This window comes from Triturus cristatus, chromosome 7 (assembly GCF_964204655.1).
Source record: "Triturus cristatus chromosome 7, aTriCri1.1, whole genome shotgun sequence".
Taxonomy (NCBI): Eukaryota; Metazoa; Chordata; class Amphibia; order Caudata; family Salamandridae; genus Triturus; species Triturus cristatus.
Window position 1 is genome coordinate 1,173,754,556 of NC_140590.1, and position 288,358 is coordinate 1,174,042,913.

The 288,358-nt window shown below is 49.9% G+C and overlaps 1 protein-coding gene across 1 annotated transcript; it reads right to left on the reverse strand.

The window, feature by feature from the left end:
• Positions 1 to 20,856: 20,856 nt before the first annotated feature.
• LOC146811364 (uncharacterized) lies at positions 20,857 to 146,137 on the reverse strand. The gene is made up of 6 exons (XM_085618479.1): positions 146,066 to 146,137; positions 112,558 to 112,685; positions 76,696 to 76,757; positions 24,889 to 24,915; positions 22,157 to 22,315; positions 20,857 to 21,163 (listed from the first exon to the last, which is right to left on the reverse strand). The coding sequence occupies exons 3-6, from the start codon at positions 76,742 to 76,744 to the stop codon at positions 21,063 to 21,065; spliced, it is 336 nt and encodes a 111-aa protein (XP_085474605.1). The 5' UTR covers positions 76,745 to 76,757; positions 112,558 to 112,685; positions 146,066 to 146,137; the 3' UTR covers positions 20,857 to 21,062.
• Between the last annotated feature and the right edge of the window lie 142,221 nt (positions 146,138 to 288,358).

Genomic DNA, 288,358 nt, shown 5'->3' on the forward strand with positions numbered 1-288,358 from the left:
AGGCTATCGTCCCCGCTGGCTGCTGAGAAGAGGTTAGTGGCTTGTTTTTCTATCTTGTGCTAATGACAACCTGACACCATAGTGTTGGTAACAATACATACTATCAAAGTCAGATGTGTCCTCTAACATTTCATTGTTTAAAAATGCAGGGGATTTCTCCAAATCAGACAACATATTACTTACAGTTTCAAAGTTCCTATCATCAGAAAATGTACTGGAGGTAATGATATCATTGAGAGATATTTTAAATACATGTGGTATTTTCAAAAGTTCAGTAGGGCCAAATACATCACAGTCAACCTTGTCCCAAACTATACCATCAGGAATTGGAACAGCTGTAATGTTCACAGAAAACAAGTCTCTTTGTTCACGATGAGATGATGTACGAGGTTTCAAGACCAAGTTCACATTGGAAACTGCAGAGCGTTCTGGGAGATCATTTTCATTCACGAGTAAGCAGTAAACAGTCACAGAAAAAACAATAATCCAGTTATGATCCAGAGCTGGAGCCAAGGTGATACTAAGTACATTTTTTTCAGAAAAGTGTTGAATTCACAAATTTGTTGCTTATGGGAAACTGGAGCCGGAGGTGTCTCAGGTTCACTGAGATCAAGAGAGAAGGTATCAAAATTGATGAACCAGCCAGATGCAGTTCGAGCTATCTTTGGTAGCAAAGCATGTTGTGTTGAACTAGCAGGTGTCTCTTGTTGAGGTATATTGATGGAGACATTGGTGTTAGGTCGAATTACTATTTGTCTTTCATTTGTAATTTGAAGTTCTGTTTCCAGAGGAACGAGTTCCATTTCATTGTTGGAGATTCCATCACTTCAAATTGGTGACTCTTCAAATGTTATGAGTCTGTCTGAACTTCCTGTATGGTAGTGAGAGGAGTGCATTGGCTACCCAGGAGCCCACGAGGCCTAGTTTTCAGTATCGGCCACATAGTGTGGTTTGATCAGATCAATGGAGACCAATCTCTTTTCTTTTTACCGTAAAGAGGCGGCAGAAGTACTGTTCTTTTTCCTTCGACAGCCAGTGGAGGTACAGGCTCTCTGTAGGTTAGCCCGAATTCTTTCTAGTCCTTGATCTTTTCTTTGACCAGATCCCCAACTTTTGGGATCCAGACAGTTCTTGCCGTGACTGATTTGACTTCCCCAGTGGTGGTCCGTTTTACTTATTATTATTATTATTATACTGTGGAGCTGTGACCATTTTAATTTTATGCATATAACACAGGGCCTTGAATTTGATGCGGTTCTCCATCCTAAGCCAGTGGAGGTCGCAGAGGTAGCCTGAAATAGGTGTCTTTCTAGGCACCTGGCTAAACAGTCTTGTCGCCAAGTTCTGTACTATCTGCAGTTTTCAAACCATCTCCTTCTTAGCTCCTGAATACAGGATGTTGCCATAGTCCAGCCTCGAGGTAATCAGGGCCTGAACCACAGTTCTTTAAGTGGGATCAGGCAACATCCAAAGTATTTTTTGAGCCATTTTAGGATGGTGAAGCAGATTGAGGCGACCCTGACTGCTTGATGTCTCATTGATAGCTGGTAATCAATGATTATGCCTAGATTAGGGACTCGTTCTATCGGCTGGGTAAGGTCACCCATTTGAGGAGGCCAATGTCGGGGGCCCCAAAGGTCTATGTTTTTACAGAGAATTAAGACCTCTGTTTTTCCCCCATTAAGTTTTAACATGTTGGCATGCATCCAACCAGCTATATTTTGCAGCCCTGCCTGAAGAGAAGAAACTTTAGATGCCTCATTCTTGGACGGAGAGAAGATTAGCTGGGTATCATCCGCATATGAGTAGATAGATAACCCAGCCTCTTCTGCTATAGTGGCCAGGGGTCTAACGTAGATGGTGAATAATATTGGGCTGAGGATGGACCCCTGTGGCACTCCATAGGGAGAGGTATGTGACTTAGAGCTTGCTGACGATGAAAAGACCTGAAAAGTCCGGTCAGTAAGAAAGTCTGCAAGCCATTTGAGTGCTTTCCCAACAATGCCCACAGATTGAAGAGCTTTAAGTAGGGCAGTATGTGACACAGTGTCGAAGGCGGCACTCAAATCCAATATGAGTGCCACAGTTTCACCCATAACAAGCCGTTGACGCAGAGTTTCTGTAACTCCGAAGAGCGTGGTTTCTGTTGAGAACCCAGCTCTAAAACCCGATTGAGATGCATGCAGAATTTTTTGGGAATCAACATATTGTGTCAATTGTCGATTTATATGTTTTTCTAAGATTTTTGAAAAAGCTGGCAGTAAAGAGATTGGACGGAAGTTAGATAATTCCCACGGATCAGAGCCTGTTTTTTTCAGGAGTGGATGCACCATGGCATGCTTCCATGCTGCTGGGACGACTGCTTCTTGCAAAGACGCATTAAGCAATTCCATAATGAATTTGAGTGCAGATGGTTCCAGTTTTTGAAAACTGGGGATGGGGAGGAGATCTCTGGGTGAGCCGGATTTAAGACTATTTAAAATGCGTCTGAAAGAGATGATGTCCAAAGGCTGCCAGTTGTCTAGCATATTGGTAGGCGCGATGATATGGTTTGCCTTTGGAGCAACATAGCCTGATGTGGAGAGAGAGCTCCACATTTGCTGCCCCCATTAGTTGTTGCCACATTCATTTCTGTGTAAATTTTCTCCACTTTGCTAATAAAAAACTTGACTACGTCCTCGCAATGAGCTTCATTAAGTACGGGGGAAGAAGGTTGGCATGCTGCTCCTGATATGTCTTCGACTAATTTAAACAGGACCTTGGGGCTGCTATAGGCCGATGTAATAGTGTTGTTTACGTATTCAGCTCGGGCCGTTTTACAGAGAGAATGGTATTCCCTTTTTGCCAGTTTATATATATGTCTGGATTCAGGCGCATAGTCCTTCCTCCAACGTCTTTCCAATACTTTGCATTTGGTTTTCTCTGTTTTTAGTCTATCCGAGAACCAGGGGGCAGGAGGTCGATGATTGTTTGTTTTATTGATGGAAATTGGAAGACACACATCAATAGATGACAAAATCCAGGTATGGATGATGTTCGAATCTGCTAAGTTAATAGGCGTGATGGCAGGCTTGTTGTTCACGAGATGTTGGTTAAAACAGTCTATATTTAATTTCTTCCAATTTCTCGACCTGATGATCGGACCAGAGTATAGGGAGGGCTGCCTGGCATGAGATACTACCTAGATTGGAGAAAATGGGGTCTAGCAAGTGGCCCGCCCTATGAGTAGGACCTGAATTGCAGAGTAAGATGTTCATAGCTGCTAAATCAGCCATCAGAGAAGCACTTGTAGTGCACGTCGGGTCATTAAAATTAATATTTAAATATCCCAAAATGGTGAAATTTGCGGCATCGAGCAAAAAAGGGACTATGAATTTGGGAAACTACTCCTCCCATGACCCTGCTGGTCCTGGCATGCGATAAATCAAAATCCCAGAGAAAGTGAATTGTGATGTAAGGGAGAGTTTAAAGGAGCCAGCTTCGCATACCACCTCCCGTTTTAATACCGCGATCCTTTCTAATTATCGTATAGTTAGGGGGCAGTGCGGACGCAACATTGGGGCCAGAGCTCTCATGAAGCCAAGTTTCCGTAAGGATAATAGCATCAGGTTGTGTAGTGAGCAGAAGGTCAAAGATGTCATCCTTATGCTTGGGGAGCGACCTACAGGAGTAACCTTACTTTTAGCAGGGAGAGGTGGCTGTGTACTGTGGTTTGTGGACGCAATGGTATTGAACGTAAGCTCCCCACTGGGTAGTCCAGTGGCAGCAAACCCACAGCAGGCGCAGGTAAGATAAAGAGTATCTGGTTGTAAGGTGATACATTCCTGCTGTGGCTTAGGCCGGAGTTCGTATAATATTTTTGACGAATAAATCATTTGGTCCCTTGTAAAAGGTGTAGGGGTCATGGCCCCTGGCCCCGTCTTGGCACGGACAGGCGCAGACGGGCTTGCCTTTGGCGTGCCGCCTGTGTGCCCGCTGCACGGAGCGTCTAGCATTGCTTTAAATACTTTCAGCAGCTGATGGGCTAAAAGTACGTCACCGCCTTCCCCCTCCTCCTGCCCGGAAATGGATGTTACCGCTGAACGCCCTCCACAACAAGCGGGAAATCCCGTGGTGGAGGGGGGGAGTGATGCAAAATTACAAGCGATCAGAGGTGTGCAGGTAAGAAGCAGTGGTTAGATAGTAATGATTAGATAGTAGTACAAAGATTTAAAACAAATTAAGCAAGTTAAAAATTAGTGTTAGGCAAAGGTCCGTAAATCTCCCTTTACAGTGCACGTTGCTTTGTACTGCTCTGGCTTCATTCAGATCTTGTAAAACAGCCAAACATTTATTGATGTCAAATGGTTTTTCATCCGCCACTGTGCCTTCAAAATCGAGATCAGGACCCATATTCTCGTCCCAAAAAGGACTTCATAAAGAGTGACACGCCCTAGAGAACTTCTTAGCATGTTATTGAGGGCCCACCGTACTCCATATAAATTATTGACCCAACTACCCCTTGAACCTAATACTCTTGCTGTTAAAGATTGCTTTATGTCCTGGTTTTTCCTCTCCACAACTTAATTTCCCTCGGGATGGTATGGAGAGGAGTACTGCAATGCTACAGCCAAACCTTCCATGGCTTCCTTGTAAGCTCTAGAGCTAAACGCGGGGCCACAGTCAGAATGTAATGTGCCAACTGGGTATGTCCCAATAAAGACTCGCAAATCTTTTATAACAGTTCGAGCATCAGCCGAGCGCTGAGGATATACCCATAGGAATCTGGAGCATGAATCTACTGCCTCCAAGATATACTTGTAAGCCCCATCTGATTGTGAGGGGCCCAGGTGATCCAAATAGATACACACAAGTTGTCTGTCTGATATTAGTAAAGGTGTCTACGCTGGACGCGCCACAGTGTAACCCTTCATCTGCTGACTTATGTCGCATTTTAAGACAAAATTCTTTGTCTGTTTTGTAACCCGAGACCATGAATAGCGCTGTTTCAATAATGACACCGTCGCAGTTATCACTGCATGTTCAGAATCTAGACTCTTGTGTGCAGCTAGTATTGCGATCCATGTTTGGTATTACTCTATCCCCCACTCCAGGAATCTGAGCATACAGAATGTTGTTTGCATCTAACTTGTAGGAGTATTTGAGTGGAAAGCCTTTCAGTAAGGCTTTGCTGTTTTTGCGTGAAGCAATGACAGCTACCATTATCTGTCCGTCTATTCTCGTTTTTGAATGAGTGATTGCAGCTACGGCAGCAGTTCGTACTGCCCCCTTTCCGGCATCACCGGCTAATGAATTCCCTTCAATGTGAACACCATCACGCTAATGACTCAGCATGTGTATCACGTGAGCTCTTGGTAGTTGATTTTTCAACTCAGCTACTTGTTCCCAAAGCATTTTGTGCCTAATTGTGCCACCTTTTGAGTCCTTAAACCCACTTTGACCCCAGTAGTGAAGATATTCATTGTATGACTGGACACAGTGAAAAGAATCTCACACTATAAGTGTGGGGAATTCCTGATCCGTAATTATTAGTGCCAGTAATAGGGCTTTTAGTTCTGTCAGCTGAGCCGTGCAGTCTCCTAGAGACTCTGTCTTTGTATCGCTGGGATGGAACTTGCCATCCCTCATACGACCTTTTACAATCCCACAAGCAGCTCTATATTGCTGTTTACTTCCTATGGCCGGCTGAGCAGATCCGTCAGTGTATATGATATATTCATATTGATCTAGAGGCGTTATTTCATTTGGGAGAGGATATTCTTGTTCATATTGCAGGAATGCTTGTGTTTTTAGCCTTGGATCATATCTGTACTCTACATCCGTTGCAGTAAGAGAATTAGCCCATTGTTTCCATCTTGGATGTAAGGCTTTAGCATTTGGAACTCTTGACTTTGTAGCAGCCTTTAAGGCTGGTACCGGAGTTAGTACTATTATTCGTTTCCCGTGAGCCAGTGCTCTTTCTCATAATACAGCGGTCTGTACTGCTGTCAGTATTTTCTCTGTAGAAGCAAAGCGTATTTCAGCGTTTGTGTACAAATGTGATTTTTATGCTAAGGGTACTGTTTCTCCTTCAATGAAGGTGAAGTAAGTGTACCCGGATTGACCCGCTATAACAGGGATCACCAGATTTCTTACATTTACGCATGTCTGAAAGTGTTTTGAAGCTATCATGTATTGTATTGTATTGTATTGTATTGTAATATCATTTATATAGCACTTACTACCCCTGATGAGGCGTCGAAGCACTTTACCGGTGAGTAGCACACTACTCCGGGACCCATAAAGGATTAGTGTTGAATTAGTATAGTGAAATATAAAAGTAATTAAAGTGGTGGATAGCTTAGTGAATTATTTGGATTCGGGAGGATGGCGGAAAAAGTTTGTATTTATCTAGCCTAAAAACAAGAAGAAGTGGGGACAGGGAGCGTTTAGAAAAAAATAAACGGGTCCAGTACCAACGCTCCAAGAGTCACTAAGAATCACAAGGGGTAACAGTTCCCAAAAGAGTAGAGTCTGCAGCCAAACTTTGGTTGGGAGTCAAGGCCAAGAAGGCGAGAAAGTGAGAAAAGAAATGTCTCTAAGTGATCAGGTTGAGATCAGATGAAGCTGGGGGAATTTCTCCTTTAAGAAATAGTGCCCTCACACACTCTTGCGAGTGTCATGCTTCATCCTCGGGTGTTGCTCCTCATGGGGGTGGCGCTGCAGTCCTCCATGGGCCCTGCGAGAGGGCTCTTTATCGGAGATCTTTTTAGGAGATGCCCCAGTTGGGCATGTGGGTGTGTGGTCCTTAAAAAAGTGTGAAAGTGATTTAAAATGACCTAACTGGTACCTAGAGAACACACTTTATTCAGGGGTCCAGGAGGTAAAGAGTGGTGTGTGCGTACCACGCTGGATATAAAGCACCTCCATAAAACAAATATAATGGAGGGGAGAGTATTGCTCTGCTGCTTCCTTTAAAATTCCATGTGTGTATGTGAAGGTGTGGTCGACCTGTTTCGCACAGTGTCGGTCCCTAGAGGATCCTGGTGCGCTTCTTTAGGACCGTATGAAGTGGAATAAAATAGTAAAAATAGGGTTCGGTAACGGCGACACCCTATAGCCCTATGGTACCTATACTAAGGTGGTGATGCATCTAAATAGCACAATGGAACATCAACTGTATGTTCCTATGATCAATCTCTTAGAAAGTAATGGAGTGCCATGTCCGCGGTCACAGAAGCCACCAGTTGTAGCTTTGTGTAGCAGCCTATTAACTGCCCCACCGCACATGGACTGCGGGACACAGGCATGGAGAAAATCTCCATTTAAATAACACTGATGTGTGGCTGGCGGGAACGGAGTTGGATTGAAAGGCGGAAGTGCTCCGAAAGGTCAACACCATATTGCATAGTGGGACTATGGATATCACTGGCTAAAGGCAGCGGGAATGGCGCGGCCATATTAGAATGGTTAAGTGCTAATGCAAATGGGTATCAATTTCCATTGGGATCATATTACATAAAAGGTTATAATCAAGTTTACGTCCTAGAAATACACTGTTATTCTCAAATGGCTGTATATTAGAGAGTAAACAGCGGGGTACATAATCACACTGACACACGATCGTGTGTTTGTTATTTAATGGAAATTCATTAGGGTGTGTGCATATGTAACCTGCCAGGATATTATACTAGGAGAAGGGTCTTCTTGTCTCGAGGTGAAGAGAAAAAAGAAACCAATATCAAAGGGGTAACTGTGATTGTAACCACATGGTATATTATGGCTCCATGTACAGAACAAAATTTGTACTTATGAAGGTAGCATGTCAATGGGTATGATACATGATATGCTGTGCGTATGGCGGAGTCTGTTACATTGCCGTATGATGGCCAGTGTGGGTGCGACCCTAGACGTCATGGGAGCCCAACATGACAATGCTCATATGCTCAAAGCCATGGTGTTTTTTATAGCCCAAGGACGGCCACAAACAGGTGTTCAGAAGCACAGTGGTCACATTAACCAGGTGTCGAGTGCGAAACAGAGGGCGATGTCAGACACTTAGTTCAGACCACGGAATCTCATCGTTTAAACCCATGGTATTGCTTTTCAGACGGAAAACCCACCTTTGCTCCTGACGGAACAGAGTGCGGGGGTCCAAACAGGATTGGATTCAATGATATTCCATTTTAAGCTTTCGGGGGGGTGATTCAGCTCAAGAAAATGATTCAGTAGTTTGGTGCTTGTCTTTTTGCACCATGTAGTGCTCCTATGCTCGCCTATACGAATCTTAATGGGTCTTGTCGTCATACCCACATATTTCTTATCACATGGGCATTTTATTAAGTAGACACAGTTCTTGGTATTACAATTCGTGTGCCTCTTTTGGACCCAGGGTCTAGCCAGACTCAGGTCAATTTGTTTTGACGTTGTCGTGAGTGGGCAGACTGCGCATGTGCCACAAGGGTAGTGGCCTACGACATTGGTGTTGACCTAGGTCGTGTATGAACCAGTATGTCTTTAAAGTTTTTTGTCCTCTTAAATGAGTACGGGGGGGAGGTCCTGGTCTGAAATTCCCTGTCTCTAAGATACCCCAGTGTTTTCTGACCAGTTTCTGGAGTTTGTTGGAACTGAGAGTAAACGTAGTGACGCATGCAAGGGCATCTGTTTTGGGTTTATCCTTTATTTCCAGGAGCGCTTCCCTGTGATTATTCTTGGCCCGTTTCTGTGCTTGTCCTATTACCCTCTTGGGGTAATGTCTTTCTTGTAAGTTAGTGGCCAAAATCTCAGATTTGTTTGTGAATTCACACATAGTGTTACAGTTGCGGAGGAGGTGCAGGAATTGTCCCACCAGGAGATTATCCCTTAGTGCTTTGGGATGATGGCTCTCATATAGGAGAAGGCTGTTGCGATCCGTTGTTTTCTGATAGTTAGTCGTTAGTATGGTCCCTCCACGTAAGGTGATCCATAAGTCCAGGAAGGCAATGCTCTCACTCGACACTGACCCTGTAAATTTTAAGAAAGGGTCGAGTGTTTTAAGCCATTCAAAGAAGGTTTTACATAGTGCTTCTTCACCTCGCCAGAAGAGAAGAATATCGTTTATGTAGCGTCGCCATATCAAAATGTTAGGTCTGTATGGGTTGTTATCTCCCAGGATATATTTATCCTCAAAGTTGGCCATATACAGACACACCAGGCTTAGCGCGAATGTGCTTCCCATGCTTGTCCCCTGAATTTGATGATACTGTTGGCTCTTGAAGGCAAAGAAGTTTTCTTTCAGTGCCAGGGAAGCACATTCACAGATAAAAGATGTTGGTGTTTCATGGGGCCATGGGTTGATGTTGTGCAACACGGTTTCCACGACCTCAAGGGTGGCATCTTGGGGAATGTTTGTGTATAATGCCTCCATGACCAGTGTGACCAGCAGATTGATGGTGGCCGGTTCAGGGAAGGTCTCTATGAGGTTAAGGACCTCCGTAGTGTCTCTGAGATAGGGTGGTGTCTCAGCGACAATGGGGTGGAGAAAGAAGTCGCAAAACTTGCTTAGTGGCTCCAATACTGAGTCGATCCCCGACACAATTGGTTGTCCGTGGGGGGGGGATTGGTCCCTTTGTGTATCTTGGGGAGAGTGTAGTAGTAGGGGATCCGTGGATGCTCATTAATGAGGAAGGACGCTTCCTGGGATGTAATCCATCCCTCAGTGGTGGCTTCTGTGAGCAGACTTTTGATCTTGGTTATCAGTCGTGGCGTTGGATCATCTTCAATCGGGAGGTAATACCAGGTGTCTGTAAGTTGGCCGCTGGCACTCCGCATTGTACATTCCCACATCTTGAATCACTGTGGCTCTGCCTTTGTCGGCTGGTTTTATGATGATCAATGGATCTTCCGTGATATCTTTGAGTAGAGCCCTTTCTTCTATGGACATATTGTCAAACGGGCGTTTCTGGGTCAGACTGGCGACATCCTTCACAACAGCCTGCTCAAAGGTGAGTACCTCATTGTGTGTCATGGCGGCAGTGGGTGTGAATCTGGATCTCTTCTTTAGTCCAGATCCTGGATGTGAAGTATCTGGTTTGTCCTGAAAGAAAGCCTTCAATCGGACTTTACGAAAGAACTGGTGAAGTTCCTGATGTAGTCTAAACTCATCCTCACGACGTGTAGGGACAAAACCCAGTCCCTTCTCCAAGAGCCTGGATTCATCCGTAGACTGTGACCTGGAGGATAAGTTGACCACAAGTGTTTCGCGCCTGCTGTCTTGCTCCGTAGTTTCATTGGCTCCGGGTCCTGCCAATGCACGTTTTTTTGTTGTCTGCCTCTCCGCCTGCCTCTTCCTCTGCCCCTTCCTCTGTTGTGAAAAGGGGGATTCGGGAATTGTTGATATTGTGGCCTAGGGGGGTGTCCTGGTGGGAAATTCCACATAGGTTGGGGGCCCATCCATTGACCTAGGAATGGTCGTGGTTGAAATTGAGCTGGTGGGAAATTTTGAAATAAAGGGGGTGGTTGTTGTCTCCATGAACCCCTTGTTGGTGGAGTGTAATTTCTCCCTTCATAACTAGAATCACTGCTTGTTGATCCAGATCGCCTGGAGTTGTTGGTGCTCATCTCATCCGATGAGGTGTCATGGCCTTCATAGACATAGTCATCCTTTGTGTAAGGGTACACTTTTTCTTTATCAAATCGCTTTATGTCCTTCTGCATTTTCGTTATCTTTTGTTTCAAAAGGAAATCCTTATGTTCTTTCATTTCTTCGTTAACCTCTGCCAGTCGTGTCTTAAAGGCTGTGATCGAGATACCTGCTTTTAGGCCATTTTCTGCTAAGGTTATTTTGATCAGTAAGTCATCGGAAAGGCGCTTGGCTGTATTGATTATAAGTACTAGCCAGTCTCTGGTACATTTCCAAGCAATCCTTGACCGTTCCCTCCAGAAAGTGAGATCCTCAAGGAAGATGCGGGTGAGTGTGACCAGTAGGCCATTAGGTGCTATATTGGCCCTTAGGTATTCCGTCATTATCGTGCCATGTAGGGCTGTCTTAATCTGCAGTTTTCTAAATGATTGTTGTGTCTTCCAATCGTCATTCCTACTCCCTGTTGCTACATGGCCATAATCGCCCAGAAGTGAGGGAGCCCTAAGTGTCTCTGCCACTGTGTCGTCATCAAAGCTTAGACCAGGGATATCCATCCTGAGTGTGTGTGGGAAGGTCTAAATCTGTTTTTGTGAAGAATGAGAGTACGTGTAGCCCAGATTGTATGGGCATAAGATGAAGAGGAAAAATAGAAGTTTGTCCCACGGCTGGCTGCCGTACTAAATACTCTAAACACAAGAAGAAGGGGGGATAGGGAGCGTTTAGAAAAAAATAAACGGGTCCAGTACCAATGCTCCCAGGAGTCACTATGTATCACAAGGGGTAACAGTTTCCAAAAGAGTAGAGTCTGCAACCAAACTTTGCGAGTCAAGGCTGTGAAGGCGAGAAAGTGAGAAAAGAAATGTCTCTAAGTGATCAGGTTGAGATCAGATGAAGCTGGGGGAATTTCTCATTTAAGAAATAGTGCGGTCGCTTCTCGTGGGGGTGTACATAAAAAAAATTATATTTATATAGCGCCTGTTACCCCTGATGGGCAGTAGCATGCTAAAGGATTAGTGGTGAATTAGTATGGTGAAATATGAAAGTAATTTGAGCGGTGGATATTAGTCAGTTATTTGGAGTGAGAAGGATAGCGGAGGGATAGAAGGGGGAGAAAGGTTTGCATTCATATAACGCTTGCTACCCCTGAAGGGGTGTTGAAGCGCTTTTCTGGCGAGTAGCACGCTACTCCGGAACCCATAAAAAGATTAGTGTTGAAAATTAGTATAGTGAAATATGAAGTAATTTTAGTGGTGGATATGTTATTCAGTTATTTGGATAGAGAAGGGTAGCGGCAGAATAGAAGAGGGTAAGAGGTTTGTATTTATATAGCGCTTGCCACCCCTGATGGGGTTTGAAGTGCTTTTCTTTTTTTGGGGGGTGAGTAGAATGCTACTTTGGAACCCATAAGAATTTGTGTTGAATTAGTATAGTGAAATATGAAAGTAATTTGAGTGGTGGATATGTTAGTCAGTTATTTGGATTGAGAAGAGTTGGGGAGGGGTAGAAAAGGGAAAAGGTTTGCATTTATATAGCGCTTGTAACCCTGATGGGGTGTTGAAGCGCTTTATTGGTGAGTAGCACACTGCTCCGGAACCCATAATGGATTAGTGTTGAAAATTAGTATAGTGAAATATGAAAGTAGTTTGAGTGGTGGATGTGTTATTCAGTTGGATAGAGAAAGGGATGTCAGCTTGTAGGGAACGAAGGATATCGGTATGTTCCTTTGCCCAATGCCTAACTGAAAGATCAGGTCTTATTAAGTCGTAGAAAGGTTTTTTTCTTTCTGCGTAATCCAAAATGTATGGTCTGCCAACATTTAAAAATCGCAATATGGATTGTAAGTTTTTTAAAGATTTGGGAGGTTGGAGCAGTGCACGCTTTTCTAAAAAGTTAGCTGCCAGGCTTCAATTTGTAGCCCTCAGAGGCGAATCCCAAAATGATGATGCTCTCTCTGGTCAAGTGATCCTGTAAATCATCATTCGTCAGATAAATATCATCTACATAGGACAATGCTTCTTCATCCAAAATTTGAAGTAATTCAGTTACCCTAGCGCTGAACAACCCAGGGCTCTTCTTATACCTTTGGGGGAGTCTACAAAATTGACGCTGGGAATCTAGCATGGGAAATGCTGTTAAATACCTGCTTTCAGGTGCTATAGTTTGACAGAAAAATCCATTTGAGATATCTAGTGTTGTTTTGTATTTTTTCCGCACAATGTTATTCATTTATGCGGCACTGTGTGCATTCTGTACTGCAAATATTTTAGTGCATCTGTTCAGATGTCTATAGTCTAAAAGTATATGAATGGTTGGGTTTCATTACGGGGAACAAAGGATTATTTATTGCAGAGGTGCAAGGTTCTATTACACACCAGGTATTCAATTTGATCTAAGATCTCCCTGACCCTGAGTTTTTTTGCTTCTTGTTTTATTGGGTACTGTCTCTGTGGAGTTGGACTAGTTTTTATTGGGATTATATGGTGAGATGACTCAGTATCCCACCCAACATGGTTGCGATATAGTGCTGGAGCAAGGGCTACCTCCCACTCCTGTGCGTATGTATGTTTTAAGTATATTGGAACGTGGTCAGAAAAAGCTGGTGAAATTACTGTTTCTCCCTTTGGGCAGGGCTGGCTTTAGCACTGGTGGCGCCCTGTGCGGCAATGTTTGTTGGCACCCCCCACAGACTCCCTCACTACCACCCTTTCACAGTGCCCTCTCAAGTCTCCATAATCACTCTCTCTCACATGTATTTAATTAGTTGTATAGCACCTCCAATACCAGTGTAGGGTGTCAGAGCACTTTCCATCACACACACACTACACAGAGACAATCAATCACAGGTGTGTAAATCAGTGTATAGGAAATGTTACATAAGCCAGAAAACTACAAGGTGTAGGAGTCACATGACACACATACTGGTAGACATTTTAGTTTAAGAGTGCTTGGTCTGGAGAAGCACAGACTCAGAATTGAAAACAAAACCCCATGGTTTGGGGTTACATTTAATAATAGGTATTTTTTATTCTTACCAAAATGAACCCTTTTTGAAACATTAGAATAATGAAAGACAGAGGAAAAATTATAATGCTCTAATCTATATCTTTCAGTTTGCATGCAGCTCTTTGACAGTTATTAGCTCACTGTTCCATGTTAGGATTTTAACATCGACACTGCCAGTAACAAAAGAATCGCTGTGACAAAAGCACTGACTGATTTAAAATATATGCACTTTCTGATCTGCATGGTACACATTCTTGGCAGCAGGCATGTGAACCCTCTGTGCTACCATACAATGAGTTAAAATTTCCACTAGACAAAACTCCTTCTGTCCGTCTATTCTCATTTTTGAATGAGTGATTGCAGTGACGGCAGCAGTTCGTACTGCCCCCTTTCCGGCTTCACTGGCTAATGAATTCCCTTCAACGTGAACACCATCACGTTGATGACTCAGCATGTGTATCACATGAGCTCTTGGTAGTTAATTTTTCAACTCAGCTACTTATTCCCAAAACATTTTGTGCTTAATTGTGCCACCTTTTGAGTCCTTAAACCCACTTTGACCCCAGTAGTGAAAATATTCGTTGTATGACTGGACACAGTGAAAAGAATCGCACACTATAAGTGTGGGGAATTCCTGATCCGTATTTATTAATGCCAGTAATAGGGCTTTTAGTTCTGCCAGCAGACCCGTGCAGTCTCCTAGAGACTCTGTCTTCGTATCGCTGGGATGGAACTTGCCATCCATCATACGACCTTTTACAATCGCACAAGCAGCGCTATATTGCCTTTTACTTCCTATGGCCGGCTGAGCAGATCCGTCCGTGTAAATGATATATTCATACTTATCTAGAGGCATTATTTCGTTTGGGAGAGGACATTCTTGTTCATATTGCAGGAATGCTTGTGTTTTTAGCCTTGGATCATATCTGTACTCTACATCTGTTGCAGTAAGAGAATTAGCCCATTGTTTCCATCTTGGATGTAAGGCTTTAGCATTTGGAATGCTTGACTTTGTAGCAGCCTCTAAGGCTGGTACCGTAGTTAGTACTATTATTCATTTCCCGTGAGCCAGTGCTCTTTCTCTTACTACCGCGGTCTGTACTGCTGTCAGTATTTTCTCTGTAGAAGCAAAGCGCATTTCAGCGTTTGTGTACAAATGTGATTTGTATGCTATGGGTACTGTTTGTCCTTCAATGAAGGTGAAGTAAGTGTACCCGGATTGACCCGCTATAACAGGGATCACCAGATTGCGTACATTTACGCATGTCTGAAAGTGTTTTGAAGCTATCATGTATTGTATTGTATTGTAATTTCATTTATATAGCGCTTACTACCCCTGATGAGGCGTCAAAGCACTTTACCGGCGAGTAACACGCTACTCTGGGACCCATAAAGGATTAGTGTTGAATTAGTATAGTGAAATATGAAAGTAATTAAAGTGGTGGATAGATTAGTGAATTATTTGGAAGGATAGCGGAAGGATAGAAGCAAAAAAAAGTACCACGTGTGTTAGCCTGTATACCACCAAGGAGAGAATAGTTATTGGCAACTATCGAACATGACAACCCTGATCCCTCAGAATCGTGGAAACAGTGCTACTTGTCGCTCAGTCACTCGTGCTCACTTTGTTTTAGAGAGATACACAGAATGAAGAGTGGGGACATTTGTCAATAAGCATTTATTGAACCAGCGTCATTCTAGTGTAAAATAGGTGTGCTGAAACAACCAATAGACAGTAACAGATATAAATGATTATAAGCAGTAACAGAGTAAAAGGATGGTAGAATTCTACCATCATGCTAAAACAATGAATACAGGCAAGTATATAAAATACATGACAGTAAAAATGTGTACTCCTACGATGCGTCCCTAACTAGATGTACCTGAATGTACCTAGCATGTATGTGGGTATAAAGCAAAGAATCCCTCTTGGATAAAGTCAACCCCATTACCTGAAGTGACAGATTGTGCCTAAACCTTTTTTTATTGTTCATGTATTATGGCGTTGTTTGCCTTTTTTTGTTGTATTTCTATTTTAAATTGTAAATGTAATTCCTTTGGCTAAAGGCTCTGTTTTTGCTTTTGGCTTCTATCCATTTTTTCTCATTTGTCGTTGTAGTATCATTATCTCTGAATTTTGGTCCGTTTTCTCTTGCTATCGGGCCTTTTTCTCTTTTTCTCTCTATTTGTGTTTTGGCCCCTTTAATTGATTACGGCTCCCCCTCCCCGGATCATGCCGTGTTTTTGACACGCCCCGCCCCAGCCCTGATTTGGGCAATGCTGGATTGGAGAATTTAAATAGCCTCACCTCTGCCTGACCTCCTCTGTTTGAGATCACTTCCTATGACCATTTTTTGTCAAGACGCCGATCGACCATTTTCGATGCTGCTTCTATTCTTCAAGGTATGATGTCTCCCATATCTCCGTGCAGCCCCTTCTATCTCCGTTATTTTTGGTGCTCATTGCTATCTTAAAAATCTTATTTTAATTCAGCCCTCCTTTGATAGCATGTCTTCCGTTACCGCGGGGCGTGCAGAATATGTCTACTTTAAGCTGCTCTAGTGTTACGTTACATTGAATTTTTTGTTATTTCCCTTTTAGCGTATGTTATCTTTACAGCTGACCTGATCTGAATTAAACTCGTAAGCTGACAATTTTGCTGTATATTGTGTTCTGCTTTGATATCAGGTGAGCCGCTTACATATTCTTTGTTATCTGTTGGATTTGCCTGTTACATATGTTGCACCCTGACGCGAACTCGCGAACTATGGTGCTATGCTTTTGGATACTCTGTAACGGCTCCCTCATTTCTTGTTCGTTCTTTCCGCACTAGAGTCGAGTCCGCTGAAACAGTTTTTTCTCTAAATGATTGAACCTGCCTAAAGGTTCCCCTACCAATGAGCTCTGATGATTTGACTCCTCGATACATTTAGGTAATTCTTTTTCCTCTATGTAGCTGTAGGGCCTTTCTCTAGCAGCGATAAATTGAACATCTGTCTTCGTTTAATGCTTTTGGCTGCTGATTATTTCCCCCTTTGATTTGTATTCATATGGATATTTTATCTCTTGATTTTGATTAGAGTTATTTCCTTGCTCTCCGTGGAGCTTCATTTCGGAAATACATGCCTTGAACAGTCCCTCTTTAGCGATACAGGTAAGCGCTTCTTTTAGATGTCGTTGCTTATAGAGTGCGATATTGTCTTATTGTGACCACTAATATGGTCTTTGTATGTTGTTGAGTTGTTTTGTTTGATATTTATCTTCCTTTTTTCCTCAGTCCTAACTTTGGCTTCTAGTGCTTGCAAATAATAATTGAAAGTTTTATCTTAATTGGCTATGCTTGTGACACTCTGTATGGACAATATACATAATATGTTCTCTTTTATATATACATATGCACATATATACATATTTTATCTTTCTGATCTTATGACAGGTCCCGTTCTCATTTGTGCTGTTTGTTGCGCCCTGAAGAAGGTGGTACTCCCTATTAGGAGTTGTTTCACCGAAACGCGCGTCGGCGCTTTCAACAGGGCCCCATTCTTCCCTCTACCCGATTGAACTTTTAAACTGTGCTTCTCAGAAACCCTGGATACCATCTCTATATATCTATTTGAATATTCACAAGGGTTCTTTCTGAGTTTTTGGTCGGGTGGGGCCCATATGTGTTGTCGGTCCGCACCATGATGCATAGTGTGGTCGTGTGATGTTGTATGAATGTGTTTTGGATATGAATGAGTGGTTTTTTTATTAAGCCTTTTTCCTGATTGGGAACCTGTCGCTCTTTCTCTCTCCCTTTTTTTGCACTTTAGTTGTATTCTGGGATTCACTTATTTTTTGTTGTACATCAACTGCATTTGTCTGAGTTATTTCTTTCATGTGAATTGCTTCTTTAAATATATTACATGTATGAAAATGTGATCTGTATATTTTGATCATGTCGGAAAGAATCCAATAATAACAATAAAAAAGGAGAAAAAAGTATGTGATATTATTCCCCCTGATCTTTTCTTAATTCCCAATACGTGTCTATATATGTGTGTATATATTGTTCTGTGTTTGATCCAGCCAGAGTGTCTTTAGCTTGTATTTAAGTATATGATACACTGTACATGTTCAAGTATAAAGGGTAGAGTATGGTTTTTGTGTTTAATTAGATTGTGGGATCCCGTCTTGGTCTCAAGATAGACACCCGCAAGAGATGTCAGTTCACTGCGAGCTGGAGTGTCTGCGTGCCCGAACCTCAGCATCTCGCGACAGTGTGTCGGCGGCCTTTTCTCCTCTGACTATCTCAGCAAGAGATGATTTATAAATACCCAGGGGCTCATTTATGAGCCCCTGCGTTACTTTTGTACTACCGGTGCGTCACTTTTTGTGACGCACCAGTGACGTAAGACATGCACCATGTTGCAATAACAACAGAACAAAGTGAGAGAAGGCCCAAGGGAAAAGAATTTTTAAAGACCAGCAGGTTGTAAATCCCCTTAACCAAATCTACTATAACACAGAACAACCCGGGTTGTTCTGTGTTATAGTATGCACCATGTTGCGCCATATTTCCGAAGTAACGCATCTAGGTAGATGCGTCACTTCGTAAACCTCTGCGCTACATTATACCTGATCCAGGTATAATGTATGCAGGGTGGGCGTACCCCCGCAAGAAAAGGTCGTAGGAGTGGTGCAGCAAAATCTATGAGATCACTGCACCAACTGCCTCATGGCAGGCGTAAGGGTGACGTAGGCCCTTGCACATGGGACTTGCCCCATGTGAAAGGATCATTGCAGGAGTTGCGTCAGGCTTCCGGCACCACACACCACCGCACCCAACAGATGCCCCGCCGCTGCTGGAGCAAAATCACCGTAGACCAACTACATGCAAACCTCACTCTCAGCCCACCCACCGAACACTCCAACACCGACGACGCTGCCCACAGCCTTAGATGCTGGATCGAAGTCTGCGCCAACACCCTCGCCCCGCTGAAGAAACCCCCCCACAGAGACACCAGCAAGAGGGCCAGCTGGTTCACCCCAGAACTCCTAGCCTCCAAGCAAGCCTGCCGGAAACTAGAGAAGAAATGGCACAGCGAACAAACTCCGGACAACCGCGCAGCACACAAGGACGCCATCTGCACCCACCACCACCACCACCTAATCAGGGCCGCCAAGAGAACCTCGTTCAAAGACCGCCTCGACAACAACGCACACAATAGCAAGGAGCTCTTCAACATCGTGAAGGAACTCTCCAACCCCAGCTCCAACACCAATGACATCCCGCCATCACAAGCCCTGTGCGACTCACTCGCCACCTTCTTCCACCGCAAGATAGCAGACATCCATGACAGCTTCAACACCCAGACAGACCCAACAGACAGCAACACAACAGACCCTCCGCACACCATCGACCACGATCCCCTGCTAGCCTGGGCCAACGTGAGCATCGATGACACCATCAAGACAATGAGCACAATCCACTCTGGCTCTCTGTCAGATTCCTTCCCGCACCACGTCTTCAACAAAGCAAGCAGCTCCATCGCACCCCACCTGAGCAACGTCATCAATCTCTCCCTCAAGACCGCGACCTTCCCAGAGAGCTGGAAACACGCCGAGATCAACGCCCTACTGAAATAACCCAAGGCTGACCCAAGAGACCTCAAGAACTTCCGGCCCATCTCTCTACTCCCCTTCCCAGCCAAGGTCATTGAGAAAATCGTCAACAGACAGCTAACTCGATACCTCGAAGAAAACAGAATCCTCGACCCTTCCCAGTCAGGGTTCCGCAGCAACCACAGCATGGAGACCGCCCTCATCGCCGCCACCGACGACATCAGGACCCTGCTGGAAAACGGCGTGACAGCAGCACTAATCCTCCTAGACCTTTCCGCCGCCTTCAACACCGTCTGCCACCGCACACTACGCGCACGCCTCCACGCTGCAGGGATCCGAGACAATGCGCTGGAATGGACCACCTCCTTCCTCTCCCCGGCAGAACCCAGAGCATCCGCTTCCCACCATTCCAGTCCGAAGCCTCAGAGATCATCTGCGGCGTACACCAGGTATCGTCCCTCAGCCCGACACTGTTCAACATTTACATGGCCCCCGCTCGCACACGTCGCCCGACAGTACGACTTCAACATAATCTCCTACGCCGACGACACTTAACTGATCCTCTCCCTCACCAAGGACAACATCACCGCCAAAGCCAAACGCCGACTGGATGAAGACCAGCCGTCTGAAGCTGAACTCGGACAAGACGGAGGTCCTCATTCTCGGCTCCAACCTTTCAGCCTGGGACGATTCCTGGTGGTCGGCGGCACTGGGAGCAGCCCCGGCACCCACCGACCTGGGAATCATCCTTTACTCAACGCACTTAATGACCAAGCAGGTCAACGCTGTCTCCTCCCCCTGCATCAACACCCTCCGCATGCTCCGCAAGATCTACAGATGGATCCCGACAGATACAAGAAAGACAGTCACCCAGGCCCTCGTCAGCAGCAGACTCGACTATGGAAACACCCTCTACGCGGGAGCCCCGACCAAGCTCATCAAACGACTACAAAGCATCCAAAACGCCTCGGCACGACTGATCCTCAACGTACCACGCCACGGCCACATCACCCCCCACCTGAGGGACATGCACTGGCTCCCCGTCAGCAAGAGGATATCCTTCAAGCTCCTCATCCACGCACACAAGGCACTCCACAAGACCGGCCCAGCCTACCTCAACAGACGGCTCTCCTTCTACATCCCTAACCGCCAACTACGCTCCGCCGACCTCTCACTCGCCACCATCCCGCGCATCCGAAGAACAACCACCGGAGGGAGATCCTTCTCCCACCTCGCCGCCAAGACATGGAACACCCGCCCACTGAGCCTACGACAGACCCAAAACCTGCTGACCTTCAGGAGGTTGCTCAAGACCAGGCTGTTCAATCAGTAGCGCCCCCAGCGCCTTGAGACCCTCGCGGGTATGTAGTGTGCTTTACAAATGACTGATTGATTGATTGATTGAATGAGCCTTAAGCTTTTCGGAGAAAACCCCATGTCATCTCTGGACATTACCGTGACTAGGTAAAAGGTCAGTACTAAGAACCGTTATGTAGTGTAATGGTACGGCGAATATAGGTGAAAGGGTAGGTGATTATATGAGCCTACATTTACGATGTCATAGCTCTAACTTTCAGAAATGCTAGACCTATTGCATTGCAGATGCTTGTTTCAAGAGTACTGACGTAGCAAATAAGACACATGTGAGGTATGAGAAAGAGCTGTTCCCTGGCCCCAGAAACGTTTATTTTTTTACAAATAAAACATAAACAGTGAACATAAGACGTCCTTCGCATGTTGGGACCAGTGGCGACGTGTCCTGGAGACCACGGGCTAAACCAAAAGCAGGTGAGCTGGGAGGGGGGTCCATGCTTCTGTGCGGGGATATGGGTCGGCTGCATCGGGAAGTCAGCCCCTAATGGTTGCAACGGTGGTAGTTGCAGCAGGTCACGTCTGACAGCTTGTTATTTGTTTCTTTCTGGCAAGCGTCCTCTGTGTTGCACTTGCGATGCATGACTGCAGAAGGAGAAGGGAAGAGGAAAGGAACTGTTTAAGGATTTCATTTAAAATGCGCTAAGTATTGCCCTGACACAGGCTTCAGTGTATTAGAGCCAGAGTTTGGCAGCCATTTGTGAGAGGATGAATGCGCCTGAGGGTGAAATGAGGAATATTTCCACAGAGATAGTGAATGTTGTGGCTGGTGAGATGGTGAATGTTACTGCAGGTGATGTTCATAGCTGCCAAGGTTCCCTGGTCCCTGCATGATATGCTGCTCCAGCCTGTTTTTTTTGCCCTTTGAATTCTGGGATTTGAAGTCCTGTTTTGTTATGGGATAATCAAGACTACAAGACCCTGGACTAGAGCAGCACAGGAGAATCTTGACAGGGCTGGATGCTCCTGCGGGTGAGATGGCGAATGTTACTGAGGGTGAGATGGCGAATGTTACTGAGGGTGAGATGGCGAATGTTACTGAGGGTGAGATGGCGAATATTACTGAGGGTGAGATGGCGAATATTACTGAGGGTGAGAAGGCGAATGTTACTGAGGGTGAGAAGGCGAATGTTACTGAGGGTGAGGTGTTACACGGTCAATATTAGCGTCAGTGATATTCAACGTTACGACTGGTGAGCTGGTGATGTGAATGTCACTGGTGGTCAGATGGGAATTGATGCTGCGGTTGAGGTCTGTCCTAGTAAATGTTACTGCCATAGAGATGGTGATTGTTACTGCAGGTGACTTGGGGCTGGTGAGACGGAGAAAATTGCAGTGGGTGAAGCCTGACATGCTGAATGTTATTGTCAGAGTGAATGTAGGTGAGATGGGAAATGATCCTAGAGCTGAGGATTGGAGGGTACATTTCTCTGCTTTAGAGATGGTGAATGTTACAGCTGGGGCGGTGGTGACTGATTCACAGGGTGAGATGTTGAATGTCTCTGCTGGTGAGACTGCGATGTCATTACGGGTGAGGTCTGAGATGGCGAATGTCACGCCTGGCCACTCGTTACTCACCAGGTCCACCGATGGTCCCAAATTCATCTCCAGGCTCTGGCGTTCTGGATGCGTCGTGGGCCTTACTTTGTGCCCGCTGGCACACTTCTCCCACTTTGCAGGTCTTCATCGTCTTCTTCAGACATAAAGACGGGATAAAACACTCGTAGCACTCCAGTCCTGCGTAGGAGCATGAAAGAAATGGTTGCATCACTACCCGGAGACCTGATAGCACCAACCCATTCCCCAGACCAGGTGTGACCTCCAGTAGGCCAAGCCACCCCCTCTTCAGGACCTGGCTCCGCCACCCACAGACCCGGCCACCCCTGGTTCTAATACTCCCAGCTTTGGGCCTCATACTCCCTTCCACCTGAGACTAGTGCAACTTTACCCGTGCCTGGCACCGCCACCCTCCTCTGGCACGATATGGCCTCCAGTTGGCCTCCTAATTACCATCCTTTGACTTGAATGTCCACCCTTGGGCCTAGTTCTAAAGCTTCGCTTCCTGCTACATCATGAATTATTGGGTGCATTCGTGGACTCTCTGTCTCCTCCAGCCTCTACAGTGGTTGTGGAGGGGGAGAGTTACTGATCTTTCCAACAATGAATCAAAGCAGAAGAGGTTCATTGGAGACTGCTGCACTTAAAGTGCATTGGGGTGTCCAGTAGGCCCTTTTGTATTTAAAGTGCATTGTGAAGTTTATCGTCGGAGGATACTCCTACATTTAGGAAAACCAATAAGGCTGACATTTGCATGAAGTGCTATTGGCTTTACCAATTCTTGTTGCTGTGCTAGGGAGCAACCGCAAACAAACAAAAAAATGAAAAATGGATGCTACAGAAAAAAAAGTTGCTTGGTTTTTCAAAGCATCCACTTTTCAGATGCTGTTAGCGGTGCTTGCTCCCCGCTGCTGCTGGGCTGCCCAGTACCTGTTAAACAGTCCCTCGTGCATTGTAATGGAGGTGCAAGGGCGCACTCAAACACCACAAGATTAGCAGGATGAAGTGTAGCATGGGCAAACATGCAAAAAAGTGGCAATAATGGCGCTGGAGTGTAGGCGTCATTAGTAGGTGCCCGCTTGTGTGATGGCATGTCATCACGCATGCTCACAAACAACATGAAGCGGGCCCGATTTTTTCTCTTCCTCTGATCCAACATGGATTGTCAAGTAAAGGAGAAAAATTAGTGAAAAGGAGGAGCAGGTTGGGGGGGAAACAGGAGTGCGCTGGGGAGGGGTAAAGCTGCACAAAAGGTAGAGCAAAGGGGCCAAGGAAAAGAGGCACACGAGCAAAAAAGAAACTCAGAGAGTAGAGGAGGCAGAGAGTTTGGCGGGAGAGAAGCTCAAAGGAGAGAGCTTGCAACACAAGGGAGGAAGCATCATGGAGCACAGCAGGGGTATTTGGTGAAGGGAGGAGCACACGAGGGAGAGAGATGGGGAGCACATGAACTCTCATTGAGTGCTTAACGAAGAAGAGAAATGTAGTTCCCTTGAAGTTAGTGGTGGAAGGATAGAAGCCAGCCAGTCAGAGAGAGAGAGGGTATAGAAGCTATGCTCCAGGGGCGTGCCAAACACAAGATGGACAGGCTGGGGCAAGGAAAGCCATTAAATAAGAAGGCAAGAATAGAATAGAAACAATAGATTCAACTACTGCTCTTCTGTGGGAGGGCTAGCTGTCCCTGTAAGAGATTGGCAAGCCCACAATAAGTTCACAATATGTCTTTTGCAAACAGACAGTTTGCGCGGTCTGGTAGGCTCAACCAGGAGAGGCCCCTCCATTAGAATGGAGGAGCGTCGTCTCACTGCCAAAAATGCCTCCCAGGAAAGCCCCAGAAATAAAAAATGAAATGATAATAACGTTAATTTATTACCATTTTTTTTTTCATCCACCTATCCCGAAACCAAATGTCAGGACGGAGCGGGTCATTGCTGCAGAGGGAAGAGTGGTGGGCTGGCTGTGCACTTGGTTTTGCCAGACAGCAATAGCCAGCCAGACATGTGCATTTTAAACCTCTCTAACCCCGCTGTCTTAGACAGTTGATTTAGAGAAAGCACAGGCCTCCAGTGCTCTGGAGAGTGTTGAGAGAGGCCTCTCCATCCAATCCTGGCACTGAGCTGAAGCTGGTTTCCAGCATGAGAGGAGCACCAGGATTGGTTAGGAGGACTTGTTGGAGCCTGTAGGAGACAGAGCAGAACAGGACAGCAGCGAGGAGGACGCCAGACGTCGTGCAGCAAGCAAGGTCAGTGGTTATTTCTTTTTTTTATGCTCACCACTCACCTTGCAACAAAAAAAAATGTGACATTGGGACTAAAGGAGGAGGCGGAAATAGGGTGGTAGAAATGAAGAACAGAGACAGAGGGAAGGGGACGTAGGAGAAATGTCAAAGGAAAGGAGAGAGTTCCAAGGGCGAGGGGAGCGGGATGAAAAACAAGGAATGAGGAGGAAGAGAGAACTGACGAATGAGGATTTCAACTTGGCCCAAGTCAGATTTGGCTAACACAGCCAGTCCTGGATTTCCTTTGCATTCAGGTATTTGAGGTTTTGCATTTTCACTTGAACGCACAACACTGCACACAACAGACAGCAAACAAAACTGGAAGCTATAAACTTCCTCCAACTGGCATGAACAATTTAAAACATCCTGCCAAGTAGCTAGAAGTAAGATGTTATACATTGCAGTGGAGTAGTGGAGTACCAGCTTCAACCCATTTTATGGTGCAATTAAATGACCAGCCGCCACCTGGTACACTCACCGGATTTACCTTTATCTGATTCAGCATCTGTGGAAAGAAGAAGAAAAAGGATATATTACAAGACAACCTGCCACCAAGGTTACCCCTCACTACTTTACAAAATCTGTACACATGCACTTCACAAGTTTTTATGGGCCCTTGAGTTAAAAACATCTTGCTAGGTCCTACACGTCTCACAACTATTCCTACATCATATAAAAATCCCCCCGTGAAAGACAAAACAAGCAGCTACAACATATGACGCCATCTTGTGATTCTAGCCATGTTGGCTGCCTCACCATTAACAACTGTTCTTTGAAATCACTAAAAAGATTTTGCAGCAAGGGAGCCGTGAATGCGAGATACAGGAACAACGCCTCCTTTGCCCTCATTCTGACGAGCCTGCTTGCTAAGTAATTGTTATGATAATTCATACATGCCAGCATTTCAACTTCGATAAGAGGGAAAAATATGTGTGTGTGGAAAGACCCGAATAACGCCTAACACGAAACCGGTCAGACGTAACACAAAATGGATCGCAGGCAGTGGTGGCTGGTGACATTCGAAAGTGGTGAAGCCTAAACTTTCTGTCGGAGTGCACCGTGGCGAGCGAGCGCATCGAGCGAGACCGAACATCTTAAGGGGGATCTGGGGGGGTTCACCCCCTGAGAAAGTTTTGAAAAAAGAGTGGGTAAATGGTGCATTTTCAAGCAAATTTGAGAAGCAAGAAGGTTAATAAAGCAATTGTGAAAGTGCAGTTATTACATTAATAAAGAGATGTCATATAACAACATGTAGATAGAAATATTTCTGAAGCTAGGCCCTGCCAGTGCCACGCACCTCTTGAGGAAATATGAATTTTTATGGTCAATTGTGTCCCCTATCTTAGACCCCAACGGCTCCATGTACATGCTACAAGTACATGTATGTTCCCTCCACTTCAAGTTATGAAGACGCAAATACAATTGTGTCCAACGTTAACATGTCCTCTTTCAGATCTGCCATGAATGGGTCAGATATTCCGTTCCTAAGTATGCCTTGCCACCGTCTTTATATGGTATACTTTTCACGTTTTCCAGCTCTGGCAAGGTAGGCCCTGAATTCTGCCATCGAGCTTTTCCTGCTTCTGCCTCTGAATGCTCCAGCCTGGACCTGCATCTGTATCCATGACCTTTGTCTTACTTCCTGCGCGGCTAAACGGTGCCTGGACCGGCCTGTTGCCTGCCAAAAACTGTATTCAGCCTTCAAGTTATCTGCTCCGCTCCTCATCCAATACATTCCTGTCTAGTAGCTTAGGTAAACATCCTTCCAGCTACAGAGCAAAGGGCCCGGCCTACTGTCTCCGAACAAGTAATTCATGACTTCTGTTGCCATGGTAGGCCCGTGCCCCTCGCATCTCATGTAGACACATAGACGCTTATACTCGCACTAGTAGTTAGTATAGGATAGCCTCTGCCTGAGAGACCTTCCCTTCCAGATAATATAGTTCCTCAAACACTAGATATTAGATACGATTTGGGATTAGGTTGTTCTGACATCCCAGACTTCTGTCTCCTCATGTAGGGCTAAATGTCAAGTTCCCTTCACCCTCTAGTTACACGTCAATCACACGTCATGCGGCTGCGCGCGCATCTCTGCCATGTATTTCTGCTGGCATTGCAGGATTCTCTTATGGATCCACCCACCTGTGTCATCATCATAATGACGTTTCCAGTATATGCCTTTATGCACGCCTACTGTAACGCCTTTTTTATTACGTATGTGTATTCTTATCTTTCCTATCAGCTGTTACGCCTCCTACATCTGTCTTTACTGTAATGCATTTACTATATATATTGTAACCTGTCAATAATGTATTGCCGATCCCTTCCTGAACCTTCGTGGTGACGGAACCCGATTGCCTGGTTCGAACCATAATTCCTTTGTAAGGAATAAATTCCCTTTTATAACCTCAAATACCACGGATTCTGCCTCTTATTTTTACTGAGTTATTCTTATTGAATTTTACCGCATAAATTAAGTCTAGGTAATTTAAATTTACCACATAATTGGCGCCCGAACAGGGACACCTCTCACACCCCACGCGCCGGAGGTGCGTTGCAGACCCGGTCTCCTGCCACAGCCGGACGGACAACTACGCGTACCCGCAGGATTTCCTGTATCTCCCTCAGGCCAACGGGGGGCGACTGAGGCTGCGATCAACACCCAGACGAGGCGGTGAGGAGTGCGGAGAATCCCGACCAGAGCCTAGCTGAGAGAGCAAGATCCGAGGTATACAGAGGCCCACCAGATTCCGAAGTTCCGAAGTAGCTATGTCACGAGTCGAGTCGAGTCCAGTCCGATCCAGTCCAGTCCAGTTTCCGAGGCCTTCCGTTCCGTGCTTCCCGGTGAGTACCGTTGCTGGGGACGCATTTAGACGTGCACATTAGTTTGTGCCGGTCAAGACGGGTTTGGGTACACAGATCCGGTCTGCACTGTTTCAGCAGTGTATCTGTACTGTTTAGCAGTACATCCAGTATATCTAGTATTATGTAGTTAAATAGTTTTATTCTAATTATTATTGTTCGTTCTAAAATGTTTTGATATGTTTTAAATGTCGTGGTATGAGTGATTGTTCGATTTTTATTACTGTGTTTATTGTATTAATTGTGTTCAAGTCCAAGTTTTAAAATTCAAGTAAGAATCAAGTAGCAAGGTTTAAGATGCCGTTATTTTCAAAGCTAAGACAGATAAAAACTAGAAAAGGGATACTCGAGGAAGCCGTTCCCATTCCACCTAGGGACACTCCAGGGTACTTTATGTACCATAAACATGGCCTAGATGCCGTATTATATCTTGATTTATGGGTGGACTACACCAAGGATTTAGCAGAGAGTCAGAGATGGCCCGCTGCTGGGACATGGGATGCAGATTGCATCATGAGAGTAGAAGAAGTATTATGGAAAAAGAAAGCCAGACAGTCACAGAAAGATGCCATTGAATTATGGCGTAAAGAATCGCATAGACGCACAGAGAAAGCGTTCAGAAAAGAAGAGAAAAGTAGAGAGAATTCAGACAAAGCCCGAGAAAACATATTAATTGACGAAGGTATCCGAGTAAAAACAGAACAAGTAGACAGACAACGAAACACTATTATGAATGGTATGTATCCTCTTCTGGCCGAGGGTTTGCCTAAGGCCACCCAGGAGGTACCAAGAGATCTGCCACCTCCATTACTCCCGATTAAAGTACATCCCAAGACCGCAAAGGACATTTTCCTTTCTTCCTATTTAGATGATGCCGCCCCCGAATATGCTAATGGTGCGCAGCCACGCGCACCACCTGTTGACAACGCTCAACCCCAAGATCATCTGCCCCCACCTCCGCAGCAACAAACTCCTCCTCACGTTCTAAACGTTCCACCTGTTTCTACAGTCCTTCCTGCATCTACACTCTCTACCCTACATCCAACAAATCCTTTTGGACTTGGCACCTCAGGAGGTGCGACAGGAGGTGCGACAGGAGGTTTTTCCACGCCACCGCCAGCACCTAGGTTGACGTATAGGGATTTAGCACACCAACGTACACCCCAAACAGCTAATCACAATATATTTAATGAGCCTCTTACAGATTGTAGATATGATCCAGTGCCCGGTAAACACGACAGAATGTTGCTATCATCAGTACGTTTACGACGAGTTTCGACCTATCTAATGACGCTACCAGGAATGATTGGTCATCTAGACAAAATATATAACTTTATCCAAACAGGGCAAGGTCCTGAAAGTATTGGCGAGGCCATGGAATACCAGAAAGTGGACATGCAAAAATTATTGTTACGCTTCTTCATAAACTGCTTGATCAGAAACAGAGATAGGCCTGAGGTAGAGCCGGAGGAAATGCAAGTACTTACCAGATGGGGTCAGAATATAGCAGACGGAAAACATGATAAACAGAAGAGTATAGAAGTTATGCACCGAAAGATCAGAAAAGAAGTAGAACGAATACATGAAAGAAGATTAGAAGCAGATAAAACTGAATCAGAGGGAGAGGAGGAGGAACAGTCAGAAATGAACGCAGGACAATTAGAATTACCAGCTAGAGAAATGATAGCTTATGTAGGTAAAGGAAGATCTTTTAATAATGCAATACGTCCGATACGTCCAGAATGTAACAGAATTTTTCAAGCAGCTATCTCAAATCCAAGGACCCCTGAACACTTATTCCAGGCTACTGATAAATTACTTCGAGAACGAAGGGGGTACCATGTGCTCGATTCTATGGATGAACAAGAATTAGCCAGGTCAGCAGTACAATGGGCTGACAGTTCTGAAAAATACAGTGATGATGCGCTAGCACACACGTTTCTGAACCTCACACCAGGCGAACAGCGTTTAGCTGGTATATACATGATACAACACCTCCTTATATTGTATAAAAACGAACACTCAGATCCTGGTCCCCTACCTGATATACTGATAGAATTACTCACGAATAAATGGAGAGGTATGGGTACCGATCTAATTAAAGAAATTCTAGAATACCGACACAGATATAGTGCCTTTTTGTGTCCAGAACATGATCCAGTTCCCTCCATGGAAAGAAAAACGTATTACATAGACAGACAGAATCCCTTACGCGAAGTACACCCAGTTAGGAATGATGATAATACTTTTAGACGCGTGTTTGTGTACACGCCCATAACTAAAATAGAACTATTGGAAATGAAAAAATTAGTGCCCAGCCATGACAAAGATCCAGCAGGTTTCCACCGTGAACTAAAGAACATGTTACTCATGGGTGATGATACCTATCCTGACATTATGAAAATATTGAAAGTATTATTGCCTGCCGGTATTTATGAGAAACTCAAAGAAAAAGAGTGGGAGGTGGGAGAACAAAAGATTGATTGGACAGCATTAGAAAACGAAGAAAATGCCCGAACTGCAGGCGTAGGGCTTGGGGACAAAACTAAAGCATTACCAGGATTATTAGTACAAGTATTGCCACGTTTATTAACTACGAAAAAGGAAGACTGGGGAGCAATCTCAGCCTGTAAACAGAAACCCGATGAAGACACTAGTGATTTCTATTCCCGATTTGAAAAATGTTTTGGTATTAATAGCGGCCTAAAAGCAAATAGCGAGTCATATCCACATCTCTTTGTAACAAAACTAGTCGAGAATTCCCTGCCCCAGGTTAAGAACAGAGTATTGAAAGTCGAGAGCACTTGGCAAGCTAACACTCCTTCACAAATGTTACAAATGTTACAGTATCACCAGAATAGAATTAGAGAAGAACAAGACCACGAACAAAGACGTATGAAAGACACGAAAATGAAAATGCTCGTTGCTCAGTCAGTTCCAGCTGACGGTCATAAAAAGGGTGCGACACAGTCCAGTAATTCAGCGGTTCCTGTAAAAGGGACATGCAACTATTGTAAACAGCCAGGTCATTATATAAACGATTGTGCAGTTCTGAAACATAATATCTCTACGGGTAAAACCAAGGAGAGACCACGACCGCCTAGACAGGATCAGATCCAGCAACAAGCACCTCAGAATGTACAGCCTATGCAAGCTGCACAACAGACCATAGCGGTACCACAGTCACAGCCTATTGCCGCAACACAAAACACGACACAACAGATGTACCAGTATGCACAAACTGACTATCCAGATTATCAGCGATACACATGAAATAGCCTAGAGAGGGAAGTTGGCTTACCCCTTATTGAGGTTCCCGTAGATCAAGAGGGTCCTTATGTACAGAGTCAAGTATTAGGGAAAGACAGAAAGTTTTTACTTGATACAGGGGCAAGCAGAACAACTATAAGTCACGACGAGGTTCCAGGGGCACCCCTCTCAGGCTCACAGAATATTTCCCTTGGTTTTTCAGGAAAGCCTACTATTAACGAAGTATCGCAACCGCTTCCACTTACAGTTGGTCCGTTGACACGGACTACAGATTTATTGCTTACTAAATCATGTCCAGAAAACTTGTTAGGTATAAAAACATTGAAAGCTCTAGGAGCTATAATATGTTGTTCTCCGGACGGAGTACGACTATTTTTGCGTGACTTTAAAGGTCACTACGTGTCAAGAGACATGGATCACCGGTTACAGAATCTACCTGCACATTTATGGGCACAAGGCCCCACTGATGTAGGTTGTATGCACATTACACCATATCGAGTCACACTCAAAGCAGGAGTGGTATTACCACGAATGCGACAATACAAGTTACCTCCAGATGCTGTAGTGGCTTTACTGCAAATCATTGACGAGCTCATTGCACAAGGAGTGGTTGTGGAAACCGACTCCAATGTATGTAATTCTCCGATCATTCCGATTCTTAAACGAACTGATCCAAAAGCACCCCCAGTATATCGATTAGTTATTGATCTGCGCGAATTGAATAAATGCATTGTACCACAATATCCCGTGGTTCCAGATATCTCTTCATTACTGACAGCTATTGATTCAGAAGCAACGTTCTTTACTGTAATTGACCTCAAGAACGCCTTCTTTAGCGTACCAATCGATCCGGAAAGCCAATATTTGTTCGGATTCAGTTTAAATGGACGAAGCTTTAAATTTGCACGCGCACCTCAAGGATTCACAGAAAGCCCTAGTATCTACAGCCAAGCACTGAAAAGACAACTTGATAGTATCCACATGCCAGTTAACACTGCGCTGCTTCAGTATGTCGATGATCTGCTGATCACCGCCCGAAGCGAGCCCGAATGTGAAAAAGCATCACTGACGGTCTTATATTTTCTGGCCGACAAGGGACACAAGGTGTCCCCTTCGAAGCTGCAATTCTGTGCCCAGCAAGTTGTGTACCTTGGGCACTTGCTGTCCAAGGGGGGGAGACAGCTCACACCTGACCGCATCCAGTTAATTGTAAACATGCCACCACCCAAGACACAAAAGGAGGTACGGGCCTTCATAGGCCTCACTTCGTACTGTAGGCAGTGGATCCCCCAATATGCATTTCTAGCAAAACCACTCATTCAGTTGACAACCCAGGAGGCAGCGACATCGACTGTCCTCCCTTGGACTCCAGAACATACACAAGCTTTTGAAGACTTAAAGAAAGCCTTATGCCAAGCACCTGTTTTAGCGACACCATGTTACAGTAAGCCTTTTACACTTTTTGTTACAGAACGTGAAGGTACTGCCTTGTCAGTACTCACTCAGGAACAAGCAGGATCACACAAGCCGTGTGCTTACTTTTCTAGCACATTAGATCCCGTAGCTCATGCTCTTCCTGCGTGCCTGAAATCAGTCGCAGCGACAGCTTTAGCGATCAGACAAAGCGATTCCATAGTATTAGGACATCAATTGACAGTACAAGTACCACACGCAGTAGAGGTTCTCTTGAACCGGACACAAACACAACACTTGACTATAGCACGACTGACGGGTTATGAACTAACATTGTTTCAGCCACACATAGAAATCAGACGTTGTAGTACATTAAATCCTGCCACACTTTTGCCATTAAGTGGAACAGACCCATTGGCACATGATTGTATTGATGTCATTACTATTACGACGAAACCCAGACAAGACTTGACAGACATTCCATTATCAGACCCAGACCTGACACTTTATGTGGATGGGTCATGCATGAGAATAAGTACAGGAGAGTTAGTGGCCGCTTATGCAGTCACAACAGACACTGAAGTCATTGAAACGAATTGTATTAACACTTTGTCAGCTCAAGCAGCAGAGCTCATCGCTCTGACACAAGCCTGTATTCAAGCCAAAAATAAAAAAGTTAACATATATACAGATTCACGTTATGCATTCGGAGTTGTCCATGACTTCGGAGTCCTTTGGCAAGAGAGAGGTTATTTGACTTCTCATGGTGCCAACATTCAACACGGTCCCCTCATTCAAGCTCCATTAGATGCAATACATCTGCCTACTTCGATATCTATCATGAAGTGTAAGGCCCATACAAAAGTCACCGATATTATTTCCCAGGGTAACGACCTAGCAGACCGAACAGCTAAGCAAACAGCACAGAATCGGACTCATGCAACTGACTTGACAAAGACAATAGTTCCGACGTCGACACACTGCATGACAGTTAGGGATCCCGCCCTTGATGTAATTGACATACAGACACATGCTACACCAGAGGAAATCAAGAAATGGACTGAACTAGGAGGGATCCAAACAGATCAGGGATGGATGACGAAGGGAAAATCTACATGGTTTCTCCCCGACTCAATGGTTCAAGTTATCATTAACACAATACATAGTCCAGCACATCTAGGAGAAAAAGCTATGTTAGACAGTATTCAACACATTTGGTTTAATAAACACTTACGAGCTGCAGCCAAACTGAAAGTCCGTACTTGTATGATTTGTTGTCAGTTCAACCCAGGTAAAGGTGTACCTGTAGAGCAAGGTGGATTCCAACCTCCCGATCACCCTTTTGAAGTCCTCCAGATGGATTATATCCAGATGGAACGTTGTCGAGGATTCAAATATGTCCTCGTAGTCGTATGTGCTCTTTCCCGTTGGACAGAGGCATATCCCGTCTCAGATTACACTGCCCCGACTACTGCCAAACAGTTAGTTCGTGAATTCTTCCCACGGTATGGTTTGCCCCGTATCGTGTACTCAGATAATGGCCAACCGTTCTCATCCGAGCTGATGAAACACATTTCACTCCTGTTAGGTTATCAATGGAAATTTCACTGTGTCCGACATCCCGAGGCAGCAGGTCTCGTGGAGCGTCATAATCAGACTCTGAAAATTCGACTTTCAAAAATCTGTAGAGAGAAAGGCGTCGACTGGATAGTAGCCTTACCAGTTGCACTATTTTACATGAGAATGGTAGCACATTCTCGCACAGGGCTATCCCCGTACGAGGTGGTCTTCGGTAGGCCACCAAATATGTGGGGGACGCCTATACCTCGTAAAATCACTGATGTTGATTGTAATATGTTGACAGATTACCTTGCTTCCTTGATGTCTGCACTACAATCTTGCCGTTCACAGGTAGCTGCAGCCTTTCCCGACAACACCGAGGTGAAGCCCCATGAAGTGGTTCCCGGAGACTTTGTCTCCATAAGAAATTTCGACAGGAGGAGCCCGTTGGAGCCTCGCTGGCAAACGCCAAAACTGGTACTTCTGACCACGAGGACAGCAGTGAAGGTCGAGGGTCGCAAGGGTTGGCTACACTCGAGCCATATCAAGAAATTTCATGGACTACCGTCCGATTTGAACTCTCAGCCCTGCCCCCTTCCACAGACTGATTCAAAACTCCCCCTGGTTGAAAAAACCGAATCACAAGAATACAAACTGAAACTAAGGTCTAACAAGTCAGACAATTCGATTGTTTAAGTCCTCTCCTAGGTGAATCGGTTGAATTAGTCTCTGACATGTATCCTCTAGACCGAATTAGAGAGAGAAATAGACAGAAACAGCTCAAGAAACATGCATACTGTAAATCACTTCGTAGTCACTGTATAGTGACATTATTAATTATGTTTTTCTTAAGTTTTTTGATTATTGCTGCAAGTATACTGTTGCACATGTACTATCCTATTTTCAAGCGTGCTCATTCTGCTTACAATGTTACTGCCGAACATTCTTTTAGTGAACTACCTCCACATGAGTTGTCCTACAGATTTGCGCTGCGCAACAACACATTCATTAGTATGTTACATCATTCCCATCAGACCAGCAATGCTACAAATTGTTGGATATGTGGCCGACTCCCTCCCTATCAGAAATACAAAGGAGTTCTGCCTCTCTTTCCGTACCCGTTCACACACAATGGTTCCTGTGGAGCATGGTTTAGTTTGATTAATTCTTTAGATTCAAACACTGTAGTTTACCAGAGCAACTGGGTATGGGGAAACCTGAACTTAGTCTTGCTTAAAGCCTGTTACCCTAACAAGGAGGGACTTCCTAAAAGGACAGGAACTGACCTAGAAAATGAAGTATATGGATTAGGTAATTTTACACTCAACCTCATGATTCTGAATGTTGAATCTGAAACTGCACTAGTCTTGCCTGCTATGTCCGTATTACCAGTCAAAGGTGAATTATGTGTAAGAAAGAATGGTTCAGTACACCTGGGTCATAGTAAATGTACTACTGTGATCGAATTCAGTGATCAAGGCAAGTCTACATTTAGAGCTTCTCGTCATTCCTACTTCATATGTGGTCATACCGCATATATACGTTTACCTCTAGATTGGGATGGTACCTGTTACATTGCATTCCTTCTGCCACCTGTTTTCCTAGCCCCTCCTGATTATCATAGAAATACTCATCTAGTACACAATAGACCTCAGAGAGATATCCCGATTGTTGACTACACTGAAACAGCATGGGAACAATATACAGACTTCAATAAAGGTCTCTTTCCTTACATAGGTGTTGTCTCAAATAGTAAACTGATACGTAGATTAACCAGAACCCTTGAAGCAGTAGTGAATGAAACTACCTCTGCCCTAGGCAACTTAACAGAGGAGCAGTCTGCGATGCGGATTGTTGTTCTCCAAAATCGTCTTGTCCTTGACGTCATCCTAGCCGATAGGGGCGGAGCCTGTAGGGTCATCGGATCAAGTTGCTGTGTTTTCATTCCAGAAAACGCGCCATCCGTATATAAAGCCATAACTCGTCTTCACAAGATTGCAAGCCAGATACATCAGAATCCAGGCACCTGGACATGGTCCGGTTGGTTCTGGAGCGTGTTGTCAGCCTGGGGATGGAAAGTCCTATCCTTCCTAGGTATTGGCCTTCTCATAGTATTCAGTTGTTGCCTGTGTCTACAATGTGGACCAGCGATTTGCGGCCTGTGTGCCACATCATATATTCCACGTTCAAGTTCTCATTCAAAATCCCGGAAGAAGAAAGAAGAGCAAATGATGTTACATGAACAGATTGATGGATTCCTGAGGATCGATATTTCATGAAGGGTCCGTAGGGGACAAGGAGGGAATGAGGAAATATGAATTTTTATGGTCAATTGTGTCCCCTATCTTAGACCCCAACGGCTCCATGTACATGCTACAAGTATATGTATGTTCCCTCCACTTCAAGTTATGAAGACACAAATACAATTGTGTCCAACGTTAACATGTCCTCTTTCAGATCTGCCATGAATGGGTCAGATATTCCGTTCCTAAGTATGCCTTGCCACCGTCTTTATATGGTATACTTTTCACGTTTTCCAGCTCTGGCAAGGTAGGCCCTGAATTCTGCCATCGAGCTTTTCCTGCTTCTGCCTCTGAATGCTCCAGCCTGGACCTGCATCTGTATCCATGACCTTTGTCTTACTTCCTGCGCGGCTAAACGGTGCCTGGCCCAGCCTGTTGCCTGCCAAAAACTGTATTCAGCCTTCAAGTTATCTGCTCCGCTCCTCATCCAATACATTCCTGTCTAGTAGCTTAGGTAAACATCCTTCCAGCTACAGAGCAAAGGGCCCGGCCTACTGTCTCCGAACAAGTAATTCATGACTTCTGTTGCCATGGTAGGCTCATGCCCCTCGCATCTCATGTAGACACATAGACGCTTATACTCGCACTAGTAGTTAGTATAGGATAGCCTCTGCCTGAGAGACCTTCCCTTCCAGATAATATAGTTCCTCAAACACTAGATATTAGATACGATTTGGGATTAGGTTGTTCTGACATCCCAGACTTCTGTCTCCTCATGTAGGGCTAAATGTCAAGTCCCCTTCACCCTCTAGTTACACGTCAATCACACGTCATGCGGCTGCGCGCGCATCTCTGCCATGTATTTCTGCTGGCATTGCAGGATTCTCTTATGGATCCACCCACCTGTGTCATCATCATAATGACGTTTCCAGTATACGCCTTTATGCACGCCTACTGTAACGCCTTTTTTATTACGTATGTGTATTCTTATCTTTCCTATCAGCTGTTACGCCTCCTACATCTGTCTTTACTGTAATGCATTTACTATATATATTGTAACCTGTCAATAATGTATTGCCGATCCCTTCCTGAACCTTCGTGGTGACGGAACCCGATTGCCTGGTTCGAACCATAATTCCTTTGTAAGGAATAAATTCCCTTTTATAACCTCAAATACCACGGATTCTGCCTCTTATTTTTACTGAGTTATTCTTATTGAATTTTACCGCATAAATTAGGTCTAGGTAATTTAAATTTACCACACTCTGAGCAATATACACGCTGTGTGCCAGCAGGGCCTAGCGTGAGAAACATTTCTATTGTTATGTTTTTGAAGCTAGGCCCAGTGCTGGCAATCAGCGTGTATGCTTCTCAGAGGTGCATCACGCGTGGCAGGGCCTGTAATTTCAAAATGAGAAACATTTTCTGTACCAGTCTGCGTTCTCACTCTATAAACACTAACACTCTTTGAAGTGCAGAGTCACTCTGCACTTCAAAGAGTGTTAGTGTTTAGAGTGGGAACGCGACCCAAAGGTAATTCAGAACTGCTTTGATGAAGGCGCACATTTGCTTTGTGCGACTGTCCTTTAATTGTTCCAATTGCCTCTGGCGGTCAATGATAAAATGTACGTTTGGGCCATAGAGGCTACGACTGTTGAAACTATAAACAATAGGCTCGATTTACAAGGCAATTTGCAAGTTTCAGAATAATACTATTGTAGTACTACGTCTCAAATAACTAAGTGCTACTTGCCAAAATCCACACAGTAGATTTTCCCCTCGGAGGGCTCCTACCACTACAAGTAGAACTCAGGCACACGTAGACTTACTCTCTTCCCTCTCCTCTCCTCTGCCCGCCTTGGGTTTCCCCTTCAGCCATCAAACGCCGCGAAGCCCAGGAGGCAAGAGCTGGTGAGCAGGGATGGGCTGTAGATACCCCAGGGCAGGAGCTGGTAAGCAGTGAGGGACTATAGATACCCCGGGCAGGAGCGGGTGAGCAGTGAGGGGCTCTCTGCCCCAATTATTGTGCCCCCTACTGTTGTCACCTCTGCCCCCACTCGTCTCTGTCCATCCTGTGCTCCGATACTGCTTCCACCCTGTCTACCCACTGTCTTCTGTCCTTTGTGCTCTCCCTCTCCACCTACGTTCACTTCTACCTCTCACTTTTCTGTGCTCTCTGCCCTATCCTGACTTCTCACAGTACTCTCGTACTCTCTGCCCTAGCCTGACTTCTGACTGTACCCTTGTGCTCTCTGCCCTATCCTGACTTCTGACTATACTCTTGTGCTCTCTCTTTCCTATCCTGACTTCTGACAGTACTCTCGTGCTCTCTGCCCTATCCTAACTTCGGACTGTACTCTTGTGCTCTCTGCCTTATCCTGACTTCTTGCCGTACTCTTGTGCTCTCTGCCCTATCCTCACTTCTGACAGTACTCTCGTGCTCACTGCCCTTGTGCTACCTGCCCTTTATCCTTTGTGCCCCCTCGGCTACTTGCCTACTGTCACATTCACCCTTACACCATCTGTCTCCTTCAATCTCTGTCCTCTGCTCACTGCCCGCTCCTCCCTGTTCTCCTTGTTTATTCTGCCCTCGGACTCTCTCGCATCTTCTCTCTCTGTTCACTGTGCCTGTCCTGTCGGCCCTCCCCCTGTCCTCCGTGCCTGTTCTACCCTTGGGGTCTCTTCCACCTCTCCTCTATGCCCCACGGCTCTCTGCCTCTACCCTTTATACCCTCAGGGTTCATTGTGCACTATCCCTCACATGCTCTCTGCCTCTGCTCACTGTCCCTGTCCTGTCTGCCCTCCCGCTGTACTCCGTGCCGGTTCTACCTTTGGGGTCTCTTCCACCTCTCCTCTCTACCCAGCGGCACTCTGTTTGTACCCTTTATACTCTCGGGGTTCACTGTGCACTGTTCCTTCATGTGCACTGTCCCTTCACGTGCTCTCTGCCTCCTGCACTCTCTGTCACATTCACCTTCACGCTGCCCTAGGTTTCTGCTTCCTTTCCTCCCTGCTCTCTGCACCGACCCTTCTCTGGCACCAGTGGCACTTTGGGGCCCCAGCACATATTTTCCTCATCCGTAGAGTTTGACCCTCAGTAAAAGAGAGAACAAGTATTTTCAATGCAATAAGTCTCGCATTTATGTGAGTTTGAGCTATTGACATTGCAAATGCAATGTCAATAGCTAAAACTCGTATAAATGCGAGACCTATTGCATTGCCAATGCTGGTTTAAAAAGCTGGGCAGGTACACGAAACAGACTCTTTATAGCACTTCCTAACCTTCAAACAGGTGTTATAACTTATCTCAGTACATTGGGGAGCAATGGTGACGGGTCAGTAGAGGAAGCAAGGACTATATCAGAGGAGAAGGCTGTTTGGGCATATTGCTCTTCTAAATAACTTCCTCGCATGAAGATGCACATTAGAGAAGCAGGTAACCTAATTAGTGTTGGCATCGGGTTTCTAGATGCAGAAACCGGGAGGCGGGAGACTAGCCTTCAAATCGGTAGTCTCCCGCCTGAATCGGGAGGATTGGCATGTGTGAAATTTGCTCCTGTAGCCAGGGCTTTAAGTGGGCTGGGTCCTGCTGGGGCTCAGCACCGCAATTTCTGAGGCAGGTGCTTTAGACCGGTCCCGATTGGGGTCTCCATTTTTTTGCTCTCAGCCTCAGGGCGAAAAAATAAATCTTAACTCTGGGCAGAGACGCAATTAGAGCCAAATTTCGGGGGGGGGGGGGGGCACTAAGAAAACATTTCGGGCGGGGCTAATTCTTCCAGCAGTAGGAAGTGCGGAGATGCAGGGGCTCTAACAAGGGGTGAAAAAAGACAACGCCTCATTAACATGCAAATGGTCTTTTAAAGACCTGTGAAGTACGCGGGTGCGGCAGTCTGTGTGCCCTGGAAGCTGTCTTAGCCCTGGCTCCCACACACGACGAGGGCAGGGGGGTGCTGAAGCCATTTGAGCCCAATGGGCGTTGCACGCCTGACTCTGGGGCAGTACCGCCCTTCACTGCCTGTCACTTCAATGAGACTAGGTATAGCTCTTTCAGTTTCATGTCAGAACTGAAGCATTTTCAATATTATATACAACGAACCTGTAGTTGTTGCTTATTTATCTCATGCAGCTAACAACCACTGGCAAAGCCAACAGTCCTGACTTCTTGTAGGTGTAATGTTACTTGTTGTATTGTATATCTGGATGCAATGACAGAAGCAGCAAAATACCAGTCGGGCAGCACACTATGTTAAGCACAGATTTTTAGCTTCCATGTTTTTGAGCCACGCCCTCAATTATATCGGCCACGCCCCGTTTGAGATACTCCACCCCCATAGGCCCCCGCCCCTAGTCCCCCTTTATCCACTTAAAGCCCTGCCTGTAGCCCTGAAGAGTTGCACGTTCGTTTTGATAGGCCATGGGACAGATGCATTTTCTGAAAGTGCTTTACAAGAAGTGCACAAAAGGAATGTTCTCTTTTTGAGACATTGCAAAACTTGATGGCTTTTGTGCAGTGAAAATATTATACCACGGTGTACTTGCAGGCTTAGCACAGGCACGACAGTGCATGCACCCTTCATGCACAGAGCAACGCGTGCATGCACACACACACACACACACACACAGACACCCAGTTACAGTATCAAGCAGCCGCGGTGCGTCCATTAGGGCGTTGGGGCGTAGCACCGCCCGCCCGCAGCTCCCTCGGCGTCTTTGAACTTAAGTAAACTGAATCAGTTTACTTAAGTTCAAAGACGCCGAGGGAGAACTGACAATCATGTCGGTCAGCATGACGTCGGACCGCCCACCCCCTTCAGAGTCTGAAGGGGGTGGGCGGTCCGGCGTCATGTTGACTGACATGATTGCCAGACGGACCAGGGGCAACACAACAGGCAGCAGCACAAGTGCACGAGTGGGAAAGGTGAGCGAATTTTCGCGCCATGCCCAGTCATGCGTGCTGGAGCGGGTAAAGTTTTTTTTTTAGTATACCCTCTTAACCTCTTCAATGCCCGTGATGAGCTGGTCTCGTCATGGGCCGCGGTTGCGCTGTGCCTATGACGAGACCAGCTCGTCACAAACCCCGCCCGCTAATGAAACGGCCGGCACAGGGCGGGGAAAGGGGCGGGCACTGAAGGGGTTAATTTTTGCATGTTTATATTAAGATGAATAATCGATTAATTATAATTTCATTAATAGTTTGATGTGCGATAACTAATCAACCGTATTAACAGATGAAATACACGTGGGAACGCATTTGCATGGTTAAAATAATATGTGAACTAAGTACGTACGCATACTAATGTTATAAACGTTGCTTTTGTGATGTATTCGTGATTCATGCTTTATGAAGTGAGTATAAAACTGCATTAAGTGTTGCTCCTGCTAGATAATGCACACACATATGGGAATTAGTGAGGGAATAACATTTTGTTAATCATTTCGATGTATTAATTATGTTTTGTGTTTCTTTTACTTAAGTTGACCATTTGAGCCTGCCACAAAATGGCTGCCTCCTGTAGCTGACATTGGAAATGACATCATTTCTGGTCCATGGAGAAGTGCGCCTGCGCTAAATTCAGCAACAGTGGCCTCTTCGTGACCCTAACCCATCTGTACCCACCAAGGACGTTCTGGGCTACAAGCCAGCTCCCCTGAAAGAACAATGAAAAGATACATCGGACCGACAAATTAAAATATTACATATAAAGAGACTTTTCCCGTATGGGAACCAGTTGAACAAATTTGACGGACCAATTAGAGACTTTCAAAAATAATATTCGATACTTTTGGAATGTGATTTTACTATAAAATATGGTAGAATAGTGAGGTGGGGAGGTCGTTTTCCCATTTCTTGACGTTACGCTGATGGAGAGGACGGTGACACTGCAGGACAGCTGTTTCCCTGAAACTCTGACAGACTGAACCGATGGCCATACTTTGACTTAGAGAACGACAATTAGCCAGAATAGGTAAATATGATGATTTGTGACTTGAATAACAGAGAATTTAATTGAATTAATTAGATAAAGATCTATTGATTGATTTACTAAATGTGTCGGGTTGTTTATTCATTGAAAATGTATTGATTGAAGATAATTGAATGGTGATAGAAGTCACCAAGCCCACAACTAACTGATCCATAAGCCATTTATGGGAGGAATACCAAAGGTGAAGAGAAGTGTCTAGTGAGTTAAAGAAGGTTGAGTAGAGGTATTTCCTTCCATGTCAGCATGGTAGAACCAATCACCTCCCGAGTAGTACGGATCATTGATGAGTGAATGTTGGTGTTATGGGCCCCACCAGCGAATGTGTTGATTGAGTGTGATTGAGAAAATCAATTGATCTGTGACGGAGGGAGGGATTTTGCATTCCGCGCTGCAACAGTTTTCTGGTAGCAAGATGATGGTTGTTATTGTTCTGGTTTGGTGATTATTGCTTGTACATAGCTTATTGATTATTGATTATCGATTTGTATTGGTATATGTACTAACACTCTATGTTGAGTTACGTTGAGTTCCATGTTTGCACGGCTTCTGGGATGTAGGAAGTCGGAAGTTTGTAACAGTTCCGTAGTAGAGTAGAGGTAAGTGCTGCTCTCGGGAAAGACGGGACTGTTGGCCCTGTATGCGCACAGGGGAAACTTGTAGCGATTGAAGTTGCACAATGCATTGTCTGGGTTCGATTCGGTGACATCGCCGTGTGTTACCATTAGAAAAATTTCTGTATGAGAAAGGAGTGTATGATAGCGAAGATTACCCTTGAAATTCTGGTCTTAGGTACCAGGGATCCAATTGGCATTCCGATAACGCTTATCACTGGAAAGGTAAGAGGTACTCTCTGAGCTTGTTAGAAGGACAAAGTAGAGGTAAGCGCTGCTTTGTTAACGAGTGTCATAATTCTGTAGTAGGACAGACTGTTCGCTGTTCTCGGGAAAGGCAGAATTCTGTGTGAATGTACTACATTTTCTGTATGAAAAGTGTGTGTATGAAAAGGAATTCCGATTTATTCCGAAACTCTGGTTTTATTTCTCAGGAGCATTGGGTCTCCAACCAGGTGTCTTAATTCTAGAGAAGTGGTTAATTGATGCTTGATAGAAGGGTAAAGTAGAAGGATGTGCTACTTTATCAACGGAAGTAACGATTCCGTAGTAGGGCAGAGGTAAGCGCTGCTCTCGGGAAAGACGGAATTCTCGTGAGAAAGGTCTATTGCTATTCTTTGGTTAGAGAAGCGGACAATGGAGATGTTTCTATGTTGTTACTAACAGAACTTTAGAAATTGAAACAAAAACCTACCGAGTGGTTTTGTGAAGGAGAGGTAGAGAGGAGCAGGAGCTGCCGCAGCGACTGCTGACGTCAGAACGACCGCGCTGGGATTGGACAGTGGGTCAGAACAGTAAAACGCCCTGATTGGAGCGTTAGTGTGCGCCACGCTAGGATTGGAGAAATACAGGGTGACGTAAACGCTCCAGGATTGGTGCGTTAGTGTGAGTCGCGCTTGGATTTGAGAATTGTGACAGTGACGTAGACGCTCCGGATTGGTGCGTTAGTGTGAGTCGTGCTGCAATTGGACAGAAAATCGTACAGTTGTAAGAAGAGACTAGGGATTCACGAAAGACAGGAAAATGTATTACCATTCAGTAGAAAAGAAGAAGTCTTTGTTCAGTAAAATAAAAGGGTGGTTTAAAAAGGACAAACCGATTGTGACAAGAGAAGGACAGTTACTTCCTCCGACGAAAACACCTGCATCCTTCATGGTTGCAAAATACGGATATCACACTTGTATCTGGTTAGACAATTGGGTGAAATATACAAGGGACGATGGAGTCCTAGCTTTCCCAGAACATGGTTCCTTTAATCTGGCAATTTTAAGAAACTTGAGAGAGAAGATGATGAGTTTAGAGCCAAGACCTAGACCGACGCAGTTTGAGGCATTGACAGAATGGGAAGATGAAATGCATGAGCGAGAAAAACAGAGAAGTGGCGGAAGATATAGGTATATGTTTGGGCGACAGTATGACCGTGAAAATCATAATGATCGAATGAGAAGATGGCGAGACGCAAGTATGACTGAAGGACTGTTCCCCGTAAGAAACACAGGAGAGAAGGAAGGAAGAAAGTGTGTAGAAAAGAGACATATGAGTCAAGAAGGTATGGAGCGAATGAATCAGAGGATGATGTTCTTGATGACATGTTTTATAAAAATCCACCACCGTATCGACCAGAACCAGATATTTTAACACCAAGTGCCCCAATGAGAGAAACAGTCCGAATTATAAAGATTTAGAAGGAAGCAACTCCATTAGAGAAGGAGAGAAAAGATCAGAAAATAAAACAAATAGTGACAATTCTGTGGAATTAGCAAAAACGACACTAGAACTAACCGAGAAAATAAGAGAATTAACCAAGAACCTAGAAGCAGTGACTGTTCCCGTAACAATAGGTCCAGTAGTGCCCATTTTTGAGAAGCAAAAGGATGGTGAACACTGTTTGACAGTACCTTATACGAGCAATAAACAGGCTGATCAACCACAAATGAGAGCTAATGAGAATCCATGGAGACACACGATAAGTATGATCGAACCAAATGTTTCAAATAATCCATTTATAAGCCAAGAATCCTCTGAAAGAAGCAGAATGACAGTAGAATCAATATTAGAACCGCAAAGAATTTCAGAACAAGGTAGTGTAGAGAAACTAGTAGGACCATCAACAGATGAATTAAGCGAATGGTTGAGAAGCTTGCAGAGAAAAGACAAAGAATCCCAATCAATCGATGTGGCTAAACTGCGTATGGTACTAGAAGAATTAATAGTAGGGACTATCCCCACAGAAAAGTTGAAAAATTACCAGGATGAGGAATTACTGTTTTTGTGTAAAAGTGTCACACGGAGAGCGAAAAACCTACATGAGAGCTTAGAAGAAATAGCAAATGAGATGGGAATTGACATGGACAAGGGAAAAGCTTTACAGAAACCTTATTGAGTAGATTTCACCAAAAAAGATATTGAAAACATGAATACCACAGGACGGATAGGTCAGATTAAGGACAAAATCACTTTATTGAGAAAATGGGGAGATGTGGACAAATGGAGAAATAGGTGGTATAGAAAACGTGATGATGCCTCAGATAAAACATTTTCAGCATTCCCTGTAAGAGAAAAAGAAAAAATAGTGACAGAATGCCCCATGAGAGAGATTCCAGGAGGAGGCTATGTGCATGTCCCATGGACAAGACAGGATATTTTGTCTTTCACAAATGATTTCCCTCAACTATGGGAAAAGCCCGTCGAGTGGTACAGACAAGTAGACAGATTCGTTAAATTATCCAAAGTATTATGGATTGATTTGAATAGCCTATTTGACATAATAGTACCAGCAGACTTATGGACAGAGTGCAAAATATTAATAGATTGGCCAACTAAGGAATACCCTAGGGATCCTAAAACTGGAGCACCAGACCCTGAAGTAATGAAGAAATATGAACAAGTTATGGTATTTTTGAAAAATAAGGTACCTCCCAAAGAGACAGACTGGGTAAAAATTGATCGAACACATCAGGAAGGAAAAGAGTCAGTACATGCTTATTACGAGAGACTAATACTAGCTTTTAAGCAGTTTAGTGGAGATGAGAACCTGGGTGAGAAGGATTTGAGTCATTTTGTATACAGATTTGTATATGGATTACGCCCTGAAATTAGTGACATGATTAAACAGCATACTGTTGATTGGCAAAGCAAGAAAATCGATGAGATATTGAGACATGCTAAATATTTTAGTGATGAGATTGAGGCAAAGCAGCGAAAACTGAAAGAAAAGGCAATGTGGGCACAAGTAAAAGTAGCAGAGAGACAGGAAGCTCCATTAGTGGAACAAGCAAAAGACACAGGAATGAGACCAAGATTTGGGCCTGGAAAAGGAAAGGGTAATATAGAAGAAGCTAAAAAGAAGTTCCCATGCCATAATTGCGGTAGGATAGGGCATTGGAAATCCGAGTGTAAATTTCCCCCAAGCACTAACAATGAAAATCCATCCTTGAACCAACAGGTGCAGCATGAGGTGAGTGGTCAACAGCAGCAACAGCAGCAGGCTGTTAATCCACAGAATCAGGTGCCAAAACCGCCTTTTCCACAGAGCAGAAACACACACAAGTATAGTAACGAATCGGCATTCTACAATGAAGAACAGGTAAATAAACTGCCACGCGCAAGCGCTGTTTCGCAGTATTGGCTGCAATGCGATGAGAGTGATTCAGAGGAAAGCTATTGACGGTGCAGAAGGGAGGAAGAAGAGTGCGTACTTGGCGAAACTCTAAAAGTAGACCAGACAGGACCATTTGTAGATGGGAAGGTTAATGATAAAAATATTACTTTCCTAGTCGATACTGGAGCTACTCGATCAACTGTTAGGTCAGCTGATGTAAAGAATCTTCCTCTCTCGAATGAAACGATCCAAGTAGTTGGTGTATCCAACAAACAGATTAGAACCTACCTTACAGAACCAGTAAAAGTTAGAATAGGGAAATTTTCAGAAATGCACCGCTTTGTGGTGTGTGACACCAGTCCTGTGAATTTATTAGGTAGAGATTTGTTGTGCAAGATGAATTGCACCATATTTTGAACTCCGGATGGAATAGCATTTGAAACACCAGATGACGATGTACTGTATAAAATAACCACAGCTAACAGAGAAAATGAGGTTACTGAAACATATGCTGTATTCAACCCTGATGAATTACCAAAAGAATTGAAACAATCAGTAAAAGCAGAAGTTTGGGATTTAACTGGAGAAGATGTAGGACTAATGAGAAATGTAGACCCAGTAAAAATAACTGTAAAAGAAGGAGTAACGTATCCAAACGTCCCACAATACAAATTGACACCTGAAATAATTGAAGGAGTAACCCCAATAATAGAGAAAATGATCAGACAAGGAATTTTGAGAGAAGTAATGAGCAGTCCATGTAATTCACCCATAATGGGACTGAAAAAGCCTAATGGGAAATGCAGAATAGTACAAGATTTGAGAAAGGTAAATACAATTGTTGTATCATGTTGTCCCATTGTACCAAATCCATCAGTGATCCTGTATCAGATTCCCCATGATGCAGAATGGTATACAGTGATTGATCTGTGCCATGCTTTCTTTTCCATTCCATTGCACCACGTCAGTCAGCGAATTTTTGCGTTTCGTTTTGGCGAGCGTATTTTGGCATGGTGCTGAATCCCACAGGGGTATACAGAAAGCCCCTCAATATTCAAGCAGCTATTGAAGAAGTCTTTGGAAAGTCTAGCAATGCCCGAAAATTCTGTATTAGTTCAGTATATCGATGACCTTCTTGTGGCATCAAAAACGCGTGAAGCTTGTGAGGTAGACACAATAGCCTTACTGAATCATCTGGCAGATGGAGGATTAAAAGTGTCACCAGCGAAATTACAGTTTTGTAAAAAGGAAGTACAGTATTTAGGCCACAACATTGAGAAAGGACTGAGAAAAATAACAATAGACAGAATCAGAATCATAAAAGGAATGAGAGCTCCTATGACTCAAAGAGAAGTGAGAATGTTTTTGGGAATGGTTGGCTATTGTCGTCAGTGGATCAGCAACTTTTCGCTGATTGCAAAACCTTTGGTACGTCTGACGAGAAGTGATGTAAAAGACCCCATTGAACTAAACAAGGAAGAATTGGCAGCATTCAAACGATTGAGAGATGGATTGTGTGAGACGCCTGCATTAGGTATGCCTGACTATGAGAAAGAGTTTGAGTTGTATTGCAGTGAAAGAAATGGATGTGCACTTTCAGTGTTGATACAGAAACATGGAAAACTGAGAAGACCAATTGCATATTTTTCATCAATGCTTGACCCAGTAGCTGTGGGCCTGCCTGGATGTCTGAAAGCAGTAGCTGCTACATGTCGCAGTTTGGAGCAAAGTGAAGGGATTGTGATGGGTTACTGTGAGAAGTTGGCCTGGTATATGATGCTCACTAGTTAAAGTGATCACCTTGTACCATGCCAAGCAACCCTTATGGTGTGGTTGTAAGTCAACCTTTTCGGACTAGCTGCCCTAGTGGTAGCGTAGGCTAAGCAGTCTTTGAGGCTAAACTCGTGAAACGTGTTAAGCCAGTTGTTTTACCAAATGCAACCCCCTTTTATACCAATGAAAGGACACCACACAGATATATATTCAAAATATATATGTATTTATTTCTCAAAGTAACCCCTAGTCTCTTTATGAGCACAGGAGCACAAATCGTCAAACAAGATTATCACAGAATACACAGAAGTTGCACTTTATAGGGATAGGCCCTGGTGGCCACTCGAACCATATACTAAAATAGTGGTATAAGTACCACGAACAGAAAAGGGAAAAGGCCTAGGGCCTCTAGAATCGCTGGGCCTACAAGGAGCTAACGTCAGTTAGTGACCAGGAGGTCCACGGGTGGCGTGTGCAGAGCAAATAGTCACACGCGTGCTCCCATAGGTTTCAATGGGTGCGTAAAAAGTACAAAGTTACTGCAAAGAGGATCTTCCGGATGGACTAGGAACTCAAGATTTGGAACACAGGCACTAGAGATGTAATACTACACTTGGGCACAGGTGTGCCAGCTTTACCTCACCCACAGGAAGCGGGTGCATAGGCCTCGAAGTGCGTCGGGTTTCTTCTATCTGTTCCGTGGAGCTTGAAGACAAAGATGCTGCAGGCGGTCGGTCCGGGAGAGATGCAGTGGATCCCAGAGTGGATTGGAGATGTTGACCTGTAAGCAGAGGGGACAGTGTTCACAGTCACTAGCCAGTGACCAGCGTGGCACCAGGTGAGTACCAGGCAATGTCGGGTGCAAACAGGAAGAAAGGTGTAGCTTGTCTCTGCAGCCACGTGGTCCCTGGAGGTCGACGACGTCCAGGAGTCGGTTCACGAGCTGTCCCACGCAGGCTCTCGCTGTCGGCGGTGTCAGCAACTTGATCGAAGCAAACAAGCCTTGGCAAAAGCAATTGTTGTAGGAGATTAAATAAGCTGATGGTTCTGACCAGCAAGGTCAGAAGGACTGCTCCTTTGGAGGGGAGCAAGGGCCAGTCTGGAGCAACCAGACCAGCGGTGTATTTCTTGAAGTTCGTCGCCAAGATGGCTACTAGCCAGCGGGCCAGCAACCGGTTAGGCGCGTCGAGTGGCAAAATGCAGAAGGGCCCCACGCAGATCGTGGAGATGCTGGAGGGCTCACCTTTGGTGCAGATGCTGCTCGGGTGTTGGGCTTCTCAGATCCCAAAGCACAACTTGGAGGGAGCCTCGGTTGTTGCACTTGTCAGCTTGTCGTAGTCTTTCCAAGATGGCTGGCTCCACGTGTCTCGGTGCCTCCACGGGTCTCTTCTTTTCAGGGACTGTGGATCGGGCGGTGAGAGGTCTGGAGGTCCAGGTCTTGTCAGTCTCTGGGCTCGGGCTCCGGCGGGAGGCGGCGGCAAAGCAGACGTTGATTCGCTGGATGGTGCTTGCGTTAGCAAGGTGGTCACTCCCTGACCACAGGGGAGATTGGCTTCAGTCCTCTGTGCAGCAGAGCGTCGAAGTTCCCGTCTTCTTCTTAGTGTTAAGTTGATTCCAGGATGTCTGAAGTCTTAGGACACAGCTCCTACCTTTAAGCGGATTCTAGGGGCCGGACTACCTGCTAGGTCCCTCCCTATGGGTGGGACCAGGAAGGGGGGTGGTTACACCCCCAATCCTTTGTCCAGCTCGCCCCAGGCCCGGGACTGGTGTGCCCCAGGACCGGTTTGAACTGGCATATGCACCGAGGCTCCTTGTGAGGCACAGGCATGTCTGGTTTCTTTCAAGCCCTACCTGACCAATACACAAAATCCTGTCTGGGGTGGTGCACGCACCTCCCCTGGCAGGAAACCCTTTGTCCACACCTCCCAAGCTGGAAGGACTCCCAGCAGCAGGAGGGCAGACTTGTGTCTGTGGTGGCAGCATCCATTTTGTGGAGCTGAGGCTATGTCTGATTTTACCCGGGTTTCAGGTACTGTACATGTCGTGTCCCTCTAGAAGGGTGGAATGCTAACCCCGTCGCCAGAATTGGCGAGGGGTTAGTATTCCAATTCGTATGACACCTTACTCGACATGTTTTGATAAAGCCAAACCAAAGATAGCATTTAACCGCGAGGTTCATAATGCACTTAAGAGTATATGGTATGACGATATCTGGAAACAGTAGAAGGAAGTTGTTCCGACCACTGCAGACAGGCTCAGCTCATGCCAGAGCACCATCTCACATGGAACCAAGCACTCTGCCTTCAGGATTGTTAAGGCCTGCCATAGGAGTGACTTATAGGTTACCAGGTGTCCCATTTAAGGTTAGGTATAGGTATACTACACCTTAGTAAGAGGTGATTACACCAACTTACCCCAGCTGAGTGATCAGCCAGTTGTGTCAAATTGTTAGGCCAAGCCTGGGGTGGCATAATACATGCTTCAGCCCCTGGCAGGCCTTGGGTACACCAATGCCCTGGGTACCTAGTGTACACTGGTACAGGGGCTGACAGGGTGATCCACTTCCAATTGGTTATGCACCTAGGGTGCATAGTTTTAATTTAGTAGAGAGAACAGCAGGCTGGGGGTCTGATTGGCAGGCCCACAGCCTCAATATGTCAAAAACCAGTGAAGCAAAAAGCAAAAATTTGGGGTGACCATAGGATAGCAGACCCTACTCTCCTACACAACCCCCCCCCAAACGCTGGGACATTAAACTAGCCTTGACCAGTCTCGTCTTCATGTCCTAAGTGGAAGTACCTGGAGAGACCATCTGCATTCCCATGGTCAGTACCTGGCCGGTGCTCCACTGTAAAGTCCATCCCCTGTAGGGAAATGGACCACCTAAGCAGTTTGGGGTTTTCACCCTTCATCTGATTTAGCCACAAGAGGGGCTTATGGTCGGTCTGAATCTTGAAGTGAGTGCCAAACAAGTATGGCCTCAGCTTCTTCAGGGCCCACACCACAGCAAAGGCCTCCCTCTCAATAGCTGACCAATTCTTCTCTCTGGGGGTCAACCTTCTGCTAATAAAAGCAATGGGTTGGTCTTGACCATCTACATTAAGTTGTGACAGCACAGCTCCCACACCCAACTCAGAAGCATCTGTTTGGACAATAAACTCTTTGGAGTAGTCAGGACTTTTCAGGATAGGTGCAGAGCACATGGCCTCCTTCAGGTCATCAAATGCCTTTTGACAGCTTACTGTCCACTGAACCTTTTTGGGCATCTTCTTGGATGTCAGATCATTAAGAGGAGTCACAATGGACCCATAGTTCTTAACAAACTTCCTGTAGTACCCAGTCAAGCCCAAGAAAGCTCGAACTTGAGTCTGGGTGGTTGGAGGGGACCAGTCCTTGATGGATTGTATCTTACTCTCCAGTGGTTGAACTTGGCCTCCACCTACAAGGTGGCCCAAATATACAACCTTACTCTGCCCTATCTGGCACTTTGTAGCCTTGATAGTGAGGCCTGCCCTTTGCAGAGCCTCAAGAGCCTTCTTCAGGTGGATCAGGTGATCCTCCCAGGTGGAGCTAAAGACAGCAATGTCATCAAGATATGCTGCGCAAAAGTCATCCAACCCAGTAAGGACTTGGTTCACCAGCCTTTGGAAGGTGGCAGGTGCATTCTTCAGACCAAAGGGCATCACCACAAACTGGTAGTGCCCACCTGGGGTTGAGAATGCTGTTTTGGCCTTAGACTCCTCAGCTAATCTGATTTGTCAATAGCCAGCTGTTAAGTCAAATGTGCTCAAAAACTTTGCAGAAGCTAGTTTGTCTATGAGCTCATCTGCCCTTGGAATAGGGTGTGCATCTGTCCTGGTGACAGCATTGAGTCCTCTGTAATCCACACAGAACCTCATCTCTCTCTTGCCATCTTTGGTGTGAGGTTTGGGGACCAGAACCACTGGGCTAGCCCAGGGGCTCTCTGAGGGTTCAATGACACCTAATTCCAGCATTTTATGTACCTCAGCCTTTATACAGTCCCTGACGTGGTCAGGTTGTCTGTAAAGCTTGTTCTTTACAGGCAGACTGTCACCAGTGTCCACCACATGGGTACACCAGTCAGTTTGACTAGGTATCAAGGAAAACATATGTGAAAATGATTGTAGAACCTGTCTACATTCAGTCTGCTGATGGGCAGTGAGATTGCCTCCAAGGGTCACTCCTTCAACTGTGCCATCTTCAGGGTTCTGAGACAACAGGTCGGGGAGAGGGTCACTCTCTTCCTCCTGTCCCTCATCTGTAGCCATGAGCAAGCCCATGTCTGCCCTGTCAACATATGCTTTAAGCCTGTTAACATGGAGTACCCTGTGGGGACTCCTGGGAGTTCCTAGGTCGACCAAGTAGGTGACCTCTCCCTTCTTTTCCAGGATTGTATGGGGTCCAGACCATTTGTCTTGGAGTGCTGCTGGGGCCACTGGCTCCAACACCCATACCTTCTGTCCTGGCTGAAACTCAACCAAGACAGCCTTTTGGTCATGCCAAGCTTTCTGTAAGGCCTGGCTTGCCTCAAGGTTTTTGGATGCCTTCTCCATATACTCAGCCATCCTGGAGCGGAGACCAAGTACATAGTCCACTATGTCTAGCTTAGGCTTTTTGAGAGGTAACTCCCATCCTTCCTTCACCAAACACAGTGGGCCTCTCACAGGGTGCCCAAACAACAATTCAAAGGGGCTGTAGCCAACTCCTTTTTGTGGGACCTCTCTGTAAGCAAACAGAAGGCAGGGTAGAAGGATGTCCCATCTTCGCCTGAGCTTTTCAGGTAATCCTTTGATCATACCCTTTAGGGTCTTGTTGAATCTCTCAACAAGCCCATTGCATTGTGGGTGATAAGGGGTGGTGAACTTGTAGTTGACACCACATTCCTTCCACATAGCTGTCAAGTATCCTGACATAAAGTTGGTACCTCTGTCAGATACTACCTCCTTAGGAAACCCCACTCTGGAGAATACTCCCAGCAGGGCCCTGGCCACAACAGGTGCTGTAGTGGTCCTAAGGGGAATTGCCTCTGGATACCTGGTGGCATGATCCACTACCACCAGTATAAATCTGTGCCCAGATGCAGTGGGAGGATCCATGGGACCCACTATGTCTATTCCCACTCTTTCAAAGGGGACCCCCACCACAGGTAGTGGTATTAGGGGGGCCTTTGTTGTGCCACCTGATTTGCCACTGGCTTGGCAGGTAACACAGGAGCGACAAAACTCCTTTGTATCTTCATTCATGTGAGGCCAGTGAAAGTGAGGGACAAGTCTGTCCCAAGTCTTGTTCTGGCCTAAGTGTCCTGCTAAAGGAATGTCATGGGCCAAGGTAAGAAGGAAGCCCCTAAATTGCAGAGGTATAACCAACCTCCTGGTAGCACCAGGCTTGGGGTCTCTAGCCTCTGAATAAAGGAGCCCTTCATCCCAATACACTTTATGGGTACCTTGAGCATTCCCAGCAGCCTCAGCAGCAGCCAGCTGTCTGAGGGGTTCAAGAGAGGGACAGGATAACTGAGCCTGCCTCAAGTCAGCCCTTGAAGGTCCCCCTGTCCCCAGAAACTCAACCTGATCAGGTTCAAGCTCTTCAGGGACAGTTCCTTCAGGGTCCTCTAGATCAGCTTCCTGGGAAGGCTGATCATCACTCTGAGGCAGGGGGGAAGGCACAGCCTTGACCCTCCTGTTCTTCTTCTTGGTAGGTGCTTGGTCCATTGTTCCAGGATCCAAGACCTGAGGTTCAGTGAGGCACTTTTTGGCCTGTGACCTGGTCACAGCAAGGACATGTGATGATATACCTAACATCTCTGCATGAGTCCTGTACTCCACTTCTGACCATAGAGAACTCTCTAGGTCATTGCCCAACAAACATTCTACTGGGAGGTCTGCACTAACCACAACCCTTTTGAGGCCAGTTACCCCTCCCCATGAGAAGTTAACAACTGCCACACTATGTGAAGTAGTGGCATTGCTGGCATTGGTCACCAGGTAGTTCTCACCTGGTATGTACTGTCCAGGGTCCACAAAGCCTGGTGTCACCATAGTGACACTGGCACATGTGTCCCTGTAGGCTTGAGCCACTTTGTCATTAATTAAAGGAGTCTGTCTGTACTTGCCCAGGTTACTGGGGCTCACAGTCAGGGACAAATCAATGTCCCCATCACAGATCAAGACTGCCTGTGTCAGGGTTCTGTCTAAGTCAGAATCTCCTTCAGTTCCCATAGTGATTCCCACTACACCCTTTGTCTGGGGACCAACACTGCTAACAGTAGTACTGGGAGCAGGTGCCTTAGGGGCAACAGTGTTGGGGGCTCCACCCTTTTTGCAATCACTAGTCCAGTGAGTTGTATTCTTGCAATGATTGCACCAGGGTTTCTTTTGACCTTCTTTCTTCTTTTTGGACTGTTGTTGGGACCCACCCTCCTTAGTAGTAGTTTGGGGCCCTGTTGAAGACTTCTGGTCTTTAGATTTCTGATCTCCACCCTTTTGGTCTGTTTTCTTCTGATCACCCCCTTGGCCCTGGTTCTGGTTCTTTTGCTTAACCCTGGTTCTGACCCATTTGTCTGCCTTCTTTCCCAATTCTTGGGGAGAGGTCAGATCAGAGTCAACCAAGTGTTGATGCAGTTGCTGGTTTTGACAGTTATTTAAAATCTGTTCTCTCATCATCAAATTATACAATCCTGTAAAATCAGATACCTTACTTCCCAGCAACCAACCCTCCAAAGCCTTAGTGGCACATTCAACATATTCAGACCAGTCCTGAGTCTGTGTCTTTTGGGTGTCTCTGAACATTAACCTGTACTGTTCAGTGGTTAAGCCTAACCCATCTACCAGAACACTCTTCAGGACTCTGTAGTTTCTGACATCCTCTTCTCTAACAGTGAGGAGTCTGTCTCTGCCTCTTCCTTCAAAGGAGAGCCAGAGGATTGCTGCCCACTGGTCTTCAGGAACCTGCTGTACTTTGCAGGCTCTCTCAAGAGCAGTTATCCATTTGTGGATGTCATCCCCACTTTTGTAGGGGGGCACAACCTTAGACAGGTTCCTATTGTCAAAGACCCTATCTTTGTCCTTAGGGACAATGCTGCCACCAGTGGGTATAGACCCACTCTCTCTAGGTTGCCTAGCCTTGTTCAGTTTTTCTTCCATCAGGGCTACTTCTAGCTCCTGCTTCCTGATCCTCAGCTGGGCTTCCTGCATTCTGGCCTCATGTTCCCTCCTCTGAGGGGTGGTCATCCTTTTCCTGGAGTGACCTTGAGAGCCTCTAGAGCCATGAGAAGCATTGGAGTCACCTGAGCGATTCCTTTGCCTCCCAAGCCCTTTGTTAAGTCCACTGGGGAGATCCAATGGGGTAAACCCACTGTCAATCCCCAATCGCCTTGGTTTAGCTGGGCCAAGTATAACACTTGGCACTGGGCTAGTTCTCCCTTCATCCTCACCACTTTCTGTATCCCCATCACTTTCCTCCTCTGTAGTATGGTGCTCATCTAAGGGATGGCTATTGGAAGGGGGTACCTCTGTGGCATCTTCAGAAGGGGGGCCTCCTGTTCCTGACCCTAAGGGGGCTAACTGGGAAGCTTTCCTGAGTTCTCTCTGATTCTCATCATTCTGTAAGAGTTCTCTGAGCTCAGCAGAGGTAGGGTTCTTGGGCTGTTTAAGGCCTCTAAGAGTTGCCAAATGCCTGAGCTCATTCTGGTTAAGGGTAGCAAAGCTGGATGGTGCCCTCTGGGGGTCACTCTCAACAGAGATGGGTACAGTGGACCCCTCTGCCCCGGCCATTGCTCTTAAGTGTGGGTGGATGTGTTGCAATCTACCTACACTTGGGTTTACCTACTAAACCTATCTAGTAGTTGTAGTCAGGGTGTGCTACTCCCTTTGCTCTACAACAACTAAGTTCAGTAGAACTTATGTATATCTAATCTTGTTTTATATGTACCTATAGGTACCTATGTGATCTTTCAATTGGTAACCAAGAGATTACAATGGTAAAACACAGCAAGCTCAAATCCAACCGCTGCTCACCAATGTGAGAAGTTGGCCTGGTATATGATGCTCACTAGTTAAAGTGATCACCTTGTACCATGCCAAGCAACCCTTATGGTGTGGTTGTAAGTCAACCTTTTCGGACTAGCTGCCCTAGTGGTAGCGTAGGCTAAGCAGTCTTTGAGGCTAAACTCGTGAAACGTGTTAAGCCAGCTGTTTTACCAAATGCAACCCCCTTTTATACCAATGAAAGGACACCACACAGATATATATTCAAAATATATATGTATTTATTTCTCAAAGTAACCCCTAGTCTCTTTATGAGCACAGGAGCACAAATCGTCAAACAAGATTATCACAGAATACACAGAAGTTGCACTTTATAGGGATAGGCCCTGGTGGCCACTCGAACCATATACTAAAATAGTGGTATAAGTACCACGAACAGAAAAGGGAAAAGGCCTAGGGCCTCTAGAATCGCTGGGCCTACAAGGAGCTAACGTCAGTTAGTGACCAGGAGGTCCACGGGTGGCGTGTGCAGAGCAAATAGTCACACGCGTGCTCCCATAGGTTTCAATGGGTGCGTAAAAAGTACAAAGTTACTGCAAAGAGGATCTTCCGGATGGACTAGGAACTCAAGATTTGGAACACAGGCACTAGAGATGTAATACTACACTTGGGCACAGGTGTGCCAGCTTTACCTCACCCACAGGAAGCGGGTGCATAGGCCTCGAAGTGCGTCGGGTTTCTTCTATCTGTTCCGTGGAGCTTGAAGACAAAGATGCTGCAGGCGGTCGGTCCGGGAGAGATGCAGTGGATCCCAGAGTGGATCGGAGATGTTGAAGACCTGTAAGCAGAGGGGACAGTGTTCACAGTCACTAGCCAGTGACCAGCGTGGCACCAGGTGAGTACCAGGCAATGTCGGGTGCAAACAGGAAGAAAGGTGTAGCTTGTCTCTGCAGCCACGTGGTCCCTGAGGTCGACGACGTCCAGGAGTCGGTTCACGAGCTGTCCCACGCAGGCTCTCGCTGTCGGCGGTGTCGGCGACTTGATCAAAGCAAACAAGCCTTGGCAAAAGCAATTGTTGTAGGAGATGAAATAAGCTGATGGTTCTGACCAGCAAGGTCAGAAGGACTGCTCCTTTGGAGGGGAGCAAGGGCCAGTCTGGAGCAACCAGACCAGCAGTGTATTTCTTGAAGTTCGTTGCCAAGATGGCTACTAGCCAGCGGGCCAGCAACCGGTTAGGCGCGTCGAGTGGCAAAATGCAGAAGGGCCCCACGCAGATCGTGGAGATGCTGGAGGGCTCACCTTTGGTGCAGATGCTGCTCGGGTGTTGGGCTTCTCAGATCCCAAAGCACAACTTGGAGGGAGCCTCGGTTGTTGCACTTGTCAGCTTGTCGTAGTCGTTCCAAGATGGCTGGCTCCACGTGTCTCGGTGCCTCCACGGGTCTCTTCTTTTCAGGGACTGTGGATCGGGCGGTGAGAGGTCTGGAGGTCCAGGTCTTGTCAGTCTCTGGGCTCGGGCTCCGGCGGGAGGCGGCGGCAAAGCAGACGTTGATTCGCTGGATGGTGCTTGCGTTAGCAAGGTGGTCACTCCCTGACCACAGGGGAGATTGGCTTCAGTCCTCTGTGCAGCAGAGCGTCGAAGTTCCCGTCTTCTTCTTAGTGTTAAGTTGATTCCAGGATGTCTGAAGTCTTAGGACACAGCTCCTACCTTTAAGCGGATTCTAGGGGCCGGACTACCTGCTAGGTCCCTCCCTATGGGTGGGACCAGGAAGGGGGTGGTTACACCCCCAATCCTTTGTCCAGCTCGCCCCAGGCCCGGGACTGGTGTGCCCCAGGACCGGTTTGAACTGGCATATGCACCGAGGCTCCTTGTGAGCCACAGGCATGTCTAGTTTCTTTCAAGCCCTACCTGACCAATACACAAAATCCTGTCTGGGGTGGTGCACGCACCTCCCCTGGCAGGAAACCCTTTGTCCACACCTCCCAAGCTGGAAGGACTCCCAGCAGCAGGAGGGCAGACTTGTGTCTGTGGTGGCAGCATCCATTTTGTGGAGCTGAGGCTATGTCTGATTTTACCCGGGTTTCAGGTACTGTACATGTCGTGTCCCTCTAGAAGGGTGGAATGCTAACCCCGTCGCCAGAATTGGCGAGGGGTTAGTATTCCAATTCGTATGACACCTTACTCGACATGTTTTGATAAAGCCAAACCAAAGATAGCATTTAACCGCGAGGTTCATAATGCACTTAAGAGTATATGGTATGACGATATCTGGAAACAGTAGAAGGAAGTTGTTCCGACCACTGCAGACAGGCTCAGCTCATGCCAGAGCACCATCTCACATGGAACCAAGCACTCTGCCTTCAGGATTGTTAAGGCCTGCCATAGGAGTGACTTATAGGTTACCAGGTGTCCCATTTAAGGTTAGGTATAGGTATACTACACCTTAGTAAGAGGTGATTACACCAACTTACCCCAGCTGAGTGATCAGCCAGTTGTGTCAAATTGTTAGGCCAAGCCTGGGGTGGCATAATACATGCTTCAGCCCCTGGCAGGCCTTGGGTACACCAATGCCCTGGGTACCTAGTGTACACTGGTACAGGGGCTGACAGGGTGATCCACTTCCAATTGGTTATGCACCTAGGGTGCATAGTTTTAATTTAGTAGAGAGAACAGCAGGCTGGGGGTCTGATTGGCAGGCCCACAGCCTCAATATGTCAAAAACCAGTGAAGCAAAAAGCAAAAATTTGGGGTGACCATAGGATAGCAGACCCTACTCTCCTACAGTTACCCATTGAAAGTGTTTGTACCTCATGACGTGGCGATTCTATTAACAAGGAATCGTACTCAGTATATGACACACAGTCGGCTGACTAAGTATGAAAAGGTCATATTAGGTGCAACCAATGTGAGTCTTGCGAGATGTGTAAATGTGAATCCTGCAACATTGTTGCCTGACGTGGAGAATGTGGAAGTAAGAGACGAAGCTGATCATGATTGCTTGGATATACTTGATTTTTGCACAAAACCACGACCAGATATAAAAGACCTACCTTTGCCAGAAAGTGATTATGTGATGTTTGTGGATGGGTCTTGTTTGAGAACAGATGATGGAGTACTGAGTGCGGCATATGCAGTGTGCACAGTCACAACAGTACTGGAAGCATCATATTTGAAAGGAATAAGATCAGCACAAGTAGCAGAACTTGTGGCTTTGACTAAAGCGTGCAAAATTGGGATAAATGTGAGAGTGACTGTGATAACTGACAGCCAGTATGGCTTCGGAGTTGTCCACGATTTCGGCCAACTATGGCTGCAAAGAGGTTTCCTAACCTCAAGTGGAACTCCTATTAAGAATGCTGAAGTGGTTGGAAAATTGCTGGAGGCGATACAGCTGCCTAGACAATTGGCTGTGGTGAAATGTGCTGTTCATGGTCAAGGTAGTGATTATATCACTACGGGCAACCGCTATGCCAATGACATGGCACAATATTGCGCACGGAATCAGAATTCAGTCAATCGGGCAAAGGAAAAGGAAATGTCTTCTTGCTCCTTAATGTTTACTAACATTGTGGGAACTTGGGAAGAAGTAAGACAGTTGCAAGATGAAGCAGGAGATGAGGAAATGAAACAGTGGGTAAAAGCAGGATGTGCACCAAGAGAGAAGGACCATATGTGGGTTTATCGAGATGGAAGGCCAGTAATGCCTGATAGCATGATGTCTACCATGGCACGGATGTATCATGGCCAGGGACACATAGGGAGAGATGCCATGATCAGGTCGTTTAAGCAGACATGGTACAATGCAAAGTTCAGACTTGTAGCAGAAAGTCTTTGTCAAAGATGCTTGATATGTCAGCAATACAATCCTGGGAGAAAGACAGTGGTGAGCCTAGGAACAATAGGCCGAGAAGGAGGGCCTTTTACCAGAATGCAAGTGGATTTCATTGAGATGCCACCCTGTAACAGATTGAGGTATGTCTTGGTTATGGTCTGCCTATTCTCCAGATGGGTGGAAGCATTTCCAACAAGAAGAAATGATGGGATGACGGTAGCCAAGCTACTGTTGAGAGAGTTTATCCCTAGGTTTGGGTTCCCAGTGACAGAATTGAATCAGATAGAGGAGGACGTTTTCATAATGAGATTATAAAATTGATCTGTGAAGCATTGAATGTACAACAGAAACTACATTGTGCCTACGGCCAGAGGCTTCTGGTGTGGTTGAAAAAATGAATGGTACTATCAAAAACAGGATAGGGAAAAGGTGTTTGGCCACAGGTATGAAATGGCCCGATGTCTTGCCTCTAGTGCTCATGACGATCAGATCAACTCCAGACAGAACCACAGGGTTAAGTCCACATGAGATAATCATGGGACGCGCCATGAGACACGTGTTTATACCAGCCAACAAGTTGATGACTATAACTGATGACATGGTTTTGGATTACTGTAAAGGCCTGGCTGACACAGTTCATTCTGTGTTTCATCAGGTTGGTGCGGATGCCACCACTCTTGAGAGGAAGCCAGCCCATGATCTGAGCCCAGGAAATTGGGTGAGGATAAAGGTCCACAGAAGAATAAATTGTTTGGTTCCCAAGTGGGGAAAGCCAAGACAAGTCATCTTGACCACAACAACAGCTGGGAAGTGTGCTGGACTGAAAAACTGGATCCATGCAAGTCATACATTGAGAATTCCAAATCCAGTGGACAGCACTGATAAAGAATACTTTGATGACACAGAATCAAGTACAGAGTCAGATGACGAAGAGTCAAAAACAGAAGAAAACCTTGAAAGGGACAGAGCCGAGACTGACTTTAGTCCCTCGAAGCATCTCCCTGAGAAGAAGGTTACAGATCTCTGATACAAGTTCAGACTCTGGAAACGAGCAAGAGACACAAAGTTCTAACAAGGAACACAAAAAGAAGAAAAGAAAAGATAAAGAGAAACCAATAGAAGAGACTCGTGTAGATGAAGTACCAGATGAAAGATTGAGAGAAATTCCACCTGAAATAACAATTGTAAGTGAACAAGGGACAGGTACAGAGAGAGAGGGACAGATTTCTGCGGAAGACCCCCGAGGAGGTGTAGGGAACACCAACATCCAGCTAGGTGAAGGGACAAGTAGTCAGCAGGAAGATTGCGTGCCGGAGACCCGAGGAGGGACAGAAGGAGGGAAAACACAACAAGTGGTGAAAAAAGAAACTGTTGAAAAGAAAAAACAAGTTGAGACAGAGTCTGAAGTAAGCGAAAATGAGATACCAGAAGGTCGAGTTCTGAGAAAGAGAACTTGGTTAAATGCGAAAAACAACAAAGGAGGTAAATCGAAAAGGATTGCTAAAGACGACGTTTGGCCAAATAAAATAAAGAGATTGAGATATCGATTGACACGAGTGAATTCACCAAGAGCTGAACAAGTGAATGAAGTGTCAAGTCAAGAGAAATCAAAAAAGGAAGAGATAAGAGTGTCTGAAGAAAGCAGAAGGACAAGGGAACCTAACCAGAAGTATAAGTCGCCAGAATGGACGTACGTGGCGCTGCCTGAAAGTGAAGAGGTAGATAGTCAAGGAAATCCAGATGAGACTTTACTGAAAGTGGTTGAAGAAGAAGAAGAAACAGGAATCCTGAGAGTTATCTTGTCCGACATCGGAGAAGAAGAAACGGAAATTCAGGAAATTCTGTATTTCGATGACAAGAAGAAAGTGAAAAATGATGAGATGTCAAACTGAATAAGATCGAGAAAGCTGTTGATGAAGAAATAAAAGAGATTAAACAGAAGATAGAAACTGGTAGAACCAAGTAGGGGCAGGGGGCCATATGTAGGTAAATTATTTTTACCGATTCTTAAATACCGAATTTTACCGAATCGGTATTTAAGAATCGGTAAGTTATATGTAGGTCAACAATCGGTAAACATTACCGAATCGGTAAAATTCGGTAAACATGAATCGGAATTTACCGAATCGGTAAATACCGAAGCGGTATTTTCCGAATCGGTAAATACCGAAGCGGTATTTTCCGAATCGGTAAATACCGAAGTGGTATATTCCGATTCGGTAAATACCGATTCGGTAAATACCGAATCGGCAGTTCAAAAACACATGACTTCAAGCAGCCAATCCTGTGCAACCTCAACCCCACCCAACCAGGGAGTGGCCACACCCAGGCAGGTGCACACAATTAGCAGACTCTGGAGAGGCTGGGAGTGCTGAGGAGAGGAAGAGAGCAACTGCCAGATTCAGACCTGGAGACTGCAAGAATGGCCAGCCAGGACACAGAGAGGGAAGGAGGGGAGAGGAAGCGAAAGCTCAAATTCAGCCCAAAGGAGCTGCAAGTTCTGGTGGAGGAGGTCGTGAAGCAGCACCAGAAACTATTTGGGAAACTGTCACAGCAAGTGCCTGAGTCAGAAAAAAGAAAGATCTGGCTTGGAATCCAGGCACAGGTGAATGCCATGGGAGTGACCCCCCGGGACATCGATGTCCTGAAGAAGCTGTGGTATGACATCCGCATCATCACAAAGAGGAAGGTGGCAGATTTAAAAAAAGAGGCCAGCCAGACAGGAGGTGGACGCAACAGAGCACCAGCCCTGACAGAACTGGAGGAGCTAGTGGAGACAACGATAGAGCCAGAAAGCATCGTGGGGATTGGGGACGCTGACAGCTCCGCCAGAGGCACCTCCAAACAAGGTAAGACGCTTGCACAGCAATGTGCCCCCCCCTACCCCTATCCCAACTCCCAAAATGTGCCATGAGAATCCCACTCCAGTACAGGTATTAGTGCATGCCTGCAATGCATCATGGGAGATGTAGTCCCTGAAAGGCCAAACATGATACGAGGACATTGAGATACTGTCTAGAAATTGTATTGTCATGTCATCAAGACAAAGCTTCAGGTACACTTAGCTGCTGTTGCTTTTCTGTCCACAGGCACTACTGCGCACAGAACTGGCCATGAGAAGGGAGAGAGGGCACACCACACACCCAGCACAGAGAAGGCCACCACCAGTTCCGCCCAGGGAACGGCACCACAGGCACTTACACCACCCCAGCCAGCATCGCCGCTCCTGCCAGCATCCCCAGTCCTGCAGGTTTCACCACCATCTTCACCTCCTGCATTGCACAGGTTGAGGAGGCGTCCTGCAGCCAGGTTGGATGTGACCGACTCATCATCCGAGGAGTCGAGGGGCCCGGAAACGTCCACTGTACCCCAGGATGTAACCCATGCCAGTGTGCCTTCCGAGTCTGAGGGAGAACACACAGTTGGCAGACGGCGCCGCAGGGCTCGGCCGCAGAGTCCACCTCCCCTTGGGCAGGGCCATGGAGTGTTCTCAGGTCTTGAGGGCACCATGGTGAAAATACAACGCGTCCAGGCAAGGGCAATGGTGTCCGTACAGCGACATATGCGTGGCCTCCACAACACCTTTGGAAACATTGAAAAGGGCATCACCACCATGGCAGGGGGCATTGCTGATATGGCAGCGGGCATGCGGGACATGTCCCAATCCATCATGCTGCTGTGCTCAAAGTTCGATGAGGACAGGGCCACACGGCGCAGGGGACATCAGAGGAAGGATCAGACCTCGAGGGCAGTGAACCGGCTGGCGACTGCCACATCGCTGATCTGCAGGCGCTCTGTGGCGATGCAGGAGGGCCTTGCACACTGCAGCACAGATGTGTCCAGGGGGATGGTTAGGGTCACAAGTGCACTAGAAGTGCTGCTCACCAGCCAGTCTGCAGCAGCTGGCGCTTTGGATGCTGGCGACACAGAAGACACGACTAGCAGGAGCAGCATAACCCCCCCTGTCCCAGACACTCGTCGGAGCAACAGGCGTCAACGTGGTGCCACTTGTACCCCAGCCAGTGAGGACGCCCCCTCAATTCCATCCCGCACTGCTGCGCGTGGGCGCAAACATTAATGCGCCATGCGAAACAATGACACATTTGGGTGAAGTAACCCTTAACTCACAAAATTGTATTTTTCATTGTTGTTGCAATACAATTTCCTTTGTGTTGTGGCGTAGTGCTGCCTGATTAAACTACGTTATGGCATCCAACTACAGGCTGTGTCCCCTTACTCATTCAGAAATAGTTGGATGTGATCTCTGCCCGTCTCACTCTTCCATCTGTTGCTGTTTATACTCCTGCTGCGTTGGCCTCTGCATGTGCAGACTCATCATCATTGTCCTCAATATATGTAATTTCGACCTCTGTGCCTCTCTTTGTGGCAAGGTTGTGCAGCATTGCACAAGTGGCAATAATCTTGCAGCAGAGGATGGGTGTGTACTGGCGTGCACCTCCACTCTTATGGAGGCAGCGAAACCTGCTCTTCAGTAGTCCAAACGTGCGCTCCACCACATTGCGAGTAGATTTGTGTGCCACATTATATCGTCTCTCACTCTGGGTTGATGGGTGTAGGTAGGGAGTGAGGATGAATGACCGCACGGCATATGCACTGTCCCCTAGGTGATTAAAAGGGAGAGTCACATGCCTCAATACACTATGATTTGCACTGAGTACTATGTAGCGTCACTGTTACTTACCTAGCAGGTATCCTTCTCCAAATTCTCCCGCAAGCAGTCGTGTGTAGATCCCACTGTTCTGGAAGATGTAGGAGTCATGGGTGCTCCCAGGGAATTTGGCAACGATATCAGTGATGATGTTCCCTGCATCGCAGATTACCTGCACATTGATGGAGTGGGTGGACTTTCTGTTTCTGTAGATGTGCTCAGTGGCAGCTGGTGGGCAGATTGGGATGTGTGTGCCATCTATACAGCCAATGACATGGGGGAACTGTGCCATGTGATAAAAGTCAGTTTTAGTTTTCTGCAGTTCAGCCTGTGTGTTTGGAAAGCTGATGTAGTGGTGCATTCTCTGCATCATGGCATCCAGGAACTTCCTGAAGAAACGGGACAGGCAACTCTGGGATACACCGCCCACCGCAGCTATCACCCCCTGGTAACTGCCAGATGCAAGTAGGTGTAGGCTGCAGAGCACCTGCACATGTGGTGGTATGGCATGGGCCCTTCTTGTTGGCTGGTCCAGGAGTGGGTGCAGGTCCCTTATCAGGTCCATGATGGTTTGGGGGTGTAGCCTGTACCTTTCATGTATCTCTGCGTCAGTCAGTTGGAAGAGTGTGATGCGCTGTCTGTAGATGCGTTCCTCCCGTCTCCATATCCTCAGTCCTGCAGCCTGTAGACGTAGCCGCCTTGCAATGACATACAGAGCGGCCATGTTGTCCATGCTGTTGCATTTTGGGATTGCTTAAATGCACTGTTGAAAATTACCACCTGCTTTCTATCAGTGTTAATTACCGACTCTTATTTACCGATTTTGAAGGATTTCTTAATTACCGAATTTACATACATATCATTTTTCCGTATTACCACTTCATATTTACCACTTCATATTTACCGATTCGGAAAATATGTATTCGGTAAATTTGAACCGGTATTTTTGAATTCGGTAAATATGAATCGGTATTTACCGATTCATATTTACAGAATATGTGTTTTTGGCCTCCTACATCTCAACTATCTAAATACCGGTCGGTAACGGGTTTTTTACCGAATTTCGGCCGTTTACCGACCGGTATTTGGCTACCTACATGAGGCCCTTAGTGCCTTAAGGTAGAAACTAGTTGTGAAGTAGAAGAGGCTAAGTCAAAAGACACGGTCCATTTTAACAAGATGGCTAACATAGATGGTAACAAAGGTAGATGTACTTTTATGAAAAGATGGTGCAAAATGTGTTGTTGTTGTACAGGATTATTAATGCTTCTATGGAGCAAACTTGCTCTTCTGATCTCTTTCAAGGTAACTATAGATACATTAGAAGGACATACAGAAAATACAACTAATATAGGGAAAATTCAAAAGGTAGTTCCTCAAAGTAGTTCCAACTAGAATAAGCAATGATCATTTACATAAAGATAGGTCTATAACTGATTTTTCTAACAATGTGTTTTCAAAGTTATTGTATGAATATGTAAAGACAATGGATGTAAGGGACTGCTACGTATGCATGCAGTTACCTGCCTCTGTTTCAGAAGGGTGACTTATCATCACCTTCCAGCAACGTATGGAATATCATGTAGTGTAATAGCTAGTTTATTTTATCAGACAGGTAAATTAAAGTATTATTTTTCAGATGTAGATAACATTTTTGGACAAGTGCCACAAACTAAACAAAGTGAAACCTGCTAGGGTACTAGGTGAATTTTTCTTAGAAACTAACAAACTTATATTAGAAGACATTTTTAGAAACAATTTAACTTGCAGTTTGAAGAAAGAAGAAAATACATTTTTAGACATGGTTGAAGAAAGGAGACAGAAAATGCAAAGAAAGGCCTCAGAAGGAAAGATGGATAAAACAGTCTGGGATATAGAAAAGGAAAAGCATTTGAGAGGTGAAGCTAGTCCAACTATGGCTTTAGATAGGCCTCAGAAAGGGAAATTATGCATTAGAAGGAATCAGACTGCGTATGATAATTATTTTGTAGGTAACAGTGAGTGCCATGATACATACCGAATCATGGGTGGATGGGGATTTAAAGGTGGAAATGATCCAGTCTTCCCTGGATTGTATTTTATTTGTGGGAACAGGGCATATTATCGTTTGCCAGACCATTGGTATGGCACATGTTATGTTGGCCTGGTCTTTCCGAAAATCTTTCATATGGATAGAGTAGAAGATAGTGTACTTAGTAATCATTTAGTACGTAGTAAAAGAGAGTCTTGGGCAGAAATTGTAGGTGATATTTTTGGAGCATTGATATCAGCAGTGGGAATATCTTTGAATGCAAATAACATTCGAAAACTATCAACAGTAGTGGATCGCTTGTCAACAAGCACCGCTGGAGGATTCTTATTGGTAAATACTGAAATGGTTGCCATGCGTGCTATGGTAATGGAAAATCGACTTGCCCTTGATATCTTATTGGCAAAAGAGGGTGGAGTCTGTGGAATACTGAAAGTCCAACATTGTTTCACTTACATTCCTGATGAAAGTAAAGATCTGAAAATTTATATTAAAAATATTACAGAATTGCATGACGAAATAGTACCACTGGAGGTTGAAAGTGTTTTGTAAAAGATTGGAACCAAGATAGCTGCTATTAAGAATTTCTTAGTCGAAATAGGTAGTACTTTTATAGGTAGGATATTGTTTCCACTAACATGTGTGATTTTCATAATATTAGTAATTAGATTAGGATGTATGTGTTATAGACATAATAAAAACAAAAAGAAACTAAAAAGAGAAAAACTAAAAGGAAAAGACAAGAAACAAGAAAGAGAATTTGAGGAGATAGAATTGGAGGAGTGGAAGGAGAACATATATGAATCAGTAAAAAGAGAAGATGAAGGTGAAACTGAACTATGAATTGAGCAAGAAAACATTTTAAAATTCCGTAATGAAAGAACAAAATTTGTGAGTTTTATGGTGATAAAATCACCAAAGGGGGGATTGCTGGAGCGGGTAAAGTTTTTTTTTTTTAGTCTACCCTCTTCATTTTTGCATGTTTATATTAAGATGAATAATCGATTAATTATAATTTCATTAATAGTTTGGTGTGGTATAACTAATCAACCGTATTAACAGATGAAATACACGTGGTAACGCATTTGCATGGCTAAAATAATATGTGAACTAAGTACGTACGCATACTAATGTTATAAACATTGCTTTTGTGATGTATTCATGATTCGTGCTTTATTAAGTGAGTATAAAACTGCCTTAAGTGTTGCTCCTGCTAGATAAATGCACACACATATGGGAATTAGTGAGGGAATAACATTTTGTTAATCATTTCGATGTATTAATTATGTTTTGTGTTTCTTTTACTTAAGTTGACCATTTGGGCCTGCCACAAAATGGCTGCCTCCTGTAGCTGACATTGGAAATGACATCATTTCTGGTCCATGGAGAAGTGCGCCTGCGCTAACTTCAGCAACAGTGGCCTCTTCGTGACCCTAACCTATCTGTACCCACCAAGGACGTTCTGGTCTACAAGCCAGCTCCCCTGAAAGAACAATGAAAAGATACATCGGACCGACAAATTAAAATATTACATATAAATAGACTTTTCCCGTTTGGGAACCAGTTGAACAAATTTGACTGACCAATTAGAGACTTTCAAAAATAATATTCGATACTTTTGGAATGTGATTTTACTATAAAATATGGTAGAATAGTGAGGTGGGGAGGTCGTTTTCCCATTTCTTGACGTTACGCTGACGGAGAGGACGGTGACAGTGCAGGACAGCTGTTTCCCTGAAACTCTGACAGACTGAACCGATGGCCATACTTTGACTTAGAGAACGACAATTAGCCAGAATAGGTAAATATGATGATTTGCGACTTGAATAACAGAGAATTGAATTGAATTAATTAGATAAAGATCTATTGATTGATTTACTAAATGTGTCGGGTTGTTTATTCATTGAAAATGTACTGATTGAAGATAATTGAATGGTGATAGAAGTCACCAAGCCCACAACTAACTGATCCATAGGCCATTTATGGGAGGAATACCAAAGGTGAAGAGAAGTGTCTAGTGAGTTAAAGAAGGTTGAGTAGAGGTATTTCCTTCCATGTCAATGTGGTAAAACCAATCACCTCCCGAGTAGTACGGATCGTTGATGAGTGAATGTTGGTATTATGGGCCCCACCAGCGAATGTGTTGATTGAGTGTGATTGAGAAAATCAATTGATCTGTGACGGAGGGAGGGATTTTACATTCCGCGCTGCAACATGCGCATTAGTGTCTGCTCTGGCTGACGCATGCCCATTAGGAGAGCGAGGGTTGAGAAAAGGCTCAAACCTCGGTCTCCTAATGGGCAGGTTGGCGAGCAGTAACCGTGCCCTAAGCCAATCCTGGCACTGAAAGCAGCGCCAGGATTGGCTGAGAGGGGCTGTAGGTGCCAACGGACCCGAGGCGGCGCGGACCTGCTCAGGAGTCAGGACCTCAGGTAGGATTTTTTTTATTTATTTTAACACTCCCCCTCCCCCCGGCCCCCACCCCCGCGCGACACTCCCACCGACTGCAGGCAATGTGCTAAAAGGGCATCATGTGAGGACTAGGCACTATACTTCCAGGTACATTATCATAGGAGTTCAGGCACTATGCTGTGAGATCACATGTATAAAGACTATAGGCCTAGTGACTTAGGGTGAACATTCCATACTATGTGATGGTGCCCTGGGCCACAGAGCAGGTGCATAGTGCAGGTGGACCCCAAACCTTAAGGGACCCTCTATTCAGCCGAAGGCAAATTTCTTACATACAGGAGACTCTGGGCCCCTTTCTCTATTTTGCGGGAGAGGCTTTCTCATTTCGAGCTACGCCGCTGCCTCCGAGGGCTTTTCGAGGAACCCCACAGCTACCCAGCCCTTGGTACTGAGACTCGTCCTTCACGTGCACAGATTCAATCGTGGTCTTCTGCTGCGTGGACCCGAGCCGTACCAAGCCCGTAAGCAGGCCAGGGACTTGTAAAAAGGAGCCGCGAACGATCAGGAACTGTCAGCAGTCGAGCGATTCCTGCTAAATTACCTTGGCGATGGCTATGTGTTTTATCATATTTACGGCCAGTTTATTAAACATACGGTAAGCAGAACATTTAACGAATTGTGCTTTCCATCAATGCAATGTATGTGTACCAACACACATCTTGAGCTTTCCCATAACAACACACCTCGGCCTCCGTCTAAGGCACTTGTGGAGTTGGCTGTCATGATTGCTGGCCTTGTCACTGGAAGCGCGTGGTGGTCTGCTGTGGTAGCCAGGGCTGAGTCTGGCCTCTGAGCACACAACCTAACATTTGGTGATCTTGCTCCTCTACATGCCATGTGCTGGTGGTTCATTGGTAGTCCCATCATTGGGGTGGGGTGGGGGGGTGGGGGGAGGGCTCTATGCTGACGATTTTATCCTGTACACTTCTCCCGACAATTCCAGCTTGCAGAAGCTGCCTGAAAGCCTAGCTTTCGAGTAAATTCATGTATAGTTCTAATGACACGGTTGGCCTCACACCCGGCCTTCACCGAGCCGCTGCACATCTCAGCTTGCTGCTTGGCGCTTTATAGAACCCATAAATAAATGTGATTGTAGACACAGTTAATATGTGTCCATCACTGATGTGAGAGAAACGGAGACATGTGTATCACAACACTGCGATCAGAATCACCTCTGGGCACCTGCAAGTTGAGCATAAGAAGCGCCTAGTGCTGGCCTCCAGCCAGTTCCAAGTGCTACGATTTTGACAGATGAGAGAATCCAGGCTCAGAATGATAACGTAATCTGCACAGGATGACACATTACTGTGTAAAGTGAGGCAGCCGGGACTAGATTCCAGGCCGGCATGGTCCAGAGACATTGATATTAATGTAGTCACCAGAAAACATCTACTGCACTGAATCCATGGAAGAAGGCCCGAGGCAGACTCAGGGAAGAGTCGATAGAGGGGGAACCACTGGTAAAACCGAGACCACAGTAGATTGCTGCATGGAGAGCAGGTAGTGTATAGGTCAGGCAGGCCACACCTGCCTAAAGCTAGGCACTTTGAAACAATATTCTGAATAAACATATACTTTCCACTTACAACATTCAACACATTCCTCATTCTGCAACTGACAGATCACTCTGTACATGCATCTTGAGTTTACATTATTATTGTGTATTCCATTTTACACGAGTTCCTTATTCACAGCGTCGTCAGCTGGTGTGATAGCTCAGTGAGTTGAACACACTTGCTCTTGTGTACATAACCAGCATTTCCCAGGTTCTAATCCTCGCAAGGATTACACAGCCTTCATCTTTTTGAAATTGGTTTAGACAGAAGTAACATATTATCTTAAAGCTTTTCTGTTTCTGGTATGCACTGTATATAAACGCCCAGTCTTACAAATAGTGCTCTGAAGCACCCCACTTACAGTTTTGGCACTTTATCCAAAGGTAGCCATTATTTGATGCAGATGGCCTCCATAAGAGCTTGTCCAATGTGCTGTGGTGTATCGAGGCACCCGCAATCCCTCAGCTTTGCCAGATGTTTCAGCCATGCACACAAAAACAGGGCAGCCCGCAGCCTTTGGTAAATGGGGCCAAGGGCAACTCGCCTGGCGTGGCTCTACCATGTGTTATTAGGACTGTCGGATTTCACGCTGCACTGCACGCACCTTCGTGCCTCATTCCGTGGCGGCAGCCTATCCACGTAAGCACAAGCACTTTATCAAAGGCGGTTTATCTCCTAGAGCGGTCTTGTGTTTTAACTTGTTGTGGATGATTTGTTGCGTCTCTCTACAGCCTTTTAACTAGATGTTATGTTGGCCAGCCGCAACCAATGCATTCATTGTGAACGCTAGCACTTTAGAGCCGACCGATGACTTAGCACGAGTACTTTATCAAAGGCTGTTTATCTCCTAGAGCAGTCTTGTGTTTTAACTTGTTGTGGATGATTTGTTGCATCTCTCTACAGCCTTTTAATTAGATGTTATGTTGGCCAGCCGCAACCAATCCATTTATTGTGAACGCTAGCACTTTAGAGCCGACCGATGACTGAGCACGAGCACTTTATCAATGGCTGTTTGTCTCCTTGAGTGGTTTTGTGTTTTACCTTGTTGTGGATGATTGGTTACTTATCTCCACGGCCTTTTAATTAGATGTTATGTTTGCCTGCCGCAACCATTGCAGTTGTGTGTCTGTGTGAGTATGAACTGGTTGGCCTCTGATGATGAATGTGCCGGTGATGACTGCATAGTGTGTCTACTGATGAACTCGAGTACCTGTGATGAATAATCTACAGTGTCTGTCAGGATGTACTTAGTTGTCCGAAAATATGAATTTACCCATCTGTGAAACCAATATGTGTGTTTATCGAAATGGAACTCTGATGGCGAGAAGAACCAGTGTGTAACTGTGTGGACTTATGTGATCGCTTTCGAGTTTTCAGTCGCGCTCAAGAGACTGACAGTTTTTTCCAGTCCTGTACTCTGGTGCGATGCGAGGCTGTTCGTTGGATTAACATATACAAGGGTCATATGTGGTGGCTGTGGATAGTTTGAAAGGGAACTGACATTACTTGCCTGCGGGTGTTTGGTGATATTGGGGCAGCTGTGGGTGCTTCCCGAAGTCTAGTTAGAGCATATTTTTCCAAACTTAATGCTGCATGCAGTGCAAGACACTGGGCAAGCATACATTTTAAAGGGCTAAAGTTGTCATGCAGAACAATTTACATATTACAGTAACTGTTGAACAAATGAATGCAAGAAGATACGGGGCAGTTTTTAATGTGTTTATTTCAAGACTATATGTTCAAACTCCTTAATAAGCCTTGCTTTATCGCTGCATTCATTTGCTTTAAAATGCACCATTTGCCAATATTTTTAAATTTCTTTCTCAGGAGAGGGACTCTCCCTAGACCCCAGGTTTGTCCAGTGAACTTTTTCATATCGCTAACTAGTGGTTTCTATTGGAAAGGGTAGAACCATTGCAGTCTTGCTTAGTACCCTAGCCCTCTTCAAAAGTAAGACTTGCTTGGCAACCCAGAAATTCTCTGAAATAATGTATGGGTTCTCTTTTATGAATGCCTAGAAGAACTGAATTTTTAGTTCATTTATCACAGAAATTGTGCTGAAAATCGCACCAAAAAGATGCCAATTTTTTAAAAATGTCTTCACGGGGGGAGAACCCCCCCCAGACCCCACCTTCTGCCGTCTGCCTCACTCGCTGCGCTCGCATATGTTGATTCGTTTTGCATACGCCTCACCAGTTTCAAATTCCACCAGCCGCCCCTGGCAAAGCTTAGCTAGGGTGCTCAGCATATGGATGCTGAAATGTGCATCTGTGCCCTGGAGTGTTCCATGTTGAGAGGGGGGTTCTGCCAACACGAGCTCCGGCCTTAACTGTATTTTAAAAACTAAAACTAAAAGCTCTGGACTGTGCTGAGCGGCCTCGCTTTGGATGCTTTTATTGTCACAGTAGGGCTGTGAAACTGCACCAACTGGGCTAGGAGTTATCAGGAGTGATTCTAGGCTACGTGTATTAGGACACACCCTCAGTCACAGAGGCTGTTTGTTATATGTGACTCTTAGTTATGCCTCTTAGACCCCCCCCCACTTTCAGAGACGCCCCTCGCCATTTTCAGCGACGTAAAGCACTGGCCGAACGCAGGGCCGACCGTTGGCATGTGCCTGCTAGGCCCACGCACAGGGCACAGACCTCCATAGGGTCTCCCTATGATGACTTTGGTCAAAGGAAACGTTTGGAGGGGACGCCAAATGTGGTTTCGTCCAGGGCGCTCTCTTAGCAACGGCCAGCTCTGGTCGTAGGTTTGGGAAGAGTGTTTATTATCTTGGATATTTTTCGGGCCTTTAGAGTTTCTTTTAGAGGTTTATCAGGACTGCAGAGAAGAGGTGTTGGGATGTCTGAGAATGACACAGATCTGGCTGTGTTAGTGAAACACTGACCAGAGGGGATTCCTTGGGTGATTCAGGTGACATCAGGGAGCCTGGCTTTATGTTCTTGAGGGGACTCTTTACATTTCACTTCAGTGGCAGATGAGGTTTCAAGGCCTCTTCAGGTATCAGGAAGAAAGAACCTTTAGAGGAATACCAAGGGGCAGATTTACAAGAAGGTTCAGCAGCGTGGCACCGCAAGGACTTTGGCTGCGCCACGCTGCGGCACTTTCAGAGCACAGGAATGCGACTTATTTACAATAATATGTCACATTCCTGTGCTCTTCCCTGCGCTGGCGCACAAACAGCTGCCATGCGCAGGTGCCCTTGCACCATGGTGCAGGGATGCTTGCGTAATGGAGAGATAGTTTTGTGCAGGAAGGCACACCTTCCTGCATAAAAACAATCACTACAGGAATTTTCCTCTTCCAATGCGTGCTGTAGAATGCAGCACGCATTGAAAGAGGAAAAAAACGAGGAGAAATTAAAACATTTCTGCTCGTTGCTTCCCGCTACGCCACCCCTAGGGTGGCGTAGCATACTGACGCATTTCCAGATTTACGATTCTTCGTCAATCTGGAAATGTGTCTGGTTCCATGGGTGCTGCGTGGGAACACCAACAGCATTACCCATGGACCGCCCCTTTCACACAGAGTGCTGTGTGTGAAGGGGCCATATTTAGAAGGACAGGAAAAGCCACGCAGGGTGGCTTTTCCTGTCCTTGTAAATATGGGGCAGTGTAATGTGCTACCAGTGAGTCACAAAAAGTGATGTACTGGCAGCGCTAGGGGCTTGTAAATCTGCCCTAAGTGCCCAATGGAGTTACGTCTACCACCGGTGGAGTGCACGGCCAATCTTTCCGACTCTTCACTCATACAAAAGTATTGCAAAAATTGAAAAAATGCAAAATAGCCGATGCGAATGAGGAGGTTGCAGAGCCTTATAAAGGTTATATGTACTCATAATGTGCAATGTGGGTGTTGGACTAAGAGCAATTTCTGTTCTGACTCTTCCCACAACTTCTTCTCCTATTCTGTCTGGGAAGAGGTGTGATGCAGCAGCCAGGGAGGCTGACTCCGGAACACGGGGGCTCATGGTTCGATCGCCGGCGGCAGGTTAGCCCAGCACCTTGTGACTCTGGGTAATAGCTCACTTAATCTTCCCAACGGCCCCCAGCGCCGGGACACCTCTCCGGAGGTAACTGTGCGCTTTACAAATGCTGGTATTTCATTTAATTTCTATGCACCTTGTCCCTTTATTCTAATTAGCGCTTAATTCAGCAGATATCAGAGATGGTATGATCCACAAGGAGATGCAGATTTGGAAACGTGTCAATTCTTTGATATAATTGGCTTTGAAGTGGTCAGAAAAAAGCTGCTGAAAACAACAAGAGAGTGAGGGAAAACACAACAAAATGGGCCACTCTTAGTCCCCCAAAGTCATCATAATCAAAACAACGAAAGAGTGTGCCGAGGAATTATTGGTAGAGCACAACTGCAGAAACCAAATAGGTTTCTTTATAAAGCCCTCACTCACTAACCTGGTTGGTGACATGCTTCATCATTGGGCCCCACCGGGAGAGGCCGAGTGCCACCCCGGTGTGCTTCGACGCCAGAATTACTGCGGAGCTGGTTGTGTGTGTGGTGGGTAGTGGAAGTGATTGTTAAAAATGTCTGGTTTGTGTCAAAAAATAAACTTTATTAGAAGCCAAACAGACATGTATAAAAACAAAGTGTGGGACGTAAGAGCTGAATAAAATGTTCAGCCAGGTCCCTTATGATACGGTCAACATGTTTCTGCCTATGTGTTAATTATAAACTGGCATTCGTCAGGACCAAAAAGGGGGGGGGCACGAGAACCTCGGCGGTATGGGCACGCTAAGGCCCACCCTGACCTGAGGCTATAAGTGTGAAAAGAATATAAAAATTATTTATATATCAAAAAAAAAAAATTATTATTAGGTGACTCCCGCAGTGGAGAGGAACCGAGTTTATTATGGGGTGTAGTCAGGATCTACACATGGGTCTCGGGAGGGGGGTGGAAGCTACATCGGGGTCCGGTTACTGAGGGATCTCATAGGTGCCAAGTGGGTGTCTAGCTGAGCGGGCGGTGTGCCATTGTAGCTTCCACTCCCCTCCCGAGACCCATGGTGTAGATCCTGACTACACCCCATAATAAACTCGGGTTCTCTCCACTGCGGGAGTCGCCTAATAGTAATTTTTGTTTTTTGATATATAAATAATTTTTATATTCTTTTCACACTTATAGCCTCAGGTCAGAGTGGGCCTTAGCGCGCTCATACCGCCGAGGTTCTCACGCCCCCCCCCCTTTTTGGTCCTGACAAATGCCAGTTTATAATTAACACATAGGCAGAAACATGTTGACCGTATCATAAGGGACCTGGCTGAACATTTTATTCAGCTCTTACGTCCCACACTTTGTTTTTATACATGTCGGTTTGGCTTCTAATAAAGTTTATTTTTTGACACAGACCAGACATTTTTAGCAATCACTTCCACTACCCACCACACCCACAACCAGCTCCGCAGTAATTCTGGTGTCGAAGCACACCGGGGTGGCACTCGGCCTCTCCTGGTGGGGCCCAATGATGAAGCATGTCACCAACCAGGTTGGTGAGTGAGGGCTTTATTAAGAAACCTATTTGGTTTCTGCAGTTGTGCTCTACCAATAATTCCTAGGCACACTCTTTCGTTTGTCAGAAAAAAGCCTTTGGAGAGGCATCAGGACAGAATGTATGCCGACACACAAGTTCGAAAGTCGAGTAGCGGTATTTGTAGTAGAGTCAGCTAACACTAATATCGGTGGAGGTGAAGCATGGCAGGCATTGTGCTGGGTTGTTGGTGATGCACAGAGGAGAAAATTACCTTGTGCTGGCCTCCAAGGGGTTTTCCTTTCAAAACATGTTGAGATGCTTGGTTGATATAAAATAGTAGTGGTTTCGAACACGGGTAGTTTTGATCAATAGATTTCATAGGAGGGGTTGGCAAGCCCTGGTCCATTGAAAAGGCACCACAAAAATATGTAAGGGAATGTAATCCTTACTTAATTTGTGCCGGAGGTCACCAGTGGGCTCTACCAGCACTTATTTCTGGGGACCAAGAATTTCCATTCTCTCTCACTATCGTTGTCCATACTGATGCTCCCTTAGTTCAAAGAGCAGCAGGACATACAGTGCAGTCTTTTTTTAGTTTCACAAAGATTGAGGCAATACAAGAAGGGCTATGGAGCAAAACTTGGACACCAGCACCTATTCTTTTACATATTAAGCACTGTTAAGTAGCATTTATTAATAGATCGTAAAGCTGATGAAGTTTAATATACTTGCATAGTTGAGGGGTCTACAATTTCACAAAGCAATGGGCCTGTAATATAGAAGTGGCCCCATGTGTTTACATTCAGGGGGTGCAGAGGCAAGTTGCCTTCTACAAACAACACTTACCATACTTCATTCCAATCCCTTTCCCCCATTTCCACCCCATTTCCCCTTAATGTAGGAGACCTACTCACCTTGGAAGAAAAAGACGGCAGCCACCACACAGATCAGCAGGGCCCTCATTTTGTCCTCAGTCCTAGGAGTGAGTAGGTAGAAGCTGGTGTTAGTGCCTGAGTTACTAGAATATCATCATTAGAAAAAGATTTTGCAACGTAAGGAGCTTTCCCAGTACTTAATTTGTGCTTTTATTTGCAGGTGGTGGACACCAGGCGTGGCCCTTCATTGTGGGCAGCAGGGCTCCCCCCACCTCCGTTTTCCAAATAATGATTTATGTCGGTCAGTCTGACCAAAGGTCCACCTGAGATACACTCACTGTTGGAAAGGCGTTCGCCGGAGGGGGGTTCGATGCCCGTCTTGCCCACCCCTTTGACCCACCTCTCCCCCGTAGGCCGAACTAGGCGCGCACACCCTGAGATACACTACGAACAGAGTGACACCACACGTATTCTTTGTAGGACGATAGGTTCTTTTATCGATGATTTTCAAGGGATCTTTATGATCCAAGATGCAAGTAGTACAGCAGTGGCACACAGTACCACAAATCGGTCGTGGGGAATGGGGGTAGCGGGACAGTCTTTCAAGATAGTGTCTCTGCGAAATACCCTGCGGATAGCTCACAATCCTCGAGCTGGAGGGTGTCGTGTCTCTGGGCGATCTCTTACCGAGTCGTCCTCAAGGGGAGCGCCGCGAGTCTCTCAGCAGGCACAGGTGGTCGGAGTTCGGGAGCCGCGATTCCGTCAGCAAGGATCAGATGGTTCAAATAGCTGGGGGCCGCGAGTCACTCAGCAGGCCTAGGTGGTTCAGTGTTCGGGAGCCGCGACCTCGTCAGCAGGGCTCAGATGGTTCAATAGCGAGAGGCCGCGAGTCACTCAGCAGGCCCAGGTGATTTCAGCGTTCGGGAGCCGCGACAGCGTCAGCAGGCTCGGATGGTTCCAGGTCTTCTCTGCCTTCGTTTCTCCGGCATTCCCCCTTGTTATACTCCGCTGGTTGTTTGAAGTCCGGAGTCCTCGCAGAGGGGGGACTGGGGTGACGGAGGGGGTTCGGCGGGATTTCCTGCCGCTCACTTCTTTGGTCTTTTCAGGTGGGTCTGGGAGGGACCCCAGACGCTCGGCAGGGGAGGCGCCTGCTCCCCAGGGGCCTGGTGGCCGATCGAGTCTTCCCGGGGAAGGCGACCCGAGGTGTGACTGGGCTGGCGCCTCTGGGTCTGGCTCGAGGGTTCCCGCTCCCTCGGTCGGACATGCGTGGTAGGGTGTCGAGTCTGTCAGGGCTCTGGCCGGCCCTCGGATCTGGGTGGCTGGGGCGGCCGGAGTCGGAGATGTTGTGTCTTGAGGGTGGTTGCAGGTTGGCTGGATGATTGGGAGGGCAACGCCGTGAGGCCGGTCAAACACGCGTCCCCCCCAGCTGAAAGGCGTGGAGAACTACCCATCCACTGGGGGATTCTCCTCGCCGAAGCGGAAGAACCGGGACAGGCCGTCGGCGTTGGCATGATCCGCCCCGGGGCGATGTTCGACAGTGAAATCCATCCCTTGGAGAGAGATGGACCATCGTAGTAGCTTGGGGTTCTCCCCCCTCATCTGCATTAGCCACCGCAAGGGCCGGTGGTCCGTCTGTACTCGGAAATGGGTTCCGAACAAGTAGGGCCGTAGTTTCTTGAGGGCCCAGACCACGGCAAAGGTCTCTCGTTCTATAGTACTCCAATGCTGCTCGCGCGGCAGCAGCCTTCGGCTGATGAAGGCTATGGGCTGATCGATGCCCTTGTCGTCGAATTGCGAGAGGACGGCCCCGATGCCGTGTTCGGATGCGTCGGTCTGGACCACAAACTCTTGGGAGTAGTCGGGGGCCTTGAGTACGGGGGCGGTGCACATGGCGGTTTTCAAGGCGTCGAACGCCTGCTGGCACGGGGTGGTCCACTGCACCTTCTTCGGAAGCTTTTTGGAGGTCAACTCCGTGAGGGGCCCCGCGATACTACCATAGTTTTTAATGAACCTCCGGTAGTACCCTGTAAGGCCCAGGAAGGCCCGGACCTCCGTCTGCATGGTGGGGGGCTCCCAGGACTTGATGGCGTCGATTTTCGGTTGGAGGGGGGCGACCTGGCCGCTGCCCACCTGATGCCCCAGGTAGACCACGGAGCCTTGCCCGAGCAGGCATTTGCTGGCTTTCACTGTTAGGCCGGCTTGGCGCAGGGCCATGAGTACTTGTCGGAGGTGCTGGAGATGCTCGTGCCATTGAGAGCTGAATACGGCAATGTCGTCAAGGTACGCTGCGCTGAACTCCTCGAGTCCGGCCAGGACCTTGTTCACCAACCGCTGGAACGTGGCCGGGGCGTTCTTCATCCCGAACGGCATGACCCTGAAGCGGTAGTGGCCATCTGGTGTGGAGAAGGCAGAGCGTTCTTTCGCTCCCTCCGTGAGAGCAATCTGCCAGTATCCGCAGGTCAGGTCGAAAGTGCTGAGGAACCGGGCGGCCCCCGGGCGGTCGATGAGCTCGTCAGCGCGGGGGATAGGGTGAGCGTCTGCTCGGGTGACCGCATTGAGCCCCCGGTAGTCCACACAGAATCTTAGTTCGGGGGCGACCCCCGGGGAAGCCGCCTTCGGGACCAGGACCACCGGGCTGGCCCAGGGGCTGTCGGAGGGTTCGATTACTCCAAGGGTGAGCATCTTCTGTACCTCGGTCTTGATGCAGGTGCGGACCCGGTCAGGCACCCGGTAGGCTCGGTGTCTCACAGGCGGGCTGTCGCCGGTGTCCACGTCGTGGACACACCAGTCGGTGACCCTTGGAATGAGGGAGAAGAGGTCCGCGAATTGTCTGAGCAGCTGGCGGCAGTCGTCGGACTGTTGGGGAGTGAGGGTGGTTGAAAGTCTTACTCCCTCCACGGAACCATCCAGGTCTTTAGCGCACAGGGGGTCGGGCAGGAGTTCGGTGTCTTCTTCCGCCCCATCATCGGTGGCCAGTAGCAAACTTAATTCTGTTCTCACAAAGTGGGGCTTGAGACGGTTCACGTGGAGGACCCGGAGGGGGTTCCGTGGGGACTGTACATCGACCAGGTACGTGACCTGGCTCTTCCGCTCGATCACCTTGAAGGGACCAGTCCATTTGTCTTGTAGGGCGCAGGGCTTCACCGGGGCCATGACCCAAACCTGCTGGCCCGGCTGGAACTCGACCAGGGTTGCGTTCTGGTCATACCAGCGCTTCATTTCTTCTTGGCTGGCCTCGAGGTTAGCCTCTGCGAGTTCTCTGAACTTCCTCGTCTGGTTGCGGAGCGCCAGGATGTAGCGGAACACATCAGGGGGTGTCCCCCGGGGGCTTGTCTCCCAGCCCTCTTTGACCAGGCTCAGGGGCCCTCGGACGGGATGTCCGTATAGCAGTTCGAAGGGGCTGAACCCCAGACACTTTTGGGGAACTTCTCGGTATGCGAACAGGAGGCAAGGGAGGAGGACGTCCCATTTCCGGCGCAGGGGCTCTTCGAGGCCCAGGATCATTCCCTTTAGGGTTCGGTTGAAGCGTTCCACTAGGCCGTTGCCCTGGGGGTGGTAGGGGGTCGTGAACTTATACGTGACTCCGCACTGCTGCCACAGGGACTTCATGTAGCGGGATATAAAGTTAGTGCCGCGATCACTCACAACCTCGCGGGGAAATCCGACACGGGAGAAGATCCCCATGAGAGCTCGGCCCACCACGGGAGCCGTCACGGTGCGGAGGGGGATGGCCTCGGGGTAGCGGGTGGCATGGTCCACCAGGACAAGGATGAATCTGTGGCCCTGGGCGGTCTTCGGATCCAGGGGTCCCACGATGTCGATGCCGACCCACTCGAACGGGGTACTCACAACGGGGAACGGTTGTAAGGGAGCTTTGCCTTTTCCGCCACTCTTCCCACTGCCCTGGCATGTGAGGCAGGATTTGCAGTGTACTTCTACATTCGCTCGCATCTTGGGCCAATAGAAGTGGGTAACCAATCGCTGATATGTCTTGTATTGGCCTAAGTGTCCTGCCAAGGGTACATCGTGGGCCAGGCCCAGGAGGAGGCTCCGGAAACGCAGGGGTACCACCAGTACCCGGGCTGCGCCTAGCTCGGCGGACTTTTGCTCGCTGTATAGGAGGCCATTGTCCCAATAGATCCAATGGGTTCCGGTTCGGTCACCGGCGGCCTGGGCTTCGGCTTGTTGTCTGAGTCCCACGAGGGAGGGGCAGGTGGCCTGTTCCTGGCAGAACTCTTCACGGGAGAGCCCCCCCTCACAGCGCCACTGGGCCATCTCGGGCAGTTCTCCGAGCTCAGTCAGGGCCTCCGGGGCGGAAGGTTCTGGCCCTTCTCCCGGGTTAGTGTCTTCTTCTCCCTCCGAAGGAGGGTTGTCCGCTTCTGGTAGGGTGTCCCGGCTCTCGGGGATAGTGTTCGGTAGGAGGGCCTCACTGCCCTCGGAGAGAGGCAATCGCGCGGTCATGGAGCGCGTGGTGGCGCAGACCCATTCTGGTAGGCCCATCATCCCCAGATGGGCTCTTCGTTCTACTTGCCCCCACGGGGAACTCTCCAGGTCGTTGCCCAGGAGGCAGTCTACGGGCTGTGATGTCCGGACCGCTACCTTCAGTTCTCCGGAGACCCCTCCCCACTCGAAGGGCACCAGCGCCATCTGGCAGAGGCTTTCAGAATTGTCGGAGGATACGACCGGACAGAGGGCACCGGTTAGGATCTGGTCTTCTGAAATTAGGCTGCGGTGGACCGCGGTGACACTCGCCCCGGTGTCGCAGAGGCCCTCGACTCGGTGGCCGTTGATGGTCACCTGCTGTCGGTATTTCTTTGTGTTGGCGGGCAAGGGTGTCCCGGGGACCATTTCTCGATCACCAAGGGAGACCAGGGCCATGGCCGCCGGTTCCCATTCTTTGGAGTCCTCCATCTCTTCCCCCAGAGCCACGGAGGCCATCTGCCGGGCCGGGGGGTTGGTCGTTGTGGTTCGCTGATAATGGGGACACTGGGGGTCATTGGCGTAGTGTCCGGGCTGTTGGCAGCGGAAGCAGGTGATCCTAGCTCGTGGACCTAGCCGTCCTGCGGCTCCGGTGCTTGCTGGGGACGGGGCTGAACCCGCCGCTGGTGGGCTGCTGGGGGGGCTGGTTGAGGACCCCCCGGGGAAGTCTCTTGGTCGGCCGTGGTTCCCTCCGCCCCTCTGGCGGGGGGGGCCTTGACTGTGGCGGCCGTAGTCCCCCACGGGGCCCCGGGTGGCTCGGGTATTCACTCAACGATCAGCCTCAGCGGCCAGCTTCCGAGGGTCGGTGAGTTTACTGTCCAGGAGATGCTGGCGCAGTTCTACAAAGCAGTTGGCCGCTAAATGTTCCCAGGCAATCAGATCAAACAGTTCTTCGAAGGTGGAGACCTTGCTGCCCTTGATCCACCCGTCCAAGGCTCGGCTGTAAAAGTTCACGTATTCTACCCACGTGGAGCCCGGTATCTTCTTGCAATCTCGGAACCGTTGTCGGTACATTTCGGGGGTGAGTCCATACCGGCCCACGAGGGCTTCCTTCATGTGGCTGTAGGAGTTCATGACCGTGGAGGGCAGATCTAGCAGGGTGTCTCTTCCTTCGCTTAAGAACCGGCCCCATAGGCCAGCCCCCCAATCCTTCTGCGGGACTCGGTGAGAGGTCATGGCGACTTCGTAGGCCTTAAACCACTGCTGGATATCGTCGTTCTTGTAATACTCCTTTACCCCATCCTTGGGGATGTGGACTTTGGTTTCCCCGGTGGGAGCGGGCGGTGGATTCCCGGGTGGCTGTGACTTTTCGTTTTTAGCCCGCCACTCGATCTCCTTCAGGCTGCGTTCATGTTCTAGCTGGAGCTTCTTTTCGTCGTGCTCTCTTTGGCGTCTCTTCTCTTCGAGTTCCCCTTGTAGCCGTAACTGCTCGACGGCCAACTTTTTCTCTGCTAGTTTTATTTCTCCCTCGATTTTTAGTTTTGCCAGTTCAAGTTCATGGTGGCGGCTTCTCTCTCGGTTCGCTAGCTCCTCGGGGGACAGGTTCCCCTCTGGCCCGTTGTTTCTCGCCGGGATGCTTTGTGGTTCATGGGCAGAGTCTCCTTCCGTTTGGGTCGGGGGCGCCCCCGTCTCGACCCAGGTTTTCAATACTTTCTGGAAGTCTTCCTTTGTGCTTAATCCGGTGGTAGCGATGCCAAGGTCTTTGCAAAACTGTTTTAATTCTCTATGTGTGTAATAGTCCAATTGATCCTCTCGGAACGGTGAGCTTATTTCGGTACCTGCGGCACCCAGGGAGGTTTCTCCTTCCATCTCTGTTTGGTAGTGTGTCAGTCGTTCACTGCACGCTCTCTTTCGGTGTCGGCTCGGATCCCGTCGTCTGCCACCAAATGTTGGAAAGGCGTTCGCCGGAGGGGGGTACGATGCCCGTCTTGCCCACCCCTTTGACCCACCTCTCCCCCGTAGGCCGAACTAGGCGCGCACACCCTGAGATACACTACGAACAGAGTGACACCACACGTATTCTTTGTAGGACGATAGGTTCTTTTATCGATGATTTTCAAGGGATCTTTATGATCCAAGATGCAAGTAGTACAGCAGTGGCACACAGTACCACAAATCGGTCGTGGGGAATGGGGGTAGCGGGACAGTCTTTCAAGAGTGTCTCTGCGAAATACCCTGCGGATAGCTCACAATCCTCGAGCTGGAGGGTGTCGTGTCTCTGGGCGATCTCTTACCGAGTCGTCCTCAAGGGGAGCGCCGCGAGTCTCTCAGCAGGCACAGGTGGTCGGAGTTCGGGAGCCGCGATTCCGTCAGCAAGGCTCAGATGGTTCAAATAGCTGGGGGCCGCGAGTCACTCAGCAGGCCTAGGTGGTTCAGTGTTCGGGAGCCGCGACCTCGTCAGCAGGGCTCAGATGGTTCAATAGCGAGAGGCCGCGAGTCACTCAGCAGGCCCAGGTGATTTCAGCGTTCGGGAGCCGCAACAGCGTCAGCAGGCTCGGATGGTTCCAGGTCTTCTCTGCCTTCGTTTCTCCGGCACCCCTTGTTATACTCCGCTGGTTCTTTGAAGTCCGGAGTCCTCGCAGAGGGGGGACTGGGGTGACGGAGGGGGTTCGGCGGGATTTCCTGCCGCTCACTTCTTTGGTCTTTTCAGGTGGGTCTGGGAGGGACCCCAGACGCTCGGCAGGGGAGGCGCCTGCTCCCCAGGGGCCTGGTGGCCGATTGAGTCTTCCCGGGGAAGGCGACCCGAGGTGTGACTGGGCTGGCGCCTCTGGGTCTGGCTCGAGGGTTCCCGCTCCCTCGGTCGGACATGCGTGGTAGGGTGTCGAGTCTGTCAGGGCTCTGGCCGGCCCTCGGATCTGGGTGGCTGGGGCGGCCGGAGTCGGAGATGTCGTGTCTTGAGGGTGGTTGCAGGTTGGCTGGATGATTGGGAGGGCAACGCCGTGAGGCCGGTCTCACACTCACCATGTCAGGGTCAGTGTCGGGTACCCCACAAGACTTACTTTACTTGCGAAGTGATTCCGCAGAGACGACAGGAACACCCGTCCCTGCCCCCACCTGACCTCTCCCGGGATCAGGACCCAACAGGGATGAGATGGGCGCAAGGAAAGGAGCCAGAAAACGGGAATGAGGTGGGAATGCGTGGAAGGTGCTGCGCAGGATATCCCCGGGGCAACTGGAAAACAGAACAAGAATGAAATTAAGTAAGATCCCCTGTTTCCGCCCCTTATCAAGCCTTCCCTAAAACACACACAAGCGTTATCCTGCCAGGACTCACCGGTGTGTCTGCTGCTCCAGGCCTTCAACTTGCTCAAGACGGATTTGAATACTCCAGGGGCGTTCCCCAGCATGGACCCCCTTGTGAAGGTTCGAGGAACTGATGGATGACTCGCTCCTGCGCTAGTCACTATAGAAGAAGGATTGCGCAAGGTTCTGACTCCCTATAACTTAAGAGGTGGCGCTTCTGCGCTGTTGGGAAAAAAAGAAAACAAGCCTGTTGGTGTTTCCAGTGCGGAAACCAAAATACACAAGGTCAGCGCTCCAGCGCGGTGAGACGAAACAAAGTGATTGGCGCTCCAGTGCGGTAGCGAAGATGAAACGATATAAGCGCTCCAGCGCGGTAGCGAAGACAAACAATATCCGCTATTCAGCGCGGTGAACTAAAACTCAAAAAGCTATAACAAGATATGCGCTCCAGCGCGGTGTACAGGAAACCGCAGGTGTTACCGCTACAGCGCGGTAACCCGGAACACAAGGTAACGCTCCTACGCGTTCAGCAACTGTAGACTGGTGCTCACACAACGGTAGGTAACAGGAATACTCCCACTCGACGTGAGCCTCTGGCGAAATCTGAAGCACAGAGCCGGCGGGAAGCGCGGGCTAAAAGCGTTTCCCCCGGAAGTGCTTCAGTGGTCTGCAAGAACTAGACCGGGGCTCGTCTTCCAACCGGAAGTGAGTCTCCCGGCAGTCGTGTGTGTTTACAGGATGTCGGGGGAACGGCAACCGCTGTGACCCCGACAGTCAGGTAGTCAAGTGCTTTACATGTGCCTTCACAGGCACCTGAAAACCTGAGCCATCCTTTGCTGGACTGAAGATTTCACAGTACTTAGTGCAGAGACCTCATCAGTCCAGCAAAGCCCTGTGAGGTCCTCCCCCTTCTGATGAGAGGGAGCGTCACAAACAGTCAGCCCTTAGTGCATCAGGTTTAAGCGCTGAAGTGCCCAGTCTGTAAGGGAAGGTCCGTCCCTCCTAGGGCTGAACCAATACAATGTTAACCAATGAGAGGAGGCAGCGGATCTTCTATGTTCCCCTTCCCTCCTTTATGCCTCCAGCGCCTTATAGTGCCTTTGTACTCTCCCGCCCCCCCTTGCTGGTCCCGTTGTCTTCGCTGCAGCCCGGTAAGTGCTTTTTAGGTCTCGCCTGGCTATCGCGTAAGCGGTCGCTCAGCGAGACTTATGTAAGGGCTTCAGAAAATGCTCCCAAAGGCTTGCCAGGCGGATCGGGTGGTGGTTACGCGCACAACCACGCGCATTCCATTTGCCACCAGCTTCTTCCTGCGCGTGCGTCGCCTCACACATTCAGAGAGATTTAGTAAGGGGCACAAGACCTTAGGAGTGCGGTTTATGGCCAGTGCATGTGAGGCATTCAAGCGTGAAGCTGGCATCTGGCTTCGGACTTGAAAGCAGCAGACTGCTTTCGCCAGCGTGCGCTCGGCCTCACTTCCTGCATCCCCTCTTACAACAATTAACTTTCGTTATAACTCACACCCCATATGCTCGTTCCCTCCCACCCTTCCTTTGATGTCCGCTTTTCTTGTTGTTTACAAACCAAGCCACACACTGCTGCACGCCTCACACTGCTGCACGCCACACACTGCTGCACGCCACACACTGCTGCACGCCACACACTGCTGCACGCCGCATACTACCGCACGCCACACACTGCTGCGCACACTGCTGTGCACACTGCTGCATTACACACTGCTGCACGCTGCTGCATGCCGCACACTGCTGCACGCCTCACACTGCTACACGAAACACTGCTGCACGCCTCACACTGCTGCACGCCACACACTGCTGCACGCCACACACTGCTGCATGCCTCACACTGCTGCACGCCGCACACTGCTGCATGCCGCACACTGCTGCATGCCACACACTGCTGCACGCCACACACTGCTGCATGCCGCTGCACGCCACACACTGCTGCATGCCTCACACTGCTACACGAAACACTGCTGCACGCCACACACTGCTGCATGTCGCACACTGCTGCACGCCACACACTGCTGCACGCCACACACTTCTGCACGCCACACACTGCTGCACGCCGCACACTGCTGCACGCCGCACACTGCTGCACGCCGCACACTGCTTTTATGCGAGTTTATGCTATTGACATTGTAAATGACAATGCCTTTTATTTGTTTTAAAACCAAAACATAAATAAAAGGCATTGTAATTTTACAATGCCAATAGCTCAAACTCTTATAAATGCGAGACCTATTGCATTGCAAATGCTTGTTGAATGTTTAGGTGTAAGCGTGTATCTATGAATGTATGTGTATTTGTGCATGAGTGAATGGGTGTGAGCAAGTTTTTGTGCTTGTGACTGGGGTGTGTGAGTGTGTGCATTTATGAACAGACAACTGTGAGTGAGTGTGCTTGTGCATGGCTGGGTGTGAGTAGGTGTGCGTGCTGGTGAGTGGATGGATGTCAGAGAGTGTGCGTGCTGGTGAGTGGATTAATGTCAGAAAGTGTGTGCGCTGGTGAATGGATAGATGTAAGAGAGTGTGAGGCTGGTGAGTGAATCGATCTCAAAGAGTGTACGGCAGGTGAGTAAATGAATGTCAGAGAGTGTACATGCTGGTGAGTGGATGGATGTCAGAGAGTGTACGCGCTGGTGTGTGGATGGATGTCAGAGGGTGTACGTGCTTGTGAGTGGATGGGTGTCACAGAGTGTGCACGCTGGTAAATGGATGGGTGTCAGAGAGTGCGCGCTCTGGTGAGTGGGTGGATGTCAAAGAGTGTGCGCGCTGGTGGGTGGACGGATGTCAGAGAGTGTGCGCGCTGGTGAGTGGATGGGTGTCAGAGAGTGCGCCCTCTGGTGAGTGGGTGGATGTCAAAGAGTGTGCGCGCTGATGAGTGGATGGATGTGAGAGTGTGTGCACTGGTGAGTGGATGGATGTCAGAGAGTGTGCGCGCTGGCGAGTGAACGGATGTCAGAGGGTGTGCACTCTGGTGAGTGAATGGGTGTCAGAGAGTGTGCACGCTGGTGAGTGGATGGGTGTCAGAGAGTGCATTCTCTGTTCAGTGCGCGGATGTCAAAGAGTGTGCACGCTGGTGAGTGGATGGGTGTCAGACAGTGTGCACTCTGGTGAGTGGATGGATGTCAGAAAGTGTGCGCGTTGGTGAGTGGATGGGTGTTGGAGAGTGTGCGCACTGGGGAGTGGATGGGTGTCAGAGAATGTGCACGCTGGTGAGTGGATGGGTGTCAGAGAGTGTGCGTGCTGGTGAGAGGATGGGTGTCAGAAAGTGTGCGCGTTGGTGAGTGGATGGGTGTCAGAGAGTGCGCGCTCTGATGAGTGGGTGGATTTCAAACGGTGTGCGCGCTGCTGAGTGGATGCATGTCAGAGTGTGCGCGCTGGTGAGTGGATGGGTGTCAGAGAGTGTGCACGCTGGTGAGTGGATGGGTGTCAGACAGTGTGCGCTCTGGTGAGTGGATGGATTAGAGAAAGTGTGCGCACTGGTGAGTGAATGGGTGTCAGAGAATGTGCGCGCTGGTGAGTGGATGGGTGTCAGAGAGTGTGCGCGTTGGTCAGTGGATGGGTGTCAGAGAGTGTGCGCGTTGGTGAGTGGGTGGATTTCAAAGAGTGTGCGTGCTGGTGAGTGGATGCATGTCAGAGTGTGCGCGCTGGTGAGTGGATGCATGTCATAGTGTTCTCGCTGGTGAGTGGATGGATGTCAGAGAGTGTGCGCACTGGTGAGTGGATGAGTGGAAGTGGGTATGCTCATGTATGCCCGCATCTGCTCACCCCACTAATCATAACAATGACAAGTCAGTCTCTCCGGGTGTCAAGGAATAAAAATATTAGGAAGATATCCCATAGCCAGTTTTAACTCATTATATGTCTGCACTTTACTAGGATCCTGTATTTTCCCTTCTCTTTTCACAGTTTGTATTGTTTACCCCTCCCTATTGCTCCGCCTCTAGCGTTGGTTGGCGCAGAGGCGTCAGTAGCAGCCCTATGATGAAGCATGCCACAACTTGTTGTGGGTGGGGACAGTTTTTACAAAGTAGTTCTGTTCCTTTCCTGAAACTACATTTGGAAAACATAAATAGGACGTCTATCAGTCAATCTACCTCTTTTTGTGTGTTTCTACCATCAGGGTCTAACCTAGGACTAAATGAGTCAAACCCCCTCTTTTCCTAAATGAGGCTGCATCGTACTTGGGGCGGAGTCTCAGACTGTCTCTCTGCTCAGGCTGACCTGGGAGGGTAAACCTGCACCCTGCATTGAAAAAGTAGTCTTTCTTGCCTTGGAGGGTCAGGCTGTCTCTTCCAGCTTTGATGGGTGAGCCGGGGGCTAAGGGACATTAAGCTGTCTGTGCTGGAGACGCTCAAGGATGTTTGTTTCTCAAACTCACCATGAGGGTTTAGCTGTTTGTGTTCGTCGTTACCAGGGGATAAGGCTGTCTCTTACCTCCCAGGGTCAGGCTCTCTTTACCAGATAGGATCAGGCTCTTTACCAGGGAGGGTCAGGCTGTCTCTTACATGGCAGGGTCAGGCTCTTTACCAGGTAGGGTCAGGCTGTCTCTTACCTCCCAAGGTCAGGCTGTCTCTTACCTTCCAAGGTCAGGCTCTCATTTACCAGAGATGGCGAGGCTGTCTCTTACCTCCCAGTGTCAGGCTCACATTACCATGGAGGGTCGGACTGTCTCTTACCTCCCAGGGTCAGGCTGTCTCTTACTTGGCAGTGTCAGGCTCTCTTTACCAGGGAGGGTTATTCTGTCTCTTACCTCCCATTGTCAAGCTGTCTTTACCAGGGAGGATTATTCTGTCTCTTACCTCCCTGGGTCAGGCTCTCTTTACCAGGGAGGGTCAGGCTGTCTCTTACCCCCCAGTGCCAGGCTCTCTTGACCAGGGAGGGCCAGACTGTCTCTTACCTCCCAGGGCCAGTCTCTCATTACCAGGGAGGGTCAGGCTGTTGCTTACCTCCCAATGTCAGGCTCTCTTTACCAGGAGGGGCCAGAATGTCTCTTAACACCTAGGGTCAGGCTCTCTTTACCAGAGAGGGTCAGGCTGTCTCTTACCTCCCAGGGTCGGGCTCTCTTTACCAGGGAGGGCCAGGCTGTCTCTTAACTCCTGGGGTTGGGCTCCTGTTGGACCCGGCCTCGTAGGATGGCCCTCCGTGCCCCCGCACCACCGAAACCTGGTGCCTGCAGCCCTAGCACGCGGCCCAGCCGACCTTTCCCACCAGGACACCTGCGCCAACTCCGGACATCCCCGTCCATGGCCTCTCTCCTTTCGGCCACCCCGGGCCCGCGTGCCCACTCCCTGCAACAAGATGGCCGCCCGGCCCCAGCGCGACCCGGGCCTAGAGGCGCCACTCCGGCTGGAGGACATCACGCTTCCAGGGGATGAGAGAGGGAGGAGCAGTTTCTATCGCACCTCTGAACTCCCCTGGGACGATGGGTTTCGATCGGCCCTCTGGCCTCCCTGCGGGCTGGCTCCGTGCCTGCTGGGTGTCTGGGACTCCTCCCGACCCGGCCCTGAAAGGATCAAAAGACAATAGCAGGAAACCCCGACAAGCGGCCCCCAGGTGACAAGACCCCTGCCTGCGCAGACTCCGGACATCAAAGCAGGGTCGACCTATAACAAGGGGTGCTCTGAGACTGTCCGGCAGATTCGACGCTGGAACAACGAGAGCCTGCTGACGTGGTCGCGGCTCCTGGAACTGAAACTCACCTGAGCCCTGCTGAGTGACTCGCGGCTCCCTGAAGATCGTAAGACCTCCGAACTTGTACCTGAGCCCTGCTGAGTGACTCGCGGCTCCCTGAAGATCGTAAGACCTCCGAACTTGTACCTGAGCCCTGCTGAGTGACTCGCGGCTCCCTGAAGATCGTAAGACCTCCGAACTTGTACCTGAGCCCTGCTGAGTGACTCGCGGCTCCCTGAAGATCGTAAGACCTCCGAACTTGTACCTGAGCCGCTGAGTGACTCGCGGCTCCGACAGACTCTCACGGTCCCGCCGGGCCCCGACTACGACAACGTATCCCCCAGCTCGAGGATTGTGAGCTGTGCGCCGGATACGTCCCTGCTTTTAACCATTACCAGAGACAGTCCCGCTACCCCCTACCTTTCCGAGACTCTTGAGCCCGTGCTCACCTTGTACATATTTGCAGTGATACCTATTTGATAAAGCGTGTTCTGAGAATACCCAGTGTGGTCTCTCTGTGTCGTGTGGTGCCAGAAGTACGATCCTAGTTGCGAGATTCCTCCCCCTGGGGAATCTCCCGCCAGTGCCCGGCTACAATACTACACGGGTGGGGACTCAGGGAAGTCAGGACCCCTTTCCGGGCTCCTCTGAGGTCCGCCGTCTAACAGCTCCCTTTACCTTGGAGGGTCAGGCTGTCTCTTACCTCCCAGGGTCGGGCCCTCTTTACCAAGGAGGGTCAGGCTGTCTCTTACCTACTAGGGTCGGTCTGTGTTTACCAGGGAGGGTTAGTCAGGCTGTCTCTTACCTCCCAGGGTCGGACTCTCTTTACCAGGGAGGGTCAGGCTGTCTCTTAACTCCTGGGGTTGGGCTCCCTTTACCTTGGAGGGTCAGGCTGTCTCTTACCTCCCAGGGTCGGGCTCTCTTTACCAAGGAGGGTCAGGCTGTCTCTTACCTACTAGGGTCGGTCTGTGTTTGCCAGAGAGGGTTAGTCAGGCTGTCTCTTACCTCCCAGGGTCAGGCTCTGTCTTCCCCGGTTGGGCTGTCCCGGGTACGGGTTGAGGCAGAAAACAATCCCGGGTCCCAAAATGAAAGTGCTCCACATTTGTGAAGTGGGTGGTAAAAATAGTGGCCCTTTGTAAACGGAGCAACTTTGGCCTTTGTAAGGCCTGCTGTCTGGGAGGTCTCTGAGTGGTGGGAAACCTCGGCTGCACAGCTTGCTGTAGTCAGTGCGGGTGGTAACTTTAAATACAGGTGGCAATGGCATTTACAACGCGCATCTCCTGTTAAAAAGATAAAAACGCTGACGCATCCCGAGGCTGCATGCAGTGAGATGACAGCATCCACCGCCTGCACTGTGCTGCCTGCTACCGCCGCCTAGACTTTATTTAACCCCTTCTGTGCCCATGACGAGCTGGACTGGGAGGCCCAAGTTCCCGCGACCGGCAAGGGCACACAACGTAGTGAGGCGACATGAAAATTGCCTATCTCAAAACGACCTGGTTTTGCAAGGGGGGTCACTTGGGTTTTTGGCCCGGTGCTTGGCAGCCACCTAGGGAAACCTACCAAACACACACATTTCGGAAAACTAGACACCCGGGGGATTCCAGGGAGGTATGGCTTGCGTGGATCTCCCAACGTTTCCTTACCAAGAATGCCCTGCAAACCTCAAATTTTGCTGAAAAAATCACCTTTTTCCCATATTTTTGTGTGGGAAAGTTGTGGCATCACCGGGCTGACACAAATTTCCTACCACCCAGCGTTCCCCAGGTCTCCCGATAAAAACGGTGCCTCACTCATGTGGGAGGCCCAAGTACCCGCGACAGGCAAGGGCCCAAAACGTATTGAGGCGACATGAAAATTGCCTACCTCAAAACGACCTGGTTTTGCAAGGGGGGTCACCTGGGTTTTTGGCCCGGTGCTCAGCGGCCACCTAGGGGAACCTACCAAACCAACACATTTCTGAAAACTAGACACCCCGGGGATTCCAGGGAGGTATGGCTTGCGTGGATCCCCCAACGTTTCCTCACCCAGAATGCCCTGCAAACCTCAAATTTAGCTGAAAAATCACCTTTTTCACATATTTTTGTGTGGGAAAGTTGTGGCATCACCGGGCTGACACAAATTTCCTACCACCCAGCGTTCCCCCGGGTCTCCCGATAAAAACGGTGCCTCACTCGTGTGGGAGGCCCAAGTACCCGCGACAGGCAAGGGCCCAAAACGTATTGAGGCGACATGAAAATTGCCTACCTCCAAACGACCTGGTTTTGCAAGGGGGGTCACCTGGGTTTTTGGCCCGGTGCTCGGCGGCCACCTAGAGGAACCTACCAAACCCACACATTTCTGAAAACCAGACACCCAGGGGATTCCAGGGAGGTATGGCTTGCGTGGATCCCCCACCGTTTCCTTACCCAGAATGCCCTGCACACCTCAAATTTAGCTGAAAAAATCACCTTTTTCACAAATTTTTGTGTGGGAAAGTTGTGGCATCACTGGGCTGACACAAATTTCCCACCACCCAGCGTTCACCCGGGTCTCCCGATAAAAACGGTGCCTCACTCGTGTGGGAGGCCCAAGTACCCGCGACTGGCAAGGGCCCAAAACGTATTGAGGCGACATGAAAATTGCCTACCTCAAAACGACCTGGTTTTGCAAGGGGGGTCACCTGGGTTTTTGGCCCGGTGCTCGGCGGCCACCTAGGGGAACCTACCAAACCTACACATTTCTGAAAACTAGACACCCGGGGGATTGCAGGGAGGTATGGCTTGCGTGGATCCCCCAACATTTCCTTACCCAGAATGCCCTGCAAACCTCAAATTTAGCTGAAAAAAATCCCCTTTTTCACACATTTTTGTGTGTGAAAGTTGTGGCATCACCGGGCTGACACAAATTTCCTACCACCCAGCGTTCCCCCAGGTCTCTTCTCTGCACCACACGACAAAGAGACACCACACTGTGGTGCCGATTACGATCCTGTAAAAACCGGATACGAACCGTCGGACGGAGCATATTCTCTGTCCGACGCGTACCCGGTCGTAACAATATACAAACATGGAAGTACGATTCGCACGGAAATACCATTTCCGTACGAATCGTACAAAACCCCGACCGACGAAAATAAACATACAAATGTGATCCGGGAAAGCGCCGACGTGACGTCAGGACGCACGCAGCCTGCCATTCACGAACCAGGAAGTACGATTCGCACCGACGTCATCCAGCACGGACAATATTTTCCGGCAGCCAAAAACTGCCGGGAAATCAGGACGACGCGAACAAGGAGTACCTATACGCGACGGACAGACATGGACCCGAACCTACGTGTCATCCCGGCCCTCATAGCAGTCGACCTCCTCTACAGGTTACGACGCAGACGCCACAGAAGGTCAGAACAACAAAGGGAGGGGGGAAAGGGGGGGGCAGGAGCAGGGGCAGGCCACAAAACCCCCACCAAAGTCACACAGCACACATGCCCTGGACATACCTGACCCCCAGGCCCTGGTCACTACGAGGGGGTGGGAGCGTGTCCAGCAAAGCCAGCGTCCGCCACAACGGAAGTGCTTGACGACGCGAACCGGCAAAACAACAATACAGGTCCGTCCCGTACCCACGCCTTAAGAGCGTGTGTACGAGTTGTACCACGCCCACACCTACGTCACCCCAACAATGGCGGGACGGCTGTACCCACGTGGCAAAGGCCTGGGTACGGCCCGCACAAGCATTCCATAGCGTGGGTACGGATATGTACGGACCGTACCCCCACCCGCGTATGCATGGAGCATACCCCCACCCCAACCATGTATGTACAACCCGTACCCTCACCCGCGTACGTATGGAGTGTACCCCCCACCCCAACAGTGTAAGTACGACCCGTACCCTCACCCGCGTATGCATGGAGCGTACCCCCACCCCAACCGTGTATGTACGACCCGTACCCTCACCCGCGTACGTATGGAGCGTACCCCCCACCCCAACAGTGTAAGTATGACCCGTACACTCACCCGCGTACATATGGAGCGTACCCCCCACCTCAACAGTGTAAGTATGACCCGTACCATCACCCGCGTACGTATGGAGCGTACCCCCCACCCCAACAGTGTAAGTACGACCCGTACCCTCACCCGCGTACGTATACGCCCCACCCCAACAGTGTAAGTACGACCCGTACCCTCACCCGCGTACGTATGGAGCGTACCCCCCACCCCAACAGTGTAAGTACGACCCGTACCCTCACCCGCGTACATATGGAGCGTACCCCCACCCCAACAGTGTAAGTACGACCCGTACCCTCACCCGCGTACGTATGGAGCGTACACCCCACCCCAACAGTGTAAGTACGACCCGTACCCTCACCCGCATACGTATGGAGCGTACCCCCACCCCAACAGTGTAAGTACGACCCATACCCTCACCCGCGTACGTATACGCCCCACCCCAACAGTGTAAGTACGACCCGTACCCTCACCCGCGTACGTATGGAGCGTACCCCCCACCACAACAGTGTAAGTACGACCCGTACCCTCACCCGCGTACGTATGGAGCGTACCCCCCACCCCAACAGTGTAAGTACGACCCGTACCCTCACCCGCGTATGCATGGAGCGTACCCTCATGCCAACAGTGTACGTACGACCCGTACCCCCACCTCGTATGCATGGAGCGAACCCACACCCGTGTATGTTCTAAGCGCACATATCCTGAAATAGGAGGGTTGGGTGCAGAGTCCTCCCAGCAGTGCCCAGACACAGGAGGGGTGGGTGCAGAGTCCTCCCAGCAGTGCCCAGACACAGGAGGGGTGGGTGCAGAGTCCTCCCAGCAGTGCCCAGACACAGGAGGGGTGGGTGCAGAGTCCTCCCAGCAGTGCCCAGACACAGGAGGGGTTGGTGCAGAGTCCACCCAGCAGTGCCCAGACACAGGAGGGGTGGGTGCAGAGTCCTCCCAGCAGTGCCCAGACACAGGAGGGGTGGGTGCAGAGTCCTCTCAACAGTGCCCAGTCACAAGAGGGGTGGGTGCAGAGTCCTCCCAGCAGTGCCCAGACACAGGAGGGGTGGGTGCAGAGTCCTCCCAGCAGTGCCCAGAAACAGGAGGGGTGGGTGCAGAGTCCTCCCAGCAGTGCCCAGACACAGGAGGGGTGGGTGCAGAGTCCTCCCAGCAGTGCCCAGACACAGGAGGGGTGGGTGCAGAGTCCTCCCAGCAGTGCCCAGACACAGGAGGGGTGGGTGCAGAGTCCACCCAGCAGTGCCCAGACACAGGAGGGGTGGGTGCAGAGTCCTCCCAGCAGTGCCCAGACACAGGAGGGGTGGGTGCAGAGTCCTCCCAGCAGTGCCCAGTCACAAGAGGGGTGGGTGCAGAGTCCTCCCAGCAGTGCCCAGACACAGGAGGGGTGGGTGCAGAGTCCTCCCAGCAGTGCCCAGACATAGGAGAGGTGGGTGCCTATCACTCCCAGCAGTGCCCAGACACAGGAGGGGTGGGTGCAGAGTCCTCCCAGCAGTGCCCAGACACATGAGGGGTGGGTGCAGAGTCCTCCCAGCAGTGCCCACACATAGGAGGGGTGGGTGCCTATCACTCCCAGCAGTGCCCAGACACAGAAGGGGTGGGTGCAGAGTCCTCCCAGCAGTGCCCAGACACAGGAGGGGTGGGTGCAGAGTCCTCCCAGCAGTGCCCAGTCACAAGAGGGGTGTGTGCAGAGTCCTCCCAGCAGTGCCCAGTCACAAGAGGGGTGTGTGCAGAGTCCTCCCAGCAGTGCCCAGACACAGGAGGGGTGGGTGCCTAACACTCACAGCAGTGCCCCTGCAAAGAAAAGGGTGGAGTACCCACAGATCCAATGCCCACAAATGTCAGTCAGGTGCACAAAGATCCTGCAGTACATGTACCACATGTGTGCGAGGCTGGGAGTATACACATGCATAGCGCCAAAAAGAAAACATGTACACATGAAGTCATGGCAACAGTCTACATACACAAGTACAGTGACCACCAAGGACGCCACGAATGATGCAGGTGGAGACATCGCTCAGCATGCATGGCCCAAGTCTAACGAGTCCGTCACACACCCAGCCAATGTAGACACAGCTCAGCACCACATATTGGAAAGACCCTGCAGGGAAGATGTCAGGTTACACAGAGGAAGGAACATACCTTGGAACGATGACACCATGCAGTAACTGCTTACATGAACAAAGTTATGTAGCCAACAGCTTGTGATGGCACACAGATACCAGGATCCACCCTATGACCAGCACAAGACTACAATTCCCACACACCCAACACATTATCACCACCCAAAATAATGGGGCAGGTCGACCAACAGCAATGCCAGACAGACAGTAGTGTACTAAGGAAAAAGAAATTGCTTTATTCAGCATCCAAAAATCGGTTTGTCCCTTGAAAGTCCAAAATGTACAATGCCCATAGGGCAATCCAAAGTTCACATCCAGGTGGGGGACACAGTGGGACGCGTGTCCCCTAGCTTGCCTGCACAGTCAGACTCCTTCGTCTTCCAGAGCGGGGAGGGCATCATGTGGGGGGGGAGGACCAGACACCGCAGGGACATGAGGGCGAAGGGTAGGCGTCGTGGGTGCAGGGATGGAGGACTCCACCACAGGGGGTGGGGCAGGGCCAAAGGCGGAGGCCAGGATGGCGCTGCACACCTTAGAAAGGTCCTCCAGCGACTCTCCTGCACCCGAAGGAACCACAGGCCCCAAGGAGGGGGGGGGCGGAGGGATGGGTCGCAGCGCCACTGGGGGAGTGTGTGGACAGGGGGGGGACTCAACCACCCTGACCGGGGACTCCCTTGACCGCTTGCGGGGTGGTGTCACTGTGGGGCTCAGGGACAGAGCGGCCATGAAGGAGTCTTTGCCGGATATGTGGCCAGGAGAGCTGAGGGGAGGGGATTTGGAGGGAGTGGATTGGGTGGAATGCGGACTCCCACTCTGGCTGCGTGTCTTACGTTTGCCCCCCGACCCAGTGGGTGTGCCTACTTCACCCTGTGTGTGCGTGCCAGGAGGTGTGCGTTTGACCTTCCCTGCTGGTGTGGTGCCTGTGTCTGTTGTGGTGGGTGCATGCTGACGTCTGGGTGTACGTGGGACAGGCATGGGAGTGGGAAGTGTGGATGGGTCAGGGGTAGGGGGTTGGACGTAGTGCTGCAGGAGACCCACTGCTGCAGTCAGTGTCGAGTCAATGGACCTCAGCAAGTTGCGTTGGTCAGCCTGCGATGAGAAAATGCCCTCCAAGTATGCCTCCATGTTGTGCAGCACTTGGCTGTGGCCATGGAGGACATTAAGCATCGCAGCCTGACCAACCTGCAACTACAGCTGGATGTCCACAGACTCGGCATTGGCGGCAGCAGTGGAGACAGGGGCAGGGGGTGCGGTGCCTGGCAGGAAGGAGACATGTGGTGAATGGGCACGCTGGGAAGGGACACGAGCAAGTGGGAGGCGGCCGATGGCAATGGAGGGGGCGGGGAGAGATGTTGTGCTGCTGTCAGCTGCTGGTGCAGCCTCCGCCCACTCGGAGAGATCATCCTCGGACCCGTCAGCTTCATATTCTGTCGTGCCAGTGGACAGGTCCTCGGCCTCACTCTCCTCTGCCTCAGTTCCACTCGATGTGCCAGGCACGGTGTCACCGCTGGCACTGGTGCTCGGTCCCTCCGCTCCGTCTGTGCTCATGTCTCCCTCCGTGTCCCCCGACGATGCTGTGGGCAAGGTGAAGAGACAGCAATTAATCATACACCTGTATACATATGTCACATGAGTCCAATCTACATAGGTTACAGTGCATAGCCTGATAAGAAAGATCAGTAACAACTACAAAACAAGGTACAGATGTAGGGCATGCAACACACAGTTGGTTGACCCACCATGCCACTGAAAAACTATGGAGAGCATGACACAATAGCAAATGACATGAAATGGAGTTTGACAGAGGAGTCAGGCCCTGGGCACAATCCAGCACTGCATCTGCACCACACAGCGTTGCCGAAAATAGGGATGAGCAGGGACCATATCCATGAACTTGAGGCACATGCTGCATAGGTAATACTGAAAACATGCCCACCATGATTGGCTCACTGCACCTTGAGTGCAGACAAACATCACACACTGGCCAGACCTAGCAAGGAAATATCAGGTTTTGACATGTAGGCTTTGCCCGCACCAACCACCCCCTACATGAGACAATTTGTTGAGACACAGGTGGCACTTACATCTCTTAGTCTGGGTGAAATACACATGGGCTGGATGAATGCAAGAATGGACACCAAATACCCAAGGTGCGCATGACCAAATAATCATGTACAAATGGGCAGCATCAGATGATTGTAACAAGACACACAGGCACTGGCCACCGTGAGTATGAACAAGGAAAATCAGGTCAGGCTGTACAGTGGACACTTGTACTACATTTTACATCAATATACATGGTGCCAGGGGACAATGGCACAGAGCACAACCTATGCTGTAGACACTGAGAGTGTCCACATTTTGTGATGACACACATGACACCTAGGAAAATATGCCCCAGGGGACAGTAGTGGCCACACAACTCCATGGTCCTGAATAGGAATGACTGCAACACACGCCACCATCCCTGCACTATGCGTATCGCACACTCATGCACATCATGTCACAGGCCACAACATAGGACATGCGTGCTGTAAGGCATGACACTTGAGAGACTAACTCCCATGTCTGGACTCAGCATCAGTGCCAACTGACATGGAACCCACAAGTACTGAACTGGACAGGGCAGAGGCAAGGTCCCAAAACCTGTTACACACCACCCCCACACATGATGCTACAGGCATAGTTCACGTGGAGAAAGTGCCAGCCTACATAACCTTGTTAAGGAGTGACTACACACAGACCAGGGAACACATTGCAAGGAGGGGAAGGGAGGCAGGAGAGCACCGCTATACTGTGGGTAACAGGATCTGCACAGCACCTTTAAACCCTGGCAGTGTATCCATGCAACTGTGCACTTACAAATGCTGGTGACACACAACAAACACACATGTACCTACCCCCTTCCTGCTGCTGCTTCTCCTGTAAGCGCCTGTCCAAGTCTGGAAATACCACCGCCAGCACACGCTTGTGGATGTGGGTCAGACGGCGGCGCCCGCGGTTCTTATGGGTCTCAGGTGAGTCCCCCAGCAGGACCCGTGCGATCCTCCGCGTCAAGCACCGGATATCCTGCCAGCGTTTCCTCACCTGGGCCAGGCGCCGCTTGCGACCGTCCGTCCTCCTCACGGCACTGACGGCGTTCATCCATATCTGCTTTTTGGCAGAGGCGCCTACCTGTGAGGATGAACAAGTGACACTACATCAATATACCTGGCACATGTCACAGAGACACATATTAGAACAAATTTGCTGTTTACAACAAGGCATAGTATGCATCCAACGCATTGCACCTTTGTCATAGGGACATGATCCTCTGGGGAAGGGCAAAAGCAGTACCTGCCATTGAAAGTACACAGGTGGAATGAGGGCAACGACACAATCAATGATCCAGGCTCACACTGTGCATCACAAGCTACACCAGGATATTGTGCAGCACCTCCAAGCAGTCACATGCCACAGGCCACTGACGCTACCTCAGCAGAGTACACAGACACACACAGGCACAGGACATTCACCTGCCATTGCCAAATGCAGCGACAAACCTCACTCTGCACATGTGCCACTAGACGGGGGGGCTCACAGGTGTGGGGCTGGCTCTGCACGTCAGACACACAGCACTGCTCCCTGCTCACATCACATGGGCAGGGTATATCCATCCCTCATGCAGCCCGGGTGCCACACTCCACATATGCACCCACCCACATGACAGGGGACTTACACACACACCGATGTCCAGGGTACGAACATATCATGTGGACACTCTCAGCACAGGTACACAGAACTAACACACATCTGTGGGTACAGTCACCTGTCACACTGGGCTGACCACATAATCAAATGAGGACTGTAGAGGCTACATTCCCAGGAGGACAAGACAGGTAGAATGTGGCATGCACCATGCAGTGATTGTCACAGTAAACACAATGCAAGTGAGGACGGCAGACATGCACCACAGCATGCTCTGGCTGGGAGACATCAGGCATTCCCCCCCCTGGGACCCCCCCTACAGTACATAGCATGTGTGTCACACCTGGACACAATGCCAGAAGTCACAGTCACAAACAAGGGACACAGTCTGTGCTAGTAGACTCTGCACTCACCTGATACCCTGGTCGCCCATACAGCAGGGGGTACTGTGGGAGGATCACATCCAGCAACGCCAGGTTCTCCTCCAGGGTGAAAGGCTGTGCCCTCTCCACAGACCTTGACATGGTTCCAGGGAATCAGTAGCAGCAGCTGGGTCGTAGATTCCAAAGATGTGCAGGCAAGTGCTCTCTCATGGGACCTGGCTGCCTTATATCTGCCTTGCTGGCCTGTTTCATGCACAGGAGTACAGAGTGATTGGTCACTCACATTTGCATCCTATGTTTCCTCCAATCCCTTCAAACCTAGCACAGTTAGTGGGTTCTTATTGTGTTTTTTTCTTGAGCATGATGTCAACTCCAGAACCACATTGTAACAAAGTAGATTCATTCAAACTGACTACTGCTGTGCACCTGCTGAAATAAATTCAAACTTTAAACTTGGTCTCCATGACAACCAGCATGCATGTAGGCCTTTATACTTGTCCCTCATGTGTCCCCTATGTAATTTGGAGTTTCACACACAGGTACGGTGCGTACCGGGGCCCTAGGGCACCCCAAATTCATAGCAACGGCCCGTACAGGCGTGTGTACGGTCACTATCACTATGGGTACGCATACGCGAGAACACCCATAGTGATAGTGAGCGTACAGGCGTGAGTACGGTCCGTACCACTATGGGTACGCATACGCGAGAACACCCATAGTGATAGTGAGCGTACAGGCGTCTGTACGGTCCGTATCACTATGGGTACGCATACGCGAGAATACCCATAGTGATAGTGAGTGTACAGGCGTGAGTACGGTCCGTACCACTATGGGTACGCATACGCGAGCACACCCATAGTGATACGGACCGTACACACACCTGTACGCTCACTATTACTATGGGTGTTCTCGCGTATGCATATCCCCTGGTGGTACGGACCGTACTCACGCCTGTACGCTCACTATCACTATGGGTACGCATACGCGAGCACACCCATAGTGATACGGACCGTACACACGCCTGTACGCTCACTATCACTATGGGTGTTCTCGCGTATGCGTACCCATAGTGGTACGGACCGTACTCACGCCTGTACGCTCACTATCACTATGGGTACGCATATGGCAGCACTCCCATGGTGATAGGGAACGTACACAGGCCCTCTGAGCGAATGTACGGTGCCTTTCACACATCACAGTGGTGACAGGCAGCACACAGGAAGGAATAGAGCTGACATACTTGTCCATGGATGGACATCAAGGCATTGTCTGGGCAGTACTACATGTGTGGGGCACAGGTGTGAAAGGCTGTGATGTGGCACATTACTCCTGAGTCGAGAAGGCACCAGATGTATGATGAGATGTGTACAGATGTTATGTGTGACGGTGCAATGTGTGCCAGGCATGCCCTTCACTCCTTTGACATGTGTGCATGTCGTACTGCACACTTGGGATGAGTGTCACTGGCATGGCACAATCAACAACACACGCAAGTGTCCCCTGATGCCCGCTGCAGGGGTTACCACACCAGACATGTGACTACCCACGGTGCACGATGTGTCTATGTCATGTATGTGTGGTGTGTTCCCATTAGCTTGATGTTGGTGTTCCCTCAAGAGCATCAGCTGTTGCAGCAACCAACATGTGTCTGTGTGTAGATGGACATGGCACACTGTTACGCACACCAGGCCTCATGTGGTATCGGATGTGAGGTGCGTATGTATGCATGGGACACGGAGTAGCGTCATAAGGACATGTCTGCATCCTCTCAATGAATGTGTGGTGAGTCATTACATGTACACCTTATTGGCAAGGTGTGTGGGCTGTCCTAGTGTAATGTCATGTGACCTGTGGCTCTAGTGTTCCGCTACCTGTCTCTGAAATCGACATCCTACTTCTGCTGATGTGTTGATGTATTTCACTCCTGTGTTGCGTCTGGCTGTTCACGTACACTGGGACACAGATAATCCCATGCCATGGCATGTGGAGGTTCACAATCTCCGTGTGTAGCTGGGTCTTGGTAGGAGTGTCACCTGGCAGCCATACGTGTCCAGGGCATGTGGCACATACCTGACTTCGTATGTAGCATATGTGTATTGACAGATTAACATGTGCTCAGTACAAATAAATTGTTGTTGTAGTGCACTCACTCTTCCTTGTCACTTCCAAATTACTGCAGAGCGCCGCCTCTTCCCCGACCAATTCCGGACTTGGCTGACATGCGGGAGAATGACTGTATCCGGTGCTACCGCTTCCCCCAACCGTTGATTGAGGAGTTGACGGCAAGGCTGGCACCACACCTGCAACCGCTGCACAGGTATCCTACGGCACTGACACCCAAGTTGAAGGTAATGGCAGCCCTACATTTTCTTGCCACGGATACCTTTCAATATACCATAGCTCATGTTGGTGGCATGTCCCAGAGCATGTTCAGCCGTGTGCTGCATGATTTCTTAGAGGCCATGTTGCTTCACCTGGATGAGTTCATCCATTTCCCTACTCCTGAACTGTTGACTGGGGTCAAGCGTGGATTCTATGCCCTGGGAGGGATTCCCCATGTCATTGGGTCCATAGATGGGACACATGTGGCTTTGGTACCACCACAGGCACAGGAAGTAGCATACAGGAATCGCAAGCACTACCACTCCATCAATGCCCTTGTGGTGTGTCTGTCCAACATGGTGATTTCACATGTCTGTGCTCGTTTTCCAGGATCAGCACACGATGCCTACATCATGAGGCGTAGCAGGGTGCCTGAAATGATGACGCAGCTGCGCAACGAACGAGCATGTGTTGTTGGTGGGTACACTCTGTCTGTCCTGTATTTTGCGTAGACTTCCAGCACGACCGCTTCTCCTGTCCTACTTATGTCCATGTGGTTTCCATGTAGGGGACGCTGGCTATCCCAACATGCCATGGCTGATCACACCTCTCCGCAACCCCATCACGCCGGCCCAGCTCCGCTACAACACCGCCCATGGCCGGACAAGGCGTGTGATAGAGAGGACATTTGGCCTCCTGAAGAGCCGATTCAGATGCCTCCACAAGACCGGTGGCGCCCTCCCATATGCCCCGGCGAAGGTCTGCAAAATCTTCATGGTCTGCTGCATGCTGCACAACATGGCAGTTGAGAAAGCTGTGCCACTCATCCTGGATCAAGATGATCAGGACCATCCACCCGTGGAGGACGAAGGGCTTGGCAATGGGGCTAGTGATGTGGAGGATGTGGTTCCGCAAGAGGACATGCGGAGTCGGCTCATACGCGACTTCTTTGTTTAGTGGTGAGTACCAGTGTCTGTGTGTGCACGCATTGGTCCCCGTGTGGCATGTGTTGCGATGTGTGTGTCCATCTGCATGTATGCCACGTGAGTCAGAGGTGTGTGTGGATGTGTCACTGGAGTGATGGTGCCAGGGATGAGTGTATCACCCCAGTCATAATTGTGACCTAGCATGTTGTCATCCTTACATGTGTCGAGTACATGCACATGCAAGTGGCTGTGCTTTTTGTGGCTGACTTCTTGTGTGTCTCTCATCCCCAGGTACTTGCGCATGCCGTCTGCTGGTTGCATTGTTGTGGCACTGCTATTGCTCATGGACACGTCATCGTGTGCTGACTCAGCGTTACACGCACGGACAAGTTTGGAAGTCTCCTTAGGGTAAGGGATGCATCAGGGGTGTATTGGGTGTGGCAGTTGTTTACGATGTGTGCACACTGCCCCTGTCGATGTTTGGTTCCTCTGCAGACATGTCGCATCACCATGGGACACATGACATGTAGCTGGGTACACCTGAATAGATGGTCAGACTTTTTGCCAGTCATCTGTGATGGGATAGTGGATTGTGATGATGGCATCAATGTGTGTAACACTGCCCTCGGACACATACGGTTTGCATTTGCTTGACATGGTGTGGGACTTCCACATCAGAGGATCAATGGTGTATGGCAGCCTCTCCGTGAGCAGCAGGGGGTGTTTAGCTGTTAGCCGACACTTGTGTGCCAGTTCCATGGCTATCACGCATTTGTGCTGCAGAAGGGGGGTTCCAGTGTTGGACCCACATGTTACTCCACATGACCTGTTTATGTGTACTCCGAGTTGCCTCTGCATTCCCGAATACATGACTAATAAAGGTGTCCCTATGCCTCCAAGGTGCCTGTTAGACCTGGCACCTTGGCGTGAGTCTCCCTTCCTCTTTTTGTCGCTGTGCCTCATGTGTTTTTATGGTGTTGGCCGCTCAGCGCGCTGTGCCACTGCCAACCAGTGTCGCGGTGCGAGTGCTCCCTATGTAAATTGTATGTGTTGGTTGGATTCCATGATTGGATTGTTTGGTTTACTGTCAGGCACCAGTAAAGTGCGCCAGGAGCGCCAGGGCATGTAAATGCAAACACCGCTGGTGGGCTTGAAGCACTGGATGTGCCACCCACAGACGCGGCCGGTAAAATATGTCTAAGGTCTGCCATCGCAGAACCTGCGTGCAGTCTGGTACTGACATGCTGACTGGCAAGTGCCTACACTTGCCGGTCCCTAAACCTTCCCTTAGCTGCATGTTAGTCACCCCTCTGGTAGGCCCACGGGCAGGGTGCGTTGCAAGCATAAGGTAGGACAATCCGGGATGCCTGGCATGTCCTAGTAGTGAATGACCGCCATCTTGTTGTTCACTACTATAAGGCTACCCTGTTCTCATAGGCCAGTATGGGCGGCTGGGATTGTTACATCCTATGATCCTAGCCGACCCAGGGAACATGGTAGAAGATTGAGTTTAGTATGCCTGAACTCGGAATAATAAGGTACATCTTTTCCCAAGGTTTATTTTAATATTCCGCGTTTGCAAATGCCGCTTTTAGAAAGCTGGCCTTTGCTTGCCTAAACATTTCAGCCCGCCTCTGCGTGATGTGTATCTGATGTCTGGCTGGTGTGAGTGACAGGGCTGGGGGAACCCAGATGGGCAGGGCTAGGTAGCCTGGTGGTGAATAGGACGATCGACAGGTAGATGGGTGGGAGGAGTACTCCTAGGCTCTGAATAGGACAGTGCTCTGCCACCTCAATGCCGGCTCCGCCCCCTGTGGAGCGTCTGAGGACTCTGCCCTGCACTCTGAAAGAAGAAGCCTGCATCACGTAAACAAAGTGCTTAGAAACCGGACTGGACTAGGCAAGGGCCCCCCTGGCCTGGGAGAACAAAAGATTTGCTGTATAAATGTAGGAGCCCTGCTCCTAAGAAACTAGATCCGCTTTTGACCAAGAAGAATCTCTGCCTGAGGAGGAGGCACCGGGAAAGCTGTAGGAGGAAGACTGTCCCTATCCTGGGGGATTGGCCTACAGTGGTGACCTTGCTGCCAAAGGGGAGAAGAGAAACTGTTGCTGAAGACTTTGCTTTCATTTTACTTTCAAGACTTGTGCTTTTCCAAAACGATCTCCAAGGGCTTGGAACTGAGCTTGCCCCCTGAACTGAGCCCCAGGACCATTGGGCTCTACCTGATCTTCACTCGCCTGCCGCTGGACTGTGGTGTCCTTGCCCTCGCCGGAGCTGTGACCCTCGTGTCCCAGTCCCTCCCTGCGCCGTGACCAGGACTGCTTAGCCGCCCCCGCCTTGGGAAGAGCCTCGCTCGATCGGAGCCGCTCCCCCTACGCTGTGCTGGGCTGCCCCTGTCACCTCGCTCGCTGGAGGCTCGCTGTGCACCTTCACCCTCCCGCCGGAATCGGCGTTGTGAGCATCTCCAAGCCTCGGACGGCCCGGACGTAACCTGCGTGCCCGGCTGCCCCGCTTTGTTCACCCGCCACCTGCAACACCCCGCTCCTGTCGTGAGCCTGAAGATCAGACCCCCATCGTGAAGTGTGGGAGCCCCGGACGCCGCCTCGCCCTTCTGTCGAAGAGCTGCTGAAATCCCGCACCCGCCTTCGCGTCAAGAAACAAGGTACTGTACTTACGAACTCGACCGCGAGCTCGCATCGGATCCAGGGTCCGCAACGTTCTGATTTCCCTGTCATCTGCCGTGTGCTTCCTGGACGCCGCCTCAGCACGAAGTGCGCTGAGGCCCACAGTTACCTTGTGCCCGCCTAAAGAACTTTCCGTAACAAAGAGACTTTACCTTATTTCCAAGAGTTGTGGCCCCATCAGTTCAACGTTACTGGGCCTTGTATTTGAATCTGCTGAATCTACATAAAAGCTTATTTTTATATACTTCCGGATTGGTGTCCGTTTGTGGTGCATGCAAGGGGTTTACTGTATGTGTAATTGCATTTGCTTAACCGTGTACGCCTGAGACTTAGCCTAGACTGCTCGCGCCACGCACCTAGAGGGTGAGCAGGGGTTATTCTGAGGAGTCATCCTTCGCCCTGACAAGAAGTAAAGGGTCCCTGCTTGTTGTAGGTACACACCTGCGTCATCCAGAGCCCCCTCATTTCTAACATTGGTGGCAGCGGTGGGATTTACGGATTTGCATTTGTGGTTTGCGTATAGTGAACCACTGATCACCATGTAGTGAGAGCAGACCAGTAACACAGCCACAAGACTAGCAATTGTTTTTGTTTTGCCAAGAATCTCCGTTGTTAAAGCCATGCCTGGTTCACTCCCCGCCGGAAGGGCAGCCTCTATAATCTCTGGATTTGAGGACATAGATTGGGAAGAAAGCGCGCTTCAGGATCATACCAATGAAGAGTTGAGAGGTTTTTGCTCCAAGTTCAGAATTGCCCAAACTGGATTGAAAAAGAAGGACCAACTTGTGAAGGCGCTGAGGGCCTGGTATGAGTCAAAGGCACCAGAGAATCAGGTGGAAATGGTTCCACCAGAAAGTGTCCATGAGTTTGGCAGAGGCCTGCCGCCAGAAGAGTTGGCAGACAGGGCAGCAACCCGGGCACACGAAGTAGAGATGGCAAAACTTCATGGGCAAATGGATATGGAAAAACAAAGATTAGCCATGGAAGAAAAGAAACTACAATTAGAGCATGACATGAAGCTGAGGGAGCTGGAGCTGAAAGCAAAAAGTTTGGAGCTTAATCCCTCTGGTGGCAGCACACCGCCAGTACCGGCGGAACCAAGAGTTTATATTCCCAAGGATGTAGTAAAGGAGTTCTTCAAGAATTACGACATCGGGCAGTGGTTCAGAGCCTACGAGGTAGCCATGTCTTCCCACCGGGTCCCTGAGAGAGATTGGGGAGCGGGGTTGTAGGGACGGTTCCTGAGTGAAGGGCGGGACACACTGTTAGATTTACCTGCTGATGTTCATAATTCTTACGCCCATATGAAGGAAGCATTGATGACTAGGTATGGGTTGACCCCTGAGTTATATAGACAGAGGTTCAGGGGTTGCACTAAGATTCCCAATAGTACGTATGTGGAGTATGTGACTTTCTTTTGCAGAGCGCTGGATGGTTGGGTAAAGGGTAGTAAGGTAAATGATTATCAAGGGCTTCTTGATTTAATGGCATGGGAGCACTTGTCCAGTAATTGTTTTCCTGAGCTACGCCAGCACCTGATAGATAGTAGGCTGACTAACCCTAGGAAGCTTGCTGAGGAGGCGGACCGCTGGGTCAGTACCAGGGTCCACAAGGGTCCCGTGGGAGATTCCGCCAAAGGTGGGCAGGGTCCCCAGCAGAAGAGTGGGGGGGACAGGGGTAAACAGAAGCAGTTCCCAAAAGGGCCCCAAAGTAGTCCCCAAGGGAACCAAGGGAAGGGTTCTCAGCCTCCCCCACCCCAGAAACCGACCGGGGCCCCGACAGGTCCTCCTGTTCAGAAGGGGCCCGTAAGATGTTACAGGTGTAACAATTTGGGGAATTTTGCCTCTGAGGTAAAGTGTCCATTGTTTGGTAAGCCAGCACCCACTGGTGCTCCACCCCGGCAGGTGACTAGTGTAGCCTTGGGGGAGGAGAGGGATGTCCAAGGTGGGTGGGGTCCCGCAGAGATGTCCCTGGTCTCGCTAGGAGACCGTGAAGTGGTCCCTCCAACCCAGCTGCCTGAGAACACTAAGAAGTACAGGCAGTGGGTGACCATAAATGGCCATAGAGTGGAAGCTCTTAGAGATACAGGAGCCAGTGTGACAGCTGCCAGGTGTCACCTGGTGTCTCAGGAGCAGGTGGTCCCCAATGCATTCTATCCCGTTGTTGCCGCTGACAACACAGAGAGGCACTGCAAGGTGGCTCAGGTTCCCTTTGAGTGGGGGGGGGTCTCTGGTACTCTTCAGGTAGCTGTGAGGCCCGCCATGCCTGTAGACTGTTTGTTAGGGAACGATTTGGAGAGCTCACCTTGGGCTAAGGTGGAGCGGAGTGCTCACCTGGAGATGTTGGGTATGCCGGATTGGGCGTGTGTCACCACACGGTCCATGGCAGCCAGTAGAGGTACTCAAGAGGTCCTGGAGCCTGAGAGGGAGGCCCAGGAACCGGCCTCAGAGAGAAGGAGCAAGGGGCGCGGGAAGCCGGCCCCTGAAGTTCCCACGGTCCAGGAGGAAGCAGACCTTGAGGGGGATGCCCTGGAGCCTACAGGGGAGCAGATAGCTGAACTGGGAGACCTGCCGGAGCTGACCCATTGGCAGCAGGAAGGGGGTCCCACCAGGGAGGACTTTTGTAAGGCGCAAAAGGAGTGCCCTTCTCTCGTGGGTATGCGGCAGCAGGCTGCAGACCAGGCCGTAGGTGATCAGTCAGGATCACATTTCGTTTACTGGGAGAACGACCTCCTATATACGGAGCCTAAGGTTGCTGAGCCTGGGTCAGCCCGTGCGCTGGTGGTACCCCAGGACTTCAGAGCCTTCCTACTGGGGCTGGCTCACGATGTGCCCTTGGCAGGGCATTTGGGGCAGAACAAGACCTTTGAAAGGCTTGTCGCCCACTTTTATTGGCCTCAAATGCGCAGGAGCTCAGATACTCACTGCAGGACATGCCAGACTTGCCAGGCAAGTGGAAAGAGTGGAAGGAAGCAGAAGGCTCCACTCCAGCCATTCCCTGTGGTCGGTACCCCATTCCAGCGAGTGGGGATTGACATTGTAGGGCCACTGGACCCCCGGACAGCGATGGGCAATAGGTTCATCCTGGTCCTGGTGGAACATGCCACCCGGTACCCGGAAGCCATTCCTCTGAGGACAGTGACGGCCCCCGTGGTGGGACGTGCACTGATGGGAATTTTCTCCCGAGTGGGATTCCCTCTAGAGGTGGTGTCTGACCGAGGTACCAATTTCATGTCCAAGTACATGAAATCCCTTTGGCAAGAGTGTGGTGTAACCTACAAGTTCACCACACCTTACCACCCCCAAGGAAACGGGTTGGTTGAGAGATTCAACCAAACCCTCAAAGGCATGATAATGGGCCTAGAAGAACCCATGAGGCGTAAGTGGGACGTCCTCTTACCATGCCTTCTCTTCGCTTACCGTGAGGTGCCACAGAAGTCTCTGGGGTTCAGTCCCTTTGAGCTTCTGTATGGTCACCCAGTCAGAGGACCTCTAAGTCTGGTCAAGGAAGGCTGGGAGCAATCTCCCAGGAAATCTCCCCAGAATGTATATAGCTACATGCTGGCCTTCAGGAATCAGACTAGGCGATTCAGGCAACTTGCTGAGGCAAATCTGGAAGCCAGCCAGGAGGAGATGAAGCGGTGGTACGACCAGAACGCCACTCTGGTAGAGCTTCAGCCTGGACAGAAGGTATGGGTCTTGGCCCCCGTGGAGCCGTGTGCGCTCCAGGATAAGTGGACCGGTCCCTTTGAGGTGGTGGAGCGCAAGAGTCCTGTTACCTACGTGGTGGACCTGAAGTCTCCTAGGAACCCCTTACAGGTCCTACATGTGAACCGCCTCAAGCCCCACTTGGAGAGGTCCCAAGTGGGCATGCTCTTGGCAACAGATGCTGGGATGGAAGAGGAGACAGAACCTCTTCCTGACCTCCTGTCAGCCAAGGAGCAAGATGGGTCAGTGGATGGTGTCATCCTCTCTTCCACCCTGACCCCTGAGCAACAGAATGATTGTCGTCAATTGCTGGGACAATTTTCTGATCTGTTTTCCCTGGTCCCTGGTGTCACTGATTGGTGCGTCCATGATGTGGACACTGGGGATAGTACACCTGTGCGGCACAAGGCCTACAGGGTGACTGACAGGGTGAGGACATGCATCAAGGAGGAGGTCTCCAAGATGTTTGCACTCGGGGTAATTGAGTCTTCTAGCAGTCCTTGGGCCAGCCCCGTGGTCTTGGTCCCAAAGGCTGTAGCGCCGGGAGCCACACCCGAACTCCGGTTCTGTGTGGACTACAGAGGACTCAATTCAGTCACTAGGACTGACGCACACCCCATCCCCAGAGCTGATGAGCTCATCGATCGGCTAGGGGCTGCCAACTACCTCAGCACGTTTGATTTAACTTCTGGGTATTGGCAGATCGCCTTGACCGAGGGGGCCAAAGAGAGGTCAGCATTTTCCACCCCAGATGGGCACTACCAGTTCCGGGTTATGCCATTTGGGATGAAGAATGCCCCTGCCACCTTCCAGAGATTGGTCAACCAGGTGTTGGCTGGGCTGGATTCGTTCAGTGCAGCCTACCTGGATGACATCGCGGTGTTCAGCTCCACTTGGGAAGAACACCTGCGACACCTCTGGGAAGTGTTGATGGCGCTGCGCAAGGCAGGCCTCACGATCAAGGCGAGTAAGTGCCAGATCGGGCAGGGTTCCGTGGTGTACTTGGGACACCAAGTTGGGAGTGGCCAGGTGGCACCCCTTCAGCCCAAGATAGAAACCATCCTGAATTGGGAGGCGCCCAAAACCCAGACAGAGGTGAGAGCCTTCCTAGGTCTCACCGGGTACTACAGGAGGTTTGTCAAGGGGTATGGCAACATGGTTGCCCCCTTGACAGCGCTGACTTCGAAGAAGCAGCCCAGGAAAGTGATTTGGACTGACACCTGTCAGAAAGCTTTTGAGGCCTTGAAAACTGCTATGTGCATGGCGCCCGTGCTCTTGGCTGCCAACTTCTCCAAAGAGTTTATCATTCAGACAGACGCTTCAGAGCATGGTGTGGGGGCTGTCCTTTCACAGATTAATGAGGAGGGCCTAGATCAACCCGTAGCCTTTCTTAGCAGGAGGTTACTTCCACGGGAACAGAGGTGGAGTGCTATTGAGCGTGAGGCATTTGCTGTGGTCTGGGCGCTGAAGAAGCTAAAAACCACTAGAAAAGGGGAACCCCTGAATGAATGAAGGTAGAGCAGCAGGGGAAAATTCACAAGTAAATACAAAAAATATCTGCTGTACCTATAGTTATTTCATAAACGCATCGAAGTCGTTTCTTAAGACAGAGAAGAACCACTCTTACTGGACTGTGTAAGGATTACAAAACACATAAAAATGAGGTATTAATCCATATTTTAATTTTTGACCTTGTTAGAAAAATACTTATTCAATGAATATGTGAGATATAAACATTATACCACCATTTTTATACAAACAAAACCCAGGACCTATTTGTCCTACAATACATTGGTGCCCATGGACAATCTGTGGAATAAAATTATTCACACATACTCATTCATACTCAGACGCATTCATACATTATAACAAAAGACACATGACCCTAGCTGCTAAAATTAGAACAAAATGCAGGCCCAAGATAATGGTAAGCGAGTCTTCTTAAGTGTTAAACATAAACCAAGGGGTACAAAGGAAGAATGGCATATGGTAAACAGAATGGGGTAACAAGAAAAATGTTCTTGTAGTATCTTAATAAATCTGTGTAGTGAACAATCCAGTTCAATATGCCGACGCGCGTTTCGGTGTGACGCCCCCTTATAACCGGGGCAACACCTTCTTCAGGGCAAGAAATTATTCAGACATAAGTTCCATGGGACCTATCAAGTGATAAATAACAATTAGTGAACACAAAGCTGTTAATTCTAAACATATCTGTTAGATGACACTGATTATTTATAAAGTTACAACATACAAAATACATCTAAGATAGACACTGGTCCAGATAAATGAGTGGTTGAGCATTAAACATATTAATTATATTATGAACGTTGCACACATAATGGAAAATAACGAACAGAAAATCAAATTTGAGAGAAGTTTATGAACGAATACACATGCAACAAATGGTTTGGTCATATTGGCAATTGATCAAAAGGAATCCTGAATATATAGCTAAGACTGGATACCGTTGCGTAAAATCTGGTAAACAGCATTTAGATAAACTCAGTAAATAAAAGATATCATTTGGGGATTCATATATCATCAAGAGAATAGTATCGACTAAGGGATGGGTGAGTTTCGAGGACAGTAATAAAAAGTAGGGGTGCTATATCTGCATGAAGCTGATGGTTAGGAAAAGGAAGATAAGAGACATGCTCACCAAGGGATCAGAAGGGAAGATGGGAATAATTGTCTCTCTTTCTCCTTAAGTGATGCAACCTCAGTACTTCTAGTGGTACATATATATAGCAATGTAGAGGAACTCTTCAACTTATAGGCATGCGAGATCTAAGGAAGAAAGTAGATCAGGAAAGATTAACATTTCTAACATAAAGCATGGTTTGTTAGATTTGTGATGTTTATGAAATCAACGATTTATAGGTGTTCTCTGTTCTCACTATTTAGGCAATGAATAAGAGTCAATGGGTCAGGAACACCAGTTAAAACAAACTGGGCTAGTGAAGGTCTATTCTTTATATATATGAATCCTAGAGCTACGTCATAAGTGAGAAACTTGAAGATGTAAATCATCACCTGTTAAGTTTTAGGGAGACCACCCCGTAATTCCAGCTAGATGTGCACCTATCCTCACGCTTCCACGGTTGGTGAGGAAAAGGAAAATGAATTCTGCCACAGCCTATGGTGAGTCAGACAAAGTGATTAGAGTTAGCTATAGGCTAATTATGGGGTTAAGCTAATTACTAATCATTGCCCCGAATGAAGCGTGAAAACCTCAAAGATGTGATTAATCACCTTTTAGGGCGTATCGTTGTTCCTGTTTATCGTGTGGCTGGATGAAAAAAGAAGAATAGGATTCCTCCGCAGTATCTTGAGGGTCAACTAACAAAATAAATAGAGTTAGCAATCCAGCGTCACTTAACATAGCGGAGAAACTGAAGTCGTGGTCATTCAGTCTATTATCAGAGCGCTTACCGGTTTTTTTTAAAAACGTTCAGGCCTTCGCCTACGACCAGGTGTGCAGATCAATGTGGGCACTGCTCCGCATATTACGCGAGTAACTCCACACGTTAATTAATCGTCGTTTCAGTTCAAGGAGTGTGACCGGGGGGAAAAAAAGAGAATAGAATTCCTCCGCCGTATCTAGTGGGCGAAATAACAAGATAATAAAAAGTTAACGCAACTGTGCAGATAGGGCGAGTGAGGGAGCTGATGTCTTAGCCTAAATGCCTATTTTATACGCGCTTACCGAGAGGAAGCTTTCTGATGCTTTCAGTGCTTCATTTAGTTCCAGGCACGTAGAGCAAAGTAGATGTTGCTGCGCTGCTGGTCCTCTGCTTACTGCGAAGCGAGCAACGACCAGTGTGATTAGGAGCAGCTGCTTATATACTAACAGGGGCTGACATCACGTCCTAGGGTAATATCAAAGAGGTGGCTGTGGATTCTGAGGAGGATTCGGATTGGGGTGTTTTATGGTCACCAGTATGATCGCTGTTTGTGATGCGGCAACTTCCCAGATACAGTAATCCCTGACATTCTGCAGTGCAGTCGATAACAGGGAATTCATGATAAGGGCTCAGGTAGATGAGTTAAAGAGCGCCTTAATAATATTGTGTATGTGTCCAAAGGATTTAGAGAAGAGAACCAATGGAGGATCTATTGTATTAGTTCATGAAGAAGCTAAGACCCTACCTGTTTGGGTCTCACTTCCGGGTTCAGATGGACCACAGGCCCCTCAGATGGTTGATGCATATGAGGGGTGAGAATCCAAAGCTGTTGAGGTGGTCCATTTCCCTACAGGGTATGGATTTCACGGTGGAACATCGCCCTTGTACAGATCACGCCAATCCTGACGGTCTGTCCAGATTTTTCTGCCTTAGTGATGAGGAACTCCCTGGGGTAGGGTAGTTCTCCCCACTTTTCAGCTGGAGGGGACACGTGTTAGACCTGGCACCTTGGCGTGAGTCTCCCTTCCTCTTTTTGTCGCTGTGCCTCATGTGTTTTTATGGTGTTGGCCGCTCAGCGCGCTGTGCCACTGCCAACCAGTGTCGCGGTGCGAGTGCTCCCTATGTAAATTGTATGTGTTGGTTGGATTCCATGATTGGATTGTTTGGTTTACTGTCAGGCCCCAGTAAAGTGCGCCAGGAGCGCCAGGGCATGTAAATGCAAAACCGCTGGTGGGCTTGCAGCACTGGTTGTGCCACCCACAGACGCGGCCGGTAAAATATGTCTAAGGTCTGCCATCGCAGAACCTGCGTGCAGTCTGGTACTGACATGCTGACTGGCAAGTGCCCACACTTGCCGATCCCTAAACCTTCCCTTAGCTGCATGTTAGTCACCCCTCTGGTAGGCCCACGGGCAGGGTGCGTTGCAAGCATAAGGTAGGACAAGCCGGGATGCCTGGCATGTCCTAGTAGTGAATGACCGCCATCTTGTTGTTCACTACTGTAAGGCTACCCTGTTCTCATAGGCCAGTATGGGCGGCTGGGATTGTTACATCCTATGATCCTAGCCGACCCAGGGAACATGGTAGAAGATCGAGTTTAGTATGCCTGAAATCGGAATAATAAGGTACATCTTTTCCCAAGGTTTATTTTAATATTCCGCGTTTGCAAATGCCGCTTTTAGAAAGCTGGCCTTTGCTTGCCTAAACATTTCAGCCCGCCTCTGCGTGATGTGTATCTGATGTCTGGCTGGTGTGAGTGACAGGGCTGGGGGAACCCAGATGGGCAGGGCTAGGTAGCCTGGTGGTGAATAGGACGATCGACAGGTAGATGGGTGGGAGGAGTACTCCTGGGCTCTGAATAGGACAGTGCTTTGCCACCTCAATGCCGGCTCCGCCCCCTGTGGAGCGTCTGAGGACTCTGCCCTGCACTCTCAAAGAAGAAGCCTGCATCACGTAAACAAAGTGCTCAGAAACCGGACTGGACTAGGCAAGGGCCCCCCTGGCCTGGGAGAACAAAAGATTTGCTGTATAAATGTAGGAGCCCTGCTCCTAAGAAACTAGATCCGCTTTTGACCAAGAAGAATCTCCGCCTGAGGAGGAGGCACCGGGAAAGCTGTAGGAGGAAGACTGTCCCTATCCTGGGGGATTGGCCTACAGTGGTGACCTTGCTGCCAAAGGGGAGAAGAGAAACTGTTGCTGAAGACTTTGCTTTATTTTTACTTTCAAGACTTGTGCTTTTCCAAAACGATCTCCAAGGGCTTGGAACTGAGCTTGCCCCCTGAACTGAGCCCCAGGACCATTGGGCTCTACCTGATCTTCACTCGCCTGCCGCTGGACTGTGGTGTCCTTGCCCTCACCGGAGCTGTAACCCTCGTGCCCCAGTCCCTCCCTGAGCCGTGACCAGGACTGCTTAGCCGCCCCCGCCTTGGGAAGAGCCTCGCTCGATCGGAGCCGCTCCCACTACGCTGTGCTGGGCTGCTTCTGTCATCTCGCTCGCTGGAGGCTCGCTGTGCACCTTCACCCTCCCGCCGGAATCGGCGTTGTGAGCATCTCCAAGCCTCGGACGGCCCGGACGTAACCTGCGTGCCCGGCTGCCCCGCCTTGTTCACCCGCCACCTGCAACACCCCGCTCTTGTCGTGAGCCTGAAGATCAGACCCCCATCGTGAAGTGTGGGAGCCCTGGACGCCGCCTCGCCCTTCTGTCGAAGAGCCGCTGAAATCCCGCACCCGCCTTCGCGTCAAGAAACAAGGTACTGTACTTACGAACTCGACCGCGAGCTTGCATCGGATCCAGGGTCCGCAACGTTCTGATTTCCCTGTCATCTGCCGTGTGCTTCCCGGACGCCGCCTCAGCACGAAGTGCGCTGAGGCCCACAGTTACCTTGTGCCCGCCTAAAGAATTTTCCGTAACAAAGAGACTTTACCGTATTTCCAAGAGTTGTGGCCCCATCAGTTCAACGTTACTGGGCCTTGTATTTGAATCTGCTGAATCTACATAAAAGCTTATTTTTATATACTTCCGGATTGGTGTCCGTTTGTGGTGCATGCAAGGGGTTTACTGTATGTGTAATTGCATTTGCTTAACCGTGTACGCCTGAGACAGCCTAGACTGCTCGCGCCATGCACCTAGAGGGTGAGCAGGAGTTATTCTGAGGAGTCATCCTTCGCCCTGACAAGAAGTAAAGGGTCCCTGCTTGTTGTAGGTACACACCTGCATCAACCAGAGCCCCCTCATTTCTAACAGTGCCTCTTCTCAGTCAATGCTGGTGTGTTGCCATGGTGCATACGGCATGTCTAGCATGGTTTTCCCTGATAGTGGCTATGTGTCTATGTGTCGAGTAGCAAGATGCAAGCTGTTTGTGTGGGATTAGACTGTGTATTGTGCATGATGTCCATGACTGTGTGGGTATTGTGACATGTGCCATCCCCATGCATCCAACGTTGGGCAGGCCACCATTCTCTGCATCCACCTGACTCAAGCTTGCAGGACATGGTTCTGCCACCTGTCCACACATACCTGGGTGCCCCCCAGGACACTCCACATGATCCCTGACCTTTGCGCATGGCTGTCGCTGTACTCAATATGTCTGTCGGCATGGTTGTGAGGCCACCCCCTCAGCTGGTTGGGCCCATCACGGGTGTGTATGGTGCTCCATGTCTGTGTTGCCTAATACATTGTGACCTGTTAGAAGGCGACCTCAGAGGGGCCCGGAGGGGGCCCTGACTGCCCTGAGATCCACCCTCGAGGTATCGTAGCCGGGCACTGGCGGGAGACTCCTCAGGGGAGGAACCTCGTATCTAGGATCGCACACTCGGCACCACACGACAGAGAGACACCACACGAGGAGTTCTTACGAGCAAATCTTTATCAGATTGAAGTGGTAGGATCTTTATGATCAGCACGGCAAATATATACAAGCAGAGCGTGGGCTCTCAGAGTCTTGGAGGGGAGTAGGAGGTAGCGGGACAGTCTTTGGGGATATGGATCAAATGCAGGAGCGTACCCGTCGCACAGCTCACAATCCTCGAGCTGGGGGATACGCTTGTCGTCGTGGGGTCCGGCGGGACCAAGAGAGTCTGTGGGAGCCGCGAGTCACTCAGCAGGGCTCGGATACAAGTTCGGTGGTCTTACGATCTTCGAGGAGCCGCGAGTCACTCAGCAAGGCTCAAGCACAAGTTCGGAGGTCTTACGATCTTCAGGGAACCGCGAGTCACTCAGCAGGGCTCAAGCATAAGTTCGGAGGTCTTACGATCTTCAGGGAGCCGCGAGTCGCTCAGCAGGGCTCAAGCACAAGTTCGGAGGTCTTACGATCTTCAGGGAGCCGCGAGTCGCTCAGCAGGGCTCAAGCACAAGTTCGGAGGTCTTACGATCTTCAGGGAGCCGCGAGTCACTCAGCAGGGCTCAGGTGTTCCAAGGCGAATCTGCCGGACAGTCCCAGAGCACCCCTTGTTATAGGGCAACTCCTCTTTGATGTCCGGAGTCCGTGCAGGCAGGGGTCTTGTCACCTGGGGGTCGCTTGTTGGGGTTTCCTGCCATTGTCTTTTGTCCTTTCAAGGCCGGGTCTGGAGGAGTCCCAGACACCCAGCAGGCGTTGATCCAGCCCTTTGGGAGGCCGGCAGGTCGATCGAAACCCACCGTCCCAGGGAAGCGCAGAGGTGTGATAGAAACTGCTCCTCCCTCTCTCATCCCAAGGGGAGCGTGATGTCCTCCAGCCGGAGTGGCGCCTCTAGGCCAGGGTCGCGCTGGGGCCGGGCGGCCATCTTGTTGCATGAAGTGGGCACGCGGGCCCGGTGTGGCCGAAGGGCAGAAGGCCACGGACGGGGAAGTCCGGGTTGGGTGCGTGCGAGTTCTGGTGGGAAGGATCGGCTAGGCCGTGGGGTTGGGGGCTGGTGTGAGGTGCAGGGGTCAGGTCTAGCTACGTTACGAGGGCCGGGTCTAACATGCGTCCCCCCCAGCTGAAAGCCGGAGAGAACTACCCATCTTCTTGGGGGTTCTCTTCGCTGAGGCGGAAGAACCGGGAGAGGCCATCGGCGTTGGCGTCCCAGGGCGATGTTCCACGGTGAAATCCATCCCCTGGAGGGAGATTGACCACCGCAGTAGCTTAGGGTTTTCTCCTCGCATCTGCATGAGCCATCGCAAGGGGCGATGGTCGGTTTGGACCTTGAAATGGGTGCCGAACAGGTAAGGGCGTAGTTTCTTGAGGGCCCAGACTACGGCGAATGCCTCTCGCTCGATGGTGCTCCATCTCTGTTCCCTGGGCAATAGCCTTCGGCTGAGGAAGGCTACGGGCTGGTCTAGGCCTTGGTCATTCACCTGGGAGAGGACTGCCCCGATGCCATGCTCGGAGGCATCAGTTTGTACCACAAACTCTTTGGAGTAGTCGGGGGCCTGGAGGACGGGGGCAGTACACATGGCCGCTTTTAGGGCCTCGAACGCCTCTTGGCAGGCAGGGGACCATTGCACCTTCTTGGGCTGCTTTTTGGACGTGAGTCCCGTGAGGGGACCCACCAGGCTGCCGTAATTCCGGATGAATCTCCGGTAGTAGCCCGTGAGGCCCAGAAAGGCTCGGACCTCCGTTTGGGTAGTGGGGGGTTCCCAGGCTAGGATGGCGTCGATTTTGGGCTGTAGAGGGGCGACCTGCCCGCTTCCGACCTGGTGCCCCAGGTAGGTTACCGAACCTTGCCCAATCTGGCATTTGCTGGCTTTCACGGTGAGGCCTGCCTGGCGCGGGGCGGTCAGCACCCTCCGAAGGTGCTGGAGGTGCTCACTCCACTCAGAGCTAAAAACTGCGATATCGTCGAGATATGCGGCACTGAATTTTTCCAGCCCGGCCAGGACTCTATTTACCAGTCGCTGGAAGGTGGCCGGGGCATTTTTCATCCCGGAGGGCATCACGCGAAAGCGATAGTGCCCATCCGGGGTGGAGAAGGCGGACCGCTCCTTGGCTCCTTCTGTGAGCGCAATTTGCCAGTAGCCGCAGGTGAGATCGAAGGTGCTGAGGAACCGAGCAGCCCCGAGCCGGTCAATGAGCTCGTCGGCTCGGGGAATGGGGTGGGCATCGGCTCGGGTGACTTCATTGAGTCCCTGGTAGTCCACGCAGAAGCGGAGTTCTGGTGCGACCGCGGGGGCAGCTGCTTTTGGGACCAGGACCACGGGGCTGGCCCAGGGGCTGTCTGAGGGTTCGATCACGCCTAGGGTTAACATTTTCGAGACTTCGGCTTGGATACAGGACCGGACCCGATCAGGGACTCGGTAGGCTCGGTGTCTCACTGGGGGGCTGTCCCCGGTATCCACTTCATGGACACACCAGTCGGTGACCTTGGGGACCAGGGAGAAAAGGTCCGGAAACTGCCCTAGGAGCTGGCGGCAATCCTCACGCTGCTGGGGAGTGAGAGACGGGGAGAGGTTCACTCCCTCTACGGAGCCGTCCTTCTCTTTGGTGCACAGGAGATCGGGGAGAGGATCTGACTCCTCCTCGGACCCATCATCAGTGGCCAGTAGGAGGCTCAGCTCCGTTCGCACAAAGTGGGGCTTGAGGCGGTTCACGTGGAGGACCCGGAGGGGGTCCCGGGTTGACTGGACGTCCACCAAGTACGTGACCTGGCTCTTCTGCTCAACCACTTTGAAGGGCCCGGTCCATTTATCCTGGAGGGCGCAGGGTTTCACGGGGGCCATGACCCATACCTGCTGGCCCGGCTGAAAGTCGACCAGAGTGGCGTTCTGGTCGTACCAGCGCTTCATCTCCTCCTGACTCGCCTCCAGGTTGGCCTCGGCCATCTCTCGGAACCTTCTAGTCTGATTTCGGAGGGTCAGGACGTAACGGAACACATCTCGGGGGGGGCCCCGAGGCGCCGCCTCCCAGCCTTCCTTGACCAGGCTGAGGGGCCCCCTGACGGGGTGCCCGTAGAGTAACTCAAAGGGGCTGAACCCCAAGGATTTCTGGGGAACTTCGCGGTATGCGAATAGGAGGCAGGGGAGCAGGATGTCCCACTTACGCCGGAGGGGCTCTTCCAGGCCCGCGATCATCCCCTTCAGAGTCCGGTTAAACCGTTCTACCAGGCCGTTTCCTTGGGGGTGGTACGGGGTGGTGAACTTATAGGACACCCCGCATTGTTGCCATAAGGACTTCATGTATCGGGAGATAAAGTTGGTACCGCGATCGCTCACGACCTCGCGGGGGAAACCCATGCGGGAGAAGATTCCCATCAACGCCCGGCCCACCACGGGGGCCGTGACGGTGCGCAGGGGGATGGCCTCAGGGTAACGGGTGGCATGGTCCACCAGGACGAGGATGAACCGGTGCCCTTGGGAAGTTGGGGGGTCCAGGGGCCCTACAATGTCTATCCCGACCCGCTCAAAAGGGGTACTGACGACAGGGAAGGGTTGGAGGGGAGCCTTGCTCTTCCCTCCGCTCTTCCCACTGGCCTGGCACGTGGGACAGGACTTGCAGTGGGCTCCTACATCTGCTTTCATTCTGGGCCAGTAGAAGTGGGTCACGAGGCGACTGTACGTTTTGTCCTGGCCCAAGTGGCCTGCGAGGGGGACATCGTGGGCCAAGCCCAGGAGGAGGTTTCGGAAGCGTAGGGGTACCACCAGCACCCGGCCGGACCCTAGCTCCACCGACTTCTGTTCGCTGTACAGGAGGTCATTCTCCCAATACATCCGGTGCGTCCCCGTCTGGTCGCCTGCGGCCTGGGCCTCTGCCTGTTGCCGGGGCCCGTCCAGGGAGGGACAGGTAGCCTGCTCTCGGCAGAACTCTTCTCGGGAGGGGCCCCCCTCGTGGCGCCACTGGGCTAATTCGGGCAGATCGCCGAACTCGGTGACTGGGGTGGAGTCGGAAGGCGGGGGTTCGTCACTGGCGATCGACTCTTCTGGTGGGGTAATGGGGGACCCTCGGCTGGGACCATCCTATGTTCAGGGGTCGGGGCGTCGTCGACTTTCCTCAGGGGGGTCAGTCGAGCCGCCATGGATCGAGTGGTGGCGCACACCCACTCAGGGAGGCCCATCATCCCTAGATGGGTCTTGCGCTCAACTTGTCCCCAGGGGGAACTTTCCAGGTCGTTCCCCAGGAGACAGTCGACGGGCTGGGAGGTTCTCACTGCAACCTTCAGTTTACCGACCACCCCTCCCCACTCAAAGGGCACCAGGGCTACCTTACATAGGCTTTCTGTGTTGTCGGCTGAAATGACAGGGCAAAAGACGTTGGGGAGGACCTGGTCTTCGTGTACTAAATGGCTAAGGACACCGGTGATGCTGGCCCCGGTGTCACGGAGGGCTTCTACTTGGTGGCCATTGATCGTTACGAGCTGCCCATATTTCTTTGTGTTAGAGGGCAGGAGGCTCCCAGGGACCATCTCTCTATCTCCTAAGGATACTAGGGCCATAGCGGCGGGTTCCCACTCCTCGGCCTCCTCAACCTCCTCCCCCAGGGCTACATTGGCTATCTGTCTAGCAGGGGGTGCTGCCTGGGTGGTGCGTGGGGCCATGGGGCATTCAGGGTCGTTGGCGTAATGCCCGGGCTTCTGGCAACGGAAACAAGTGATGGTTACCCGGTGCCCCCGTCTAAGGGGGGGGCCGGATACAGCTGGTGGGGGTGCCGGGAAAGGTGGAGGTTGGGACTTCGGGGGACTAGCCTGGGACTCTCTCTGCCCTCCCTGGTTTCCCCCCCCTCTCTGGCGGGGTGGTCCCTGACTGGCTCGGGGGTACTCTCCTACAGGGCCCCGGGAGACCCGGGTGTTGGTCCAGCGATGCGCCTCGACAGCCAGCTTTCTTGGGTCCGTGAGCTTGCTGTCGAGCAGATGCTGGTGGAGTTCCACAAAGCAGTTGGCCGCCAGGTGTTCCCATAGCATAAGGTCTGTTAGTTCTTCCAGGGTGGTTACCTTGCTGCCCTTGATCCATCCATCGAAGGCGCGGCTGAAGACATTCACATATTCCACCCAGGTGGTACCCGGGATCTTCCTGCAGTCCCGGAACCGCTGGCGGTACATCTCCGGGGTGAGGCCGTACCTTGTGAGGAGGGCCGCTTTCATGTGTTCATAGGATGTTTGCATGAAGGTGGGTAGGTCGAGCAGGGTGTCTCTCCCTTCGCTCAGGAATCGTCCCCATAACCCAGCCCCCCAATCCTTCTGTGGGACCCGATGGGAGGTCATGGGGACCTCGTAGGCCCGGAACCACTGCTGAATGTCATCATTTTTGTAATATTCTTTGACCACATCCTTGGGGATGTGGACCTTCTGTTCCGTCGGGGCGGCCGCCTCCCGGTTCCCCGGGGGCCGCGTCTCTTCGCTTCATGCTTTCAGTTCTATTTCCTTCAGGCTGCGTTCATGTTCCAGTTGAAGTCTCTTTCCCTCGTGTTCTCGGTGGAGTTTCTTCTCTTCTAGTTCTCCTTGTACTCGCATGTTCTACTGCTAGCTTTTTCTCGGCTAATTTCAGCTCGCCCTCAATTTTGAGTTTGGCTAATTCGAGCTCGTGATGGCGACTTTTTTCTCTGTCTGCGAGTTCCTCCGGGGATAGGCCCCCGTCTGGTACGAAGCCTCGCACCTGGTTGCTGCTGCGTTCTCCTTGGGAGGGTCCAGCTTCGTCGTGGGGCTCCCCCGCTCCTTCTGGCCGGGAGGCTCCAGAATCCACCCAAGCTTTCAGTGCCTTTTGCATATCTTCTTTGGTGTTGAGACCAGTGGTAGCGATTCTGAGTTCCTTACAGAATTGTTTTAGTTCTTTGTGAGTGTACTCTTCCAGCTGTTCCACCTGGAACACGGTACTGGCGTCGTCTTCTATGAGAACCACGGCGTTTCCTTCTGCCATCTTTGTCGGTAGTGCGTCAGCCGTTCACGGTACGATCTCTAGATTATGGGCCCGAATCACGTCGCTTGCCACCAATGTTAGAAGGCGTCCTCAGAGGGGCCCGGAGGGGGCCCTGACTGCCCTGAGACCCACCCTCGAGGTATCGTAGCCGGGCACTGGCGGGAGACTCCTCAGGGGAGGAACCTCGTATCTAGGATCGCACACTCGGCACCACACGACAGAGAGACACCACACGAGGAGTTCTTACGAGCAAATCTTTATCAGATTGGAGTGGTAGGATCTTTATGATCAGCACGGCAAATATATACAAGCAGAGCGTGGGCTCTCAGAGTCTTGGAGGGGAGTAGGAGGTAGCGGGACAGTCTTTGGGGATATGGATCAAATGCAGGAGCGTACCCGTCGCACAGCTCACAATCCTCGAGCTGGGGGATACGCTTGTCGTCGTGGGGTCCGGCGGGACCAAGAGAGTCTGTGGGAGCCGCGAGTCACTCAGCAGGGCTCGGATACAAGTTCGGTGGTCTTACGATCTTCGAGGAGCCGCGAGTCACTCAGCAAGGCTCAAGCACAAGTTCGGAGGTCTTACGATCTTCAGGGAGCCGCGAGTCACTCAGCAGGGCTCAAGCATAAGTTCGGAGGTCTTACGATCTTCAGGGAGCCGCGAGTCGCTCAGCAGGGCTCAAGCACAAGTTCGGAGGTCTTACGATCTTCAGGGAGCCGCGAGTCGCTCAGCAGGGCTCAAGCACAAGTTCGGAGGTCTTACGATCTTCAGGGAGCCGCGAGTCACTCAGCAGGGCTCAGGTGTTCCAAGTCGAATCTGCCGGACAGTCCCAGAGCACCCCTTGTTATAGGGCGATTCCTCTTTGATGTCCGGAGTCCGTGCAGGCAGGGGTCTTGTCACCTGGGGGTCGCTTGTTGGGGTTTCCTGCCATTGTCTTTTGATCCTTTCAGGGCCGGGTCGGGAGGAGTCCCAGACACCCAGCAGGCGTGGAGCCAGCCCTCGGGGAGGCCGGCAGGTCGATCGAAACCCACCGTCCCAGGGAAGCGCAGAGGTGTGATAGAAACTGCTCCTCCCTCTCTCATCCCAAGGGGAGCGTGATGTCCTCCAGCCGGAGTGGCGCCTCTAGGCCAGGGTCGCGCTGGGGCGGGCGGCCATCTTGTTGCATGAAGTGGGCACGCGGGCCCGGTGTGGCCGAAGGGCAGAAGGCCACGGACGGGGAAGTCCGGGTTGGGTGCGTGCGAGTTCTGGTGGGAAGGATCGGCTAGGCCGTGGGGTTGGGGGCTGGTGTGAGGTGCAGGGGTCAGGTCTAGCTATGTTACGAGGGCCGGGTCTAACATGACCCATGTGTGTCCTGTGCCAGACTGAGGCCCCAGGGTGTGGATGGTTGAAGTCAAATGAGAACTCAGGCATGGTTAGACTTTACAAGACACATGTAAGGTAATAATGCAAAATGTAGGCATCATCTCTTAATCGTGTAACATTTTATTTTTGTTGGGGTACGTGGGGGGGGGGGGTATGACATGAGGGGCTTTCCCGGTGTGTGGAATCCAAAGTTCACTAGGGAAGTTGGTGTCCTTGCCATTTGGAAGTCCTCAGAGTCCATGCCACAGTCTTTGTCAACATGTCACCCCGAGTGGGAAGGGTATGCTCAGACGTGAGTCCCTTGCTCTCCATGCCACTGGAATCAAGCTATCCTGGCTGACGAGGGCTGAAAGCCCGAAACCGGTCCTAGGATGCTTGTTTCCAGTCCAGGGAGGACCTGGCTTGGCAGTTCGGGCTGGACTGTTCCCATGGGGCACAGGGTCAAGACTGATTTGCATATGGCTGGGTTCAAACTGGAATGGCATGGTGAGCAAAAAAACGATGGATTTAGGCCCAGATCTCTGTACTGGGGTGAATGTATGACATTGTTCTGCATTCTGTCCATCAATTGTTGTTTTTGCATTTGTCACCCCGAGTGGGAAGGGTATGCTCAGACGTGAGTCCCTTGCTCTCCATGCCACTGGAATCAAGCTATCCTGGCTGACGAGGGCTGAAAGCCCGAAACCGGTCCTAGGATGCTTGTTTCCAGTCCAGGGAGGACCTGGCTTGGCAGTTCGGGCTGGACTGTTCCCATGGGGCACAGGGTCAAGACTGATTTGCATATGGCTGGGTTCAAACTGGAATGGCATGGTGAGCAAAAAAACGATGGATTTAGGCCCAGATCTCTGTACTGGGGTGAATGTATGACATTGTTCTGCATTCTGTCCATCAATTGTTGTTTTTGCATTTGTCACCCCGAGTGGGAAGGGTATGCTCAGACGTGAGTCCCTTGCTCTCCATGCCACTGGAATCAAGCTATCCTGGCTGACGAGGGCTGAAAGCCCGAAACCGGTCCTAGGATGCTTGTTTCCAGTCCAGGGAGGACCTGGCTTGGCAGTTCGGGCTGGACTGTTCCCATGGGGCACAGGGTCAAGACTGATTTGCATATGGCTGGGTTCAAACTGGAATGGCATGGTGAGCAAAAAAACGATGGATTTAGGCCCAGATCTCTGTACTGGGGTGAATGTATGACATTGTTCTGCATTCTGTCCATCAATTGTTGTTTTTGCATTTGTCACCCCGAGTGGGAAGGGTATGCTCAGACGTGAGTCCCTTGCTCTCCATGCCACTGGAATCAAGCTATCCTGGCTGACGAGGGCTGAAAGCCCGAAACCGGTCCTAGGATGCTTGTTTCCAGTCCAGGGAGGACCTGGCTTGGCAGTTCGGGCTGGACTGTTCCCATGGGGCACAGGGTCAAGACTGATTTGCATATGGCTGGGTTCAAACTGGAATGGCATGGTGAGCAAAAAAACGATGGATTTAGGCCCAGATCTCTGTACTGGGGTGAATGTATGACATTGTTCTGCATTCTGTCCATCAATTGTTGTTTTTGCATTTGTCACCCCGAGTGGGAAGGGTATGCTCAGACGTGAGTCCCTTGCTCTCCATGCCACTGGAATCAAGCTATCCTGGCTGACGAGGGCTGAAAGCCCGAAACCGGTCCTAGGATGCTTGTTTCCAGTCCAGGGAGGACCTGGCTTGGCAGTTCGGGCTGGACTGTTCCCATGGGGCACAGGGTCAAGACTGATTTGCATATGGCTGGGTTCAAACTGGAATGGCATGGTGAGCAAAAAAACGATGGATTTAGGCCCAGATCTCTGTACTGGGGTGAATGTATGACATTGTTCTGCATTCTGTCCATCAATTGTTGTTTTTGCATTTGTCACCCCGAGTGGGAAGGGTATGCTCAGACGTGAGTCCCTTGCTCTCCATGCCACTGGAATCAAGCTATCCTGGCTGACGAGGGCTGAAAGCCCGAAACCGGTCCTAGGATGCTTGTTTCCAGTCCAGGGAGGACCTGGCTTGGCAGTTCGGGCTGGACTGTTCCCATGGGGCACAGGGTCAAGACTGATTTGCATATGGCTGGGTTCAAACTGGAATGGCATGGTGAGCAAAAAAACGATGGATTTAGGCCCAGATCTCTGTACTGGGGTGAATGTATGACATTGTTCTGCATTCTGTCCATCAATTGTTGTTTTTGCATTTGTCACCCCGAGTGGGAAGGGTATGCTCAGACGTGAGTCCCTTGCTCTCCATGCCACTGGAATCAAGCTATCCTGGCTGACGAGGGCTGAAAGCCCGAAACCGGTCCTAGGATGCTTGTTTCCAGTCCAGGGAGGACCTGGCTTGGCAGTTCGGGCTGGACTGTTCCCATGGGGCACAGGGTCAAGACTGATTTGCATATGGCTGGGTTCAAACTGGAATGGCATGGTGAGCAAAAAAACGATGGATTTAGGCCCAGATCTCTGTACTGGGGTGAATGTATGACATTGTTCTGCATTCTGTCCATCAATTGTTGTTTTTGCATTTGTCACCCCGAGTGGGAAGGGTATGCTCAGACGTGAGTCCCTTGCTCTCCATGCCACTGGAATCAAGCTATCCTGGCTGATGAGGGCTGAAAGCCCGAAACCGGTCCTAGGATGCTTGTTTCCAGTCCAGGGAGGACCTGGCTTGGCAGTTCGGGCTGGACTGTTCCCATGGGGCACAGGGTCAAGACTGATTTGCATATGGCTGGGTTCAAACTGGAATGGCATGGTGAGCAAAAAAACGATGGATTTAGGCCCAGATCTCTGTACTGGGGTGAATGTATGACATTGTTCTGCATTCTGTCCATCAATTGTTGTTTTTGCATTTGTCACCCCGAGTGGGAAGGGTATGCTCAGACGTGAGTCCCTTGCTCTCCATGCCACTGGAATCAAGCTATCCTGGCTGACGAGGGCTGAAAGCCCGAAACCGGTCCTAGGATGCTTGTTTCCAGTCCAGGGAGGACCTGGCTTGGCAGTTCGGGCTGGACTGTTCCCATGGGGCACAGGGTCAAGACTGATTTGCATATGGCTGGGTTCAAACTGGAATGGCATGGTGAGCAAAAAAACGATGGATTTAGGCCCAGATCTCTGTACTGGGGTGAATGTATGACATTGTTCTGCATTCTGTCCATCAATTGTTGTTTTTGCATTTGTCACCCCGAGTGGAAAGGGTATGCTCAGACGTGAGTCCCTTGCTCTCCATGCCACTGGAATCAAGCTATCCTGGCTGACGAGGGCTGAAAGCCCGAAACCGGTCCTAGGATGCTTGTTTCCAGTCCAGGGAGGACCTGGCTTGGCAGTTCGGGCTGGACTGTTCCCATGGGGCACAGGGTCAAGACTGATTTGCATATGGCTGGGTTCAAACTGGAATGGCATGGTGAGCAAAAAAACGATGGATTTAGGCCCAGATCTCTGTACTGGGGTGAATGTATGACATTGTTCTGCATTCTGTCCATCAATTGTTGTTTTTGCATTTGTCACCCCGAGTGGGAAGGGTATGCTCAGACGTGAGTCCCTTGCTCTCCATGCCACTGGAATCAAGCTATCCTGGCTGACGAGGGCTGAAAGCCCGAAACCGGTCCTAGGATGCTTGTTTCCAGTCCAGGGAGGACCTGGCTTGGCAGTTCGGGCTGGACTGTTCCCATGGGGCACAGGGTCAAGACTGATTTGCATATGGCTGGGTTCAAACTGGAATGGCATGGTGAGCAAAAAAACGATGGATTTAGGCCCAGTTCTCTGTACTGGGGTGAATGTATGACATTGTTCTGCATTCTGTCCATCAATTGTTGTTTTTGCATTTGTCACCCCGAGTGGGAAGGGTATGCTCAGACGTGAGTCCCTTGCTCTCCATGCCACTGGAATCAAGCTATCCTGGCTGACGAGGGCTGAAAGCCCGAAACCGGTCCTAGGATGCTTGTTTCCAGTCCAGGGAGGACCTGGCTTGGCAGTTCGGGCTGGACTGTTCCCATGGGGCACAGGGTCAAGACTGATTTGCATATGGCTGGGTTCAAACTGGAATGGCATGATGAGCAAAAAAACGATGGATTTAGGCCCAGATCTCTGTACTGGGGTGAATGTATGACATTGTTCTGCATTCTGTCCATCAATTGTTGTTTTTGCATTTGTCACCCCGAGTGGGAAGGGTATGCTCAGACGTGAGTCCCTTGCTCTCCATGCCACTGGAATCAAGCTATCCTGGCTGACGAGGGCTGAAAGCCCGAAACCGGTCCTAGGATGCTTGTTTCCAGTCCAGGGAGGACCTGGCTTGGCAGTTCGGGCTGGACTGTTCCCATGGGGCACAGGGTCAAGACTGATTTGCATATGGCTGGGTTCAAACTGGAATGGCATGGTGAGCAAAAAAACGATGGATTTAGGCCCAGATCTCTGTACTGGGGTGAATGTATGACATTGTTCTGCATTCTGTCCATCAATTGTTGTTTTTGCATTTGTCACCCCGAGTGGGAAGGGTATGCTCAGACGTGAGTCCCTTGCTCTCCATGCCACTGGAATCAAGCTATCCTGGCTGACGAGGGCTGAAAGCCCGAAACCGGTCCTAGGATGCTTGTTTCCAGTCCAGGGAGGACCTGGCTTGGCAGTTCGGGCTGGACTGTTCCCATGGGGCACAGGGTCAAGACTGATTTGCATATGGCTGGGTTCAAACTGGAATGGCATGGTGAGCAAAAAAACGATGGATTTAGGCCCAGATCTCTGTACTGGGGTGAATGTATGACATTGTTCTGCATTCTGTCCATCAATTGTTGTTTTTGCATTTGTCACCCCGAGTGGGAAGGGTATGCTCAGACGTGAGTCCCTTGCTCTCCATGCCACTGGAATCAAGCTATCCTGGCTGACGAGGGCTGAAAGCCCGAAACCGGTCCTAGGATGCTTGTTTCCAGTCCAGGGAGGACCTGGCTTGGCAGTTCGGGCTGGACTGTTCCCATGGGGCACAGGGTCAAGACTGATTTGCATATGGCTGGGTTCAAACTCGAATGGCATGGTGAGCAAAAAAACTATGGATTTAGGCCCAGATCTCTGTACTGGGGTGAATGTATGACATTGTTCTGCATTCTGTCCATCAATTGTTGTTTTTGAATTTGTCACCCCGAGTGGGAAGGGTATGCTCAGACGTGAGTCCCTTGCTCTCCATGCCACTGGAATCAAGCTATCCTGGCTGACGAGGGCTGAAAGCCCGAAACCGGACCTAGGATGCTTGTTTCCAGTCCAGGGAGGACCTGGCTTGGCAGTTCGGGCTGGACTGTTCCCATGGGGCACAGGGTCAAGACTGATTTGCATATGGCTGGGTTCAAACTGGAATGGCATGGTGAGCAAAAAAACGATGGATTTAGGCCCAGATCTCTGTACTGGGGTGAATGTATGACATTGTTCTGCATTCTGTCCATCAATTGTTGTTTTTGCATTTGTCACCCCGAGTGGGAAGGGTATGCTCAGACGTGAGTCCCTTGCTCTCCATGCCACTGGAATCAAGCTATCCTGGCTGACGAGGGCTGAAAGCCCGAAACCGGTCCTAGGATGCTTGTTTCCAGTCCAGGGAGGACCTGGCTTGGCAGTTCGGGCTGGACTGTTCCCATGGGGCACAGGGTCAAGACTGATTTGCATATGGCTGGGTTCAAACTGGAATGGCATGGTGAGCAAAAAAACGATGGATTTAGGCCCAGATCTCTGTACTGGGGTGAATGTATGACATTGTTCTGCATTCTGTCCATCAATTGTTGTTTTTGCATTTGTCACCCCGAGTGGGAAGGGTATGCTCAGACGTGAGTCCCTTGCTCTCCATGCCACTGGAATCAAGCTATCCTGGCTGACGAGGGCTGAAAGCCCGAAACCGGTCCTAGGATGCTTGTTTCCAGTCCAGGGAGGACCTGGCTTGGCAGTTCGGGCTGGACTGTTCCCATGGGGCACAGGGTCAAGACTGATTTGCATATGGCTGGGTTCAAACTGGAATGGCATGGTGAGCAAACAAACGATGGATTTAGGCCCAGATCTCTGTACTGGGGTGAATGTATGACATTGTTCTGCATTCTGTCCATCAATTGTTGTTTTTGCAATTGTTCTACGCCTGGTGGCACAGGGAGGGTTGCCCATGTTGTCGGCTATCCGACGGAGTGTACTGTGAATTCCCGTGAACACCGTCACGAGCTTAGCCTGTCTGTCCTCCATCCGCCCTTGGTGTCGCAGTAGACAGGCATGTTGCTCCGCATGTTGCTGGGCCTGCTGGGTCTTGATCTCCTCGAGGATGGACACAACCTGGGCCATGCCCGTGGTGTCCTGCCGGTATGTGTCCAGGATGTTTCTGACATGGGAATATACCGGTTCCGCAGCCAACTGGTCAGGCTTGCGCCTCCGCCGTCCTCCACTCCCACCACCCCTGCCCACTTGCACCTGGCCTGCCCTTGTGGGCACATCGGGTCTCCGGGACCCCTGAGGGGTGGCATTGGCGTTGTCGCCTGCCTCCTCCTGGGTGCCCGGCACACCGTGTCCCTCCTGGCCAGCCTGGCTGCATTGTGGTGGTGGTGCAGGGATCCTGGGTGTCTCCTGGGATGTGGCAGGAGTGGGAGTTGTGGTTGGCCCAGTTGTACCTGACGCAGGTGCTGCAGGTGGTTGGACACCAGAGGGGCCAGGTTGGTCGTGGTCGTCCACAGAGTGGTGAGAGTCGTCGCTGCCGGTGGCTCCGTCATCCTGCAGAGCCGGGTCCTGTGAGTCTTCCCCCCCCCAGTGTTGGGGGGTGATCCACGACGTTGACCTGTGTGTGAGAGAGACAATGTTAATTTTGTTCCATGCAACATCCATGTTTCATTTGTTTCTAAGTTGGCACATTTCCTCTGGGAATTTGGATATGTCTTGCATTCCACTCACAGTGCACTTGTGCATGGGTATGTCCCTTGGCCACAGCTTTTGAGAATTTACCTATGTGTGGCACAGTCTTACTTGCTGCGTCAATTGTGACTGAAGTCAGCAGTGGAGTGGGCAGGTGTGGCGAGCCATGCATTGGCGCCTTCCGTGTTGCACTGTACGTGGGCACATGGAGTTGTTCTACACACTTATATGATGCAGGTAGCTGTCATTGTGCTCGTGCACAGGTTGAGACATGGCCCAGTGTTTTGCCATGGAGAAGAGAGGGGGATTCAGGCACTGGCCACCCTTGTCTATATGCACGCAGTCCACCTGCTGACGAGCAGACATTCCCACACACCCCAAGGCTGAATTGGTCTCCCTGTGTGTCCCTTTCTCACTCCCTCTCTGTCCCCCTCTCCCTCCCTCCCTGTGTCAGCCTCCTCCCTCTGTCCGTCTCCCTCCCTCTCTCTCTCCCCCTCCCTCTGTGTGTCACCCTCTGTCACCTCAGCCCAGCTTCCTAGGCACACACTTTTTGCAGATCTTTGAATGGCCCTTGGCTTGTTCATGTGAGTTTGTTTCTGATCTCCAGGCACCCATTGGGTGTAGTGTCTGTGTCTGAGCTGCTGCTGTGGTGGTGTGTGCTGCCACTCTTTCACAGTGTTGGCTGTTCATTAGCTGCTGTCATGTGCACAAACGTGCCGTCACCCCCATGTCTTAATGCAAGGCGTCCGCCATTTGCTGGCAAGTCTTGCCTGTGTGGGGACACACTGTTTGTCTGGCTGTGACCTGGGCCATATGGGCAGAGGGCATTGTTGTCTGCTTCTGAGTTGCACTATGTGATTTTTGGGGCCCACACTCCCGCCATCCGGCTTACCGTGTCTTGTGTTGGTGTTTTCTGTGGCCTGTGAATTTGCATTGTCCAGCTGGGTGCATGGGGCATGGTGGCGCCAGTGGCATGTGTGTGTTCATGGAGTGTGGTTGAGTCATGCGATAGCTTGGGGTGGTTGCGTGCCTGATTGTGAGTTTGGTTGTGGATGACGTTCCCCCCATGTGAGGTGAGTTGTTTGTGTACTCACCCGGGTCTCGGAGTCCTTCTAATCCGTCCACTGCCACCACCGGCAGTATGGCCATCACCCTCTCCTCCCAGGGATGGTATTGTACGCGTCTGCGGGGCGGCCCTCCTCCAGTGACGTTGGCCTGGTTGTGGTCGTCGGTCATTTTGGCTCAGATCCTCCTCCGCAGATCGTACCACCTGGCTTGGCATTCATGCCTGGTCCTTCTGGTGGACGCAACAGCATTCACGGTATCGACAATCGTCTGCCACATGGCTGTTTTTTCTGAAATGCTGGTCTGTCTGACCAATGTTCCAAAGAGGTGTGGCTCGACTCTGAGGATTTCATCGACAAGGACCTCCAACTCGCGGCTAGTGAACTTTGGATTCTTGTTAGTGGGCATGGTGAGGGGTGTGGGTGTGGATGGTTGTGGGTGTGTGGGTGTGGTTGTGCAGGTGTGTGTGTGAATGTGATGAGGGGGTGTTTGTGAAGGTGGGTGTGTGAAGGTGTGCAAGTGTAAGGTGTAGTAAAGGTTCAAGTATGGTGCTGTAGGTTGTCTGTGGGGTCTGGTAGCAGTGAGTCTGTTGCAAAGGCTCATGGTTTGTGTCTGTGGGCCCTTTTTATTGGTCCATTGGTGGGTGTGGCTGTGTTTGAACTTTGGGTGGGTGTGTTATAAGAAGTGGTTGCGTTTTGGGCCTCTGTTTGGGATTTTGGCAGTTGCAGGTCAGTGAATGTGTTGTTTTTGTGCTTGTTGGACATGTTTTGTGGCTTTGTGCCATTCGAATGGTGTATTCTTGTGTTGTTTTGCTTTGTCCTGGTTGTGTACGTGCGTTTTTAGCGTGTGTACGGTGTGTACTTCGAGAATTTTGTTGTACAGTGCTGTCCTTGTGCCTGGCTTGGTACGACTCGTACATGCGCGATGTTGGGTGAAGGTGCTGGTGTTGGGGCCTGGGGTGCGCTCCGTCCTTATAATGTTGTGGTGGGGGTACGCTCCATACATACACGGTTGGGGTGGGGGTACGCTCCATATGTACGCGGGTGAGGGTACGGGTCATACATACACGGTTGGGGTGAGGGTACGGGTCGTACGTACACGGTTGGGGTGGGGGTACGCTCCATACATACGCGGGTGAGGGTACGGGTCGTACATACATGGTTGGGGTGGGGGTACGCTCCATACGTACGCGGGTGAGGGTACGGGTCGTACATACACGGTTGGGGTGTGGGTACGGTCCGTACATACACGGTTGGGGTGGGGGTACGCTCCATGCATACGCGGGTGAGGGTACGTGTCGTACATACATGGTTGGGGTGGGGGTACGGTCCGTACATACACGGTTGGGGTGGGGGTACGCTCCATACATACGCGGGTGAGGGTACGGGTCGTACATACACGGTTGGGGTGGGGTTACGCTCCATACATACGCGGGTGAGGGTACGGGTCGTACATACACGGTTGGGGTGGGGGTACGCTCCATACGTACGCGGGTGAGGGTACGGGTCGTACATACACGGTTGGGGTGGGGGTACGGTCCGTACATACACGGTTGGGGCGGGGGTACACTCCATGCATACGCGGGTGAGGGTACATGTCGTACATACACGGTTGGGGTGGGGGTACGCTCCATACATACGCGGGTGAGGGTACGGGTCGTACATACACGGTTGGGGTGGGGGTACGCTCCATACGTACACGGGTGAGGGTACGGGTCGTACATACACGGTTGGGGTGAGGGTACGGGTCGTACATACATACACGGTTGGGGTGGGGTTACGCTCCATACATACGCGGGTGAGGGTACGGGTCGTACATACACGGTTGGGGTGGGGGTACGGTCCGTACATACACGGTTGGGGTGGGGGTATGCTCCATGCATATGTGGGTGAGGGTACGTGTCGTACATACACGGTTGGGGTGGGGGTACGTGTCGTACATACACGGTTGGGGTGGGGGTACGCTCCATACGTACGCGGGTGAGGGTACGGGTCGTACATACACGGTTGGGGTGGGTGTACGGTCTGTACATACACGGTTGGGGTGGGGGTACGCTTCATGCATACGCGGGTGAGGGTACGTGTCGTACATACACGGTTGGGGTGGGGGTACGGTCCGTACGCACACGGTTGGGGTGGGGGTACGCTCCATACATACGCGGGTGAGGGTACGGGTCGTACATACACGGTTGGGGTGGGGGTACGCTCCATACGTACACGGGTGAGGGTACGGGTCGTACATACACGGTTGGGGTGAGGGTACGGGTCGTACATACATACACGGTTGGGGTGGGGTTACGCTCCATACATTACGCGGGTGAGGGTACGGGTCGTACATACACGGTTGGGGTGGGGGTACGGTCCGTACATACACGGTTGGGGTGGGGGTATGCTCCATGCATATGTGGGTGAGGGTACGTGTCGTACATACACGGTTGGGGTGGGGGTACGGTCCGTACATACACGGTTGGGGTGGGGGTACGCTCCATACGTACGCGGGTGAGGGTACGGGTCGTACATACACGGTTGGGGTGGGTGTACGGTCTGTACATACACGGTTGGGGTGGGGGTACGCTTCATGCATACGCGGGTGAGGGTACGTGTCGTACATACACGGTTGGGGTGGGGGTACGGTCCGTACGCACACGGTTGGGGTGGGGGTACGCTCCATACATACGCGGGTGAGGGTACGGGTCGTACATACACGGGTGTACATACACGGGTGTACATACACGGGTGGGGATTCGACTCGTACATTGGAGGGCTGGGGGGAGTGTTGGGCGCGTATGCGGGCTCATGTCTCCATGGTTGCTATGGGAGTTAGGTGCGGACGGTGTTTTTTCCATACGGTTGTAATATCGGACGCACGGGATGGATCGTACTTGCGCGGTCGGACTTCACTTTTCACATTTGTACGGTAAATCGTCCGGGGACGTGTCGGACACATTTTCCGACCCGAGGACGTGTGGGGATTTATTCCCAATGCGATTCGTATGGACTTTTTCCCATGCGAATCGTACTTGGCAGTTTGTACGGCACTTGTACGATTCGTACGGTAAAAAGACCGGATACGAGTCGTACGGGGAATTTTTTTACAGGATCGTAATCGCCACCTGTATGTTCTTGGAGACAGATCTTTATCTAATCAGCTTCGTAGGATCTTTATGATCAACAAGGGGGATATTTACAAATAGAGCACGGGCTCAAAGAGTCTCGGTAGGGATAGGGGGTAGCGGGACAGTCTTTGGGGATCCGGATCAATGCAGGGACGTACCCGGCTCACAATACTCGAGCTGGGGGATACGCTGTGGTCATTGGGGTCCAGCCGGACCGAGGGAGTCTTTAGGAGCCGCGAGTCACTTAGCAGGGCTCAAGCACAAGGTCGGAGGTCTTACGATCTTCAGGGGAGCCGCGAGTCACTCAGCAGGGCTCAAGCACAAGGTCGGAGGTCTTACAATCTTCAGGGGAGCCGCGAGTCACTCAGCAGGGCTCAAACAAGGTCGGAGGTCTTACGATCTTCAGGGGAACCACGAGTCACTCAGCAGGGCTCAAGCACAAGGTTGGAGGTCTTACGATCTTCAGGGGAGCCGCGAGTCACTCAGCAGGGCTCAAGCACAAGGTCGGAGGTCTTACGATCTTCAGGGGAGCCGCGAGTCACTCAGCAGGGCTCAGGTGTTCCAAGGTTGCAAGGGAGCCGCGACCACGTCAGCAGGGCTCTCGTCGTTCCAGAGTCGAATCTGCCAGATAGTCCCAGAGCACCCCTTGTTATAGGTCAACTCCTCTTTGATGTCCGGAGTCTGTGTAGGCAGCGGTCTTAGAATCTGGGGGCCGCTTGTTGGAGTTTCCTGCCATGTTGTCCTTTGATCCTTTCAGGGCCGGGTCGGGAGGAGTCCCAGACACACAGCAGGCGTGGAGCCAGCCCTCAGGGAGGCCGGAGGGCCGATCGAAACCCATCTCCCAAGGGGAGGTCAGAGGTGCGATGGAAACTGCTCCTCCCTCTCTCACTCCGTGGGAGCGCGATGTCCTCCAGCCGGGGCGGCGCCTCTAGGCCTGGGTTGCGCTGGAGCCGGGCGGCCATCGTAGGTGCATGAAGTGGGCACGCGGGCCCTGTGGTGCTGGGAAGATGGAGGGCACGGACGGGGAAGTCCGGGTCGGGTGTGTGTGGGTCCTGGCGGGAAGGACCGGCTAGGCCGTGTACTTGGGGGCTGAATGAGGTGCACGGGTCAGGGGGTGTGGCTAGGGGTCAGGGATGGCCATGCCACAAGGCCGGGTCTAACACGCGTCCCCCCCAGCTGAAAGCCGGAGAGAACTACCCATCCTCTTGGGGGTTCTCTTCGCTGAGGCGGAAGAACCGGGAGAGGCCGTCAGCGTGGGGGTGGTCAGTACCAGGGCGATGCTGTACGGTGAAATCCATCCCCTGGAGGGAGATTGACCACCGCAGTAGTTTGGGGTTTTCCCCTCACATCTGCATGAGCCATCGCAAGGGGCGATGGTCGGTTTGGACTTTGAAATGGGTGCCGAACAGATAGGGTCGTAATTTCTTGAGGGCCCAGACTACGGCGAACGCCTCGCGCTCAATGGTGCTCCATTTCTGTTCTCTGGGTAACAGCCTTCGGCTGAGGAAGGCTACGGGCTGGTCTAGGCCTTGGTCATTCACCTGTGACAGGACTGCCCCAATGCCATGCTCGGAGGCATCAGTTTGTACCACCAACTCCTTGGGAGTAGTCGGGGGCCTGGAGCACGGGGGCAGTACACATGGCCGCTTTCAGGGCATCGAACGCCTCCTGGCCGGCAGAGGTCCACTGCACTTTCTTGGGCTGTTTCTTGGATGTGAGTTCCGTGAGGGGACCGACAAGGCTGCCGTACCCCCGGATGAATCTCCGGTAGTAGCCGGTGAGGCCCAGAAAGGCTCGGACCACCGTTTGGGTAGTGGGTGGTTCCCAGGCTAGGATGGCGTCGATCGTAGGCTGCAGAGAGGCGACCTGCTCGCTTCCGACCCGCTGCCCTAGGTAGACCACCGACCCTTGCCCAATCTGACACTTGCTGGCTTTTACTGTGAGGCCTGCCTGGCGCAGGGCCGTTAGCACCCTCCGGAGGTGCTCACTCCATTCGGAACTGAAAACCGCGATATCGTCTAGATATGCGGCGCTGAACTTTTCCAGCCCGGCCAGGACTCTATTTACCAGTCGCTGGAAGGTGGCCGGGGCATTTTTCATCCCGAAGGGCATCACGCGAAAGCGATAGTGCCCATCCGGGGTGGAGAAGGCGGACCGCTCCTTGGCTCCTTCTGTGAGCGCAATTTGCCAGTACCCGCAGGTTAGATCGAATGTGCTGAGGAAATGAGCAGACCCGAGACGGTCAATGAGCTCGTCTGCTCGGGGAATGGGGTGAGCGACGGCTCGGGTGACTTCATTGAGTCCCCGGTAGCCCACACAGAATCGGAGTTCTGGGGCGACACCAGGGGCAGCTGCTTTCGGGACCAGTACCACGGGGCTGGCCCAGGGGCTGTCTGAGGGTTCGATCACCCCCAAGGTCAACATCTTCGAGACCTCGGCCTGAATGCAGGACCGGACTCGATCAGGGACTTGGTAGGCTCGTTGCTTCACTGGCGGGCTGTCTCCGGTGTCCACGTCATGGACACACCAGTCGGTGACTTGGGGGACAAGAGAGAATAAGTCGGGGAACTGCCCTAAGAGCTGGCGGCAGTCCACGCGTTGCTGGGAAGTGAGGGATGGAGAGAGGTTCACTCCTTCCACGGAGCCATCCTTCTTCTTGGTACACAGGAGGTCAGGTAGGGGATCTGACTCCTCTTCGGCCCCGTCATCGGTGGCCAGCAGTAGACTCAGCTCCGTCCGCACGAAGTGAGGCTTGAGGCGGTTCACATGAAGGACCCGTTCAAAAGGGGTACTGATGACAGGGAAGGGTTGGAGGGGAGCCTTGCGCTTTCCTCCACTTTTCCCACTAGCCTGGCACGTGGGACAGGACTTGCAGTGGGTTTCTACATCTGCTTTCATTTTAGGCCAGTAAAAGTGAGTCACTAGGCGACTGTAGGTTTTGTCTTGGCCCAAGTGGCCTGCGAGGGGGACATCGTGGGCCAAGCCCAGGAGGAAGTCTCGGAAGTGTAGGGGTACCACCAGCACCCGGGCTGATCCTAGCTCCACCGACTTCTGCTCGCTGTACAAAAGGTCATTTTCCCAATATAGCCGGTGTGTTCCAGATTGGTCGCCCGCGGCTTGGGCCTCTGCTTGCTGCCGGGTTCTGACCAGGGAAGGACAGGTAGCTTGCTCCTGGCAGAACTCTTCTCGGGAGGGGCCCCCCTCGTGGCGCCACTGGGCCAACTCGGGCAGATCGCCTAACTCTGCGATCTGTGCGGGGTCGGAAGGTAGGGGTTCGTCGCTGGCGACAGATTTTCCTCGTGGGGAGATGTGGGGGACCTCGGCTGGGACAATCCTGTCCTCATTGGCAGGTGCGTCCTCGACTTCCCCAAGGGGGGGCAATCGGGCCGCCATAGATCGGGTGGTGGCGCACACCCACTCGGGGAGACCCATCATCCCTAGGTGGGTCTTGCGCTCGACTTGCTTCCATGGGGAACTTTCTAGGTCGTTCCCCAGGAGACAGTCGACCGGCTGGGAGGTTCTTACTGCTACTTTCAATTTACCGACCACTCCTCCCCATTCAAAAGGCACCAGGGCTACCTTACAGAGGCTCTCAGTGTTGTCAGCCGCAATTACAGGGCAAAATATATTGGGGAGGATCTGGTCTTCGTGGACTAAGTGGCTGAGGACACCGGTGATGCTCGCCCCGGTGTCACGAAGGGCCTCTACCTGTTGGCCATTGATCGTCACTAGTTGCCCGTATTTCTTCGTGTTGGAGGGCAGGAGGCTCCCAGGGACCATTTCTCGGTCTCCTAATGATACCAATGCCATGGCGGCGGGTTCCCACTCTACGGTCTCCTCAATCTCCTCCCCTAGGGCTACATTGGCTATCTGCCTGGCTGGGGGGGCTGAAGTGGGGATGCGCAGGGCCATGGGGCATTCGGGGTCATTGGCGTAATGCCCGGGCTTCTGGCAACGGAAACAAGTGATGGTCACCCGGTGCCCCCGTCTCACGGGTGGACCGGATAGAGCTGGTGGGGGTGCCGGGAAGTGCGGAGGTTGGTTTTTCAGAGGACCGGACTGGGATTCTTTCTGCCCTCCCTGGTTCCCCCCCCTCTCTGGCGGGGTGGTCCCTGACTGGCTCGGGGGTATTCTCCAACAGGGCCCCGGGAGACCCGGGTGTTGGTCCAGCGATCCGCCTCGACAGCCAGCTTCCTCGGATCCGTGAGCTCGCTGTCGAGCAGATGCTGGCGTAGCTCCACAAAGCAGTTCGCAGCCAGGTGTTCCCATAACATGAGGTCGGTTAGTTCGTCCAGGGTGGTTACTTTGCTGCCCTTAATCCACCCGTCGAATGCACGGCTGAAAAGTTCACATACTCCACCCACGTGGTGCCAGGGATCTTCGTGCAGTCCCGGAACTGCTGGCGGTACATCTCCGGGGTGAGGCCGTACCTTGTGAGGAGGGCCTCCTTCATGTGGCTGTAGGAGGTCTGCATGGAGGATGGTAGGTCGAGCAGGGTGTCTCTCCCCGCGCTCAAAAATCGGCCCCCCAATCCTTCTGCGGGACTCGGTGGGAGGTCATGGTGACCTCGTAGGCCTTAAACCATTGTTGGATGTCATCGTTTTTGTAATATTCCTTGACCACATCTTTGGGGATGTGGACCTTCTGTTCCGCCGGGGGGGCCGCCCCCCCCGGGTCTCCGGGGGTCGAGCTTCTTCGCTCCTTGCTTTGAGCTCGATTTCTTTCAAGCTTCGTTCGTGCTCCAGTTGAAGTCTTCTTCCTTTGTGCTCCCGTTGGAGTTTTTTCTCTTCTAGTTCGCCTTGTACTCGCATCTGTTCCACTGCTAGCTTCTTCTCAGCTAATTTCAACTCGCCCTCGATTTTCAGTTTGGCCAGTTCGAGTTCATGATTACGACTTCTTTCTCTGTCTGCGAGTTCTTCCGGGGATAGACCCCCGTCTGGTACGAAGCTTCGTACCTGGTTGCTGCTGCTTTCTCTTTGGGAGAGTCCAGCTTCGTCGTGGAGCTCCACTGCTCCTTCTGGGCGGGGGGCTCCGAATTCCACCCAAGCTTTCAGTGCCTTCTGCATATCCTCTTTGGTGTTGAGACCAGTAGTAGCGATTTTTAGTTCTTTGCAGAATTGCTTCAGTTCTTTGTGCGTGTACTCTTCCAGTTGTTCCGCCTGGAACACAGCACTCGCGTCGGTTTCTGTGAGACTCATGGCGTTTTCTTCTGCCGTCTTTGCCGGTAGTGCGTCAGCCGTTTACGGTACGATCTCTAGATTATGGGCCCGAATCCCGTCGCTTGCCACCAATGTTAGAAGGCAACCTCAGAGGAGACAGGGAGGGTACCTGAGCACCCTGAGACCTACCCTCGGGGTATCGTAGCCGGGCACTGGCGGGAGACTCCTCAGGGGAAGAGTCTCGTGTCTAGGATCGTACACACTGCACCACACGACAAAGAGACACCACACTGTATGTTCTTGGAAACAGATCTTTATCTAATCAGTTTCGTAGGATCTTTATGATCAACAAGGGGGATATTTACAAATAGAGCACGGGCTCAAAGATTCTCGGTAGGGATAGGGGGTAGCGGGACAGTCTTTGGGGATCCGGATCAATGCAGGGACGTACCCAGCGCACAGCTCACAATCCTCGAGCTGGGGGATACGCTGTGGTCATTGGGGTCCAGCCAGACCGAGGGAGTCTTTAGGAGCCGCGAGTCACTCAGCAGGGCTCAAGCACAAGGTCGGAGGTCTTACGATGTTCAGGGGAGCCGCGAGTCACTCAGCAGGGCTCAAGCACAAGGTCGGAGGTCTTACGATCTTCAGGGGAGCCACGAGTCACTCAGCAGGGCTCAAGCACAAGGTCGGAGGTCTTACGATCTTCAGGGGAGCCGCGAGTCACTCAGCAGGGCTCAGGTGTTCCAAGGTTGCAAGGGAGCCGCGACCACGTCAGCAGGGCTCTCGTCGTTCCAGAGTCGAATCTGCCAGATAGTCCCAGAGCACCCCTTGTTATAGGTCAACTCCTCTTTGATGTCCGGAGTCTGTGTAGGCAGGGGTCTTAGCACCTGGGGGCCGCTTGTTGGAGTTTCCTGCCATGTTGTCCTTTGATCCTTTCAGGGCCGGGTCGGGAGGAGTCCCAGACACACAGCAGGCGTGGAGCCAGCCCTCAGGGAGGCCGGAGGGCCGATCGAAACCCATCTCCCAAGGGGAGGTCAGAGGTGCGATGGAAACTGTTCCTCCCTCTCTCACTCCGTGGGAGCGCGATGTCCTCCAGCCGGGGCGGCGCCTCTAGGCCTGGGTTGCGCTGGAGCCGGGCGGCCATCGTAGGTGCATGAAGTGGGCACGCGAGCCCTGTGGTGCTGGGAAGATGGTGGGCACAGACGGGGAAGTCCGGGTCGGGTGTGTGTGGGTCCTAGCGGGAAGGACCGGCTAGGCCGTGTACTTGGGGGCTGAATGAGGTGCACGGGTCAGGGGGTGTGGGTAGGGGTCAGGGATGGCCATGCCACAAGGCCGGGTCTAACATTTCCCTAGGTGACGGCAGAGCTATGGTTCAAAAACTACAGCTAGGCACTTTGCCAAAAAAGTGTCATTTTTCGCTGTGAAATTGAGGTGTGTCCACGTTATGTTTTGCGCCATTTCCTTTCGCGGGCACTAGGCTGATCCACACACTTGAGGTACCATTTTTCTCAGGAGACTTTGGGGAACGCGGGGTGGTTGGAAATTTGTGGATCCACGCACATTCCAGAACTTTCCACCAGAGAAACGTGGGGAAAATGTGTTTTTCTTGGCCATTTTTTAGGTTTGCAAGGGATTCTGGGTAACAGACCCTGGTGGGAGGCAGTCAAGTCACCCCATCCTGGATTCCCCTGGGTGTCTAGTTTTCAAAAATGTATAGGTTTGCTAGGTTTCCCTAGGTGCCGGCAGAGCTATGGTTCAAAAACTACAGCTAGGCACTTTGCCAAAAAAGGTTCATTTTTCACTGCGAAATTGAGGTGTGTCCACATTGCGTTTTGCGCCGTTTCCTGTCGCGGGCACTAGGCCGACCCCCACAAGTGAGGTACCATTTTTCTCGGAAGACTTTGGGGAACGCGGGGTGTGTGGAAATTTGTGGATCCACGCAGATTCCAGTACTTTCCACCAGAGAAATGTGGGGAAAAGGCGTTTTTTTTGCAATTTGTTTAGGGTTGCAAGGGATTCTGGGTAACAGAGCCTGGTGGCAGGCAGTCAAGTCACCCCATCCTGGATTCCCCTGGGTGTCTAGTTTTCAAAAATGTATAGGTTTGCTAGGTTTCCCTAGGTGCCGGCAGAGCTATGGTTCAAAAACTACAGCTAGGCACTTTGCCAAAAAAGGTTCATTTTTCACTGCGAAATTGAGGTGTGTCCACATTGCGTTTTGCGCCGTTTCCTGTCGCGGGCACTAGGCCGACCCACACAAGTGAGGTACCATTTTTCTCGGAAGACTTTGGGGAATGCGTGGTGGGTGGAAATTTGTGGATCCACGCACATTCCAGAACTTTCCACCAGAGAAATGTGGGGAAAATGTGTTTTTTTTGGCAATTTTTTAGGTTTACAAGGGATTCTGGGTAACAGAACCTGGTGGAAGGCAGTCAAGTCACCCCACCCTGGATTCCCCTGGGTGTCTAGTGTTAAAAAATGTATAGGTTTGCTAGGTTTCCCTAGGTGACGGCAGAGCTATGGTTCAAAAACTACAGCTAGGCACTTTGCCAAAAAAGGGTCATTTTTCGCTGTGAAATTGAGGTGTGTCCATGTTACGTTTTGCGCCGTTTCCTGTCCCGGGCACTAGGCCGAACCACACACGTGAGGTACCATTTTTCTCAGAAGACTTTGGGGAACGCGGGGTGGGTGGAAATTTGTGGATCCACGCACATTCCAGAACTTTCCACCAGAGAAATGTGGGGAAAATGTGTTTTTTGGGCAAGTGTTTAGGTTTACAAGGGATTCCGGGTAACAGAACCTGGTGGGAGGCAGTCAAGTAACTCCATCCTGGATTCCCCTGGGTGTCTAGTTTTCACAAATGTATAGGTTTGCTAGGTTTCCCTAGGTGCCGGCAGAGCTATGGTTCAAAAACTACAGCTAGGCAATTTGCCAAAAAAGGGTCATTTTTCGCTACAAAATTGAGGTGTGTTCACGTTACGTTTTGCGCCGTTTCCTGTCGCGGGCACTTGGCTGACCCACACAAGTGAGGTACCATTTTTCTCGGAAGACTTTGGGGAACGCGGGGTGGGTGGAAATTTGTGGATCCACGCAGATTCCAGAACTTTCCACCAGAGAAATGTGGGGAAAATGCGTTTTTTTTGCAATTTTGTTTAGGTTTGCAAGGGATTCTGGGTAACAGAACCTGGTGGGAGGCAGTCAAGTCACCCCATCCTGGATTCCCCTGGGTGTCTAGTTTTCAAAAATGTATAGGTTTGCTAGGTTTCCCTAGGTGCCGGCAGAGCTATGGTTCAAAAACTACAGCTGGGCACTTTGCCAAAAAAGGTTCATTTTTCACTGCGAAATTGAGGTGTGTCCACCTTACGTTTTACGCCGTTTCCTGTCGCGGGCACTAGGCTTACCCACACAAGTGAGGTACTATTTTTTTCGGAAGACTTTGGGGAACGCGGGGTGGGTGGAAATTTGTGGATCCACGCAGATTCCAGAACTTTCCACCAGAGAAATGTGGGGGAAATGTGTTTTTTTTGGCAATTTTTTAGGTTTGCAAGGGATTCTGGGTAACAGAACCTGGTGGGAGGCAGTCAAGTCACCCCATCCTGGATTCCCCTGGGTGTCTAGTTTTCAAAAATGTATAGGTTTGCTAGGTTTCCCTAGGTGCCGGCAGAGCTATGGTTCAAAAACTACAGCTAGGCACTTTGCCTAAAAAGGGTCATATTTCGCTACAAAATTGAAGTGTGTTCACGTTACGTTTTGCGCCGTTTCCTGTCGCGGGCACTAGGCTGACCCACACAAGTGAGGTACCATTTTTCTCGGAAGACTTTGGGGAACGCGGGGTGGGTGGAAATTTATGGATCTAAGTAGATTCCAGAACTTTGCACCAGAGAAATGTGGGGAAAAGGTGTTTTTTTGGCAATTTTTTAGGTTTGCAAGGGATTCTGGGTAACAGAACCTGGCGGGAGGCAGTCAAGTCACCCCATCCTGGATTCCCCTGGGTGTCTAGTTATCAAAAATGTACAGGTTTGCTAGGTTTCCCTAGGTGCCGGCAGAGCTAGGGTTAAAAAACTACAGCTAGGCACTTTGCTAAAAAAGGGTAATTTTGCATTGTGAAAATGTGGTGTGTTCACGTTGGGGTTTGAGCCATTTCCTGTTGTGGGCACTATGCCTACCCCTACAAGTGAGGTACCATTTTTATCGGGAGACTTAGGGTAATTCAGATTTGTAAAGGAACTGTTATTACCTATTGACTTTCGATGCATTTCTGCCTTCCAAATGAAAGACATTGTGTAAAAAATAAGTCATTCTAAAAAATGACTGATAATTCTCATGCTACTATGAGTATCCCAATTTCGGAAATGTGCAAATATCACTGTTTCTAAACTCTATATTTTGTTCCCATTTCAGAAATACATAGGTGTCTTTCATACCGATTTTTCCATGAACACATTTTTACAGAATAATCACTATATACCTGGTACATAATAAAAACAACATTGCAAGTTGCTGCTCAGTTTTTGGCTCTGGGTTCGTCGGGTCCTATATATCCCCACAACCAGTAATGTCCAGCGGATGTAACGGTATATTGCTTTCAAAGAGCTGTCAAAATTAGAAGAAGTTACAGGTGAAAACGTTGACACAAAAGGCGCTTTTTTTCAACAAATTTTCAATTTGTCCTATATTTAACTGTTAGTTTCTATAAAGAAACCTTAATGGATCTACACAAATGACCCCTTGCTGAATTCAGAATTTTGTCTACTTCTATCAAATGTATAGCTTTCCAGGATCCATTATTGCTTTTGTACCCATTTCTACCATTAACTGGAAAGAGGTTGAAAGCACAAAAAATAGCAAAAATAGGCTATGTCCCAGAAAAATGCCAAAACTGTGTAAAAATTTTTGGGTTTCTGACAAAAGTCTGGTATCCCCTAAAAGCTGGGAAAATGGTGATTTCAGCCCCACAAACCCTTTTTTGATAACATGTGCAGGGAAAAACCCAGATGCTTTCATTTGCAGCCCGTTTTTCCCATTTTCCCCCAAAAAACCTACGTTTTGCTGGATTTTGGCTCATTTCTGTGACCCCTCCAGGGGAATCCACAAACCCTGACTACCTTCAGAATCCCCATGATGTTGGAAGAAAAGGACATAAATTTGGCGTGGATACCTTATGTGGTCAAAAAGTTACAGGGGCCTCAGCGCGCACTACCCCAAATAGCCAAAACAGGGCGTGGCACAGGAGGGGGAAAAGGCCTGGCAGCAAAGGGGTTAAAGATGTTTACAGCACCAGCCCACGAAACTGGCACACACACAGCCACAAATCCCGCTCACTGGCCTCTCAGACTGAACATCCGGCCCTGGGCTGCCCCGATCAAGTCATGTATTACTCAGAGTAGGAGCGATAAGGTATTTTACCTGCAAGGTGTACCTGTGCTGTTCTCTGGTTCCTGCACTCAGGTGATGCTTGGTGCTCCCAGCGCCTTTTATATAGTGAAAGCACTCACTCCTTTCACCCACCGTTTTCCTCCCTGCATCACGCCTTCCCTCCCCACCCTCCTCCTTCCTCTCCACTGCAGTGTTTGTTTTTTGACGATTGCGTTGCTGCCCTTGCCCCGCCTACTCCCTGTAAGGGAAACCCACGTTACTGCTGCTCGTGCCGTGCATGCTCAGGGTGTAGACATGAGGTATGCAGTGCTGATGCTGCCTGCCATGGCCCTACTCTGTGCCTACTGCAAGCCTGCAGTGTCGGACGGGAACAGAAAATAGGCTCCAGCCCCAAAATAAAAGTTGCCCTATTTAGTGATGGTTAAAAAAAGGGGGCCATATTTTCAACTTGGGGCAGTTTTGAACTTGCTGTTTTAGCAGAATATGGAAGACTGCATGGATTTGAGCTTGCTGCAGGCAAAGTTTGTTCTGATCTCAGGGAAATCAACAGTGAAAACCTGCCCAGCAGACTATAAAACAGACCCCAAAACAGCCCAAAGAGGTGCCTGATCCTCCCTTCAGGCCCTGCCTATTTGCTCTCTAGGCCGGTCTCACCCTAGAAGCCTGCAGTGCTGCTGCCCCTGCTGTACATGTTCTCGGCACTAAGGAAGCCTGCACTGTTGAATTCCGACCTGGAGCTGTTTTTGTGCACAGTGAAAATGTGCATTGCCTCTGCGTTGCATCTGTTGTGCTTGTGGGGCGATTGCAGTATTGTTGCTTGTGTTGATTCTCTGAGTACAAAGCACCTAATCACCAACACCAGCGCTTTTCATGGGCATGGGGAGATTACGTGATTTGCCCAGAATCTCAGGATGTTGAGCCTTACACTGAGACTCGAACCTGGTTCCCCAGCTCCGAAGTCGAAGCTCTGGCCATTACGCTACATCCTTGCCCCACTTTCATGGTTCTGTTTTAGGCGACGCGAACAGGAGAAATGAGCTGCCTCCTGACAAGAGCCCCAACACTTATGTTTATTTTACAAATTAACCACTGAGGGAGAGTACCTGCATTTCGCAGCACTGCTACAATACGTTTAGCTGAAGATAACCAGCCCTTCTCAGGAGCATTCAGGTACTCTAAAGCAGAGGCCGAAGGGGAACAATGCTCCCAAGCTTTATTTATTCGAACAAAACAGTTCCCTTACTTTTTATTAAAAAACAATCGATCCTGAACGGTCGAGAGGCGAGAAGCAGCATCGCCTGTACTGTGAATGAAAAAAAGGAGAGTCAGCTGAACTTGCCTTCCCTCCAGGATTCCTGCTCCCTGAAAGAAATGCAAATATGTGTAATTGGTTAATCAGCAAAGTTACAGGATACCAGGAGCCAGTGTAGGCCTTGACTCATAGAATCTGTGATTGGTCCTTTGCTAGGAAACCTATCAAATATACACTGTACAGTTAGCGTCTTACTAAAGCAGAGTAAACTTTTAACCAATCGTTTTGCACATTTTAGCACTGTGTATTTATACTGTGTGCAGCCTTGTACTGTGCGTAATATATTTTTTAACTAATGACATATTGGCAGTGCTTTCTGTCACAGGCTTAGACCTCCTAGCACTATAATTACTTGTCACTATTTCCACAGTGCACCGAACGAGATTCAAATCAGTGTCCGCCAGGTTACACCCACCAGTGGCGTAACGAAAGTTGAGGGGGCCCCCCTGCAAAGTACACGGAGGGGGCCCCCTCCCCAGGCCACCACCTACCACTTTTGCAGAGGAGGTCCCCTGGAGCTTGAGGGCCCACCCTGCACCGAGGGGGCTGCGGGGGCTTATCTTACGCTACTGTGAAGATGCCACACATGCCTCTTATTTCAGTTATGGACCTATCTCATTAGAAAAACAACAGACCTACAACTTCGGGCCATAAGACATCCACTTTAACACCAGGTAAAAAACAGAACAAATTCATTTTGCACTGACATAGCAACAATAATTAGCCCATAGTAAGATTATTCTCTTTTGGCTACAGCCCAAAAATAGAAAAACGTTCTCATATGCCCTGGCAGTGAGGTCTGTGGGACTAGCAGGTTTCTGTGCCCGAGGAGGTTTGTGGGACTGGCAGGTATCTGTGCCCAGAGAGGTCTGTGGGACTGGCAGGTTTCTGTGCCCGGAGACGTCTGTGGGACTGGCAGGTGTCTCTGCCTGGGGAGGTCTGTGGGTCTAGCAGGTTTCTCTGCCTGGGGAGGTCTGTGGGGCTGGCAGGTTTCTCTGCCTGGAGAGGTCTGTGGGACTGGCAGGTTTCTGTGCTTGGGGAGGTCTGTGGGACTGGCAGGTTTCTGTGCCCGGGGAGGTCTGTGGGGCTGGCAGGTTTCTGTGCTGGGGAGGTCTGTGGGACTAGCAGGATTCTGTGCCTGCGGAGGTCTGTGTGGCTGGCAGGTTTCTCTGCCTGTGGAGGTCTGTGGGACTGGCAGGTTTCTCTGCCTGGGGAGGTCTGTGGAGATGGCAGATTCTGTGCCTGTGGAGGTCTGTGGGACTGGCAGGTTTCTGTGCTTGGGGAGGTCTCTGGGGCTGGCAGGTTTCTGTGCCCGTGGAAGTCTGTGGGACTGGCAGGTTTCTATACCCTGGGAGGTCTGTGGGGCTAACAGGTCTCTGTGCCTGGGGAGGTCTGTGGGACTGGCTGGTTTTTGTGCCTGGGGAGGTCTATGGCACTGGCAGGTTTCTCTGCCTGGGGAGGTCTGTGGGACTGGCAGGTTTCTCTGTCTGGGGAGGTCTGTGGGGCTGGCAGGATTCTGTGCTTGGGGAGGTCTGTGGGGCTGGCAGGTTTCTCTGCCTGGAGAGGTCTGTGGGGCTGGCAGGTTTCTGTGCTAGGTGAGGTCTGTGGGGCTGCAGGTTCCTGTGCCTGGGGAGGTCTGTGGGGCTGGCAGGTTTCTATGCTTGGTGAGGTCTGTGGGGCTGGCAGATTCTGTGCCTGTGGAGGTCTGTGGGACTGCCAGGTTTCTGTGCTGGGGGAGGTCTGTGGGGCTGGCAGATTCTGTGCCTGTGGAGGTCTGTGGGACTGGCAGGTGTCTGTGCTTGGGAATGTCTGTGGGGCTGGCAGGTTTTTCTGCTTGGTGTGGTCTGTGGGGCTGGTAGGTTTCTGTGCCCGGGGAGGTCTGTGGGACTGGCAGGTTTCTGTGCCCTGGGAGGTCTGTGGGGCTAACAGGTTTCTGTGCCTGGGGAGGTCAGTTGGACTGGCAGGTTTCTGTGCCCTGGGAGGTCTGTGGGGTAACAGGTTTCTCTGCCTGGAGAGGTCAGTGGGACTGGCAGGATTCTGTGCTTGGGGAGGTCAGTGGGACTGGCTGGTTTCTGTGCCCGGGGAGGTCTGTGGGGACTGGCAGGTTTCTCTGCCTGGGGAGGTCTTTGGGACTGGCATGTTTCTGTGCCCAGAGAGGTCTGTGAGACTGGCATGTTTCTGTGCCCAGGGAGGTTTGTGGGACTGGCAGGTATCTGTGCCCAGAGAGGTCTGTGGGACTGGCAGGTTTCTGTGCCTGGAGAGGTCTGTGGGACTGGCAGGTTTCTCTGCCTGGGGAGATCTGTGGGGCTGGCAGGTTTCTCTGCCTGGGGAGGTCTGTGGGACTGGCAGGTTTCTGTGCTTGGGGAGGTCTGTGGGGCTGGCAGGTTTCTGTGCCCGGGGAGGTCTGTGGGGCTGGCAGGTTTCTGTGCCCGGGGAGGTCAATGGAACTGGCAGGTTTCTGTGCTTGGGGAGGTCTGTGGGACTGGCAGGATTCTGTGCCTGGGGAGGTCTGTGTGGCTGGCAGGTTTCTCTGCCTGTGGAGGTCTGTGGGACTGGCAGGTTTCTCTGCCTGGGGAGGTCTGTGGGGCTGGCAAGATTCTGTGCTTGGGGAGGTCTGTGGGGCTGGCAGGTTTCTCTGCCTGGAGTGGTCTGTGGAGATGGCAGATTCTGTGCCTGTGGAGGTCTGTGGGACTGGCAGGTTTCTGTGCTCGGGGAGGTCTCTGGGGCTGGCAGGTTTCTGTGCCCGGGGAGGTCTGTGGGACTGGCAGGTTTCTGTACCCTGGGAGGTCTGTGGGGCTAACAGGTTTCTGTGCCTGGGGAGGTCTGTGGGACTGGCTGGTTTTTGTGCATGGGGAGGTCTATGGCACTGGCAGGTTTCTCTGCCTGGGGAGGTCTGCTGGACTGGCAGGTTTCTCTGCCTGGGGAGGTCTATGGGGCTGGCAGGATTCTGTGCTTGGGGAGGTCTGTGGGGCTGGCAGGTTTCTGTGCTAGGTGAGGTCTGTGGGGCTGCAGGTTTCTGTGCCTGGGGAGGTCTGTGGGGCTGGCAGGTTTCTATGCTTGGTGAGGTATGTGGGGCTGGCAGATTCTGTGCCTGTGGAGGTCTGTGGGACTGCCAGGTTTCTGTGCCGGGGGAGGTCTGTGGGGCTGGCAGATTCTGTGCCTGTGGAGGTCTGTGGGACTGGCAGGTGTCTGTGCTTGGGGATGTCTGTGGGGCTGGCAGGTTTTTCCACTTGGTGAGGTCTGTGGGGCTGGTAGGTTTCTGTGCCCGGGAGGTCTGTGGGACTGGCAGGTTCCTGTGTCCTGGGACGTCTGTGGGGCTAACAGGTTTCTGTGCCTGGGGAGGTCAGTGGGACTGGCAGGTTTCTGTGCCCGGAGAGGTATGTGGGGCTGGCAGGTTTCTGTGCCCGGAGAGGTCTGCGGGGCTGGCAGGTTTCTGTGGCCGGAGAGGTCTGTGGGGCTGGCAGGTTTCTCTGCCTGGAGAGGTCTGTGGGGCTGGCAGGTGTTTGGGGCAGGGATTTGGAGCCATTTATGGACCAGAAACATTGATCCTTTTACTGCTACTAAGTGGAGTACGACGGCTTCAGGGCGGGAAAGTGCATGGAGCGCCCCACAGTTCAAAGGTCGCAAGTGAGGTAGGTTGTGCTGGTGTTAAAAAAAAAGTCCAGAAAGAGAAGAGAGTTACACACGCTGGGGCCTGTTTCCACGAAAGTCACGTGCAACCTCTGGTAGAACATGCTTCGTAACACAGAAAGGCTGTAAATGTTATTTTTTTCCTTTCATATCAATGGGGTATGATTGGTGGCTGTTTGCGACAGCAGTAAACAGAGGGGAAGTGGATCACTGACATAATATCGACTACAAAAATATAGACTTACAAAAATATCGATGCCAAAATATAGAATACCAAAATATCGAAGTCCTATCTCCAAACAGGAAATTACAAAAATATCGAATCCAAAATATCGTTGTAAATAATATAGTTAGTCAAAATATCGAATTTTTTAAATGTTTTAAAAGTAATGTTAAATTAATGAAATAATACATATAATTAACTGACACATACTTAAAAATACTTAAATAACAGTAAACTTAATGAATAATTAAAGTAAGTTAAAAAAAAAATTAATACATATATCTTAACGTGATATTAATTAAAAATATTCAATATTTTGGTGCCAATTCCGATCCGGTAAAAACCGGGTACGAACCGTCGGACGGAGCCTTTTCTCCGTCCGACTCGTACCCGGTGCGAAATCCATCCGAAAATGCAAGTACGATTCATACGGAAACACCATTTCCGTACGATTCGAACAAAACACCGACCGAACAGAAACTAAACACAATTCCGATCCTGAAAGGAGCCGACGTGACGTCGGTACGCATCCAGCCTACGTTTCACGAACCAGGAAGTACGATTCGAACCGACGTCATCCCGCACGGAAAATATTTACCGGCTGCCAAAAACTGCCGGGAAATCAGGACGACACACGCAAGGAGCAGCTGGACGCGACGAACAGACATGGACCCGAACCTACGTGCCATCCCTGCCCTCCTAGCAGTCCACCTGGCGTACAGGAACCGACGCAGACGCCGCAGAAGGTCAGCACAACAACCAGGGGCAAAGGGGGGGGCAGGGGCAGGACACACAACACCAACACATGGTACCAAATCACACATGGCCTGGACATACCTGACCATCAGGGCCTGGTCACTTCCAGGGGGTGGGGGCAAGGCCAGCAACGCAAGCGTCCGCCACAACGGAAGTGGATGGTCACGCGAACCGGTACGTACCCTACCCAGGCCGCAAGAGCGTGGGTACGGAACGTACCACGCGTCCCCCTACGTCACTCCAACAATAGCGGTACGGCCCGTACCCACGTCAGAAAGGCCTTGGTACAGCTCGTACCAGCATTGCTGGGGTCATGTAGGGGTACGCGTGGTACGACCCGTAGCCACGCCCCCAAGGCCTGTGTACGGTGCGGACCCCACGGCCCGCAACAATGGTGGGACGCACCGTACCCACACACCAAAGGCATGGGTACGGCCCGTACCCAGGCACGCAGAGCGTGGGCAGGGGTATGTACGGACCGTACCCCCACCCGTGGAAGTACGGCCCGTACCCCCACCCGTGCATGTACGCCCCGAACCCCCACTCGTGTATGTACGCCCCGAACCCCCACCCGTGTATGTACGCCCCGAACCGCCACCCGTGTATGTACGCACCCAAGCGCCACCCGTGTATGTACGCCCCGAACCCCCACCCCACCCTGGTATGTACGCCCCGAACCCCCACCCGTGTATGTACGCACCCAAGCGCCACCCGTGCATGTACGCCCCGAACCCCCACCCCACCCTGGTATGTACGCCCCGAACCCCCAGCCGTGTATGTACGCACCAAACCCCCACCCGTGTATGTACGCACCAAACCACCACACCAGCCGTGTATGTACGCACCAAACCCCCACCCCAGCCGTGTATGTACGCACCGAACCACCACCCGTGTATGTACGCACCGAACCACCACCCGTGTATGTACGCCCCCGAACCCCCACCCCAGCAGAGTATGTACGCCCCGAACCCCCACCCGTGTATGTACGGACCGAACCCCCACCCCAGCCGTGTATGTACGCACCAAACCACCACCCGTGTATGTACGCCCCCTAACCCCCCCCAGCCGTGTATGTACGCACCGAACCACCAGCCGTGTATGTACGCACCAAACCCCCACCCGTGTATGTACGCACCTAACACACACCCCAGCAGAGTATGTACGCCCCGAACCCCCACCCGTGTATGTACGGACCGAACCCCCACCCCAGCAGAGTATGTACGCCCCGAACCCCCACCCGTGTATGTACGGACCGAACCCCCACCCCAGCCGTGTATGTACGCACCAAACCACCACCCGTGTATGTACGCCCCCGAACCCCCCCCCAGCCGTGTATGTACGCACCGAACCACCAGCCGTGTATGTACGCACCAAACCCCCACCCCAGCCGTGTATGTACGCACCGAACCACCAGCCGTGTATGTACGCACCAAACCCCCACCCCAGCCGTGTATGTACGCACCGAACCACCACCCGTGTATGTACGGACCGAACCCCCACCCCAGCAGAGTATGTACGCCCCGAACCCCCACCCGTGTATGTACGGACCGAAACCCCACCCCACTCGTGTATGTACGCCCCGAACCCCCACCCGTGTATGTACGCCCCGAACCGCCACCCGTGTATGTACGCACCCAAGCGCCACCCGTGTATGTACGCCCCGAACCCCCACCCCACCCTGGTATGTACGCCCCGAACCCCCACCCGTGTATGTACGCACCCAAGCGCCACCCGTGCATGTACGCCCCGAACCCCCACCCCACCCTGGTATGTACGCCCCGAACCCCCAGCCGTGTATGTACGCACCAAACCCCCACCCGTGTATGTACGCACCAAACCACCACACCAGCCGTGTATGTACGCACCAAACCCCCACCCCAGCCGTGTATGTACGCACCGAACCACCACCCGTGTATGTACGCACCGAACCACCACCCGTGTATGTACGCCCCCGAACCCCCACCCCAGCAGAGTATGTACGCCCCGAACCCCCACCCGTGTATGTACGCACCAAACCCCCACCCCAGCCGTGTATGTACGCACCAAACCACCACCCGTGTATGTACGCCCCCTAACCCCCCCCAGCCGTGTATGTACGCACCGAACCACCAGCCGTGTATGTACGCACCAAACCCCCACCCGTGTATGTACGCACCTAACACACACCCCAGCAGAGTATGTACGCCCCGAACCCCCACCCGTGTATGTACGGACCGAACCCCCACCCCAGCAGAGTATGTACGCCCCGAACCCCCACCCGTGTATGTACGGACCGAACCCCCACCCCAGCCGTGTATGTACGCACCAAACCACCACCCGTGTATGTACGCCCCCGAACCCCCCCCCAGCCGTGTATGTACGCACCGAACCACCAGCCGTGTATGTACGCACCAAACCCCCACCCCAGCCGTGTATGTACGCACCGAACCACCAGCCGTGTATGTACGCACCAAACCCCCACCCCAGCCGTGTATGTACGCACCGAACCACCACCCGTGTATGTACGGACCGAACCCCCACCCCAGCAGAGTATGTACGCCCCGAACCCCCACCCGTGTATGTACGGACCGAAACCCCACCCCAGCCGTGTATGTACGCACCAAACCACCACCCGTGTATGTACGCACCAAACCACCACCCCAGCCGTGTATGTACGCACCAAACCACCACCCGTGTATGTACGCACCAAACGCCCACCCGTGTATGTACGCACCAAACCACCACACCAGCCGTGTATGTACGCACCAAACCCCCACCCCAGCCGTGTATGTACGCACCGAACCACCACCCGTGTATGTACGCACCGAACCCCCCCCCAGCCGTGTATGTACGCACCGAACCACCACCCGTGTATGTACGGACCGAACCCCCACCCCAGCAGAGTATGTACGCCCCGAACCCCCACCCGTGTATGTACGGACCGAACCCCCACCCCAGCCGTGTATGTACGCACCAAACCCCCACCCGTGTATGTACGCACCAAACCACCACCCCAGCCGTGTATGTACGCACCAAACCACCACCCGTGTATGTACGCACCAAACGCCCACCCGTGTATGTACGCACCAAACCACCACACCAGCCGTGTATGTACGCACCAAACCCCCACCCCAGCCGTGTATGTACGCACCGAACCACCACCCGTGTATGTACGCACCGAACCCCCACCCCAGCAGAGTATGTACGCCCCGAACCCCCACCCGTGTATGTACGGACCGAACCCCCACCCGTGTATGTACGCACCAAACCCCCACCCGTGCATGTACGCACCGAACCTGCTATAAGAATGGGGTGTGCAAAACACCCCCAGCAGTGCCCAGACACAGGAGGGGTGGGTGCAGGGTCCTCCCAGCAGTGCCCAGACACAGGAGGGGTGGGTGCAGGGTCCTCCCAGCAGTGCCCAGACACAGGAGGGGTGTGTGCCTATCACTCCCAGCAGTGCCCAGACACAGGAGGGGTGTGTACCTATCACTCCCAGCAGTGCCCAGACATCGGACAATATACCCCATCAACAAGTTCAGTGACCTACAAGGGTGATACCCCAGATGCAGGCGGAGCCATCGCTGAGCCAGCATGGCTATATTGAAAGGCAACCCTCACACATCCAGGAAATGTAGACACAGCACAGCACAGCATTTGGGAGACACCCTGCAGGAAAAATGGCCTGGGCCACAGAGGACGGAACACACCTTGGGACAATGTCACCATACAGTGAGAGCAAACATGACCAAATACCATTTGCAGAGACCTTTGTGATGGCACGCAGATGGCAGGGTACACCCCATGAGCAGCACACTCCAACATTTCACAGACCCCTAACACATTATCACCACCCCAACGCAGGGAGCACCAGCACCAACAGCAAGTCCAGGAAAGCATCAGTGTGCAAAACAAAAAGAAAAGGCTTTATTCAGCAGGAAAATATATCAGAGAAAATGTCCACTATGTACAAGGGCCATGGGCCAGCCCAGCAGCAATGTCCGGGGGGGGGGTACACATCGGGACGTGTGTCCCCTAGCTTGCCTGCACAGTTCACAAGTCCATTTCATCCACAGAAGAGGGGGCATCAGGGGGGAGGGTGGAAACAGGCACCGCAGGGACAGGAGGGGAAAGGGTAGGTGTTGTGGGTGCAGGGAGGGATGAATCTGCCACAGGGGGGGTGCCAGCGCCAAAGGTGGAGGACAGAATGGCGCTGCACACGTCGGCAAGTTCCCCCAGCGACTCCCCCGTACCCAATCCAACCACAGGCCCCAAGGAGGGGGGGGGGGCAAAGGGATGGGTCGCAGCGCCACTGGGGGAGGGTGTGGACAGGGTGGGGGACTCAACTCCCCTGGCCGGGTCCCGCCTCCACCGCTTGCGGGGTGGTGTCATCCTGGGGCTGGGGGGCACACTCGCAGTGGATGATGCTGTCACTGACTGTTGGCCAGGAGAGCTAAGGGGAGTGGATTTGGAGGGAGTGGGTTGTGTGGAATGCGGACTCCCACTGTGGCTGCGTGTTCTACGTTTCCCCCCCGACCCAGTGGGTGTGCCTTCCTCACCCTGTGTGTGCGTGACAGGAGGTGTGCGCTTCGACTTCCCTGGTGGTGTGGTGCCTGTGTCTGTTGGGGTGCGTGCACGCTGACGTCTGGATGTGCGTGGGACAGGCACGGGAGTGGGAATTGTGGATGGGGCAGGGGTAGGGGGTGTTACGCAGCGCTGCAGGAGATCCAGTGCTGCAGTCAGTGTGGAGTCTATGGACCTCAGCAACTGCCGTTGGTCAGACTGCGCAGCCGACATGCCCTCCATGTATGCCTCCATCTGGGTCAGCACCTGGGTGTGGGCATGGAGGACATTTAGCATCGCAGTCTGACCAACCTGCAACTGCCTCAGGATGTCCACAGACTCCGCACTCACCGCAGCAGTGGTGACAGGGGCAGGGGGTGCGGTGCCTGGCAGGAAGGAGACATGTGGGGACCGAGCACGGAGGGAAGGGCCACGAGCATGTGGGAGGCCGGTGATGGAACCTGAGGTGGCGGGGGGATGTGGAGGGCTGCCATCAGCTGGGGGGGCAGACTCCGCCACCTCTGGGAGCTCAGCCTCGGACCCGTCTGCGTCATAGTCTGTGTTGGCAGTCAACAGGTCCTCCGCCTCACTCCCTTCGGCCTCCGTGCCACTCCATGTGCCAGACAGGACAGCACTGCTGGTACTGGTGCTCAATCTCTCCTCCCGGTCCGTGCTAGTGTCTCCTTCCGTGTCCCCCGGCGATGCTGTGGGCAAGGTGAAGAGACAGGAGAAAATCAGACACCTGTACACTTATGTCACATGAGTCAAATATACATAGGTCACATTGCATAGCCTGAAAAGCAACAGGAGTAACACCTACAAAACAATGTACACATGTAGGCCATGGAACACACAGTTTTTCTACCCACCATGCCACTGAGACACAATGGAGATCATGACACAACAGCAAATCACTGCACCTGAAATTTTAGAGAGGAGTCAGCCTCTGGGGACAAATGTGCACAGCACCTGCACCACACTGCGTCGTCAAAAAGGGATGAGCATGAATCATATCCATTTACTCTTGCCGCATGCTGCAAAGGCAATACATGAAACCAGGCCACACATGACAGGGTCACTGCACCTTGAGCGTATGTCCAGTCAAACATCACACACAGGCTAAACCCAGCAAGGAGGATGAAGCTTCTGACATGTAGGCCTTGTACGCACAAACCACCCACACCTGAGACAATCTCATTGAGACGGAGAAAGTATGTACACCTCTTACTCTGGGATGGAAACACATGGCCTCCACTAATTCATGACTGTAAACACACAGCCCCTGGTGGCCATGTCCACACATCATTGACAGGCAAACATCATCAGATTGTCTCAACAACACACACAGGTAATGCCCACTGTGAGTATGCACAAGCAAAATGGGTCCCCCTGTACAGTGGACACATGTAGCAACCTGTAGGTCCTAACAGTTGAGCCCAGGGTACAATGCCACCCTACGCAACCCATGGCAAAGACACAGTGAATGGCCATATTGTTGGATGACGCACATGATACCTAGGAAGAGGTGCCCCAGGGCACAGTAGTGCCCACACTCCTCCATGGTCCAGGATGGACATGACTGCAAATTAAGCAACCGTCCCTGCACTTAGCAGGCCTCCCACTCAGGCACATCATGTCAGAGGGCACACAATTGGACATGCATGCTGGAAGGCTGTACATTTTGGAGACACACCCCTATGTCGTGATTCACAATCAGTGCCAAGTGACATGGACACCACAATGACTGAAATTGGCCATGGCACACGCAAGGTCCCCATACCTGTGGCACATCACCCCCACACATGATGCTGATAGCATAGGGCACCTGCATGAACTGCCTGCATAAATAACCTTGTGCAAGAGTGGCGACAGACCAGGGAACACATTGCAAGGAGGGGAAGGGAGGGAGTGAGAACAGCACTGTGCTACTTTGTGGAGAAGTTGACGCACTGCACAATCAAACCCTGGCAGTGTATCCATGCAACTGCACACTTACATTGGCTGGGGACACACAACTGACACACATGTACCTACCCCCTTCCTGCTGCTGCCTCTCCTGTAGGCGCCTGTCCATATCGGGGAAGACCACCGCCAGCACACGCTTCTGGATGTGGGTCAGACGACGGCGGCCACGGTTCTTACGGCTCTCAGGTGAGTCCCCCAGCAGGAGCCGTGCAATCCTCCTCGTCCAGCACCGGATGTCCTGCCAGCGTTTCCTCACCTGAGACAGGCTCCGCCTCCGACCCTCTGTACCCCTCACGGCACTGACGGCTTCCCTCCAGATCTCCCCCTTGGCAATGGCGCCTACCTGTGAGGATGCAAAAGAGAGAATACATTAATCCACATGAGCAAAGACACAGAGACACACATATAGAACAATCCTCATTATGAACAGGCCATGGTATGCATGCAACTAATTGCACCTTTGTCATAGGGACATTATCCACTGTGGAAGGCCAAATGCACTACGTGCCAGTGGAAGCACACGGGTGGCATGAGGGGTACCACACACTCACTGACCAGGGATCACACTGTGCCTCACAGGCTACACCAGGATTATGTACAGCACCTCACAGCAGTCACCTGCCCCAGCACACTGATGCTACCTCAGCAGAGTACACAGACACACACAGGTACAGGACAATCACATGGCATTGCCAACTGCGGGTACACACCTCACTCTGCCCATGTGCCAGTAGACGTGGGTGTCACAGGTGTGGGGCTGGCTCAGCACGGCATGCACACAGCACTGCTCCCTGCTCACATCCGATGGCCAGGCCATATCCATCCCTCATGCTGCTTGTGTGCAACACTCCCCATATGCACTCACCCACATGACAGGGGACTAACACACACACCAATGTGCAGGGGACGAACACGGCCTTTGGACACTCACAGCACAGGTACACTGAACAAACACACATCCATGGGTACTGACACCTGTCACACTGGGGGGAACACAGGATCACATCAGGACTGTGGAAACAACATCCCCAGGAGGAGTATGCAGGCAGAATGTGGCATGCACCTTGCATTCATTGTCACAGTAGGCACTATGCAAGTGAGGAGTGCACACAGGAAACACAGCATGCTCTGCATGGGTGACATGAGGCCTTCCACACCCTGGGACCCACTCCAAACAACAGTGCATGTCTGTCACACATGGACACAATGCCAGAAGTCACTGTCACACAAAAGGGGCACAGTCTAAGCTAGTGGAGTCTGCACTCACCTGAACCCCTGGTCGACCATACAGGCTCTGGAACTGTGGGAGGATCACATCTATCAGGGCAAGGTTCTCCTCCTGGGTGAATGGCTGTGACCTCTCCACAGTCCTGGACATGGTGCCAGAGGAATCACTATCAGCAGCAGTGGTCAGGGATGAATGGATGTGCAGGCAAGTGCTCTCTCATGGGACCTGGCTGCCTTATATATGCCTGGCTGGCCTGTTCATGTATAGGAGTACAGATTGATTGGTCAGTCACATTAGCATCCTACGTTTCATCCAATCCCTTCAAACCTACCCCAGTGTGTGGCTTTGCATGGTTTCAGTTTTGATAATGATGTCAAGTCAACATCCACATTGCAACAATGTAGATTCTTTCAAACTGACTTCTGCTGTGCACCTGGTGCTCAAATTCAAAAATTTAACTCAGTCTCCATGGCAACCATCAGGCATTTAGGCCCTTATACTTGTCCCTCATGTGTCCCCTATGTGTTTTCATACATTTACACACAGGTACGGTGCGTTCCACGCCCTAGGGCACCCCACAAGCAGTGATACCGACCGTACATGCGCTTGTACGGTCCGGATCACAATATGGGCGCTGGCGTATGCGTACGCCACAGTAGTACGGACTGTACACGCGCTTGTACGGTCCGGATCACAATATGGGCGCTGGCGTATGCGTACGCCACAGTAGTACGGACTGTACACGCGCTTGTACGGTCCGGATCACAATATGGGCGCTGGCGTATGCGTACGCCACAGTAGTACGGACTGTACACGCGCTTGTACGGTCCGGATCACAATATGGGCGCTGGCGTATGCGTACGCCACAGTAGTACGGACCGTACAAGCGCGTGTACAGTCCGTACTACTGTGGCGTACGCATACGCCAGCGCCCATATTGTGATCCGGACCGTACAAGCGCGTGTACAGTCCGTACTACTGTGGCGTACGCATACGCCAGCGCCCATATTGTGATCCGGACCGTACAAGCGCGTGTACAGTCCGTACTACTGTGGCGTACGCATACGCCAGCGCCCATATTGTGATCCGGACCGTACAAGCGCGTGTACAGTCCGTACTACTGTGGCGTACGCATACGCCAGCGCACATATTGTGATCCGGACCGTACAAGCGCGTGTACAGTCCGTACTACTGTGGCGTACGCATACGCCAGCGGCAATATTGGCCCAGGGACCCTATACACGCGCTCCGAGCGTATGTACGGTGCGTATAACAACTGTCAGTGGTGACAGGCGGCACACAGACAGGAATGGAGCGGACAGGTATTGCCAAGGGTGGACACCAATGCATTGTCTGTGCAATACCACCTGTGTGTGACACAGGTGTGTCAGGATGTGATGTGGCACTTTACCCCTGAGGTGTGGGCAAAGCACATGTACGATGAGCTGTGTACACATGTCGTGTGTGATGGTGCGCATTGTACCACACATCCCCTGCACTCCTTTGACATGTGTGCATGTCGTACACACTAGTGGAGCCATGAGTCACTTGCATGTCCCAGTCACGGACACCCGCACCTGTCCCCTGATGCCAGGTACACGGAATATTACATATGACACGTGTATGGCTGCGTTGCATGCTGCAACCATGTCATGTGTGTGGCATGTCTTTCCATGATTTTGCTGTAGGTGTGTGATTCAATGTGTCAGCAGTTGCTGCTGCCAACATGTGTCTGTGTGTCGATGGGCATGGCACACTGTTCCGCACACCAGCCCACATATGTGATTTGCCATGAGGTGTGTATGTATCCAACTACACGGAGTATCAACACAAGTACATATCCACATGCTCCCTATGTATGTTCTGTCTCGACATGTACTCCTCAAAGGCAATGTGTGTGGCCTGTCCTATTCCTATGACATGTGACCAGTGCATATCGCATCCAACTACCTGTCTGTACCATACGCATACTACCTCTGCACATGTGTGGATGTCTGTGAATCCTGTGATGCGTGTGCATGTTCACTTACACTGGCCCACAGCTAGTCTCATGCCATGTCATCGTGATCTTGCCCCCCTCCGTTAGTGGCTGTCCCTTGGTAGGAGTGTAACCTGACTGGCGTTCGTGTCCAGGAACTGTGGCACAGACCTGACTCACAACGTGGCATATGTGTATTGGCTGTGTAACATGTGCTCAGTGCATTGACGATGTTGTTGTACAGTGCTCACTCTTAGGTGTTCCTTCCATTTCACTGCAGGGCTCCGCCTCTCCCTCGACGTATGCCAGACATTGCTGCCCTGCATGAACGGGACTGTATACGCCGCTACAGATTCAGCCAACGGTTGATTGATGAGTTGACTGGCCGGCTGGAAGCACAACTCCTCCCGCGCCACAGGTATCCAAGTGCACTGACACCCAAGTTGAAGGTGATGGCAGCCCTACATTTCCTTGCCACGGGTACGTTCCAACATACCATTGCTGATGTCGGGGGCATGTCCCAGACGATGTTCAGCCGTGTTCTGCATGATTTCTTAGAGGCCATGTTGGTTCACCTGGATGAGTACATTAAATTCCCAAATCGTGAGCAGTTGACAGATGTCAAGCGTGAGTTCTATGCCCTGGGAGGGATGCCCCATGTCATTGGGTCCATAGATGGGACACATGTTGCGTTGGTACCACCACAGGCACAGGAGGTGGTGTATAGGAATCGCAAACATTATCACTCCATTAATGCCCTTGTGGTGTGTCTGTCCAACATGGTGATTTCACATGTCTGTGTTCGCTTTCCAGGATCAGCACACGATGCCTTCATCATGAGGCGTAGCAGGGTGCCAGAAATGATGCTGCAGCTGCGGAACGAGCGAGCATGTATTGTTGGTGGGTAGACTCTGGCAGTTCTGTGTTTGGCGTCATCTTCCAATCTCACTGCCTGTGCTGACACACTTCTGTCCATGATGTTTCCTTGTAGGGGACGCTGGCTATCCCAACATGCCATGGCTGATGACGCCTGTCCGCAACCCCAGCACGGCTGCCGAGCACCTCTACAACAACGCACATGGGCGGACCAGGAGAGTCATTGAGAGGACGTTTGGACTTCTGAAGAGCCGATTCCGGTGCCTCCACAAGACCGGCGGAGCACTCCCATATGCCCCGGTGAAGGTGTGCAAGATCATCATCGTCTGCTGCATGCTGCACAACATGGCAGTGGAGGAAGCTGTTCCACTCATACTGGATCAAGATGACCAGGACCATCCACCCGTGGAGGATGAAGGGCTTGGTGACGGGGCAAGTGATGTGGAGGAGGAGGAGGCTGTGGAGGACATGCGGAGTCGGCTCATACGCAACTTCTTTGCTTAGTGGTGAGTTCCAGTGTCTGAGTGTGCACGCATTGGGCCGTGTGTGGCATGTGTTGCAATGTGTGTGTCCATCTGCATGTCTGCCAAGTGAGTCAGTGGTGTGTATTGAAGTGTCACTCAAGTGATGGCGCAATGGAAGGATGTTGTCTGAGGGTCATCATTGTCACCTGTCATGTTAACAACATGATACGTGTTAAGTACATGCTTGCGGATGTGCTCCTTTGTGCTGAATCCTTGTGTGTCTCTCTTCCACAGGTCCATGTGCATGCTGTCTGCTGGTGGCATTGTTGTGCTCCTGCTACTCCTCATGAACACAGCGACATGTGCTGATTCAGCGTCACATGCACGGGCAAGTGTTGAAATCTCCTCAGGGTAAGGGATGCCTCACGTCGTTTTGGGTGTGTGAATTGTTTGTAGTCTGTGTGCACTTCTCCGGTTCATGTGTGTTCCATTTGCATACATGGTGATCCTACATGGGGAACATGACATGGGGCAGGCTTCACCTGGAGCCATGCTCAGACTTGGTGACTGTCATGTGGCAGGGGATTGGGGATTGTGATGAGGCCATCATTGTGTGTAACACTGGCCTCGGAAACATACAGGTTGCACCGGGTTGACATGGTGTGTGATTGCCCCATCAGGGCCTCAATGGTGTATAGCGGCCTCTCCGTGGCAGCAGGGGGTGTTTAGCTGTTATCCGTCACTTGTGTGCCAGGTCAATGGGATGCCAGCATCTGTGTTGCAATGGGGGGTGCCAGTGTTGCTCCCACATGTACATCCACATGACCTGTGTATGTGTTGACAGAGTATCATTGTCATTCCAACACACATGACTAATAAATTTGTCCCTCTGTCTCCAAGGTGCCTCTTCCCTGTCAATGGTGCCCTGTTGCCACTGTGCGTGCCGCAGGTCTGGCATAGTTTTCATAGGTGGTGCATATGTGTCTATGTGTAGAGTGACAAGATGCTAGGGGTTTGTCAGGGAGTGGGAACTGTATTATGCACAAGATGCACAGTTCCATCCACCTCAAGGCAAGAGAGACCATCCCCCAGGGAAACTACAACATCTGTGTAGAATCCTACCCTGCAGTCTACGGACATGTGCCTCACGACTCCCATGGTACTTGTCCATATCCGGAGTGCATCTGCACAGCTCTGCTACTGCGTCGGGCAACCAGGCCACATCAACGTCCTAACGGGATGGGGGGAATGTTTCACAGCCAGCTGCAGGATGACCTTCTAGATCCACGCCCACACTCATGATGCAGCCCACAACCCCAACACAACCATGTGGCACAGTGATCCTAAACTGCATTCTGGCATCTCCATGCATCCAACCTTGGCCTAGCCACCATTCTCAACATCCGCCTGACGCAAGCATGCTGCACATTGTAGGGACACATGTCTAGACATACCTGGGAGCGGCAAGCCAGGTCACTCCACATGATCCCTGACCTCTGCGCATGACTGTTGCTCCCCTGAATGTGTCTGTAGCCACAGTTGTGCGGGAACCACTCAGCTGGTTGGGCCCAGCACAGGTGAGTTTGGTACTCCATGTCTGTATCAGATGAGACATTGGGACCCATGTGTGTCCTGGGCAAGACTGCGACCCCACGGTTTGGATGGTTGGAGTTAATTCTGAGATCAGGCATGCTTTGACTGTACGACACACACATGTATTGTAATAATGTAGAATCACGGCATCATCTTGTAAGTGTGATTAATTTATTTGTGGTGGGGTACGGGTTTGTGGGGATGACAAGAGGTGCACAGCGGGAGTGTAGAATCCAAAGTTCACTGGGGGAGTTGGTATCCTTGTCGTAGCAAAATGTCAGAGTCCATGCCACAGTCTTCGTCAACATAGGTCAGACAGTGACCAGCAAGTCCATGTGGCAGACAATGTCATGTGCTGCTATTGGGCCAGAGGGCCAGGTGCCAGGCCAGGTGACCTGGGAGATGGTGATGTTCTGCTGACTCTCACAGTCTTTTTCGTGGACGACCCACCTTCCTGCGGGGACCCTCGGAAGCAGTCCGTGACGATGTCTGTGACGCTCCGTCGGATGAATCCTCCTCCTCCTGATCCCTCCCTGTGTCTGGTAATGGCCTTCGCCTGGTGCCACAGGGAGGGTTGCCCATGTTGTCGGCAATCCGACGGAGTACACCGGTCATTTGGGTTTGCACCGCCACGAGCTCAGCCTGTCTATCCTCCATCCTTCCTTGGTGTTGCAGTTGACAGGCATGTTGCTGGGACTGCAGGGTCTTCATCTCCTGGAGGGTCCCCTTGATGTCATTGAGGGTGGACGCAATCTGGTCCATGCCCCTGGTGTCACGCCGGTATGTATCCAGGATGTTGCTGACCTGGGACACTACCGGGTCCTGAGCTGCCTGGTCAGGTTCGCGCCTCCGCCGTCCTCCACTCCCGCCACCCCTGCCCACGTGCACCTGGCCTGCCGTTGTGGGTGCATCGGGTCTCCGGGACCCCTGAGGGATGGCATCTGCGTTGCCGCCTGCCTCCTCCTGGGTGCCCGGAGGACCGTGTCCCTCCTGGGCAGACTGGCTGGGTGGTCGTGTGCGGGCAGGGCTCCTGGACGTCTCCTGGGATGTGGCAGGAATGGGGGTGGTGGTTGGCACAGTTGTACCTGACGCAGGTGCTGCAGGTGGTTGGACACCAGAGGGGCCAGGTTGGTCTGGGTCATCCACGGAGTGGTGAGAGTCATCGCTGGCGGTGGGGTCATCATCCCGCGGAGCCTGGTCCTGTGTGACTTCCCCCCCAGTGTTGGGGGGTGTTCGTCGACGTTGACCTGTGTGTGAGAGAGACAATGTTGACAGTGTCACATGTGGCATCCATGTTGCATGCATTTCTGATTTGGCACTCTTCCTCTGGGTAGTTGGATCTGTCCTGCATTCCTCTCACAGTGCACTTGTGCATGGCTATGTCCCTTGGCCACAGCTGTCAGGGCTTTACGCATGTGTGAGACACAATCTTAGTTGATGCATCTATTTGGGTACACAGTCAGCAGTGTGGTGTGCGGGCGTAGCGAGCCATGCAGAGGCGCCTTACGTGTTGCACTGTACGTGGCCAAATGGTGTTTTGGCAAGGCAATTTGATGTTGCAGGTAGGGGACTGAAGCATTTGTGACAGGGTTCTTACCGACACGGTGGGTGGGTATACTGGGTGTGTGGTTAGGTCTGTGCCTGCAGCACGGATGGACTCGTGCACAGATTGACACATGGACCGGTCTTCATCTACGGAAGGGGGGGTTGAGGCACTGCCAGACCTGGTCTGCATGCACACAGTCCACCGGCTGACGAGTGGACATGGCCACACCACCCAAGGGTGATTTAGTCTCCCTGTGTCTCCCTTCCTCCCTCCCTCTGTCACCCTCCTCCCTCCCTCTGTCGGTCTCCCTCTGTCACCCTACTCCCTCCCTCTGTCTGTCTCCCTGTGTCCCCCCTCTGTCTCCTTCCCTCTCATTCCCCCTCTCCCTCCCTCTCTTTGTCACTCTCTGTCACCTCAGGCCAGCTTCCTGGGCACACACAGTTAGCCGGTCTTTGAATGGCCATTGGCTTGTTCATGTGAGTTAGTCCCTGTTCTCCGGGCACCCATTGGGCAGTGTGTCTGAGTGTAGGCTGCTGCTGTGGCGGTGTGTGCTGAGACTCTATCAGAGCGATGCATCTTCATTGTCTGCTGTTATGTGCAAATTGTGCCTTCAGACCCATGGCATCCTGCATGGCAGCCATCATTTGCAGGCAAGACAGTACTGTGTGGGTACACACAGTTTGTATGGCTGTGCCCTGGGCCATATGGGCTGAGGGCATTGTTGTGTGCTTGTGAGTTGCTCAATGTTAGTTTTGCTGCCCCCACTCCCAGCATCGACCACATCCTGTGTTGTGTTGGTGTATTGTGTGGCCTGTGACTTGGCATGGCCCTGATTGATGCATGGGGCATGGAGGTGCCAGTGGCATGTGTGTGTTTGTGGAGTGTTGTTGTGTCCGGTGGTGGCTTGGGGGGGGTGGCATGCATGATTGATTGTGTATGGCATCCCCCCCATGTGAGGTGAGTTGTTTGTGTACTCACCAGGGTCTGGGAGTCCTGGCAGTCCGTGTAGTCCCTCCACCGCCAGCGTGGACATCACCTTCTCCTCCCAGGGATGGTATTGTACCGGTCTGGGGGGCGGCCCTCCTCCAGTGATGTTCCCCTGGTTGTGATTGTCAGTCATCTTCCTCTTGACCGTCCTCCGCAGATCGTACCACCTGGATTGGCACTCGTGCCTGGTCCTTCTGGTTGTCCCAACAGCATTCACAGAATCGACGATCCTCTGCCACATGGCGGTTTTTTCGGATATGCTGGTCTGTCTGACCAATGTCCCAAAGAGCTGTGGCTCGACTCTGAGGATTTCGTCGACAAGGATCTCCAGCTCCTCCTTTGTGAACTTTGGATTCTTGGTGGTGGACATGGCGTGGGGTGTGGTTGTGGGGGTGTGGGTGTGGATGGCTGTGGGTGTGTGGGTGTGGTAGTGGAGGTGTGTGTGTGAATGTGATGAGGGGGTGTTTGTGTAGGTGGTTGTGTGAAGGTATGCAAGTGTGAGGTTCAAGTATGGTGGTGTGGGTCGTCTGTGGGCTCTGGCAGCAGTGGGTCTGTTGCAAAGGCTCATGGTTTGTGTGTGTGGTCCATTTTTATTGGTCCATTTGTGGGTGTGGCTGTGTTTGAAATTTGTGTGGGTGTGTTATGAGGAGTGATTGAGTTTTGGGCCTCTGTTTGGCAGTTTGGCAGTTGCAGGTGAGTGTATGTGATGTTTGTGGGGTTGTTGGGCCTGTTTGGTGGTGTGGGGAAACTCTACTTGACTCTCCTTGTGTAAATATGGTTTGTCCGGGTTCAGTACGTGTTTTTTTGGCGTCAGTACGGTCCGTACATGCACTGGTGGGGGTGCGGTCCGTACATTCCCTGGTGGGGTGGTGGTTAGGTGCGTACATACACGGCTGGGGTGGGGGTTTGGTGCGTACATACACGGCTGGTGGTTCGGTGCGTACATACACGGCTGGGGGGGGTTCGGGGGCGTACATACACGGCTGGTGGTTCGGTGCGTACATACACGGCTGGGGGGGGTTCGGGGGCGTACATACACGGCTGGTGGTTCGGTGCGTACATACACGGCTGGTGGTTCGGTGCGTACATACACGGCTGGGGGGGGGTTCGGGGGCGTACATACACGGGTGGGTGTTTGGTGCGTACATACACGGCTGGTGGTTCGGTGCGTACATACACGGCTGGGGGGGGGTTCGGGGGCGTACATACACGGGTGGGTGTTTGGTGCGTACATACACGGCTGGTGGTTCGGTGCGTACATACACGGCTGGGGGGGGGTTCGGGGGCGTACATACACGGCTGGTGGTTCGGTGCGTACATACACGGCTGGGGGGGGGGTTCGGGGGCGTACATACATGGGTGGGTGTTTGGTGCGTACATACACGGCTGGGGGGGGGTTCGGGGGCGTACATACACGGCTGGTGGTTCGGTGCGTACATACACGGCTGGGGGGGGTTCGGGGGCGTACATACACGGGTGGGTGTTTGGTGCGTACATACACGGCTGGTGGTTCGGTGCGTACATACACGGCTGGGGTGGGGGTTTGGTGCGTACATACACGGCTGGTGGTTCGGTGCGTACATACACGGCTGGGGGGGGTTCGGGGGCGTACATACACGGCTGGTGGTTCGGTGCGTACATACACGGCTGGGGGGGGGGTTCGGGGGCGTACATACACGGCTGGTGGTTCGGTGCGTACATACACGGCTGGGGGGGGGTTCGGGGGCGTACATACACGGGTGGGTGTTTGGTGCGTACATACACGGCTGGTGGTTCGGTGCGTACATACACGGCTGGGGGGGGGTTCGGGGGCGTACATACACGGCTGGTGGTTCGGTGCGTACATACACGGCTGGGGGGGGGGTTCGGGGGCGTACATACATGGGTGGGTGTTTGGTGCGTACATACACGGCTGGTGGTTCGGTGCGTACATACACGGCTGGGGTGGGGGTTTGGTGCGTACATACACGGCTGGTGGTTCGGTGCGTACATACACGGCTGGGGGGGGTTCGGGGGCGTACATACACGGCTGGTGGTTCGGTGCGTACATACACGGCTGGTGGTTCGGTGCGTACATACACGGCTGGGGGGGGGTTCGGGGGCGTACATACACGGGTGGGTGTTTGGTGCGTACATACACGGCTGGTGGTTCGGTGCGTACATACACGGCTGGGGGGGGGTTCGGGGGCGTACATACACGGGTGGGTGTTTGGTGCGTACATACACGGCTGGTGGTTCGGTGCGTACATACACGGCTGGGGGGGGGTTCGGGGGCGTACATACACGGCTGGTGGTTCGGTGCGTACATACACGGCTGGGGGGGGGGTTCGGGGGCGTACATACATGGGTGGGTGTTTGGTGCGTACATACACGGCTGGTGGTTCGGTGCGTACATACACGGCTGGGGTGGGGGTTTGGTGCGTACATACACGGCTGGTGGTTCGGTGCGTACATACACGGCTGGGGGGGGGTTCGGGGGCGTACATACACGGCTGGTGGTTCGGTGCGTACATACACGGCTGGGGGGGGGTTCGGGGGCGTACATACACGGGTGGGTGTTTGGTGCGTACATACACGGCTGGTGGTTCGGTGCGTACATACACGGCTGGGGGGGGTTCGGGGGCGTACATACACGGGTGGGTGTTTGGTGCGTACATACACGGCTGGTGGTTCGGTCCGTACATACACGGCTGGGGGGGGTTCGGGGGCGTACATACACGGCTGGTGGTTCGGTGCGTACATACAGGGCTGGGGGGGGGGTTTGGTGCGTACATACACGGCTGGTGGTTCGGTGCGTACATACACGGGTGGGGGTTCGGGGCGTACATACGCGGGCGGGGGGTGGTGGGGTGTTCGGCGCGTATGCGGGCACATGTCTCCATGGTTGCTATGGGAGTTCGGTTCGGACGGTGTTTTTTGCGTACGGTTGTGAAATGGGGAGGACGGGAGGGATCGTACTTGCGCAGTCGGACTTTATTTTTCCGCACGGTGGGTTTCTCGCCCGGGGACGTGTCGGTGACTTTTCCCGACCCGAGGACGTGTGGGGAAATCTTCCCAATGCGATTCGTATGGACTTTTTTCCGTTCGAATCGTACTTGGCAGTTTGTACGCTACTTTGACGATTCGGACGGAAAAAAATCCGGATACGAGTCGGACGGGGAATTTTTTTACCGGATCGGAATTGGCACCTTTCTGTGTAGGATAGCGGGCGCGTAAAATTTGCTATTACCACTCCAGTAAGTGCAATAGTAGGGAAAGCGTTGGATAGCGGGAGGGTAAAAATTACTATTCCCACTCCAGAGAATGCAACAGTAGGGAACGCGTTGGATAGCGGGAGGGTAAAAATTACTATTCCCACTCCAGAGAGTGCAATAATAGGGAAAACATTGGATAGCGTAGGGGTAAAAATTACTATTCCCACTCCAGAGAGTGCAACAGTAGGGAAAGCGTTGGATAGCGGAAGGGTAACATTTACTATTCCCACTCCAGAGAGTGCAACTGTAGGGAAAGCGTTGGATAGCGGGAGGGTAACATTTACTATTCCCACTCCAGTGAGTGCAACAGTAGGGAAAGCGTTGGATAGCGTAGGGGTAAAAATTACTATTCCCACTCCAGAGAGTGCAACAGTAGGGAAAGCGTTGGATAGCGGGAGGGTAAAAATTACTATTCCCACTCCAGAGAGTGCAATAATAGGGAAAACATTGGATAGCGTAGGGGTAAAAATTACTATTCCCACTCCAGAGAGTGCAACAGTAGGGAAAGCGTTGGATAGCGGGAGGGTAACATTTACTATTCCCACTCCAGTGAGTGCAACAGTAGGGAAAGCGTTGGATAGCGTAGGGGTAAAAATTACTATTCCCACTCCAGAGAGTGCAACAGTAGGGAAAGTGTTGGATAGCGGGAGGGTAACATTTACTATTCCCACTCCAGTGAGTGCAACAGTAGGGAAAGCGTTGGATAGCGTAGGGGTATAAATTACTATTCCCACTCCAGAGAGTGCAACAGTAGGGAAAGCGTTGGATAGCGGGAGGGTAACATTTACTATTCCCACTCCAGTGAGTGCAACAGTAGGGAAAGCGTTGGATAGCGTAGGGGTAAAAATTACTATTCCCACTCCAGAGAGTGCAACAGTAGGGAAAGCGTTGGATAGCGGGAGGGTAAAAATTACTATTCCCACTCCAGAGAGTGCAACAGTAGGGAAAGCGTTGGATAGCGGGAGGGTAACATTTACTATTCCCACTCCAGTGAGTGCAACAGTAGGGAAAGCGTTGGATAGCATAGGGGTAAAAATTACTATTCCCACTCCAGAGAGTGCAACAGTAGGGAAAGTGTTGGATAGCGGGAGGGTAAAAATTACTATTCACACTCCAGAGAGTGCAATAATAGGGAAAGCATTGGATAGCGTAGGGGTAAAAATTACTATTCCCACTCAAGTAAGTGCAATAGTAGAGAAAATAAGAAATGTATTTTTTTTTAAATTAATTAATTATTAATACAAAAACAAGTATTACAATTAATTACCAATCACACAAGAATTGATTATTTATAAATACCAATACATTTTTGTTTAATTAATTAACTATTAATAATTAATTAACAAACAATTGTTTTTCAATAACAAACATTAATAAATTCAAATAATACCAATTAATAATTAATTTATAATATATTAATTAAGGATATACACAAATTATTTAAATAATTATTTTTTTCAAATTATATTACTTCCCACCATATTCCCCTATAAACACAATACCCGCTACAAATATTAATTGAATACATTTAACATAATTATCAATTAAACTATTAATACTAATTAATTACCAATTAATACTAATTATTTACCAATTAATAATTAATCAACAACCAATTAATTTGCAATACCAATTAATAATTAACTAATAAAAATTAAATTACTTCCCACCCTATTCCCCTATAAACCCACCACCCGCTACAGAAGTAAAACGCAAAATTAAATTAAAGATATATTAATTAACAGTATACACAAATAAATTAAATGATTATTTATTTACAATTATATTACTTGCCACCATATTCCCCTATAAACACACTGCCCGCTACAAATATTAAATGAATACAATTAACATAATTATCAATTAAACAATTAATACAAATTAATTACCAATAATACTAATTATTTACCAATTAATAATTCATCAACAACCAATTATTTTTCAATACCAATTAATAATTAACTAATAACAATTAAATTACTTCCCACCCTGTTCCCCTATAAACCCACAACCCGCTACTGAAGTAAAACGCAACATTAAATTAAAAATAATTAATAATTCCTATAAATTATTATTTAATAATCTATAATTAAATTACTTCCCACCCTATTCCCCTATAAACCCACAACCCGCTACAGAAGTAAAACGCAAAATTAAATTAAAAATAATTAATAATTCCTATAAATTATTATTTAATGTACTATAATTAAATTACTTCCCACCCTACTCCCCTATAAACCCACAACCCGCTACGGAATTAAATTACAAAAAAATAACAAAAGATAAAATTCATTAATTTAAAAATATTCTAACATACATTCCAATATTAATACATACTTTTAACACATATACTAACACTTAAAACACTATAAAAAATTCGATATTTTTAACAACTATATTATGACTGTCGATATTACTTACTTCTATATTATTGCAATCGATATTTCTTACCTGTTTTTCGATATTCTTCACCACTATATTTTTGCAAGTCGATATTCTGTCCATTCGATATTAAAAACTCGATATTCTGGCTACTCGATATTTTTTTTTCGATATTATGGTGCCGATTACGATCCGGTAAAAACCGGGTACGAACCGTCGGTCGGAGCGTTTTCCCCGTCCGACTCGTACCCGGTCGTAAAACTTTACAAACATGGAATTACGATTCGCACGGAAACACCATTTCCGTACGAATCGTAAAAAACACCGACCGACGAAAATATACATACGAATGTGATCCGGGAATGCTGCGACGTGACGTCGGGACGCTTTCAGGCAGCGTTTCACGACCCAGGAATTACGATTCGAACCGACAGCAGTCCGGACGGCAATATTTTCACGGCACCCAAAAAGTGCCGGAAAAGCGAAGTACGGCGCGAATCGACCAGAGTAGGTGGCCCGGTACGCACCGTACCCCCCCCCAGCCCCCATACGTACGCGCTGACACCCCCCAGCCCCCGTACGTACGCGCCGACCCCCCCCCAGCCCCCGTACGTACGCGCCGACCCCCCCTAGGCCCCGTACGTACGCGCCGACCCCCCCCAGGCCCCGTACGTACGCGCCGAACCCCCCGTGTATGTACACCCGTGTACGTGTCGAACCCCCCCCGTGTACGTTCGAGTCGAACCCCCCGTGTACGTTCGAGTCGAACCCCCACCCGTGTACGTTCGAGTCGAACCCCCCGTGTATGTTCGAGTCGTACCCCCCCCGTGTACGTTCGAGTCGAACCCCCACCCGTGTACGTTCGAGTCGTACCCCCCCGTGTACGTTCGAGTCAAACCCCCACCCGTGTACGTTCGAGTCGAACCCCCCGTGTACGTTCGAGTCGTACCCCCCCTGTACGTTCGAGTCGTACCCCCACCCGTGTACGTTCGAGTCGTACCCCCCCGTGTACGTTCGAGTCGAACCCCCCCGTGTACGTTCGAGTCGTACCCCCCGTGTACGTTCGAGTCGAACCCCCGTGTACGTTCGAGTCGTACCCCCACCCGTGTATGTACGGTGCGTACCCCCAGCGCTATGCGCTGGGGGTACGCACCGTAGATACACGGGTGGGGGTTCGACTCGAACGTACACGGGTGGGGGTACGACTCGAACGTACACGGGGGGGTTCGACTCGAACGTACACGGGGGGTTCGACACGTACACGGGTGTACATACAGGGGGGTTCGGCGCGTACCTACGGGGGCTGGGGGGGGTCGGCGCGTACGTACGGGGGCTGGGGGGGGTCGGCGCGTATGCGGGCACGTCTCCATGGTTGCTATGGGAGTTCGGTGCGGACGGTGTTTTTTCCATCCGGTTGTAACCTCGGACGCACGGGATGGATCGTGATTCCTCGGTCGGACTTCACCTTTCACATTTGTACGGTAAATCGTACGAGGACGTGTCGGACACATTTTCCGGCCCGAGGACGTGTGGGGAATGATTCCCAATGCGGTTCGTATGGACTTTTTACCATGCGAATCGTGATTGCCAGTTCGTACGGCACTTGTACGATTCGTACGGTAAAAAGACCGGATACGAATCGCACGGGGAAATTTTTTACCGGATCGTGATGGGCACCTATGTCTAGTTACCAGGGGAAGTACATGGTATGCAGTGCCATGAGAATTATGCTGCAGGTACTCAATTATGCAGCAGGAAAAGACAAATTATGCGGTCTAATGCCGCACATTTTGTGATACTTATACTTAATTTTTTGTAATTTTTGCACCTTTTAAGACTGTTCTGGCAAATGTTTCACCTCAATCTCAGTTTAACAACCAAACAACAAAGAGTAACTGAAAGATGGCCTGTCAATTTTAGCGAAGGGCATTCAACTGTGCAGCAATGCATGTTGCTGTATTTTAGTAACTTTTAACTGTTTCAGCTAGAAACCATTTTATCTGCAAGCTGCAATTTATGTAGCACCACTGCCACCACAGCCCCAATCCTCCCCCTCTCTGCCTCACACACACCCTGATGTCCAGTTCAGCTGGACCACCGAAATCAGCGACAAGAAATCGGGTCAGTTTTGGGGGGAAGTGGGTATCACTTTGCCTTGACAAGTCGGGCGAAACCGGGAAACTTCTCCCAAGGTCACAGACTAAGGTGTAAATTCATAGGTGAAGGGTATATTTTCTTGCACCCACAAACTTCAATGACGATTTTTGTGTTTTCTGTAAAATCCGCAAATCAATATAAATCGCAGGTGAAACTGATGACACGCACTTTTAATCTTTAATGTGTAACATAAACCCCCCCCCATATTTTCCAAACAACCTTCATGTACCAAAGGCGCCTTTCTTTTACTAAATGCCTTCACACTAAACTGGGGACCTTACGCACACAAGTGGTTGTCGCAATTAATTTTGGGTGGGGTGCACTTGTCTGCGGGGGGGTAGCATAGACTGGGCGAACAGACAGACTCACCTGCGCGAGCCGCAGAAGACAGGGCAAACAAGGCTAGCCAGAGAAATAATTAAATTATGGCAGGTAGTCGCCGCCGCACGTTACCTCTCAATTGTCTCCACTCTGGGCTCTGGGATGCCTCCTCGCTTCACCAGTCAGCAATGCGCATGACAATTGGTCACCAGCCCCACCCTAAGGGTGAAGAGTAAGACCGAGCAGACGCGGCCACGGAGACATCTGCACGCTGCGCAGTGTGCATCATTACCATTTTTTAAATGTTACCATTTAATTTATAAAGAAAAGTCTAGAGCAAGCGTAAGTTACATGACCTACCTATATTAATTAATTACCTATCCCAGACAGTCACGGATTTGTGGTGCTTGCAAACACCGCTGAGGGGGCCTCTGGAGCGCTGGGGCCCCCCCGCAACACGGGAGCTGTGGGGGCCTGTGTTACGCCCCTGGGGCCTGTGTTATGCCCCTGCTTATAAATCCACACTGCACAATTCAACTATAAATAATTTAACCCTACAACATTCCATACCACATAATTACAATCCAAAAAATACACATATTTCCACTTCACTCCATACCACATAATTCCACATCACAGAATCACATTCCACACAACTTAATACCACTCCCAACCACATAATTACACTCCACACAACATATTTACACTCAACTCTAAAACACATAATTACCCTCCACAAAATACAACTCTGCAACATGTTGCATAATTCCACTGCGCATAATTATACATCACACCATGCCTCTTAATTCCACACGTCACACAATTCCACAATTCATCCCCACACAATTTATCACACAGCATAATAACACTCCACATAATACCTCTCATCTTCACATAATTAACCTCCACATAATTATGCTCTACTCCATACTGCATACATACACTCCACATAAATCCAGTCTATGCCACGTAGCAACACTCCACATAGCTACACTTCACACCATGCCTCATAATACCACTCAACATAATTTCACTCAACACCGCAACTTCCACGTCACACAATTCAACTCTACACATTTCCATTCCACACCACATAATTCACAACAAACTACATAATTCAGACTAACACCACAAATGCACAACACACCACATACATCCAATCTACACCACAAACTCCACATCATGCTATAATATTTAACAGCACACCACATAAGGAAACTCCACTACATACCACTCCACAACACAAAATACCATTCCAGATAATCCCACTCCAAGACACACAATCCCACTCCACTCAACACCACATAATTGCACTGCACACCATGCCACATTATTTCACTACACAGATCCAATCCACGCAACACCATTCCACAACCAACAATTCCAATCCAAACCATATATGTCCAATTGACACCACACACATTCCCTCCACTCCAAACAGAACACGCATAGGTAAAATACATTGTCCATTACAACATCAATAGCTCTAACTCTCACCTTCTGATGTGTCCCAGCAGATCCTGTTTCTAGAGCTGCAAACCTGCTGGCTGAAGTCAGCTCTGTGCTGCCTCAGAGGAGCAGTGCCCTGTAGTGAATGCTGTCTCTGGGGCCCCCACCCCCATCCATTCCCCTGTCAGCTCTCTGTGCTGCCTCCTGCCTGCTGTCTCTGGGGCCCCCACCCCCATCCTTGTCCTCTCCCTTCTCAGAGGCAGTGCCCTGTGGGGAATGCTGTGCTGCCTCCTGCTCTCTCTGGGGTCTCCAACCCCATCCTTGTTCCGGGACTGGCTGGTGCCTCTGACTGAAGAGAAACAATGTAACTTGTTTCTCCTGGGTCAGCGCAGGAGCTCCGTGCAGGCTGCTTTAGTTAGAGAGAGAGGCTTGATTTAGAGCAAGCCTCTCTCTCACAGCTCTCTACCGAAGAGCTGAGGGGGCCCCCTTCATTTACTGAAGAGTGGGGGCCCCCCGTACCGCGGGGGCTGCGGGGGTGCTTGTTACGCCCCTGACACCCACAAGTATCTGAAGTAAACACAATAACCAACCAATGTTTCCTACCCGACAAATGCATTTCCCCACAGATTAATTTAAGTTGCATTTATTTTTCATTTAGCGAGTGGGCATTATATTTTGTATACCAGGCAAACAAAATAATCTTTTGTTCTTTTTAGCCATGTATTTGATCCTGCCCCCAACGCTCTCTGCCCCACCCCCACTGTACTTGGAATCACAGCTCCCACACTTTTCTTTAAGAAGTTTGACCCTTAGGTGCTGAAAGTAGAAGTGTGGGGATGCTGCAGCACCCCCAAAATACCATGCTAGAGTTCAGAAGGTGAATGAGCAATAAAGACGCCTTTACATTTTGTTTCTATCTGGTAACATTTGCTGTGCATCAAATACAGAGGTCAAATGTCAGGCAAATGGCTGTTCATTTTTTAACATGGAAATTGGTCTTTACTTTATGTGACAGCAAAGTTAGATGATTCTGCAAAGTGAACTATGTGGCAATCTTGAGGGAAACAGAAGCTCTTCACAGGTGGGACACGACCTCAAAAATAACTGCAGGATCAAACCTTCAGGTCCACATATATATACACAAATAAGACTCGATTTTGAGGTCTTCCTCGTAAAAAAAAGTTGATTAATGAGTCGTAATGAAGAGTCAAAATTCTCTTTACTTTATTCTTCAAGAAATGTATATAAACAAGAAGGGCCAACATGTGTTTCATGACACACATGTTGCTTCTTCAGGGCCAATCCACAGTTACATACGCTTCACCTAGGGGCTCATTATGATGTCGGGCGGAAAGCCTCCGCAACTTTAATGGCCATTTCAAGTGCAAATGTGTTGTCTGGTAATGATACTGAATTACCACACTCTTTAGTAATGTATTTGCAACAGTGTTATCCAAAAACGAAACACCAGCTACATACCCCTTACTACCCTCCTGCTGAATTTGCTACACTTTTTCTCTGTGTGATTCTTGGATTTTTCAGACTCCCTATGACGTCAGTGATGTAACACTGAAGGCAGCAACCCCGCTCTGAAAATTGCACCATCGCCACTGCTGTGACCGCAGCTCTAGAGAGCAAGTAACTGCCTTTCTATGTTTTTATTTTAAGCACTGTTTATTTTAAGCTGTGTTGCTGCCTGTGCTGCACCTGTTCTCTTTGCAGTAGGGAAGCTTGCCCTGTTGCAGTCCCTGCTGTGCCTGTCTCTGGCCACGAGGGAGTCGTGCACCGTTGCTGGCTTCTGTTTTCTTGGTGTGATTGCATCTTGCACTGCTGCTAGCTCTGCATCTTTGTTTCTGTGACCATCGCTGCTTCTTGAGACAGTTTGCAGTTGCTCTTTGTGTGAGGGATCCTTGCTCCAGAGCAGCCAGCCTTGAACCCAGGCCCGGCTCCAGGAATTTTTATTTGGGTGGGCCATGGGTGCTTTCAGGTGGGCCACTGCAGCAGTCACGGCCGGCATGACTTGAGGGGGGCCAAGCAGTCTTTACGCGCTCAGGAGTGGGCACACCACTCCTCCCCTGCCCTGCTCGCAGTGCAGCCCCGTCCACCCGCAACCAAACATAAAATGGTAATAACTGAATGTTATTACCATTTTATGTTTCTGCTTCTCGCACTGCGAGAAAGCAGTGGGGCAACGCTCCTCCGCCCCACTGTAGGAGCCGCTCCTGCACTGCGTGCCCAATTTGTTGCTTCTGAAGGTAGCCTACAAGCCCTAGATACCATCATATCTACTTGCAAACAGTCCCCATGATGCAACGGATTGCTTTTGTGTGTATACAGAGCATGTGGAGAGTTATTTGAAAGTAAGAGCAATATCTGGACCTAACTGCAAAACCTCGAATTCCAGCAGGCCAGGCTTCAATACAAGTACTTGAATACCAAGCATATTATAACAGTTCAAGATTAAGGAAGTCCCTATTACCACACAAAGGCCTTGACATCATTGAATTAATAAGGCTGGCTATTTACTTGTTGCAATTTGTCCAACACTTATTTTTCTGCACAAATTTTACTTGATACATTTTACTTTCTTGTCATTCTTTTGCGATGTACTTTCAAAGATACAAAGGTGGCAATTACGATCCGGTAAAAAAAATTCCCGTACGACTCGTATCCGGTCTTTTTACCGTACGAATCGTACAAGTGCCGTACAAACTGGCAATCACGATTCGCATGATAAAAAGCCCATACGAGTCGCATTGGGAATAATTCCCCACACGTCCTCGGGTCGGAAAAAGTGTCCGACACGTCCTCGGACGATTTACCGAACAAACGTGAAAAGCGAAGTCCGACCGGGGAATCACGATCCGTCCCGGGCGTCCGAATGTACAACCGTATGGTTAAGAGACCGTCCGCACCGAACTCCAATAGCAACCATGGAGACGTCCAAACAGATGCCCGGTACGCGCCGTACCCCCCCCCCCAGCCCCCGCATGTACGCGCCGTACCCCCCCAGCCTCCGCATGTATGCGCCGTACCCCCCCCAGCCCCCGCATGTATGCGCCGTACCCCCGTGTATGTACACCCGAGTACGAGTCGAACCACCCCCGTGTATGTACACCCGAGTACGAGTCGAACCCCCCCGTGTATGTACACCCGAGTACGAGTCGAACCCCCCCCGTGTATGTACACCCGAGTACGAGTCGAACCCCCCCCGTGTATGTACACCTGAGTACGAGTCGAACCCCCCGTGTATGTACACCCGAGTACGAGTCGAACCCCCCGTGTATGTACACCCGTGTACGTTCGAGTCGTACCCCCACCCGTGTATGTACGGTGCGTACCCCCAGCGCTACGCTACGCGCTGGGGGTACGCACCGTACATACACGGGTGGGGGTACGACTCGAACGTACACGGGTGTACATACACGGGGGGGTTCGACTCGTACTCGGGTGTACATACACGGGGGTACGGTGCGTACATGCGGGGGCTGGGGGGGGGTACGGCGCGTACATGCGGGGGCTGGGGGGGGGTACGGCGCTTACCGGGCCACCTACTCTGGTCGTTTTGCGCCGTACTTCGCTTTTCCGGCACTTTTTGGGTGCCGTAAAAATATTGCCGTCCGGACTGCTGTCGGTTCGAATCGTACTTCCTGGGTCGTGAAACGCGGCCTGAGAGCGTCCCGACGTCACGTCGGCTCTTTCCCCGGATCCCATTTGTATGTATCTTTTCGTCGGTCGGTGTTTTGTACGACTCGTACGGAAATGGTGTTTCCGTGCGAATCGTACTTGCATGTTTGTAAAGTTTTACGACCGGGTACGAGTCGGACGGAAAAAAGCCTCCGTCCGACGGTTCGTACCCGGTTTTTGCCGGATCGTAATTGGCACCAAATTCTTGAAAAACAGTAATGCATTTGAAAAAAGAGAAAGGAGTATTTTATAAAAACTGCCAGCAGTTTTCACATCCACCATTTCAAAACTAGCAGTCCAGTCCAGTCTAACCTTCTATTATTCTTTGGAAACTCCCTTATAAACTCATCCATACATAGGTTTCGGTGAGCTCCTTTCTCATGTGCTAAAATAGTCAAATTATGAAAGATAAAGCATTAATCTTTAATGCAAAACAGGAGAATGAGACACCCATCTAGTTGCTGACTTGCACAATATGAAACTAGAAATCCTGGGATCAATCCTGGCTTCCATGCTTGACCAAATTGTGTGATCCTAGCCAAATCTTTATTTCCCTGAGCCTCCTTTATTCATCATCACATAAGAGGGGACCTTGAAATACATGTGTTCTAGATGTACACTGTACAAAACACATTTTCTGTGAGAACACGCTTGTTCTCACTTGTAAGGTAGATCCCTAGGGGTCACATATCGGGGGTGTGGGGGTTTCCCCCCTCCCTTGAGCACTATAGCAACTATTTACGAATTAGGATAATACCGCTAAGATTGAGCACCAACACCACACAGGGCCATATCACCGAACACGGAGTTTATTTAAAAACACATTTTCTGTTTGATTTAGTCTACTATAATAGTGCTTCATCTGCACTAAGAATCTCAGCCCGAAGTAAGGCGCACATAACAACAGACTTGCCTTTTAGCTTACTAAGGGCCAGATGTACAACCATTTTTTGCAGTCGCAAACCGGCAATTGGCCCATTTGCGACTGCAAAAAAGGGTGTTGGTATGTACAAACGCTATTGTGCAAGACTGTATTAGGAAGGGGTGTTCCAAGGGCGTCCCTTCCTAATAGCGAGCCGCTTTTGTATGTACCATTGTTTTGCAACCGCAATTGCAGCTGCAAAACACTCGCAGTTTACAACCTACTTCATGTAGGCGGTGACCCGCTCGTAAAGAGGAAGGAGTTGCCAGGGGATCCCTTCCTCTTTGTGAATGGATGCTAATATATTTTTTAAGAGCAGGCAGTGGTCCCACAGACCACTGCCTGCTCTTAAAAATGAATCAAACGTTTCCTTTTTCTTTTTGAAATGTATCCCATGTAAGGTCCCTTGGATGGGAAGAGGTGGTTTCTGAGGTGGGAGTATAAGGCTAGTAACACTACTCAGCCTCCCTCATTGCCAGTCTTCAGAGAGACTCTGGTGCCGATTACGATCCGGTAAAAACCGGGTACGAACCGTCGGTCGGAGCGTTTTCCCCGTCCGACTCGTACCCGGTCGTAAAACTGTACAAACATGGAATTACGATTCGCACGGAAACACCATTTCCGTACGAATCGTAAAAAACACCGACCAACGAAAACATACATACGAATGTGATCCGGGAATGCTGCGACGTGACGTCGGGACGCTTTCAGGCAGCGTTTCACGACCCAGGAATTACGATTCGAACCGACAGCAGTCCGGACGGCAATATTTTCACGGCACCCAAAAAGTGCCGCAAAAGCGAAGCACGGCGCGAATCGACCAGAGTAGGTGGCCCGGTACGCACCGTACCCCCCCCCAGCCCCCGTAGGTACGCGCCGACCCCCCCCAGCCCCCTTAGGTACGCGCCGACCCCCCCCCAGCCCCCGTAGGTACGCGCCGACCCCCCCCCAGCCCCCGTAGGTACGCGCCGACCCCCCCCCAGCCCCCGTAGGTACGCGCCGACCCCCCCCCAGCCCCTGTAGGTACGCGCCGACCCCCCCCAGCCCCCGTAGGTACGCGCCAACCCCCCCCCAGCCCCCGTAGGTACGCGCCGACCCCCCCTGTATGTACACCCGTGTACGTGTCGAACCCCCCCGTGTACGTTCGAGTCGTACCCCCACCCGTGTATGTACGGTGCGTACCCCCCGTGTGTCGTACCCCCACCCGTGTATGTACGGTGCGTACCCCCCGTGTGTCGTACCCCCACCCGTGTATGTACGGTGCGTAACCCCCGTGTGTCGTACCCCCACCCGTGTATATACGGTGCCGTACATACACGGGTGGGGGTACGACACACGGGGGGTACGCACCGTACATACACGGGTGGGGGTACGACACACGGGGGGTACGCACCGTACATACACGGGTGGGGGTACGACACACGGGGGGTACGCACCGTACATACACGGGTGGGGGTACGACACATGGGGGGTACGCACCGTACATACACGGGTGGGGGTACGACACACGGGGGGTACGCACCGTACATACACGGGTGGGGGTACGACTCGAACGTACACGGGGGGGTTCGACACGTACACGGGTGTACATACAGGGGGGGTCGGCGCGTACCTACGGGGGCTGGGGGGGGGTCGGCGCGTACCTACGGGGGCTGGGGGGGGGGTCGGCGCGTATGCGGGCACGTCTCCATGGTTGCTATGGGTGTTCGGTGCGGACGGTGTTTTTTCCATCCGGTTGTAACCTCGGACGCACGGGATGGATCGTGATTCCCCGGTCGGACTTCACCTTTCACGTATGTACGGTGAATCGTACGAGGACGTGTCGGACACATTTTCCGACCCGAGGACGTGTGGGGAATGATTCCCAATGCGGTTCGTATGGACTTTTTACCATGCGAATCGTAATTGCCAGTTCGTACGGCACTTGTACGATTCGTACGGTAAAAAGACCGGATACGAGTCGCACGGGGATATTTTTTACCGGATTGTGATCGGCACCTCTCTCTTCATTACTACCTGCAGAGACCCCGGACTCTGCAGCACACTCCCTTCCCGGCCTGATTATCCATTTTCTACCATCCATCTCCTGTGCACCTTAGCTCAGAGCTAACCTTGGGCCCCAGCCCCATATCAGCCACCATCTGACTCCATTTTCATTATTCCCGGTGAAAAACATTAGGAAAATGACCCTCAAACTTAAATCGTTGAATATATAGCAGGAAAAAAAATGAGCACACACTTTAAAATATATTCCACAGTGGCCTTAATGACCCGACTGCTAATTAAATAAACAAAAACAGAAAGGCCATGGCAGGGCCGGCTTTAGCGGCTTTACCACTGGTGCAAAAGTCTTTATTGGTGCCCCACCACTGACCTCTTTCTCCGTAGATACCTTTACTACCACCCTCTAACAGTGCCCTTCATCTCTCCATAGCCCCTCCCCCTCATGCCCTCCTCCTCAGATGTCCTCACTGCCATCCTCCAACAGTGCCCCACATCTCTATGTTGCCTCTCCCCCTCATGGCCTCCTCTTCAGACTCCCTCACTACCACCCTCCATCAGGATCTCTGACAAAATTTCGAAGGTCAGAAAATCGACCTACAAAAATATCGCAACTAAAATATCGATGTCAAGAATATCGACATCCTATCTACAACATGGTAAGTACAAAAATATCGCAAATAAAATATAGATGTCAAAAATATCGTTTTTAAAAATATCGTTTTTTTTGGTTACAAAAAATAAGTAAAATAAACATAATAATACTTATAAATAAAATAAACTTAATTAAATATATTTCATAATGTTAAAAATTAATAATTAATCAATATGATTTAATAAAAAAATAATTAAACATATACATATAATATATACTTAATAATGTTTTTATAATTATAATATTAAATTATAAATTATTTTAAAATATTAAAAATTGCAAAAACATTACACACATAAAACAATAACATAAATAAAAATTAAATAATTATGTATAACAAATTAAAATAATTACATTTGATTTCAATATTGTTAAAATTAATTATATACTACATTAGCTAAAATAATAAAAAAAATATTAAATAGCAGAGACAATAAAACTACTACTCCAGCTCCAAAAAAAACAACAGAAAGGAAAATTTTGGATAGCGGAGGGCTAAAAATTATATATCCACTCCAGACAGTGTAACAGTAGGGAAAGTGTTGGATAACGTAGAGGTATAAATTACTATTCTGACTCCAGGGAGTGCAACAGTAAGGAAAGTGTTGGATAGCGTAGGGGTAAAAATAAGTATTCCAACTCCAAAGAGTGCAACAGTAGGGAAAGTGTTGGATAGCGTACGGGTAAAAATTACTATACCAAATCCAGAGAGTGCAACAGTACGGAAAGTATTGGATAGCGTAGGGGTAAAAATTACGATTCCCACTCCAGACAGTTCAACAGTAGGGAAAGTGTTGGATAGCGTAGGGGTAAAAATTACGATTCCCACTCCAGACAGTTCAACAGTAGGGAAAGTGTTGGATAGCGTAGGGGTAAAAATTACTATTCCAACTCCAGAGAGTGCAACAGTCGGGAAAGTGTTTGATAGCGTAGAGGTAAAAATTACTATTCCCACTCCAGAGAGTGCAACAGTAGGGAATCTGTTGGATAGCGTAGGGATAAAAATTACTATTCCAACTCCAGAGAGTGCAACAGTCGGGAAAGTGTTGGATAGCGTAAGAGTAAAAATTACTATTCCCACTCCAGAGAGTGCAACAGTAGGGAAAATGTTGGATAGCATAGAGGTAAAAATTACTATTCCAACTCCAGAGAGTGCAACAGTAGGAAAAGTGTTGGATAGCGTAGGGATACAAATTAGTATTCCCACTCCAGAGAGTGCAACAGTAGGGAAAGTGTTGGATTGTGTAGGGGTAAAAATTACAATTCCCACTCCAGACAGTGCAACAGTAGGGAAACTGTTGGATAGCGTAGGGGTAAAAATTACTATTCCAACTCCAGAGAGTGCAACAGTAGGGAAACTGTTGGATAGTGTAGGGGTAAAAATTACTATTCCAACTCCAGAGAGTGCAACAGTCGGGAAAGTGTTGGATAGCGTAAGAGTAAAAATTACTATTCCCACTCCAGAGAGTGCAACAGTAGGGAAAATGTTGGATAGCATAGAGGTAAAAATTACTATTCCAACTCCAGAGAGTGCAACAGTAGGAAAAGTGTTGGATAGCGTAGGGGTAAAAATTAGTATTCCCACTCCAGAGAGTGCAACCGTACGGAAAATGTTGGATGGCGTAGGGGTAAAAATTTGCAGTCGCAAACCGGCAATTGGCCCATTTGCGACTGCAAAAAAGGGTGTTGGTATGTACAAACGCTATTGTGCAAGACTGTATTAGGAAGGGGTGTTCCAAGGGCGTCCCTTCCTAATAGCGAGCCGCTTTTGTATGTACCATTGTTTTGCAACCGCAATTGCAGCTGCAAAACACTCGCAGTTTACAACCTACTTCATGTAGGCGGTGACCCGCTCGTAAAGAGGAAGGAGTTGCCAGGGGATCCCTTCCTCTTTGTGAATGAATGCTAAAATATTTTTTAAGAGCAGGCAGTGGTCCCACAGACCACTGCCTGCTCTTAAAAATGAATCAAACGTTTCCTTTTTCTTTTTGAAATGTATCCCATGTAAGGTCCCTTGGATGGGAAGAGGTGGTTTCTGAGGTGGGAGTATAAGGCTAGTAACACTACTCAGCCTCCCTCATTGCCAGTCTTCAGAGAGACTCTCTCTTCATTACTACCTGCAGAGACCCCGGACTCTGCAGCACACTCCCTTCCCGGCCTGATTATCCATTTTCTACCATCCATCTCCTGTGCACCTTAGCTCAGAGCTAACCTTGGGCCCCAGCCCCATATCAGCCACCATCCGACTCCATTTTCATTATTCCCGGTGAAAAACATTAGGAAAATGACCCTCAAACTTAAATCGTTGAATATATAGCAGGAAAAAAAATGAGCACACACTTTAAAATATATTCCACAGTGGCCTTAATGACCCGACTGCTAATTAAATAAACAAAAACAGAAAGGCCATGGCAGGGCCGGCTTTAGCGGCTTTAGCGGCTTTACCACTGGTGCAAAAGTCTTTATTGGTGCCCCACCACTGACCTCTTTCTCCGTAGATACCTTTACTACCACCCTCTAACAGTGCCCTTCATCTCTCCATAGCCCCTCCCCCTCATGCCCTCCTCCTCAGATGTCCTCACTGCCATCCTCCAACAGTGCCCCACATCTCTATGTTGCCTCTCCCCCTCATGGCCTCCTCTTCAGACTCTCTCACTACCACCCTCCATCAGGATCTCTGACAAAATTTCGAAGGTCAGAAAATCGACCTACAAAAATATCGCAACTAAAATATCGATGTCAAGAATATCGACATCCTATCTACAACATGGTAAGTACAAAAATATCGCAAATAAAATATAGATGTCAAAAATATCGTTTTTAAAAATATCGTTTTTTTTTGGTTACAAAAAATATGTAAAATAAACATAATAATACTTATAAATAAAATAAACTTAATTAAATATATTTCATAATGTTAACAATTAATAATTAATCAATATGATTTAATAAAAAAATAATTAAACATATACATATAATATATACTTAATAATGTTTTTATAATTATATTATTAAATTATAAATTATTTTAAAATATTAAAAATTGCAAAAACATTACACACATAAAACAATAACATAAATAAAAATTAAATAATTATGTATAACAAATTAAAATAATTACATTTGATTTCAATATTGTTAAAATTAATTATATACTACATTAGCTAAAATAATAAAAAAAATATTAAATAGCAGAGACAATAAAACTACTACTCCAGCTCCAAAAAAAACAACAGAAAGGAAAATTTTGGATAGCGGAGGGCTAAAAATTATATATCCACCCCAGATAGTGTAACAGTAGGGAAAGTGTTGGATAACGTAGAGGTATAAATTACTATTCTGACTCCAGGGAGTGCAACAGTAAGGAAAGTGTTGGATAGCGTAGGGGTAAAAATAAGTATTCCAACTCCAAAGAGTGCAACAGTAGGGAAAGTGTTGAATAGCGTACGGGTAAAAATTACAATACCAAATCCAGAGAGTGCAACAGTACGGAAAGTATTGGATAGCGTAGGGGTAAAAATTACGATTCCCACTCCAGACAGTTCAACAGTAGGGAAAGTGTTGGATAGCGTAGGGGTAAAAATTACGATTCCCACTCCAGACAGTTCAACAGTAGGGAAAGTGTTGGATAGCGTAGGGGTAAAAATTACTATTCCAACTCCAGAGAGTGCAACAGTCGGGAAAGTGTTTGATAGCGTAGAGGTAAAAATTACTATTCCCACTCCAGAGAGTGCAACAGTAGGGAAACTGTTGGATAGCGTAGGGATAAAAACTACTATTCCAACTCCAGAGAGTGCAACAGTCGGGAAAGTGTTGGATAGCGTAAGAGTAAAAATTACTATTCCCACTCCAGAGAGTGCAACAGTAGGGAAAATGTTGGATAGCATAGAGGTAAAAATTACTATTCCAACTCCAGAGAGTGCAACAGTAGGAAAAGTGTTGGATAGCGTAGGGATACAAATTAGTATTCCCACTCCAGAGAGTGCAACAGTAGGGAAAGTGTTGGATTGTGTAGGGGTAAAAATTACAATTCCCACTCCAGACAGTGCAACAGTAGGGAAACTGTTGGATAGCGTAGGGGTAAAAATTACTATTCCAACTCCAGAGAGTGCAACAGTAGGGAAACTGTTGGATAGTGTAGTGGTAAAAATTACTATTCCAACTCCAGAGAGTGCAACAGTCGGGAAAGTGTTGGATAGCGTAAGAGTAAAAATTACTATTCCCACTCCAGAGAGTGCAACAGTAGGGAAAATGTTGGATAGCATAGAGGTAAAAATTACTATTCCAACTCCAGAGAGTGCAACAGTAGGAAAAGTGTTGGATAGCGTAGGGGTAAAAATTAGTATTCCCACTCCAGAGAGTGCAACCGTACGGAAAATGTTGGATGGCGTAGGGGTAAAAATTTGTATTCCCACTCCAGACAGTGCAACCGAAGGGAAAATGTTGGATAACGTAAGGGTAAAAATTTGTATTCCAACTCCAGGGAGTGCAACAGTAGGGAAACTGTTGGATAGCGTAGGGGTAAAAATTACAATTCCCACTCCATACAGTGCAACAGTAGGGAAAGTGTTGGATAACGTAAGGGTAAAAATTAGTATTCCAACTCCAGGGAGTGCAACAGTAGAGAAAGTGTTGGATTGCGTAGGGATACAAATTACTATTCCCACTCCAGAGAGTGGAACAGTAGGGAAAGTGTTGGATAGCGTAGGGGTAAAAATTAAGATTCCCACTCCAGACAGTGCAACAGTAGGGAAAGTGTTGGATAGCATAGGGGTAAAAATTACTATTCCAACTCCAGAGAGTGCAACGGTAGGGAAAGTGTTGGATAGCGTAGGGGTAAAAATTACTATTCCAACTCCAGAAAGTGCAACGGTAGGGATAGTGTTGGATAGCGTAGGGGTAAAAATTACTATTCCAACTCCAGAGAGTGCAACAGTAGGGAAAGTGTTGGATAGTGTAGGGGTAAAAATTACTACTCCAACTCCAGAGAGTGCAACAGTAGGGAAAGTGTTGGATTGCGTAGGGGTAAAAATTACTATTCTAACTCCAGTGAGTGCAACAGTAGGGAAAGTGTTGGATAGCTTAGAAGTTAAAAATAACATAATAATTCTTTAAAATAATTAATAATTTAATTATTAAATAAATCAAAATTACTTACAAATACCAAAAGATATTTATTAAAAACATAACTACCAATAAATAATTAATTAGCAATAAATTATTAATAAATACCAATAAATAATAATTAATGAATATTAATTACCAATTACAAAATATTGAACAATTACATTTTTTATACCAAAAAATAATTATCAAACATTAATTACCAATTACATTTTTTTAAACAATTACATATTTTTTATACCCAAAATAATAATTATTATACATTAATTACCAATTAATAATTACTTATTAATATATTAATTAGAAATATCAATAAATAATATTTAAACATATTTAATTACCAATTGATTATTAATCAACATTAGATTATTTTTCATAACCAAAATATTATAATTTAAAATATTTACCAATTAATAATTAATCTCCAATTAATTAATTATCAATACCCAACAACAAATGTAATAATTACTTAATTAGATTTTAATTACTTCCAACACTATTCCCCTATAAACGCACGAAACACTCAAATAATAAAATAATACAGTTAACATAATTATGAATTAATCAATTAATAAAAATTAATTACCAATTAATAAAAATTAATTACCAATTAATACTTAATTAACAATTATATAATTATCAATACCAATAAATAAATACAAATATTACTTAATTACAATTAAATTACTTCCCACCCTATTCCCCTATAAACCCACAACCCGCTACAGAATTTAAACGCAAAAATTATTTAAAATTAATTTATAATTCCTAAAAATTTATAATTAATTTGATATAATTAAATTACTTCCCACCCTGTTCCCCTATAAACCCACAGCCCGCTACAGAATTTAAACGCAAAAATGATTTAAAATTAATTTATAATTCCCAAAAGTTTATAATAAATTCATATAATTAAATTACTTCCCACCCTATTCCCCTATAAACCCACAACCCGCTACGGTACTAAAACACAAAATTGACTTAAAAAAAACATTATTAACATATAAAAATTGTCTACATATATTTTAAAACCAGTAGAACACTTAACAAAAAAGAATTAACACATACATATTAAATACATAATAAAATACATACCAATATTATAAATATCGATATTAGTAACATCGATATATTTCATATCGATATTACTAACTTCGATATTACTAACATCGATATAAAAAAAATCGATATTACTTACCTTAGGGTCGATATTCTGTCCATCGATATTCTTGACATCGATATTCTGTCCCTTCGATATTCTAAACTCGATATTATTGTAGGTCGAAATTAAATTTTCGATATTTAGACTGTTCACCCCGGCTCATACCCTTGCAGCAGCACCCCACCCAGACCCACTCACCTTACCTCCACACAAATCGTCCAGCACTGTCAGGTGCGCACAAGTGTAGATTGAAACATTTCTCAATCACAAAGCATGAAATATTTCAGCAGGCAGGCATTCAGAAATCCTCCCGCCTTTCAATGGTGAAATATTCACGGAACGTATTTCGGAAGCTGGCCTCTAATATATTTATCCACTCTTGGCAGAACTCTTGGTAAGCTCTTGATGTGAAGTAGTAATCAAATCTCAAAAGATTGAGTCGGATGGCAAAACAGTTTTACAATATGTAGGCAAATCACGAAACTTCATTACTGCGTTAATTATTTATCAGACCAATTGCACATTCTCCTTCCTATGTTAATTTCGGATATTAACAGCTCACAGGGCACCAGGAAATGTCAGAGTTTGCCTCACTGCTCATCTGATGTCATGCCTTCTTTCTTCTTAGGCCAAGGGGTCTTCAGAGGGGCTTACATTGCTCAAGAGCTAGTAATACCTTTGTATCCCTTGTGCAGCGAGCGCGGATTATTTACTAATGTACGTTTACTGTGTCAAGGGGACTTGGGCGTCATCAATGTTCTTGTTGCAGCGGAAATGCACTCACATATGAAAGTGGATTTGTAGCGGAGGTGATGAGCCACTCAGCCGCCCCTCTGAAAACATTTAACTTGCTCCTGCTACTCTCAACTCACTCGCTCCAGGGTCTCTATGGCAGGCAGGGGTTGGTTCCAACTTCATTTATTTCTGTTGCACTGCAGAAGCCAGCATATCACCCAGCAGCACTGCCACTAGCTGCTGCCCCAGGCCAGAATTGACTCCTCACAAGAGCGCGTAGTGGTGAAGAGCGTGACGCATCACTGCTACGTTCTCATCGCGAGGGCTGGCCAAAATGATGCCCAGGGCCGTCATTGGTAGCGTTCGTGCGCTACAAGATTGACGGCCCTGGAGGCTGGGACGGACCAACAGTCAAGCAAGCACAAACGCGGGACGGACGTCGCGGCAGCAATTTTGGCAGCAGTGCGTGGCTACTTGCACTTTCAAATTGGGCCGCACGCGCAGCACTGGTGGCTTGTTGCGGCCGCGGCGGCCTTTATAATTTATTTGGGGAACACTGTGACCGCCCCCACCGCCCCCCCACTAGCTACGCCACTGGAGACACCATTGAGATATGAGTGGGGTTCTTAAGAGAGCTCTACCTCTCATCATTATCAGACAAAGGTGGAGAACTCCTAAATGAAGACATCATGGAGGAGGAAAATAGTAGAGGCCATTTTGTCACTTTTCACATGTAGATCTCCAGGAGAAGACCCGTCTCCTGGGGAGTGCTTTAAAACATGCAAAGCATCCTCCTCGTTCATTCCTTCAGGTGACATTGAATGAGGCTGAGGAGATGGAATCCTTGGGTCCAATTTCTAATAAAGCAATAACCTCCTTAATTCTGAAACCAGACAAAGATCTACTGGAGTATGCAAGCTATCGGTTAATTTCTCCCATCAATGTTGATGTGAAGATGTTGCCAAAATCCTATCCACCAGACTACATAAGGTAATCCTCTGATTAATGAGTCGCAGGTGGGTTTCATGCCTGGGTGTTCCGCGAGGAACCATATGCAGGCATTTGTCAATGTCCTCTGGAACGCTAGAGACATGGAGACTCAGGCACTGGGCCTCTCATTGGATGTGGAGAAGGCTTTTGACAGAGTAGAATGGGACTACCGTTTCTGCACCTCAAGAGTACTGGCCTGCATAATGACTTTATTGCCAAAGTACAATAGCTCTATAAATTGATAACGGGCAGCATTCATTTTGGGTACCATTTATCCCGCCCTGTTCACTCACAAGAGCTGCCCCTTGCCCCTCCTTCTGTTCTTTTTAGTATTAGAGTCCCGATGAGCTGCATTACACTCTACAGAAGAGATCAAGGATGTAGACACACACTCTGGCCTGGTTTAACTGTTTCTATATGCTCACAACATATCATTGACTTTGATAGATCTACAGGTCTCTATTTTGACTACCACCTCCATTATGAAATCTTTCCAACAACTTTCTACCTGAAGTGACTGAGGAGTTTGGGCATCAGGGCCCACAATGGGCTTGAACCGATGGTAAAGACAATCTGTCCTTCCTCATAGCCCAATCAAAGAATGATTTTCTGAAATGGATACAACTCAATCTATCCATGTGGGGTAGGATCCAAATAATCAGAATAACTGTGGTTGCCTCAATACAACTATGTAATGGGAATAATGTCTATGAGGATTAATTCTACCACTTAGTAGCATTGAGTAAGACATTAAAAGATTTATATGGAAAAAATCCAGACCTTAGTTAAAATCACAAATACTGTGAGCCCAAATGAAAGCAGGTGGACTGAGGTTCTGTAACATAAAGATATACTATTATGCGTCCCACTTATCCCGGATGGTTAGCTTCATGTCTCAAGATCTAGACAAACCTACATTGCTACATATAGAAAGGCACATACTGCTATGTCCTGAACCAGAGCTGCCTATGTAATGTAAATATAAATTCCGGGGAACAAATTCTAACCCTGTGATTTAATGCATGCTGTCCATATAGAACACTGTCACTGCCTGCTAAAGATAAACCCTTATGCTCTATACCACTGTGTGGGGGAAGGTAAGGCTGTTGGTCGGTGGCGGGCAAAATAGAGCAGACTAGTGGTTTAACAAGGGGATACATTCAATTGATTAAATAATGTTAAAAAAGGAGTTAAGAGAATTTCAAGCCTTAAGAGATGATTAATGAATATGGTATGACAAACACCAACTTTTGGCTATACGGTCAGCTGAGAAGCTGCGTCTTCAGAAGATTGGGTCCTCCTTGCTATATTACCTGAGGGTTTCTGAGCAGTTAAGGGGCTTGGTCTCAAGGATGCACAGACTCATGATAAATGCACTCTTCTCTATGCCCATTGAATTGCACAATAAATGCAAACTGCAGACCATTCTTAACAGGGACTACACTGAAGCAGACTTGGCTAAATTACATGAAATGCATGACAATGTATTTTGAGGGCCAAAACTGACATTTCTGTATTTTAAGATAGTCCATCCACTGGTACTGGGCACCCTAGTGGTTGCAACAGGCCAGGCTCCTGCAGCTCAGGTCATGCTGGATATCTGACCAAACTCACTTTGATTCTCCTAATATCCTGTGAAGCTGTAGTGCAATATCTCAGTACTGGCAGGGGAGATGGCTGGGGCTGTCCAGATAACATTCAATACATCTCACACTTACAGCATATTTTGCACTACTACATGATACAACTGAAATACCAGATCGTAATCCTCACTCCAATCGATGGTAAGCAACATCCTTGGCTGCAGCCAAGCTATGCATCTTTTGACATTGGAAACAACCAAAGGTCCCAAACAAGGAAGAATGCCTCACAGACTTACTTACTTATGCCTAGTAACCCTCCTTGGGTATAGGCCATCAACCAGGACACTCTGGCATCTCTGTCTTGGGCTTTTCTTTCAATCTGACTCCAGGTGTAACCCATTACCTTGCAGTCAGCCTTGAGGCCTTGGCCCCAGGTGTTTCTTGGCTTTCCTCTTTTCCTTTTCCCTTGAGGGTTCCAGGTCCTGGCTTTCCTGGTGATGTTTGGTGTGGGCTTCCAGAGGGTGTTAACTATCAAGCCCCAGCGTCTTTTCATGATTTCTTCATGAGCAAGGAGTTGCAAAGTCTGATGTTGTAGGTCATTTTTGCTGATGGAGTTTGGCCAGCAGATTTGGAGGATTTTCCTCAAACAGGTGTTGATAAACGTCAGGACTTTGTTAGTAGTGGTCACGGTTGTCCTCTAAGTCCCTGTTACATACAGAAGGACCGATTTTACACTGGTATTAAAAACCTGATCTTGGTTTGCAGTGAAAGGTCCTTGGAGCTACAGATCTTCTTTAGCTGAATAAAAACAGCCCTTGCTTTGCAGATTCCTACTTTGACATTGGCCGATATGCCACCATGTTTGTATAAGACACTGCCCAGGTAGGTGAAGGCCTCAACCTCTTCCAGTGCATCGCATGCAAGAGCGACTGTAGTTGTTCTGACAGTGTTATCCTTCAGGATCTTGGTTTTCCCTGTGTTAATGTTGAAGCCACGTTTTGCTGACACATCTGCCTCACAGAACAGGGACACATTTCAGACAAGGACACATCATATAAGACATCAATGATACAATGACCATGTTTGAGCATGTTTTGGGTCCATTTCTTTGAGGGACTAGGAAGGATAATGGGGATTGTAGAGTATTAAGAGCTCATCCATAGGTATGTGAAAGGCTACAAAATACAGAGAGATGTAGCCTTTCTCCCACATAGATATGAGCTGTATAGCCCTATTGAAGGCTCACTGCCATGATGTGACCTCACATTCTATGACTTGAAACTTCTTGTAAGGCACAATGCAAACGCGGGGTACAACTACAGCACCTAGGATTAGCACACAGTTTTTCTGATGTAGTGCAGATATAATTCTGATGTAGTGTAGGTATACATTATGGATGATATGACTCCCAATGTCCCCATGTCATAATGAGCCACTTTATAAAAAACTCTACAAATGCAATCCGTAATTTGAGACAGTATTGTTTTATTACCCACCATTGTGGATACCACACTCTGGATACCGGAGCCCTCATAGCAAGCAAAGCATTATCTACTAGGATGCATATCTGTCACAGGCAGCAACAAACATGTTGTCCATTTTTGAATTTTTAAATTTGGAATCTTAACTTTGTACCTGTAACAGTTTGATCACTCTCTGCAGTGAGAAGATTGGCAACTGTTATGCCCCCCTTGGCATATATATCAGAACCCTACTATGACATACTGTTTAATGACATCATATTATCCTTGTACAATCTTATTCATATGGGCACAACTAAATTACACTGAATCACTCCTAATATCAATATATACTGAGAAGAAAGGTACCTTGGGTAACCCATTGGACATTATGGTGCCGATTACGATCCGGTAAAAAAATACCCCGTACGACTCGTATCCGGTCTTTTTACCGTACGAATCGTACAAGTGCCGTACAAACTGCCAATTACGATTCGCATGGGAAAAAGACCATACGAATCGCATTGGGAATAATTCCCCACACGTCCTCGGGTCGGAAAATGTGTCCGACACGTCCCCGGACGATTTACCGTACAAATGTGAAAAGTGGAGTCCGACCGCGGAATCACGATCCATCCCGTGCGTCCAATGTTACAACCGTATGGAAAAAACACCGTCCGCACCGAACTCCCATAGCAAACATGGAGACATGTGCCCGCATACGCGCCGACCCCCCCCAGCCCCCGTACGTTCGAGTCGTACCCCCCGTGTATGTACACCCCCACCCGTGTATGTACACCCGTGTACGTACGAGTCGTACCCCCACCCGTGTATGTACACCCGTGTACGTGTCGTACCCCCGTGTATGTACACCCGTGTACGTTCGAGTCGTACCCCGTGTATGTACACCCGTGTACGTGTCGTACCCCCCCGTGTATGTACACCCGTGTACGTTAGAGTCGTACCCCCACCCATGTATGTACACCCGTGTACGTGTCGTACCCCCCGTGTATGTACACCCGTGTACGTTAGAGTCGTACCCCCACCCGTGTATGTACACCTGTGTACGTTAGAGTCGAACCCCCGTGTATGTACACCCCCCACCCGTGTATGTACACCCGTGTACGTACGAGTCGTACCCCCACCCGTGTATGTACACCCGTGTACGTGTCGTACCCCCCGTGTATGTACACCCGTGTACATTAGACTCGAACCCCCCGTGTATGTACACCCCCACCTGTGTATGTACACCCGTGTACGTACGAGTCGTACCCCCACCCGTGTATGTACACCCGTGTATGTGTCGTACCCCCCGTGTATGTACACCCGTGAACGTTAGTCGTACCCCCACCCGTGCATGTACACCCGTGTCATACCTCCCGTGTATGTACACCCATGTACGTTAGAGTCGTACCCCCACCCGTGTATGTACACCCGTGTACGTGTCGTACCCCCCCGTTTATGTACACCCGTGTACGTTAGAGTCGAACCCCCGTGTATGTACACCCCCACCCGTGTATGTACACCCGTGTACGTTCGAGTCGTACCCCCACCCGTGTATGTACACCCGTGTACGTGTCGTACCCCCATGTATGTACACCCGTGTACGTTCGAGTCGTACCCTGTGTATGTACACCCGTGTACGTGTCGTACCCCCCCGTGTATGTACACCCGTGTACGTTAGAGTCGTACCCCCACCCGTGTATGTACACCCGTGTACGTGTCGTACCCCCCGTGTATGTACACCCGTGTACGTTAGAGTCGTACCCCCACCCGTGTATGTACACCCGTGTACGTTAGAGTCGAACCCCCGTGTATGTACACCCCCCACCCGTGTATGTACACCCGTGTACGTACGAGTCGTACCCCCACCCGTGTATGTACACCCGTGTACGTGTCGTACCCCCCGTGTATGTACACCCGTGTACATTAGACTCGAACCCCCCGTGTATGTACACCCCCACCTGTGTATGTACACCCGTGTACGTACGAGTCGTACCCCCACCCGTGTATGTACACCCGTGTATGTGTCGTACCCCCGTGTATGTACACCCATGTACGTTAGAGTCGTACCCCCACCCGTGCATGTACACCCGTGTCATACCTCCCGTGTATGTACAACCATGTACGTTAGAGTCGTACCCCCACCCGTGTATGTACACCCGTGTACGTGTCGTACCCCCCCGTTTATGTACACCCGTGTACGTTAGAGTCGAACCCCCGTGTATGTACACCCCCACCCGTGTATGTACACCCGTGTACGTTCGAGTCGTACCCCCCCGTGTATGTACACCCGTGTACGTGTCATACCCCCGTGTATGTACACCCGTGTACGTTAGAGTCGTACCCCCACCCGTGCATGTACACCCGTGTACGTGTCGTACCCCCATGTATGTACACCCGTGTACGTTAGAGTTGTACCCCCACCCGTGTATGTACACCCGTGTATGTGTCGTACCCCCCGTGTATGTACACCCCTGTACGTTAGAGTCATACCCCCACCCGTGTATGTACACCCGTGTACGTTAGAGTCGAACCCCCCGTGTATGTACGACCCGTACCCTCACCCGCGTATGTATGGAGCGTACCCCCACCCCAACCGTGTATGTACGACCCGTACCCCCACCCCAACCTTGTATGTACGACGCGTACCCCCACCCGCGTATGCATGGAGCATACCCCCACCCCAACATTCTAAGTACGGAGCGCACCCCAGGCCCCAACATCACCACCTTCACACAACATCGCGCATGTACGAGTCGTACCAAGCCAGACACAAGGACAGCACTGTACAACAAAATTGCCGAAGTACACACCGTACACACGCTAAAAACGCACGTACACAACCAGGACAAAGCAAAACAACACAAGAATACACTATTCGAATGGCACAAAGCCACAAAACATGTCCAACAATCACAAATACAACACATTTACTGACCTGCAACTGCCAAAATCCCAAACAGAGGCCCAAAACACAACCACTCCTTATAACACACCCACCCAAAGTTCAAACACTGCCACACCCATCAATGGACCAATAAAAAGGGCCAACAGACACAAACCATGAGCCTTTGCAACAGACTCACTGCTGCCAGACCCCACAGACAACCTACAGCACCATGCTAGAACCTTTACTACACCTTACACTTGCACACCTTCACACACACACCCTCACAAACACCCCCTCATCACATTCACACACCTGCACAACCACACCCACACACCCACAACCATCCACACACAACCACCCTCACCATCCACACCCACACCCCTCACCATGCCCACTAACACAAATCCAAAGTTCACTAGCCGAGAGTTGGAGGTCCTTGTCGATGAAATCCTCAGAGTTGAGCCACACCTCTTTGGAACATTGGTCAGACAGACCAGCATTTCAGAAAAAACAGCCATGTGGCAGACGGTCGTCGATGCTGTGAATGCTGTTGCGGACACCAGAAGGACCAGGCATGAATGCCAAGCCAGGTGGTACGATCTGCAGAGGAGGGTCCGAGCCAAAATGACCGACGACCACAACCAGGCCAACGTCACTGGAGGAGGGCCGCCCCGCAGACCCGTACACTACCATCCCTGGGAGGAGAGGGTGATGGCCATACTGCCGGTGGTGGCAGTCGACGGATTAGAAGGACTCCGAGACCCGGGTGAGTACACAAACAACTCACCTCACATGGGGGGAACGTCATCCACAACCAAACTCACAAACAGGCACGCAACCACCCCAAGCTATCGCATGACTCAACCACACTCCATGAACACGCACATGCCACTGGCGCCACCATGCCCCATGCACCCAGCTGGACAATGTCAAGTCACAGGCCACAGAAAACACCAACACATGACACGGTAAGCCGGATGGCGGGAGGGTGGGCCACAAAAATCACATAGTGCAAATCAGAAGCAGACAACAATGCCCCCTGCCCATATGGCCTAGGTCACAGCCAGACAAACAGTGTGTCCCCACACAGGAATGACTTGCCAGCAAATGGCAGATGCCTTGCATCAACACATGGGGGTGACGGCACGTACTTGCACATGACAGCAGCTAATGAACAGCCAACACTGTGAAAGAGTGGCAGCACACACCACCACAGCAGCAGTGCAGACACAGACACTACACCCAATGGGTGCCTGGCGATCAGAAACAAACTTACATCAACAATCCAAGGGCCATTCAAAGATCTGCTAACAGTGTGTGCCCAGGAAGCTGGGCTGAGGTGACAGAGGGTGACACACAGAGGGAGGGAGAGGGGGACAGAGAGGGAGGGAGACACAGGGAGACGGACAGAGGGAGGAGGCTGACACACAGAGAGAGGGAGAGGGGGACAGAGAGGGAGGGAGACACAGGGAGACGGACAGAGGGAGGAGGCTGACACACAGAGGGAGGGAGAGGGGGACAGAGAGGGAGGGAGACACAGGGAGACGGACAGAGGGAGGAGGCTGACACACAGAGGGAGGAAGAGGGGGACAGAGAGGGAGGGAGACACAGGGAGACGGACAGAGGGAGGAGGCTGACACACAGAGGGAGGGAGAGGGGGACAGAGAGGGAGGGAGACACAGGGAGACACAGGGAGAGCAAATCAGCCTTGTGGTGTGTGGGAATGTCTGCTCGTCAGCAGGTGGACTGCGTGCATGTAGACAAGGGTGGCCAGTGCCTGAACCCCCCCTCTTCTCCATGGCAGAACACAGGGCCATGTCACAACCTGTGCACGAGCACAACGACAGCTACCTGCATCATATAAGTGTGTGGAACAACTCCATGTGCCCACGTACAGTGCTACACGGAAGGTGCCAATGCATGGCTCGCCACACCTGCCCACTCCACTGCTGACTGCAGTCACAATTGACGCAGCAAGTAAGACTGTGCCACACATAGGTAAAGTCGCAAAAGCTGTGCCCAAGGGACATACCCATGCACAAGTGCACTGTGAGTGGAATGCAAGACATATCCAAATTCCCAGAGGAAATGTGCCAACTTTGAAACCAATGAAACATGGATGTTGGATGGAACAAAATTAACATTGTCTCTCTCACACACAGGTCAACGTCGTGGATCACCCCCCAACACTGGGGGGGAAGACTCACAGGACCCGGCTTGGCGGGATGACGGAGCCACCGGCAGCGACGACTCTCACCACTCTGTGGACAACCCCGACCCCGACTAACCTGGCCCCTCTGGTGTCCAACGACCTGCAGCACCTGCGTCAGGTACAACTGGGCCAACCACCACCCCCACTCCTGCCACATCCCAGGAGACACCCAGGATCCCTGCCCCACCACCACAATGCAGCCAGGCTGGCCAGGAGGGACACGGTGTCCCTGGCACCCAGGAGGAGGCAGGCGACAACGCCAATGCCACCCATCAGGGGTCCCGGAGACCCGATGTGCCCACAAGGGCAGGCCAGGTGCAAGTGGGCAGGGGTGGTGGGAGTGGAGGACGGCGGAGGCGCAAGCCTGACTGGTTGGCTGGGGAACCAGTATATTCCCATGTCCGAAACATCCTGGACACATACCGGCAGGACACCACGGGCATGGCCCAGGTTGTGTCCATCCTCGAGGAGATCAAGACCCAGCAGGCCCAGCAACATGCGGAGCAACATGCCTGTCTACTACGACACCAACGGCGGATGGAGGACAGACAGGCTGAGCTCGTGACGGTGTTCACGGGAATTCACAGTACACTCCGTCGGATGGCCGACAACATGGGCAACCCTCCCTGTGCCATCAGGCGTAGAACATCACCACCCACAGGGAGGGATCAGGAGGAGGAGGAGGAGACATCCGATGGAGCATCCCAAACATCGTCACGGCCTGCTTCTGAGGGTCCCCGCAGGAGGGCGGGTCGTCCACGGAAAAGACCGTGAGGGTCGGCGCAACAGCACCATCTCCCAGGACACCTGGCCTGGCACCTGGCCCACTGGAGCAACAGCAGCACAGCAGCAAAAGACATTTTCTGCCACATGGACTTGCTGGTCACTGTCTGACCAATGTTGACAAAGACTGTGGCATGGACTCTGAGGATTTCAAATGGCAAGGACACCAACTCCCCTAGTGAACTTTGGATTCCACACACCCGGAAAGCCCCTCATGTCAAACCAAAATAAAAAGTCACACCATAAAGAGAAGATGCCTACTGATTGCATTATTACCTTATATGTGTCTTGTAAAGTCTAACCATGCCTGAGTTCTCATTTGACTTCAACCATCCACACCCTGGGGCCTGAGTCTGGCACCGGACACACATGGGTCACATTGTATTAGGCAAGACAGACATGGAGCACCATACACACCCGTGATGGGCCCAACCAGCTGAGGGGGTGGCCGCACAACCGTGCCGACAGACATATTGAGTACAGCGACAACCATGCGCAGAGGTCAGGGATCATGTGGAGTGTCCTGGGGGGCACCCAGGTATGTGTGGACAGGTGGCAGAACCATGTGCTGCAAGCTTGAGTCAGGTGGATGCAGAGAATGGTGGCCTGGCCAACGTTGGATGCATGGGGATGGCACATGTCACAATACCCACACAGTCATGGACATCATGCACAATACACAGTCTAATTCCACACAAACAGCTTGCATCTTGCTACTCTACACATAGACACATAGCCACTATCACGGAAAACCATGCCAGACATGCCGGATGCACCGTGGCAACACACCAGCATTGACTGAGAAGAGGCACCTTGGAGGCATAGGGACACCTTTATTAGTCATGTATTCGGGATTGCAGAGGCAACTCGGAGTACACATGAACGGGTCATGTGGAGTAACATGTGGGTCCAACACTGGCACCTCCCTTCTGCAGCACAAATGCGTGATAGCCATGGAACTGGCACACAAGTGTCGGGTAACAGCTAAACACCCCCTGCTGCGCACGGAGAGACTGCCATACACCATTGATCCGCTGATGTGGAAGTCCCACACCATGTCAAGCCAATGCAAACCGTATGTGTCCGAGGGCAGTGTAACACACATTGATGCCATCATCACATTCCACAATCCCATCACTGATGACTGTCAACAAGTCTGACCATCTATTCAGGTGTACCCAGCTGCATGTCATGTGTACCATGGTGATGCGACATGTATGCAGATGAACCAAACATCGACAGGGGCAGTGTGCATACATCGTAAACAACTGCCACACCCAATACACCCCTGATGCATCCCTTACCCTAAGGAGACTTCCAAACTTGTCCGTGCGTGTATCGCTGAGTCAGCACACGATGACGTGTCCATGAGGAATAGCAGTGCCACAACAATGCAACCAGCAGACGGCATGCGCAAATACCTGGGGATGAGAGACACACAAGAAGTCAGCCACAAAAAGCACAGCCACTTGCATGTGCATGTACTCGACACATGTAAGGATGACAACATGCCAGGTCACAATTATGACTGGGGAAATACACATCACTGACACCATCACTCCAGTGACACATCCACACACACCTCTGACTCACGTACCATACATGCAGATGGACACACACATCGCAACACATGCCACACGGGGACCAATGCGTGCACACACAGACACTGGTACTCACCACTAAGCAAAGAAATCGCGTATGAGCCGAGTCCGGATGTCCTCTTGCGGAACCACATCCTCCACATCGCTAGCCCCATTGCCAAGACCTTCGTCCTCCACGGGTGGATGGTCCTGATCATCTTGATCCAGGATGAGTGGCACAGCTTTCTCAACTGCCATGTTGTGCAGCATGCAGCAGACCATGAAGATTTTGCAGACCTTTGCCGGGGCATATGGGAGGGCGCCGCCAGTCTTGTGGAGGCATCGGAATCGGCTCTTCAGGAGGCCAAATGTCCTCTCTATCACTCGCCTTGTCCGGCCATGGGCGGTGTTGTAGCGGAGCTGGGCCGGCGTGATGGGGTTGCGGAGAGGTGTGATCAGCCATGGCATGTTGGGATAGCCAGCGTCCCCTACATGGAAAGCACATGGACATAAGTAGGACAGGAGAAGCGGTCGTGCTGGAAGTCTACGCAAAATACTGGACAGACAGAGTGTACCCACCAACAACACATGCTGGCTCGTTGCGCAGCTGCGTCATCATTTCAGGCACCCTGCTACACCTCATGATGTAGGCATCGTGTGCTGATCCTGGAAAACGAGCACAGACATGTGAAATCACCATGTTGGACAGACACACCACAATGGCATTGATGGAGTGGTAGTGCTTGCGATTCCTGTACGCTACCTCCTGTGCCTGTGGTGGTACCAAAGCCACATGTGTCCCATCTATGGACCCAATGACATGGGGCATCCCTCCCAGGGCATAGAATCCACGCTTGACCCCAGTCAACATTTCAGGGGTTGGGAAATGAATGAACTCATCCAGGTGAAGCAACATGGCCTCTAAGAAATCATGCAGCACACGGCAGAACATGCTCTGGGACATGCCACCAACATGAGCTATGGTATTTTGAAAGGTACCCGTGGCAAGAAAATGTAGGGCTGCCATTACCTTCAGCTTGGGTGTCAGTGCCGTAGGATACCTGTGCAGCGGTTGCAGGTGTGGTGCCAGCCTCGCCGTCAACTCCAGAATCAACGGTTGGGGGAAGCGGTAGCACTGGATACAGTCATTCTCCCGCATGTCAGCCAAGTCCGGAATTGCTCGGGGAAGAGGCGGCGCCCTGCAGTAATTTGGAAGTGACAAGGAAGAGTGAGTGCACTACAACAGAAATTTTTTGGTGCTGAGCACATGTTAATCTGTCAATACACATATGCGACATACGGAGTCAGGTATGTGCCACATGCCCTGGACACGTATGGCTGCCAGGTGACACTCCTACCAAGACCCAGCTACACACGGAGATTGTGAACCTCCACATGCCATGGCATGGGATTAGCTGTGTCCCAGTGTAAGTGAACAGCCAGACGCAACACAGGAGTGACATACATCAACACATCAGCAGAAGTAGGATGTCAATTTCAGAGACTGGTAGCGGAACACTAGAGCCACAGGTCACATGACATTACACTAGGACAGCCCACACACCTTGCCATGAAGGTGTACATGTAATGACTCACCACACATTCATAGAGAGGATGCAGACATGTCCTTGTTACGCTACTCCGTGTCCCAATCATACATACGCACCTCACATCCGATACCACATGTGGCCTGGTGTGCGGAACAGTGTGCCATGTCCATCTACACACAGACACATGTTGGTTGCTGCCACAGCTGATGCTTTTGAGGGAGCTCCAACATCAACCTAATGGGAACCCCCCACACATACATGACATAGTCACATCGTGCACCGTGGGTAGTGACATGTCTGGTGTGGTAACCCCTGTACCAGGCATCAGGGGACACTTGCGTGTGTTGTTGACCGTGCCATGCCAGTGACGCTCATCCCAAGTGTGCAGTACGACATGCACACATGTCAAAGGAGTTAAGGGCATGCCTGGCACACATTGCACCGTCACACATAACATCTGTACACATCTCATCATACATCTGGTGCCTTCTCCACTCAGGAGTAATGTGCCACATCACAGCCTTTCACACCTGTGCCCCACACATGTAGTACTGGCCAGACAATGCCTTGATGTCCATCCATGGACAAGTATGTCAGCCCTATTCCTTCCTGTGTGCTGCCTGTCACCACTGTGATGTGTGAAAGGCACCGTACTTTCGCTAAGAGGGCCTGTGTACGTTCCCTATCACTATGGGAGTGCTGCCGTATGTGTACCCATAGTGATAGTGAGCGTACAGGCGTGTGTACGGTCCGTACCACTATGAGTACGCATACGCGAGAACACCCATAGTGATAGTGAGCGTACAGGTGTGTGTACGGTCCGTACCACTATGAGTACGCATACGCGAGAACACCCATAGTGATACGACGCTCACTATCACTATGGGTGTTCTCGCGTATGCGTACTCATAGTGGTACGGACCGTACACACGCCTGTACGCTCACTATCACTAGGGTGTTCTCGCATATGGGTACTCAAAGTGGTACGGACCGTACACACGCCTGTACGCTCACTATCACTATGAGTACGCATACGCGAGCACACCCATAGTGAGACGGACCGTACACACGCCTGTACGGGCCGTTGATATGCATTTGGGGTGCCCTAGGGCCCCGGGACGCACCGTACCTGTGTGTGCAGCTCCAAATTACATAGGGGACACATGAGGGACAAGTATTAAGGCCTACATGCATGCTGGTTGTCATGGAGACCCAGTTTAAAGTTTGAATTTTTTTAAGCAGGTGCACAGCAGTAGTCAGTTTGAATGAATCTACTTTGTTGCAATGTGGTTCTGGAGGTGACATCATGCTGAAGAAAAAAACACAATAAGAACCCACTGACTGTGCTAGGTTTGAAGGGATTGGAGGAAACATAGGATGCAAATGTGAGTGACCAATTACTCTGTACTCCTGTGCATGAAACAGGCCAGCAAGGCAGATATAAGGCAGCCAGGTCCCATGAGGGAGCACTTGCCTGCACATCTTTGTATTCGACGACCCAGCTGCTGCTACTGATTCCCTGGAACCATGTCAAGGTCTGTGGAGAGGTCACAGCCTTTCACCCTGGAGGAGAACCTGGCTTTGCTGGATGTGATCCTCCCACAGTACCCCCTGCTGTATGGGCGACCAGGGTATCAGGTGAGTGCAGAGTCTACTAGCACAGACTGTGTCCCTTTTTTGTGACTGTGACTTCTGGCATTGTGTCCAGGTGTGACACACATGCAATGTACTGTAGGGGGGGTCCCAGGGGGGGAATGCCTGATGTCTCCCAGCCAGAGCATGCTGTGGTGCATGTCTGCCGTCCTCACTTGCATTGTGTTTACTGTGACAATCACTGCATGGTGCATGCCACATTCTGCCTGTCTTATCCTCCTGGGAATGTAGCCTCTACAGTCCTCATTTGATTATGTGGTCAGCCCAGTGTGACAGGTGACTGTACCCACAGATGAGTGTTAGTTCTGTGTACCTGTGCTGAGAGTGTCCACATGATGTGTTCGTACCCTGGACATCGGTGTGTGTAAGTCCCCTGTCATGTGGGTGGGTGCATATGTGGAGTGTAACACCCGGGCTGCATGAGGGATGGATATACCCTGCCCATGTGATGTGAGCAGGGAGCAGTGCTGTGTGTCTGACGTGCAGAGCCAGCCCCACACCTGTGAGCCCCCCCCGTCTAGTGGCACATGTGCAGAGTGAGGTTTGTCGCTGCATTTGGCAATGGCAGGTGAATGTCCTGTGCCTGTGTGTGTCTGTGTACTCTGCTGCGGTAGCGTCAGTGGCCTGTGGCATGTGACTGCTTAGAGGTGCTGCACATTATCCTGGTGTAGCTTGTGATGCACAGTGTGAGCCTGGATCATTGATTGTGTGGTTGCCCTCATTCCACCTGTGTACTTTCAATGGCACGTACTGCTTTTGCCCTTCCCCTGAGGATCATGTCCCTATGACAAAGGTGCAATGCGTTGGATGCATACTATGCCTTGTTGTAAACAGCAAATTTGTTCAAATATGTGTCTCTGTGACATGTGCCTGGTGTATTGATGTAGTGTCACTTGTTCATCCTCACAGGTAGGCGCCTCTGCCTAGAAGCAGATATGGCTGACCGCCGTCAGTGCCGTGAGGAGTGCGGATGGTCGCAAGCGGCGCCTGGCCCAGGTGAGGAAACGCTGGCAGGATATCCGGTGCTGGACGCGGAGGATCGCACGGGTCCTGCTGGGGGACTCACCTGAGACCCATAAGAACCGCGGGCGCCGCCGTCTGACCCACATCCACAAGCGTGTGCTGGCGGTGGTATTTCCAGACTTGGAGAGGCGCTTACAGGAGAAGCAGCAGCAGGAAGGGGGTAGGTACATGTGTGTTTGTTGTGTGTCACCAGCATTTGTAAGTGCACAGTTGCATGGATACACTGCCAGGGTTTAAAGGTGCTGTGCAGATCCAGTTACCCACAGTATAGCTGTGCTCTCCTGCCTCCCTTCCCCTCCTTGCAATGTGTTCCCTGGTCTGTGTGTAGTCACTCCTTCACAAGGTAATGTAGGCTGGCGCTTTCTCCACGTGAACTATGCCTGTAGCATCATGTGTGGGGATGGTGTGTAACAGGTTTGGGGACCTTGCCTGTGCCCTGTCCAGTTCAGTACATGTGGGTTCCATGTCAGTTGGCACTGATGCTGAGTCCAGACATGGGAGTTAGTCTCTCAAGTGTCATGCCTTACAGCGCGCATGTCCTATGTTGTGGCCTGTGACATGATGTGCATGAGTGTGCGATACGCATGGTGCAGGGATGGTGGCGTATGTTGCAGTCATTCCCATTCAGGACCATGGAGTTGTGTGGCCACTACTGTCCCCTGGGGCATATTTTCATAGGTGTCATGTGTGTCATCACAAAACGTGGACACTCTCAGTGTCTACAGCATAGGTTGTGCTCTGTGCCATTGTCCCCTGGCGCCATGTATATTGACGTAAAATGTAGTACAAGTGTCCACTGTACAGCCTGACCTGATTTTCCTTGTTCATACTCACGGTGGCCAGTGCCTGTGTGTCTTGTTACAATCATCTGATGATGGCCATTTGTACATGATTATTTGGACAGGCGCACCTTTGGTATTTTGTGTCCAATCTTGCATTTTTCCAGCCCATGTGTATTTCACCCAGACTAAGAGATGTAAGTGCTTCCTGTGTCTCAACAAATTGTCTCATGTAGGGGGTGGTTGGTGCGGGCAAAGCCTACATGTCAAAACCTGAAATCTCCTTGCTAGGTCTGGCCAGTGTGTGCTGTTTGTCTGGACATACACTCAAGGTGCAGTGAGCCAGTCATGGTGGGCATGTTTTCAGTATTACTTATGCTGCATGTGCCTCAAGTTCATGGATATGGTCCCTGCTCATCCCGGCAACGCTGTGTGGTGCAGATGCAGTGCTGGATTGTCCCCAGGGCCTGGCTCCTATGTCAAACTCCATTTCATGTCATTTGCTATTGTGTCATGCTCTCCATGGATTTTCATTGGCATGGTGGGTCAACCAACTGTGTGTTGCATGCCCTACATCTGTACCTTGTTTTGTAGGTGTTACTGATCTTTCTTTGCAGGCTATGCACTGTAACCTATGTAGATTGGACTCATGTGACATATGTATACAGGTGTGTGATTAATTGCTGTCTCTTCACCTTGCCCACAGCATCGTCGGGGGACACGGAGGGAGACATGAGCACAGACGGAGCGGAGGGACCGAGCACCAGTGCCAGCGTTGACATCGTGGCTGGCACATTGAGTGGTACTGAGGTGGAGGAGAGTGAGGCCGAGGACCTGTCCACTGGCACGACAGAATATGAAGCTGACGGGTCCGAGGATGATCTCTCCGAGTGGGCGGAGGCTGCACCAGCAGCTGACAGCGGCACAACATCTCGCACCCCGCCCCCTCCATTGCCATCAGCCGCCTCCCACTTGCTCGTGTCCCTTGCCAGCGTGCCCGGTCACCACATGTCTCCTTCCTGCCAGGCACCGCACCCCCTGCCCCTGTCTCCACTGCTGCCGCCAATGCTGAGTCTGTGGACATCCAGCGGCAGTTGCAGGTTGGTCAGGCTGCGATCCTTAATGTCCTCCATGGCCACAGCCAAGTGCTGCACAACATGGAGGCATACTTGGAGGGCATTTTTTCATCGCAGGCTGACCAACGCCAGTTGCTGAGGTCCATAGACTCGACACTGACTGCAGCAGTGGGTCTCCTGCAGTGCTGCGTCCCACCCCCTACCCCTGCCCCATCCACACTTCCTACTCCCATGCCTGTCCCACGTACACCCAGACGTCAGCATGCACCCACCACAACAGACACAGGCACCACACCAGCAGGGAAGGTTATACGCACACCTCCTGGCACGCACACACCTGGTGAAGTAGGCACACCCACTGGGTCGGGGGGCAAACGTAAGTCATGCAGCCAGAGCGGGAGTCCACATTCCACCCAATCCACTCCCTTCAAATCCCCTCCCCTCAGCTCTCCTGGCCACATATCCGGCAAGGACTCCTTCATGGCCGCTCTGTCCCTGAGCCCCACTGTGACACCACCCTGCAAGCGGTCAAGGGAGTCCCCGGTCAGGGTGGTTGAGTCCCCCCCCCTGTCCACACCCTCCCCCAGTGGCGCTGCGACCCATCCCTCCGCCCCCCCCCCCTCCTTGGGGCCTGTGGTTCCTTCGGGTGCAGGGGAGACGCTGGAGGACCTTGCTAAGGTGTGCAGCGACATCCTGGCCTCCGCCTTTGGCCCTGCCCCACCCCCTGTGGTGGAGTCCTCCATCCCTGCACCCACGACGCCTACCCTTCGCCCTCATGTCCCTGCGGTGCCTGGTCCTTCCCCCCCACATGATGCCCTCCCCGCTGTGGAAGACGAAGGAGTCTGACTGTGCAGGCAAGCTAGGGGACACGCATCCCACTGTGTCCCCCATCCAGCTGTGACTCATGGACTGTCCTATGGGCTTTGTAAATATTGAACTTTATCCACACAAACATTTTTTGATAATGCTGAATAAAGCCATTTTTTTGTTCCTTAGATCACTACTGCTTTTCTGGTATCGCTGTTGGTGGGGCTGCTACATGATTTTGGGTGGTGATCATATGTTGGGTGTGTGGGAAATGTAGTAGTGTGCTGGTCATAGGGGGGACCCTGGTATCTGTGTGCCATCACAAGGTGTTAGCTAAGTGTCTTTGTTCATGTAAGCAGTTACTGCATGGTGAAATTGTCCCAAGGTGTGTTCCTTCCTCTGTGTACCCTGACATCTTCCCTGCAGGGTGTTTCCACTATGTGGTGCTGAGCTGTGTCTACATCAGCTGGGGGTGTGACGGACTCCTTCAACTTTGCACATGCATGCTGAGCGATGTCTCCACCTGCATCATTCGTGGCGTCAGTGGTGGTCACTGTACTTGTGTATGTAGACTGTTGACAAGACTTCATGTGGACATGTTCTCTTTTAGGCGCTATGCATGTGTGTACTCCCAGCCTCGCACACATGTGGTACATGTACTGCAGGGTCTTTGTGCACCTGACTGACATTTGTGGGCATTGTATCTGTGGGTACTCCACCCTTTGCGTTCCATGGGCACTGCTGGGAGGACTCTGCACCCACCCCTCCTGTGTCTGGGCACTGCTGGGAGGACTCTGCACCCACCCCTCCTGTGTCTGGGCACTGCTGGGAGGACTCTGCCCACACCCCTCCTGTGTCTGGGCACTGCTGGGAGGACTCTGCACCCACCCCTCCTGTCTCTGGGCACTGCTGGGAGGACTCTGCACCCACCCGTCCTGTGTCTGGGCACTGCTGGGAGTGTTAGGCACCCACCCCTCCTGTGTCTGGGCACTGCTGTGAGGACTCTGCACACACCCCTTCTGTGTCTGGGCACTGCTGGGAGGACTCTGCACCCACCCCTCCTGTGTCTGGGCACTGCTGTGAGTGTTAGGCACCCACTCCTCCTGTGTCTGGGCACTGCTGGGAGGACTCTGCACACACCCCTCTTGTGACTGGGCACTGCTGGGAGGACTCTGCACACACCCCTCTTGTGACTGGGCACTGCTGGGAGGACTCTGCACCCACCCCTCCTGTGTCTGGGCACTGCTGGGAGGACTCTGCACCCACCCCTCTTATGACTGGGCACTGCTGGGAGGACTCTGCACCCACCCCTCTTATGACTGGGCACTGCTGGGAGGACTCTGCACACACCCCTCCTGTGTCTGGGCACTGCTGGGAGTGATAGGCACCCACCCCTCCTGTGTCTGGGCACTGCTGGGAGGACTCTGCACCCACCCATCCTGTCTCTGGGCACTGCTGGGAGGACTCTGCACCCACCCCTCCTGTCTCTGGGCACTGCTGTGAGTGATAGGCACCCACCCCTCCTGTGTCTGGGCACTGCTGGGCGGACTCTGCACACACCCCTCCTGTCTCTGGGCACTGCTGGGAGGACTCTGCACCCACCCCTCCTATTTCACGATATGTACGCTTAGAACATACACGGGTGGGGGTACGCTCCATGCATATGCGGGTGAGGGTACGTGTCGTACATACACGGTTGGGGTGGGGGTACGCTCCATGCATATGCGGGTGAGGGTACGGGTCGTACTTACACTGTTGGGGTGGGGGTACGCTCCATACGTACGCGGGTGAGGGTACGGGTCGTACTTACACTGTTGGGGTGGGGGGTACGCTCCATACGTACGCGGGTGAGGGTACGGGTCGTACTTACACTGTTGGGGTGGGGGGTACGCTCCATACGTACGCGGGTGAGGGTACGGGTCGTACTTACACTGTTGGGGTGGGGGTATGCTCCATACGTACGCGGGTGAGGGTACGGGTCGTACTTACACTGTTGGGGTGGGGGTACGCTCCATGCATACGCGGGTGAGGGTACGGGTCGTACTTACACTGTTGGGGTGGGGGGTACGCTCCATACGTACGCGGGTGAGGGTACGGGTCGTACTTACACTGTTGGGGTGGGACGTATACGTATGCGGGTGAGGGTACGGGTCGTACTTACACTGTTGGGGTGGGGGGTACGCTCCATACGTACGCGGGTGAGGGTACGGGTCGTACTTACACTGTTGGGGTGGGGGGTACGCTCCATGCATACGTGGGTGAGGGTACGGGTCGTACTTACACTGTTGGGGTGGGACGTATACGTACGCGGGTGAGGGTACGGGTCGTACTTACACTGTTGGGGTGGGACATACGCTCCATACGTACGTGGGTGAGGGTACGGGTCGTACTCACACTGTTGGGGTGGGGGGTACGCTCCATACGTACGCGGGTGAGGGTACGGGTCGTACTTACACTGTTGGGGTGGGGGTACGCTCCATGCATACGCGGGTGGGGGTATGTGTCGTACATACACGGTTGGGGTGGGGGTACGCTCCATACGTCTGCGGGTGAGGGTACGGGTCGTACTTACACTGTTGGGGTGGGGGTACGCTCCATACGTCCGCGGGTGGGGGTACGGGTCGTACTTACACAGTTGCGGTTGGGGGTACGCTCCATGCATACGGGGGTGGGGGTACGGTCCGTACATATGCGTCCCCACGATATGTGATGCTTGTGCAGGCCGTACCCAGGCCTTTGCCACGTGGGTACAGCCGTCCCGCCATTGTAGGGATGACGTAGGTGTGGGCGGGGTACGACTCGTACCCATGCTCTTAAGGCGTGGGTACGGGACATACCTGTACTGTTGTGTTGCCGGTTCGCGTCGTCAAGCACTTCCGTTGTGGCAGTCGCTGGCTTTGCTGGACACGCCCCCACCCCCTCGTAGTGACCAGGGCCTTGGGGTCAGGTATTTCCAGGGCATGTGTGCTGTGTGACTTTGGTGGGGGTTTTGTGGCCTGCCCCTGGTCCTGCCCCCCCCTTTTCCCCCTCCCTTTTGTTGTTCTGACCTTCTGCGGCGTCTGCGTCCGAACCTGTAGAGGAGGTCGACTGCTATGAGGGCCAGGATGACACGTAGGTTCGGGTCCATGTCTGTCCGTCGCGTACAGGTACTCCTTGTTCGCGTCGTCCTGATTTCCCGGCAGTTTTTGGCAGCCGGAAAATATTCACCGTGCGGGATGACGTTGGTGCGAATTGTGATTCTGGTTCGTGAATGGCAGGCTGCGTGCGTCCCGACGTCACGGCGGCGCTTTCCCGGATCACATTTGTATGTTTATTTTCGTCGGTCGGGGTTTTGTACGATTCGTACGGAAATGGTGTTTCCGTGCGAATCGTAATTCCATGTTTGTATATTTTGACGACCGGGTTCGCGTCGGACGGAGAATATGCTCCGTCCGACGGTTCGTACCCGGTCTTTACAGGATCGTGATCGGCACCTGTATGTACATGATGTAGGAGAATATACCATATGCCGGAACGCAGTTTCTTAAAATGGGTCCTTCTTCCCAATTATTTTTATTCTTTATCCTTGTATGCATCAAAACTGTCTGTAAGCTTAAAATCCTACATAAAAATATTGAAAAAACATACAATGCATTTCCATTAATATTTAACATACAAAAATTTTAACTTCTTTTTAAACTTTATTAAACTTTATCTTCCTATACTTTGCCATAGGAAAATCTCCACTCTTGTGGTGGAGACCTCCATCTACTTGTGAAACGTTACTAGTAGTAACTTTACACTCATAAATTTGGCTCTATCGCCTGGTTCCACATGGTGGAATCATTTAAAGCTGCACTTTCTAGTAAATTTAAACCTGGAAATGTTGAATCATTAAAAGTAGTACATTTACAAAAAGAGCTTTACTGAGAGAGCAGCTTTAAATAAAATGGACATAAAATCTGGAGGGCATTCAGTAAATGTGATTAAATTGTTGGCTACATTCAAGCCTTGATTGAATTCAAACAGAGCATAACTGAAGGAAAGATTTTTGTCGTCAAGGGTGATAAAACGCATAGTTTACCACACGAGGTTTGGATATTTTTTTGGATCCTAATGCTAATCTCCAGGTTTGCATTAGAGAAGGGGTTGTCAAGAAGGAAGGTGTAAGCAAAGATGTCCATGAATATTGTTCAAAACAATTTCCAAAAGATTTTGATCCCAGTTTAGGTTGTCTGATAGGATATTGTCACAAAATGTGGCTCAAGTGATGAAATTGCCTCTAAATGTTCAGAATGTTGTAAAGAAACACTCGAGTTGCCTAGAAAGTGATGGTATAATTACTCCTGTTGAATCAACAGATTGATTGACATCTGTTGTAGTAGTCTGCAAGCCCAATGGTGACATATGACTCAGCATTGATCTGAGCAGTTTGTATAAGGAAGAATTTGTTGTCTCTTCCATATCTTGTGGAGATGCTTTCCACTGTCTTTAAATCCAAATACTTCACTATGTTGGACTTAGCTTCAGCATACCACCTGATTAAACTATAAGAAAGCTCACAAGAACATACAGTTTTTTCACACCCATGGGTTAATTCAAATTTTTAAGGATGCCGTTTGGTCTTGTATGCAAGCTTCTATTTTCCAGAGGTTCATGCACAATATTTTGAATGCTATGGGAGGTAATAAGTGTTTCCGGAACAATGTATTTATTTTTGGTGTAACTTGGAAAAAGCACAATCAAAGGGTGTTTTGTTCTAAAAAAAAAATAGAAAAGCAGGTATGAATTTAAAAGAGAGATACTTTACGTTTGGTAAGTAGGATATAAGTTATTTTGATCATGCCATTTCTGAAAAAGACATTTCTTCAAAAAAGAATTTGATAAAAGCAATCAGTAAACTTGAAACTATATCTAACAAGGAGGAAGTATTATAACGTTTGCGAATAGTGGAATATTATAGTTGCTTTATTCACAATCTGGCTAACAAAATATTGGCTATGAGAGAGATGGGTAACAATAAGAAAGAGTTTTTCATGGATAATAAGTGAGAAAAAGAATTTCAGAGACTAAAGAATGAAATAAAAATGGCTCTTAAGCTCAAGGTATGTGTGCCTGTGGAAAAAAACATTGTTAGTACAGATGTGAGAAAAAAGGGACTGGAGGTGTATTGCTGCAAAAGGACCAAGAAAGACAAAGGGTAGTTTGTTCTGCTTCAGAAAATCCTGTGAGAGTATCAAGCTCAATTATTCAGTTATAGAGAAGGAATCTTTGCCTGTAAGTTGGGCAGTTAAAACATTCCACAGTTTTCTTTGTGGAAACATGTTTACCATGAGATTAGATTGGACAACAAATCTGTGATGGTCTCAGAACAGTCGTCCTTCCCCAGAGTCTTCAAGAGAAGGCACAAGAGACCCACCTCTGGACACCTTCGACTCTGCATTAGTATGACACCACAGAGTCTTGGAGTGGTTTAGTGGGGGAAGGGAACAGCGGGGAAGGAGACCTGAAGGCAAAATGTAATAAAAAATAAACACATAAAACTGTACCTAAAACAATAAACACCGAATGTATTGATAATATCACTAATGAGCTTTTGGTGCTGAATAGTTTTGTGACCAAAACAATAAGGTTTATAATAATAAGACCAATAAGAAGAAACTTTTGGTAGACAAGCAGTCACTTTATGTGTGACTCCTTCTTCATGAGGAATAACGTAAACTGTAACCCTAAATCACATTTGAAGCCATTCTGATATAGACATTGAATCAGACTCTGGTTTTTGCTTTTTCTTCTTTCTTAGCGTATTTATTATTGCCAGATCATAATGAATACCCAAAACAATAGTGCACATCAAGTACTAAATTCTCTTATAAAATTTTAAGCACACTGGACTAAAACACAAACCTGCATTATTCATAAATGTTCTGGTGTTTGAATATCACAATTCTAAGATTATCTTCTATTCTCACCTTACCGGACAGAGTATGACCTACTCTGAACGGTGGACACGAGCGGAGCTCGGCACATGAAAGAGGTTGTGACAACTACTGCAACTCTGAGCCGGCTGCTCAAAGGCAAATGACCCTTCCCACTCACCACCACAGGAAATCAGCTGCTTGAACCACGAGGAGCCAACAACGGGACTGACAGATACACCTACAAACCAACAAGACATCTTGCCGAAACTATAGACAGAAAAGAGAGCTCCGCATCCAAAGTACTCAAGAGAATAGTGAGTGGTGAGCTCCGAGCGTGGCTGGCTTTCTGAAGCCTGCCATGCCCAAGATGACTGCCACTAGGCATCATGGGACATGTAGTCAGAATGCCTATGAGGACCTACAAATAAAGAAACCACCTCAAATGAGCAAGGATAAACCAACAAACAGTAGGCAGTAAAACAAGCATTAGGAAATACATATTAGGTTCAGTGCTGATAATGACACAAAGACCACCAATAGGCAGGAATGGCCGCCTCACGTGCTTTACCACGCAGAGACTTGGCACACAAAGGTGATGGAACACAGGTGTGCACCACAGAGATGCATGGGGCAGGTCTTAGACCTCGCACCGCCCTAGATCTGAGAGTACTCCCCTACCAAGCGCGGTCTAGGGCCTGGCTTTTGAGGATAATGGAGGTGGAAGGGTCCTAACAATCGGAAAGCATGAATGTTCCCAGCGGGTCCCCCCGAAATCATTTTCAGGTCCATACCTTTTCCATGACACCAAATACCATAACGAGGAGCCCCAATACCAAGAATTCAAAATGTCTCATACCTCATACTCCCATTGCCAATAAATCATAAAGAAGCAGGATGCTCTGGACACTGAGCGCCTGCCAATTTTAGTAGGAAGTGTAAAACACTGGATTAATTTGTAAAGAACAGGGAGCTTCAGTTTGTAAGTGACTGGATTCACTTGCTGCTGAACTCATATGGCCCTATGAATTTGGGGTGAAAGATATTGTTTGTTTTAAATGTGAATTCTTTTTGTAGAAAGCCTTACTTTATTCCCAGGATGATATATGAGTCCTGGCCTATTCCGTTTATCAAAGTAATGTTTGTATTTCAGTTTGGCTTTGTTGAGATAATGTTTTAAGTGTTGGTGCACCTGATGCATGTGTGTTACCGTCTCTTGAACTGCAGGAGTAATAGACATTGATTTTGGCAAAGAGACTTGTAAAGAGTGAGCTTGATAGCCATACAAACCAACAAATGGGAATTTACCTATGGATGAGCGTTAGGAAGTATTATGCGCCAACTCAGCCATCCACAGTAACTTAACCCAGTAGCTGGCAGCATCCGTTGCATTACAATGTAACTATTGTTTCAAAGTCTGATTTAACCTCTCAGTTTCTCCATCTGTTTGAGAGTGGTAACTTGTCGACATTGTAGAGGAAATATGTAATGTTTGACACCAAGTTTGCCAAAACGTGGACGAAAACTGAGACTCTCAATAGGATAAAATCACATGTGGCAACCCATGAAGACGTACTACTTGTTGAAGGAACAATCTTGCCAATTGACCAGAAGTTGGTAGTTGTTTGCAAGCAACGAAATGAGCATACTTAGTGAAACTGTTGACAATTACCAAAATTACTGGGGGTGGAGCTTGCCTGGCCTCAAGATGGCCGACATGTGATTAAGCTCTCTCATACATTGCTACAATCCTCTAAATATTTGCTACATCCATGACCTAAACAGCTGGAAACTCGGCGTAGCGGAAAGTGCTAGACACTGGCTGCGCACAGATACCTTCACCTTCCGGATTGATCGAGGTGCGGAGTGGAGTGCGTGCGCGGCCTTAATGTGTTGGTGGGGTCTACCCTGTGATCGTGACTACCGGCATCACCTGTGCAGAATCCCTGCTGGCGTGGTGATGAAGAGTGGCGGACGCTCATTCGCAACCACCTGATGGACCATCTCACACTTCATCGCTATGTCTCGCCGAATCCACCCAAACAGAAAACATGCAACTATACGTGGAGTACCTCCTAGTCACACTTCTTGGCCGAGAGGTATTTTCTTCAGTCTTCATTGTGGAACGGGCACATCGCTCGCTGGTGCCTAGGCCTCCTTCGGGGGCTCCCCCGCGTCCAATCATAGCCCGCATTTGAATTACCGGGACAGGGATGCATCATTGCGCAGAGCACGAGAACTGCGGACGCTTTATCATGAAGGCTCTATACTCTTCCTGTACCCGGATTTCACACTCCAAGTTCAGGAGGCGCGCAGACAATTTGCACTAGTTAAACGCAAGCTGAGAGAAATCAATATAGAGTATGCCATGCTCTACCCTGCCTCATTAAAGGTCACCATTAATGGGAAAGCGAAAGTCTACATGGACCCCGGCAATATCCAGCAAGCTCTCAAGGGCTCTGAAGGGCTACAGCCGAAAGCGCGATGGAAGACAACTCCTCTTTGAGTGCACTTAAGCAAAATGACTGAGGTATTGGAAGCTGTGTTCTCCCAGTTAAACTACTTGCTACAAATACTGCTGGACTAATTGTATGTGGCCAGGTTCTGTTGAGCTGAAGGGGTGGATATGGGGTTCCAAGATGGGGGGGAAACTTTTCCCTATGTTTTTTTCTTATGCCATTTGTTTATCTCAAAGTGTAGGGAAGGGTGACGTATATTTTCCAAAGCATAATTTTACTGCTGGTGTCTAGCGCTCCGGAAATTTGTTTTCTAGCACAAAGAAGATTTCTAAATGCTTGCAACATGGATGATAGTATTAGATGGTATTGCAGTTGTAGTGATGTATAGGGTTAGTACAGTTCGTTGGGCTCCCACCGCTTTAAAGTGTATCACACACTTCCTAAGTGGGATACTAAAGGTTTGAGGGAGGAAATAATGTTGTCATGTCAGATGTAGGGGGACCAATGTGGGTGGGGGGGTTTCACAAATGTATATTGCTTAATGGCAGCAGCGGAGTTATGAGCGAATGCGTACGATTGACCAGCTTTGTGAATATTGTTAAAGGCATTTTCTTGCTGGTTTATGAGTGGGACCCGTGACACAACCAATGTGGAGGGGGACCAATTAATGAGCTTTTTAACCTGGAACATACGGGGGTTAAATGATCACAGAAAGATTCGTAAGGTTGTTTTATATTTGCTCAGGCATCACATAGATGTGGCACTGCTGCAGGAAACTCATTTGGCACCAATCACTGGGCTGCTGTCACAGAGGGGAATGAAGGGCACTTGTTTTGCAGCCGGTTTCTCAATACATGCAAGGAGGGTCCTGGTGTGGGTCCGTCAGGGAGCTAATATTAAACTATATGCAGTAGAGACAGACAGTGAGGGAAGTTACGTTGTAGTGCACTGTCGCAAAGGCAATCTCGAGGTGTGCATTGTAGGAGTGTACGGCCCCAACTACTACAATCCACAGTTCTATTGCATCCTGCTCAACAACCTTACAACATACTCGAAAATACATACATTATGGGAGGGGACGATTTCAATTGTGTGCAATCACCTGAGCTGGTTCGTTCAAGGGGCACAACTCGCTCTCCTTCTGCGGCTGTTCAGGTGATTGCAGCTCTTGCAGAAGCCGATGGGTTGGTGGATTTTTGCCTTTGTCGTGCACCTAGGTGGTGAGAGTACACACACTACTCGTCGGTTCATGAAATACACATGCGCATAGACTACTGGCTAGCTTCTCGTGAATTAATGCCTTTCATAACACTTTGTGAGCACCTACCGAGTACATACTCAGACCACTCCCCTGTTAAGATACAGCTAAAGATAGACGACTTCCAACCCAGGATTTGGATGTGGCGCTTCCCTCAGTACTCCTTGCTAGATGAGGTATTCAAGTTGGGAATATATCAAATGATATACATCTCTTCTTTGCTACTAACTTTGGCAGTGTCCCGAAGATGGCCACCTTATGGTAGACATTTAAAGTTTACATTAGAGGAGCGGTCATCTTGAAATATGCTGGGGTGCTGCGCTCTATCAGAGGGAGATTACAAAGGCTTGAAATGGAATTAGTAGAACTAGAGCGACGTATGGTTGCAGATCCCGCTCCTGATGTGTTAGCCCAGATTAGGACTAAAACAGAGGAATATAACGATGAGGCCGAGAGGTAGTACATCTGGGGAAATACGCTACAGCAAAAGTGTATGGGGAGGGGGATAGGCCAGGAGCGACATTAGCTGCTTTGACTTGGCCAAGAGGGGGGACAAACGAAGTGCTGGAGTTGCATGCTGATAATGGCACTGTACTCAATGGAGTTGCACAAATAGTGGACAGATTTCGCTGCTATTACGCAGAGCTTTACACCTCACGCCTATTTGAATCGGATGACCCTGATGAAGAATATTTATCTTATATTGCCATGATACTGAAAGGGATTTTCTGATGGCACCACTGCGCCCACCGAAGATAACAGCAGTGCTGAAAAGGATGTCCAATCACGATGTGCTTACTGTAGAATTTTATAAAGCTTATCAAGACCAGCTGGTCCTTCACCTGGTAAACCTGTTCAAGGAAATGGCAACCGAGGGCATAATGCCTCCTAGCATGAGAGAGGCCATCTTGATTACTTTCTTGAAGAAATATAAACCCCCACAACACTGCTCTTCATATAGGCCACTCTCATTGCTTAACACTGAAACTAAAATATTTGCTAAAATATTAGCAACCCGGCTCGCCCCTTGCTCCCTATAGTGATGCCCCCGAGCAATCTGGCTTCGTGCCTACCCGATCCCTAACGAATAATTTGAAGACCCTGCTTGAAGGAATGGCAGGGATTGATCCCGAGTCGAGGGCCGCGGCCATTTTTCTCGACACCGAGAAGTCATTTGGCCCCGTTAAGTGGGGTTTTCTAAGGACTGTATTAAGATGGGTGGGGGAGATATTTATTAAATTAGTGGATGTACTTTATGAAAAACTCCCTGGGCTTATATGCGAGTGAACAGACTCCTGTCAGAACCAACACTTATAACGAGTGGCACAAGGCAGGGTTGTCCTCTCTCCCCTTGGTTGTATGTGCAGGCTGCGGAACTCCTTGCTAGCGCACTCCACGAGTGTCATGGACATCGGGTAATACAGTTCCCTCAGTATAACCTGTTAATAACATCCTACGCCGATAAAACGCTTCTGTATGTTGGCGAACCTTCGCAGAATTTAACACCAATTCTTCAGGAGGTGGTGTGCTTTGGACAGCAGTCAGGGTTACGCATTAATTGAAGTGAATCCATTGCGTTCCCTTTGACCCCCAATACTTTTCAAGTAGAGGTTGACTATCTCATTGCGTGGACAATGGAACCAACTCGCTACTTGGGTGTGCAGATACACTCTGACCCTGAAATAATGATCCACAAAAACTACGGAAAGGCGATACAGAAGCTATCAGATTCTATCGAAAAATGGATTCAATTGCTGTTGTCTTTATTGGGACACGTTTCTCTTCTAAAGATGATAGTGTTACCAAGATTTTTGTTTTTGTTTGTCAATAAACCTATTCTTTCACACCCGGTGCTCCCTTTTGATTCGGCTTGTGTGGGCTGGAAAACAACCTCGGGTGCAAAGGGAAACCCTGATTAAGCCATATGCGACAGGGGGACTATAATATCCAGATTTCGAATTGTATTATTGCACAGGGCAACAAATGCATGCATTTCTTTGGCTGCATGGTGCTCAGGACAGCCCGCAGTTGTTCGTTGAAAGGGAAGCGGTGAGCCCCTTGTCGTTACCACAGTACCTGGTTGATGAGCCACGCAGGCGCTATCACTCCATTGATCCAGTCGGGTGCACGAGAAACCTGCTCTGGCGAGCAGCTGGCAGGCAGGGCATCACCCTACTTTACTCCCCCAAACTGCCTCTGGAACTGTGCAATTGGTTGCCAATGGGGAAGGAGAGAGAATTCCGCAGTGCAATGCGGTCCTTGGGCATTGACACGCTGGGTTAATTCTTTCAAGATGGAGTGGTCAGGCAGTGGGATACGCTGCAAATAGACACTTCAGGAACCTATACGCTTCCAAGGTTCCACTTCTTCCGCTCGAGGCATGCACTTTGGGCATCACTAGGGGAGGAAATGTTAGAACCACACAAATATACCCCTTCACAAATTTAATATGTGCTAAATCTCCACAACACATTATATTGATACTGTATACACTCTCCAGGACAGAAGCCAGCACCCTAAATACGAATTCACTACAAGTATGGCGCGCAGAACTACAAATAGACATTACCGACGAACAGTGGACAGACTGTTGTGCAGGTACTAGATCAATTTCACAAAATGGCAGACACCACTTAATTCACTTTAAGTTTTTGCAGAGAGTGTATTACACCCAGGCTCGCCTATTTAAGTGCGGGCTCAGAGAAGACGATAGAGTTTTGGGAGGAGGTACACACCACATTACAAGACATAGCAGGAGAGCAGCTGACTCTGACCCCATTGGAAGCTTTGCTAGGTTATACTAGAGGGTTCCCCAAGAGGACACAAAAGTTACTAGCTCTAGGTATATTGATAGAAAGGAGAAGGATAGCACTGCGATGGATGAAGGGCCCTATCCCTACTATAAAGGAATGGTGCTCAGATTTGTCTTATTGTAACATACACTCTGAAAATGTTATCGCTCCTATGCCTACACGTTGCAAGCCAAAAGATATTTGGGATCCGTCGAAGCTTATCTGGTGCGGCAGGCCGCTCTGGATGACGCAGGGGAAGAACAAGACAGAGCAGGGATTGGTTGACCTAGCGTTTTACAATGGGACTGAATAATGTCAGAGTTCGCCACATAATATAGAAATGCTGGGCCAGATAATCTTGGACAAGATTGGTCTACCCCTAGGTGATTAAAATGCACTGCATTCGACCCACTACATTAAGGCTATGCTACCTTCGAACGTTGGGTGGTTGCGACAACTACGCTGTCAATGTCGCGACTGTACTGTTTCTCCTTGCTGCTGTACTTAATGGAAAGTTTATTGTGTATAATGTTTGTATGAACATGAAAATGAGGTTTCAAAAAACAATTACCAAAATGACCGAGTGTTATTGCACCAGTGGTAAACCTGTTATAAAATCCAATGAAACATGTTCCCAAGGGGAAGATGGAGTGGGTAGAGGTTGCAACCTATGTTCTGTCTAGCCTTGCTTCTTACAGCGCCCAGACCAGAGGCGTAGCTAGAGCTTGTGGTGCCCGGGGCTATAGCCCAGATTGCCGCCCCCCTGGGGGGGGGGGTGGGAAGGGTGCTGGGGAAAAAGGACGGCGAGCACTTGAAAGAGGTCCGAGAGAAACGTAGTATCGCTGCTAATAGTTCTTCATCATACGCGCAGTCGGGTGCCCATATCACCATTGACCAGTGAAATCTCAGACTGTGCAACTCCTTTAAACCTATCAGCCACTCATGGCTTTAAGCAGAGCAGCTCCTAAAACTGACTTTGCAATGGATCACTAATGGGCACTATAATCAGCTCCTTAAGTTTCAAGGCAAAAGCATGGATCAATATCAGAAATGCTCAAAGTGTGAACGAAAATCTATACACCTTTCTCAATAACGGCCATAACAAAAACCTTAAAGATAATCCATGTCAGCAATGCAGTTCCTGTTTACAGCACAGTACATCGTGTCAACGACGCAGATGTTTACAGTTCATCTTCATTACATCTTTCATTACATGAGAGTATTTTCTATTTATGAGCTATATCGTTCCTAGACAACAAATTAACTTCTATTCAAATAAGAAGGCATCCTGTACCTTTCTTCTGACTAATAGAATTGAGTCTACACACATGTTTTAAAAATAAGATTGAAGTAGAACATAAATAAGTCCCACAGGACTATTGATGGAATATAATACAATTACCCTGCTTCTCGTTGGCATATAGGGTTCTCCATGTCCTGTTCACATGGAAACAAAATAGGGGCATCTATGGGGAGTATAAAGTTACATACTGTTTATGGCGCATGTTTTACACGAGATCCCTATCATTGTGTATATGTGGAAGAATACTACAGGATAGGCTCACAGACACCCCTGCCTGCTACTGTACTGGGTGAAAGATAGGACAAACAGACTGGGGTCAGCACTAGGGAGTACTGTGTGTGCATGCTACTTAAAACAAGGGTACCATTTAGTGTGTATGGAAAAATGCTACTGGCTAAGCTCAGACATTCCTGCCTGCTGCTGCCCTTGGAGAAAGAAGGTTCACACAGAATGGGAGTATGCCTCTAAATAAGAGTGTCGAGGTAGAGGTACCATCAAGTATGTATGGGATAATGATAATGGCAAGGCTGAGAGACATCCCTAACTATTACTACCCTTAGACAAAGAAGATGGAAAAAGAATGGGACATCATAGGGGAGTCATGTGTGTGTTTGCGTGTACAGCATATGGTGCACGCCTCTACATGAGTTCTCTCACAGCAGAGGTACCATCTAGTATGTATGGAATCTCATACATTATTGTGCTTTATGCATCATCATGCATTCATTGGAAATTCATGATAATTAACTTTCTCCAGTGCATTTTCAACACCCTACCCTTTGTCAGACACAGTCCCACCTTCTTTGCATGTGCTGCCCCGCCACATTTAATCTCAACAAACATGGTGCCTCGAGAGCAGATCAGAATTGAAGGTGGTATGACATAGTGTGCCTAATAGGGAATCTTGTGTGAAACATACCTCATCAGTAACAAACATCTTATCTAACAGCCAGAATGCCCAAAGGCTTGAATGCTTGCTTTACAACTGCAGATGTTACAGTCCACATTTAAAAAGGACTTCATTAATCCCTGCTCCTAAAGCAAAACCTTTCCACATTTTCAAAATCACACATCCAGACACAATGAATCATACGTTTGTGAATTAGTGCATAGAAAATGTTATATAAGGCAAAGACCACCAAAAGGTGTAAGATTCATATGCCTCCCATGCTGGTAGGCACTTTTTAAGAGTACTTGGTCTGAAGAAGGACAGACTAAGAACACAACACAGTGTTTAGGATCGACTTTAATAAAAATGTATTTCTACCCAAACAAACCTTTCTTAGCAACATCAAAACAGAAAGACTGGGGGAAAAAACACCACTTTCTAACATCTACCATCTACCATGCAGCTCTTAGATAGCAGTTCATAGCTCACTGTTCTAGATTACGAATGTAGCTCATGAACTAAACAGTAACAACAGAATCTCTGTGACAAAAGCAGTAACCCACTGAGCTGTGGCCATAAAATATTATTCTTTGATATACATGGCTGTAAGAAGTTGGCCTGGTATATGATGTTCACTAGTTAAAGTGACCACCTTGTACCATGCCAAGCAACCCTTATGGTGTGGTTGTAAGTCAACCTTTTCGGACTAGCTGCCCTAGTGGTAGCGTAGGCTAAGCAGTCTTTGAGGCTAAACTCGTGAAACGTGTTAAGCAAGCTGTTTTACCAAATGTAACCCCCTTTTATACCAATGAAAGGACACCACACAGATATATATTGAAAATATATATGTATTTATTTCTCAAAGCATCCCCTAGACTCTTTATGAGCACAGGAGCACAAATCGTTAAACAAGAATACGTTAGAATACACAGAAGTTGCACTTTATATGGATAGGCCCTGGTGGCCACTCAAACCATATACTAAAATAGTGGTATAAGTACCATGAACAGAAAAGGGAAAAGGCCTAGGGCCTCTAGAATCACTGGGCCTACAAGGAGCTAACTTCAGTTAGTGACCAGGAGGTCCACGGGTTGCGTGTGCAGAGCAAATAGTCACACGCGAGCTCCCATAGGTTTTCAATGGGTGCGTAAAAGTTACAAAGTTACTGCAAAAAGGATCTTCCGGATGGACTATGAACTCAAGATTGGAAACACAGACACTAGAGATGATACCCTACACTTGGGCACCGGAGTGCCAGCTTTACCTCACCCACAGGAAGCGGGTGCATAGGCCTCGAAGTGCGTCGGGTTTCTTCTATCTGTTCAATGGAGCCTGAAGACAAAGATTCTGCAGGCGGTCGGTCCGGAAGAGATGCGGTGGATCCAAGAGTGGATCGGAGTTGTAGAAGACCTGTAAGCAGAGGGGACAGTGTTCACAGTCACTAGCCAGTGACCAGCGTGGCACCAGGTGAGTACCAGGCGATGTCGGGTGCAAACAGGAAGGAAGGTGTAGCTTGTCTCTGCAGCCACGTGGTCCCTGAAGGTCGACGACGTCCGGGAGTCGGTTCACGAGCTGTCCCACGCAGGCTCTCGCTGTCGGCGGTGTCGGCGACTTGATCGAAGCAAACAAGCCTTGGCAAAAGCAATTGTTGTGGAAAACGAAATAAGCTGACGGTTCTGACCAGCAAGGTCAGAGGGACTGCTCCTTTGGAGGGGAGCGAGGGCCAGTCTGGAGCAACCAGACCAGCGGTGTAGTTCTTGAAGTTCATCGCCAAGATGGCCACTAGCCAGCGGGCCAGCAACCGGTTAGGCGCGTCGAGTGGCAAAATGCAGAAGGGCCCCACGCAGATCGTGGAGATGCTGGAGGGCTCACCTTTAGTGCAGATGCTGCTCGGGTGTTGGGCTTCTCAGATTCCAAAGCACAACTTGGAGGGAGCCTCGGTTGTTGCGCTTGCAGCTTGTCGTGGTCTTTTCAAGATGGCTGGCTCCACGTGTCTCGGTGCCTCCACGGGTTCCTCTTTTTCAGGGACTGTGGATCGGGCGGTGAGAGGTCTGGAGGTCCAGGTCTTGTCAGTCTCTGGGCTCGGGCTCCGGCGGGAGGCGGCGGCAAAGCAGATGTTGATTCGCTGGATGGTGCTTGCGTTAGCAAGGTGGTCACTCCCTGACCACAGGGGAGATTGGCTTCAGTCCTCTGTGCGGCAGAGCGTCGAAGTTCCCGTCTTCTTCTTGTAGTTAAGTTGATTCCAGGATGTCTGAAGTCTTAGGACACAGCTCCTACCTTTAAGCGGATTCTAGGGGCCGGACTACCTGCTAGGTCACTCCCTAAGGGTGGGACCAGGAAGGGGGGTGGTTACACCCCCAATCCTTTGTCCAGCTCGCCCCAGGCCCGGGACTGGTGTGCCCCAGGACCGGATTGAACTGGCATATGCACCGAGGCTCCTTGTGAGCCTCAGGCATGTCTGGTTTCTTTCAAGCCCTACCTGACCAATACACAAAATCCTGTCTGGGGTGGTGCACGCACCTCCCCTGGCAGGAAACCCTTTGTCCACACCTCCCAGGCTGGAAGGACTCCCAGCAGCAGGAGGGCAGACTTGTGTCTGTGGTGGCAGCATCCATTTTGTGGAGCTGAGGCTATGTCTGATTTTACCCGGGTTTCAGGTACTGTACATGTTGTGTCCCTCTAGAAGGGTGGAATGCTAACCCCGTCGCCAGAATTGGCGAGGGGTTAGTATTCCAATTCGTATGACACCTTACTCGACATGTTTTGATAAAGCCAAACCAAAGATAGCATTTAACCGCGAGGTTCATAATGCACTTAAGAGTATATGGTATGACGATATCTGGAAACAGTAGAAGGAAGTTGTTCCGACCACTGCAGACAGGCTCAGCTCATGCCAGAGCACCATCTCACATGGAACCAAGCACTCTGCCTTCAGGATTGTTAAGGCCTGCCATAGGAGTGACTGATAGGTTAACATGTGTCCCATTTAGGGTTAGGTATAAGTATACTACACCTAAGTAAGAGGTGGTTACACCAACTTACCCCAGCTGAGTGATCAGCCAGTTGTGTCAAATTTGTTAGGCCAAGCCTGGGGTGGCATAATACATGCTTCAGCCCCTGGCAGGCCTTAGATACACCAATGCCCTGGGTACCTAGTGTACACTGGTACAGGGGCTCACAGGGTGATCCACTTACAATTGGTTATGCACCTAGGGTGCATAGTGTAAATTTAGTAGACAGAACAGCAGGCTGGGGGTCTGATTGGCAGGCCCAAAGCCTCAATATGTCAAAAACCAGTGAAGCAAAAAGCAAAAATTTGGGGTGACCATAGGATAGCAGACCCTACTCTCCTACACAACCCCCTCCCCCAAACGCAGGGACATTAAACTAGCCTTGACCAGTCTCGTCTTCATGTCCTAAGTGGAAGTACCTGGAGAGACCATCTGCATTCCCATGGTCAGTACCTGGCCGGTGCTCCACTGTAAAGTCCATACCCTGTAGGGAAATGGACCACGTAAGCAGTTTGGGGTTTTCACCCTTCATCTGATATAGCCACAAGAGGGGCTTATGGTCGGTCTGAATCTTGAAGTGAGTGCCAAACAAGTATGGCCTCAGCTTCTTCAGGGCCCACACCACAGCAAAGGCCTCCCTCTCAATAGCTGACCAATCCTTCTCTCTGGGGGTCAACCTTCTGCTAATAAAAGCAATGGGTTGGTCTTGACCATCTACATTAAGTTGTGACAGCACAGCTCCCACACCCAACTCAGAAGCATCTGTTTGGACAATAAACTCTTTGGAGTAGTCAGGACTTTTCAGGATAGGTGCAGAGCACATGGCCTCCTTCAGGTCATCAAATGCCTTTTGACAGCTTACTGTCCACTGAACCTTTTTGGGCATCTTCTTGGATGTCAGATCATTAAGAGGAGTCACAATGGACCCATAGTTCTTAACAAACTTCCTGTAGTACCCAGTCAAGCCCAAGAAAGCTCGAACTTGAGTCTGGGTGGTTGGAGGAGACCAGTCCTTGATGGATTGTATCTTACTCTCCAGTGGTTGAACTTGGCCTCCACCTACAAGGTGGCCCAAATACACAACCTTACTCTGCCCTATCTGGCACTTAGTAGCCTTGATAGTGAGGCCTGCCCTTTGCAGATCCTCAAGAGCCTTCTTCAGGTGGATCAGGTGATCCTCCCAGGTGGAGCTAAAGACAGCAATGTCATCAAGATATGCTGCACAAAAGTCATCCAACCCAGTAAGGACTTGGTTCACCAGCCTTTGGAAGGTGGCAGGTGCATTCTTCAGACCAAAGGGCATCACCACAAAATGGTAGTGCCCACCTGGGGTTGAGAATGCTGTTTTGGCCTTAGACTCCTCAGCTAATCTGATTTGCCAATAGCCAGCTGTCAAGTCAAATGTGCTCAAAAACTTAGCAGAAGCTAGTTTGTCTATGAGCTCATCTGCCCTTGGAATAGGGTGTGCATCTGTCCTGGTGACAGCATTGAGTCCTCTGTAATCCACACAGAACCTCATCTCTCTCTTGCCATCTTTGGTGTGAGGTTTGGAGACCAGAACCACTGGGCTAGCCCAGGGGCTCTCTGAGGGTTCAATGACACCTAATTCCAGCATTTTATGTACCTCAGCCTTTATACAGTCCCTGACGTGGTCAGGTTGTCTGTAAAGCTTGTTCTTTACAGGCAGACTGTCACCAGTGTCCACCACATGGGTACACCAGTCAGTTTGGCTAGGTATCAAGGAAAACATGTGTTGAAATGATTGTAGAACCTGTCTACATTCCAGCTGCTGATGATCAGTGAGGTTGCCTCCAAGGGTCACTCCTTCAACTGAGCCATCTTCAGGGTTCTGAGACAACAGGTCTGGGAGAGGGTCACTCTCTTCCTCCTGCCCCTCATCTGTAGCCATGAGCAAGCCCATGTCTGCCCTGTCAACATATGCTTTTAACCTGTTAACATGGAGTACCCTGTGGGGACTCCTGGGAGTTCCTAGGTCCACCAAGTAGGTGACCTCTCCCTTCTTTTCCAGGATTGTATGGGGTCCAGACCATTTGTCTTGGAGTGCTGCTGGGGCCACTGGCTCCAACACCCATACCTTCTGTCCTGGCTGAAACTCAACCAAGACAGCCTTTTGGTCATGCCAAGCTTTCTGTAAGGCCTGGCTTGCCTCAAGGTTTTTGGATGCCTTATCCATATACTCAGCCATCCTGGAGCGGAGACCAAGTACATAGTCCACTATGTCTTGTTTAGGCCTTTTGAGAGGTAACTCCCATCCTTCCTTCACTAAACACAGTGGGCCTCTTACAGGGTGCCCGAACAACAATTCAAAGGGGCTGTAGCCAACCCCCTTTTGTGGGACCTCTCTGTAAGCAAACAGAAGGCAGGGTAGAAGGATGTCCCATCTTCGCCTGAGCTTTTCAGGTAATCCTTTGATCATACCCTTTAGGGTCTTGTTGAATCTCTCAACAAGCCCATTGCATTGTGGGTGATAAGGGGTGGTGAACTTGTAGTTGACACCACATTCCTTCCACATAGCTGTCAAGTATCCTGACATGAAGTTGGTACCTCTGTCAGAAACTACCTCCTTAGGAAACCCCACTCTGGAGAATACTCCCAGCAGGGCCCTGGCCACAACAGGTGCTGTAGTGGTCCTAAGGGGAATTGCCTCTGGATACCTGGTGGCATGATCCACTACCACCAGTATAAATCTGTGCCCAGATGCAGTGGGAGGATCCATGGGACCCACTATATCTATTCCCACTCTTTCAAAGGGGACCCCCACCACAGGTAGTGGTATTAGGGGGGCCTTTGTTGTGCCACCTGATTTGCCACTGGCTTGGCAGGTCACACAGGAGCGACAAAACTCTTTGGTATCTTCATTCATGTGAGGCCAGTGAAAGTGAGGGACAAGCCTGTCCCAAGTCTTGTTCTGGCCTAAGTGTCCTGCTAAAGGAATATCATGGGCCAAGGTAAGAAGGAAGCCCCTAAATTGCAGAGGTATAACCAACCTCCTGGTTGCACCAGGCTTGGGGTCTCTAGCCTCTGAATAAAGGAGCCCATCATCCCAATACACTTTATGGGTACCTTGAGCATTCCCAGCAGCCTCAGCAGCAGCCAGCTGTCTGAGGGGTTCAAGAGAGGGACAGGATAACTGAGCCTGCCTCAAGTCAGCCCTTGAAGGTCCCCCTGTCCCCAGAAACTCAACCTGATCAGGTTCAAGCTCTTCAGGGACAGTTCCTTCAGGGTTCTCTAGATCAGCTTCCTGGGAAGGTTGATCATCACTCTGAGGCAGGGGGGAAGGCACAGCCTTGACCCTCCTGTTCTTCTTCTTGGTAGGTGCTTGGTCCATTGTTCCAGGATCCAAGACCTGAGGTTCAGTAAGGCACTTTTTGGCCTGTGACCTGGTCACAGCAAGGACATGTGGTGATATACCTAACATCTCTGCATGTGTCCTGTACTCCACTTCAGACCATAGAGAACTCTCTAGGTCATTGCCCAACAAACATTCTACTGGGAGGTCTGCACTAACCACAACCCTTTTGAGGCCAGTTACCCCTCCCCATGAGAAGTTAACAACTGCCACACTATGTGAAGTAGTGGCATTGCTGGCATTGGTCACCAGGTAATTCTCACCTGGTATGTACTGTCCAGGATCCACAAAGCCTGGTGTCACCATAGTGACACTGGCACATGTGTCCCTGTAGGCTTGAGCCACTTTTTCATTAATTAAAGGAGTCTGTCTGTACTTGCCCAGGTTACTGGGGCTCACAGTCAGGGACAAATCTATGTCCCCATCACAGATCAGGACTGCCTGTGTCAGTGTTCTGTCTAAGTCAGAATCTCCTTCAGTTCCCATAGTGATTCCCACTACACCCTTTGTCTGGGGACCAACACTGCTAACAGTAGTACTGGGAGCAGGTGCCTTAGGGGCAACAGTGTTGGGGGCTCCACCCTTTTTACAATCACTAGTCCAGTGAGTTGTATTTTTGCATGAGTTGCACCAGGGTTTCTTTTGACCTTCTTTCTTCTTCCCTTTAGGCTGGGACCCACCCTCTTTAGCATTAGTTTGGGGCCCTGTTGAAGACTTCTGGTCTTTAGATTTCTGATCTCCACCCTTTTGGTCTGTTTTCTTCTGATCACCCCCTTGGCCCTGGTTCTGGTTCTTTTGCTTAACCCTGGTTCTGACCCATTTGTCTGCCTTCTTTCCCAATTCTTGCGGAGAGGTCAGATCAGAGTCAACCACGTGTTGATGCAGTTGCTGGTTTTGACAGTTATTTAAAATCTGTTCTCTCATCATCAAATTGTACAATCCTGTATAATCAGATACCTCACTTCCCAGCAACCAACCCTCCAAAGCCTTAGTGGCACATTCAATGTATTCAGACCAGTCCTGAGTCTGTGTCTTCTGGGTGTTTCTGAACATTAACCTGTACTGTTCAGTGGTTAAGCCTAACCCATCAACTAGGACACTCTTCAGGACTCTGTAATTTCTGACATCCTCTTCTCTAACAGTGAGGAGTCTATCTCTGCCTCTCCCCTCAAAGGAGAGCCATAAGATTGCTGCCCACTGGTCTTCAGGAACCTGCTGCACTTTGCAGGCTCTCTCAAGAGCAGTCATCCATTTGTGGATGTCATCCCCACTTTTGTAGGGGGGCACAACCTTGGACAGGTTCCTATTATCAAAGACCCTATCTTTGTCCTTAGGGACAATGCTGCCACCAGTGGGTATAGACCCACTCTCTTTATGCTGCCTAGCCTTGCTCAGTTTCTCTTCCATCAGAGCTACTTCTAGCTCCTGCTTCCTGATCCTCAGCTGGGCTTCTTGCATTCTGGCCTCATGCTCCCTCCTCTGAGGGGTGGTCATCCTTCTTCTGGAGTGACCTTGAGAGCCTCTAGAGGTATGAGAAGCATTAGATTCACCCGAGTGATTCCTTTGCCTCCCAGACCCCTGGTTAAGTCCACTGGGGAGATCCAATGGGGTGATCCCATTGTCAGTCCCCAATAGCCTTAAGTTAGCTGGGCCACGTATAACACTTGGCACTGGGCTAGGTCTCCCTTCATCCTCACTACCTTCTGTATCCCCACCACTTTCCTCCTCTGTAGTATGATTCTCATCTAAGGGATGACTATTGGAAAGGGGTACTTCAGTAGCATCTTCAGAAGGGGGGCCTCCTGTTCCTGTCCCTAAGGGGCCTAACTGGGAGGCTTTCCTGAGAGCTTTCTGATCTTCATCAGCCTGTAAAAGCTCTCTGAGTTCAGCAGAAGTAGGATTCTTGGGCTGTTTAAGGCCCCTGATATTTGCCAACTGCCTGAGCTCATTTTGATTTAGGGTAGCAAAGATGGATGGTGCCCTCTGGGGGTCACTCTCAACAGAGATGGGTACATTGGACCCCTCTGCCCCAGCCATTGCTCTTAAGTGTGGGTGGATGTGTTGCAATCTACCTACACTTGGGTTTACCTACTAAACCTATCTAGTAGTTGTAGTCAGGGTGTGCTACTCCCTTTGCTCTACAACACTAAGTTCAGTAGAACTTAAGTATATCTAATCTAGTTTTATATGTACCTACAGGTACCTATGTGATCTTTCAATTGGTAACCAAGAGATTCCAATGGTAAAACACAGCAAGCTCAAATCCAACCGCTGCTCACCAATGTGAGAAGTTGGCCTGGTATATGATGTTCACTAGTTAAAGTGACCACCTTGTACCATGCCAAGCAACCCTTATGGTGTGGTTGTAAGTCAACCTTTTCGGACTAGCTGCCCTAGTGGTAGCGTAGGCTAAGCAGTCTTTGAGGCTAAACTCGTGAAACGTGTTAAGCAAGCTGTTTTACCAAATGTAACCCCCTTTTATACCAATGAAAGGACACCACACAGATATATATTGAAAATATATATGTATTTATTTCTCAAAGCATCCCCTAGACTCTTTATGAGCACAGGAGCACAAATCGTTAAACAAGAATACGTTAGAATACACAGAAGTTGCACTTTATATGGATAGGCCCTGGTGGCCACTCAAACCATATACTAAAATAGTGGTATAAGTACCATGAACAGAAAAGGGAAAAGGCCTAGGGCCTCTAGAATCACTGGGCCTACAAGGAGCTAACTTCAGTTAGTGACCAGGAGGTCCACGGGTTGCGTGTGCAGAGCAAATAGTCACACGCGAGCTCCCATAGGTTTTCAATGGGTGCGTAAAAGTTACAAAGTTACTGCAAAAAGGATCTTCCGGATGGACTATGAACTCAAGATTGGAAACACAGACACTAGAGATGATACCCTACACTTGGGCACCGGAGTGCCAGCTTTACCTCACTCAAATGAAGCGGGTGCATAGGCCTCGAAGTGCGTCGGGTTTCTTCTATCTGTTCAATGGAGCCTGAAGACAAAGATGCTGCAGGCGGTCGGTCCGGAAGAGATGCGGTGGATCCAAGAGTGGATCGGAGTTGTAGAAGACCTGTAAGCAGAGGGGACAGTGTTCACAGTCACTAGCCAGTGACCAGCGTGGCACCAGGTGGGTACCAGGCGATGTCGGGTGCAAACAGGAAGGAAGGTGTAGCTTGTCTCTGCAGCCACGTGGTCCCTGAAGGTCGACGACGTCCGGGAGTCGGTTCACGAGCTGTCCCACGCAGGCTCTCGCTGTCGGCGGTGTCGGCGACTTGATCGAAGCAAACAAGCCTTGGCAAAAGCAATTGTTGTGGAAAACGAAATAAGCTGACGGTTCTGACCAGCAAGGTCAGAGGGACTGCTCCTTTGGAGGGGAGCGAGGGCCAGTCTAGAGCAACCAGACCAGCAGTGTAGTTCTTGAAGTTTGTCGCCAGGATGGCCACTAGCCAGCGGGCCAGCAACCGGTTAGGCGCGTCGAGTGGCAAAATGCAGAAGGGCCCCACGCAGATCGTGGAGATGCTGGAGGGCTCACCTTTAGTGCAGATGCTGCTCGGGTGTTGGGCTTCTCAGATTCCAAAGCACAACTTGGAGGGAGCCTCGGTTGTTGCGCTTGCAGCTTGTCGTGGTCTTTTCAAGATGGCTGGCTCCACGTGTCTCGGTGCCTCCACGGGTTCCTCTTTTTCAGGGACTGTGGATCGGGCGGTGAGAGGTCTGGAGGTCCAGGTCTTGTCAGTCTCTGGGCTCGGGCTCCGGCGGGAGGCGGCGGCAAAGCAGACGTTGATTCGCTGGATGGTGCTTGCGTTAGCAAGGTGGTCACTCCCTGACCACAGGGGAGATTGGCTTCAGTCCTCTGTGCGGCAGAGCGTCGAAGTTCCCGTCTTCTTCTTGTAGTTAAGTTGATTCCAGGATGTCTGAAGTCTTAGGACACAGCTCCTACCTTTAAGCGGATTCTAGGGGCCGGACTACCTGCTAGGTCACTCCCTAAGGGTGGGACCAGGAAGGGGGGTGGTTACACCCCCAATCCTTTGTCCAGCTCGCCCCAGGCCCGGGACTGGTTTGCCCCAGGACCGGATTGAACTGGCATATGCACCGAGGCTCCTTGTGAGCCTCAGGCATGTCTGGTTTCTTTCAAGCCCTACCTGACCAATACACAAAATCCTGTCTGGGGTGGTGCACGCACCTCCCCTGGCAGGAAACCCTTTGTCCACACCTCCCAGGCTGGAAGGACTCCCAGCAGCAGGAGGGCAGACTTGTGTCTGTGGTGGCAGCATCCATTTTGTGGAGCTGAGGCTATGTCTGATTTTACCCGGGTTTCAGGTACTGTACATGTCGTGTCCCTCTAGAAGGGTGGAATGCTAACCCCGTCGCCAGAATTGGCGAGGGGTTAGTATTCCAATTCGTATGACACCTTACTCGACATGTTTTGATAAAGCCAAACCAAAGATAGCATTTAACCGCGAGGTTCATAATGCACTTAAGAGTATATGGTATGACGATATCTGGAAACAGTAGAAGGAAGTTGTTCCGACCACTGCAGACAGGCTCAGCTCATGCCAGAGCACCATCTCACATGGAACCAAGCACTCTGCCTTCAGGATTGTTAAGGCCTGCCATAGGAGTAACTGATAGGTTAACATGTGTCCCATTTAGGGTTAGGTATAAGTATACTACACCTAAGTAAGAGGTGGTTACACCAACTTACCCAAGCTGAGTGATCAGCCAGTTGTGTCAAATTTGTTAGGCCAAGCCTGGGGTGGCATAATACATGCTTCAGCCCCTGGCAGGCCTTAGATACACCAATGCCCTGGGTACCTATTGTACACTGGTACAGGGGCTCACAGGGTGATCCACTTACAATTGGTTATGCACCTAGGGTGCATAGTGTAAATTTAGTAGACAGAACAGCAGGCTGGGGGTCTGATTGGCAGGCCCACAGCCTCAATATGTCAAAAACCAGTGAAGCAAAAAGCAAAAATTTGGGGTGACCATAGGATAGCAGACCCTACTCTCCTACAATGGCACAGGTCCTTTGCAGCAGGCGTATTACAGTCTTGCCAAGTACCACGCATCAGGAGTTGGACTAAGGCATTTTAGTACTGATGTCCACATCACCGCACTAAAATGTGTTAGTCACGCATACTATAGCTCCTGGAAGAATCACAACACGTTGCTTCATAGTATGATAAAAGCAACCACTGCCAGCACCTGCTGCACTACTGGTTGTCCAGCGCCGCAATTAGGAGCTTATTATAACCAACTACGCTTTGGTTGTTAGGGAGTAGCGTTGTGACCGATAGTGTCAAAACTTCTCTAAAAACACACATATACTTCTGCCCTGCAGCTTAAATACATTTGTACCAGGCCCGGTCCTCCACCTGGTCGTCTGGTGTCACTGCAAAACATAAACAAAGCCAGGATCCGGCACTTCTGTACCATCAACAGAAAGCCTGCAACGAAAACCTCAACCAGTGGCTGAAATTTGGTTTGTTTTCCTGTTATCATGCTCACCACGCAAATAGCATTGTGAGACTCTCACAGCGTGCTCTCTACGATTGTGCTACTGGCAGGTAGCTGGCACTGGAACAGTGTGGGGGAATTTTTCTGCTGTGAACAGCCCAGATTCTGCCCTATGGACAGTTTGCCTAAAGATAGCAAGCAACTTAGCCATCACCAGCACCTGGCCTTCAATCACGAAGGGGTCCCTGTAGACCGTCCAGTGGTGCGGTGGCGGGCACAGTTTAAAGGGAGCACTGCTAACTAGTACTTAGGAGCACCTAGTATAACAGCTAGAGACAGTGACTAAGAAGGTCAAAGAGTAGCCTTGTTTGGCAGGCCTTGGGCCTGTAGGTAACCTCAGCAATGTCTGCAGACCGGTCCACCACACTGGGTTTCACCACGCACTCTGCAGGCTTTGCCCGGCAGCACCTTCAGGATACTACAGGTGAGTCCAGCGCACCTGATCACTAGACTAACTTGAGAGCTGCAGCTGGGGCAGTACCAGGCCGGACGAGGGGGGAGAGGGTTGGAGGACAAAATAGGTTTATTCAGTCACTAGTTTTGATTGTCTTCACCTTCAGGTAACAGCATTCAAAATAAAGGCACACTGAATGTTTAAAGATAAATCCAAGTTAAAGTAATCAGTCGGAAATGCATTTGTTTGCATTATGATTAATTCCGTCACTGCAGATGAATGTAACCAGACAGTAAAGGAACAGATTTTTGGCTGGCAGGGAGGTAAGGTGTGGTGGTTAACGACTTCTGTATTTATAGTGCTACGATTTCCAAGCTTATGACTTAAAGCACAATTCATTATTTTAACACAGTTTAAAGTGTTTTTGAAGTGTTACGTTTTGCTGTGGAATGTCACTCATAAGTCACTGCAAACATGGAATGTCACATCAGCAATGCAAATACGTGGTCGCTATGATATTAACCCTCTGGGCTACCTTACACAAGTGAAAACTGCCACTAGACGAAACTCCCATCTCTCCCCAGCAGGTAAATAATCACCAGAGTTAACTTGCCATTTTGTTTGTTGCCCAAAACTGCTCAATATACAAGGAACGTTCTTCTGCTTTAAACACAACTACACTGCTACAAAACTGCAAAATAATGTTCCATTACCGAAGAGAAGAATATTTACATGTGCAGGCCCATTTAAAACACTTTCCCCGTTACTGTGAAGGTTTGTCACCGTGTCCAAGGGCAAGGCCAGAGCCTGCAACACACTCTCTCTCTCTACACATGACACAGAAAGCACTTCTATTTGGTGCACTGTCCTCCTTTCACTAACGTCACCCCCAGAGTGACGCGCATTTTATCTTTTCAGAAGTGCCACCTCAAAAAACAGTGTATGAACTAGGGGAAAACGATCCTGCTGTTGCTTGAATCTCCCAACGACCCGCACGCAGCACAAGGAGAGTTGAAAGTAAAAGTATTACTCTCACACGACCTGCCCCAGCCAGGCGCCCGAGGTTCAACTGACTCAGTCAGAGTGACACGTGAAGCAAGTCACTCGCTAATGGCAGTGGTTCCTAAACTTTTTCAAATCACGGCTCCATTGACCTATTGGCTGTTGGCCGTGGCTCCCCATTATGTTACTCTTTTTTTGCGGGTGGGGTGATGGAACCATGGCCTTGGGAGTACTTCCATTTTTCTCCCTGAAAATAATTGGGGTGAAGCCAATGAAGGTAAAATATCATACAGCCTCTCTCTTGCCTACAGCCCCACAGTGACAGCTGTGTGCACATTCACGGATGCAGGTGCTAGAGGCCCTTCCATCCAGCCTTTGCTGGACACTGTGTGCCAGATGTGCTCTTACAGCGTCTCAGAGATGAAGTGTTTACTTTTTGTCTTCTCTGTCTGCCCGCAGTGCGCACACACTGTGCACATGGAGTAGTGGTCATCCTGGGCCTGCTCTCGCTTCTCCACTGAAGCTCACTCAGTATGCCAGTAGTCTCATTCTACATCCCGGGGTGGAGGGATTGACCGTCTCCCCTCAAGCCCCATCAGTTTGTCCAGGGAAGGAGTTGGTCATCTTGGACTTGCTGACCCGTGGAACCTCTATCCCCCTCAAGTACCAGTAGCACTTAGTCAATGCCGCAGCAGGAGTCCCGCTGTCACTCTCCCCTCTACTATTATTCCATCCAAATTTTCTTTTAACAGATTTTACAATTCTAGCTTGTTTTATGTTGATAAAGTGATCATGTTTTAATTTAACTGACCCATCGTAACTGTATCACTATCAGTCCAAATTTCAACTATGTATACATTACATGGATAAAGCAATGTACCTGTTATGCACTCAAAAATCCATACAAACACAGAGGTACAAAAATAAATCACAAACCATAATCATCATTATGTCCACCTGTGTTACATAACATTAATTACATAAAAAGTCTGACCTATTTGCTTCTTAGAATATGTTCATTCATAATTGCAGATCCAAAGCATGCTCTTAACTCTGCGCAGGGCAATGCGATTGTGTGCAATAAAAAAAGAAACCCTAAAGGGAACAGCATATGAAGATACGTCGAGTGTCACTAACTGGGAGCAAGTCTAACATCTCGGGGGACAGTGTTACTCTAGGATAATCTGAAAGACCCCAACTGCGTGTGCACTTGTACAATGCTAAAAATCTACACCTAATAGCAACAGGGCAAAAATCATTTTAAATACGAAAATCTAAAATTTAGATTGCTACAAGTAGTTTGTTTCAAGGTGTGGCTACAAATTACGGACAGTTTACAAACTGGTTATATGCTGAGTTGAAGCAGTCCACTGATGCAAGAAACTCTTAATTCTTGCTCTTGGGGAAATGTGGTTTTTGTATTCTATCTCTCAGAACTTGTACATGGTATATCCTCGCTTTAGGACTGCAGAGCAAGTGTGAACAACTCTTCAGAAAGTCATTGATATTTTCATTCAATTTGATTGCTAACAACACAGAATGAGATGATGCCACTGCATTTACAAAATCACCACCTGCAGGCCCCGCACACTTGGTAACAGCAAACACGTGTCCACGTTGCTCCTTTCTAATAAAACAGTGAGGCACACGCACTCTTTCTTACCTTTGCAAGTCAGCTGCCTGGGCCATGCTATCTGCGCTTGGCACGGCCATTAAGCTGACCTTTGTGGGCTACCTCTGGCTGATGCTGGCAGTGGCTCTCTTGATGGCGCAACTTCTACATCTGGCCGTCAGCGCTGCCTATTTCCACGCCCTGCGCTGTCTTGCTGTGACCTACTAAAGAGATCAGTACACCGGAAGGAAAAAGTTCAGTTTGCAGAACAGAAAGCACGGGTTTCAACTTAGGTCGTAGAGCAAAGTAGCAGCGTTGTAAAAGGAAGGGATTAGTGTAGTGGTTCCCAAATTGATGTGCATCTGTTTGCGGCGCCCCTGGCTAGTTTTAACGGCACACAGGGGCGTCCCGGCGCACAGATTGGGAACCACTGGTTCTGGGCTGAGACTGGAAGAGAGTCGGTTCGGGTCAACAGCTTGTGGTGGCCTGTTGATATTCATGCACGTCACCACGTGTGTTGGTGCGTGCAGCGCGCTAAACAACAGGACAGTTTACAAGTATGCCATGGGCGGGCTCTGCATGATAAATGTTTGCAGGGTCGTGTTTGCATCACCGTCATTGGTAGCGCTACCAGATTGATGGCCCCGGACCCAAACAGGAATGTACACTTTCAAAATAAGCTCAGGTGGTGGGAGCAATGAGTAGCTTTTACACACACTGGCCAATCAAGGCTTAGTTATGCTGCGCAACGCACTTTGGCTGCCAATGATGATTTAGTGTCCTGTTGATTCCGATACTGCTGAGGCGACCGCCCCCCGCCCCCCCCTAGCTACACCACTGGCCCAGACACTTTGTGGGCGCGTGCTCTCCCTTCGAGGATGACAACACATAACAAAAGGGCAGCATGAAAGCGTCCCCTTTCAAGGCAGGAGGCCAATTAAATCAATAAAATGACAAAGGGGCTGCTTCCATTGTTCGAAGAGGCCCCTAGCAGGCATTTTGAAACAAAACATAAGTGAATGTTGTCGTGTCCCCCTGCAGCGCCCTTCAATGACGACAGACACAGTAGGTTCGGAGAGGCTTCTTTATTCAACCTCTCACTTTCACGTCCCTACTCTAACTCCCCGTTTCCCTTTCCTCGCCCCTTCCTCTTCCCTCGCTCCGCCCACGCTCCGCCCTCCCCACTACTAGACCGCACATCGGTACATCTCCCCCTTTGTTAGCAGAACAAACTTACAAAATGTTTACATCTCTTCAATCAGCCGACGTGGCTGGCGAATTGTCTGTCGTGGTCTGAGAGACCGGCCCTCTGGAATCACAGCAGTGTTACCTTCGCTTCTCTCCTCTGGGCCAGTAACAGTCTCACCTCGCAGTTCAGTCTGGTCAGTTCTCGGAGGCTGGAGTTGTGACTCTAGCGCATCCTGCAGAGCCGAGCTGCATCTCTGAAAATGAGACACATTTCGAGTGATGCGTCTCCGGTCTGATTCTGCCGTCAGCATGGTTCCCTTTTGCCGGGTGACTGTCAGCGGCTCTGCTCGAAACCTGCTGTCCGTTTTCTTACATTGCTCCTGCTTAACCACCACGCAGTCTCCCTCTCGGAAAGAGAGCGATCGGGCTCGCCTACGACCATCAGCATACGTCTTCATGCCCTCTTTGCGAGCTCTGTCGGTGGTCACCATTTCTTGATGGACGCGACCTGGGGACACAGGTCGTAATGCTCCTTCCCAGGTGGGTATTCGTGTCCGAATGGGCCGCCCCAGCATGAGTGTCGCTGGGCATTTGCCTGTGGTGGCATGTGGTGTCGTTCGGTATGAACGGAGCACGTCATTGAGGGCTGTTTGCATGTCTTTTCTATCAAGCACAGCCTGCTGGAAAGTTCTCTTGAGGGTGGCCATGAATCTTTCAACAGTGCCGTTGGCCTGAGGCCATAGTGGTGTTATTCGCCGGTGTCGGATATCCATTACTTTCATGAAGTCGCTGAACTCCTGCCCGTTGAACGGTGGGCCATTGTCCGTCTTCATTACTTTGGGTACTCCCCACGCTGCAAACACTTCGTCGAGGACGGCGAGCGTAGCAGTTGCTCCGGTGGACGGGACAAATTGAGCGATGGGGAATCTCGAGTACTCATCAACAATCACCAGCACGTACTTGCCCGACTGCATTGGGCCGTAGAAGTCCATGGCTAGTTCCTGCCACACTCCTGATGGTAGTGGTGTCATTTGGAGCGGAGCTGGAGGATCACCGCGCCCCACTACTTGGCACTGCGGACAGTCTTTGAGGGTACGTTCTACCATTTTGTCAAGGAACGGGAACCAGACACGTTCACGAAGGGCCCTCTTGGTCGCAACCACGCCTCGGTGGCTTTCATGGGCCAAGTTGATGACTCCTTGGCGCAGGTGCTGTGGGATGACGATCCGGTGGTCTCTCAGGAGCAGCCCTTCCGCTGTGACGGATAGTTCCTCGCATTCTTAAACGCCTGTAGCTCTTGGCACTTCTCTGGGTCACTCTCCTCAGGTGCATCGTCCTGTCTCCACCGATGTGTTCGTATCCGGTGAATCACTCTTTGTAGCAGCTCATCCTGCGAGGTGGCTTGTTGGATGGCTTCCAGGGGAACAGCCGGCGGCCGTGCCTGGGCCACTACGAAGTGGATGTACTCCTCAGCTACAGACGGAGTGGGACGGTGGGTAGCTTCGGGGTGCCTTGACATGTAATCAGCTGGGTTGGCCGACTTTCCTGGTTTGTGGACAATAGTGAAAGTATATTCTTGCAGGCGTAGTCCCCATCGTTCGATGCGGGGTGGCATTTTGGAGCGCAGGTTCCCAAAGATGGTGACAAGCGCTTGGTGGTCTGTCACCATGGTGAAGTGTTTTCCATATATGAATACGTGGAAATGTTCGCAGGCCCATACTACCGCGAGGCTCTCTTTCTCGGGTTGGGAGTAGGCCTTCTCTGTGTCTGAGAGACTTCGCCTGGCATGGGCCACTATATGACGCTGGTCAGTGTCCTTATCGTATTGGGCTAAGATGGCCCCGAGACCGACGGGGCTGGCGTCCACTGTGATCTCAGTTTTCCGGTCCGGGCTGAAGTACGCCAGGCTGTCGGCTCTTCCCACCGCTTGTTTGATGTCTCGAAATGCTCGCTCGCACTCTGAAGTCCACTCGAATGCCTGGCCTTGTTTGGTCAATCTCCGGAGGGGGTGACTGATAGTGGCGTAGTCTTCGATGTACCGCGAGCAGTAGCTCGCCATCCCTAGGAAGGACCGCACATCGCTGACATCCCGTGGACTCTTGGTGTCATTCAGCGAGCTCACTTTGTCCGGGTCCGGCTTCATCCCTGCACTAGAGAAGACGTGCCCAAAGAATTTCAGCTTTTCTTGGTGGAATTCGCACTTCTCCTTGTTGAGAGTTAGGTTTGCGTCCAATAGCGCGTGGCAGACTCTGTCGAGGGCTGTGTCATGCGCTTGAATGTTTGCCCCATACACTAAGATGTCATCGCTGTAATTCAGCGTGTTGGGGATGTGATGGATAGTCTGCCGGATGGCTTCTTGGAATATCTCGGCAGCTGATGATATGCCAAAGTTCAGTCGTTTATACCGGAACAGCCCCAGGTGCGTCGCGAACGTTGTGATGTACCGAGAATCTTCATGGAGTTCCAGTTGATGGTACCCCTTGTTGAGGTCAAGTTTGGAAAACACGCGCGCACCATTTAGTGCGGCTATCATGTCACTCAGATGGGGTCCAGGGTGTCGTTCTCTCTCGATAGCTGTGTTGGGCATGCGCATATCCACACAGAGTCGGACTTTCCCTGGAGTTCCTTTCTTTGGGACGATCACCACTGGTGAAACCCACGGCGTGGGGCCCTCCGTACGCTCGATGATGTCGGCTGTCAGGAGGTCTTGCAGTTCATCTTCTACAGCCTGTTGAAGGTGAAAAGGAACCTTTCTGGGGTGCTGGGCAACCGGCCGAACCTGTTCATCAATATGCAAGCGGATCTGGCCTCTATTCATTTTGCCGACTCCTGTGAACAGTTTTGGGAACTTGCGGACGGTGTCACTGTCATCGGTGACGCGATATAGAATTTCAACCAGTCTTAGCCGTTCGGCCGTTGGGAGACTGAGGAGACAGTCCGCTTCCGGCCCCTCGATGACATGTATCACCGCGGGGACTGATGTCGTTTGGTGCCTCAGTACAGTCGGAAATTTCCCAAGACACGGAAGTGGTTCCCTGGACATCCAGGTGTAGACACGGACATGCGCAGGGTTCAGTCGGGGGCGAGGGTTCATCTTCCGGTATTCAGTCACTGGGATGTAATTCAGCGACGCCCCGCTGTCCATCACGAACTTCGTGTTGTGGCCACCCACGCTGATGTCCAAACGGGGGTACTTTTTGAGTTGGTCCGGGTCAGCGATCATGTTCGCGTACTCTACCGAATACTCTTGTTCGTCCGAAGATGACCCTGAGTCTCGAGACGGAGATCGCCTTGACCACCTGGACGACCGGGACTCTCTGCTGGAGTGGGAAGACCTTGATGACGACTTCCGACGGACATGGACTGCTCGCACATGGTGCCGGCGGGTGTCTCTTCGCGACGACTCAGGCGCGGTCTTGTCTTTGTCTTTCTCGCGGCGGTACTCCCCGCACATAGCTTCAAAGTGATGGCTCCGGCCGCACTTGCGGCATTGTTGCCCCATGGCCGGGCATGTTCCGCTGTGTGGAAAGTCGTATCCACATCGGTAGCACCGTCTTGCGGCCGATTTCTTCGTGTGATCGTGTCTTTTGCTCCTCCTTCCCGAGTCAGGCCGCCGATGTTCTGGATAGCGGCGGCGCGACGATGGTCGGGCATGTCGCTCGCGCTCTTTCGACCCCCGGCGGGGACGACCGGTGCGTACTTGACACGCAAGCTCCTTGCGCTCCGTGCACCCCGACTCCATGGACTTGGCATGTTCCTCAGCCTGGTCGTGCACTCTTGTGAGTTCATCTATTTCGTCCAGTGTGTGGGTCTTCTTTAGCAGTTTTCGTCGAAGTGTCTCCGACTGGCAGCCGTCGATCACGCGCAAGCGTATGGCATCATCCGTTGAAAACCTTTCAAAGTCGCAGTGACGCGCTAGCCGCCGAAGCCGCGTAATGTAGGCGCCCATTATCTCATCTTTCTCTTGTCGCGCCCGCTGAAACACGTACCGCTCATAGTCCACATTTTTCTTGTGTATGAATTTTTTATCGAGGGCTTCACGAACTTTGGCGTATGTTCCTGCATCTGCTGCGGGAATTTCCTTGATCATCTTGCTGACATCTTTCCCCACTAGATTGCGGAGTGCAATCAGCTGGTCCTCATCTCCGAGTACTTTGGAACCTTTGATGTAGTCCTCAAAGTCCTCTATCCATTCCTCCCAACGGGGGCCCATACTGCTACCGACGACGAGCGCCAGAGGCTCCGGAGGGCGCAAGTGTGACAGACCCATGACGATTGGCTTCACTTCCTGACGGGTCGGTGATCCGTTGTTCGACATTGTGTGGGCAGTGTTCGTGCTTGCTTGTTCACTTGTCTGAATTAGCTCGTGCTTGTTTGTTTCGCCTTGACTTGTACTTGTTGGTTGTATTCAGCTTTCACTCTTGCTGTTTCTTATGCTTGTGTGCTTTCAGGCTTGCTGTGGCCTTGCTCGTGTCTGTTTGTTCCTTAGTTTGCATTAGCTCGTGCTTGTTTGCATTGGCTTGTGCTTGTTTAAATTTGTTCTGGGCGCCTGACTTCAAGATGGCCGCCTATTCACTTCAATGGGGATGTCCCTCCAAGGCTGCCTGACTTGAAGATGGCCGCCGGGTCACTGCACACGTGGGGCTCGAGCCTTGCTTTCTGCTTGTTGCAGCGTGCTGAAGCTTCACTCACCCACTCCTGGAGCCTGCCGCTTGTGCCAGGTAGGGGGGGGGCCTCACTGCTGCTCGCACGCGTATCTTCGAGTCTCCTGCGCAGGGGGGGGGGGCTCTCATGTGTCGAGATCGTCTTTTGCGAAGCAGTTCTCCCGCGGGGGGGGTTCCTTAAATGTTTACGTTGTCGGGTCCGGGAGAGTCCACTGCTCATCCCACCCTCGTCGCCAGCTGTCGTGTCCCCCTGCAGCGCCCTTCAATGACGACAGACACAGTAGGTTCGGAGAGGCTTCTTTATTCAACCTCTCTCTTTCACGTCCCTACTCTAACTCCCCGTTTCCCTTTCCTCGCCCCTTCCTCTTCCCTCGCTCCGCCCACGATCCGCCCTCCCCACTACTAGACCGCACATCGGTACAAATGTGTTTCTCACTGCAATGAGAGGGTGTGGATGCAAAGGACAAGTACCCTGCAAACCACAGAACTGTATTTATGAAGATAGCTCAGAGGGTTACTGCTTTTGTTAGAGAGACCTTTAGTTACTTGCAGTTTAGAAGTTAAAATCCTAAAATAGAGCAGCATGCTATTAACTGTTAGCAAAGAGTGCATGCAAACTGTAAGGGATATATTAGAGTGTTATTGTTTTTTCCCCAGTCTTTCATTATCGTAATGTTGCAAAAAGGATTTGTATGGGCAGCAAACAATTGTAATTTGTAAAGAGAACACCCAACCATGGTGTTACGTTTCAAATCCTGAGTTTGCACTTCTCCACACCACTCTTAAATTATGCTGCCTTCCATTGTAGATGACTTGTAACTGGTACACCTTGTAATCCTCTCTCTTATGTAACATTTCCTACACACTGATTTACACACGTATTATTGTTTGTTTCTGTGTAATGTGTGTGTGATGGAAAGTGCTCTGACACCCTTCACTTGGAGCTGGGAAACCAAGGTTCAAGCCTCTGGGTCGACTGCACATCCTGGGATTCTGGGCAAATCACTTATTCTCCCTGTGCCTACCAAAAAAATGAATGTGTTCTTGTGTAACGTAACCGGTGCTCATGTAAAGCGCTCCAATACCTTTGGGTCGAGTTTGCGATATATAAATCTGTAAACATAAAAAATTAAAAAAAGGGGATAAAGAGGTGGCATTCAAGGAGGTTGGAGCCAACAAGAGAAGCAATATGAGAGAGAAGCATACTCAAGATATAGATTTGCGTAACGGTGGAATGAGAAATAACAGGAAGATTAGAGAGACTTTGTGGGAGAGAGAAGAGTAGGAAATAGATTGAAGAGAGGAGATAGAATAAGGGAAAGGTTGAGCAGAGCGGAAATAGAAAAAGAAATGTGGGATTTTAATAAAGAGCAAGGAGAGAAAAAAATCTAAAAAAGGGAGGAAGGCAATAAGGACAAGCTAGTAGATCAAGTGGAAGTGAACAGAGATAAAAAAGATGTGAGGAGGAGATAATAGGGGCATGGAGATAGCAAATAGAGAGGATTTACAAGTAGAATGATTAGGACACAAGATGCAGTGGCACCTATGCCCAGTGGTACAAGGAGCCTTTTGCGCCCCAGTAATGGGTGTCTTTAAATACCAACCCAGCAGAGAGTGTGAGTGTTTGGGGGTGTTCTGTTTTTTACTGGTTTGCATTAGGGCCATGGCACCCTTACTATGCCACCTATTTTGGTAGCTAGTACACGGCACATGCTTGAGTATTATGTTTTTTTGCTTATCTTCAGTGCACGCAGCCGTAGCTGCAGTGCACAACACACCTTTGTTGCCACACACAGAGAAAGAAAATTAGAGGGAACATTGGTTACAACATGCCTTTATGTTTACTATGGTCTACCTTACTTCTTGCACAAGTTTCACAGTCTCGAACCATTTGAGTAATGTTCTTTTTCATACTAGGCTACCAAAACTGCTTTGCATATTGTCAAACATTTTGTTAGGTCCTGGATGTCCAACCGTTGGAACCGAACGCAACCAATGGAAAGCAGCTTTTGGCAATTCCATTGTAGGAAGTTATACTTTTCTCCCATAAAATGGTAATCCTCACACTACAGTTTGTTTTTTATCTTTCTTAATCCATTCTGCCCAAGACATAATAGGAAATTGTTCAATGATTTTATCCAAAAATTGTTTTGCAGATAAAACACATAGAATTCTAATAAGATCCATGATGAATTGTGGTTCTCTCGTGATACTGTGCAATGAGGAATCTTTTCTGGAAAGAGCGTCAGCTTTTTTATTCTCGAGTCCAGGTCTGTACGTAACAAGACAATCATATTCTGCAAAGAACATCATCCAGCGCAGTTGACGAAGTGTCAAGACACGGGCAGAACTCATACACTAAATATTTCTATGGTCACTATATACAGTAACCGTAAACTTGGCCCCCAAACGATAATCTTGCCACTCCTTGAAAGCATCCCAAATGGCCTACAACTCTTTTTCCGCAATAGTGTAGTTATGCTCTGCACTGTTCAATTTTCGTGAAATATAGGGCACTGGGTGGAGTTGGCCGGTATCATGATTTCTTTGTGACAAAATGGCTCCGATTGCAACCTCAGAAGGCTCGGCCTCCATAATAAAAGGTTCACTGAGATCGGGATGGGCTAAGATGGGTGCAGCAGTGAAGGCGTTTAATAATTGTTGAAAAGCTTTATCCGCTTCAGGTGACCACTCAAACGTAAGCTTTTTTTGCGTAACAAACTTGTAATGGGGGATGCCACTAGAGAGAAATCATCGATGAACTGCCAATAAAAATTGGTGAAGCCAAGAAAACATTGTACGTCTCGTACTGATTTAGGGATGGGCCACTCTGACACTGCTTGAATCTCTCTTTCAGTCATTCTCCTTCCATATGTGGTCAAAATTACACCCAGAAATTCAACTTGTGTAATATGGAAATCACATTTACTTAACTTGCAGTACAATTGATGTTCCTGTAAGGTAGTCAACATCTTCTTTACATGAACTTCATGGATGATTACACTTTCAGAATATATCAAAATGCCATCTATATCTACGATGACAAAAATGTCCAGATATTCCCGTAATATATAGTTTGAAAAGAATTGAAATGGAGCAGGAGCATTGCAAACACCAAAGGGCATTACAAGATAGTCAAAAAGACCATACCGTGTTTTAAAAGCTGTCTTCCACTCATCTTCATCTCTTATTTGAACCACGTGATATGCACCTCCGAGGTCTAATTTAGTGTAAATCACTGCTCTTTTGACTTGGTCCAATAACACCAGGTAGACGATACTTGCTCTATATTGTGATTTTGTTTAATGCCCTACTAGTCAATGCACATTCTTAGCTCCCCATTTGCTTTAGGGATGAAGAAAAGTGGAGATGCTGCTGGAGAGCATGAAGGGCTTGTGAAACCATTCTCCAAAAATTGATCAAGGTGCTGTCCCAGGTGTTGGTTCTGACAAAGCATAAATACGACAATTAGGTACACAGGATCCAGGTACCAAGTCTATCTGGCAATCTGGCATCCCTATGTGGTGGTAACATGGCCGTTTTTGTTTCACTAAAGACATCAATAAAATTGGAGTACTGGAGTACTGGGAACGCAACAAGATATCTTTCTCAGCAGCCGTGGCTATATCCTTGTGCTTCGTTCATATTCGTAGCTTCTGCTTGTGAAAAACAATGTTTTAAACAATGAACTGATTGAAAGCGGGGTTCTTGTTCTTGTTTTTGCCAATTGATGAACAGATTATGTTAACAAAGCTATGGCATTCCAAGTAAAACCCATATTGTGGAGCTTGAATGAGGTCAATTAGAAGATTTTCTGAATGTATTTGGTCTGTGACATCCCTGCAAGTCATGTGAACCAAAATGGTTTGCATAGTCATTGGACCCCCTGATAAAAACTTTCCGTCCACTGCTTTTACTATTTCAGGTATGTCTTTCTTAACAAATGGACTTTGTAAATGTGCTGTTTCAAAGTCCATGAGATTCCCCATAGCTCCTGAGTCCAATAGCACCTGATGTTCTACAACATATAAAACTATTTTCACTGACAATCAGAAATTAGCCCTATAACTTGTCACACATGAGTTGACTGAAGGGAAAGCAGGCGTACCCAAGAGATCCCTTTCCAAACATCTTGGGCAAGTCAGTTTTGCATCATGGTATCCACTGCTGCCACAATTTTCTTTGGAATCAGCATTTTACTTTTTGGTTTTATGGGACATTCTTCTACAAAGTGGCCCTTACGACCACAATAAAAGCATTGTCCATTCCGTTGCCTGGTTTCTTTCTCATCTTTTGTTAAAGGTTGTCGCATAGTTCCAATGTCCATTGGTTCCGATGTTGTCTCTGTGGTTAGCTGTTGTACTCTTGGTCGACCTTTTTTCCGATCTCCTTCTCTCTCTGCTAATGATGATCCAAATGTAATGTGAGATTGATCAACTCAGGACAAGAAGTAGGTTAAGGGTCTATTTAATTAAATGATTAAAATGAGATAAACATGTAATCAAATCCTTTGTTTCCTTGTTTGAGTTCTAACAACTCTCTATCAGCTGATAGTGTGACAGCACAATGGTCAAATACCTTCTCAAATTCCTCTACAAACCTCAGCCAATTATATGACAGTGGACTATCCGGTTGCACAAGGGCAACAGCCCAGGAACTGCCCAGGTGGTGGCATCACCCGAGAGATAGGAAATTATGAACGCTATTCTAGACTGTGTGGCTGGAAATGCACTAGCCTGGCAAGCGAAATGTAATTCTACTTGTGTAAGAAAATGTTTTATTTTGATATAATCTCCTGAAAAGCATTCAGGAGCTGCCAATGGGATTTGCATAGGAATGATACAGCTATATTAGTGGGAGGCTGTAAATCAGACCGGGAAGGTGTGATGGTAGTTGGAGGGAGCGTTGCCCCGTCCAGTGTAGTTGTAACCTATCCACTTTATCGGAGAGATTTGCAGTAGCAGGCTTAGTCTCTGCTAAATCCCTCTCATTTGCTGAATTACCTTCATGAGGTCATCTAAGGTGGCCATTGTAACTTCCCGTGCAGACCGGGAGGAATACATTTTGTTGGCTCACTATTCAGAAGGGTTGTCCTTCCTGGGAATCTGCACGTTAAGCCACAAGAGACCAACCTCTTGACACCTCCAACTCTAAATTAGTATGACACTACAGTGTCTTGGAGTGTTCAAGCAAGGGGAAGGGAATTGGGAAGTGAACAGCGGGGAAGGAGACCTGTAAAGCAAATGTTACTCACAAATAAACATATAAAACTGTACCTAAAACAATAAACACTATATATATTTATAATATCACCAATGAGCATTTGGTGCTGAATAGTTATGTGGACACAACAATAAGGTTTATGAAAACCTCACCATTGAGAAGAAAAGTGCTGTAGCCAAACAATCACTTTATGTGTGACTCTTTTTTAATGAGGAATAACGTAAACTGTAACCCTAAATCACATAGGTAGACATTCTGATATAGGCATCGAATCAGACTCTGGTTTTTGCTTTCTCTTCTTCCTTAATGTATTAATTATTGTCCAAATCATAATGAATACCCAAAACAGTTGTGCACATCAAGTATTAAAATCGAATTTTAAGCACACTGGAATAAAACACAAACATACATTAATCATAAATGTTCTGGTGTTTTAATATCACAACCCTCAGATTATCTTCTATTCTCCCCTTACCGGACAGAGTACGACCTACTCTGAAGACCTACTATGAACAACTACATGAGCAGAACTCGGAACGCAGGAATAGGTCATGACAACTACTGCAACTCAGAGCTGGCCGCTAAAAGGCAAATGAACCGCACCATTCACCGCCACAGGAAATCAGCGGGGCTGACAGACACGCCCTCAAACCAAGAAGATGTCTTGCCGAAAACGGAGAAGACAGCTCCACATCTAAAGCACTCCAGAGAATAGTGAGCAGTGAGCTCAGGGCGTGGCTGGCTTTATGAAGCCTGCCACACCCACGATGACTGTCACTAGGCAAATGGCAATGCAGCGCTTGCAATGTAATTTGTTTTATTTATATATTTAGTTACTTAACTCTGTTCTACCGTATGCCGTAATTTACTACCCCCTACCCTGCCCCACCCCCCACACCGCTCCGCAGCACTCCCTCGAGGAGCCATCACTGTTTCGGCAAACAAGTTATCCGTCACCATTCTGACGGAGTAATCCATCCTCTGAGATCCAAATCAGGCCCTAAGTTGTTCAATAATGGAATAAAACTACTGATGGCCACATTTGGATGGAGTAGAATAGTATTGTTCAAATGGTTGGATAAGCAAAGAGCGTTGGTGTAAAATTCACAGTGAAAAAAACAAGGGCTGATGTATGGTAAGGACTATTGTGTGGTAAAACAAGCAAAATATTGTTGAAAGTTTATATATTCCATGATGCAACATGTGAGACAGAAACCTACGTATTCGCAGGATTACTCGGTGCAACAATTTTTATCAGTTTGTCATTACTTGATTGTTTTCCTAGTGATCAGGTTTTGTTGCGGTCTTCATCAACCTCCTGGTACCAAATACTCTTGTTGTTTTTAGGTCTCGCCTGCGAACGCAGCGCGAAGCGCTGCTGTCCGCCAGCGAGATCTATTGTTGCTGACTTGCCTCGGAAGTGGGACAGGAGATGGGCACCCGCAGACTTTTGGCGGATTTGAGTTGGTGTACGTGCTTACAGCCACGCGGTGTGCACATCTCCTGTCCCCCTTCCCTCGCAAGCCAGTATGCAGTTTTACTTTAGTTTTTTTTTTAAACTCGCCCTTTCGTTGGAGCGGCCCGCACCGGCGCGTCCGCTCAGGAAACAAACATTGACACTGCCTTGGAGAATCCCCCACTCACCCGGTCTGCGGGGGGGAATCCTCCTGAACGGCGGCTGGCTGCGGCGCTTCCGGAGCACTCCAGCTCCACTACTGCAAGCACGACGCGAGGCTCTCTCCTTAGGCATGAGAGTCCCGCACAGCTATCTGCCGCTCTTCACCCGGGCCCCCTCCTGGGACCCGGGACTTCAGTTCCCGCACTTCCTCTCTGGCGCCGGGGCTCCCTCTTCACCACGGGAGCTCCGGAAGGGGACAGGCGCTGTCTGCACCGGCTGCACGCGCCGCCACTGGGCATGCAAAACTTACTGGTACCGCGCATGCGCGGGCAGCCTTTGCCCTCCCGGCCCGGATGTGGAGCTGCTTTCTGTTTTGCTTGTTTTTATACCAACCGGCGGGCACACCTTATGTTGTACCGCTTCCAACATGCAAAAGAAGCGGCATGATGCAATGGGCTATCGTGTAGCTAAAACATTTTGTTTTTACAAAAGGCACACCGTGCTTTTTTGCCTGCTTTTATTTTTGAAACACATTTTATTTTACCCAGAACACCTACAGCGCTTTATCCATAACACGGGCGCACACTTTTAACAATGTCGCCTGTGGCTCGCAGCCCGTCACCTCGTCCTGGGTGATGTGCTTAATGTTTCAGCACAACGCCTGCTCATACTTTCACAAAATGGCAGCGTACCTTTCTTATTTTCTGCATTTTATATTTTAGGGAAAGATGTCCCAGTCTGTTTGTTAATTTATTTTTTTTCTTTCTCTTTTCAGTCCTAAATGGTACTGACTGCACAGTTTGCGGTGTCCGGTGCTGAGCACTCTGTAAACTTCTCGTTGTTGGACCTTTCGCATCACTGTGTGGGCTCGGACTCTTTCTGTCTTCTTCTCTAAGCTCTTGCAGTAAATGGTATGCATGTTCTGTGCAAGTAATATGGTTCATGAGGAAAATGGTCCAAGAATCCCCAGTGAAGCAGCGATCGTCCCCGGGAATGGTGCGGGCAGCTTGGAGTCCTGCCTGTGGTACGGATGGACCAAGAAACGACTTGATAAGAAATACGGTGGAACTTTCAAGAGCAGCGCCAGAGTGTATTTTGGTGTTTCAGATCCACACACAGGTGGGGAGAAAACTCGATAGAAATGCAGGTACCATACAGTCAGGGCTTTAAGTGGGATGAAAAAACTGGGTGGGGTCTCTCAAAGGGGCCTGGCCAATGGCTGTGGCTTAAAACTGCTTTAAAACACGTAAGCTAAAAATCGATCGGTGTTTAGCATAGTGTGCTGCCTGACTTGTGTTTTGTTGCTTTTGTCACAGCATCTAGATATATAATACAAGTAACATTACTCCTACAACAAGCCGGGACTATTGGCTTTGTCAATGGTTGTTAGTTGCATAAAATAAATAAGCAACTACTACGGCTTCGTTGTATATGATATTGAAAATGCTTCAATTCTGACAGGAGACTGTGAAAAAAGTAAAACGAGTCTCTTGGAAGTTATATCGAAGCCTGTGAAGGATGGTTATGCTGCAAAGTGAAGATTTTTATTTTCACCCTGAGGGTGAAGGCCAAAATTGGAGAGCCTAATAAGGACCCTTCTCTGCACCTGCATTGCAATCACCAATTTGCTGGTTCGTACCACCATAAACAGAGCTGCCAAGTATTTCCATGTAACGTCTTATCAGTAATCATGACTTTTCAAACAACTGCCTGTTACTTTATGAGACTTTAATTTTTTTTATCGTAACATTGTAAGTGTAGGTTAAAAAAAATCCCAGCAGGAGTAGTGGTATTGAAGTAAAAACCACTACTGGCTGAAGGTGTCACACATTACATGAGAGATGGGCGGTTATGACTGAAGTGATTCATTTCAGATAGCAGCCACATAATTAATATGTTTTCTAGGGCTGCAAGCAGGAATAAATAGCATGAAAAGTTGGAAGGCTATACAAACTCAGATAAGAATAATCCTGTTAGTTGTGGCTCAACAAGCGTAAATCAGAAACGTGTTGTGAGGACCTTGTCATTTAGGTAAAATAGCGCAATCACAACAAAAGACTGTCAAATATAGCTCCCCTTACCGCCTATAAACAATCCCCTCACCAATTCATAGATCAAACTATGCACAAACCGCCCTACCCCTCTGGGCCTCCTAGGCACAAAACCCTCTGTAGCATTTGTAATTGCATTTCACCTTCCGTCTGTGATCTATCTGAATGCTATCCATGAAACCGTCCTTAAGCCTCATTTCAGCTGTCTATTCTTTCCAGGCTATTTCAAGTTATATTTCTAAGCATCTGATCTTCAGAACAATCATGTCACCACACCCCCAACTCCTCCCACTGGCCTGCTTGTCCTGGAAATCAAAGTCAACCCTCCTGTAACACAGAAATTGCTAAAAACGTACCTATATTTCTCATACGTTTATTCCTACATAATATTACTAAATTTTATCATAATACAAGCACACACAATCCCACTCTATAAACTTTCCTCCACTTTACTCAACACAACACCACTCCACGCTAAAGTACTGCACTCCACTACACTCTATATTAATTTCCTCTAGTCTATACTACACCACTTCACTGTACCACACTACACTCTATAGGTCTACATTAATAACATTTGAGCTAGTAATGTTGCATTAATATTTGCTACGCCAAAAACTCAAACTTTTACTAATGCGAGACCTATTGCATTGCAAATGCTTGTTTTACTTATTTTTCAATTAACTGTTGATAGCATGTTTTGTTTAAATGAATAAAAATGGTTTGATCGAGGGGAGATGGTTGGTATTTCTTCTGTGCTTTTGGTGAAACTCGAGCTCCAAGTCCCTGTTGAATACTCTGATCTCGTTTACCTAAACTTTCGACATTGATTAGTTGCTGATGTATGTTGGTGGCTGAGGTCGATTAAACTGCGTCCCTGGAATAAATGTTATCTCAAGATTGGCAAAGTTCACACTGAGTCCCTCGGTTTCTCACAGCGATACTTTGACAATGATTCCTGGTGGCTCTCCTCCAGTTATTTATCTTTTATCCTGGGTGAGTGTCATGTACACTTTTATTTGCGAGTTTTTTAAAAATGTTTTAGTGATATTGATATTTCAGTAGTGAAGATAGGATTGAGCACTTTTTGTTAGTTTTTTCAAAAATATTTTCGAATGTACGGACAATTGACGTTTGACTGTGACGAAAATTATTTTTTAAAGAAACGTCTCACTTCTTTCAGTACGTGCATGTCACTTTGAAAATAGTTGCATATTTACATTAGCACAGGAGTGATTCTTCCAAACCGTATTGGTTGGCCTAACATCAAATGTGTATCCACCGGTTATGACAAACGTTTGAGGAGTTAATGAAAGTTTTGTTTACATTGGTGCGAGCAATCCTCGTGCGTTGTGCAATCGTCTTTGATTTCCCCACCATGTGAATGCTATGAGCTGGCTCTTCGCGCAAGAACCACACTCCACGCTGTTACTTGAAGCGTAAAAGGCCATTTTATTAGGACAAGGTTGCAATCATTTAGACTTTATACGACAGTACATAAAAGCAATAAATATACTTTCCCCATCCCATACCGACTCATTCTCCTTTCATCCATTCTCAAAACCATCTCACCTGTTAGACTCTTCCCCCATTCACTCGGTGACCTCCTTCCTCTCCCCATTCTCACCTTCACTTTCCCTCCAAGCATCCTCTGTTAAATTTCCTTCATTGGTCATTGCTTCACGTGCCCGCTATCAGTCACCTGTGTACCGTCCTCCCCCCCCCGAGGGGTGGATCCGCCCATATGTGACTCACCACCCCTCCAAAGTACCGTAACGCCTCTGCTCTGCAACCTGTCCTAAACTGGCACGCTCAGTCCAAAATATACCCCAACCCTTCGCTTAACGCCTGTAGGGTGCGTGGGTGGCCAAACTTTTTATTTTCCCCCCGGTGGTGCTCAGGTGTCAGGAAGAGACCGGATCTTCCTCTCCTGCCACCTTATATACCCTCCCAACTCCCGCCCCCTCCTTCACTACCATGATCCCACCCCCACCTTGTCCTTCCGGCCGTTGCGCTTATACCCCGGGGAAGACTGGTCTGCGACCTTCACTTCCCCCGGGGAAGACTGGTCTGCGACCTTCACTTCCCCCGGGGGCCGTCATCGCGCAAGAACCACACTCCACGCTGTTACTTGAAGCGTAAAAAGCCATTTTTTCCCCCATTCACTCGGTGACCTCCTTCCTCTCCCCCTTCTCACCTTCACTTGCCCTCCAAGCATCCTCTGTTGAATTTCCTTCATTGGTCATTGCTTCCCGCGTCTGCTATCAGTCACCTGTGTACCGTTCTCCCCCCCAAGGGGATCCGACCGTACGTGACTCACCACCCCTTCCAAGTACCGCCAACCAGGGACGGTTCCCTGCCCCACCCTCCAGCCAGTCTACCTTCCGACACCCTGTGGACGACCATCCATCCCCTAAACCTGGGTCCCATATAAAGTTCACTATTGCCGGGACACCCCAGACTGCGAAAGGTGCACCTATTCTAAGTAGGACTACCTGTTCCTCCAGTTCGCGTGCACCTAACGCCTCCCCCACCCCCCAAGGCACCAGGTGGACGACCATCCACCCTAGACCTGTGGCCTGTGTCAATAAGCAACATTTACCGGACAAACCCCGTCCGTGGAAAATGCACCATCACAAACAACCACCTTTTTCCCTTCCCACCGTCTCATTAACTGCGGACCATCCCCTTGTAAGCCTGTTCCACTGCCCCCATAATACATCCTTGGCAAGGCACCATCGGTGGATGACCATCCACCCGTAAAGCCAGTGTCCGTTGTAAACCAGTAACATTTCCAGGCCAATCCCCCATCCATGAAGAGTGTCCCAAACCCAAACAAGACCACCTGTGTCCCTTCAAACCGTCCCATTACCTGCGGGCCATTCCCTTGTAATCATGTTCAACAGCCCCCAAAGTCCATCCTCTGCAAGGCACCATCGGTGGACGACCATCCACCCATAAAGCCAGTGGCCCTTGTAAACAAGTAACATTTCCAGGGCAATCCCCATCCATGAAAAGTGGCCCATCCCTAAACAAAACCACCCCATGTCCCCTCAAACAGTCCTATTACCTGTGGGCCATTAGCTGTTAAGCATGTTCAACAGCCCCCAAAAATCCCTCCTCTGCAAGGCACCATCGGTGGATGACCAGCCACCCTTACTCCTGTGTCCCTTGTAAACAAGTAACATTTCCAGGACCATCCTCATTTCCTTGTAAGCATGCAAGACATCCCAGAGACCATCCATTGCAAGGCGCAGTGCTTCCCCATAACCAACTTTCCCAAGTTCCCTGTCATTGAACCATATCCCCTGCCATGCATCTCTGAGTAAAAACCAGACCGGCTATTTTCCTGAGTACTTTCTCTCCCACACCTTTCCTTGTATCGGAGCAATTTCCCATATCGTATGACACAAAGTCACTCTCACTGGCCGCAATTCTCACCCTGATTCAATTCCACTGTTCCCCCCCAATCATCACACATCCCAATGACTGCGTTCCCCGCCCGGTGACATCTGTACACCCGCTATGTCGCCTCTGTTGCTGCCCAACATTCGGGAGAATGTCCGCCTGTCCAGGCGACCACCCAGGATCCCAGGCAACTCCCACTACCTGCAGCAGAAAAAGAATGATTAGTCCTGTAAGGATTATGTCCCTTCCCCCTCCATCACCAGTCTCTTCAAAACCCCCGCCTAAACCCTCCTTCTGTACCTATAACGTCACAACACACCCTACTATACTCCCTATCTCCCCAGTCTCCCACTCCCCCCCCCAACAGCCCTCCTGATGTCACCTCTGTGACAGCCCCCAGGCGTAGGAATCGTACTTCTCCTTAAGGGAGTCCCGCCAAACAAGCCAGACACTAACAGCCCATCACCACAGCCAATGCACCCGTGTCTGCTGCCCCACCGGGACAATATCATTGCGTCTCCTGTGTTCTGCACTACCATACACCCAGATGCCCTTGAAGAAATCGTCATATTGTCAGTGGTGTTACGACACGACCACCATTTGCTGGCTCCCTGCTCCAGACGTGCAAAAACGTCTCCCCGCCCCTATAAATAAAACTGCGTCATGTAAACCAAAATCCCCTTTTCTAAATTATTGCCTGCTACAACCCAGGAGACCACCTCATACCCAAACGCATCTTGCAGTGCCCCAAGGCCCCTAACCCTGTCTGGCTCCCCCAAGCAGTGGCCCATCCCTTCCCCGGATCATCAGCTCCCCGTCTGGTGCATCCCCTCAGCCCCCTTTACTGCGATGCCTACCGAAAGCTGAGTATCTTATGAAGTGGCCAACAAACTACCTGTATCAGTCCCACCCCCCAGGTAAGTCCCTGCCTATATAACACTGCCCCCGTCATGCCTCGCAACGCTCGCGCCCCAGGTACTGTGACCCCCAGAACCCCACAGTTCTTCATGACCTCAGCCCCCACCCAGTGTGCACCGTCCATCAGGCAATCCCGCTTCCTCTGCATATTTGCCCCATCTAACAGCTGCCCTCGTACCCAGAGACATCCCCCCCACCCCGGAGACCTCCACTACTCCGAGTCCTCAAATGCTCCCTGTGCAGATGGACTTTGCCCCAGGTCTCCCTTGCAAAAAAGGGAGGGGGATCTATGATGGCCAGCCACGTCTCCCAGTGTTCCTGCTTGCCGCAGCAACTGCTTCCTCTTGTGAGTCAACGAGTGCCATGGACCCATGGCCTCCAATTAATCGAGAAGGACCTCCAGGCCCCTGACTACCTCCAAGGGCTCCCCCCCCATTCTACCGGGGTGGCCCAGCTTGACCCCGTGAATGACTCTCCGTCCCTCTAAATGTCGTTGTCCACCGACACGGGAGCCCTCACCAGTCGCCTCCGTCCCCAATGTGACCTGTCCGTTAGAAGATGTTCCCAGAAAACCCGCTCCCCCTCCCTCCATGTCAACCCCTCTTCTGATTAAGTGCCCATCAGTGTAAGTGCCGATAAAATCTCCTGCCTGCCCCCCCAGCTGTGGGTAGCGGCTGAATATTGCGTTGAAACCCCCACCCCCCCAGTTGAGCTAAGTTCGGGCTGACCTTATCCCTTCTCCCACCGTTCCAACCCCGGCAAACAACCCGTCCATCTTTTAATACCCCAAGCTGTCCCCGGGCCTCACACCTCAATATGCTGCCCTATGTGTTCGAGACCGATATCCACAATTTGAGTCAATTGGCACCCCCGGCTCAAAAGTCACCCTTTAAACATGGCAAATATCCTTTAAACACTGCAAATAGTGACGAGCTACCCTTTGCTTCCAGCCTTCCTTTCGCCTGATATCACTACGGCCGTTCGAAACCCAAAACCCTCTCATCGCTTGGCCCCAAGGTTCCTATCGTCTGACGTATGGCGCTTCTGCGCTTGTATCACCACAACCCCCCCACATTCCCCAGCCGACCAGCTGTGCGTCATTTGTGCCCTGGGCTCCCCAGGCCCCCAGCATTGGTTAAATATTTCCCAACCTTACTGAAGGGAATACCATTGCATACACTTTAGACTGAGTCCCCAGTGACAACCAGGGATTGAACACCTAATCTTCAAAGTACGAGTCCAAGACCTTAACCCCTCATTCTTTTACCTGAGTGTCCGTCCGGGACCTCCTCATCCAGACCGAAGCTGCCATCCCCCTTGGAGCTCCTTGCCCCCGCTTCGTCTTAGGCCGCACTTGCCTGAAACAAACAACAAAATGGTCTGGTTACCTGAACTCCCCTCCCCCCCCCCCCCTCGGCAACCCCCCCCACTCCACATCATCCATCTAACGCACTGATTCACATCCGTCGCACACCGTCACATTCCCCCGTCTTCACCCCCCACAACGTCCATGCCATCCTTCACACAGAACATACTCATAACTTGGTAGGATTCACAAGGTTGTATTGCTCAATGCGCAAATCCCTCGACGGAGGGCAGGGCGCCGCGGACCCCCCTACTGCTTCTGGCCAGCATCTTGGGGCCGTCGTGCGCCCCGCTGGCATCACCCCTTATCTGCCGGCCTTATTCGCCGGTCCTGGATCCCCCCCACTCGGTCGCGCCAACCAAGTGGGTCCCAAGCACCACCGGGCCTCGTGCCGTGCTGGCAGTCCCTCACCCGGACTCTGGCCACTACTACCTGCAGCTCCCCGCCGCCCCCTAGGCCCACCCCCCACACCTCCTTCCCTAGCAGCAGCACCTATTCAAAGCCCTGCCTCGCTCCTCCTACACTGCCACCTGCCTCCAGCCCCCACCCTCCCCCACCACCAAAAACCTAGGCCGGACGCTGAACCTAGCCGTGGATACAGCCGCTGGGGTGAGCCCACTGCCCGCTACCTTGAGTAGGCTCCGCACGTGCTGGGGGTAAGCAGTGATCAACCACCAATGCCACCCCCCCTCCCACCAACCACGTCCCTTTGAACCATCTTGGGCAATGTGCTGAGCCCGGGTTTGCCGCGTCGGAAAAAGCAGCTCCCCCTCCCGGGAAGCAGAAAGAGGAGGGGTCCCGCCTCTGCTCCCCAGACCCCGGTGTTCACCCCGTGCGAAGAAACCTGAGCACTCTCCCCATACCCGGCGACCTTCACTTCCCCCGGGGGCCGTCATTGACAGAACAAGAGATTATTTGGAGTCATCACGTTTTCACCAACAAAACGGGCTGATTATATTCTGGTGACAAATGTCACCTCCTTTAGAAATAACAACTCCTCTCTGCTGGTTTAGTGCTTTTTCTCTCCCCTCATTGAATAGATGATGGTGCCTAAATCATACTTCTTACAACACAGTAGATATTAAGACCTGTACGTGTAGAATATATGGAAATGACACCTCTTTATTCTGATATACTGCTATCACTATACACAGAACCAAAAGAGTGAGTTCACACGTTGATCACTATGGTGGCTCAGCAGGGCTGCCATAAACCAACCGTAAGCACAGAGTTAAAGGGACGTTCACTTCTCTGACATCATACACAAACGCAAGTGTTGTATCTTCCATTTGAATAGGGCTGGGATTATGGTTATGGACTTTTGATCATTTGGATGTTCATTGGGGCTTACTGGCTGATGGGTCCGGTGAGGTGACTGTTGGAGTCGGCCTCCCCCTGCAGGCCTTGACTGGGTCTTTGGAGATCCAGCTGGAGGTCCTTGGTAATTGAGACACAAATATACCCCTTCGCATATTTAATATGTGCTAAATCTCCACAACACATTATATTGATACTGTACACACTCTCCAGGACTGAAGCCAGCCCCCTAAATACGAACTCACTACAAGTATGGCGCGCAGAACTACAAATAAACATTGCAGACGAACAGTGGACAGACTGTTGTGCAGGTACTAGATCAATTTCACAAAATGGCAGACACCACTTAATTCACTTTAAGTTTTTGCAGAGAGTGTATTACACCCAGGCTCGCCTATTTAAGTGCGGGCTCAGAGAAGACGATAGAGTTTTGGGAGGAGGTACACACCACATTACAAGACATAGCAGGAGTACAGCTGACTCTGACCCCATTGGAAGCTTTGCTAGGTTATACTAGAGGGTTCCAAAAGAGGACACAAAAGTTACTAGCTCTAGGTATATTGATAGAAAGGAGAAGGATAGCACTGCGATGGATGAAGGGCCCTATCCCTACTATAAAGGAATGGTGCTCAGATTTGTCTTATTGTAACATACACTCTGAAAATGTTATTGCTCTTATGCCTACACGTTGCAAGCCAAAAGATATTTGGGATCCGTCGAAGCTTAGCTGGTGTGGCAGGCTGCTCTGGATGACGCAGGGGAAGAACAAGACAGTGCAGGGATTGGTTGACCAAGTGTGGGACCGGCCTTGTGGCATGGACCCCCCTGACCATTAGTCCCCCCAACCCGACTCATGCAACCCCCCTGATCCCTGGTTATAGACCCCCGGCCCCCATGTCCCGATGTTCCGATGGCCGACCCAGGGCCCCAGCAAAACGTAGACCTTAGACGCGCCATCCCTCAAGGGAGAGGGAACCCCCCCAAGCAAGACAGGGAGGAGTAGCCTCTGTCGCACCTCTGACCTCCTCTCAATGGAGGATTTCGATCGCCCTCCGGGCCCCCAGGAAGCTGGCTCCCCGCATGCTGGGTGTCTGGAGTCCCTCCCGGCCCTACTTCAAAGGATCAAAGAGCCGAGCGGCAGGAAATCCCAACACACCGCCCCCCGACGACAAGACCCCTCTCTGTGAGGACGCTGGACTTCAAAGGGAAGAAGGCGTATAACAGAGGGTGCTGAGGGGACGGGGGCAGAGAAGACCTGGAACTACGAGAGCCCTGCGGACCTGGTTGCGGCTCGGCGAAACCTGAAGGAAAGACGCTACCTGATCCTTGGAAACCACCTGAGCCCTGCTGACGCCGTCGCGGCTCCCGAGAACACTAAGAACACTGGAGCCCTGCTGAGAGACTCGCGGCTTCTCCCGACCCTAAGACCATCGAATCCTGCTGAGAGACTCGCGGCTCCCACCGACTCAAGCCCGGCTGAGCCTGCCGAGTGAATCGCGGCTCCCCAAAGATCACCCGATCGACAGTTCCTTTCCGCCACAGCCCTGCGGACGTGGTCGCGGCTCGAGAATACACTGGTCCGGCTGGACACGAGACTGCACCGTGTCCCCCGGCTCGAGGATTGAGAGCTGTGCGAAGGATACTCGGCATTGACTCTGAACCAAGAACTGTCCCGCTACCCCAACCCCCCTGTGAAGGAATTACCAAGCTTATTGTACCGACCAAAGACTACCTTGCGGATCATAAAGGTCCATCGAATCTTAGATAAAGATCTCCGTCTACTGAAACCTACTGTGTTGTGTCTCTTTGTCAAGTAGTGCAAGCTCAGCGCGTGCGAGCCTAAGTGCGAGACCCCCCTTCCTGAAGGGGCCTCACCGCCGGTGCTCGGCCTGGTTCTGGGAGAGGCGGGTCACGGGGTGGTCAGGAACATGTTCTGTAACCCCCCTGGGATCGCCCCTTCCAACATTTGGTGGCAGCGGTGGGATCCGAGCCGACACCTAGTGATCGCACAGTAAACGGCTGACGCACTACCGAACAAAGATGGAAGGAGGAGCCGACATGAGTACCACAGGAACCAACGCGAGCCCTACGTTCCGAGAGGACCGGTTGGAAGAGTATACGCACCGAGAACTAAAACAGTTTTGCAAAGACCTAGGAATCACTACCACCGGATTAAGCACAAAAGAAGATTTCCAGAAAGCTTTTAAAGCCTGGATAGAGTCCGGAGCTTCCCCTTCCCAAACCGAAGGAAACGCTCGAGAGGGGGAACGGCCGAACGAACTCCCAAGCACCCCGGTGAGGAGCAACGCCCCAGAGGGGGGCCTATCCCCGGAGGAACTAGCTGACCAGGAAAGGGGCCGCAGCCACGAACTCGAACTGGCCAAGCTTAAGATAGAGGGAGAGCTAAAATTGGCAGAAAAAAAGTTAGCTGTAGAGCAGTTACGCCTACAAGGGGAACTAGAGGAAAAGAAACGCCAGCGAGAACACGAAGAAAGAAAACTTCAACTGGAACACGAGCGTAGCCTAAAAGAGATCGAACTCAAAACCAAGAATAAGGAGTCCAACCCCTCGGGGAATCAAGAGACCTCTCCCCCAATGGAACCGAAGGTACACATCCCCAAGGATGTGGTGAAAGAGTATTACAAAAACGACGACATCCAGCAATGGTTCAAGGCCTACGAAGTCGCCATGACCTCCCACCGAGTTCCACAGAAGGATTGGGGGGCTGGCCTGTGGGGCCGGTTCCTGAGTGAGGGGAGAGACACCCTGCTGGACCTACCTTCCACCATGCTAAATTCCTACAGCCACATGAAAGAGGCCTTACTAGCGAGATATGGACTCACCCCCGAGATGTACCAGCAACGGTTCCGAGACTGCAAAAAGATACCCGGTACTACGTGGGTGGAGTACGTAAACATTTACAGCAGAGCCTTAGACAGGTGGATCAAGGACAGCAAGGTCTCCACCTTTGAGGAACTGTTCGACCTAATCGCTTGGGAACATTTGTCCGCCAATTGCTTTGTAGAGTTACGCCAGCACCTCCTCGACAGCAAGCTCACAGATCCTCGGAAACTGGCTGTTGAAGCTGACCGCTGGGTGAACACCCGGGCCCCCCGGGGCCCCGTGGGGGACTACGGCTGCCACAGTCAGGGGCCTCCCCGCCAGAGGGGTGGGGGGAACCAGGGAAGGAAGAGGGACTTCCAGGCAGGCCCCCAGCATAGTCTCCCCAAAAACCAACCCCCGCACTTCCCAGCACCACCTGCAGCCAGCACGGGGCCCCCGGGGAGACAGGGACCCTGAGTCAAGATTACCTGTTACCGATGCCAACAGACTGGTCACTACGCCAGTGACCCCAATGTCCCATGTACCACCGGGCAGCAGTGACCACTCCCCCAGCCCGAGAGATGGCCACCGTGGCCCTAGGGGAGGAGATGGAGGACACTGAGGAGTGGGAGCCGGCAGCCATGGCCCTGGTCTCCCTAGGAGACCGAGAGATGGTTCCCGGAACTCCCTTACCCGCCAACACCAAGAAATACCGACAGCAGGTGACAGTCAACGGACACCAAGTCGAGGCCCTCCGCGACACCGGGGCGAGTGTCACAGCGGTCCACTGCCACCTGGTCGCCGAAGACCAGATACTACCCGACGTCTTCTGTCCGGTTATATCCTCGGACAATTCCGAGAGCCTCTGCAGGATGGCCCTGGTACCCTTCGAGTGGGGGGGAGTAACTGGTAAATTGAGAGTGGCCGTCCGAACCTCCCAGCCAGTGGACTGCCTCCTGGGCAACGATCTCGAGAGCTCCCTGTGGGGACAGGTGGAACGAAGGGCCCACCTAGGAATGATAGGCCTACCTGAATGGGTGTGCGCCACCACGCGCTCCATGTCAGCCAGATCGCCTTCCCTCGAGGGAGATGAGGCCCCAACCCTGAACCCAGTCGCCATCCCCGAGGGACGGGACGGGCTACCCGAGCCCAGTGACCTCCCCCCAGAAGGGGAACCCGTCCCCGACGACGGACCATTATATCGGAACCCCGAGCAAATGACAGAGCTAGGTGACCTACCCGAGTTGGCGCAATGGCGCTTCGAGGAAGGCCCCTCCCGGGAGGAGTTCTGCAGAGAACAAGCCACCTGCCCTTCCCTCATCGGACTCAGGCAGCAGGCCGGAGCCCAGGCGGCGGGCGACCGGTCCGGAACCCATTGGGTGTATTGGGAAAACGACCTCCTGTACAGTGAGCAGAAGTCTGCCGAGCTAGGATCGGGCCGGGTACTGGTGGTACCCCTGTGCTTCCGAGACTTCCTCCTGGGCCTAGCCCATGATGTGCCCCTGGCGGGACACTTGGGCCAAGACAAAACCTATCATCGCTTAGTCACCCACTTCTATTGGCCCAAGATGCGAGCTAATGTCGAGGCCCACTGTAAGTCATGTCCCACGTGCCAGGCCAGTGGAGAAAGTGGCGGGAAGCGCAAGGCACCCCTACAACCCTTCCCCGTCGTTAGTACCCCCTTCGAGCGGGTGGGGATAGACATCGTGGGACCTCTAGATCCAAGGACCGCCCAGGGCCACTGGTTCATCCTCGTACTGGTGGACCATGCCACCCGCTACCCCGAGGCCATTCCCCTCCGAACCGTGACGGCTCCCGTGGTGGGACGAGCCTTGATGGGGATATTCTCCCGCGTGGGGTTCCCTCGCGAGGTCGTGAGTGATCGCGGCACTAACTTAATCTCGAAGTACATGAAGTCCTTATGGCGGCAATGTGGTGTATCGTACAAATTCACCACCCCGTACCATCCCCAAGGCAACGGTCTAGTAGAACTGTTTAACCGGACCCTGAAGGGGATGATCATGGGCCTCGAGGAGCCCCTCCGGCGCCGGTGGGACGTCCTCCTTCCCTGCCTCCTGTTCGCCTACCGGGAAGTCCCCCAAAAATCCCTGGGGTTCAGCCCATTCGAATTGCTTTACGGGCACCCCATCCGGGGACCCCTGAGCCTGGTCAAGGAGGGCTGGGAGACCGCGCCCCGAGGCACCCCCCAGGATGTATTCCGCTACATCCTGGCGCTCCGCAACCAGACTCGGAAATTCCGTGAGCTCACCGAAGCCAATCTCTAGACTAGTCAGGAGGGGATGAAGCGCTGGTATGACCAGAATGCCACTCTGGTCGAGTTCCAGCCGGGCCAACAGGTCTGGGTGATGGCCCCGGTAAAACCCTGCGCCTTCCAAGACAAATGGACTGGACCCTTCAAGGTCATAGAGCGAAAGAGTCAAGTCACTTATTTAGTTGACGTCCAGTCCCCTCGGAACCCCCTCCGGGTCCTCCACGTGTACCGCCTCAAACCTCACTTCATGAGGACGGAATTGAGTCTGCTCCTGGCCACCGATGATGGGGCCGAGGAGGACACCGAGCCCCTCCCAGACCTCCTGTGCGCTAAGGAAACCGATGGCTCTATTGAAGGAGTGAGACTCTCCTCCTCCCTCACCCCCCAACAAAACGATGATTGTCGCCAGCTATTGGGGCAATTTGCAGACCTCTTCTCCCTCACCCCCAGGATCACAGACTGGTGTGTCCACGACGTGGATACCGGAGACAGCCCGCCAGTACGGCACAGAGCCTACCGTGTCCCTGACAGGGTCCGGACCTGCATCCAGGCCGAGGTAGCCAAAATGCTAGCCCTAGGGGTGGTTGAGCCCTCCGACAGTCCCTGGGCCAGCCCCGTGGTACTGGTTCCGAAAGCAGCGGCCCCTGGGGTCACCCCCAAACTAAGGTTCTGTGTAGACCACCGGGGGCTCAACGCGATCACCCGAGCCGACGCTCACCCTATTCCCCGCGCCGACGAGCTCATTGACCGCCTTGGGGCTGCTCGCTACCTCAGCACCTTCGACTTGACCTGCGGATACTGACAAATTGCGCTCACCGAGGGACCCAAGGAGCGGTCCGCCTTCTCCACCCCCGATGGGCACTATTGCTTCCGAGTCATGCCCTTTGGAATGAAAAATGCCCCGGCCACCTTCCAGCGGCTGGTCAACAGGGTCCTGGCCGGGCTGGAAGAATTCAGCGCTGCGTACCTAGACGACATTGCGGTGTTCAGCTCCCAATGGACCGCACACCTCCAGCACCTCCGACAGGTGCTGGTGGCCCTGCGCCAAGCGGGCCCAACCGTCAAAGCCAGCAAATGCCAAATAGGACAAAGTTCAGTGGTTTACCTGGGGCACCAGGTCGGGAGCGAGCTGGTCGCCCCCCTTCAGCCCAAGATCGACGCCATCCTGGCCTGGGAACCCCCTGCGACTCAGACAAAAGTTCGGGCCTTCCTAAGCCTCACCGGCTACTACCGAAGGTTCATTAAAAACTATGGCAGCATAGTAGGCCCCCTCACGGAGCTAACCTCCAAGAGACAGCTGAAAAAGTACAATGGACCCCCCCCTGCCAAGAGGCGTTCGACGCCCTAAAAACCGCCATGTGTACTGCCCCCGTGCTCCAAGCCCCCGACTACTCCAAGGAATTTGTAGTCCAGACAGACGCCTCGGAGCACGGCATCGGGGCCATCCTCTCACAACTCAACGAGAAGGGTCTAGACCAGCCCGTAGCCTTCATTAGCCGGAGGCTACTACCCCGTGAACGACATTGGAGCACCATTGAAAGAGAGGCCTTCGCAGTAGTCTGGGCACTAAAGAAACTACGGCCATACTTGTTCGGAACCCACTTCCGAGTCCAAACAGATCATCGACCCTTACGGTGGCTGATGCAAATGAAAGGAGAGAACCCCAAACTGCTGCGATGGTCGATCTCCCTCCAGGGGATGGACTTCACCGTAGAGCATCACCCAGGTACTGACCACGCCAACGCTGACGGCCTGTCACGATTCTTCCGCCTCAGCGACGAGAACCCCCAAGAGGATGGGTAGTTCTCCCTGACTCTCAGCTGGGGGGGACGCGTGTGGGACCGGCCTCGTGGCGTGGACCCCCCTGACCATTAGTCCCCCCAACCCGACTCATGCAACCCCCCTGATCCCTGGTTATAGACCCCCGGCCCCCATGTCCCGATGTTCCGATGGCCGACCCAGGGCCCCAGCAAAACCTAGACCTTAGACGCGCCATGCCCGGCCAAGGGAGAGGGAACCCCCCAAGCAAGAAAGGGAGGAGTAGCCTCTGTCGCACCTCTGACCTCCTCTCAATGGAGGGTTTTGATCGCCCTCAGGGCCCCCAGGGAGCTGGCTCCCCGCATGCTGGGTGTCTGGAGTCCCTCCCGGCCCTACTTCAAAGGATCAAAGAGCCGAGCGGCAGGAAATTCCAACACACCGCCCCCGACGCCAAGACCCCTCTCTGTGAGGACGCTGGACTTCAAAGGGAAGAAGGCGTATAACAGAGGGTGCTGAGGGGACGGGGGCAGAGAAGACCTGGAACTACGAGAGCCCTGCGGACCTGGTTGCGGCTCGGCGAAACCTGAAGGAAAGACGCTACCTGATCCTTGGAAACCACCTGAGCCCTGCTGACGCCGTCGCGGCTCCCGAGAACACTAAGAACACTGGACCCTGCTGAGAGACTCGCGGCTTCCCCCGACCCTAAGACCATCGAAGCCTGCTGAGAGACTCGCAGCTCCCACCGACTCAAGGCCGGCTGAGCCTGCCGAGTGAATCGCGGCTCCCCGAAGATCACCTGATCGACAGTTCCTTTCCTCCAGAGCCCTGCGGACGTGGTTACGGCTCGAGAATACACTGGTCCGGCTGGACCCGAGACTGCACCGTGTCCCCCAGCTCGAGGATTGAGAGCTGTGCGAAGGATACTCGGCATTGACTCTGAACCAAGAACTGTCCCGCTACCCCAACCCCCTGTGAAGGAATTACCAAGCTTATTGTACCGACCAAAGACTACCTTGCGGATCATAAAGGTCCATCGAATCTTAGATAAAGATCTCCGTCTACTGAAACCTACTGTGTGGTATCTCTTTGTCAAGTAGTGCAAGCTCAGCGCGTGCGGGCCTAAGTGCGAGACCCCCCTTCCTGAAGGGGCCTCACCGCCGGTGCTCGGCCTGGTTCTGGGAGAGGCGGGTCACGGGGTGGTCAGGAACGTGTTCTGTAACCCCCCTGGGATCGCCCCTTCCAACACCTAGCGTTTTACAATGGGACTGAATAATACTCATGTCAGAGTTCACCACATAATATAGAAATGCTGGGCCAGATAATCTTGGACAAGATTGGTCTACCCCAAGGTGATTAAAATGCAATGCATTCGACCCACTACATTAAGGCTATGCTACCTTCGAACACAGTGTTGGGTAGTTGCGACAACTACGCTGTCAATGTCGAGACTGTACTGTTTCTCCTTGCTGCTGCTGTACTTAATGGAAAGTTTATTGTGTATAATGTTTGTATGAACATGAAAATGAGGTTTCAAAAAACAATTACCAAAATGACCGAGTGTTATTGCACCAGTGGTAAACCTGTTATAAAATCCAATGAAACATGTTCCCAAGGGGAAGATGGAGTGGGTAGAGGTTGCAACCTATGTTCTGTCTAGGCTGTGCGTGTGCACACACACGCAGCCTTGCTTCTTACAGCGCCCAGACACTCTGTGGGCGCGCGCTCTCCCCTCGAGGATGACAACACATAACAAAAGGGCAGCATGAAAGCGTCCCCTTTCAAGGCAGGAGGCCAATTAAATCAATAAAATGACAAAGGGGCTGCTTCCATTGTTCGAAGAGGCCCCTAGCAGGCAGTGCGAAACAAAACATAAGTGAATGTGTTTCCCACTGCAATGAGAGGGTGTGGATGCAAAGGACAAGTACCCTGCAAACCACAGAACTGTATTTATGAAGATAGCTCAGAGGGTTACTGCTTTTGTTAGAGAGACCTTTAGTTACTTGCAGTTTATAAGTTAAAATCCTAAAATAGAGCAGCATGCTATTAACTGTTAGCAAAGAGTGCATGCAAACTGCAAGGGATATATTAGAGTGTTATTGTTTTTTCCCCAGTCTTTCATTTTCGTAATGTTGCAAAAAAGATTTGTTTGGGCAGAAAACAATTGTAATTTGTAAAGAGAACACCCAACCATGGTGTTACGTTTCAAATCCTGAGTTTGCACTTCTCCACACCAAGCACTCTTAAATTATGCTGCCTTCCATTGTAGAACTGGTACACCTGGTAATCCTCTCTCTTATGTAACATTTCCTATACACTGATTTACACACGTATTATTGTTTGTTTCTGTGTAATGTGTGTGTGATGGAAAGTGCTCTGACACCCTTCACTTGGAGCTGGGAAACCAAGGTTCAAGCCTCTGGGTCGACTCCACATCCTGGGATTCTGGGCAAATCACTTATTCTCCCTGTGCCTACCAAAAAAATGAATGTGTTCTTGTGTAACGTAACCGGTGCTCATGTAGAGCGCTCCAATACCTTCGGGTCGAGTTTGCGATATATAAATCTGTAAAAATTAAAAATAAAAAAAAGGGGATAAAGAGGTGGCATTCAAAGAGGTTGGAGCTAACGAGAGAAACAATATGAGAGAGAAGCATAGTCAAGATATAGATTTGACAGAGTAACGGTGGAATGAGAAATAACAGGGAGATTAGAGAGACTGTGGGAGAGAGAAGAGTAGGAAATAGATTGAAGAGAGGAGATAGAATAAGGGAAAGGTTGAGCAGAGCGGAAATAGAAAAAGAAACCTGGGATTTTAAGGAAGAGCATGGGGATAAATAAATCTAAAAAAGGGAGGAAGGCAATAAGGACAAGCTAGACGATCAAGTGGAAGTGAACAGAGATAAGAAAAGATGTGAGGAGGAGATAATAGTGGCATGGAGATAGCAAATAGAGAGGATTTACAGGTAGAATGATTAGGACACAAGATGCAGTGACACCTATGCCCAGGGGTACAAGGAACCTTTTTGCACCCCAGTAATGGTTGTCTTTCAATACTAACCCAGAGGAGAGTGTGAGTGTTTGGGGGTGTTCTGTTTTTTACTGGTTTGCATTAGCGCCCATGGCACCCTTACTATGCCACCGATTTTGGTAGCTAGCACACGGCACATGCTTGAATATTATGTTTTTGCTTATCTTCAGTGCACACAGCCGTAGCTGCAGTGCACAAAACACCTTTGTTGCCACACACAGAGAAAGAAAATTAGAGGGAACATTGGTTACAACATGCCTTTGGGTTTACTATGGTCTACCTTACTTCTTGCACAAGTTTCACAGTCTCGAACCATTTGAGTAATGTTCTTTTTCATATTAGGCCACCAAAACTGCTTTGCATATTGTCAAATATTTTGTTAGGTCCTGGATGTCCAACCGTTGGAACCGAATGCCACCAATGGAAAGCAGCTTAATACATGACATAATAGGAAATTGTTCACTGATTTTATCCAAAAATTGTTCTGCAGATAAAACACATAGAATTCTAATAAGATCCATGATGAATTGTGATTCTCTCGTGATACTGTGCAATGAGGAATCTTTTCTGGAAAGAGCGTCAGCTTTTTCATTCTCGAGTCCAGGACTGTACATAACAAGACAATCATATTCTGCAAAGAACATCATCCAGCGCAGTTGACGAAGTGTCAAGACACGGGCAGAACTAATAAACTAAAGATTTCTATGGCCACTATATACAGTAACCGTAAACTTGGCCCCCAAAAGATAATGTTGCCACTCCTTGAAAGCATCACGAATGGCCAACAACTCTTTTTCCGCAATAGTGTAGTTATGCTCTGCACTGTTCAATTTTCGTGAAATATAGAGCACTGGGTGGAGTTGGCCGGTATCATGATTTCTTTGTGACAAAATGGCTCCGATTGCAACCTCAGAAGGCTCGGCCTCCATAATAAAAGGTTCACTGAGATCTGGATGGGCTAAGAAGGGTGCAGCAGTGAAGGCGTTTAATAATTGTGGAAAAGCTTTATCCGCTTCAGGTGACCACTCAAACGTAAGCTTTTTTTGCGTAACAACCTTGTAATGGGGGATGCCACTAGAGAGAAATGATCGATGAACCGCCGATAAAAATTGGTGAAGCCAAGAAAACATTGTACGTCTCGTACTGATTTAGGGATGGGCCACTCTGACACCGCTTGAATCTCTCTTTCAGTCATTCTCCTTCGATAGGTGGTCAAAATTACACCCAGAAATTCAACTTGTGTAATATGGAAATCACATTTACTTAACTTGCAGTACAATTGATGTTCCTGTAAGGTAGTCAACACCTTCTTTACATAAACTTCATGGATGGTTACACTTTCAGAATATATCAAAATGCCATCTATATATACGATGACAAAAATGTCCAGATATTCCCGTAATATATAGTTTGAAAAGAATTGAAATGGAGCAGGAGCACTGCAAACACCAAAGGGCATTACAAGATAGTCAAAAAGACCATACCGTGTTTTAAAAGCTGTCTTCCACTCATCTCCATCTCTTATTTGAACCACGTGATATGCACCTCCGAGGTCTAATTTAGTGTAAATCACTGCTCTTTTGACTTGGTCCAATAACACTGGAATAAGAGGTAGACGATACTTGCTCTTTATTGTGATTTTGTTTAATGCCCTACTAGTCAATGCACATTCTTAGCTCTCCATTTGCTTTTGGGATGAAGAAAAGTGGAGATGCTGCTGGAGAGCATGAAGGACGTGTGAAACCATTCTCCAAAAACTTATCAAGGTGCTGTCCCAGGTGTTGGTTCTGACAAAGCATAAATACGACAATTAGGTACACAAGATCCAGGTACCAAGTCTATCTGGCAATCTGGCATCCCTATGTGGTGGTAACATGGCCGTTTTTGTTTCACTAAAGACATCAGTAAAATTGGAGTACTGGAGTACTGGGAACGCAACATGATATCTTTCTCAGCAGCCGTGGCTATATCCTTGTGCTTCGTTCATATTCGTAGCTTCTGCTTGTGAAAAACAATGTTTTAAACAATGTACTGATTGAAAGCGGGGTTCTTGTTCTTGTTTTTGCCAATTGATGAACGGATTATGTTAACAAAGCTATGGCATTCCAAGTAAAACCCATATTGTGGAGCTTGAATGAGGTCAATTGGAAGATTTTCTGAATGTATTTGGTCTGTGACATCCCTGCAAGTCATGTGAACCAAAATGGTTTGCATAGTCAATGGACCCCCTGATAAAAACTTTCCGTCCACTGCTTTTACTATTTCAGGTATGTCTTTCTTAACAAATGGACTTTGTAAATGTTGTGCTGTTTCAAAATCCATGAGATTCCCCATAGCTCCTGAGTCCAATAGTGCCTGATGTTCTATAACATCTAAAACTATTTTCACTGACAATCAGAAATTAGCCCTATAATTTGTCACGCATGAGTTGACTGAAGGGAAAGCAGGCGTACCCAAGAGATCCCTTTCCAAACATCTTGGGCAAGTCAGTTTTGCATCATGGTATCCACTGCTGCCACAATTTTCTTTGGAATCAGCATTTTACTTTTTGGTTTTATTGGACATTCTTCTACAAAGTGGCCCTTACGACCACAATACAAGCATTGTCCATTCTGTTGCCTGGTTTCTTTCTCATCTTTTGTTAAAGGTTGTCGCATAGTTCCAATCTCCATTGGTTCCGATGTTGTCTCTGTGGTTAGCTGTTGTACTCGTGGTCGACCTTTTTTCCGAGCTCCTTTTCTCTCTGCTAATGATGATCCAAATGTAAAGTGAGATTGATCAACTCAGGACAAGAAGTAGGTTAAGGGTCTATTTAATTAAATGATTAAAATGAGATAAACATGTAATCAAATCCTTTGTTTCCTTGTTTGAGTTCTAACAACTCTCTATCAGTTGATAATGTGACAGCACAATGGTCAAATACCTTCTCAAATTCCTCTACAAACCTCAGCCAATTATATAACAGTGGACTATCCGGTTGAACAAGGGCAACAGCCCAGTAACTGCCCAGGTGGTGGCATCACCCGAGCGATAGGAAATTATGAATGCTAGTCTAGACTGTGTGGCTGGAAATGCACTAGCCTGGCAAGCGAAATGTAATTCTATTTGTGTAAGAAAATGTTTTATTTTGGTATGATCTCCTGAAAAGCATTCAGGAGCTGCCAATGGGATTTGCATAGGCATGTTTACAGCTATATCAGTGCGAGGCTGTAAATCAGACCGGGAAGGTGGGATGGTAGTTGAAGGGAGCGTTGCCCCCGTCCAGTGTAGTTGTAACCTATCCACTTTATCGGAGAGATTTGCAGTAGCAGGCTTAGTCTCTGCTAAATCTCTCTCATTTGCTGAATTACCTTCATGAGGTCATCTAAGGTGGCCATTGTAACTTCCCGTGCAGACCGGGAGGAATAATTTTTGTTGGCTCACTATTCAGAAGGGTTGTCCTTCCTGGGAATCTGCACGTTAAGCCACAAGAGACCAACCTCTTGACACCTCCAACTCTAAATTAGTATGACACTACAGTGTCTTGGAGTGATCAAGCGAGGGGAAGGGAATTGGGAAGGGAACAGCGGGGAAGGAGACCTGTAAAGCAAATGTTACTCACAAATAAACATATAAAACTGTACCTAAAACACTATATATATTTATAATATCACCAATGAGCATTTGGTGCTGAATAGTTATGTGGCCAAAACAATAAGGTTTATGAAAACCTCACCATTGATAAGAAAAGTGCTGTAGCCAAACAATCACTTTATGTGTGACTCTTTCTTAATGAGGAATAACGTAAACTGTAACCCTAAATCACATAGGTAGACATTCTGATATAGGCATCGAATCATACTCTGGTTTTTGCTTTCTCTTCATGCTTAATGTAATAATTATTGTCCAAATCATAATGAATACCCAAAACAGTTGTGCACATCAAGTATTAAAATCTCTTATCGAATTTTAAGCACACTGGAATAAAACACAAACATGCATTAATCATAAATGTTCTGGTGTTATAATATCACAACCCTCAGATTATCTTCTATTCTCCCCTTACCGGACAGAGTACGACCTACTCTGAAGACCTACTATGAACAGCTACATGAGCAGAACTCGGAATGCAGGAATAGGTCATGACAACTACTGCAACTCAGAGCTGGCCACTAGAAGGCAAATGAACCGCACCACTCACCGCCACAGGAAATCAGCGGGGCTGACAGACACGCCCTCAAACCAAGAAGATGTCTTGCCGAAGACGGAGAAGACAGTTCCACATCTAAAGCACTCCAGAGAATAGTGAGCAGTGAGCTCAGGGCGTGGCTGGCTTTATGAAGCCTGCCACACCCACGATGACTGTCATTAGGCATCATGAGACATGTAGTTCCGAACGCCTTTGAGGACCTACAAATAAAGAAACCACCCCCAATGAACAAGGATAAACCAACAAACACTAGGCAAAAAACAGAATAACAAACATTAGGAAATACATATATAGTTCAGTGCTGATAATGACACAAAGACCACCAATGGGCAGGAATGGCCGCCTCATGTGCTTTACCACACAGACGCTTGGCATACAAAGTTGATGGAACACAAGTGCACACCATAGAGATTCGTGGGCGGGCCCTAGACCGTGCACCGCTCTAGATCTGACAGTTGGAGATATTTAGTAAAAAGGGCTTGATGCCCTTTCAGCACCGATCAGGCAGTGAGTGGTTGAACTGCAGGAACATACCTGTAGGAAGGTGGATATCTGACTATGGTTACCCCCAACTTTTTGCCTAGTGTCTAGCTGGTTTTTCGACTTAGTTGGCCTGAGATCCTGCCATTCAGGGTCTCAGGCTGTCTGCTCTCTCTTTAAAATGGACTCCATGTACCCTAGGTACATTCCCAATTGGTAAGGATCACCTTATTGGACCCTGTACAGTGTACCCTAGGTACCCAGGGCATAGGTGTACCTTAGGCCTCCCAGGGGCTGCAGCATGTATTATGCCACCCCTGGTCTGGCCTTCCAATCAGACACAACTGGCTGATCACTCAGCTGGGGCAAGGTCGTGTAATCACCCCTTGCTTAGATATAGTATACCTATATCTACCCTTAAAATAGACACATGTGAACCTATCAGCCACTCCTATGGCAGGCCTTAACAATCCTGGAGGCAGAGTGCTTGGTAACATGTGAGATGGTGCTCTAGCATGAGCTGAGCCTGTCTGCAGCTTTTGGAACCATGTCCTTATAGCTGTTCTATGATATAGCCTACCATATAATCTTAAACGGTTATGGTAACTATGGTTTGGCTTTATCAAAACATGTCGTGTAAGGTGTCTAACACTTTGGAATAATACCCCCATACCATTTCTGGTGATGATGATATTATTCCCCCCTTCTGGAGGGAGAGACATGTTAAAATCCTACTTTGCTGTTTAACTCTATCCAAAGCCTCAGCATCACAAAATGGATGCTGCTGCCACAGACACGAGTCTGACCTCCTGCTGCTGGGAGTGATCCCGGCAAGGGAGGCTTGGACAATAGGTTTCCTGCTGGGGAGGTGCTAGCACCTCCCCAGACAGACTTTAGTGTATTGAGGCAGGGAGGGCTGAAAGGAATGAGACATGCCTGGGGCACACAAGGTGTCCCATGCATAGTCCAGTTCAAACCGGTGCTGGGGCACTCCAGCCCCAGTCCTGGCGCGAAACTGGACAAAGGGAAGGGGGTGTAACCACCCCCCTCCCAGGTCCCACCCATAAGGCGTGACCTAGCAGGCAACCCAGCCCCCCAGATTAGTATAAGAGTGGTAGCTGGGCCCCAGGAGATTAGATTATCCTGAACCTGCAACTTGAACAGAAACTCTGGACCTTCGACATTCGACGAAAGAAGAAGACTGAAGAATCTCCCTTGTGGCCAAGTAGTGGCTACCCTGTGCAAACAGGCACCATCAAGAGACTTACCCTTTGCTTTGCTGAAGTTCTACGAGGGCCCGACTGCAGAGCCTGACCAGAGCCTTGACTTCCAGACTTCTCCGACCCTGATCCACATCCACAGCCGAGCTGAGATCCGTGGAGGCGGCGAGAGACGTGGGACCGGCTACCTGGGAAAAGTGGCGAGTATCTTCCAGCGCAGCTTCTGAGGTTCCCTCGAAGTTGTGCACCGGGGATTGAGAAGCTCCAACCCCAAGCACCATCTGCACCGAAGATCAGCCCCCCACACTCCACGAGTCCTGCGTGGGGCCCTTCTGCATTTTCCTGCTTGCCGCATCTGTCTGGTTGCTTGCCCGTTGGCTAGCGGCCTTTGCGACGACACACCTTTAAATCTTCACTGCTGGTTTGGCTCCTCCGGACTGGCTCCCGCTCCTCTGCAAAAGAGAAGCACCCCAGACCTTCCTGGTCTGCACCAGAAGCAAGTCCTCCATTCTTCGTGGGTTCCGCTTGCCAAGGCTTGGTGAGTCCTAGTTCGACTTCGACGCCGCCGACAGCAAGAGCCTTCGTGGGACAGCTCGCCTCCTGGTCCTGGTCGTCCTCGACGTCTCCTGGTACCCGTGGCTGCTGCGACAAGCTTCACCCTTCACCTGCAATCTTCACGACATCGCCTGGTTCCTTCCTGGTTCCACGTGGTCACTGGCTAGTGACCTTGACTCTGTCCCTCCTGCTTGCAGGTACCCTTCCTTCTTGATCCCGGCCTTGGGATCCACCGGACACTCTGCACCGACTGCCTGTCAGCAACTTTCCTTCAGGCATCCATAGAAGTCCACGACGAAACCCGACGCAAGTTCACACCTATGCACCCGCAGCCCGTGGTCTAGGTAACTTGGGTACTTCGGTGCTCACAAGGGTAGTGACTATCCTAGGGTCTAGTTTCCGAGTCTCGACTTTCTAGCTACTCCAGGAGTGTCCTAAAACTGCATATTTCAGAACTGTACTATTTCTATCGATTATACGCATTACGCGTGAGTGTTTCCACTCTGCACCTGAATCGCGTGGGCCTCCCACTTCCTAACTGTTGGTAGTGTAGTGTAGCCCCAGCGATTCCCTAGGCCTAGGCCTATTCTATTCCCGTGACAGTGGTCCTTATACCACTTCTTTAGTATATGGTTTGCGTGGCCCCTAGGGCCTAACTGTATTACTTACCTGTGTGACTTAATGTATGCTTAAATAAGACTGTGTTGTACTTACCTCGAATCTCATAAAGAGTGCTGAGGGTTTGACTAGAATAAATACACTTTATTTTATATATATATCTGTTGTGGTGTCCTTTCATTTGGTATTCAAAGGATTATATATGGTATCACAGCTGGCTTCACATGCCATCCAGAGTTTAGCCTAAGACTGCTCTTGTCCATGCTACCACTAGGATAGCTGGTCTATAAGGTTGACTTTACAACCAATCACCATAAGGGTTGTTTGGACTGATATAAGGTGTACACTAGAACCAGTGACATCATACATCAGGCCAATTTCTCACAATACCTTCTTCATGAAATATGTTCCTGCAAAATCTAATTGTGTGACTGATTGTTAATTAAGGCTAGTACTCTGTGATGCAGATTTAACTGAAAGTGGTGTGGATGCAGATGTGTTGAGTGATGAAAATATTTGTATAATCACGAGTGGTGCTATTCAGGAATCAAAGTGGATCAGAGAGGTGATGCAAGATTTAATTTTGGAAAAGTTTAAAAATTATATGAAAGTAAGCTGGCCTGACCAAAAGTTATTGGAAGAGGAATTACATGGTTTTTATGCAATTAAAGACACATTATCAGGAAAGGAGAGGTTTTTTTTTATCGTGGACTAGCTGGTTGTCCCTACAAAACTGAGAAGGAACATTTTGGAGTTAGGGCATAAGGGACACTTTGAAGTAATGAAACCCAAAGCACGCATTCCTGCCAAGTTTTGGTGGCCTGATTTTGCTTTGCAGGTAGAGAGGGTCATCAGAAAGTGTGAGGAATGCAGTGCCAGTGATAAAACCCAAATGTAAGAAATTGCATGATTAGTTGAGGGAGGTGGAAACCCCACTCAGGCAACAACCACACTCCTTGTCAGGGTAAACCATAAAAGTCTCTAAATGAGTCTGTGTTTAAACCTTTAGTAGATTGGCAAACAAAGCAAACAGGCTTAACTTAGAGGCAATGTGTATTGTATTTACGCAGCACACAAAAAGTAATGAAGTGAAAACACAACATGATTAAAATCTCAAAGAAGTTTCTTAATATAGGGTACATATTTTTAAATAAAATGATACCAGAACAATAAAAGTCCAACCACTAGAACCGGAGAGATTTCATTTTAAAGTTGTTAGTGAAAAATAGCACTTAAAGCACAAAGCTGTAACTTTGGTTATCTGGCTGCACTGAACCAGGACAAAGTCACTAGTTCAGGCCACAACAATGTACCGTGGGCTGGATACAGGCACCAGGGAAGTCCCATTGAGAGTTGTACCTTATATCTTCGATTTGAAGCTTTGTGTGACACTGCTTGGGCTCCAATGAAGCTGTAAGGGCTGCGAAGCAAGATCCTATGTCAAGTTGCATCACGCTGTGCTGTTTCTGATGGGGTTACTCATCAACTCTGCAATGTGAGGTCCTGCGTTGAGTTGCATTGCACCATGTCATTTCTGATGGAAACCACAGTTAAGCAGGAATGAGTACACCCTGATGCCAGGCAAGGGTCCAGAATCTGGGGACACTCCTTGGAGTTCAGGACTCGCTCTAGTCAGGTTCCAGCAGCAGGGTTCAGGAAGACCAAGTTGCATGTCCAGGCAGGTCCAGTGCAGCAGATTTGCTAGGCAGTTACAGGGAGGCCACTGAAACTAGTTGTGCCCCTGTAGCTTACACTAGAGGTTAGCCAGCTGACCCATGGAGTCAGCCTGGTTAGCCTGGATTGAAAGCAAGCAGGTCCAGTCTTCCTTCTGAGACAACAAGACAGTCAATCAAGCAGCAGGGATGTCCTCCACCAGCAGGGCAGTCCTTCTTCTGAACCTTCCACAGGCTTAGGATAGCTCTGAAGAGTAGCTCCGGAGCTCCAATATTTATACCTGGTGCCAGCCATTGTGTGGTGGTCGGACAGCATATCCTATACCCACATTTGGTTCTGGAAAGTTCTGCTCTTCCCCTGTCAAAGCTCAAAGAAGTCTGGGTGGCAAAATACTTGTCTCAGGTTCATTTATTCCTCAGAGGCAAGCCCCTTTGAAACACTAGTGAGGCAGGGAAAAAATCTATCCCCAACCATCATGGCAGGATCGTCCAACTTGTCCATGCCTAATCCCTTTTGTGTCACTGTCTTGGAGGACTGCACAAACCCCAACAGTAGAGTCATTCTCAGTCATGTCACCCAGGAAACTGGCAAAAGGCCCAAATGGTTAGGACAAGGAAAGTAAACACCAACTTTCTACATGTGGCATTTTTAGAATTGTAACGAAAAATCCTACTTTACTATTAAAGAAGATTATAATTGCAATTCATTTAGAGGGTAAACAGCATATTTCTCTCTGCCTCTGTCCAAAGTTATCAATTAATTACTGTAATAAGGTAACCCAGTGTTCGTCAATGGGAGAGCTAGGCCTTACAACAGTGAAAACTGACTTTAGAAGTTTTTAACTGCCAGAACACATACAATTAAATACACAAGTCCTAGTATTAAAATACAAAAAACATTGCCCCACAAGCTTTTAGGGCCTATCTTAGGGGTGACTTATAAGTATTACAAAGGAAGGTTTAGGCCTGACAAACAATGTATTTTGCCAGGTCTAAGTAGCAGATTAAACTGCACTGCAGGCTGCAGTGGCAGGCCTGAGACAAGTTTTAAAAGGCTACTTTAGTAGGTGGCAGAATAAATGCTGCAGGTCCATTAGTGGCATTTAACTTACAGGCCCTGGGTACATTTACTAGGGATGTACAAGTAAATTATATGTACAAATTGGGTGTAAGCCAATTTTACCATGTTTGAAGGAGAGAGTATACGCACTCTATCACTGGTTAGCCATTGTAATATGCACAGAGTCCTAAAAGCTAACAAAAACGAGTTCAGCAAATGAAGAGAGTGAAGGCAACATGCTTGGGGTGACCCTGAAGGAGGGCAAGGTCCAACACTGGAAAATGTGTGTACAACCTTATGGTCCTTGAGAAGAACTTTCTTTAGACATCATTGACCCAATGAAGGGGTAAAGTTCTACTCCTTGTTTGATTGGAGTCCTAGATATGTTTTCTTGGTGGCCGGAAGTTGCCTGTGTCAGGGATATTAACTCTAGGTTTAAAATCAAATTTCATGAGGAATTTTTTGGGGAGAGGCTTTCCCTAGCCCTTTACTTACTGATAATGGAGTGCAGTTGTATTAAAAATTGTGTTAATGTTTCCTATAATGCTGTGGCAGTCTTCACAAGAAACGCTCTTTATGCCACCAAGAAAGTGGTGGTACGGTAGAGCACTTTAATCATACTTTAAAAGAGGGCATTCTGCTATCTAAAGGCAATAGACGGCTGGAAGAAATCACTACAAGAGAGGTTAGTTGCTAATAGGAAGTCACTGTTCAAACTCTTGAAGGTATAAGACCACACACCAAATAAGTCCCTCAATGGATAGCTGGAGGAAAGGGTGTGTTGATGTTTCATGGGAGTATCAGTGGCGGCTCCTTGAGGGAGTGTTGCAGCGTGGTGGGGCGGGGGAGGGGCAGGGTGGGGGGTAGTAAACTATGGCTTACGGGCGAACAGAGTTAAGTAACTAAATAAATAAATAAAACAAATTACATTGCACGCGCTGCATCGCCAAATGGCAATGCAGTGCGTGCAATGTAATTCGTTTTATTTATTTATTTAGTTACTTAACTCTTTTTGACCGTATGCCGTAGTTTACTACCCCCTACCCTGCCCCACCCCGCTCCGCAGCACTCCCACGAGGAGCCGTCACTGTTTCGGCGAACGAGTTATCCGTCACCATTGTGACGGAGTAATCCATCCTCTGAGATCCAAATCAGGCCCCAAGTTGTTCAATAATGGAGTAAAACTACTGATGGCCACATTTGGATGGAGTAGAATAGTATTGGTCAAATGGTTGGATAAGCAAAGAGGGCTGGTGTAGAATTCACAGTGAAAAAAACAAGGACTGATGTATGGTAAGGACTATTGTGTGGTAAAACAAGCAAGATATTGTTGAAAGTTTCGGAAAGTTTATATATTCAACGATGCAACGTGTGAGAAAGAAACCTACGTATTCGCAGGATTACTCGGTGCAACAATTTTCATCAGTTTGTCATTACCTGATTGTTTTCCTAGTGATCAGGTTTTGTTGCGGTCTTCAGCAACTTCCTGGTATCAAATACTCTTATTGTTTTTTTTACTTATTTTTCAATTAACTGTTGATAGCATGTTTTGTTTAAATGAATAAAAATGGTTTGATCGCGGGGAGATGGTTGGTATTTCTTCTGTGCTTTTGGTGAAGCTCGAGCTCCAAGTCCCTGTTGAATACTCAGATCTCGTTTACCTAAACTTTCGACATTGATTAGTTGCTGATGTATGTTGGTGGCTGAGGTCGATTAAACCGCGTCCCTGGAATAAATGTTATCTCAAGATTGGCAAAGTTCACACTGAGTCCCTCGGTTTCTCACAGCCATACTTTGACAATGATTCCTGGAGGCTCTCCTCCAGTTATTTATCTTTTATCCTGGGTGAGTGTCATGTACACTTTTATTTGCGAGTTTTTAATTTTTTTTTAGTGATATTGATATTTCAGTAGTGAAGATAGGATAAAGCACTTTATGTTTGCCTTTTCAGAAATATTTTCGAATGTACGGACAGAAGACGTTTGACTGTGACGAAAATTATTTTTTATAGAATGCGGGCCCCGGGGGAAGCAAGGTCGGCAGACCAGTCTTCCCCCGGGGTATTCGCGCGATACCACGGGACAGGGTGGGGTTAGATAGTGGGAGGGGGTGGGAGCTAGGCAGGTATAAAAGGGGGCAGGGGAGGAAGCTCTTCCTCTTCCTGCCTCCCAGCGCCGTCAGGATAGGGAGTCAGAAAATTTGAGGAGTTAGGGTTAGGCCTGGTGACCCGGTCGGTCGACCGGGTTGACGGAGTGGTTAGCGTCGCAGGGATCAGCGCGCGCTTTGTGGAAGGAGCCTGAGGGGAGACCTCGGGACAGCGGTCGACGCGTATGTCATGGCGGACCCGGATGCGGCGGCGGTGAGAGCGGCGTTGCAGGTGTTGGGCCGGGCCGGGAGATCGGATCACCTACGGCCCGGCGTACTGGACCAGGCGTGGGTCGGGATGACCCGGGCGCCTTGGTCCGCTTCAGCGGGAGTAGAAGCGGCGGTGGCAGCATGCCTGGAGGAGCCCCCACCACCGAAACCAGGTACAACAGCGTGTGGGCGGGGCAGGTGGCATTCAGAGGGGGCGAAGCACGGGGGACGGCGTCTGAGCCTCCCCGCGCAGGCTACGAGTGAGCACACAGTTGCGGAAGCGGCGGGAGGGGGGGCGGGGTGAGTCACGCAGCGCGCGTGTGTGTACAGGGGAGGCTGAGGTATTGGGCAAGACGCAGGAGGCGGGAGTGACAGCTGTAGGGGGGCCCAATTTCCAGTAAGATGACAGCGAGGACAGTGTAGGGGATGGGGGACAGCTGAGTGGGGGTGAGGAGCAGGTGGGGGACGATTTTGAGCTGGTATTGTCAGGGAGTGACTCGGTTGGGGGAGAGGAGGGGTGGGGGGGAGAGCAGCCAATTGAACTTTCTGGGGGTGGGAAGGGTGGAGGGGCGTGGGGCAAGGGCAAAGGCCCCCTGAAGATGGCGCTAGGGGGCCCTGGGCACTGGGTGCGCAGCGCGGCAGGCACATCAAGTGGCGGGGAGGCGGGCCTGGTACCAGGGGCCAGGGGGTGATGGGCGGAACGTTGGGACGCCATGTCTCTGGAGGAGCGGATTCGGGAGCAGCGACAGATTATCGAAGACACCGAATTGAGGTGGCAGGCGCTCTGTGAGGCCAGAGAGACGGGCTGGGGGGGGTGCGCTGGGGGGGTGGTTCCGCCGGCGCGCCACTATATCGCTGGGGCTGAGAGTGAGCAGGTCAGGGGGGCTAGGGCACGAGGCCGCTGGGTTTGGGTGGATGAGGTAGGGACTGCAGTGACGCAGAGGCCTGACGGCGCTGGGGCTCCCCCGGGCTTTGACGGTTTGGGAGGGGTGCAAGCCCGCGGTGGAAGCTGTCAGAGGCAAGGGTGGGCCGGCGGGGCACAAGACGGCCTCCAAACGCCAGGGCGAAGCAGCAGGGGGGTCCGTGGCGGCCTGCCCTCCATCGAGGGAGCAGGCATCGTCGGCACCGGAGTGTGAACTTGTGCCTGGCATGAAAGGGAAAGGTGCGAAGCGGGTAGTGAGTGAGGTGCAAAAGGAGTATGTTGAGGTGGAGCAAGAGGAGCAACTGGATTATGACTCAGATAGTGAGGAGTTGGAGGAGGGTGAAGTGCATGAATGGGTTGGGGGTCGAGAAAAGGTGGCAACTGGAAAGATTGGTGTTTTACAGGTGCCGCGGGCCAGCGGTAGCGGGACCAGGAAAGAAAGCCTGCAGTCTGTGGTCGCAGGAGGGAAGGACCGGGCGGTGCCCCCGAAACTGGCAGGTGAGAAAGCATGGTGGGATGCGTGGGGTGAGGGAGCTAAAGGGCGGAAGAAAGCATGTCGGTCTGTGGGGGTGGGGGAGGGGTCTGTGCGGGATGGGGGTGCACCGGCCAAGGTGGCAGAGGCAGTAGGCGGGGGGGAAGCACCTGGTGGGTGCTGAAGTTCAGACGGATAAGCCAGGGGAAAAGGAGGTGGAAAGAGGAATCTGGGGAAAAGCATTGGAAGAAATTACTGTATATGGGCTTGGCTATGCCGTTAGGGTCACATTTGTCGGAGAAGACGCGGTCCCGCATTTGGAAGCATGAATACGTAGATGTTTTCAAGCTGTTACACAGGGAAATTCAGGCTAAGGAGGGTTCGAAGGAAGAAGAATGGGAATTGACCAGGCGGCCGAGGGTACCGGTTAATATGGAAAATTGGACGTCCGCCTTTTTGATTTACGCAAGTAGATATTGCGAAAAACACCAGGACAGGGCGATTGCGCTCCTGAAATATATGGACATTATTCGCAAAGCTCAGATGCATTTCAGGGGCTTTGCATGGTTAAGTTACGACGAGGAGTTTCGGGCAGGGTCAGCGTTAATCCGGACAAGCCTTGGGGGGAAGTGGATCAGGAGTTATGGGTGCAATGGATGTCTTCCACGCAGTCGGCGGCGTCCACGCATACGGCTAGTGGTCTCCCGGTTTCATATCGGCCTTTTCAGTCACATCCCGCCCAGTCTAGGGCGGGGGGGCACGGAGGTTCCAGTGGTTCAGGGGGAGGGCAGAATGGGCCTACAGGGACAGGGGGACAGCAATCTAAACCTGGGGGAGTTACCGTTGGGGCATGTTGGAACTTCAATAAGGGCTCTTGCACCCGCTACCTGTGCAAATTCAAGCACGAGTGTTCCAAGTGCGGTGGGCGGCATCCGGTCACGCAATGTTTTACGCTGGCCACTCCCTCCGAGCAGTGGCGGATCACGAAAGGACGGGGGCAGGTTGGACCAAAGGGCTCCTACGCCGGTTGATGTGGGAGCCATGGGTCCATGGTTCTCAAAGTACCCTGATACGGAAGCGGCACTGAAGCTCTACTGGGGTTTTTTCGGAGGGGCTTCGCGTGGGGTATCAGGGTCCCAGGGAACGGAGGTGGGCGGAAAACTTGAAGTCTGCAAAGGAGTTGCCGGAGGTGGTGGAAGCTAAGTTGCGGAAGGAGGTGTTGGAGGGTAGAATTGCGGACCCCTTTGCGTCATGGCCGATGCCGGATCTCATCAATTCCCCGTTGGGGGTGGTACCCAAGAAGGAGCAGGGGGAGTTTCGTCTGATGCATCATTTGTCCGGGCCAGAGGGGGCCTCTGTGAACGATTTCATTGTGGCGGAGGATTCTACGGTATTGTACGCCTCGGTAGATGATGCGATCGGTTTGGTCCGGGAGGGTGGCCGAGGGGCAGAATTGGCAAAGTGTGACATTAAATCTGCATTTCGCCTCCTCCCAATTCATCCGGTGGACTTCTCACTGCTAGGCATGCAGTTTGGGGGTGCCATCTTTGTGGACAGAGTTTTGCCAATGGGCTGTGCGATTTCGTGTGCGTTATTTGAAACGTTCAGTTAATTCCTGCAATGGGCCTTCACGGTTAGAAGTGGGCACCGGCTGGTGTCGCACTATTTGGATGATTTTTTGTTCATTGGAAAGGGTCAGATGGGCGAATGTGCGGAGGCATTGGGGTAGTTTCAGCGACTGGCCCGGGATTTTGGGGTCCCATTGGCGCCTGAAAAGACGGCTGGGCCCAGCTGTTGTTTGACTTTCCTGGGCATCGAACTGGACTCCGTGGCCTGGTCGGCACGGTTGCCGGAACAGAAGGTGGGGGAGATTCAGGAATTTTTGCTGTATGTGATGGGGGAGCGGAGGATTGCTTTGCGAGAGGTACAGCGACTGTTGGGGTTGTTGAATTTTGCGTGTCGCATGGTGAGGGCAGGAAGGACTTTCTGCCGGTGCCTGGGCACGCCCATGTCTGGGGCTGTGCTGCCACATCATTGGGTACGTATCTCGCTGGGGGTGAGGGCAGATTTGCAGATCTGGCACTGTTTCTTGGCGGATTTCAGTGGTGTGTCCTTGGACTTCCCGTATGACAGGATGATGTGGCAGGTGCAGTTGTTTTCTGATGCGGCTGGGGCGGCAGGGTTTGGCATTTTCTGAGACCGGCGGTGGTGCACCGAGCCGTGGCCGGAACATTGGCTGCAGCAGGGCAGGAGTATTGCGTTCCTGGAGTTTTTTCCTTTGCTGGTCGCACTGGAGGTGTGGGGCAGGGAATTCCAGAACAGGTCTGTTCTGTTTCATGTGGATAACAAGACAGTGGTGGACCTGGTGAACAAGCAAAAGGCGAGGGACCTGCGAGTGCTGCGCCTGCTGCGCAGTTTTATGCTGCTATGTCTGCGATTTAATGTGCTTTTACGCGCGCAACATGTTCCAGGGGCAAGCAATGACATTGCGGATGCATTGTCTCGTTCGCAGTGGCAGCGTTTGTGGAGGCTGGCGCCGGGAGCGGAGGCTTGCAAGACCAAGGTGCCGGAGGGTATCTGGGCTTGGGGGGAGTGAGAGTGGTGGACTTGGTGGAAAAGTCAGTAGCGGATTCCACTTGGCGCTCCTACCGGTTGGCATGGTCAGAGTTCGGCGCTTTTATGGGTGGGGGTGGTGTGTCTGGTCGGCTGTCTCAGAGTAGCTGTGAATGGGGGGTCGTGCAGTTTGTGTTGCGTTGCATTGATAGGGGGCTGTCACAGGTCATGATTGCGGGGAAGCTGGCGGGGATTTCCTTTTATAGCTTGCTGCATTTTGGTTTTGATCCAGCGAGAAGCGAGCTGCTGAGCAGAATGTTGAAAGGTTGGGGGAGGGAAAAGGGGGGGTTGGGGGGGCCATTAGGGAGGACATTGCGTTTGAGTTGTTGGAAGAAGTGCTAGTGGCGTTGCCGCATTGTTGTTATAATGTGTCGGAGTTGGCCTTGTTTAGGCTGTTCATGGTTTGGATGTTTTTTGGGGCTTTTCGGGTGTCGGAGCTGGTTGGGTCTAGGGGGTCCGCTGGCAGGTTGTTTGAGGATGTGAGACTGGAGGAGGCGCGTCTTGGTATATGGTTGGGTCATTCAAAAACGGACCAGGCGGGGAGGGGTAAGTGGGTATAGTTGAGGGAGAATGGTTGTGGGGGAGCCTGCCCAATGCAAGAATGGAGAGACTTTTGTCGGCAGGCGACGGTGGGGGGGGAGAAATATTTTGCCATGCCCCTAGGGGGCGAGTTACAGCTTTTCAGCTGCTGGCGGTGTTGCGCATGGTGCTGAGACGGGTAGGCAGGGACCCGGCGAGGTATGGGACACATTCTTTCCACATCGGCGCGGCGACAGCGGCTGCGTGGCTGGGGTAGTCTGGGGAGGAGATTAGGCGGATTGGGAGGTGGAGGTCGCGTTGCGGTGAACGCTATGTGCGTAAATGAAGGCAGGCGAGAGCGGCGGCGGAGTTCATGGTTTGGTGGCGAAGGGACGGTTGGGTTTTGTTGTTCTAATCTATGTTTCTTTCGTAGGTTGTGTGGCGGGGCCGGGAGCCAAGACGGTTACGTGGATTGTGGGACATTCCTTTGTACACTGGGCGTCCAAATATGCGGACAGGCAGGTTTACGGCCGTGGCCTCGGCCTGAGGAGCAGTCATCACAAAGTGCACTGGTGGAGCAAGAGTGGGACGCGCTGGGGGGCTCTATTGCCCTGGCTGACCAAAAAAGTATCGCAGTGAGGATACCCGGATATGATTGTGATCCATTTGGGGGAAAATGACTTGGTGAAGCAATCTGGGATGTCCTTATTAAATCTGATGCAAAGAGACTTGGAAGCGATGTGTACCAATCTGGCTGGCGCCTGTATTGTGTGGACTGAATTAATACCGCGCCGGATTTGGCGGGGAGCATTGAAACCCGCAGCGGTTGAGAGGGCTCGACGTAAGCTGAATAAGGCTATGAGAGTTTTCTGTGGTAATGCTGGGATCAAAGTGATTTCTCACAGGGGGATACGGCTCGAGGAGCCCCTTCTTTTTCGAGACGATGGAGTGCACCTTTTGCACATGGGTAATGCATATTACATGATGGAGATGAGGGATGATATCAGTGGGCTGTTGAACGAGTCGATTTGGTGTAGGCGGATTTGAGGGCAAAAGGTGCACTTGAGCTGGGTGGGGCAGGTAACCGCCCTACGGGGGTTTCCTGGTTGGCGGTATTTGGGAGGGGGGGAGTCCATGACGGGCATACTCCCCCT

Bases quoted from the DNA above. Each gene is read 5' to 3' on its own strand.
- LOC146811364 (XM_085618479.1), bottom strand. From the start codon at position 76,744: ATGAGGGCCCTGCTGATCTGTGTGGTGGCTGCCGTCTTTTTCTTCCAA. The intron at 24,916-76,695 runs GTGAGTAGGTCT...TTCTTTCCACAG, and splicing joins TGCCGTCTTTTTCTTCCAAG to ATGCTGAATCAGATAAAGGT. The intron at 22,316-24,888 runs GTGAGTGTACCA...GCTCCTACGCAG, and splicing joins ATCAGATAAAGGTAAATCCG to GACTGGAGTGCTACGAGTGT.